Source organism: Tachysurus fulvidraco, chromosome 9 (assembly GCF_022655615.1).
Source record: "Tachysurus fulvidraco isolate hzauxx_2018 chromosome 9, HZAU_PFXX_2.0, whole genome shotgun sequence".
Taxonomy (NCBI): Eukaryota; Metazoa; Chordata; class Actinopteri; order Siluriformes; family Bagridae; genus Tachysurus; species Tachysurus fulvidraco.
The window spans coordinates 21661852-21946851 of NC_062526.1; the positions used below are offsets into that span (position 1 = coordinate 21661852).

Here is a 285000-nt window from a genome sequence, read left to right on the forward strand (position 1 = left end):
ATCCCTCCCACTCTCTGCTAAAGCTAAGACGATCCCTCATACACACTCTCTGCTAAAGCTAACATGATCCCTCACACTCTCTGCTAAAGCTAACACGATCCCTCATACACACTTTCTGCTAAAGCTAACATGATCCCTCACACTCTCTGCTAAAGCTAAAACGATCCCTCATACACACTTTCTGCTAAAGCTAACACGATCCCTCACACTCTCTGCTAAAGCTAACACGATCTCTCATACACACTCTCTGCTAAAGCTAACATGATCCCTCACACTCTCTGCTAAAGCTAAAACGATCCCTCATACACACTTTCTGCTAAAGCTAACACGATCCCTCACACTCTCTGCTAAAGCTAACACGATCTCTCATACACACTCTCTGCTAAAGCTAACACGATCTCTCATACACACTCTCTGCTAAAGCTAACACGATCTCTCATACACACTCTCTGCTAAAGCTAACACGATCTCTCATACACACTCTCTGCTAAAGCTAACACGATCCCTCATACACACTCTCTGCTAAAGCTAACACGATCTCTCATACACACTCTCTGCTAAAGCTAACACGATCTCTCATACACACTCTCTGCTAAAGCTAACACGATCCCTCCCACTCACTGCTAAAGCTAAAACGTTCCCTCATACACACTCTCGGCTAAAGCTAACACGATCCCTCATACACACTTTCTGCTAGAGCTACTGGAAATCCTCACAGACCTGATTCTAAAGCAATAAATCTAACATACTTTTCGCTCACAGGATCCCTCAGAGGATATCTCTCTCTCTCTCTCTCTCTCTCTCTCTCTCTCTCTCTCTCTCTCTCTCTCTCTCACACACACACACACACACACACACACACACACACACACACACACACACACACACACACACACACACACACACACACACACTGCAGCATCAGAGTGAAACAAACAGCCATGTGTTGTAACTAAGAGGTGTAAGAAAGAGACATTCTCTACCCCGTTTTTGTCCAGAGTTAAAATATAACAAAGCACCTATTTAGCAATGCGACCTGAGTGGCAGGATGAACTTTCCTCCTGACCTTTGACCTCTATGAACCCAGCATTGCTCAGATGGAGACAGGAAGGTATTAAGGGGTCTGGAAGAGTGGGGTTGAAAGGTGGGGATCACAGGTCAAGTCCCTGGAACTATATGTTTCCCCAGAAACACACAGAGAGGCATTATAGAGGTGGTGTCTCTGCCTATGTCCGTAGCTGGGTGTGTATGATGTGGTCATGTGTATATGTGTGTCTATGATGTGTGCATGTGTGCGTGCGTGTGTGTGAGTAAATGATATATGTTTGTGTGTATTTGTATGTATGCATGTATGTGTTTGTATCTGTATGTTACCTATTTAAGTGTGTGCTTTGCTGAGAAAATGTGTGTAAAATCTCAGACCTGGTGTGTGGTGTGTGGTGTGTGGTGTGTGGTGTGTGGTGTGAGGTGTGAGGTGAGTTCTGGCACTCACTTATCTTCTCTTGTCTCTTCATACAATGCACTTGACAACACACACATTCCAACACTCAGCACTCAAAGGAGAGAAAGGCAAGCAGAGAGGAAAGCTTATAGATCACTACAACAAGGTATCTTTGCATAGATGGATAAATAGATGGATGGCGGCTCATCGGGGTGGGGCTGTGTATCTGGGGATTAAAGGGCTGTGTGTGTATGTGTGTGTGTGTGTGTGTGTGTGTGTGTGTGTGTGTGTGTGTGTGTGTGTGTGTGTGTGTGTGTGTGTGTGTGTGTGTGTGTGTGTGTGTGTGTGTGTGTGTGTGTGTGTGTGTGAGAGAGAGAGAGAGAGTTAGTGAGTTAGTGAGACCCCCAGGGTGCTGATGTGGGGAAACACAAGGGTCATTGAGTATGTCTGTGTTTGTGTGTGTGTGTGTGTGTGTGTGTGTGTGTGTGTGTGTGTGTGTGTGTGTGTGTGTGTATGTTGTGGGTTTAGAGATGCACTCTAAATGTCAAATATCCCCAGAGTCAGCGGTATAGAGCCCTCATGCTCAGAGCCTGCAGCGCCTTTCAGCCATACTGTGCTGCGACCTACATCTCAACAAGCATTTCACATACTGTAGTTAAAGATTTCAGATGTTTTTTTTTCCTCTATCTCTTGAGGTGTGAACAGGAACGAGTTTCTACACTACATACATCAATAACCATTAACCCTAAAACATTTAGTACAGTACAGCAGCCAATAAAGTGGTGAACTGCTTCCTTGACAAACAACGTTGTATTGGAATCAGAAGGAGAGGACGGATGAGAGAAGAAGGTGGAGTAACATCGAAGGAGGCAGTAATCAGGAATTTCAGTGATCTTATGTGAGAGGGTTTTAAGTTACGGAAGTAGTGGAACTATATATATATATATATATCCAGGTTGGGCTGTTTTAATAGCATCTTGATATTCCACATAAATACTTGCCTTTAATCTTGAAAGGAATTGGTATAGAAAATACTGACTGAAAAAAGAATTATTCTAATTACTCCACTGCTGTCATAAAAAGAAAAAAAAAGACTAATAAATGAGATATGAACAATGAAAAAGGTTAAAAAGACTGAAAAAAAGAGGAATAAATATAAAAACAAATATAGTGCTGCTTGAATAGTCCTAGTTTAAATGACCTAATTACGGCAGTGACAGTGGAGCTGCTCCTCGCTCACGTCAACATGACACCAGGATTTATATTCATTTTTACAAAGACCTGCCTGTGATGGATGATGGACGTGTAGAGCTTAGGTGAGGTCGATAATATCATTGTATGTCTTGTTAGGAAAGTAGCAGGTTCTGGAACTGCAAGTTCTCACCTGTGGTCAGGTGGGTTTTCATTCAGGTTCTTCACTTTCCTGTCCAGTCGAGTTATGAGAATGTAGGCTGACCGGTTATGCTAAATTGTCCATAGGTGTTGAAATGTGTGTGTGTGTGTGTGTGTGTGTGTGTGTGTGTGTGTGTGTGTGTGTGTGTGTGTGTGTGTGTGTGTGTGTGTGTGTGTGTGTGTGTGTGTGTGTGCGCATGTGTGTGTGTGCACTAATGGACTGGTGTCCCATTTGGTGAAAGGCATTTTGTCAAGTGTTACCAAGACTTTCCCCTCTTTTTTATTCAGTTTCAAAGGAGAATATTTTGCTAAACCCACAGAGAGATAGCATTTATTTTTTGAAGAAGAGAGCTCCACTGACCTTTTCATATAATTAATTGTTTACCGTTTTATATATTCACATGCAAAGTGCAGTCTCGTGAGTCTGTCAAAGGCAAACTTTCATGCGCATATTGAGAAATTATGAACAACTAACAACACACACACACACACACACACACACAAACACACACACACATGCTATTTATTTGCTACATTAACTACATAATTAGTCACACAACCATGTGTCCAGACCTGAAAACTTTATTAATAACAGCATTTACAAAAAATTATGAAAACATATTAGACTAATAAATTTCCTCACTGCTCGCTTGATGGCATTGATGCCATTGGTTTATGTGCTAGAGAAGAAGAAAGCTGTAAACTGCTCTAACACTCCATATACATTCAGCAGTGATGGATCAAGTGGTTAAGGCTCTGGGCTGAGGATCGGGGTTCAAGCCCCAGCACTAGCAAGCTACCACTGTTGGGCCCTTGTAAATACAGAGGAAGTGACGGTGCTACTTTTAGGGACACTGTTCTTTCTTTGGTGGTAAAGAAGGTCATTTCCACTTGTGCATATGGCGATCCATTTTAATTAACTTAAGGATATGAAAAAGCATAAATTAACTCACAGCAACTCAAACCTGTCAGTCTGCTGTGTTCCTTAAACCATTTAATTATGGTCAAACTAACTGCAACATTTTTCACTCCGTGCCTCTCAAGTTCCCGCTTGTGAAACCTCTCAAATATCCTGGGGCAGAATTGTTAATCCTGACAGATTGGAGTTATACAAGGAATTCCTATAGAGTTAAGAGAGACTGTCATTAGGCTAGACCGTACTACTGACAAATTCCAACCCTCAAAGCCCTATTACCCTCTTTATGCCCCCTATAAAAAAAAACCTTTATACACACACCAGCCACACACGCCATTGCCCCATTATTAGAAACCTAAATACCCCCTGCACAGTCCTAAACTATTAAAGAGGGGCTCTTCAGTTCCTCTATGCCTTTCTTCCCTCTCCAGTGTTCCTTGCTGGGATGAAGGTCTGACCTTTTGAAGTGTTCTGCACTTTAATTGGACAAAGTGTGAGGCTGCCGAGGTCATTATTTTAGCACTGACCCCCATGCCGGCCGTGTCGTTAGCGTAGCTGGCCGTTCTCACAGCGCTGGAAAATTGTAGTGAGAGTCCAGGGTCTGGATTCTGTTAGCAGAGGCAAGAAAAAAAAAAATCAAGGCCTGCTTCGATTCAACAGGGGGTCACAACCGGCTGTCCAATTACGGCACCAGATGTTGTAGAAAGACCCGTCCTGGACCGCTTGTTAGGCCCATTAACGTGCAAATAGATTAAAAGGGGCTTGCTGGATATTCCTCACCAAAAGGTTGACAGTCGGAAGCGTGTTTATTAAATTCAGCTCATTCTGGATCTTCTGCCATACAAAATTTCTCAGATTTGAGAACACTGTGGTGTAACATATAGTAAATAACGTTGTAATATCGACGGAGGTAAGCATCTGCATAACAGCTGTATATTCACCTCCATGAGCAAGTGTTGCCTCAGGGTAAGGGCATGTGAGAGCTTTACTGTCAATCCAATGCTAAAAGAATTCCCAGAGCATAGTCCTCAGGTCCCGATGCAAACACAACCGTCGCTTTCTTTCTTTCTTTCTTTCTTTCTTTCTTTCTTTCTTTCTTTCTTTCTTTCTTTCTTTCTTTCTTTCTGAGAGAGCGTCATGGTCATTAAGGAGCTGAATCACTTAAGGTGTGAGGTGAGGATTTATTTCTACACCAGTAAACGGTTCTCTTTAAATGATACGCTGCTCAAATATCAATCCTCGATTCTGATTGGTCGGAAGGAGTTGAGTAATCACTAACGACTCAGACTAAAGTTCTGGATAAGTTCTGGACCGCTATACTGAGTGAGAGCGTGGTTCGGTTTATTGACGCTATAAACCAGACGTTGGAGTTCACATTGTCACATTCGATGCCTTTGTGAGCTTCAAGTCTACTTTGTGCCACTGACCAAGAGCTTGGACGGTATTCTAGAGATTGGAAGGTGTCCTTTGTGAAAGCTGCCGTGCTCCACCCATCAAGCTGTTCCCTCCAATCAGTTCTGATCTGCACATCCCCATTGACCCCAAACTCTAGCCTATAGTGTGTCAATCTCAGTAATACCCTCAGCCCCGCCTCGGGACTTTACAACTGAGCTTAGATGTTTGACGAGGAGACAAGAAGTACCAGTGCCTGTCTGACAGTCGTGCCCCCCCCCCCACACACACACACACACACCCACACACACCTGATAAGATTCATCTTTAAATTGTTTTCTTTCTTTTTTTTTTCTGTTTATCTCTCACAGTTCTACTCAGCTGGCTTTTCTGCACTTGATGGAAAAAGTACATTCTGGTGACCTGGTTTAGGAGCAAGAGCGCTGACACACACGTCACGGCTCCTGTGGAGTGTATAATTTAGGCAGTGGAGGCAGCGGCGCTGCTCTCATTAACACTTTTCCCTCGTTACTGAATGGTGTGATTAATCACTGAGGAGGAGAAGTGAGCCCAAAGCTACGTAATGTCTCCACGATCTATAGTGCGCTGGAACGCGCACGCGTGTATGTGTGTGTGTTTGTATGTGTGTGTGTGTCCTCTCTATGTTAGTTTGGTCAACACAAGGTCACTTTCATTGTGGATCAGAGTCACCAAACCCATAAAATAGCAGAGAACAGAATAAAAGAGAAATCTAAAAAAAATCCAAAGCATAAAAAAGGTCTCAAATCCTAATTTTTCATATTGAGAAATGTCAAAATTTCGTATGGATTCTCAAGAATTTGTGCTTGTTGTGTTGTTTGATGATAATAAAAAAAAATCGATTCGATTTCAGAACTGTGCTGTTTGACATTTTCACAAACTATGAGGAAATGGTCAAAGGTTCTTGATGACTGAAGTGAACCTGATGCACCTGAAGCTACTCATGACCCAGTTCAGACAGTGGTCTACTATCACGCCCTTGGCCTCTTCACCTATCGTACCCAGTAAACTTTCCCAGCTGTTCGTTCTCTTAATGATTACCACGAAACCTCGACGGTCCGTGTTGATCCACAGGAGAGACAGAGAGAGAGATAGAGAGAGATAGACTTTGAGACCTACTTACAAGAGAGGCCTAAATTTAGCCACCTCTGACCAACATTGACATACGCTCCACTTTCCCATAGAGATTACACACTGTCGCTTGTGTCCCAGTTTGGAACTGGGTCTCCACTGTTGAGGTCTCGTGATGAGAAAATACCGCCCCAGTGTCCTCGATATGAGTAGAGCGCGTTGATACACACAGAACGGTGTATAAATACAGATTTATTAAATCCAGCGTCATGGAGCATTTTAGCAAAGTGAAGCTAACATGGCTTACGGTTGCTTTAATTAGTAACGAGAAGCTCAAAAAAAATTTAATGACAAAAATAATGACACAAATATTATATTGTAGAGCTTTTATTACGTTATTATTAGACATTATTCTACTAGTTTGAAACTAAATAGAAGATTATTAAACCTTGTCATCGGAAATATTTCAATATATTTATGAAACTTTATTTAACTCTTTTCATCTCTCTGGTGTCATAACAGACGCTTGCTTTGGAAATCGATATGACACAGAACATTAGTGGGACTCTAGGAAGATAGCCGTTGCTGCCCAGTGACCTTTGACCTTAAACGTCCAATTCCAGAGCATCCTGAAGAAAAGAAAAAGAAAGAAAAAACCTGCTTGCGCCCGGAGCCCGTTTTCCCTCTATTCTTCCCTTGTCCGTTTTACACACACTCTTTATGCTATAACAAAGGATTAGGGGAAGATCAAAGATGATCATATGACCTTGACATGTAAGGCTCAGTGTGTGTGTGTGTGTGTATATGTGTGTGTGTGTGTGTGTGTGTGTGTGTGTGTATATGTGTGTGTGTATATGTGTGTGTGTGTGTGAACAGAGATAAGGTTGTGGTAAATCACCACTCAGTGAGGTAAACCATGTGGCAACAAATACCAAGGCATGTGACCTGCAAAGATACACACTTCCTATTTGTTTGTGTGTGTGTGTGTGTGTGTGTGTGTGTGTGTGTGTGTGTGTGTGTGTGTGTGTTTCATTCCTAGGTCCACAGAGTTGAGAGTGTAGGTGTTAGATTACAAAAAAGGAGTGCTCAGTAAGCCGCCTGTGTTATCAGGACTCAGGCCTTCATCAGCAGGACTCTCCGATCTCAGTCAATGGACTAACAGCAACGCTTCAGGGCTTCTTTTTCTTTCGCTTTTCTGATTTATCTAATATGGGTTTCCCCAACACACACACACACATACACACCCTTACTTAGAGGCTGATTACATGGATTAGGGTCTGGTTTAGAAATCTCTACCTCTCTCCTTTTTAAAAGAAAATGAAAGGGAGATTCCGTTGGCCTATATTTCAGCACCTACAGTATGAGCAGTCGCCAAGGAAAGTATTTAAACACACAAAGCACAAAGATTTTAAGAGTACGCACTTAAATAAACAGAATTTCCACAAAATATGCTGCTATTCTCTGCGGATTATCAGTACACACGGATCAGAAACGTCGAAGAGGGATGAAAGAGAATCTGACCACCCACTGCAATCGCACCTTTACATTTATAACCAAATTGACTCGTCAACTAACTGATCGTGAGGGCTAATTGAGGCTCTCTGTGCTAAACGATCCGATTCAAACCCTTTTAACTATTGGACTCTTTGTCTTTGTAAGGTTTTGTTTTGTCATATAAAATCCTTTTAAAGTGAAAGAGAGTTTTTGATGAATAAAGATACATTTCAGTGAAGTTATCTATCATGATAGCTCTTCTACTCGATGGACATGACCATTAACCTGCATGGAAATGGACGTAAAGAACAGATGCAGACAGACACACGTCTCTTCAGCTGTTACTGACAGCCAAAAGCTTCTCGTGTAGACCACGGACTTCACTCTGACCGTTGGCCTTGTAGGTCATATCACATGACCTTTCGGCTCTCTGCAGCCAAACTGTCCAGCGGTCACCTGTTCCTCTCCGTCCACACTAAATATCCACTGATACGCTTTACAGGATCTTAGGTTGTGTTATAACAAAAAATATTGAGGCGTTATAATTGGAAAAGTCTCCTTAATACCATTTTAGGAAAGACAAATGTGTTTCTATGTATAGACAGATTCAGAATACAGCGCTGTGGTGCTACTCGCTGATTTTATTTTCATCCGGAGCTGGAATGTTGGTGGGTTTCCAGAACAAAGACCCGATCTACAGGCTTTGATTTAATGGAAAATTCACACAAGAATGTATGCATTATATTATTTTTATCTTATGCTGATTTATAAGTCGCTTAATATCTCCTGGTTGCACAACCTCACTTGATTATATTCACCCAAATGTGTCACCCAAATGAGGATGAGGTTCCATTCTAAGTCTATATCATATCATCTCAGGGAGTTTTCCTCACTAACGCTGCCTCAGGCTTGTCCATCAACATGAATTTCATTTTAAACTTTATAATTTCCATTTTAAATTTGAATATTTCTGCTGATTCTTCACTTTATTTGTATTGAGCTTTTAAGAATTGACGTTGTGTCAAAGCAGCTTTACAGAAGTTTACAAAAAGAATAAAATTTGCAAAGTTTAAAATTTAGTTACTATTCATCTTTAACATTTATCCCTAATGATCAAGCCTGAGGTGACGATGGTGAGGAAAAAAACTCCCTGAGATGATATGAGGAAGAAACCTTGAGAGGAACCAGACTCAGAAGTGAACCTCATCCTCATTTGGGTGACACTGGACAGGAAATAATGTCAATGTAAATAATGTCCTTTCTACAACAGTTTATAGTCGAGTAGAATTGTGTATCCAAGAGCTCCTGAGGAACTAACAGATCAGCGTCATTTCTGAGTTCATTACAGACTTTACACTAATTCCTTCTTGTCAAAGTCTTTAAATGTTCTCTGATGAAGACTCAAGCATAAAGCTAACCCTAGCAGGCTGTTGAAAGATGGTGTGATTGTATCCAAGTGGTTCTATCCACCTTGATCTCATGAGTCCCGGGCTGTCCATGAAGATCTATCCCAGCAGAGTTTACCACCATAAGACGAGACTCCAACAAGGGGTAGGGCATCAGGGTAGATCACCTAGGTCCGTAAAGAAGAAGTGGTCGAACTGGGAACGCTGGGATTTCCTGATCTCCTGGGATTTTCACACACATCAGTTTCTAGAGTTTAAACATAAGAGTAAAGAAAAACAAAAACATCCAGTGAGAAGCAGATCTGCAGACTGAAACATCGTGTTAATGAAAGAGATTAGAGCAGAATGATCAGAATGGTCTGAGCTGACAGGAAGACTAGAGTAACTCAATTAATGAACTCTTTACACCAATGCAGAGACCACATCGGGTAGCTCACCTGTCTTATCTTTGTAATTGGGTAATTTATCTAAATGAATAGTTTACAAAAATATACATATTTAAAGTTTGCATTTGTCTATTTTAAGCTTCCAAATAAGAAGCTATGTGTAGGATATAAAGACATTAAAAGGTTTCCTTTCAAACCCTGCATGCTAAGCAGTCTAGCTAGCAAACTGAGCTAACAGTTTTACTGAATCTTATTCGATATTTTCACAGTTTGGACTTTTTATCTAATAAAAAGTACTCAATGGAAAGATGACATCAAATCATGACTCATGTATGTTGGTAGATTTTGGATTTTTATGCTTTTCTAAAAGTTAAAGTGTAAAGATAAAACTATAACTGAAACTAAATGAGCTGTTTTTCTTTTTAAGGTTTTGTTTTGTCATGTGAAATCCTTTTAAGGTGAGTTTCTGATGAATAAAGATACATTCCGCTAAAATTATCTATCTTGATAGCTCTTCTACTCGGTGGACATGACCACTAACCTGCATGGAAATGGAAGTAAAGAGCAGATGCAGACAGACACACGTCTCTTCAGCTGTTACTGACTGTTGGCCTTGTAGGTCATATCACATGACCTTTTAGCTCTCTACAGCTAAACTGTCCAGCGTTCACCTGTTCCTCTCTCCGTCCACATCGAATATCCTCTGATACGCTTCACAGGATGGTACGTTGTGTTGTAACAAATAATATTGAGGCATTATAATTGGAAAAGTCTCTTTAATACCATTTTAGGAAAGACAAATGTGTTTCTATGTATAGACAGATTCAGAATTCAGTGCTGTGGTGCTACGTCCTGATTTTATTTTTTTATCCAGAGCTGGAATGTTGGTGGGGTTTTTGTCTTCTTAAATTAAAAAAAAAAAACTCGATCTGATTTATTTAAATGCTACCAATTGATTGAAGATTCTCTCAAAAATAATTCGATTATAAATATATTTCCGCTTCATTAAGATTTCGGACCTTTAGTGAGAAGAGGCCAAACCTGTGAGGATCCTGAGGCATCTAGAGATGTCTTAGCTCCAGTTCTGTTCCACTTCATAAAGATTTCAGATTTTCAGTCAGAAGAAACCAACCCTGTGAGGATCCTCCAATAACGACTGATCTGCATCGTCAAGCAGTTCCAACAGAAAGCAACAGCATATGGTTTATAGATTTATTATTTACACCACGGAGGAAAAGGTTTATCAAATAACAGCTTATTCAGCTCCAGGTCAAGAGCCTCAGTTAAAATTCACATCAAACATCCAAATAAAGAAAATAAAATCTCATAATCTCAGCTACTCAAGTCTCTAGAGTTTCTACAGTAGAGCTCCACCAACCATGATAGAAACACCCTGATAACTCAAATAATCACTTTTTAATCCAACCTAATCTTTGAGGCGAATGCGCTACGACAACCACATCGCGTCCTTTCCTGTCAGCCGAGAATAGGAAAGAGCACTGTATTTTTTATCTGAAGCTGGAAAATAAATCATTTTGAAAAATTTACTTAGATAACTTTATGTTTGCTTTTTTTTGGCATTTTTTTATTTGTTGGTCTAGCAAGATATTCATGATCTTCAAGGAAGTCCATCTAGCTGCTTTTAATGAAACCTGAGACGTTCTCAGGAGGCCAAAGCAGAGCTCAAGATACAGATAATACAGAACACACAAAGCGATAGATAGATAGATAGATAGATAGATAGATAGATAGATAGATAGATAGATAGATAGATAGATAGATAGATAGATAGATAGATAGATAGATATTATTTACTTCAGTAACAGATTATTCCAGTATTTTCCACACCCTGTAGTGTGCAGGTGTTCCTTTTAAAGTGGCCTGTGAGTGTATGATTTGCCACCATGTTGTAAAAGTGTCTCTTGTGTCTCTTGTGTGTGTCTGTAGGGTCCAACTAGCTGAGGCATAGAAGAAATCAACCTTCACTAAAACTTATATGCTGGATGCTGACAAACATTAATTTCTAGACAACCAACGAATATTTATTTAAAATCTCGATATGTCGCAAGCGCATGTCAAGCTACTTTAACATAATGACAGTTTAACAGATGCTAATCAGTAACCTTAAATATCTAAATCCCTTTATCTCTCTCTCTCTCTTTCTCTCTCTCTCGCTTTGGGGTTAATCACAGATCCATTATGGACTCTAATTAGGTGTGTGGACTTAGTGAGTCCTAATTAAGTCATTTACAAAAAGCTCTCTAAATCCTGACCTTAAACCGATCAGACAAGACCAGTCGAGCCAAGCTCCGCCCTCCAAAATAGCTTTCTAGCACTCATAGATAAATAGATTAGATTTAGTCCTCCATTCGAAACATATTCCGACTCTCAAAAAAGTCCCTTTGCGTGCATCTTTACAAACAATAAAGCATAGAGCATACAATAAAGCAAACATTCCAAATCTCCATTGTAAATACTACATTGTGTAAATATCAAGGTTCTGAAAACGGCCAACTGAAGGCTGAATCTGGTTACTGCTAAAAATGATGAGGAAGAAAGCTGTAGCTTTATAAACAGCAACACAATGAATTTGATAAAACTTTACAATAATCATGCGCTAAAACATGAATTAATACTAACTAACTAATGCTCTGTGAAATATAATCACCTGATGAAGTTCTATAATTGAGTTGTTCTTTAATTGACCAGTTTTGGACATTACTCAGGTTTATACGTTTTGAAAGATGAACCTTAAAGTAATCCATTGTATTGAGCTGAAACAAAGCTTCTCTTCATGTTGATTTGAGTCACGTTTTTAAGTTTATCCATCTTGAGACACGGACTAATCACGTACTAACGAGGCACTAACCTTAATTCCAGAGTGACACTTATGAACTTAATAAAGATGAACATGTTAGTACGTGTTTATTAGCGAACGTGTTAATTAACACACAGGACAATGAATAAAACATGCGTCAGTTCTATATAAACTGTGCGCAAACAATTAGAAACCATTTGAAATGACTCACGTTTCATTCCTATTCTGTCGTGTAGATCGATCGTGTTTGGTTTAGTTTATTTGTAGCATCTTAATTAATGCACTCATTAACAAACACGTACTAACGTCTACTTTTTTTTACCCGTGCATGAATACTCAAGACTCACGTCATCGTTAAGGATAGATTAAATTAACCAAGCAATAGATTAAATTAGAAAATATTTATATATATTCATACTACATACAATTATATTCTATATAGTTTTTGCAGCTGTATACTTTGGATACTTTAAACTGTATCCTGACCTCTAAATACAGCATGAGATTTAAAGAAATCCCCTAAAAAAGCTCCGAAATCATTTTTTTATATGTTGTTTAGGATCTTATTTTTTCTCTGCAATCGATGCTTTGTCATGATTTGTACTTTGCTCTTTAGCATGAACAAACGATATAGCATCAAGATGTGTTTGAAAACATGACGCTAGCTCGCTGTTTCTAAATCCAGCGTGTATCCGACTCTAGAACAAATAGAGGTGGCTCTTGAGAGGCAAGAAAACAGTGTTGCAGGTTTAATCTCATGTGAAAGCTATGGAGTAATGATAATGTTTGCTATTTACACGTTGTTTGGATTAGCTGTCATTAGATTGTGATTTGCATCACAAATTCATCACTAAGTCATCACTAGCTCCTAATTAAGTCAGTCATTTATTTTTGGAGGGAAAAGATTTTGTTATTTGTTTAGATTTACAGAATTTGGTACAAATACTTATCCAGTGCAACTTATATTTATACAGCTGAGCAATTGAAGGATAAGGGCTTTGCTCATGGGCCCCTCCCCAGGAGTGGCAGCTTGGCCGTGCTGGGATTCAAACTCACAACCTGCCGATCAATACTCCAACACCTTTACCACTGTGCTAACACATCCCCAGTTTATTCATCCATGACCTTACAAGATTAGTTCATGCCTTATCTCATCATTAGTCCATTTAATATGCAATTTTATGCAATTTTTATAAATTACAGTAGCTCTGGATATTGAAACACCCAAAAAATTAGCCACTCTGCATTGCTAACTAGCGAGTCAGGACATAATGAATCGTACAATTTCGGCAGGCACTTATTTTCAGGGATTTCAGAACAGTGTAACAGATATTGCGTCATCGGGTAGGCGTGGCCTATTTGATAATCTAACCCTACCCATAACCGTAGTTTTTGGTTGTTTATTTGTTTTCTAATGTAAATCTACCTGTATGACTGTTTTGTCCTTCGTAGTATGCTGTTTTTTTTTTCAAAGAGGGCGTTTTTCCAAGACCTCCGGAAACACACACACTTTACGTCGTGGTAACGAAACCCCTGGAATTTAGTGAATGCCGTACAAATTCTTGGTTTTGTCTTTTGTTTTGATTTATATTTTTGTTTTTTCCTGTGTGTTTGTCCCACCCGATCCTTATCCTTATGTTTCATTGATTGTTTCCCCTGTTTATACCTGTCGTCTCGTGTGTTTTTGAGTCCTCGTCTTTTGTCTCCCGGATTAGTCTCCTGTTAATGGCTAATGGTTTCTTGTTCTCTTATTTCATATCTCAGTCATCTCATTTTTTCCTCAGTGGTTCCAAGTGTTTGGAGTTCTGTTATTTTATATAAATTCCGCCAGTTGTTCAGCTATCCCAGCATTTGGGTCTGGAACATTGTCTCCACTTTTGGAGGCATTTGGCAGATGCCTTTATCTAGAGCAACTTAGATTTTAGACACCTCAGCCATCAAGGGTTAGGGACCTTGTTCAAGGGCTCAGTGGTGGCAGTTTGGTGGACCTAGAATTTGACCTCACAACCTTTTGATCAGTAGTTCAACACCTCAGCTGCTAGATTATCATAACCCCATGAACAGCATGTGCCACTGAACTTTAGGTGGTCTAGTACAAGTTGTCAGTGTGTTACATGGAAGAACAAGATATTTCATCATATTATTGCAGCCCTAGGGACATCAGACAGGTTTTCCCAGTCCACCAGATATATATATATATATATATATATATGTTCAGGGACGATCTTTATAGTAAGGCCATGCGTGTATGAACATGTTCACAGTGATTACTGTTCACAGGGTTTAGTGAGATGGATTCAAGTAGACCACCTCCAGCTGATGTTCTGAGAAACTGCTACTTCCTGAAACTACGCCTACATATACATGTACAAACACGCATGCAGAGAAACATACACACTCTAGACACTGCGCTTAAACAGAAGCAGAAGAAAGCAGAGGAACTCTCACCACAGCCTTGTATACACACACACACACACACACACACACACACACACACACACACACTCTCACCCACATGTGTGTACCAGGATGTGTATATTAACAAACGTATTCATGATGTCTTGGGCAGAGCAGTGGTGTGTGCGTGTGTGTATATATATGTGTGTGTGTGTATATGTGTGTGTGTGTGTATGTGTGTGTGTGTTTGTGTTATCTTCCCTGGAGCAGCTGTGTTGTGAATAATGTTGTGTGATCGTCATGCTGATTGAGTCGTATATTCAGGTGTCATAATATTGCCTGTTCGTCTGCACTGTGATTTAATGAACCACACACACACACACACACACACACACACACACACACACACACACACACACACACACACACACACACACACACACACACACACATACCTCATTCAGACAATCATGTCAATTATGTCACTGCAAGCTATGCTTTTTTAATGAATATTCTCATTATTATGCAGTACTTTATTAGCTGCGTCTATCCCCTTGTATCGAATCCTTGAATCTGATTGGTCAGAAGGTGTTCTTTTATTTTCTTTACTCCGATTAAGGAAGACAGTTGAAGTTGTGAAGCTAAGCTGTCTGTAAGGAGATGTTTATGGCACATTTGATCACGGCATCATGGCAGGAATATGAAAATTATTATATATTCTTTCTATTCTAGAGAAACCATGAAGTGACTGGTCCTGTGGGAATTCCACAGCATTAAGTAGAACTACAAATGGACTAGAATGTAAGACATGAAAAAAACAAATGACTGTGACGTTATAATGAACTAAACACATGCTGTTATGTTTCTTACATGTTGTTTTAAGTATATATTATATCATGTAACAAATGACTCCTGAGCTCCCAGTGTTCTAAGTTACTGGTGTAACAATTTCTTCTTTCTCCATACTGATGCCCTACCCCTGCTTGGAGTCTTGTCTCTTGGTGGGTCACTCTACTGGGAAAGATCTGCTGTGGATAGAAGCTTTTGGAGACAATCACACCGTCACTGAACTGCCGTTTGTGGCTCAGACAGTTGTAGAAAGGACATTATTTACATTGACATTATTTCCTGTCCAGTGTCACCCAAATGAGGATGAGGTTCACTTCTGAGTCTGGTTCCTCTCAAGGTTTCTACCTCATATCATCTCAGGGACTTTTTTCCTCACGGTCGTCACCTCAGGCTTGATCATTAGGGATAAATGTTAGAAATAAATAGTAACTTAGTTTTAAACTTTGCAATTTTTATTCTGTTTCGATTCTCCTGTAAAGCTGCTTTGAGACATTCTTAAAAGCGCTAACAAATAAATAATGGCACATGCTGTAATGTAATAAATGGAACTGATCTTTTGCTGAGATTCTTATGGAGCGAAATCAGTCACTTTACAAACCACATTAACTGTGTTAATGTGTTAACATGTTAACATAATCTCTATCTCTCTTCCTCCATTTGACCCCCCCCCCCACACACACACACACCTGACAAAACACACACTGCGGTTCGCATCATAATTCTTCATCTTTCACATTTACAAACAAAACTTCCTAAACAGAACATTTGTTTAGAGAATGAACAGAATATGAGGAGGAGAAATGATGGACTGATGAGTCACAGCAGTGTGTGTGTGTGTGTGTGTGTGTGTGTGTGTGTGTGTGTGTGTGTGTGTGTGTGTGTGTGTGTGTGTGTGTGTGTGTGTGTGTGTGTGTGTGTGTGTGTGTGTGTGTGGTCTTGATACTGATGCACAGAGACAGGAAAAGAAAGAAAAAGGTGGAAAGAAAGGAAAATGTGGCTACGTCATTCGAACGGGCTAAAGTGATCTCTTCCGATATGATCGAATACAAAGTGTGAAAAAAAAAGAGAGAGAGAGAGAAGGAACAAGGAAGGGAAAAACTCAAGAAATAAGTAAAGAGGGGACAAAAGGAGAAGAGAGGAATTCGGCAGAGGAAAGTCATCTTTCTTTTCTTGGACAGCTGAGAGTCTTATTATGGGATTAAAGCTAAACATTCGTCTCTTGGAATGCAATGTGGGTTGTGTGCTGTACGTGTGTGTGTGCTGTACGTGTGTGTGTGTTAATGGCAGTAGGCCCAGGGTGGCAGATCAGTTTCGTGGCCTGGGGAGAGATGAGAAGGCGGGGTGTGTTTTAGGAGCCGAGCCAGATCTATAAGGAACAGCTGCTAGATAAAGCGAAGGGTTACTTATAGAACTCCCATAATGCAACTGATCTCCTGTGACTTCGACACTTCCAGTATCATCAGACCAGACGTTGTGCCACACACACGCACACACACACACACACACACACACACACACACACACATACACACACACACACACACACACAAATGCATACATAGTACCCGTGTTTGTTTGAGTGTGTGCTTTCATTCTGTTTGTTTAAAAGAATCTGGATTAACTCCGTCTAAAAAAAACTGCATCTTTGACGAGATTACAAATCCACAACTCTTTTGTACTAAATATACAATACTGACAGCATAAACTCAACACAACCGCAACATTTAGCACTGAGACGTTCTCTACACTCTTCCGCTGATGAAGCAAGCACAGAGCGAAGCACGCACAGAGCGAAGCCGATCTTCTGATCCGAGGAGGAAACAGAGGAGACGTACACGGCGACATGCACATATGGTTCCAGTATGTGAACTCGTACCTTTCGAGAAGTTGTGGCTTCTGATCTGAACCAGTGTGTGTGTGTGTGTGTGTGTGTGTGTGTGTGTGTGTGTGTGTGTGTGTGTGTGTGTGTGTGTGTGTATGGCATACGTTAAGATAATGAGGTGATGAGTAAGGGCCAAGTGAGCTTGAGGTTTTCACTTCCGAAAGGTTTGTGTGTGTGTGTGTGTGTGTGTGTGTGTGTGTGTGTGTGTGTGTGTGTGTGTGTGTGTGTGTGTGTGTGTGTGTGTGTGTGTGTGTAAAGTATATATATATCTAATTAAAAGAATTAAGTTCACAGCACAAAAAGTGTTAGGAATCGACGAGCGTTAATGGTCTCAGGGTGGATTTGGGTGTTCAGCAACATAAAAAGTTTAAATGTTAATTCAGTGAAAAAAAAAAAAGCTTAGAAATCAGTTGAATAATCTATTTTTATTGCGCTTGAATTCTCTTGAACATCTTGATTCTGATTGGTCAGAAAGTGTTCATGCGTTATCCATAACAGTTTCTCGGACAGTCCACACACATGCGCTTCACACTTGCTCGAATGAGTCGCAGGTTTTTCCCAGTGCTTTAGGGGTTTCCTCCAGGTTCTCTGGTTTCCTCCCCAAGTCCAAAGACGTAAGCTATTGGATGATTTGGATGATTGGCATCTCTACTGTTCTACACTGTCCCTTGTCCACTACGTGGTACTGTGTAGTGTATTAGTTCTGTGTTTTTCGTAGTCATCATGGAACAACAAGTTCACAAGGACATGTGTGAGGGGTAGATTGCATGATTACAGTGATGTGGGCCACGCTGAAGTGACACACAGTGACGTGACACACAGTGATGTGACCCACAGTGATGTGACACACAGTGATGTGACCCACAGTGACGTGACGCACAGTGACGTGACGCACAGTGACGTGACGCACAGTGACGTGACACACAGTGACGTGACCCACAGTGACGTGACCCACAGTGACGTGACACACAGTGACGTGACACACAGTGACGTGACCCACAGTGACGTGACCCACAGTGACGTGACCCACAGTGACGTGACCCACAGTGACGTGACACGCAGTGACGTGACACGCAGTGACGTGACACGCAGTGACGTGACACACAGTGACGTGACCCACTACAAAGGATTACATAATGACAAATGGAATCTGAAAGATTAAAAAAAAAGCGCAGTTATGTTAATATTTGCTTCTGTTAGATCGAAATCTCACCACAACTAAGCTACGAGCTCAATAATTCCAACAGCCATGACTGCTACACAACGGGGCAGCAATATGCTAATCAGCTGAATATGTAGAGAAGACAAAAAGAATTATGGCTAGGAGATGATTGTGCAGAACAAAAGCACAAAATGAAAAGAACACAATGTACTGATGCACACTGACACACACACGTGCACACACACACACACACACACACACACACACACACACACACATATACAAAAAGATCAGAAGAGTGGTTTGTGAGCACTAATTAGAAATTTATCACTGTCAAGGCACATGGGTAATTTTCGCTGCTCCATAATAAACACTTTGTGTGAAGATGTAGAGTCGGTGTGTTCACATGTTCACATAAAAAAAAAAGGAAATTTGTTCCTGTTTGTCTTGTGTCCATGTCTATCATTGAATGTCTCTGTCATGTCTCACTCCTCAGTGGTGTTAATATGAAGCTCATATGAAAGTAGACACTCAAGAATTTGTAGTGTTGCATCAGTATTTCTGTTTTTCTAGGAGAGAAATTGTCAAAAAGTGATATTTTTTCTCCACACAAATGTTTGTATCTTCAAAATAAATGTTGATATCAAACCCATTTGTGTTCTTTGAGATGCTCCAAGCGTTTGTTCATCTGAACAGGTTATAAATAAAGACACAGGGATGTGTGTGTGTGTGTGTGTGTGTGTGTGTGTGTGTGTGTGTGTGTGTGTGTGTGTGTGTGTGTGTGTGTGTGTGTGTGTGTGTGTGGTAGGGGGTTAATGACTTCACCAACACACATGAGGAGAAGGGTTAACTCTGGCGACCCGGACGCAGCATGTCTGTGTTTATGACGTCTGGCCCTTAAAGTCACTTGTAAACCTTAATGGCCCTTCACTGCCCTTTTTTCTGCCTCATTTGCACAATGTGTCTAATCAGGATCATGCTTAAATATTAACTCAGCATGATTATAAGCAACAAACGAACACCGACGAGGCAGAAAGAGGGTGTGAAGATAAGACACAGAGTGCACCGGAGTCCAGCTAATTGGGTGTAAACTTGTACACAGTGTTCACCTCGACACAGACGTGCTTATCATCAGGGCTTCGTTGTGCCTTCGTGTGAGATAGCACTGAGAAATAGGAGGTCCTGAAGCCCTCCCTTAAGTACCTGCTAATTAATTATTCGTTAATGGTTTCTGCAGATTGTACACATCACATCATCTTCGGAAGGAACTTCGTCGGATGAAACTGACGACAGAAACGTCAGAGTGAATTTGTAAATAGCTAAAATAATCATTTGTTTTTATTTCTTTCGCATTTTGGGTTGTGAGCTATCTTGTTAATTATAATATATAATATTCAGATGATCTACTCACAAGCAAATTTCTCGTTTACTCACGTGCAGTTTTATGAGACGGAAAGTATAAGTTTGTGACTGAATTCGTGGATAAAAGTAAAGATCTTACATTTTATAAGAGACCAAAGAACATCGTCGATCATCGAACGTCTCTGTCGTGTCTCACTCTACAGTGGTGTTAATATGAAGCTCATATGAAAGTAGACACTCTGGACTTTAAGAATTCGTAGTGTTTTATCAGTATTTCCGTTTTTCATTACAATACTAAGGGCGGTATTTATTTATTTATTTATTTTAAAAGAACAGTTCCAGAAAAACATGAACGGTTCTTTTTTCTCCACACAAACATTTGTATTTTCAAAGTAAATGTTGATATCAAACCTATTTCTGTTCTCCGAGATGCTCCGAGTGTTCGTTCATCTAAAAAGCAGCTCAGATCTTCAACGCTAAAATTTAGACGTGACTCATGTTAGATCAGACTTACAGACAGACTCATTAGATCAGACTCAGCCATTTATTTATTCTGAATGAAAACGTCCCATACGTCCATTTTTTATCCTGCTAGTGGAAAAGAACGCCAGTGTAATTGGTAAAAACTCCTCCCTGATGGTATTGGGGCCTCAAAACTGGTCACAAAAACAAATCAAGTTTAGGTTACGTCACTTTAAACAGCAGCAAAAGATAACGTTTTTAAGTAAACTTAGCCTTCTTCGTATCTCGAATGGAAGTAAAGGTGAACCATTTAAGTTTGAGGGGTTCAGCAGCAAATAAATATATCTCTAACCCCTGCTCTAGTGTGTGATGATTATTTTATTGGCCTTGTTCTAGAAACCAGGTGGGGGAAAAAAATACACCTTTTTTGCTTCATTTTTATATTTAAAAGTAGATAAGATGCAAAGAGATTTATTAAAACACACACACACACACACACACACACACACACACACACACATCTGTAATTCTATGTGTTACTGTCACTTGAACAATAAACTGTAACTAAACAATACTATCTTTACAATTTTGTAAATAAAACTGCAGTTTTTGGGGAAAGAAGGGGTAAAAACAACCCCATCGGAACAAGATAAAAAGACCTCCGTGGTCAAAGGTGTCGGGATTTCTATCATTGTATATAGAGATTTTAAGAATACGGTTCACACACACACACACACACACACACACACACACACACACACACACACACACACACACACAGCCCCATTATAGAGCAGTATTTAAGATCCAGCTGTGCCATGTTCCACTGTGTTCTTCCTTCAGCCTGTCTTCAGCCTGGAGCTTCCTTCCTTCCTCCATTCCTTCCTTCCTTCCTTCCTTCCTTCCTCCACTCCTTCCTTCCTTGCACCTTTACCTCTCTGACTACCCCTGCTCTTTGTCTGAGGCAGTCTGCCTCTTTCAGGAGAGAGTGAGCTTGGCTGCAGGCGATAACGCAGACCCGTGCTGCCCCCATGAGGCACAAGGCAGCACTTAAAAGCGAAGAGAAAGAGAGAGATGATGAAATCCTGATCATTTTTTCAGAAACCGCTCAGTGAGATCATCCCTCACTTTCTATACATCCTGCAGAGCGCATGCAGGGAGAGGAGGGGGGGGGGACGTGAAGAGAAAGAAAAGGGAAGGAGACGGAGCAGACGGTTTTATAAGGACACATGGAGATGCGGTCTATATGGAACATTCCTCAGTCCTTCATGTTTACATTAGAAGCCTTTCCCTATTGCAGAAAATGATGAATAGGTTGCGAGTCCCACCCTCACCACTGCGCCTTTCCCAGAGAGCAGCTCCAGAACAAAGACACTTGTCTGGATTTTTTTTTTTTAAATAAATATATAATAGAATAGAATAGAATATAATAAAAAATATACTGATAAAATTATTTGGTTGCATTAACAAAAATTTTTTTTAAATAAAATAAAGTAAAATAAAAATAAATAGATAAAGATCCTGATAAAATGATTTGGTTGCATTAAAAATAATATAATAAAATACACTAAAATCAAATAAATAACAAGATCCTGATTCAAATTATTTTTTTATTTTAATGATTTTAATATGTAACATTAGTCAAGAAAAGCACATTTAAATGAGTTAATTGTACTAAAAGAAAAAGAAAAAACGTGCACTAGGAAATAAAAAGTATAACGCGTCGTATAATATTTAAGGTGAAATTAGGATCATTTAATTGGAGTAATAGATATTTGGACAGTAATGAGACTATAAGTGGAGAATATCTCAAACAAAGCTACAAAGCTGTGGGTGTGGGTGGGTGTGTGTGTGTGTGTGTGTGTGTGTGTGTGTGTGTGTGTGTGTGTGTGTGTGTGTGTGTGTGTGTGTGTGTGTGAGAAAGATATATAGAGAGAGGAGAGAGAGATAGAGAGAAGAGTGTGTGAGAGAGTGTGGTTGTTTGTGTGTTTGGTGTAGAGAGAGAGAGAGAGATAGAGAAGAGAGAGTGTGTGAGAGAGAGGGAGAAGAGAGAGAGAGAGATATAGAACAGAGAGAGTATAAAATGTGTTTTTAGATATGAGAGAGTTTTGGTTTGAAAAGATATAGATAGATATAATCTAATAGATAATTTTTTTGTTTTTGTTTTTTTGTTCAGTTTTTTTTTTTTTTTTTTCTACTATATGCCTCTTATATCTATATATATCTACTCTCTATCTTCTCTCTCTATTTCATCTCCTCTCTCTCTCTCTATCTTTTTTTTTTTTATTTTTTTTTTTTTTTTTTTTTTTTTTTTTTTTTTTTTTTTTATTTTTTTCTATCTCTCTCTCTCTCTCTCTCTCTCTCTCTCTCTCTCTCTCTCTCTCTCTCTCTCTCTCCCTCTCTCTCTCTCTCTCTTTTTTTTTTTTTTTTTTTTTTTTTTTTTTTTTTTCGCGGCGCGCGCGCGCTCGGAGAGAGGCGCGGCCGCGGAGAGAGAGGCGCCGTCTTTTGTGTGTGCGTGTGCGTGTGCGTGTGTGCACAAGTGAACAAAAGGAAGCTCACATGCGTATTACATGCGCTGGTACGTGCGAGAAGGAGAACAGCCCAACTGTATGAGCTCAGGTCATTCCAGCCCTCAGTCTCTGCTTAATATGTAATAGAGAGAAATCAGAAATCTCACTCCTTCTGTCACTGCAGTCATGAACGTGACCTTGAAGCAAAAAAAAAAGGTTCACTGAGTTCACAAAAAGCACAGACATGTTGGAGCGTAACCAAAATACTGAAAACAAAGAGCGTAGTAACTGATATCAAAGACAAGAGTGTCGTTAGTCACGTGTCACGTCGTGTTCACGGTGAGGTCACTGTACTTACATAGCAGCTAAAGCCTGGAAAGATTTTCCCATAGCATTCCGACATGGTACGCGTCCCGCTCCATCACCTCATCCAGGTGCGTAAACTTCCAGTCGGCAGCTATTACAGCCATAACGTTGATGAAAGAAAAGGACTGTGATAAAAAGAAAGAGAATCGAGAACCCTGTCCTTTGTCACACGGCCTCGTTTGAAGCCTTTGTGCACGTAGAAATGTTGCAGTTTTTAAATTGAATGGGCAGTGACGAGATTGGCAGGAGGGCAGCTCGAGCATGTCAGAAGGGGCTGTAGAAGAATGGCGGGGTGCAGAACGGGGGCAACGGATCTGGCTGGGTGGCAGATGGACGCTGGGAGTTGATGAGGTGGCTAAGCCAAACATAATTCCACAATCCCTTCGCTCAGACCCTGCGTTTCAGGGATAATCATAAGTGACTCTTGTATACCTGAAAGTAGAGAATCGGAGCCTAGGAGGCTGAAACGTGCTCCTCTCTCACTGTGCTCCGGTTTACTATTGTCACTTCTCATTTCACTCCCTCTTGCTGCTTAATGAGCCTCAGTGGCGTTTGTTAGGGGCCCCGGGGTCGCCCCCGGCCTGCACGACCTCACACACAGAACTCTGCTGAGGCTACGGTTCAACACTATAGGTGGGTACGGTGGGTCCGCCTACATGCTGAAAATTCCCAGAAGCCGAGAGGCCCCGAAGATCCCTCCACACCCCTCCTGCCCCTCCAGGGTATATGCACTGGACGGGGACGAGGGGGGGACGTATTGTCAGAAGCCATCAGATCTCAATGTGCTGAAGCAAAATCCTTTACACAAGAGCGAAGCCTTTTTTTTAATTGTTGAGTTTTTGCATTCTTCTGCTTTTTTTCTCCCAATGGTATGCAGGATTTTTCTCTTTCATTCCAGCCACTTTATCCATACTGAGATGGATTCAAAGAAGAGGAAATGCACACACACACACACACACACACACACACACACACACACACACACACACACACACACACACACACACACACACACACACTATGGTGGCAAAGTATACATTCTTGCATTGAAATGGGGGAGTTTTTAAAGGATGAAAATCCTTTATGCCTTCATCACATAATAAAATGTCACATCACCTGATAAAACATATATGTGTGTGTGTGTGTGTGTGTGTGTGTGTGTGTGTGTGTGTGTGTGTGTGTGTGTGTGTGTGTGTGTGTGTGTGTGTGTGTGTGTGTGTGTGTGTGTGTGTGTTTATTAATCAGACATGTCCAACACACACATACATCCAGCAGGAATGAGTAGCAGAGACAATGTTATGCATTATGCATTAGGATGTGTGTGTGTGTGTGTGTGTGTGTGTGTGTGTGTGTGTGTGTGTGTGTGTGTGTGTGTGTGTGTGTGTGTGGATATATTATTTATAGCGGGGTGAACAAGTGCATTCTGTCTGCAGAGAAAGAGACAGAAATTCAGACAGAGAGACGGGGGCGGTGGGTTGAGTGTATACTTACTGTATCTTTACACTCACTCTTACTGCTCTAAAGACTAATAGATTTAATGCATAGAATAATATCAAACATTAGCAGTGATATGACATTAGGTTGCACTAGAACGGTGACATCACCTCCTCAGAATAGATCATGATCTGACTACGGGTTAGAGAGAGAGAGAGAGAGAGAGAGAGAGAGAGAGAGAGAGAGAGAGAGAGAGAGAGAGAGAGAGAGAGAGAGTGTAAAAGAGGGGAAGAGGGGAGAACTAGTACATGAGGGAGGGGTAAAGCAGTCTCATACATTTCTAATCTCTAAAGCAAACAAAAAAAAGAATACCTAGCTAGCGGCAAAGGCAGAGAGAGAAGAGAGAGAGAGAGAGAGAGAGAGAGAGAGAGAGAGAGAGAGAGAGAGAGAGACAGAGAGAGAGAGAGAAAGAGAGAGAGGAGCTAAAGCTGAGATTTGCAGCCTTCATGCTGTTCTCGGTCTGATCGGCCAATCAGCTCGCACACGGAAACACTGCTATAGATTTTAATTGGCAGTTTTCTCCTCCCCTTAGTTAACACGTTTTGTCTTTGTGCAGTCACAAGCAAAGCTTCATCTGCTTCCACACACACATACACACACACACACACACACACACTCACACGTGTGTAATGTGCCTCCTTTTCCACCCAACAATGCGGCGACTCATCTGCATATGAGAAGGCCAATCTGAATAAAGATCACATATGTAAAACAGGAGGAGGAATGGTGACAGGGTGAGGGTGGTCGGGTGGGGTGTGGGTTGTTAAATCGATCCTAAAAGCCGTCGGCCAATCAAAGCCCTGGCACGGTCATTATGTTCCGAGTCTCAACTACTCGTTTTCGAGGGATGAGTGTTTGTCGTAAATGAACCGTTATAACACCATCAGCCGAGCACGACGCTCCAGGATATCTCCAGACATCTCTGAAATAAATCTGACCTTATTTTACACCGATGGGACGCATCCATATAAATTTCAATTCTAAACATTTCTAACATCTAAGCGATTTTATTCTCAATTCTTTAATTCCCTGTTCAATGCCCGTTGTTAAAAGCGCTATAGGAATAAAAGCCGATTCAGCTGATGTTGAAACTTGGAAACGTGTTTGAAATAATGTCTTAATTTTCGTACTTTTTCTCCATAAACACCGCAGATTATCAAACGCTAGGCAAGCCGACTGGAAAAAAAAACTCGTGCGAGTTATCAGCAGCTGTCAGGACACAGATAGCCGCGATGAACGTAACTGTCAGGAAACAGACACGATAAACAAGGCGAGAATTAGATACTAGGAATTACATGGAATTAGATACTAGGAACACGTATGAAAAGATCCTGGATGGACATGATAATATGGGTGAGAACCTTTCACATTCACAAGACTGACACAATAAAGACTGAATACACTGCCATCAAGACTCCAGTGAGACAAGTTAGACACAGCTTATCATATAGATCAGAGGCTTGGTGCAGAAACCTGAATATAACACAGGAAGGGTATAACTTATAGGTTACATAAGACATTTCTTTTTTTAATGATGAATCCTCAGTTCTGATTGGTTAGAGAGTGTTGATGAATTCAGTAGCACTTGTATCTTAAATCATAGGTTCTATTAGCGTTTCGATAGTAACAGCTGCTTTAAAGCTTGAAATATTTTTTGCCAAGGAAGGTAAACTTTTTTTTTAAAAGTAGAAAGAAAACTACATGATTTGTGCAAAAGAAATTAAAACACAAACCGTGTGTGTGTCTGTGTGTTTTTGTGTGTTTGTGCATGTGTGTGTGTGTGTGTGTGTGTGATTGTGTGTGGGAGGGGAGTTTATGTGTGTGTGTGTGTGTCTGTGTGTTTGTGCGTGAAAGCACGTGTTTGTGTTTGTATGTGCGGGGCGTGAATGTCTGTGTGTGCGTGTTTGTGTGTGCGTGTGTTTTTGTGTGTGGGAGGCAAGGTTATGTGTGTGTGTCTATGTGTTTATTTGTGCATGTGTGTTTGTGCGTGGAAGCACGTGCGTGTGTGTGTGTGTGCAGGGCATGTATGTGTGCGTGTGTGTGTTTTTGTGTGGGAGGGAAGTTTATTTGTGTGTGTCTGTGTGTTTATTTGTGCATGGATGCACTGTGTGTGTGCGCGTATGTGTGTGTGTGTGTGTGTGTGTGTGTGTGTGTGTGTGTGTGTGTGTGTGTGTGTGTGTGTGTGTGTGTGTATGTGTTTGTGTGGGAGGGAAGTTTACGTGTGTGTGTGTGTGTGTGTGTGCTTGTTTTTGTTTGTGCATGTGTGTGTTTGTGCGTGGAAGTACTGTGTGTTTGTTTGTACAGGGCGTTTATGTGTGTGTTACTGTGTGTTTGTGCATGGAAGCATGTGTGTGTTCGCATGTACAGGGCGTTTATGTATGTGTGTGTGGGGGCGGTGCACTGGTCTAACAGCTTGATTGGTTACTGCCATATTGTCTGATGATGTAGGGATGTGGTAGCTTTTAGTGAGTAAGGTGCTGAACTACTGATCAGAAGACAGACACAGCTGGGCCCCTGAGCAAGGCCCTTAATTCTTAATTACTCAGTTGATGTATCAATTTTAAATAAATTCAAACCTGCAAATTATTGCAGTATATGAGGAATAAATCACTTCAGGTTTATTGTGTGATGTGATGCGACGTTGTTTTTATTAACACTAAGTTGATTCTTTTCTAATAACAGAACATTCCTCTATTTTTGCCAAAAATTACGATTTTGAATGTTTTAATGACGAGCTTTGAAAAGTATTAGCGTTTGCAAGACAATGTTGATGGGGTATAATAAGAAAAAAATTCAAATTAATGAATTAATTAATAAATTAGAAAAAAAAATTATATATATATATATATACTGTTTCATATATAAAATAAAGGGGAGGGGGGGCACAGTGGCTTAGTGGTTAGCACGTTCGCCTCACACCTCCAGGGTTGGGGTTCGATTCCCGCCTCCGCCTTGTGTGTGTGGAGTTTGCATGTTCTCCCCGTGCCTTCGGGGGTTTCCTCCGGCTACTGCGGTTTCCTCCCCCGGTCCAAAGACATGCACGGTAGGTTGATTGGCATCTTTGGGAAAATTGTCCGTAGTGTGTGAGTGAATGAGATGGGATGAGTGTGTGTGTGCCCTGCAATGGGTTGGCAATAAATGAATATATATTAAAGAAAAAATAAGAAATTGTGAAATTAATTCATAAGAAATGAATTAAAAAAATGCATATCTTTTCATATCTTAGTAGTGATATTGTCTTATTAAATCGAGTTCTCTCAGATTACACATTCCACAGAAGGTCAGATTTACAAATTTAAAACCTTCACCATGTTCTACAAGGTTAACTTGGTTAATAAAGTTCACTTTCTCATGTATTTCACTCACGAAGCACATGATCAGTGGGTGAATGTCAAATGTCATGATACTAAGTCATAAATATGTCTGACTATTTTTATTCGATTTTTAGTTTCTCAAAGTCATGACTGCAATAATACAGGACAATAAGAAGAAGGCACAATCGAAGGAAATAACAATTCAATTAATTTTAATGATCTTTAGAAATTTGTGATATAGTCTTTAAAAAAAGGTTCTTAAAGGTTCTTATGTTGTTCCTCTGCTGGAACGTGCAAAAGAGTGAAAAGCTTTCGAACCTCAACCTGTTTGGAAGCAGTTTTATGTAGAAACTGAAATGTCCCACAGAATTCTTATCCACTCTAGGTTGAATTTTGTGATTCGGATTTTGTTTTTTGTTTTTTTTAAACAGAAAGAATTACAGGATTTCTAGAAAGAAAGATAGAAAATGAAAGCTGTTTCTGTGTTTCCAGGTTTCTCAATGTTTTTCAGATGGGTTGCATGAACACAAACTGTGTTCAAGAAGGCACTGAAAGGAAGAAATCAATCAGATCCGTGCTCTGAGAGCGTGAATAGGGCACAATCTGTCAGAAAGGATGGTGTAAGCTTCAACGAGGGGCCTGTGAAAGACACAGAGGAGAGAGAGAGAGAGAGAGAGAGAGAGAGAGAGAGAGAGAGAGAGAGAGAGAGAGAGAGAGAGAGAGAGAGAGAGAGAGAGAGAGAGAGAGAGACCACCCCAAACTGGCATGACTGCAGTGGAATTTAGCATAACCACAAAAACTCAGGGGTCTCCCCTCAGGTGGATCCTAAAAACACAGAGAATCATGGGGGAGTGCTGACCGGTGTGCTTTAAACAGGAACACATTTCTAGGAAATCTCCAGCCTTGACTATTTTTCAATCTTTCGATCGCCGGAACATTTCCCAAACTCATATAAACCAGGTCTCAAAGGAAAGCAGAGTCTTAACCTTATTTATGCAGCTTAGATTCTAATTTCAGGGAGAGAGAGACAGAGAGAGAGAGAGAGAGAGAGAGAGAGAGAGAGAGAGAGAGAGAGAGAGAGAGAGGGACAAAGAGAGATGTATCCCTTTAACCTCACATTTCCCATAGAGAATGTGTGGTGTAGAAATTACGCGTTAACTCGGAGTATTTTCAACTCCTCAAAACCTTGTTTCTCCTGGGAGTGATTAGGGCACAAAGCACTTCCCAGTTAAAGAACAACACGACGGACCGTTATGAATGCGAGATCTTTCTCAAGACTGCTGCCGCCACATGCCCCATATATCAGCACTCCCCTTTTCCCACAGATGTGAAAGCACACAGCAGCATCACAGAGAAACGCTCGTGAGTTCGGCCTTCAGGTTTAATCCTGACCTGGATATGAACTCCTGCTACTCTACACATGGGTTAGAAGTCGCTTCAGCTTTGTGCGTCCGCACCTCGTAGGACAGCGCGAGCACGGCTAGACACATCAAACAGTCAGAATAATGACAGCAAGCTTCCTGTGTACTGGCAGGTATTTCCTGTGCTTCTGTAATGAACACACACATGCACCTTGGAGGGATTTTACAGTGTGTGATCTGTGTGTGTGTGTCTGTGTGTGTGTGTGTGTGTGTGTGTGTGTGTGTGTGTGTGTGTGTGTGTGTGTGTGTGTGTGTGTGTGTGTGTGTGTGTGTGTGTGTCTGTGTGTGTATACGAAGCCTTCCGCCTCAACATGTGCTTCTGATAAGCAAATATAGATCAGAATTTCAAATAAAAGTAATGGTAAGCAGACCAAGTCTGTGCTGAGCTGGTGGGGGAAGATTCCTGAGCTCTGAGCTACGAGGAAAAGCAAGATTAAAAATATCCCAAGTAGATGGCAGGGATCCAATTGCGCGAAACAGTAGAAAGACGAGGGGGCGGACGGGAGGGTACTAAAGGGGTGTCCCAGGCATTTCGGTTCTCAGTTCCAACATCTCACATGATTACGGGGCCTGGAAAACAGTAGCAGGTGTAGCTACAGACAGCAAATCACAGTGACATTTCAAATGCTGGGCTTTTTGGCACGGAGACACAATGATTAATGATTCGTATTATCCCTACAGAGTACAAACACACCACATACAGCACTGAAAAATATACACGTGCCTCTTTCTCCAGGATTAATGGAACGGGAAGGACTAGGAGATCTTTTTACTTCAGTCAATTCTCCTCCTCTCTCTGTCAGCAACAGTGTGTAAACTCACACATATGAGGACAATCAAGCGGCGCACGAGTCACTTTTTATCTTCCTGAGTGAATATTTATTGCTTTTTCAAACTTTCTCCACATCAGAGTTGGACAGAAAGAAGAAATAATTCACATCATCTGGAGAATTTGTGAGAAGTTTCAACAAGAGCAGTTCAGGAGGACTTCATCCACAAGTGACCTTAAGTACCTACGGTCTGCTAGCTGCTAGTTAGCTGGATTTGTGTCACAGATTCCTTCCATTACTGTGGAGAGAAAATGAGGCCCAATGTCAACATTAGGGCATAGATTCAGGATACGGACTACGGAGTTTAGAAAAATACATGGAATTATAAGACATGTACAGTGGTGACTTTAGCTTTAGCCATTCACTGATTGAGCTCATGAGCGATTAGCTGGTAAAATAAAGGTGTGTTGGAGGTTGTTAGATTCTAGAAGTTCTATTTCAGCTCTTGTGTGAAAAATAATGGAACATCTCTGTAGTAATTGTTAAAAAAAAAAAGTAAGAAAGCAAGAAAAGCAAGTTTTTTAGTACTTTAGTTAAACCAGCAAAACTAGGAAAACAACAGAGAGCACGAGAACGAGAAACCTGCTCAACCTTAAGATGCCAAAAACCGTAACAGTTCAGGAATGAATGGAAAGGAGGAGATAACAATCACGACACATTAGGAACATCAACACATGACAGGGCAGGGGTGGAGACAATACATGAGCAAAACACAGATATATTTAAAAAAAAAAAGCTGACAGGATCTCACAATAAACCTTTGGAACAAAGCTGATCTCTCTATGAACCTTCAGGCATGCAGAGACCTGAGAGAGATAGAAGGCATCCTTTATTTTTGTCCAATATACATAACAGCACAGTGAAATACTTTCGGAAGTTGGGGTCAGAGCAGCACCACTGGATCAGAGAGGATCAGAGAGGTTTTAGGGCCTTGCTCAAGTGCCCGACAGTGGCAGTGCTGGAGCTGGAACCCTGTCCTTCCTTATCAACAACCCTGAGCCTTAACCATTTCTTCCTTAAGCCACCACTGCCTTAAAGAGATATAGCTACTGTACCACCACCTTGCAGATAGACGCAGGAGACTTTGGTGGAATTAAAGTGGCAGTGCCAGTAGATACGTTGATCCTGAGCTCATCTTCATGTCTCGATGGAGTTTCACATCTATTCCACATGTTCACATGGGTAGTCCTAGGTGTGAATGTGTGTGTAAGACACCTGGACTGGCATCCTATCTGAGGTGGATTCCAGTTTGCCCCCAGTGATGTCAGGATAGCCTCCAGATCCACCACGACCCTGGTTACTGCTGAATGAATGAATGAATGAATGAATGAATGAATGAATGAATGAATGATTTCTTTCTTTCTTTCTTTCAGGATCATAGTGTATGGTATCCTGGGGTATGAAATGAAATGAAAGCTGCACCATTCTTTCTTTCTTTCTTTCTTTCTTTCTTTCTTCCTTCCTTCCTTCCTTTCATTCATTCATTCATTCATTCATTCATTCATTCATTCATTCATTCAGGGTCTGTGTGTATGGTGTCCTGGGGTATGAAATAAAATCAGTTGCACCATTCAGAATGAATGAATGAATTTCATATCCCAGGATATTAGAATCAGAATCAGAATTATTGGCCAAGTGTGTTGACACACACAAGGAATTTGGTTCCAGCTGTTTGTGACTCTCAAAAGTACAGACATAAATAACACTATACTATACAAACTATACAAGACAATGCAGACAATGGGATACAGTATAGACAGAATGAGTATTAAATATGAATATAGAATATAGGACTGATCAGTTATGTACATAAAGTTTGGGAGTGCAAATAACAATATTGTGCAATATGCTTTTGTACAGTATACAGAAGCAGTAGTGTGTAATGATATACAGATGATTTGATGACTGACAGTCCTGATAATGCAGTACTTATAGATATGAAGCAGTGAATATAATTATGGTGAGTTGTTGATCAGGGTGATTATCTGGGGAAAGAAACCTGTTTTCCTGTGTCTGGCAGTCTTAGCAAAGTTCTATAGGGAGAAGGGAGGAGCTGGAAGAGGTTATGTCCAGGGTGTGAAGGGTCAGTGGTGATTTTTCCTGCCCGGTTTCTGGTTCTTGTGTCGTACAAGTCCTGGGGAGTGGGCAGGGGGCACCAATTATTTTTTCCGCTGTTGTTACTGTGCGTTGCAGTCTGTTCCTGTCCTGTTTTGCTGCACCAAACCAGATAGTGAAGGATGTGCAAAGGACAGATTCAATGACTGCGGTGTAGAACAGCATCAACAGCTCCTGTGGCAGACCGTACTTCCTTAGTTGGCATAGAAAGTACTGTACATCCTCTGCTGGGCCTTTTTGATGATAGAGTTTATGTTGCACTCTCATTTCAGGTCTTGGGAAATGGTAGTGCCCAGAAACTTGAAGGCCTCTACAGATTACACGGGCTGTTTGATATAGTGAGGGGGAGTAATGTTGAGGGGTCTTTCCTAAAGTCCACTATCATCTCCACAGTTTTGAGGGTGTTTAGCTTCAGACTGTTCTGACTGCTCCATAGCGCCAACCGCTTCACCTCCTGCCGTATGCAGACTCATCGCCATCTTGGATGAGACCGGTGAGCGTAGTATCATTTGCAAATTTCAAAGAAAGAAAGAAAGAAAGAAAGAAAGAAAGAAAGAAAGAAAGAAAGAAAGAAAGAAAGAAAGAAGATACTCTTTTTTTTTCTTTACAGGATCTTTTACAATAGAGGCAGGTCAGGACCAGAGTAAACGTGTTCCAGTTTCCCAGCTATAACAGTCATATATCTACACTCACATCCACTTTATTAGTAACACCTGTACACCTGCGTGTTCCTGAATGCATTATGAAGTCCATATGTAGCTACCTTTCAAATAAAGTGTATTAACAGTGCTTATTGGAGTTAATATAGGCTTCCTGTCAGGTCAGACCAATGTGGTCACGATCAGAGGTCTCTGATCTCTCTCAACAAAGTGTACTGCTGATGTTTTTATGGGTTATTTTTTTTTTGTTTGCACCATTCTGTGTAATCTGCAGAGATTTGTGTGTGAAAATCGCAAGAGATCCATCAAACCAGCTCATCTGATACTAACCACCATGCCACGGTGAAGGTCAGGTTTTTTCCCCATTCTGAGGTTTAATGTGAACATTACCTAAAGCTCTTGATACTCTCAACCTAAAATTCTGTTCAGGGTTTTTTTTTTTAATATACACATACAAAAAACAGGAAAAAATTGTTAGTTTAAGTGTTTCAGGAGAAGGTAGCTTTCGTCCGCTGTTTGACTCAGGTGCATTGACTCGGGTGTTCAGACGTCTCTGGGAAGTTCATTCAATCACCTCTGTGCCAGAACAGAGAAGAGTCTTGATGTATATCTTCCTCTTACCTTGAAAGATGGTGGGACCAGTCGAGCAGTTCTGGTAGCTCTGAGGGTGCGAGGTGCAGTGTGAGGAGTGATGAGAACTTTGAGGTAAGAGGGAGCTGGTCCATTTTTGACTTTGTAGGTGTTTTGAAACTTATGCGTGCAGCTACCGGAAGCCAGTGGATGGAGTGCAGTAGTAGGGTGGTGTGTGAGAACAACTCGTGCAGCTGCTTTGGATCATTTTGTGTTCATACAGTATAGACACAAGCTCCCTGTGACCCGAGTAGTTCCGCATAAGCGGTAGAAAATGAATGAATGGATGTTCTGTAAAGCTGCTTTGAGACAATGTCCATTGTTAAAAGCGTATATGGAGAGTACAGTGCACATGAATACGTAAGGCTGTGTTGTCAATTCAAGACAGCTTTCTCTACACACACACAGAGAGATCCTAATGTAACAGGAGTCTCAACAACAGAGATGTTTAGGATGTTTTATTGCTTAGTTCTTGACACAAGGGACCATGGAGACAGTTTACCTCCCAGCAGGCTTGATTTTTATATTGCTATATACATGCGCACTTATAAGTGCATGTGTGTGTGTAACCGTATACATGCCGAAAAGAAGGCGATCGATGGGTGAAACGGATCAGGGCTAAGAATCAGCTTGTTTAGCACGGGCGAGGTCTAGGATCTGTCCGTCTGTTCACGTTGACCTCTACAACCCAGAAGACATCTGGCACTCACTTTTATCTGACCGATCACTTCAGATTATCCACAATCAGCAAAACACACGCTTCCATTCACAGCTGTCTGGAAACTCTGCCGTTTGTTTCTTATTAATATTAATCTACACTAACATAAAAAATAATAAAAATCACATTTTATATACTGTACTCTGTACAAGCACTGTTCCTTAAAAAAAAAAGAAGCATATTTGAGAATTCTTCTTCGAACAATGATCCGATTCATCTCCGTGCCGGAGTGTGCCGGGTTTAACCATCAGGGTAACACTAGAGTATATGGATGAATGAAGATTCTTTGAAAACTTGAAACCAGAAGTTCTACACTTTACACATGACAGACCTGGAAGCATGTGGTGCCTTCCTCACCTTTGACCTAGACCTATTACAGAGCCTTTTTTTGTGTGCCCCTGACTATCCAGTTGTATTTGGGCTGCCATTCAGTCATAAGCACCTCTTCGGTCATGAACATTCCTGTCAACAAAGTTTAAGGCAAAGCAGTGAACTCTTCAGACTCTGTAGATTGACCACAGAGTTGGCTCTTTCAGCAGGAGGTACAGTACAAATGGCTGGATTTAAAATAGAAGTGTGTGTGTGTGTGTATATATATATATATATATATATATATATATATATATATATATATATATATATATATATATATATGTGTGTGTGTGTGTGTGTGTGTGTGTGTGTGTTTTTTAAACAGAATCCCCTTCCTGCCAAAAACCTTGGCAGAATAATTATTTTTTTTATTTGTTGGATCCCAATCGGAGTATTGTCTAATAAACACAGACGGTCCTAATTATCATAATATTTATCAGCTTTTTTTACTGACCAGTGCTGATTCATTCATTTTTGCTGCATTCATGCTAAAAAAAAAAAAACGATTACAAAAATGCGTATTTTTAATAGCTACAGGTTTTAAGAGAAATATATTTAGTCTTAGCTTCAGACATTCAGTTTAATTCGAAGAAGAATCGGTGAGAAATGAGAAAGTCAGCGGTGACAATGGCAAAGCAACAAGTATCCGAGAAAGAAAAAATGAAACGTATCAGACACAAAAGGAACCCGATCCCCTTTTAGGTGACAACGGGTTGAAAGATTGTAAATCGTTCGAGTAAACGGGTGTAGAAGAGTAAAAACAAACAGTACTAATTGTGTGGAAAAGGTCCTGGGATGGCCACAGGACAGCGTTTATGATTAATGCAGAAACTCTTGGTGTATGTGGACACGGATGATTCCACACAAGAAACAGTGATTAATTACCGGTTGATGATGAAAAGCTCAGTGGATCAAGGTTCTACTTATAAAAACCCATATCACAAGTTGACCTCTCACAGTGAGCGTTAAATTCCCGCTCCAACACGGGGTTTAGTCTTTAAAGCTCAACTTGGACCTCTTAACTAGTCAGGTCTCTCTTTTAACTGTGCCTGCCATAGAGCCAGAAGAAAATGCTGATAAAATGCTCACCAAGCTGACACAAAAATCAAATATATTTCCTCACAGACCAATAAAAGAGACAGGGAAGAAATCAAACAAGCTCAAAAAGCCCTTGTATGTATCTTACACGTTATATGGTGTAAGGGTTAATATGAGCGTTTCTCTTCTAACTGTTTATTAAGTTGGAAAAAATAGCTCACATGGCCGAGCTCTTCCTCTGCGGATCACAAGCTCATCTGGGGAACGCCGGACGAGTGGTAAGAACACACGCCGGATAAGTCGCCAGTCAGATGTAGAGCATCTTGTCCACCAGACTAAAAAATACAACAATGGAGTGAAGATTTATTTATGAAAGAAAGACACATCAGATTTGTTATCAGTATCCACGTAAGGTCTTATTTAAGTTCTAACTATAAACACTTGTTTCTTCACCTCTTCCCTCAACCTTTCTTTATTCTTTGCATACACCTTTGTCCTTAAGATATCTGGAGACTCTTCCAAAAAAAAAGAAAACTTATATTAACCTATTAAACCTAATATTAGCTTCTGAACACCTCACGCTGTGGTATAAATAAACTATAACAATAACTGTAACTCCTTTTGGTCATAACCTCCAGAACTGATGTTTGCAGTTTAGTTCCGTTCATAGGATCAGCGTTTAAACGCACGAGAGTGTTAAAGAAGACTTTAAAAATGACACACTTATCCGCTGCTGTCTCCTGGCTGGAGGAGGACCCGCCGTTTACTTGTTCTTCTTCAAAGGATTGATGTTAAATTAGTTACAGTGAGATCAGATAAATCACAGAACGTCTCGACTGAAAGGCTCGTGCATTAGTCTTCGGCCTCATGGGAACAGAGAACTAAAACTTCGCTCAGCAGGTCAGAGTTCCTGAGTTTTTGGATGAGTGGGGTTGATTTGTGGTCTGGCAGATGGAGCTACGGTCATGCAAAGAAGGATTTTGAGCACAATAAACAGACTGCAGGAAAGAAGGCAGGACAATCCTCTCCTGGGTTTGGAACAGTACATCAAACTAAGTGTGATATTCATCAATAAAAATCAAGCATTCATTCAAATTATTATTTAAAGCGATTATAGCGATCGTTTGAAACAATAACAATCGGGTTGATCTTGCTTCTAGTGTTCTGACGTACAGATCGTATTCCTTTAAGATAACAGCGTCACTCTGTGGAATTTCATTTCATCTCTGTTTTCAGTTATTCAGGATGTTGGAACAGTATTGAATGTTTATTGTCATGGTTGCTCTCATTCCTCATGTTAGACAAAGTGCCATTTTCACAGCTCAGGAGCAGGGCTTCGACTTGACATAAAGCCCTGTCTGTTTTCATGCCCTGAGTTTTCTACCTGGAGAACAAGAAGTACGCAAGGCACAATTCATTTTATCTGCCTATGCTTTGCAGCATATAACCAACATTATATCCATCTTATTATTTCCGTCATGAATCTGATGAAGCTAATGACTCGGAATTATGGAACAATGTCCAAATGACATGCCATGACCTTTCACAAACCCAAAGCTCCACCTTCTTCCTATAGAACCATGGAGGATCATCAGAGACTCCAAACCATTCGAGCATTGATCTTATCTCACGGTGACCATTGCAGGGTCTGATCTTTCAGCAGCAGGTGGTGTGATCGCTTCTTCTCACAGATCAGTAAATGCACATTCTGCATTTTAACACTACCGAATGTTACTGAATCTATTGCATGATATATTCTTGATACACTTATTTCTTCTTTATATTGTGTCTTATATTTTTGCATCATAACTGCTTTGTCTGTCTGTCTGTCTGTCTGTCTGTCTGTCTGTCTGTCTCTCTCTCTCTCTCTCTCTCTCTCTCTCTCTCTCTCTCTCTCTCTCTCTCTCTCTCTCTCTCTCTCTCTCTTGTTGGTTCATGCCTTCTAGAATGCCAGAGGAGATGCCATTGGTTGGTTAGATGTATGCTTGAATGTGCAGGTGTTCCTATTAAAGTGGACAGTAAACTTGGACAACTTGCAAAATTTCCGTCAACTGGCCGATCAGTGACGCAGAACAACCTTGAAATCAATCCTTTTATAACACCTTTATTTACATACTAATATTTTTCATACTATTCAGAACATCAGTTAATATATTTATGCACCAACAATACCAGACTGATTAAACACTGGCCTGCTGACCCCCGCTCTAAAATTTCCTGAGTACTCTGTGTTACCGTACACTGTGTGTGTGTGTGTGTGTGTGTGTGTGTGTGTGTGTGTGTGTGTGTGTGTGTGTGTGTGTGTGTGTGTGTGTGAGTGGGTGAGAAAATAGCTGTCATAACTTGCACACAGGCTCTGCCACAGGTGTCTAGCTGTTTGAACTGCTGCCATAACGTATCATGAGTGCTAACAAGAGAACATTGCTCTGGGGCCCATCAGAGCTCCATTTCCATCGGCACAACACACTAATAATAGCCCACTACACTCACAAGCACCACTCCAAAGCCTCTCATGCCACCAAAACATAAGGGCTTGGATGCACCAAAAAAAGACTTGACAAGCTGATGTGAGAGAGAAGCTAAGAAATAAAGTAGCTGGACGATGATGATTGATCGATGATAGAACTTAAACAGTGCCTACAAGATTGAGCTGCACACTGTTTTGTTTATTGTATATTATTAAATGAAGCAATATGTGGTTTGTATGAATTGTTTTTCTTAGTTAAAAGGAGCAGGTCTGGATTGTTCATGGGCATAGTGTGTTTGGTGAACTGGGATGTTTAGATGCTGTTTGCTGACTGTGGAGTGGTTGGACGCTTTATGTCCCAGGAAGCCTTCATGATCGAATGCTCTCTCTCTCTAGTCAAGCTATTACATACATGCCACTCTATTTATGTCTAAAATTTTAGAAAAGGTTGTGTCTGCTCAATTATGCTGCTTCTTGCGGGAGTACAATATCTTTGAAGAGTTTCAGTCAGGCCCCACCATAGCACAAAAACTGCACTTGTTAAGGTTCCAAGTGAAATTTTGTAAACAATCTAGGAGGCATTAAGATGGTTTAGACCCTACCTGTCTGATCGTTACCATTTTGTAGATTTAAATGGAGAATACTCCAGTTTAAAGCCAATGAAATATGGAGTCCCTCAAGGGTCAGTTTTAGGACCGCTGCTTTTTTCAGTATACATGCTTCCCTTGGGAAACAAAATTATAAGCCATGGGATTAGTTGCCATTTTTATGCTGAGGATACCCAATTATATACATATCTCATCAAAACCAGATGAAATATCTAAATTGTCTAAAGTAACCGAGTGCGTTAAAGATATAAATGATGACCTGTAATTTTTTTTATTGTTAAATAAAAAACAATACACATAAGCTCCTAAAGTTTACCAACAACTTCCATTCAAGGAATGTACTGTCAGTACAAGCTAGATCGCAAAAAACCTGGGTATTATATTAGACAGAAACTTGTCTTTTGAAGCCTTCTTCCACCTTAGAAATATTGCCAAGCTAAGAAACATCCTATCTGGAACTGATGCCAAGAAGATAGGTCCTGCGTTCATGACCTCCAGCATCTACCTGCATCTACCATAAATAGATTACAGTTAGTCCAAAATGCAGCTGCAAGACTTCTTGCCAGGTTGAGAAAATATGACCATATAACCCCAATTTTATCATCTCTACACTTGCTACCTGTTAAATTTAGAATTGATTACAAACTGCTGCTACTTACAAGGCTCTAAATGGTTTATCTCCCATGTATCTATCCAGTCTTGCACACTACAATCCTTCACTCTATGAGATCACAAAACTCAGGACTTCTGGTAGTTCCCAGAATATCAAAATCTACTATAAGCGGTAGAGCGTTTTTGTATTTAGCTCCCAACCTTTGGAATATCCTTCCTGATAGTGTACGGGGCTCAGACACTCTACAAGTTTAAATGAAGATTAAAGACATGTCTCTTTAGTCAGGCGTAGACATAAAACTTCCCATAGCCTTGTGCTCTAGTATGCGCATTATCATCTAGTGTTTGATAATATTATGAAGAGCTGCTATGCTAATTCCTCTCCACTGCTTCTCTTTTTCTACTCATCCCAATGCATCCAGAGATTGTACCAGCTGCAGTCATGTTCTGTGTCATGAAGATTTTGGACCTTCGTTGAGAAGAGGGTGGCATTTAGAGATGTACCAGCTCCAGTTGGATCCTCTCAAGGTTTCTTCCTCTTCCATCTAAGGAAGTTTTTACTTGCCACAGTTGCCTCTGTCTTTTCAGGCTTGTTTATTCAGGATAAATACAAACACATTTCAATATAAGTCTAATGTTAATTTTGAATTTTTGTATTATATTATTCTTTGTATAATAATAAACTTTATGTATTATGTATCTTATGTCCTGTAAAGGTGCTTTGAGACAACAGACCTACCTGATCTACCCTGATGCCCTACTCCTTGTCACTTGGTGGTTCACTCTGCTGGGATAGATCTGCATGGACAGCCCGTGACCCTAGGGACTGCTGAGGATAGAACCTGTCGGTACAATAACACCCTTTTTGAAAAGCCATTGTGTCAGTCAGCTTTGTGCTCGAGTCTTCATCAGTGAACATTTGAAGACATCGGCAGGAAGGAATTAGTGTAAAGTCTGTAAAGAAGTCAGAAACGACGCTGTCCTGTTAGTTCCTCAGGAGCTCTTGGTTACACAATTCCACTCGCCTATAAACTATTGTAGAAAGGACATTATTGACATTGATATTATTTCCTGTCCAAATGAGGATGAGGTTCACTTCTGAGTCTGGTTCCTCTCAAGGTTTCTTCCTCATATCATCTCAGGGAGTTTTTCCTCACCACCGTCACCTCAGTCTTGATCGTTAGGGATAAATGTTAGACATAGTCATTTTACAAATTTTATTCTGTTTCTATACTTCTATAGCTGCTTTGAGACAATTAGTAATTCATTTAAATTAGTAATTAAATGAGCTGTGGCGTATGAAGCATAAAAAATTAAAGGAGGAACATTTTTTGAAAACTAGCAGCTGCAGGGTATTAATATAAACTCAAAATCACACCAGGGGGTGGCTGATTATTTTCCTGTATCACACCAAAGTACATTTTTCTCCTTACTTAATCCATATCCCTAATTGCCATTTCATTGGTTTCATCTAATTTATTGCTTCAGTAGGGGTCATAAGATGAACTACATGTTCATCGGCTCCCTGAAACACTCCCTGTATGAGACCTTCATGTCCACTCCGTCTTTTTTAGCTATGACACACGAGTGGGATTTCCCTCATAATCAAATCAATGTGGCGGAGCACAATTGGTCTACTGTATCCAGACCTCCGCGCTATCGCGCTTTTCCGGCAGCACAGAAAGGCGAACGGAGGTCAATCAACCTCCCACTTACCTCTGAAGATATTTTTACTTCCATCGTGTCATTACTCAACATCTGGAAATGCGTTTATCTCGCAGTTTACCCGTGAACAGTGAAACCCACATGAACTTCATGCACGTTCTTCACCTTTCCATTAGAACGTCATTTGATAAAGAGAGCTACTACACTGTTGTGCTAAATAGGCGTTTGACGTGTTTCTCTTATCATCTTCCCCAGGCTTTTTGAGGCCGCAATGTTATCGATAGACAAAAAGAGGTAGAGCAAAGTCATGACCCTTACACTAGTAACACCAGTGTCAGCAACACAGTGGGTCAAGGGCTGAAAATACTGAGCATGACATTTACTTAAGCACCATTCTTAACATTGTAACAGTTGTGTGTTTTAAGTCTGTAAACTTTAATGATGATGTTGTAACATTAAAACCCCTGAAACTTGCTGCCAAAGAAAGCAGCAACTCACCGAAGCACAGTAGTTATATTTATCCTCGAATACATGAACACCAGGGATCCAACATGTGTGTGTGTGTGTGTGTATGTGTGTGTGTGTGAGAGACCCACAAGGCAAAATCATCCCTGTTCCTTCTGCCTTTTTATTGATTGCAGCAGATCCCTCCACGCCTTCATTCATGTAACACTATCCTGGAGTAAATTTAATATGGCTCCCAATGAGAACATTTCCAGCTCTAGTCCACCACATCCAGTAAATCTCATACTACAAATAGCTTATTCACGTTAATATTCTCTAATATAAACAACACACAGAGGTTTTTTTAAAGCACATACTCAGGACTATTTCGCTCTTATTTTGCAGTAGGCTGTCTTTACATCACAGGACACACCGAACGAGACATTTAGAGAGGACTAAAATAAGGCTAAACAAAGAGAAAACATCAACGTCTTCGTCATTTCGGCGGCTAAAAGGTGACGAGATATTCATCCACCTTGATGTAGGATGACAGATGGCATGTTGTAGGCTCAGAGAGTAAACTGCATTAGCAGGAACAACGGTCAAGTCCCAGAACCTGCAACATGAGCGCGCACTTAACATTTCACAAATTCAATCCTTTACATTACAGACGCTCATGTTTCATTGTGTGAACTTTCTCATATACTTGATGCACAGCATCTGCTTCGTCAACACACAGAGCTATGAGGAAGCTTATTGAATTGTGTATTTAAATGGAAGAAAACTTCAGACTTTCATTTGGTTGTTTTGTTGTCTGGTTGTTTTAGTCTTCATATACAGCTGTTGGTGTGTGTGTGGCAGAGAGAGAGAGAGAGAGAGAGAGAGAGAGAGAGAGAGAGAGAGAGAGAGAGAGAGAGAGAGAGATGCTCTTTTTCTGCTTAATGAGAGGATTTTTTTAAGGATAAACTAATTTGGATAGAAGAGCTGAACGTTTTATATGTAATATTAAACACACACACACACACACACACACACACACACACACACACACACACACACACACACAGAAAAGTATTATAAGCCCTTTCTTAGCATACAAGAATCACTCTTCTAAATCCTTTCTTTCTGCTCCCAATTCCCGCGGCTCTCACTCAGCAAATCCCGAAGGCGCGCATCAATTCCTTACTGTAGTGTCTTAATCTCAACCATATGCGGGACTGTGTGCGCTTTTCTCTCGGCCACGGGCCGCCGCTGACCCCTGATACTTCACACGGCGGCGCATGAACGGAGATCTCTTTACCGGAGCGCCCGGGATGGATACGCGCGGCTTTTTAACACGGTGATTAATCACCCAAACCGACCGAGCAACTCACTCTCTCTGTCTCTGTCTCACACACACATTTTCTCTCTCTCTCTCTCACACACACACACACACACACACACACACACACACACACATTTTCTCTCTCTCTCTCTCTCTCTCTCTCTCTCTCTCTCTCTCTCTCACACACACACACACACACACACACACACACACACACACACACACATTTTCTCTATCTCTCTCTCTCTCACACACACACACACATTTTCTCTATCTCTCTCTCTCTCTCTCTCTCACACACACACACACACATTTTCTCTCTCTCTCTCTCTCTCTCACACACACACTTTTTCTTTCTCTCTCTCTCTCACACACACACTCTCTCTCTCTCTCTCTCTCTCACACACACACTTTCTCTCTCTCTCACACACACACACACACTTACTTTCACTTTCTCTCTCTCTCTCTCTCTCTCTCTCTCTCTCTCTCTCTCTCTCTCACACACACACACACCGGACGCTTTGTGTCAGAGAGCGTACAAACTGTGAGCGCGCGCCGCTGAGGCCGCGTGAAAGGCGCACATTGTGCCGCTGTTTGGATAAGAGCGCCTCGGATTTCCGGTTCACAGACTTTACTGCGCGCGCCGACACACAAACGTCTTTTTTCCTGCTCCAGAGCGATCGCTGGGCGCTCGTGCCATCTGCTGGTCACCCGCATATAATAATAATAATAATAATAATAATAATAATAATAATAATAACAACACTACGGTAAACTAAGACCGAAACGGTTTGGGACGGAACATGTTTATGATTAATCTGTTTCATTTGGAAGAGAAGCTGCGGGTTTTTTAACCGATTCTTTCAAACGAATTCTTCGAAGTGAGTCGAATAAGACGAGTTTTGGTTTGATGGAAGAAATGAATCAGTAAGTCAAGTGTTTGCTTCCCTAACTACACACTGGGTTAAGCTATGCTCATAAATCAGTTTGGACATAGCATGTGTATGATTAACATGCATTACCATAAAACAAATTATGGAGATTCGATTCTCCCAAACAAATCCTTTGAACTGAATCGATTCACGGGAGTTTTGAGTGACTCCTAAACCACACACTAGGTTATAAAAGTGTGATTAAAGCTGCTTTGGAAAAAGAAAAAGGGTTTATTTGATTTTTTTTTATTCACTCCAAAGTGAAAGCATAGCCAGAGCCAAAGATGAATAAACAGTCAGTTGCCTATGTTTATTCTGTGTATAGAAACTTTTCCAAAATGTGGCCCTTGTAGCCAGATTTTAGCAGCCAGAGCTTGACAAAAGTCCTTCAGGTCAGTAATCAAAAGGAACAATCTGCCACTTCCCACACATCCTAGCCACACACGAAGAGCCAGAGACCCCTTTGGCCAAGTGCCTTCGCTTTGAGGATCATCCAGCCACGGCACGCCGCTTCGTTCCCTCATGCCGTGCAGGCCATAGGGTTTGAATGGCATCTCAGGGTGATGAGTCTATCATGCGGCGTTCAAGTGGTGCGACTGGTCACAGCAGAATGAAACAGGATTAAAGCATTGGAGCGAGTGCACTCCTGCTGGTTCATGGCCTAAAGCTGTCCAAAAGCTCACCATATTGCATCCAGAGCACAAAGAGTCATTCATGCACGAAAGAATCAGAGGGCAAAGCATCATACATACACTTGAGATGAGTTAAGCAAGACTTTTATGGTAGCAGTCATGATTTAGGCTCATTGCAATCTAAAGGAAAGTATTTCGTCTTAATTCTGCACACTTTCAGAAAGTGCTTTATCCGCAAGGTCACAGCAGATTCAGAGACAAACCTGAGAACTTTTCAGGTCCAGGGTTTGGGTTCGTGTGGTTTCGCTGTGGGTTCTTCCTCCCACTCCACAGAAACACACCTCTATGCGAAATTGCCCCAGGTATGAACGAGCGTCTGAATTTTGATCTGTATTCTATTCTGTTCTATATTCCTGAGAAAAAACTGGGTCAGCTAATGGTGAAATGTTGCACTTGATGAATTTTTTTCAGGAGGCTTTGTCATGGGTATTACCATCAGCGGTATTTCCACACTGCCACAAGCATAGTGCAGACAACCTTTGGGATTTCTTTAATCATCTATCTTACTATCAGAGAGGAAAAAATTGCCCTACTTGTGTGATCGTGTTTCTAGTAAAACGACAAGTATCTCTAGCATATCTGAGGAAGACATTTTTTAAGTTGTTAACTAAATGAAACATTTAAGCTTTGCTCAAATGGTGCTGGGGATTCAGGAGTTTGTAGATGTTAGTTGATTATTATGCTAGCTAGCTCATGCTAATTTATACATACATGTTATCCTGAGCTTTACCTTTCAAAACAATCACTACTGAACACTGAAGTAGCATCTCTACACAGGTTTTAGCTCAAGTACTGTTCAGGTGGTTACCAAGCTGTTGCCACTAAAGCATTTAAACCGAATATAGCTGATAAACGTTGCTCATCACCGTCACAGAAATAGCAGCGGCTCAATAAAGCGTTTAGCCACTGAAGTGAAGACTTTCAGCATTTTTATATTTACTGGGTCACATCTCCTTCTTGATGTAACCCTCACAATTTACAGTCATATGCAAAAGTTTAGGAAGCCCTGACAATTTCCATGATTTTCATCTATAAATATTTGGGTGTTCGGATCAGCAATTTCATTTTGATCTAGTAATATTTCAGTAGTGAAATGAGGTTTATTGGATTAACAGAAAATGCACAATATGCACCAAAATGGAATTAGACAGATGCATAAATTTGGGCACCCTTGCCATTTTGTTGATTTGAATACCTGTAACTACTTAGCACTGATTAATCAGAACACACAATGGTTTGTTGAGCTCATTACGCTTATTTTCTGTTAATCCAATAAATCTCATTTCACTACTGAAATATTACTGAGTCCTTCAGTTATTGGATAGATCAAACTTAAATTGCTGATCCAAACACCCAAATATTTATAAATGAAAATCATGGAAATTGTCGGGGGTTCCTAAACCTTTGCATATGACTGTAATCAAGGCGTTTATCCAGACATTCATTTACTTTTTAATGGTGGTCAAAAATACAATGTAGCTAGTTGAATATAAAATGTCTGTGTACTGCGATACAATTATATCCCCAAAAAATAAATAAATAAAAATGGAGCCTACATACTGCTGCTGTAATCATAAACAATGTCTGTTATAGCAACACTGCTTAGAATTCTCTCAACTTAATTTTATTACATCATGCCCGAGATTATTTCCACCATACTCTCCTCACACAAACCATCTGTTTATACACCAACACCCAAACATTTTAAGTGAACCTGGAGACTTGGTGAAAACATCCTCTGCTTTAATCCCACTGCTGGACACAACAATTTATACATTTTTATATCTTTCGTTCGTGATAACATCCCTGTTCTGATACAGAGCTCTAGCAACGGCCGCGTTATACCATAGACGTTACTACGCTGGTGGCTGTAGGATAAGGAGCGTTGGTGGCATCAAGTGGTAGCCCACGGTAGTGCACTTCTATGTGAAGATCTGGCTCACAGATTTTTGACGGATTTAAGAAAACATGGCTTTGCCAAAACCCATTTAATTTAGTTTTGCTTAGTATTACAGTGTCATGGTAAAATTTGTTAATGAATTGTATACTGCATATACAAAAGACCAGCATTCAGGGAACCAGCACAGCCACGAGATATATTACAGCAAAGATCTTTTTAATGGTCCCAAACATACCCACCAACTAAGAGTACACTCATGTAAAAGAAAATTGAAGAAATGACAAAAGGGGGGGAAAAAATCAATCACATCTAGAGTTCCACTCAATCTTTAATCAAGACGGGCTTACAAATTTTCCAAAAAATCTGCAGTTTCAAAGGGCAAAAAAAGGGTAAAACTAACTCTTCCCCCTAATGAGGTTTTAAAAACCTGTTCAAGTGCGACTGAAAACGTCCTGAACATTTAAAGGCAGGTCTCTTTTTTCATTTTAAAAAAGGGAGAGGAAGAGAAGAACAGAACAAGAAGAAGAAGAAGAAAAAAAACGAGGAAACCGCTGGCTTTGAAAGAGGAAGAACTTCCGCTGAGCCACAAGGACAACGAAGACATCAACTATGAGAACCCAGACTGCTCTGCCCCCAGAATTGTGTCAGGTTCCAAAAACAAAAACAGAAAGAAGCGTAAAAAAATCAAAAGGGGCAGAAAAAAGGGATAGAGGAAGGAGAGAAGGAAATGGAGAATGGAATCAGCGAAGGTGAGCGGTGGTTCAGGATTGGCTGACCCATCTGGGTCATGTGACGTCCTTCCCTGAGAGGGGGGGCAGTGTGTCCTGGTCCGAGCCTGGGACACTTTATAGGGCACCAGTCTCTGTGTGAGTGTGTGTATGTTTTTTACCCCCCAGTACTTTTAGCTTTGATGCATTTCTTTTAACTCCTTTCAATCATTTGTCCCAACCCTGTATTATCTCACTCTATTTCTGCTCCGAGTCTCTCTCTTGCTCTCTGTCTCTGATTGGCACTTGAACTCCCACGTGGACACGTTTTCCTCTTCGCTCCGAGACCGATTCTTCTTCCTTCTTTCTTGCTCTCCCTTTCTCCGTTTCCACATGGCAAACCCCTGCTTGGACTCCTGATGGGGGTTTATGGGGGCAGCATTCATTCTTTTAACCATTCATTTGTTTATTCGTTCATTTTGTTGAATTCTGAGTTCTAGGCTGAGCACTGAAATGAGTTTGTAGATAAGGCTCCCTCCGAGCTTCACCGTGCCAATTGGGCAGGGGAGTGTTTTAGGAGCTGAGCTTCGATTTCTTGGAAAGCGGAGGGCTCTCCGCTTTATTGTCCGAATCTTCTTCGTCCTCGTCGTCCTCGTCATCGTCAGGATAGTCCACAAGTCCCACCAAACCGCCCTAAACGATTACCAGAAAAGAAAAAAAAAAAATCATAATAATTAAACAAAGTTGTCATATGAAGACCTACACAATCTCCATGAATGTGATCAAATAAATAAAACATCAAAAGAATTTTCAGCCACATTATTAACACCACCTGTATACAATTGTGTAGGTCCACCTTGAGCCACCAAAACAGTGGACAGAGGTCAGCATGGGCAATCCGACCGGTCTGCAGCTACACCGTAATCTTCGCTGTGCTGTGTGTTCTATCATAGCCAGGATGAAATTTTTCATCAGTTTGTGCTACAGTAGCTCTTCTGTATGATCGGACCAGACAGTCTAGCCTTATGCTCCTTGCTCTCCTTATGCACATCAATGAGCCTTGGACCACATTTAGGAGGTTCTAATAACTGACCTTTCCAAATTAGAACTTTATGCCTGTTTTGCAAGTACTGACTGTTCATTTGCTACTTAATATATCCCACCTCATGACATGTAAGACTGTAACAAGATAATCATGTTTTTCATTTTAGCCGTCAGTGCTTTTAGCGCTGCGGTTGATCGGTGCATATTCAGAAGGCTTTGGCATATTTATGTGAAGGAGAACGGAGGAAACTTATACGACACGACCAAAAAAGAACTTGAACTACACTCCAGGATTTCGACATCTAAAGAACGTTCGGCTCATCTTTTTTGAAGAGCCTTTGTGAAGAGCCTGTCTCCAGATTGATCCTTCCACCCATCAGTAATTGACTGAGTGTTATTCTGATATAAAGACAACACCCTTTAATGCTGTTCGTTCACTTTAATTATATGGAGCCACATGGACAGGTTGTAAATTCACCCTGAAGATCACGACATGGAGAAGCACTTCTTATTTAACAAGACCCATCTCACAAGTGTCTGGACCTGCAGAACAAACACTGTCAAAGTTGAAAGTAAAAAAAATATTCTGCATTTCCTAGGAGACCTTCGTTCCAGCAGCACCTATGAAGTGATTTAAAGCTTTGAATTATATCTTCTGGCTTGAGCCACGTCCCAAAGTCTTTCATTTTTGCAATATATTAACAGATAAATAAAACGATGTCACGTCGGTATATAACTAAGCGACACACGATTCAGTAATTTACCTTTGTGGTGACAGCTGCCGTGGGCGGAGAGTTCCTGGTCCCTGTGCCAGGAGAACCCGGTGATCCAGGTGAGCCAGGATGCAGTGAGGCTGTGGGAGGTGAAGACAGACTGGGCTTGGTCGAGCTGGAGAAGGACAGTTTAAAACTGGGGCTCTGTCTCCCGGACAAGCTCGATTTCCCTGACAAAACCTCTTTCTCCTCGGCCTCTTTTACTGAGAAACACGACCAGAAGAAGAGATTAAATGAGGGGCTTTTGGGTCATGTGTCCCTTATAAACGTTATACCTAACATATCTTAGCTTGAGTGTGTGGGATATGAAGCTTGCAGGATGAGCTAATACAATTCATTTTAATGCACAGTATAACTCCATTAAACATCTTAATACAAAAAACTTCAGATAGGACATTTTTGCAGAACAAGGCTATTTTACACCAGGAGCAGTACACAAATAACATGTCTCGACTACTCCTTTATGATCATTTAAACATCCGCTGTCATTAACGCTCACTCCTATGGCATGTGGTAATTAAAGCTTTAATTGGATTTTAACTTCCAACCGGATGTGTGCTGCTACAGACATTAAATAACGAACTGACATCCGGTGAAAACTGTCACCACGTTCAGATTTACTGTACACTGCTAGGCCCCAGAGCCCTGAAGACCCCTGAACCTATTTGCTACAGGGGGCTACATAAAAGCTGACCCTGTGCTCTGACCACAGCCACCTAAGATATGATGTGATATGTGATGGAAAAAAAAGAGAGAGAAAAAGAGTCTTCCTCTTCTTCATATATTAAAATTAGAGAAAAAGCACATCACTACATTCCAAGGAGCTGATGTTGAAGTCTACACGCTTTTGTCTAATAGAAGACCCCTTTTCTCCCTTCATCTCCCTGATCTATCTATATACACACACACTGCAAAAATGACTAACTGACCACACAATATACCTTTAAAACACATTAAAAGTCATAAAGTTTTTTATATATATATATAATCATAGTGCAGTGCAGAATTTATTTACTTATTTTTAGGTTTTGTAATGAACGTTGCACGTTTGTGTAAACATTAAAAGTAATTAAGCTATTTGGATATGCTGATCTTGTGTGCTGCACAAACTCAACAGCAATAATAAAAACACTTCCATCCGATAAATAAAACTATTTAGATCTCTAAAATCTTCATGATGAGTTTGATTAATGACTGACTAATGACGGCAATGTGAAGAGCAGACGAGTAAAAGCAGAGGAAGGGCGAGTGATTAGCAGGTGCTGTGTGGTCATTATTGTGTGCAACCGCCGTGAACATTTTTTGTATTGTGTAACAATGAGTTATATTCTGATTTCTCACTCTCACAGACTGGTAAAGTCACGTTTTAAGGTACAAACTACAAATATATATATACACTTTAAGACAATAGAAGTCATAATTTGAGTCTAGCTACAAGAGACAAGCTGATGGACTCTTACACTTCTTTCTTTCCATGAACTTGCTGATAGGATCCATCAGGTCCTCATCATTCTTCATTTTGTCTGAGGGCGGTACCACCGCCTCTCCGTCCTCCAAGTCATCTTCATCATTAAACCACATTTCCTCCTCGTCCTCTAAGGTCCGTGCGTCCCGCCGAAAACGGTGGTTCCGTAAAATTGATCGCATGCTGCTAAAACACACAGTGAAAGAGAATAACGTCTGGTCGCTATGCAAAAATCACTTTATTTCACACCGAGGTTCTGAAACTCGTTCAGAATGTATAGCCCCCGCTGTGCAAAGTGTAGCAATACAACGAATAAAACAACATAGTCATAATTAAGTGCATTACTTTCTTTATGTAAACATGTGCACTCACAATAAATATGTTCGCCACACTCTAAAAGTGCCATTATTTTAACACAGAGGTCTTTTTCACATAATAAGCTCAGACTCTGACCTGTCGAGTTTCGGGTTGTCCTGTCTTTCCCTCTGCTGCTCATACCGAAGCTTGAGACCCTTAAACGTCTGAACATAGTCGACATCCTCCAGGGCTTTCCAGTAGTTCTCTATGATGTGAGCTGTCAGGGATTTCACGTCCTCCTGCAAACGGGAAATTCAGTTGAAATGTAGTTAGACCTGGTTTTGTATTCAAAAAATAAAAGTGTAAAGATTTGCTCCTCATGACAAAAATTCTACAAAGATTTTTAGAAATGTGAGCGTTTCCCCTCAAAATGAAAGCGAAGATCCTAGTAAAGATAAAATATATTCATAAAGCACCTTAACCCTTAAAACAGCTCTTCAGGTCAGAAAGTGTTAGGAGTCGTGAGGAGGACTTTTAAGAAGCTTAGAGTTTTTTTATCAGAGAAGAAAATGGCTGAAAAGGTGAAGAGGGAGAAGAAAAGTGTACAATATTTAATAATGATGTGTAATATATATATAACATCTAACATCTCAGAAACGGAGGGAAATCCCATAGCGCAGAAATTATATAATTTGGCGCTATGACATTTCTGTGCTGTGTCACATTTATTACATTAGTAACAGATGTTAGAGCATCTCTTATATGATTGGTCACAAACGTAATCCCTATATGATATAGTTTCAAATGGGAAGGATGGGGAAAGAAAAGAGAACTCCCTTAAAAAAAAACGGAATCCTGCGTGGCATGTGGAGTGTACTCACCACGCGCACATATTCAAACATCTCTATAATGGCTGAGTTGATGAGGTTGTATCGGGAACCATTGTTGAGGAACGCTTTGACCACTGGCTCAAACAGGAAGTTCCTCATGATATAACGGTTGTAGAATTCGTCCTTTAGTCCGACAATTTTCCTCATAAATCGCAAAGAACCTGCACAGCACAATAAGAGTACACAATAACGGACAGGTAGAAATGTGTTAATAACCACCACCACCACCACCCCCGCATGACACAAAATAAAATCATTAACATGCAATACCTTTACCAATTGTCTGTCTCAAATGTACTATTATAGAATGTAACTGAGTACTAACACTAAGCCCTTCTCTTATTAGAGTTTTAATGTTTGAATTTTAAATACAACAATCCCTTAACATAAATAAACAGTAAAATGAAGAAAAGAGTTTATTTAGGAGTGTGAGACTGAATGATTACTCACAGAGGGCTAGAAAGGCATGCTGGGATGCAGTGAGCACCAACACTCTGCGCAGGATGTCTTTGTTGATAATATAGTTCTTTATGTGATACGTGTGATGTTCCACACAGAAGGTGAGGAGCTCCACAATCAGAGCCAACAACTGGCAAGTCTGGAAATCATCTGCAAAAAAGAACACAGAGGCTGAGAAGGGAGAATGTTTTGTCTGTAATGGTTAGCTTGGAAATATTTCAACACCACTGATATAGAGAATGTTTAAATTTAAAAGCCCATGTATTCAACTCACATTCCAGCTCACTTCCACAGTTTGTTAAACACAGACAAAATATATTTGGCATTTTCCCCACACACACAGACAAACACACAGACGCAGACAGACAGACAGACAGACAGACAGGCGCGCGCGCACACACACAGACAGGCACACACACACACACACACACACAGACAGGCACACACACACACACACACACAGACAGGCACACACACACACACACACACACACACACAGACAGGCACACACACACACACACACACACACAGACAGGCACACACACACACACAGACAGGCAGGCACACACACACACACAGACAGGCAGGCACACACACACAGACAGACAGGCACACACAGGCGCACACACACACACAGACAGGCGCACACACACACACAGACAGGCGCACACACACACACAGACAGGCGCACACACACACACAGACAGGCGCACACACACACACAGACAGGCGCACACACACACACAGACAGGCGCACACACACACAGACAGGCGCACACACACACACAGACAGGCGCGCACACACACACACACACACACACACACACACACACACACACGCACACACACACACACACACACGCGCACACACACACAGACAGGCGCACACACACACACAGACAGGCGCACACACACACACAGACAGTCTCTCACACACACACAGACAGGCGCACACACACACACACAGACAGGCACACACACACACACACAGACAGGCACACACACAGGCACACAGACAGGCACACACACAGGCACACACACAGGCACACAGGCACACACACAGACAGACAGGCACACACACAGACAGGCACACACACAGACAGGCACACACACAGACAGGCACACACACAGACAGGCACACACACAGACAGGCACACACACAGACAGGCACACACACAGACAGGCACACACACACACACACAGACAGGCACACACACACACACACAGACAGGCACACACACACACACACAGACAGGCACACACACACACACAGACAGGCACACACACACACACACAGACAGGCACACACACACACACAGACAGGCACACACACACACACACACAGACAGGCACACACACACACACACACACACACACACACACACACAGACAGGCACACACACACACACACACAGACAGGCACACACACACACACAGACAGGCACACACACACACACAGACAGGCACACACACACACACACACACACACACACACAGACAGGCACACACACACACACAGACAGGCACACACACACACACAGACAGGCACACACACACACACAGACAGGCACACACACACACAGACAGGCACACACACACACAGACAGACAGGCACACACACAGGCACACACACAGGCACACAGACAGGCACACAGACAGGCACACAGACAGGCACACAGACAGGCACACAGACAGGCACGCACACACACAGACACGCACACACACAGACAGGCACACACACACACACACACAGACAGGCACACACACACACACAGACAGGCACACACACACACACAGACAGGCACACACACACACACAGACAGGCACACACACACACACAGACAGGCACACACACACACACAGACAGGCACACACACACACACAGACAGGCACACACACACACACAGACAGGCACACACACACACACACACAGACAGGCACACACACACACACACACAGACAGGCGCACACACACACACAGACAGGCACACACACAGACAGGCACACACACAGACAGGCACACACACACACAGACAGGCACACACACACACAGACAGGCACACACACACACAGACAGGCACACACACAGACAGGCACACACACACACAGACAGGCACACACACACAGACAGGCACATACACACAGACAGGCACACGCACACACACACAGACACACACACAGACAGGCACACAGACACAGACACACACACACACACACACACAGACACTCACCTTTGCTTGGTTTATCCTCAGTGGTATTGGCCAGCAATGGAGCAGAGAGCACATGCATGCAATGCTTATAGAAAAAACTTAAGAACTCTGTCTTTTCTGTTTTCTGCAAAAGACAAAAAAGGTTTTGATTGTTGAAATGCAACAGATTAGATCCAAAATGTCTGTAAAAAGAAAATGTGTGCTGGTAGCATACGAGCACTACAAAATCGGTTACTTCACTGCTAATACACAATGCTAATGCTAAGGTAGAGAGAAGGAAACAATGTACTTACACCAATCAGCCATAACATTAAAACTACCTGCCTAATATTGTCAAGATCCCACTTATGCCACCTAAACAGCTCTGCCCCCTTTGAGACACAGACTCCACAAGAGCTCTGAAAGTGTGCTGTGATAACTGGCACAAAGAAGTGGCCACACTGTAGGTACTTTTGGTGGTAGACAAGCATCAACATGGATACGCTGACCAGTCTGTGTGTGTTGCAGCCCTACAAGCAGCAAGCTTCAATACACTGTGCGTTCTTTTCAGCAATCTGTGCTACAGTAACTGTCCTGTGGGATCAGACCAGACTGGCTAGCCTTCGATCCATGACCCATAACAGGAACATTTCAAGACCTGCTGTTTTGGAGACTTTCTGAACCAACAGTTCAGCTGTCAAAATTTGGCCGTTGTCAAAGTTGTTCCAATCCTAAAGTTTAACCATTGTTCCTGCTTCCAAAACACCAACTTGGAGAAACGACTGTTCATTTGCTGCCTAAAAGATCCCACCCCATGATAGGTCCCATTGTAACGTAAGATAACTAATGTTATTCACATCACCGGTCAGTAGATTCAATGTTACGGCTGATCTGTGTATATAATCCTCTATGAACTACAGATGATGTTGATATGTTATAAATGACTCACATTAGCAGTTGCCAGCATGTTTTCAGGGTCCACTAGGGTCCTCAGTAGCCCCATTAGCTGCACAGCTCCCCCCAGCTCAGGGTCCGTATCACAGATCATGTGCTCAATGATTAGATTAATCAACAAGATATCCTGCAAAAAAAAAAAAAACGACACAAAAGTAAGAAATAAGTTATTTGACATAAAAAAAAAAATCTACTAGAAATAATGTATCCTGCCTGAAACCATGTATTATCTGTTGACAATAACGGTTTAAAAACTACATTTATACTTATACTAAGAGTGGTTGTTCATGCTCATGCTCACTTACATATAAAAGTGTATTTTAAATAATTGTCACTTTTTTCCTGGTTCTAATGTTCTTCCAGTCTTACGAACTACAGACCTATAGAAATTTACTGGTACACCATTACCACTGATTTATTCCCTTTAATCTTCTTATTTGTAGCTTTCTAACCATTACACACATTTACATTTGTTAATGCAGTCAGTTGCATTTAACACTTCTAAATTAATGATGCCTAATCTGGCAAGAAGCGAGCGTAAAGGATCTAGAACAAAGGCTGATTTACAAACAGGGGCACGAGAGAAACTGACTATTATACAAAATCTCATTTGTTTCAAAATCAAGTTCTAATGAGAAGCAGTGTGTTTGACAGAGAGACAGACATGATGTCTTGGCTCTGGCTGCTATAGCGTAGGCAGAGACTGCACAAGACAGACAGGCGTACGTGTGAACTATGCAGCTCACAAACGCACACAAAGTCATGCATCACGTATAAACCAGGCTCCTCTGCTTTGTGTTGAGCCGGATCACACCACCCCACCCAACGCCTGTTTCGTTTAAAGCTGTAATGAAGCTGTAAGCTGTGTGAAAAGACCTCCTGACTTTTTGGAAAGTTGTGTCGAGAGATGAAAGTCTTACGTTACACATACTTTACTGACTTCATAACATTTCAAGTAGCGTTGTTTGGAGTCACAGAAAATTAATTTGTCCACTCTGGGCCCTCATATGAGAACCCCTGGGCTAGAGACAGGACAGATTAGACAAAGATGATCCATCTATCACTGACAATGCAATGAGCTGTTAAACTGACTTAATATAATGAGCAGAATTTAGAGAACAAAAATGGCATATAACCCAGTCATATATTACTGCTAATGTAAATCATAAACGTCAGAAAATAATCATTTCTTATTTACTGCTATTAAAAGAAATATAAAGCACTGGAAAGGGTTATTATGCCTCTATGAACAACTTTTATATGCATGGGCAAATGGATTGATCAGTGGCCTGTGTCTGTGTGTGTGTGTGTGTGTGTGTGTTACTCACATCATCATTCTGCTGGGACTCCTGCATGACAAACTCGCGCACCATAGAGGGGTTGTACTCCACCAGGTAAGAGAAGATATCTGTTGCTGCACCCCGCACGTGCACATCATCCATCCCCTGATCAATAGCAAATAAGCTAAACTCAAACAGGGTTCACCGAGTTATACATTTCTTACTAACGCAACCCCTACATGGACACTGTCGCTAAATAATCACTGCAGCAGTACTCTATGTTTAACAGTTATTATTATTGTCAGAATTACAAAGACACAGAAATAAAGAGATGAGTACACAGAATATTGTGGCAGGTAGTAAGATATATAAAAAGAAAGAAAGACAAAAAGACAAACAGAAAGAAAGAAGTACAGAAAGAGAGGAAGACCTACAGAAAGAAAGAGAGAAAGACGTACAGAAAGAAAGAAAGATGAACAACGAAAGACAGACAGAGATACAGAAGAAAGAAAGAAAGAAAGAAAGAAAGAAAGAAAGAAAGAAAGAAAGAAAGAAAGAAAGAAAGAAAAAAAAACGTACAAAAAGAAAGAAAGACGAACAATGAAAGACAGACAGACATGCAGAAATAAAGGAAGGAAGAAAGACATACACACAGAAAGAACGAAAGACTACACAGCTTTCACTTTGCAAACACTAGATGCTTCAAACTTGATCAAATCATATACGAGATCTTGCATGAACAGGTGCAGACTCACCAGTATAACTTCCAACGCTGGCAGAATTCCCATGTTGGAGAGGGTCTTGAAGAACGCATCTCTGTTTTGTGGCTGTAGAGTCTGCGAGAAGGCGCAGAACTCCTTCAGAAAATTGACCTTCAAGACAAAAAAAAAAGGTTAACAACAAGGCAGGTTAAGCATGCAATACTGCTGCTATACAGATGCTATAATATCAACGAAGAACTCGTCATTACCAGTTCTTGCCGTTTGTCGTCATCTGTAGCCTCATCTGTTAGTTGTGCAAAGAGCTCTGTAAGAAACTTCTCATCGTCCTGAAAATAAATAAATAAATAAATAAAACAAAACAGAACTATGAAGCGGAGAGTAATCGAATATGCAAATATTATTTCTGGGTTCAATTTAGGGTGTCGTGTCAAATAGCTGTCTGTGGTCCATAACCTTAACCATATGACGGATCGCATCAAAATAGGCAAAAGGCAACAACATACACATTAGACTTTAAGGTCTGGTGTTTTGTGAGTTGCTCAGTGAATTGAAAACTGAAGTAGGGTCAGGGGATATTGCATCAAGAGGTTTTAGATTTATTTGAATTTATGAATGATTCTGCATCACATCGTATCAAACACAACCAGAAACACCTCCCTGCCTCAGCCGGTCTCCTGAATGCTGGCTGATGCAGAGAATCGCAGGAAACGTTAAAACTGAAAGCGCACACAGAACCTTCTGTATGCTTCTGTAAACCATACCTACCTAAACCGCCTCTCTGCATTACAACACACGCACACACAATTATCCTCGTTGCCGATATCTAGCAATGTTTTCCATTTGTGTGTGTGTTGGAAAATGTTGCTAGATATCATCAACATTAAAAAAAAATCGTACAAATGTCTGAATGCTAAATGTCTTCTGTGTTATAAAATTATGCAAATTATTCAAATCCTAATACTACATTCATTTAGTCAGTCCGCAATTTTTGCCAAAAGCGTTTTTCCATGTTATTAAATTAGTGGTGTTTAATGAAGCGTTTTGTCTGTTTATTTTTTGGAAATACTTTTAAAAGTATTTGATTATTTGATTTGATTATTACTTTTTTCTGCATTGTTAATGTGTACAATTATAACGTCTAATTATTTTCACGTCTATAAACCAAATTTAGGTATTACCGTCACGCACTGCTTAAGCGTTTACCATTAACTGAGTGAAACGTCATGAACCCCATGAAAAGAAAAGAAAAAAGCACAAAAGATCGGACATTATCCCACAGGTTGGAATCACCCAGAAGCACTATATTAATGTCTGAAATAAAATGGGTTTTTGAACATTTTGTTCTCAGAAAAAAGGTCCAAAATGTGCTTCTTTTGCAAAATAACCTATGGACAAATAAACTGATACAGAATTGTACCTAATTGAGGTTCGCTCTATACGGAGCTTGATGGAAATCTCCCTGGGTTTCCATGGGAACCAATACCATCCTGTCTGAGGCATTATATTACAACACCACTGCAGGAACCTGCATTAAAAAAAATAATAATAAATAAAAAATAATAATAAAAAGGAACCAGATTGTCCGTTTTTTTGTTTCTTTTCCAAATCATCAAATAACACCACAGACACCACACTTATTTCCTTCTGAAAGATCCAATCAGCTCCATCTGGCTTCTCTGATAAAACATATGGACAAAGCCTCATACAGCATATTAATTTGTTTGAAGAGTCTGAATCTGTTCAATGTATGCCTTGGAGTATTATTTCCCCCCACACACATTTACTTAAAAATTTGATTTAAAAAGCCAAATTTAAGCAAGTGTTGTGGGACGCAAACAGGAAATATAGAAAAATCTACCTAATATCGACGGCTCACTTATTTATTTTACATATTTTTGATTTTATTTCTACCTGACTAAAAATCAACCTTTTCAGGTTAGAAAGGAGAGAACAGAGGGGAGTGTAATATAAAATCGCTGTCTAATGTCCACATAGCTGACATTTTCCTCTGTTTACACTGTAGGATTGTGCACTCTGATAGATTTCTGCATTTAAACAACGCCATTTCAGCCACCATTTCACATCAATAATATAGTTATACTGATTTGTCTGTATAATTATCTAACCTTAACCAACATGCGTTAAAAGATTTTATTAATGAACTCAAACGTTGTTTATTTACTGTGACAGAAAGCAGAGATGCTTGTGTAGGATTAAGAGAAGCGATGAAGCTTCCAAGCGCCTATGTAACGGGTTCAGAGCGTCTATGCAAATCAATAATGCATACAAGCATATTCACTGTTAAAGTCTGGTGTATATAGAACAAGAAGAAACGTCTTAGTGTCTTTTCAACGTAAAATAACATGAAACAATTAAAAAACATGATATCACTCAAGCTTAATATGCTGCATTATTCCAGCTTTGGTCCTGATATCCAAAGCACAGTGTATTTCTGCAGCATTGTACAAAGTCCAGTAACTCCGTATGACAATCGTAACACATATTACACAAACTAAAGGTCCTCACAATGCAACTGAACTGTCGGTTCGCTTGGACATGGACTCGTGGATTCGTAACAGCTAACGGTTACGACATAAAAGACGACATGCAAAAATGACTATTATGTTTAGTCCTGAGTTTATCCCGAATTATTACATAACCGCTGTACAGAGCTAACCAGAGAGAAGCATTAAAAACCAACAGTAGCTGAAAACTATTGGATGAGATCTCTTTTTCCCCTCACTCCAAATTGTAGGTCCTGGTAAAAACCACAAGACAAAAAAAAAAACAAGATAATACAAACTAAAATGCTTGCTGTCATCACTATGAAGCTGAAATCTGATTTCACAAAAGGCTTCTGAGATACTGCTTTTATAATTTTATATATATTTAAAAAAAAACAGTATTTATCTGCTTTCTAATTATCATCATCTATAACATTATGTGTAAAATCTGAGCATACTTCTGATTAAATTTTTTTTTCATATTAACAACACATCCAAAATACATATAAAATAATCATCAAGAACATCAGTGGATATTGAACAATATCATTAATTAGTGGTGATTGCTACGTAAAGGACACTAATACTCTCTCGCCTGCTTCTTCTTCCGTACTAATTTTGTCCTGTAACAGCATTGTTTGGCGTAGACACGTATATGAGGTGTCAAACTGTGTAGCTTGTTCAGTAAAGATGTGCTATGAGATTTATAAGCGACTGTATTTACGGTTTTCCCCGATAAGGATGATGGAATGTGCCATGAATTCCCACTGAAATATGTTGACAGAATCTCAGAATCCCGGTTTAACTCACACACACACGCTTGTGCACAGAGCTGAGGACCTTTTTCTCTCCAGCTCTCTCAGTCACTGTAGCTGAGAAGATGCACAAATGCTCGGCACAATGAGGAAAACTGTTATGTGTATTCTGGTGACATCACATAAGGTCACGTGATGTCACGTGCAAGTCAACAGCCAAAATAAGAGGAATCTGTAAATTACAGCAACATGAACATGAGACATATCAGAATGTTCAGCACAGTGAGGAGACCCAATCTGTACTCATGCCTTTAATAGTATTGTCATCCTATCTATACTCTCGCATCCAACATTTTGCCACCCTATCCGACCGCTTGTCACCAAAAAGTATTGGCACCCTGTCTGTCCACTCGGAGACGAGTTATGCCACAGCAAGCACCACTCACCTTTTCTTCAGAAAACGATCAGACGAAAGACGTTGTCCTATGACATGCTATACCTATTGCCTCCATTATGCAAGTTTTTGTCTTTTTTTTTTTCTTGGGTGAGTGCGTCCGTGATTTTGAGGAGACGTGTTATTGAGACCCACCTGTAGCATACCGACAATCTCCACTTTGTTGAAGAAGATGAATGAGTGCAGGGTAGAAAGCATGTTTTCTTCAAACACAGAAGGTGTAGGCAGCACCATGTCCTGGATGTACTGCACACGGTATGTCTGGTGGATCTTCTGGCGCAGCTCAGGGTCTGTGATGGGAATAACCTCCTTAAAGCGAGCTGTGGTGGTAAGGAACTCACGATGGCGGCGTGGCTGTGGCAATGCCGGATCAAATTCCAGGCATCCGATCACGTCCATGATACACTCATCGGAGAACATAACCTCGAATAGAGCCGTGCGGTTTAGAAGAAAGATACCCTTGACAATGTCATACAAGTGGTGCAGGCCTTCACGATTCTCCAAATCCTCACACACACGAAACAGCTCCAGCAGCTTGCGGATATAGCCCTCGTTCTCCAGCGCTAGCGCCAGCTTCTCACGTCGCAGCGGAGATGGCAGTGAAGATGCCACCAGCTCAGCCACCTCTTCCAAGCGTGAGAGCTCGCATGGAGGCAACTCCAGACCAGGAGAGGACATGTCCTCAAAACGCTCCTCCTCTGATTCATCGATCAGCTCCTGGGTGATGTCCACCGACGGGTCCTTACCCTGAACCTGTAGAAATAACAAGACAAACAAGCCACATAAATAGGGATGCACCAATCCAACTTTCTTCTATTTTTTCTTACCGTCAGTCACTGAACATATAATGTAACAAAGACAAGTTCTTTCAAGCAAAAAGCCCAAGCATGAATGATAACTAAGTTTATTTGTGTGACCTTTGTTATTTCAGTAAATAGCGTACATGTTCGTGAAAGGAGACAGATAAATGTCAAATTCAGTCTATCAGTAATCCAAAAATCATTTTACATAAATAATAATAATAATAATAATAATAATAATAATAATAATAATAATAATAATAATAATAATAATGAATAAAAAAATAAAACTAACTAAGTGTTTAATTTTTAATGACCCTGTAACAAAGGAAAAGAGTAGGTGTGGGTGCTCAGATCACCTGACATATCTTCTCCCAGATCTCATCACAACCAGCTTTCTCTTGAAAACTGAGGGCCAGGTCATAGTTTTCTGCTTCAGACCAAACAATCAATGTGTCCTGCAAAAAAACAAAAAACAAACAAAACAAACAAAAGTAAAAGTCCCCATTTGTGTTGAGTTTGCACAGCTGACTGAATGTTAAACCTCATGGTTGTCCTGGTTGTAGCCTTAGGTGGTTTTTACACCTGGTCACTTCATGCGTTTTCTGTGATCCGATAGCTATCCGATCGTAAAAAGACCAGGTCTAAATGCCCTCCGAAACGGTTTCGAGATGGATATAAATCCGATAGCTCAAACCACTTCACTTATATATATATAATTTCAGATGAAACTGGACAGGTGTAAATGCATGTGGTTGTTCAAGCCACATACGTCAGCACTATACTCCTCCCAAACGGAAGTACGTCACTCGCAGGTGACTCGCGAGTCGTGCGTCGCACCATAAACAAATGTTTTCCCACCAGTGCTGGCTCCGATCTTTCACTCAGGTGTCTCATTGGGTCTTAAAATGCACTGCTGCTGCCAGCGAAAATGCAGCAAACAGTAAATGCTGTTTTTTGTAGCAACCGCACACACCAAAGCGTGCTCCATTTCAATTACCCCGGAAATGAGGTAAAATATATTTGCATATTGGGCGGGAGTAGAAAGATCAGATTGATATCCGATTTGCCAAGACGCATTTATGTGGCCTAATGTAAATGGAACAGTTTTAACAAATCAGATAGCTATCGGATGAGAGAAAACACATGAAGTGACCAGGTGTAAAAAGGCCCACAGACTACTTTCACATATTTATGGTGTAGTCTGTCTGAATCTAACAATGGTGGGTTTTTTCTCTCTCAGAGGATAAGACAAGTGGGACCGTCTGAGCGAGGTGGTCTCGGTCCATTTTAAAAAAGGGCAATTCGGTTCCCAGAAAGAAAGTGTTTGTCTAAGAAATGACCAGACTGCAAGAAATGAACCAAACACGCAAGGGATTTTGGGTTGAGCAACATTTTTTTTGTAGATGCAAACTGATCTTACTGAGACACAGGTAAGTAAACAGAGAAAATAAATGCTGCATATGACACATTTTTAACTTGACGTGTATTTAAGTACCTGCTATTTAACACGGCTCTGGGTGATTTTATTTTATAGCTATCTAAGCACATTTGATAAAACTAATTTCTTCTATCTAACACGTTTTCAGCCCTAAAAGCCCCTTGAATCATTCCTGTGCAATTATGTGCAATGTAAATAGAACAGAAAAAAAAAGAATCTTGAAGTGCAAAAACACCTTTTTCTGCTTCTGCACAGAAAACAAAGATCAGAGATCGGAGGAGTTAAGAAAATACAAAACAAACTCACCTGCTGTTTTTGATATGCTGTATTGGGGTTGATTTTTGACTCCAGCAACAGAGAGCCTGTGAAAAAAAAAACAGACGTAAATATGCGTGACACTGACTGAGAAATCTATTCATTTAAGGGATTCAAGAATCGGACTGAACTTACCGTCGCTCTCTGCCCTCACCAACAGAGACATGCCTTTGAGCCTTTCGACATAACCGGAGGATACGTGCCCTGTTCCCCGGTCATCCCACTGCCGGTCTTCATTCAACGTGTAGACCTTCACTCGTCGCCGAGTGTCAGTCATTCTTGCGAGTCGACTCTTTAGCTTCCTAGTTTTGTTTGTCCTTGATACAAACGATCAATCCCTGAATCGGATTCGTCCTCTCGTTAGATTCTCCGTTGCACAGCACGGACCACACTGGACATTTATTTACACGCTACCTGTTGTCACGTTAATGACGTGCGGCGCTAACGCTAACTAGCTGTGTACTGACACTTAGCCACAACATAGTCGTTTAATTCTCACCTAAACGTGGAGAACTTCACACGTTAAAGTCTGCCAGGCTTCGGGTACGTAAAGCGATAACTCGTATAACAAAGCAGGTGGAAAAACATATACGTATATAATTTTTAAACCGCCCTCTCTCGGATCCGATAGCTGCTACAAGCAAACGGAGCCCAAACACCAGTTAGCTAGCTGTCCTAGCGAGTCAGCTAGCAGGCTACGTGCTCGCGTTCAACATTCTGATTCTAATCAACGTCTGAACGGTTGTAAAAGAATATTCAAAAGTGGTACCGATACCTTAAGGGCTCATTGTGAACACGCTGTGTTTGTGCGGTGTTGAACGAGCCACATACGGAACAGTGTTTTCATTATATTCGAGTCTTAGCAGCTTTAGCAGCAAAGCTATATTTTGGCTAAGTGTTCCGCCATGTTCTGGCTGCGGGCCGTAGAAGGACCTGCTTCTCTTCTCACACACAAACGTACATTACGAAACGTAACTAGTCGAATGGGAGAACTCTTCCGACTTTCCGGTACTATAAGCGTGTAACGTAGACGCTGTACACCATCAAATAACAACGTCTATAAAGAGAGCAACGATTAGCCCAACTGTAAATGTTCGGCCATCTTGGGTCCCCTCAGAAAGCCACTACAGGGTTTCCTTCGACCAGAGAGCAGGGGCAGCCCGCCACAATTTAAAGGTACAGTACATTATTACATTACATATCACAAGCGGGTAAAAACAAAAAACCCGCCAAACAAAAGAAGAGAGAGAAAAATAAATCAAATGAAGAACGGACAACAAAACATACATGGAAGATTTTGATCCGCAAAGCCCCTCGAATCTGAAATGTCCCTTCAGTTACATTTCAGATACATAAAGCCTGCTGTGCTGTATTTGTAAATCAGGAATAAAAAAAAATCACTTGGATACACAATTCATTTAAATCAAGTTTATTGTAATAAATGGCCAAAAAAAAAATTAAAATAAAAAAAAAATAAAAAATACAGAGCTGGTCAAAAGCAAACGATACCCATCGTTACCGTTTTATAAAACTGGATAAAGTCATAAGATTACAACAAAAATAAATCCACACAACAAAACTGAACCCTTGTGAACACAAGCTTTCGGGTTGAACCACTTTTCAGAACATCGTGGATTAAATGTTGGAAAAAAGGAGATGTACGCATTATTTATGAAAGTTTTAATGGTTACAAACAAGGGGAGTCTTATCGTGTCGCCGGCACGGACTTGCTTGCCCGGTAAATGCAGCGTAGGTCTGATCAAATGAACATATTTTCAGGGTGGATGAGGGGAATAAAAATCAGTGCAACCCACAATGTTTCCTTCAATCTATTTCCCCGCCTGCTGGGCTTGGCGTCTCAACAGAACGTAGATCTTCTCTTTGATCCAGTCTTTGTTGTAAGGCTGGTAGGTCTGTGTGTCAGCCCGGTACCTGTACAAAAACAGTGCAGACAAGCACAAGTTTTTATATGCAGATGAACTAGGTTTCAAATATCAAGTAATTAGCCTGCATTCATTCAATTGTTCCAGTTATTTAATCTGTTGAACTGTCAATTGTGACTGGTTAGATTTGTAATAATTTTCTATAATCTGGCAGCGCTGTAACAGACACATGGTCCTCTCCAAAAGTATCGGACATTTGGGTTTGAGCAAAAAGATGAATGACAACAGATCCAAATTTCAGCTTTAATTAGGATTTATATCAGCTTTAATCTTAAACATCTAAACATCTTCGAACATTAAACCGTAGCGTTCTAAGATATTGGAACATGCGACCGATCTGTTCATCATCTATATGTTCACGGTTAAAATGATCGTTTAAACGTTCAAGTGCCCTGAACATCTACTTAGGGAGAAAAACTTGAAGAGCCACTGGGCTCAACAATTTGGACTGTCCTGAAAAACAAAGAATTCCAGACAGGGAAAATGTCAGTCAATGAAGGTTTCACAATCCACTGTTTGAAGTTGTTCAGAGCAGAAATATTAAAATAAGATGAACCTCTCATCAGCAATACGGATCAGAAAGCCAGATTGGGATTCACATCAAAACACTGAGATGAGCCACAAAGGTTCTGGAGCCAGGATCAACCTCCACCAAAAGTGACAAAGTCCAAAGTGTGATAAAGAAAGGATCTGTTCATGGTCAGGATCCAAAACATTAGAACTCATGGGTCAAACACAGTGATGGTTGTGTCATAGCTTGGGCTAGAATGGATGCTTCTGGAACATCTCTGAAACCTTTACTGATGATGGAGATCATGATGGAGCAGAATGAATTCAAAAGAAGAGAAATATTCAGTCTGCCAACGTACAGAGCAACACATCCAAATTTATCAAGAGGAACTTCATTGTTCAGCAAGACAACGATCCAAAACACACTCCTGAAATAACCAAGGACTTCATAAGGGGAAAAGTAGAAGACGTTTAAACAGGAATATTTAATCAGACCGTAACCAAACTGAGCAGCATTTCATCTCCAGAAGAGGAGACTGGAGAGAGAGAGAGAGAGAGAGAGAGAGAGAAAAACACAAACAACTGGGGAAGAGGAAAGAGGAAAAAAAAAAAGCTTCACTCCAAGCTTGGAAAAGCATCACAGTTTGGAGATGTCAGTGGACTCGATGCGTTTATCTGGCTTTAAGAAAAAGTATTATTCATGTCAATACTTTTTTTGTTTCTATACTTCTTGTCACCTAAATATTGTGCCATGATCAAAGTTGTTTAACATATCTATATATAAGTATCAGGAAATGAAATATTCAAATTCTTCGGATCTCAAGCCCAAATGTCTTCATTGTGATGCATTCTATGGCCTTAACCTACATTCATCTTCTGTCCCCTTAGTGAAAATGTATAAGGATCTCATCTGTTGTCAGTGAACGCTACAAAAAGTGTTGTGTAGCACCAACATCTGTCCTAGTCTCAGTGCTGACTGTGGAAATTCAGCCTTTATTACACTTTAACACTTCCTGGCTAGCTTGATAAAATACTGCTGAAAACCTTTTAGAAAAAATGATTGCTCGGAGTGGCATCGTTGTCAGAAAATGCAGGAAAAAGAGAGCACACAGTTCAAAAAAGATTGCTCAAACTACCACATGCACTGACCATAATTGTGACTTCTCATAATTAGTAATGGACAATGAAAAGATTGGCACACGTAGACATGTTACAGTTTACCATAAGAGAAAAACATTGTACATGGCCAAAGGGATTCTAGACACCTGACCTTCACATCCACGTCTTCTCTAAAGTGTGTCACTAAACTTGATGGACACAGTTGTTTAAAATGTACAATGTACAAACCCTGTTCCACCATAACACCCCCATGCACAAAGCAGCTCCATGAAGGTTGAAGGGGAAGAACTCGAGCGTCCTGCACAGAGCCCTGACTCTGATTCAACCCCACTAAACACCTCTGTTATGAAATGGAACTGGAGTCTCAACATCAGAGTCTGATCTCACTAATGATCATAAATTTGCACAAATCCACACAGCTACAATCCAACATCTAGTGGAGAATCTTCCAGAAAAGAAGAGAAAAGTGGTGCAATAAGCACACGAGGTCATGATTCTCAGCATTCTACACAATTTATAGTCCTAACTTCAATGCATCAATGGGATCCTTCTTTCTTTTACACAAACACAGATACTTACACTAAACAGCTGAGGTCAGCCAAGTCATCAATGAAATCAAACAGCTGGCTGATGTCGTACGTGATGGACGGGCTGTTGGGGTTCATCCTTTTCAGATGCTCCTCATACATCTTACACACTCCTAGAAAATGGGAGGGGAAGATTTTTTTTTAGCTTAGCTAGATAAATAAATAATTAAAAAGTGCAAGGCACTCATATAAACTGTTTCTACTCACCCTCCATGCACTCATTTACAGACTCGTAATCGGCGTATGTTCTCCCCTCTGGTCTTTTGGTTGGCTGAACCAGCAGAATTGTGTGAGACTGAAACCCAAAAAGACAATTGTGTTGAGCCTAAAAAACCCCAAACACACAATTGTCTTGAGCCTAAAAAACCCCAAAGACACAATTGTGTTGAGCCTAAAAAACCCCCAAACACACAATTGTCTTGAGCCTAAAAAACCCCCAAACACACAATTGTCTTGAGCCTAAAAAACCCCAAACACACAATTGTGTGGAGCCTAAAAAACCCCAAAGACACAATTGTGTGGAGCCTAAAAAAACCCCAAACACACAATTGTGTGGAGCCTAAAAAAACCCCAAAGACACAATTGTGTTGAGCCTAAAAAACCCCAAAGACCCAATTGTGTTGAGCCTAAAAAACCCCAAAGACACAATTGTGTTGAGCCTAAAAAACCCCAAAGACACAATTGTGTTGAGCCTAAAAAACCCCAAAGACACAATTGTGTTGAGCCTAAAAAACCCCCAAAGACACAATTGTGTTGAGCCTAAAAAACCCCAAACACACAATTGTGTTGAGCCTAAAAAACCCCCAAACACACAATTGTGTTGAGCCTAAAAAACCCCCAAACACACAATTGTGTTGAGCCTAAAAAACCCCCAAACACACAATTGTGTTGAGCCTAAAAAACCCCCAAACACACAATTGTGTTGAGCCTAAAAAACCCCCAAACACACAATTGTGTTGAGCCTAAAAAACCCCCAAACACACAATTGTGTTGAGCCTAAAAAACCCCAAAGACACAATTGTGTGGAGCCTAAAAAAACCCCAAACACACAATTGTGTTGAGCCTAAAAAACCCCAAACACACAATTGTGTTGAGCCTAAAAAACCCCAAAGACACAATTGTGTGGAGCCTAAAAAAACCCCAAAGACACAATTGTGTTGAGCCTAAAAAAACCCCAAACACACAATTGTGTGGAGCCTAAAAAAAACCCCAAACACACAATTGTGTGGAGCCTAAAAAAAACCCCAAACACACAATTGTGTGGAGCCTTAAAAAAACCCCAAACACACAATTGTGTGGAGCCTTAAAAAAACCCCAAACACACAATTGTGTGGAGCCTTAAAAAAAACCCCAAACACACAATTGTGTGGAGCCTTAAAAAAAACCCCAAACACACAATTGTGTGGAGCCTTAAAAAAAAACCCAAACACACAATTGTGTGGAGCCTTAAAAAAAAACCCAAACACACAATTGTGTGGAGCCTTAAAAAAAACCCCAAACACACAATTGTGTGGAGCCTTAAAAAAACCCCAAACACACAATTGCGTGGAGCCTAAAAAAAACCCCAAACACACAATTGCGTGGAGCCTGAAAAAAACCCCAAACACACAATTGTGTGGAGCCTAAAAAAACCCCAAACACACAATTGTGTGGAGCCTAAAAAAACCCCAAACACACAATTGTGTGGAGCCTAAAAAACCCCAAAGACACAATTGTGTGGAGCCTAAAAAACCCCAAAGACAAAATTGTGTTGAGCCTTAAAAAAAAACCCAAACACACAATTGTGTTGAGCCTTAAAAAAAACCCCAAACACAATTGTGTGGAGCCTAAAAAACCCCAAACACACAATTGTGTGGAGCCTAACTAGATTTAGCTCTGGCTAAATAATAACAATAATTAAGATAATAACGCAGTTAGTGTAGGTCTGGTTATTTTACGGCCATGATTTCATCTAAAAACCTGATCAAAGATCACAACAGTGTGTAAAAGTGATTCCTCACAACCGGAAGTAGTGCGCGTAGGAAGTGAACAGGAAGCCATTTGGGATTCTGCCTGGGACTCGGGCTGTTTGTTAGCTAGCTAGCTAGCCTGGGAACTAACGTTTATTTTACAAGCTAGTTAGCAACTGAGCATTGATTACAAGCTAACACACGGTTTTGTTTACTGTACATTTCAACAACGTGTTAAAAAATAACTCCTAGCCAACATTTAATCCGTCGTAATCTTTACTTCGAGCACGTTAATGCTAGCTGGTGGATTGGTGACGGTTAAAGCACGATGCTAATACATTACATGCTAGCTAGCTAAAGTGCACTTGTAAAACAAAAGCATACCGTATTCTCAAATAACAAGACAGACAACATATACACCATATTCTATATCAATAAGAAAATGTAATGCAACCGAAGCACGTACCATGTTTTGACCTAAAAGTGGCGAAGGCAAGCGAGACTGGCGTTAGCGCTTGTAGCTCTTTTCTACAACAGCTGCGAATGTATGAACAAAATAAAAGTCTACTTCCGGCGACAACGGGGTTGCCTCGGTTTTCAAAATAAAGATTGGTTTGTGAACGGTATCACAAATATCAATTACCACTTTGTCCCATTTTTTTCTGAATGAAGTTATAGAGTTTCAACCTTAATAATATCGTATAAAGTTGTAAATGTGTAAACAATTGTTATCAGGGCTGCTTGTGTAAATAGGCAAGTATGGCCAAGCCTCCTGTCTTTTAAAGATCACAAGACATCATATGTATATTTATATATTTTTGCATCTGTTTCTTTCCTTTTACTTTTTTTATTTTTCAATTTTGTCAATTTATTTATTTATTTATTTTATTTTTAGTACCTTTTTTTTGTGTGTACAACATTGTACAGTCCCCTCCAAAAGTATAGTAACAACAAAGTCTGTTCTTTTACATTTAAGATCAATTTATATAAGAATTTAATTTCCTGATGCTTACACCCAGATGAGTTAACAACATGGCAGATTTGCTGGCAGTGAGCAAAGACATAGGAACAGATAAATAACATTTGGTTATAAATAAACAATATATGGTTTTCTCTTGCATGGTTTTCTCCCTTGAGTCTCCTCTTCAGGAGGTGAAATGTTGCTCTGTTGGGTTAAGGTCTGATGACTGACTTGTCAGTCATCAGACTGACACTTTTCCCCTTTCTTGAATTGACAGTGTGTTTTGGATCATTGTCTTAATGTATGATGATGTTTACAGGAAATTTGAAATTTACTGTATATTGTGTGTTGTACATATTGTGTACTGTACATTAAATAATAAAATTATCAATGTGGAAACATTTGGAATTTGAAACATTGGCTTTAAAATGTCATAGATGATACCTTGTGATATTCTGTATTGCTAAACGGTTCACAATTAATTCTATTTTAGCCCTGTCGTTAAATTTATTAGTGGAATGTTGCTTTTATTTCTTCATTTATTTGTGCATTATCCTGTTTTTTTAATGTATGCATTAATTGTGTTCCTTGTTCCTTGTGTGTGCCAACACACTTGGCCAATAAATCTGATTCTGATTCTGATTCAATGTAAGTTGAGAAAAATATGGAAATAAATAAACAATAAGATTAAGAAAATGGTTAATGCAAAATAAACAGAAAGGTTAAATGTTGTCCATGTTTCTATTTTACATTTATTTGCAAATAAACCTCTTTATTTAAGCAGGTCACTGAACAGTATTTATTCATCAAAGGCATCCTCCTAAAGTCTGTAGCCCATGCCAGCTATTTGTCACTAGAGGGAGACTTTTTCTATGCAATGTTGGTGTTGTGGCACGTGCGTAATTGCGCACAGATTCTCTGGTTAATTCCACAGCAGCGATACTGGATTAGGTGGTTTAGGGTTGAATGTAAAAAAAAAATACAAAGTTTTGGGAAAGGAATGCAAGTCAAACAGTTTAAAGCTTTTCAATGATAAAGTAGGAAGAAATTCTATAAACAGTAAAGCATCTTATAAAGCAAATTGAAAACCCGCCCGTCTCTCTCTCTCTCTCTCTCTCTCTCTCTCTCTCTCTCTCACACACACTCACACACACACACACACACACACACACACACACACACACACACACACACACACACACACACACACACACACAGACATTCATCAGTGTTAGTCCTCTGTATCTCACTGGTTGCTTGTAGCTTTCTTTCACGCTTCTCCGTAAACACTGTGCCGCTGCACACTAAATACTGTACGCGAGCGCGTGATGCTGTAATCATGCCGTTTCTACAGTTTGTATAATTTATTTCTTTTTCATTTCATTCATAAACGCGACTTGGTTTAAACTACAAGGGACTTTGTTGCTGTGTCCGTGATGTGGGCAACGCCGAGGAGGACGCGGTCGGAGGCGAGCGAAGACGCGGAGATCGTGGTGAACGTGGGTGGCGTGAGACACGTCCTGTGCGCCAGCGTGCTTGAGCGCTACCCCGACACGCGCCTCGCGCACCTCGCCGACCGTGCCGCGGAGAGATCGTGCGATCTTTCGCGATTCTGCGACGACTACGACGCGGCGACGCGCGAGTTCTTTTTCGACCGCGACCCGGACGCGTTCAGATCCATTGCCGAGGTGTATCAGTATGGAGAGGTGCACATGGCCAAGGGTACGTGCCCGGTACGCTTCAGCAAGGAGATGGAGTTCTGGGGAGTGGACATGGACCTGCTTGACGAGTGCTGCAAGAGCAACCTAAAGGAAGCAGAGGAGGAGCTGTCTGAGATTGCTGAGAAGGTCCGAACCATTCTGGATGACATGGAGGGAAGCCCTTCAAGCGGAAAGTGCAGGGCGTTCCTGTGGAAGCTCATGGAGAAACCAGAGTCGTCCTGGGCGGCACGCACCGTAGCCCTTCTCTCGTTTCTCTTTGTGCTCCTTTCGTCCGTGGTGATGTGTGTAGGCACTGTGCCTGAGCTTCATGAGCAGGACGATGATGGAAATCGAGTTGAGAATCCAAGCCTGGAAGCCATAGAAACAGCCTGCATCGTTTGGTTCACGGTGGAGTACGTGTTGCGGTTAGCTGCAGCACCCAACAAGTTGCATTTCGCCATCTCTTTTATGAACGTGGTGGACTTTCTGGCTATTGCACCTTTCTACCTGCTCTTGGTGCTGTCATACCTCGGCACTGCTGTGTTGCAGCTGGGCACCGTGCAGCAGGCGGTGCAAGCGCTTCGTGTAATGCGTGTTGCACGTGTCCTCAAGCTGGCACGCCACTCCTCAGGCCTGCAGACTCTCACCTACGCACTCAGAAGTAGCTGCAAGGAACTCGGCCTGCTGCTCATGTACATGGGCATAGGCATCTTCTTGTTCTCAGCGCTTGGCTACACATTGGAGCAAAGCCACCCGGAGACCATGTTCACCAGCATCCCGCAGTCCTTCTGGTGGGCCATCATTACCATGACCACAGTGGGTTACGGTGATATCTACCCCAAGACCACACTGGGCCGGTGCAACGCTGCCGTCAGCTTCCTTTGTGGAGTCATTGCCATTGCTTTACCCATACACCCCATCATCAACAACTTTGTCATCTTTTACAGTAAGCAGCGTGTGCTTGAGACTGCCGCTAAACACGAGATCGAACTTATGGCACTGCGCTCCAAGGAAGGAGAACCTGTAGAAGCTGCTGGTTTGGAATTACAGAGATCAAGTCCATTGATGGGTGAACAAATGCCCTGGGACTGTGCCAATCTTACTTCCCAAGGTGATGGCCACATTCCATTACTCAAGGACGCTGGACAGAGAACAACATTTCAGAAATGCAACAAACAAGTTGGATAACAGACAGACTGGAAGACAGGTTCACTGCTCAGTGCAATCATGGAGCATTTGGACCACAGTTTTCATTTAAAAGTTTTTACTATAATCACGTCCTGCATAGAAATAAGGAATAAGAAGAACAATTTTCCATATAAACCTGAAGCCCAGCCAAGCTTCCAAGTGGAAATTTTTTTCCCACTGAAAATCAATCCAGAATTAATGTAGTATTTGTTTTAACAAATTTCTAGTGTTAAATACTGTTCAACAAATAACAAATAAAATCAATGTTAGATTTTAACGTGTCTTCAAATAGCTGACGCACAACAGAATTGCTACGCTTTTATGCTAAGCTCTGTGGAGAATAAGACACTTAACGGTGCAATAAATAAACAAACAAACAAACAAACAAATAAATAAATAATCAAAGTGCTTCTGTTGTGTGAATTTGTAAATTTCTACAATTTTTTTTGTTACAAACTATAAATGAAAATAGCGAATACAATTGAAGGGAGAACAAAAATGAGACAAAATATTGTTTATTTAAAAAACAATCTTTAATTTCATAAATATTCTAAATATATTATAAATATAGGTTTTATGGCTAGAAATTATGCAAAATTCTGAGTAGATAAAACATGAGGATATTATAATTTAATGATATTTATATACCATCTTCTACCATCTTGTAAATTTCTGTAGTGCATGTATGCTTAACCCTAAATAATAAACAAATACGCAGAACGGCCTTAATTACGTTATATAAAAATATTTTGTGGAAATACTAATCAAGTGTTAGAATTTTTTTTCATGAACCTCATCAATGTTGTCATTGTTGAAGCTCCCTGATGGGGAAAAATCATTGATTTTCTTGTCAACCTTTGTTCTCTTATTTGACCCATAGCTAAGCACTTAAATGAGTTCAATTGTCCTAAAAGTAATTTATAGACGGTATGTTGCAATTTGTGTAGATGAGTCAGAAATAATAGAAATCGCTTTGAATGCGGAATGTTATGCTTTATGTAATTAAATGCATTTCATGCAGGCTCTTCGGCTGTGCGTGCGTGTGTGTGTGTGTGCGTGTTTATAGCCAGGCTTTTATGAGTGTTTAAGATGTGTGACCTGTGTGTGTGTGTTTGTGTCGGCTAAGAGAGTGGGTAGCAGTGGTGGGAGGTGGGGGTGGGGGGATTTTACATTTTTCAGCAGTGCTTTGAGTGTCTCAGTATGTAAGCCATTTGTCATGTACTGTGAGACAAGAGCGGAAGAGTAGGCGTGTGTGTGTGTGGGTGGGTGTGTTTGTGTGTGGGTGTGTTTGTGTGTTGACTAAAGCAAAAAGGCTTAAGTGAGGGTGATGCATGTTGTACTATGTCTCTATGGTATGGATGTGAAGTAAGTGTGTGTGTGTGTGTGTGTGTGTGTGTGTGTGTGTGTGTGTGTGTGTGTGTGTGTGTGTGTGTTTGCTTTGTGTGTTCATGCCTGGAGTCTGAGATATGGCACAGAGCTGGCACGTGGGTGGACAGATGAGCAGACACTCCTAATAGCCTGCAATCAGCCCACACCCCTCAGTCTTTTACCACACACACACACACACACACACACACACACACACACACACACACACACACACACACACACACACACACACTTTACAAACAAACACTGCATGATTAAAGTATTCCTTGCAAGTTTGCTCTCCACATACAAGTCCTTTCTAGAACTCTTCATTCAGCCAGACACACAACAGACCCACATACTTCAGTAGATAAAAGCCACTGCTCACTTAAAGCCATGATCTAAAAGAAGAACATGCGTCACGCTTTAGACATTCAAAACAAATCTCTTCCTCTGTTTGAATTACGCACGGATCAGGATTGGGTTACATACTAGATCAGACACCACCGTCTCTCTGGGTCTGATAAAAATATAAAAAATACAACGGTTGATTCAAAAGTTCCAGTAATGACCTTAAAAGGTTTAAAAGTTCCCAAGCACTGCGTTTACACTCTTAAAAAACCTCTGTACCATCCATTCTTCACCAAGCAGAGGGGTTTCTATTAATATACTGTATGACAATATAAGACAATATGAGGAAGCAACTTGAGAAGAACCAGACATTCTCCTTCTGTGTAAAGTACTACAATCACTGTCCACTTTAATAGGAACACCAATACACCTACACTTTCAAGCAGTTATATACTCAGACAATCGAGTGGCAGCAACGCAATGCATAAAATCATGTGCATGAACATCAAGAGCTTCAGTTATGTTTACATCAACCATAAAAACAAAGAAAAGGTCTATGAAAAGCCCTTAAAACTACAGCATGGAGGTTGGTACCAGATGGGCTGGTATAAGTATTTAAGAAACTGCTGATCTTCTGGGACTTTCCCACACAATAGTCTCTAGAGTTTAAACAAAATGGAGTAAAGAGCTCATTGTGCATTTTTTTTCATATCGAGCGTCTTAATACTTTAAAACATTTCTCCAACCTATTATTTCACCAATCAGCTCTTTACACAATTCCACTCGACTACAAACTGTTGTAGAAAGGACATTATTTACATTGACATTATTTCCTGTCCGGTGTCACCAAAATGAGGATGAGGTTCACTTCTGAGTCTGGTTCCTCTCAAGGTTTCTTCCTCATGTCATCTCAGGGAGTTTTTCCTCACTGTCGTCACCTCAGACTTAATCATTATTTGATAGATTCATTCATTTTCTACCGCTTATCCGAACTTAGCCTGTGCCTATCTCAGGCGTCATCAGGCATCAAGGCAGGATACACCCTGGACGTAGTGTATCTACCATGCATGTCTTTGGACCAGGGGAGGAAACCGGAAACCCCCGAGGCACGGGGAGAACATGCAAACTCCACACACACAAGGCGGAGGCGGGAATCGAACCCGCAACCCTGGAGGTGTGAGGCAAACGTGCTAACCACTAAGCCACCGTGCCCCTATTTGATAGATGTTAGAAATAAATAGTAACTTAATATTAAACTTAAAAATTGTTTTATAGGGTTTCTACACTTCTGTAAAGCAACGCCCATTGTTAAAATCTTAACACAAATAAACTGAATTGAAACTGAATTGTATAGAGATGATAACTTATCAGAACGAGTGCAATACTATAAACATGCAGTTTGACTTATCATTATTATTATTATTATTATTATTATTTTAAAAAAACAAGCTGTAACAGAAAATTAATCAAAGCCTTCTGACCAATCAGAATCAAGTATTCTGTGAATTTAAAAAAAACTATGTTTCTATCTATCTATCTATCTATCTATCTATCTATCTATCTATCTATCTATCTATCTATCTATCTATCTATCTATCTATCAGAATAATATTTTGGGAAGTCATTATCTCACTATCCTGATGAAAGTAAAAATGGAAACTCGTCATAGAAAACAAGCAGCTCGTTGAGGTTCGACCGTGGTTCAGACTTGATGATGAATCAGATGTTTACATGAAACAGCCGGGGTCTGATTGAAAGGCTGGTCTGGCATGACAGCTGGTGGGGAGACACTAGGCTCTGTCCTTAGCTGAATATAGCGTGCCTTTTGCAGTGCTCATAATGCCGCTTGTGCTTGTACTCCATTAGATTTTTTGCTGCGACACATTTCTGTGTATGACGAGTGAAATCTACTTTTGTGTAGCTTGGATCTTATATGTCTATATAGATATGTACATAGAAGCTGACTGAATTGAAGTCTACCATGTTAATTTATATACATATATAAATTATAATTCTATAGTAATTGTATATGAACCAAGTGTCTAACAGTCAGAGAATATCAAATTATTTTTTTAACACTCAGAGAATATGAAAAAGTAAAATTTGTTTATATATATATATATATATATATATATATATATATATATATATATATATATATATATATATATATATGTGTGTGTGTGTGTGTGTGTGTGTGTGTGTGTGTGTGTGTGTGTGTGTGGTTAGAGAGTTTGACTCCTAACCCTAAGGTTGTGGGTTCGAGTCTATGCCAGCAATACCACGACTGAAGTGCCCTTGAGCAAGGCACCGAACACCCGAACTGCTCCCCGGGCGACACAGCATAAATGGCTGCCCACTGCTCCGGGTGTGTGTTCACGGTGTGTGTGTGTTCACTACTGTGTGTGTGCACTTTGGATGGGTTAAATGCAGAATTCTGCGTATGGGCCACCATATTTGGCTGTATGTCACATCACTTACTTACTCACTTATAGATATGAATCTACAAGCATGATGAGTATGATGAGCGTTCTGAGGCAGCTTTGGAACCTAAACTGTGTACTATGAGAATATGAGAAAATAAGAGAGACAGGCAGAGGAATAAAGTGCCGCTGCATTTCTTTGTTTAGGTAGAGATGAAACAAAGGATAACTGAAGGTCACAAATGAACGATAAGTCACTCAAGATTTTTTCCCAACTCAGTGAACCCTTTTTTTAATTCTAAATCCTGTGATAAATGTTCTAAGTGAGATTTGATGCTCTGTGCACTTTTTAGTTTCCCACAGTTACACAGCTTGCTCGACAGAAATGAAGCCTGTAATTCAACACTGGGTAAGTCGTCTGTGCCAGAGTGATTTCAAGCAGGTCTGTTAGTCAAGAGAAATGTGCTTTTGCTGTCAGATGTGAGCAGAAATGAATTGCGCTCTAACAGGTGTCAATCAGGAGCGCCTCCGCATTGACGGCAACGTTAAAGCCTAATGAAGGAGCTGAAACGTGCGCGCACACGTGACCGCGCGCCCAGACAATGGCAACCCGCTCTAATTTAAAAGAGTGAGTTGGCGGATAATGACGGCATTTATGAAACCCGTCTACCTTCCTTCAGTTTCCTAAGAGACTGAGAGACTGAGAGAGAGAGAGAGAGAGAGAGAGAGAGAGAGAGAGAGAGAGAGAGAGAGAGAGAGAGAGAGAATGGCAAAGGTTGCAGACTGCAGAAGTCGCTATTAAAGCTTTATTAAAACACGCTAACTTTCCTCATTACGGGTGAGAGGATGAAGATTTTCTTGACTTTTCCCTCCTTAAAGCGGTGGACTGAAGAATGTGGTTAAATATGGCAGGAAAAAATAATAACACTAATCAAGACCGACCTTTCAGAACCAGGGAGAGAGAAGGAAAAAAGCAGGGAAGTGTTTATAAAAAGAAGGTTGCTGCTCGCTCTCTCTCTCTCTCTCTCTCTCTCTCTCTCTCTCTCTCTCTCTCTCTCTCTCTCTCTCTCTCACGCCCTCCTTTCTTCCCTCCTAACCCCTCTTCTCTCCTACTCTCTCACTCTCTCTCGCTTCTTCTCTCTCTTCCTCCTTCCTCCGCCTCTTCTCTCTCTCTCTCTCTCTCTCTCTCTCTCTCACACCCTCCTTTCTTTCCTCCTAACCCCTCTTCTCTCCTACTCTCTCACCCTCTCTCGCTTCTTCTCTCTCTTCCTCCTTCCTCCACCTCTTCTCTCTCTCTCTCTCTCTCTCTCTCTCTCTCTTTCTCTCTCATCACTCTGTGAGTAGATGTGAGCAGATGCAGGTACAGAGAGCAGGTAAATTCACCCTCCTCTCTCTCTCTCTCTCTCTCTCTCTCTCTCTCTCTCTCTCTCTCTCTCTCTCTCTCTCTCTCTCTCTCTCTCTCTCTCTCTCTCTCTCTCTCTCTCTCTCTCTCTCTCCCCTTGTCTGTGAAGAGGCCCAGATGCCCACCTCTTTATCCTGCTCTGTTCTTTTACAATCCAGCTATTCCTTCAGTTTCAACCTTCATATACAGGTGCATCTCAATAAATTAGAATGTGCTGTAAAAGTTTATTTCAGTATTTCAACTCAAATAGTGAAACTCTTTATTATTTAAATTCAGTACAATACAATATATTGCATTATAGCTATAGAGTAGTTTTAGTGCAGATTTATATTTCTTCTCACTCCATGTTCATCATTTAAACTGTAGCCTATGATAAAGACCTTGAGAAAGAAATTGTAGTCAGCTGTTGAATACCAGAGGCCAAAAATGGAATTTGCTGAGTCTGTTTTCTTGTGTTCAGCAGTGAACGACATGTCGTCCCATTTCTGCTCTCTGAGATGCTCCAAAGTTCTTGTTCATAAGCAAATTTTTATCTTCAACCACTAAGATTCTGGGTAAGGTTATTAACAGAGGGAAAAACACATGTCTCACAGAGTCTTGACTCATTTTATACCAGAGAAAATTATCTGTTTATTTACACTATTGAAACTGTCCAACAAACTGAAAACATCTATGTGCTGGTTAAAAAGGGTTAAAGTAAAACACCAGCTTAAAAGACATGAAATATTTGTGATGTTCTGATGCTCATTTATTTGATTGGTGCTGTAGTAATTCCTGTAAGAAGTTATTGGTTGTGTGCCATGCTGACATCACATTGGGAACTCGCTAGCACTGTTATAATGGTGTTAAGTAAAAATCACAGCCATAAGTGATACTGTAGTGGGGTCAAAACCCCACTGACAATAAGTGGATCCGTAACCCATTTAGACTGACAAATGCACTCACGGCTTTCCAACGTTGTATGGAAGAGTCTCTAGAGAATCTCTGAGATGATTGTTATGTCCCTGACCTCAACAACATGCTAGTGTTCAGCAAATCCATTGAAATCCATGACATCATAAGGGTCCTACACTGCTTGAGTCTGTATGGAGTCAAACTTAAGTCTAGCAAGTACTTGGGTATTTGGGGATGATTGCATCTTCTGAAGGAAGCAGGATAGACACTAAGGCAGTAATAGCATTGAGAGAGAAAAGACCCAACTCTGCTGGTCTGTTGAGGACAATTCTTGGCCTCTTTACAGTCTACATTACAGCTTGTTGAAAGGAATGACCTAGACAGGGGGAGCAGGACAAAATGTAGCCTCAGCCATCATACAAAGAACCAAAGGAAAGGGGTCCCATCTCTGAAACTCATTGTATGGACGGATCAGCATCAAGAGAAACTGTAAGATACAATATAAGATTGCTGGAGCAAAACCTACCACATGTTTGCTACAGGCATTCAACACTCAAAGTAAAAACTTACTATGCCATCGAGACAAACTTTATTTTGGACCAGACAGAATTTGTTGCAGGAACACGACAACCAGATAGCAACTTGCGTTACCTGAAAGATACAAACAACATATCCTGAAGGAGTTGGAAATGGGACATCAAGGGTTTGACAGTACCACGTCATTGGTTAGAGATAGATTCTATTGGCAAATGATGTTGATATTTTGAGTTACAGCTGTATTAAATGGCCAAATATTGAGACTAGAGCTACACTTTGTCACTACTTACCCATTTGACATTGTCTCCATCAAATTTTTGCATCTGAATAAGAGAAAATGAAGTTATGAGTATATTTTGGTTATAGTTGATCACTTCACAAGATTTGCTCAAGCTTATGCTACCATGTCAGTGTCTGCCAAAACTGTAGCTGACAGGATTTTTCAATTATGTGTTAAAATTTGGACTTCCCAAGAGAATCCATCATTATTTGCCCAGTTGAGAAAAAGTCTGAAAAAAAGTCTGAAAAGTGGGATTACAGTGTATAGTGGCTGCTATTGGCCTGCTACCACAACAAGATCGCGAATGACCCTATAGCATCCTCAGGGAAATGAACAAGTTGAAGTTACTCCAAATGTTGAAGACCCTAACAAATAAAAAAACAGAAAACCAAGGAAAAGGAAGATCCAGATTTTGCACAGAGAAACCTGTTGCTACCATGTGATTACCTGCCAATGGAGGTAGAACCCTGTGCACAACCAAAGACAAAGAAGAAAGGGGGGAAATCACGTCCCTGAGCAACAATGATTCAAGCAAAGAGGATGGTGATGAACAAGCACGTGCCTACTACTACACACCAAGTTCAACAACCTGAGGAAAGAAACGAGTTGGAGGATTTACTCTTACCAGTGAACGTGAAAAGGAAAGGAACATAATTAGTCCGGAAACAACAATACAGTAAATGATGTGGAAACACAGACCCAAAGGGAAGCCAAATGAGAATCTTATCAAGGAAAAGATGGTACAGCTGGGAAACCATCTGAAAGCGAACTCGTTGAAACTGAGGACATGGATACAATTGAAATGAACAGTGAAGTAGAACAAGAACAGAGATTTCCAAAAAGAGAATGTAGACCATGGGTCTCCGTCCAGGGTGTATCCTGCCTTGATGATGCCTGAGATAGGCACAGGCTCCCCGTGACCCGAGAATAGTTCGGATAAGCGGTAGAAAATGAATGAATGAATGAAGAATGTAGACCACCCAAGGTATTAACAAATGATTACTTGAGCATGCCCACATGCCACAGTGTAAAGCATAAGAAAATGGTGCCTTCACAGCACATGATGCATGAGGCATCAAGTTTGATCCAGTGGACTTACCCGACACCACAGCCTCGATCGGTGTATGGATATGTATAGCGAACCACACTGAGGTAGGAGAGATTAAGAACATACGAAAAAAAAATATAAAATAATATGCAGATATAAGTACATGCCTTTACTGAGAGACTTTACATTATATAATACTAATACATAGAGTATGTAAATAGATTATGCATACAGTACATCAATTAGAATCGTGAAACAATGCACTCACCTGTGGACACAGTGTCAATACAATACATTTTATCTTCAAAGAGAAAATAGAGTAGAAATATCAAGACAAAATGTATTGTAAAATGTAAAGGGGAGAGCGAAGTGGTTAAAAAAAATAATAACACTTATTGGGATTTAATAGAAAGTAATAACAGTTTTTATGATTTTTCGATGTCCACCCCTGGTCATTTGCTCGGCTGGCGATTGTTTTCCCTTGAGGGTTTTCACCTGAAAAAGGGGAGGGCCAAGTCGTGCAGATAATACACAATTTTTGAGAAAATCTGTGTTCTTTTTACTTTTTAACCATAAATATCTCCATCAACTCAGATGACGATTTCAATGGCAATGATGACATGAGCTTGAAAGTTGCATCACTGGAAGTGGAATCTAGAACCGATTTTCCTTTTTAGCAAGTTAGAGAAAGTATCATTTCAAATATTATATGTTAGTGTGGAAAGTTTACAAGCAAAAGCAATGCCTCGCACCAGCAGTGGTCTTATGTAGTGGTTTCTGGAGGCTTCTGAATGATTCTGCATAGCAACCAAAAGGGGTATAATTAGTAACTGTGCATCTTCTAGTAATTGCTTGTCTGTAATTATCTGTGTATATTTTAAGTTGACCTTCGTACTTACTAAGCTGGCAACTCAGTGTAAATTTACCCTGTGAGCATCAGCTGTGTTCACATCAGGTCCTTAGAATTCAGCCATGATCCCAGGCGCATGTACCGAGATGAAGTGTCACGAAACAATGAAACGAGAACGTCAATGCTCAACTACTAGCTAATGGCTTTATGTTAGATAAATTAAAATTTTTCATTAAATATCAGCTCACCGCTCATAGACTTGTAGACCATCAAGACAGAGAAATGTGAAGAAAAAAAAAGTTTACATTTAAAGATTGTTATTAATGGACAACTGAGAATAATTTATAAGCGCTAATGTGTCTGGGCTGCGTATGCCTATGCTGGTCAAGGAGAGCCATGAGGATTGTGAAGGAGAATATTAATGACTCAAAAGCTCTGATGTAGAAGCTGCGATATTTTAGACAAATGTGAAAATCAGAAGCCTCAGGAAAAATCATCCAGCTTCAGGAAAAGAATCCAAATTGAGATCTGAAATGGTTCCAAAGACAAAAGCTGGTATGTTGTCTTGGCTTCAGCTCCAAATTTCCAGCTTGACAACAACATCTCAAAACCCCCAAAAATGCAGTTATCGATCAGTTCACATCAAATATCAAAATGATAAAAAAGTTTGAATGTAACCATGGAATGGTTGTTAGTTAGTACCAGATGAGCTGGTTTGAGTATTTCATAAATCCTCCTTCAGAGCTCCTGAGAATTATACACTCATCTCTAGAGTTTATAGAGACACATTCAAAGCAAACCTTTTGGTAGTAATACCCATGCCACAATCAAAATAACAGAGATCAGACTTTTTCCTCATTCTAATGTTTAATGTGATGTGGTTGATGTATTAGCTAAGCGGTTAAGGTGTTGGCCTACAGATCAAAAGGTTATGAGCTTAATCAGCTATTGCTGGGCCCATAAGCGTGGCCCTTAACCATCAATTGCTCAATTATATAAAAATGAGATAAAAATATATGTTGCTCTGGATAAGTGTGTCTGCCAAATGCAATAAATGTAAAATCTGAAGCTCTTTATGTATAAGTGTCTGATTTTATTCATTGTGGGCATCTTGGGCATTATCTTTCTTTCAAAAACATTGTAGACGCATCAGAGGTGCTGGCAGCTTTCATGGACGGCTTCAACTATTCCCTGCCCGAACACCAGGGGGAGCGTTCAATCAGGCTTTGATTTTGTCTTGTACCATGTGTCTTTGGGCCTTTTTACACCTGGTCACTTCATGTGTTTTCTCTGATCCGATAGATATCTGATTTGTTAAAACTATTCCATTTACATTAGGCCACATAAATGCGTCTCGGCGTCTCTTTCTACTCTCGCCCAAAATGCAAATATATTTTACCTCATTTCCAGGGTAACTGAAATGGAACACGCTTTGGTGTGTGTGGTCTTCAGAATGCAATCAAAAAGATGACAAAAAAAACTTGTTACGATGTTTATGCTACAAAAAACAGCATTTGCTGTTTGCTGCATTTTTGCTGGTGGCAGCAGCGCATTTTTAGACCCAACGAGACACCTGGGTGAAAAATCACCTGCAAGTGACGTACTTCCGTTTGGGAGAAGTATAGCGCTGACATATGTGGCTTGAACAACCACATTCATGTACACCTGTCCAGTTTCATCTGAAACACGTCCCAGACCACCTCCGGAAGTAGTTTGAACGATCGAATTTATATCTGTCTTGAAAACGTTTCGGAGGACATTTAGACCTGGTCTTTTTACGATCGGATAGCTATCTGATTCTGATCACAGAAAACGCATGAAATGACTAGGAGTAAAAAGCCCCTTTGTTACTGTTTTATGTTCACCCATGTTTGCCCCGGCCTAACCTTAGTCTGTTACCACATGTGCACACCTGTTCCTTGTGTCTCAATGATTGTCCTCCCTATATATATACATGCCTAGTGTTCCCTAGTGTTCTCCATGTGTATGTACATTTGTTGGTTTTTAATAAACCCCCTTTTTTATGTTATCCCTGCATTTGGGTCTGATTCCACTCTGTGAAGACACCATTTCCCTGACAGCAGCTTCTGTGCACAGAGTTTTAGTTTTTAGGCTTCTGTCTAACCCAAGATGTGAAGAATATGAGAGAATGCCATCACATGCAGAGAGTAATCAGTACATGTCAGATGTTCCTGCAACCGTTTTATTTTGCTGTAGGTCTCTTGGCAGCCTCCCTGGTAAGTTTTTGTCTTGTCTTTTTATTCATTTTGGAATGACTTCCTGTTCTTGTCGGTGTCACTGTCAGGCTACAGTTTCTCTATTTGTTGATGATGGATTTTTCTCTTCCATGGCACATCGAATGTATAGGAAAAGAAATAATACCCCTGATCGATAACTTTCAAAAAATGAGACACCATGCATGCTGTGTAGGCTTCAGCTGTCAGATGAAACCAAGAAGATCCAAAGGAACAGCCTTCAGATCTTCATCTAGGGTTAATCAATATCAGTTCATTGACGACAGCAGTGATTACTTTTGAACGCGAGATTGAATGTGATGGGGTTCTTTCTGAATCAATCCACACAGTGTGTTTACTTATGCAACCACGGTATTGTATTTACTTTCTTTATTATTATTTCCTATTTTGCGGGGATTTTTAGCTTAAATCTTATTTTTTAAATTAATTAATTAATTTTTTTTAAACACATCAATGCCTGCTGTGTTTTTGTGTCCATGTGTGTAGACTTAATATCCATTACATACTCCGTACCATCCGCCCCTGTGGACCAACCACGACTGATGAACTGGCAAGAGGAAAGCAGTGGATGTGTATTTATATTATCCCATTAAGATACTACATGGGATTTATGTGGATGAATACACTTGGATACCATGGTGGTGACTCGGAACTGCTGTTGCTACCTTGTCTGTTTTGCGCTTAGGTCACCTTCGATGGAAGTTTGATCGCTTCGGCAGGAAAAAAAATTTGTTCAAACTATAAAGAAATCAGAAATTACACTAATATCCATACATGTCATAGGTTGTGCACTTTTATTACCCAGACTGTTGATGAAGCATGGCCCTCTCATTTAGAACCCCAACATTCCCAATCTACATATTTATAATTCCCTTTTTGGTGCCAGTTTCTCCTCCCTTATGTTGTCTTATTATTTTTTGGCCAAGCAAGACTATTTCTGTCTGTTAAAGATTCACATGCTTCTCTAACCGTCGTAATGTCGTAATAACAAGAAATCCTATAAAAAGGTAGACATAAACGTTGATGGACATCAAGATTACTAATTGTTAGTTATTTACCAGCCAGCTAATTAACATGCTGCCTTGCCAGCATGCTTGTTCTGTACTTAGGAGCAAAGATATAAACCAGGCAAATCGCCAAGGAAATCACTTCAAGGACATTGTTCTTGCTATCAAGTAAAGTTTCACTGAATGTGACCTCTGACTTTCGGAGGGTGGAAGAGAAAAAAAATGTATTGGTACTATGTGGAGTGAGACATGCAGCCAAGGGTGATTAGAGGTGAAGGCATTATTTCAACCCTGTGTAGTTCATTTGCGAAGGGAGTAATAATCCTTTCTACAAGGTCATTTGGACGTACACTCGGTACCATAAAAGTGTGTAAATGACTCTCTTTAATCTTAAGATGACATCCTTCTTCCCGTATCTGACTTCATCACTTCATGCAACGCTTCACTCCTGCATTGGTTTGCGAGTAGTTTATTGTAGCCACATTTCACACTCCCTGCTGCCTCGTATTGCTTCTCCATACACACCTGATAAATCAGGAAACGTTTAATTAACAAAATTGGCCATGAGTGACGGAAGAACTGGAGGAGAGGCGGTAAAAGAAGCAGGTTCTTGACTCTTGGTAATGAATTGCTGGCCTTTCTCATTTCTTCGCCCATGGCTAAGTGTAATAGGGCACTTGCATACTTTTGGGATACTTTAATAGGTGCAACACGCATTTGTTGATAGTGTTTAGGGACTTATTATGAGGTTCACCTGATCACCTTATTCCCAGTGTCAGCTGTGAAGATCACTGATGTTCTACTTCTATTTTTAAATCCATTCTAAATACAGAAAGTATATACAGTTAAATGTAGAAAACTCCAGTTAGGTATGTTTTCTTAATTAGAAATTTCCAAGATAAGCACTAAACATGACTGAATGAAAAAAAACAATTCATTAAAAATGCTTAACAATTAATGGCTACTTAATTAATATATCAGATTAAATTTTTAATTTTATTGGTTACATTATTATTAGTGGTTAGCACGTTTGCCTCACACCTCCAAGGTTGGGGGTTCAATTCTCGCCTCCGCCCTGTGTGTGTGGAGTTTGCATGTTCTCCCCGTGCCTCGGGGGTTTCCTCTGGGTACTCCGGTTTCCTCCCCCGGTCCAAAGACATGCATGGTAGGTTAATTGGCATCTCTGGAAAATTGTCCGTAGTTTGTGAGTGTGTGAGTGAATGAGAGTGTGTGTGTGCCCTGCGATGGGTTGGCACTCCGTCCAGGGTGTATCCTGCCTTGATGCCTGATGACGCCTGAGACAGTCATAGGCTCCCCGTGACCCGAGAAGTTCGGATAAGATGTAGAAAATGAATGAATTAATGAATACATAGTTGTATTCAGTACGCCATTGGAACGAGATGCAATTTGCAACTGTTTGTATTATAAACATGGAATACAATGAAATGAAATACAATATAATTACATTTATTGCATTTAGCAGATGCCCTTATCCAGAGCCTTGCACAGGGACCTACAACCTACTAGTCACTAGATCAACACCTCAACCCCTAGGCTACCACCAACACAACAACAAAAAATTGAGCCAGCCAGGATCAAGATCAGACCTATCGAACCTAGAATCTTTTGATCCCAAATGGCCCCTTAAGTGTATTAAGCATAATTGTCTAGGGTGAAAGAATAAAGTGGTGAAAAGTGCAGAAAATAAACACGTGGTCGGCGCACGTGCTAACGTGACGTTAGCCGTCCTCACCTGTGCCATCATGGATACAAAATGGATATGTTTTCATACTGATTCATGCTGCCACTTCTGACTCACACAACAAACTCAAGAATGAATGTCTGTATTAAATTTTTCTGTGGAGATTAAACCCAATTTTTTTAATAAGCCATGTTGTCAGTTCACTAACCAGAACAAAGAGTGTAAACAAAATGAAAAATCGGTAATGATAGTCACACTATACAACTGAGCACTGTTGTGTCAATGAGTTGAGGGCTTCTGCAATCTCAGTAAATCAAACCCATGTGAAAACAGGAAACTTGATTATTGTTATTGTTTTTAGACAACCATTTTTTTATTGTTATCGAATTAAATCAGTGATGGTGGAATATAAAAATCGGGAAATAGCATCTCCGAGGTTCTAGAGAGACACAAGCAGTGATTTCTACAATGTTTAAATCAATTTTAGAATGATCTCCTGTATTGTAATACACCTCTGTTCATTCAATAATAATAATAATAATAATAATATAGAATATGTGTTATATGTGTGTGTGTTTTTACAGATCATCTCAGATAATAGCTGTGAATTCAGTAACTGTTGTGTTCTTTCAGTTACTGGTTTGGACACTGCATCATTAACATCACACTATGAACTCCAAAGCTTCATTATTGTTTATAACTGAGCTGAATTTTCCTTCTCCTACCATATTTGTGACTATGGATTGACTAAAAGTGTGAGAAATCTAATTTGCTGCAGTACGTGGGCATATAATTAAACCTAGTGCTGTAATCACAATGGAGTGATTTTTCAATCCAATCATATACATAAAATCTTAAATATTTTTTGGCTAGACTTAAATATCTATTGGCTAGACTAATTCTTCTTCATGGAGATCGGATCTTTTAAGAATCAATTCATTGTAAATATAATAAGAAGCCTTTATTTTGTCAGATCTACATTTTCCCTCACATATCCCATCTTTGTGTGTTGGGGTCAGAGCACAGGGTCAGCCATGATACAGCACTCCTGGAGCAGAGAGGGTTAAGCGCATTGCTCAAAGGCCCAACAGTTGCAGCTTGGCAGTGCTGGGGCTTGAACCTCAATCATCAATCCAAAGCCTTAACCGTTTTAGCCACCGCTGCCCTGATATAATAATCAAAAATAAAATAATTATCATATTATGAGTTTTTATTAATGCAGTTAAAGAATAGAAATCCACCTCAAAATAGTGAGGTACATTCATATAGTATACCTTTTTAACACATGGTCTTCAGTGGCAAGACTTGACAGGAAGGAATTAGTGTAAAGTCTGTAATGAACTTACAAATGAAGCTCATCTGTTAGTTCCTCAGGAGCTCTTGGTTACACAATTCTACTTGATTATAAACTGTTGTAGAAAGGACATTATTTACATTGACATTATTTCCTGTCCAGTGTCACCCAAATGAGGATGAGGTTCCCTTCTGAGTCTGGTTCCTCTCAAGGTTTCTTCCACATATCATCTCAGGGACTTTGTCCTTGCCACCGTCACCTCAGTCTTGCACCACTCAATATATTACTCAATTACCAATTACTACTTGGTCGAAGACGTGCCTCAGGGTCTAATCACATGGCTGCTCCAAGGGGAAATTCCTAAGGTGAATTCCTGAATTGACGGCCCTAGCATTGCCTCGCGAATCAATCCACAGTCTGTCACTACTGTGGGAACCATACACAAACGTTTCCCTTTCTGATGCCCAAAACCCTGGCCAATTTGCCCAAGAGTTAGAGAATGGGTAAAGCAAGGATTACTACTGCTTCCACTCTATGATTTTTCCCCAGAATTCAATAATAACTGGCACCAACAGATAACTGTCAACATCCTTACCATCACCATTGGTGCATTTAACAGTGCCCTGCATTAAACCAGGCTTTTATTGATGGCCATATGGTTAATCATCGAGTTCACCAAGGCCTGATGTGTACTCTATTGTATACTCACTGACGCATGGTATGTTTATGCCTAATGGGGGCTCCCCAATGCAAGAATGAAGATCCTGGAAATGTCTTAATTTCTTTATCAGAAGGTCCTACATTTTTAGAGAGCTGGAGTTGGGGAGACATCAGAGGTGAAGGAGAAGTTGGGGGAGGAAAAGCTGGTTTCAAAAGCTGGAGAACCATGCCTCCGTGCTCGGAAGCTGGGATCGAGTCAATAGCTGTCTCCTAATCCTCCGCCAGCGGAATGGCTTTGTCCAAGGACCAGCTCAATGATCTGAGATTGGAAGCCATAATTTCATACCTGAGGCTAGTTTATAAATAGTGCATTTTTGATTCAGCCAAATGTCTGAGTATTTCAGCCAATTAAATTTTAATTTTGTTAAAATATGGTTGCCTATAATGCATTTGCCCTCATATGTCAGCAGGAATATTTATTTGGCTGCTCTGCTCACAGGTTTGTTTGTTTTTTTGCTGTATATTATGACGTGGTTTAAGCGGTGGAAGTGTTTGTCTATAAAAGATGATGTAATGCACATTTAAATAAGTAACTAAACTAAGAAACCTGTTTGCTAGCTTTCATTGAAGTAACAAATTAACATAACTCCCACACAATGGCTTTGAAATTTAAATGTTTCTCATTCCCTATACCGTGCATTTTGAAAACCAAATCCGTCGTAGCGCATTACAGTGTATTGTGGCTTAGTCCTTCTAGTACAGATAAAGCAGTATTCTCTATATAGAGTTACATTTAAAACAGCCAGCGTTGAGTTAGTTCTTCTTCAAAAGAATAATGCTTCAGTGACTTATGCAACGCTCAGACGTGTTCTTTTTGTGGCTGTTTGCTCAAAGTAATTATTATACACACAGTAAAGTGACAGTGTGTTATTTAAGTGATAAGAGATTCACAGTAGCAGTAAGTGGGTTGGGGCTGAAAGAGAAGGTAGTTCAAAACTAACTGCGGAGGATTGTTATGAGTCAGAAGTATTGCGGAAATTTTTAGACATCTTGAACGTCTAATTTAGAGCTAACGTTTTTCTATCGCAGGTTTAAAAATTTTTTTTACTTAATCTATTACATTGTTGTTTACAACGATGACTATAACTAGAGCAGAGATTTAACAAAGATGGAAGACTTGGATTCTCCGTAACATAACAATGTGCATGTTTTTGATCGGTTACAACAGGAACTGATATGTTTTTACGTCTCTCTGCAGGATTAAACGTCTATAAATGGCTAAATGTATTGTTATTATAATGTCTCCTTCAATTCTATATACTTTAAATATTAACTTGTTAGTAATAATACGATTAACCTAAAATTGAACAATGGTATTTATCTCAAGCTAAAGTTTATGTTTATTTACGTAAACAACAATACATTTTAAAAATGTATCGCCAGAAAACACATTGTAGCCTCCTAAGCACTAAATGTTTTCTTTTCCTTGCAAAGCAGTGACCCTACACAGGACTATCACACTGCAAATCATGGATCTGTTTAATTACAGACTATCCTTTTGCTTTGATACTAAATCCACAAAATGGGAAATGGCACAGATCGAAAAGCTCTTTTGTTTCCGTTTACCCGTTTCCGTTTCACTGCTGTCTGGGCTTCACATAAAGGCTATTGATGTGCCCATAAAGCAGATAGTCAGAGAGGACACAAAGTGGCAGAAGATAACAAAGCATCCAGAGATTGTTCCAGCTCCAGTTGTGTTCCATGTCATGAAGATTTTAGACTGTCATTGAGAAGAGGCCAACCCTGTGAGGATCCTGAGGCATCTAGAGATGTTCCAGCTCAAGTTGTGTTCCACATCATGACATTTTTAGACATTGTAAGAGGAGATACCAACTACATGTGGTCTTTGAGGACAAAAACCCTCTCATCATTACACAAGTGTCAGACTGTATATTTATAATCACTCTTCCAGCGTCACCCAAATGAGGATGAGGTTCCCGTTTGAGTCTGGTTCCTCTCAAGGTTTCTTCCTTTTCTATCTAAGGGAGTTTTTCCTCACCACAGTCACCTCAGACTTGCTCATTGCGGATAAATACATTCATTCATTCATTCATTCATTTTCTACCGCTTTATCCGAACTACTCGGGTCACGGGGAGCCTGTGCCTATCTCAGGCGTCATCGGGCATCAAGGCAGGATACACCCTGGACGGAGTGCCAACCCATCACAGGGCACACACACTCTCATTCACTCACACACTCACACACTACGGACAATTTTCCAGAGATGCCAATTAACCTACCATGCATGTCTTTGGACCGGGGGAGGAAACCGGAGTACCCGGAGGAAACCCCTGAGGCACGGGGAGAACATGCAAACTCCGCACACACAAGGCGCCAAAGAATAGACATTAGACATTATCAAACTGACACACAGACACATACATGCACACACATTACAAACGTTCTGTAAGGCACAGCAAGCAGCTGACATTTTCGGAAAGTATTTCCACAGTAAAATGGCCAAGATTTGTGGCATGAATGGTTGTCGTTGCTTTTCAATCCGACTAAGTGAATGAGCCTCGATTTTGTCATGACGCATACAAGAAAGTGGGAAAAAACTCACACCATGATTTATTGTATATTAAAATAATAAAACCATGTTATTGCCACTTGTAGGTTTGTGAAGTCTGAGCTCAGGAGGTGTTGTGCTGATATAATGGCGTCTCATTAGTAAGTGATGGTGCAAAGCACTAAGCCATGCTGTCATTACAGCTCTGTTTAACTCATGTCAGTCATGTGTGTGTGTGTGTGTGTGTGTGTGTGTGTGTGTGTGTGTGTGTGTGTGTGTGTGTGTGTGTGTGTGTGTGTGTGTGTGTGAGTGAGTGAGTGAGTGAGTGAGTGAGAGATATGCACACTGCCAAAGTATAAGTGTACTCCTGACAGGAACCATGTTAGACAAACAAAGAAGGGAAGCCAAGATAGAATGAGAATAGAAAGAGATTGAACAAGAAGAATTTACACAAGGGCAAATCAATGAAAGTCTGGAGAGCATTTTTTTTTTTTTTGTGCATTCATCTAACAGGGCTCAGGGCATGGTTTCATTTTCATAAGTAACCTAGCCAAGAATTGGCTGGCTTTAAATATGCTGTAAATCTCTCACACACTCATATTCACTCTCTCTCTCTCTCTCTCTCTCTCTCTCTCTCTCTCTCTCTCTCTCTCTCTCTCTCTTTATATATAGATATATATATAGTGAAAAAGTGTTTTCCCCCTTCCTGATTTTTTTTTGCACGTTTGTCAAAATGCAGGTTTTAAATGAAGGTTTTCATTATTAAGGGAAAACAAAATCCAAACCTACATGGCCCTTTGTGAAAAAGTGTTTGCCCCCTAAACCTAATAACTGGTTGGGATTTTTTTTTTAATAAATAAATGCAAATTATACCATGATGGGGGAAAGGTGAGAGGGGGAGAAAAAAGCATACCTCAGAAGTTAAGTGGTATATGGTGCACAGGCCATTAAGCCATTAGAAGTGAACAGGTCCTAGGCGCAGGCCATTAATGATAGAAAATGATTAACCACCCCTATAGGCTAAGAACACACAGAAACCTACACACACACAGTAAGGCAGTATGGAGAGTCGGGCTGACCACGACTCTCTATATCCTGGAGATAATGAGTAATGACCTCAGTGAGAAGATCAGCAGTAGGCGACGGTGTAGAAAGGTCAGTTTCATCCAAAAGTTGTGCAACCCATGTGGAAATCGAAGCTAAAACACACCACAAATAGAGCCTTAGCAAGCATATACATACTCTGGCCAATAAGTAAACCAAGGGCTACTGCACACTGTATCCTAAAAAAAGACAGAACAGTAGAAGAACAGGTTTAAGTCCTAGAGAAGAGAAAATGTCAGTAGGCAAGAGTACAGGAAGATCCATCCACACATACCCATGAACAAATACGTTGTGCTGAGTTGTGTTAAAGAAAAGCTCAGAAAAGAGAATAGGTCTAAAAAAGCACATAAACCCAACTTATAAGCTCCATGGCCTGATGACGTAGGCCCAAGTACTATGGAAACGGGGCCCCTCAGTTGGAAGATATTGGGAATTTAGATGGCCTAATGCATAGGCAAATATTGACCCAGTATATGGGCAAAACGTTCCATTTTGGAGATAATGGTAATTTACTAAATAGGCAGAAAATGTGTACGTGAGCGGTATTATGATTGGATAGCGAAAAGGGGGGCATGTCAGAGCTGCATATAAGCTTGCTGAAATCACCGAAGCAGTGCTTCGGTGCAAGTATCGTCTACTGGACAAACTTGTATCCCTGGTACCAGCAGGTTGATTGCTGTATATACGAATGTCAATAAACCTACCTCAACTGAATCCAGTCTTTGTGAGTTTGGCTGATCATTTCTTCTTTGAATTTTAATTTGGAATTATTGTTTAAACTTATAGTCAGATTGCAAGAGCTAGCCTGGGCCAATGTAGGTTGGAGGCGATTTTTCTCCTACACCACCCTTAGCGGCAAGAATTGCAATCAAACGATTGCGATAACTTGCAATGAGTCTGTTACTGCGCTGTGGAGGAATTTTGGTCCACTCGTCTTTGCAGAATTGTTGTAATTCAGCCACATTGGAGGGTTTTCGAGCATGAACACAAACAGGGCCATACAGGTTTTGTATATATGTGTATATAAATGTGTATATTTGTGTATAAGTGTATATAACTGTGTGTATATATGTAAATATAATCAACTTCTGAAATATTGAGTGAGTGAAATATTTCTAGAGTGGTATTTGGAACGTGTTTGTTTTAAAGGTGGCTCATGAAGGTGGTATCAGTGTGAAAGCCAACGCTTTGGAAGTGACAGAGCTGGACACAATAAAGACCATCTCTCTCTCTGTAGGATTAAAAGTAGAGCTAAGTCCCACTGCACTGCTCTCAGCTGGTAGCTGAAATGCATTTTGGGTAACATAAGAAAATATTAACCAAAACAGATATTGGTCCAATACATCAAGGAAAGAAGTTAAAGCCAAAAAAGTCATCATAATACGAATTATTATGCATAAATATTCACAGATGAATTAGAAATATATTCTAATATATTATACACAAGTCATCCAGGGCGGATTTTTTCTTTCATAACAACTAATGACATTTTTTGTTGCATTTCTGTGCCCTAGCATCAATTGTGAATGAAAGTCTGGCGCCCCCCACTGGTAATAACAAGTTTCTGGTGCAGTAATGGTGCACTATTCTTGTATTTATTGTAGAATCCGTTAAGAAACTTCTAAATCGTGTAGAGTTTAATGTGTTTAATTCGATTTCCCCTGATTATAATTTCCAATTCTCGAGATTGAAGATTTAGTCGACCAGAAGTTTTAGCCTCGAAAAGACAGGAAGACAAACACTTCTATTATTATTATTCTCTCTCTCTCCCCCTCTCTCTGCTCTCTCTTTATCTCCCCCCTGCTCTCTCTCTCCCCTCTCTGCTCTCTCTCTCCCCTTTCTCTCCCCTCTCTTTCTTTTTACTCTCTCTCTCTCTCTCTCCCCTCGCTGCTCTATCTTTCTCTCTCTCCCTCTTCCACCCCCTCTTTCTCTCTCTCTCCCTCCACTTTCTTTCTCCCCCGCTCTCTATCTATCTGTCTCTCTCTCTCTCTCTCTGCTCCCTCTTTCTCTCTCTTCCACCCCCATGCCCCCCCATGCTCCCCCTCTCCCCCCAGTAGAGCAGTAGAGAGGATGATGTTCCTTAGCCTCAGTATAGAACGGCACCTGCTTGCTGTCATTACACGGAAAGGTCAGGTGGAACTGAATGCTGGTATTGAATGCTAACGGCTTTTGTTAGCACTTATACTATATACTACATGTCCGCTGTGATTAAGTGGAAAAATGTCTTTGTGTGACGCACCATTCAGTTTCCAATTCGTTAAGAAAAGAATTCAAATCATTTTCTGTCCCCTTTTAGCGTTTTTGTATTTGTATAGTTAGTCTGGTTGCGCTTAGACATGACAAACTATGCTAACTATGCTATGCTAACTAGATAACTGAATGTAATAAATAACTGGATCATAATAAACACAATCAGCTACAGGAAAGTCTTCAGAACAGAGAGCTTTCTACGTTCGAATATCTCAATTTCTGAATGATTAGATGTATTTGATTGCATCACACATATTATACAATGTTAAATGTAACCATAAATGGATAAAAAGCACGATGTCATTCATTAATAAGCTAATTAACTCATTAATTTCGTCAGCTGTCTGTTGTTCATGAACCAAACTCCATCACCTCAATACTGAAAATATCAACAACAAAACTCTTTTCTCTCTGGAGGTGTAGATCGTTTCTGGCCCTGAAAAATCTAAACAAAACAATCAATTGCAGATCTAGAAGCAGTTTAATATAAAGAACATGTTTTACATTTCCTCACATTAAACTATTTTTGGGAGGAATTGAATGTCACTTAGATCATTTTTACAGCAAGACTGCAGCTTATTAGAAGATTAAGACAAGACACTCTCATAATTCCAGCATTTATTTTTCTCTATTAAATTCCGTCTCCTGCTTAAATATTTAGTCAAGTGGAATTTTGTTGTTGTTACTCTACTACATACATCACGGGTAAAGAATATCATTTGGATTGCATATTCAGAATGGCATATTTGGCTTTGTACATGGTTCCAGTTATGAACTGATGATGCATAAAGCAAATCTGTGCATTTTACTATATCGGGCTACGGCTGTTTTTTACCACGTTCTATATCTGAAGCATCAAATCACGTTTCAACTGTAAAAGTGTCTAATGAACGCTCATGAGCGTTTCCCTTAGAGACACAGAATATACAAATGACTAAACACACACACACACACACATTCACACACAGCCACACTGCATAACAAACACATCATGTCTTAATACGTTGAAACACTTTCACACAATTATTGTTGTAAAAAGTTGAATATAAAGGCACATCTTCAGCAGTGTTGATTAGCCATGTAACTACGTGTCATTGTGACACTTCCTTTGTTTTCTGCATTGTCTGTTGTACTGCAGTGCCTGCTACGTGATGCTGAGTCCAGTCCGGGATCCATCAGTGTTAACTGTGAAAGCAGAAGCAGAAGGAATTTGTTTAAGATGTGCTTTATGATTTGATTAATACCAACTCTAACAAGCTGTATGAAAGCAGTGCAGTCATGCATCGAATGTAGTCACACACAAACGTACATAAAAAGGTTCAAAATAAAAAAAAACTCATTAAAGGAATAATCCAGATCTCTGTAGTCCAGCGTGTGATTACCACAGACAAGAATTTCCACACAGTTCACTGTATTCTTTAAAACAGCCACTGAAAGTCAGCTATAATGGCAGGGCAGTCCATAGTTTTTAACACATCCATGTAGTGCAAATTGTAAGTGCACCAGAGAATGAAACAGAGACGAACGAATCTTCTGGTAAAGCTGAACTTTTCATATTTTATGACTTTTCCTAGCTGAAACAATACAGGAAAATATAAACTCTATAATTATTCACACTTTACTTAAATTATTCTTGTTTGTTCAGGAAGAATTATACAGCTTTACAAAGATGATGAGTGACATCCTAATGACTGCCCCTGGAGATCCATTGTGACTTTAAGAGTGAAAAAACCTTTTCACGTTTCTTTCACTCGTCCTTCATTTTTCTCTTTTTTTTTCAAGAAAATGTCGAGTTAATATGGAAATCCTTGTCAGTGCTCCATGCACATTGAAAAAAAAGGAAAATAAATGACATTACATTAAAATGCACAGGTTTATCACTTTAATATGTCCTTGATATGAACCATGCCATTAACTTAGTAGTATTCCAAAATGGACAAGCTTCTGCTGCAGTGCAGATTTAAATGCCTGGATTCATCACAGGAGAAGAAACACACCAAGCTTTAAGCCAAGACATGGTTAAAGAGACACAGTGGTTACCCTTCAGTCTCCCACATCTTCAGAAGTCAAACACATCATCATCATCATCATCATCATCATCATCATGAAGAGACCATCCCCAGGCCTTCAGGTCAAACTCTATCATGCTGGAACAGGAGTAGGAGCACGTGGGTTATGGAAAGGCTCCTTTCTATATCTGGCATTATATAATAACTTTTTTATTGTTTTATTTCCCCACAAGATTTTTTTCCCCAAGTTTACTGACACTAAAGAGGTTGTTATAAACTAAAACGGTTTTTAGTTTAAATAAATCCAGATGTTTTGGGATTAATTCTGGTCAGCACAGTGTTTGCAGGTGATGTTAGTGTTGAAGAAGAACTCAGTTCTTACACTTCAGGCTACACAGACAAGCAAACAGAGAGGTGGCGCTGTAGTACGTGGCATACTTACTGTCCAAACACACATAGACAGCGCCACAGAGCGAAGGTGAAAGGTCAGTGGAGTCAGAGGTCAGTGGAGAATGATTCGGAGCATGGGGCCAGAGCTATAAGAAGGTTTGCAGCACAAAGCAAAGAGTGATTCAAATGACACCGATTCAGAACCATCCAATTACCACCATAAACATTCATTCATTCATTTTCTACCGCTTATCCAAAATTATTTAAAAAAGTTTAGTATCATTTACAGTTCAACAATTGCTACAATTGCTGTGTTAATAGTTTGAATTAATGTTTTTTTTATTTGAATGTAGATGTAAATTACAGTGATTGAATTTCATGGCAAAGCATCTGTACACATCTGGACAAAAAATTGCTTTTAATTTTAAAAGTCATACAGACATCTGTTTTTTATTTATTATTTTTTTCAAATGCTCAATTTAACGTGTAGCATGTCTACAATTTTAGTATATTACTAGCTGTAAATAACACAAACTTTAATAAAAAGAAATTTTAAGCTCCCTTGATTAATATCCTAAAGACCAACAGTCTTGTATGAACTCTATCAACTTAATCTGATGTAATTAGTCTTGGTACTTTCTCTACCTTCAAATTTGTGAAATGACTCAGATTCCCTTCCGTAGATATAGTTACACATGACATTTGCACATTTGGAGCTTAGAGAAAGTATCACTTTACTTTTTAAGGTAAATATTGGATGCTCAGTGTTGGCTTAATAAGGTGAGATGATGTGAATGTGTGAATGTGAAGCATCCAGCCAAGGGTTAATAAGCAGATGGATGAAATTAGGAACTAATATTTGGCCAAGTAGAAAGCAGGCCGCCTCTGAGACATCAAGACATTACTCAAAACACAGATGATACGAATGAAAGATATTCAAGAAATACTGACATGGAGAATGTTCTATAATTCCAGTAAAACATGTATGAAATCAAATTTTTCCCTTTCTTTATTTACTTCTTTCCTCAGACTGGAGACTAGTTTCAGTGATGCAAGTATCACTTGCATAAATGAAGGCAGGTTTCTTTGCAAATTAGATGTCTATGAGGGTAAACACGTGCAAGCCATGTGTATCAGCAATGGAACGAAATATAATGGGTTAATAAAAGCTTTTGTGTCCACGCTGGACAGAGAAGTCCAGCTGATTGCATGCAGACATGATTACCGAAGACCATGAACAATGATCACTATACTGTACTCCTAGGTGTTATCCTGCCCTGTTGTTTGGGGAGAAGTTAAAAACCTCCCCAGTGTATCACGTAGTTTCAACAAAAACCTACAGGATAGTTCGCAAACATGAAATCGGCCATGTGAAGAGAAAAAGGTGAGGGTGGAAGAATACACTAAAACATCACAGCCACACAACATGGACTGAAAGCAGTGACACCATGGCTACTCATAGTTAGTTAGATGTTATCGTTTAATATTTCTGTGAGTAAAACCTGTTCCTTGACAAACCTTTTTGCATTAGAGTAGCTCTGATGCGATGCTTCAAAAGCACAGATAAAATCAAGTTTATTGAGGACCGATAGTAAAACAAGAAATAATACATGTACACAGAAAGAAAGAGTTTTAAATATGTGTAATTGTTGAATGAACGAACCATTTATTGCTGATGAATAGGACATGTTGGGTATTTTAACAGAGTTTGCCAGGCACAAGCATTGGCGTAAATCCTGGGGGGTGTTTGGGCGGCGGATAGGGGGAGAGAAACCATGTCCCCCCCATCCGAGGGTTATCCCCCCCAAAAAAATATTTAAAAAATATCGCACTCTCTATTGTGAAAAATATATGTATACCTGAATAATTGTGTAAGTAGAAAAAAAAACAAATGCAAAAAAATGCATTTAGAAACAGTTGAGTTCCCCCTCCCCTTCCTCACAGTGGTTTGACCCACTGCCTGCTTTTCCCAGTTCATCTCACCTACTCGGCACACACGAACTCCGTTAAGTAGGGAATTTTATTCACTTTAAATAAAGCGATTCTCTTTAATGTAGTTCATGCAGACTCATTCATAAATTAGTTGTGGCAAAAATGCTGATTACCGATGTAATATTCCATGAATCCGCTATAATATAGCGATTAAAATATTACTTATGTAGTTAACGTTAGCTTGTTTACAAAAGCTTATTGCATAGTGCACTGTAACTAACACGCCAAACCGTTTTGTTGTGTTTATACATAGAGCACTGTAAATTCATTATTTAATCATTGATTTTGTTACAAAACATTACTTATTTTATATATATATTTTTCACAATAACAGTCATGTTTATATTTTATTATACGTTGATGGCTTAACTGTAAACAACACAAACAATGCAATAAATAGTTTTGAAGAAAAATCTGCTTTTTCACGGAACCTGAGAAAAACTTAATGACGCATAATGTCTCCATGCTACAATAATAATGATAAAAGCAAAGTTTTTCCACTGTGGGGACATGTCTTTATAAGTACAATTAGACTGTATTATTTGTGTTCCCCTTCAAAAATTGCTCATGAGAAATGTTATATTTATTGTCCCCCCATTGCTAAATGAAAATTACGCCCATGGGCACAAGACAGGTTTAACTCAGTGGGACATCTCATATTGGTGGAAGACTCACCTGGGCTTGCTGGAGGGTGGAGGGCCTTTGCTGTGCACTCTCATGGCTCCTCTGGAGGTGAGTTTGGGCGAGTTTCGTGGAGAGAGACGGGGTGAGGAAAGTGGTGAGGGTAATGTTATTACGGAAGGCTCTTGGGGGGCTGCAACACTCTGAGTAGATGGTTTGCGTGGGATTCTCTTAAGAAGACGATTGATCCATTTCTGCTGCTCAGTTGAAGAGCTAGCCAACAGCAGCAACTCTTTCGCCGTTCCATAGTTCACTGCAAGTGACAAATAAAAAGAGTTAAAAAATTCAAGTGAAAAGGTGACGTGACATATGGCTAAGTATGGTGACCCATACTCAGAATTTGTTCTCTACGTTTAGCCCATCCAAAGTGCACACACAGCAGTGAACACACACACTGTGAACACACACCAGGAGCAGTGGGTAGCCATTTATGCTACGGCACCCGGGGAGCAGTTGGGGGGGTTTGGTGCCTTGCTCAACGGCACTTCAGTCGTGGCCGGCCCGTGACTCGAGCCCACAACCTTAGGGTTGAGAGTCAGACTCTCTAACCATTAGGCCACGACTTCCCCAGTTTTTTGCATATCCAGGCTATTATGAGCCTGGGGTCAGAGCGCAGGGTCAGCCATCGTGCAGCGCCTTTGGAGCCCGTGAGGTTAAGGGCCTTGCTCAAGGACCCAACGTAGATGTCTCAGCAGAAGTGCCTTGTGGGCTTGAACCCCGACCTTCTGATTAGGAAGGACCGCCTGGACCGCTGGACCATCACGTCCTCGGACCGCTGGACAATGCCTGCAAATCCACACGTATCCGATGGTACTGACTGCGCCATCGCTGTTCCTTGTTGACATCCACTCCCTGGGCAATAAAATGGATCGGTTCATACTGAGATTCTCTTGCATTCTGGCCTTCTCTTAAAAACAGCCGGGGAACATAAACATAAAAAAGCTGGTGACAAACTCCTCCTTGGTGAACAGCCACTGTTCTATTTTACGATCAAACTCTTCATAATTATAAGTCAGCAATGTTACCAAAATGTTGTAAAACACACAAAGCCACCCCCCCTGTTCCCACCATTCAATGCTTCAAAAGTTAGCTCCATCCCATAGATCCCTGTTGATATTTTTAACATTCCTTTAAACAAGGAATCCTGACCACTAGACCATATGGAGGCCTCATGAAACCATCATGAGGTACACTTACTGATTAATGCCTGAAATGCTTCAAACCTGGTGATATAACAGCTTTCCCAGCAGACTGGGACCAAGTTTGCAAAAGTCACCTATGCACAGAAGATCCAGGAATACCTGATAAAGTCATGCTCAACCTGGAACCAGCGGTTGATGCCGTATTCATCCTTTATGATGGCTTTGAGCCATCCATCACTCACCACATCAGCTAGGAAGGCTACATTCAGTCGCTGTCTGGTGAAAGCAACAGATGTAATGAGAACTCTGCAGAGGGTCAAACCTTTTACGGCTGTTGGGCCAAACAACATAGCAGACCAGGTACTCAGAGAATGTGCATGCTTGCTCAGACATCCTGATGGATATATTTCACAACTCACTTGCTCAGGCCAAAGTATCTTCATGTTTCAAAGCAACAAAACAGTACGGTCCCTGTTCCAAAGTTCAAAGTCGTGGCACACATTAACATTATGTACTACTCCAGCCAAACTGGATATTCATCACTCTGCATTCAGACCAAACCAATCAACCTCAGATGCCATAGGAGCAGTTATACAGACAGACCTCAATCCTGGAACTGTCGCCAACATTGGAGCCTCTGAAGGTTCTAACTAATGATTGCATGGCTAAACACCCAAACAAACTTGCTAATCCTGCTGTGGTGGTCCTAGTCACCAAACGTGATAAATGAAGGCAGTATCACTAAGCTGAAGGGGATAGTGGTCGACTTCAGGAAATCCCACACTACGTTCTTAATACTCAGTATAAGCAGCAGTTCAAATGATAAGCAGCTTCAAATTTCTAGTGGTACACATTTCACACAACCTTTCTCGGGCCCAGAATATATTCCACATCTTTACAAAGGCCCACCTCTATTCCTTGAAGCTGACAAGCATTGAAATCCTGACATTGCTGCATTGCAGTGTGATGTGTTTACCTGCTCATGAACTGATCACCGTTCAGTCTTTGGGAATGAGGCTCCACAAAAACCATAGGACAACAAAATGCCCACTTCTGTATGGTCTGTAATGCAACTTTCTCATACTGTAGCATCACTCTTTTGATACTGTGTGTTGTTACCTGGATGATCAACAACAATGTTTTTATCTTTTGTTCATGAGTCCCGTGCAGTTAAATTAAAACTACAAAAGTTGCAAACATTCACTGATTCTCAAGAAGGCAGCACTAAACATTAAGACCTGGCGGTGTAAACTTTTGAACTTGAACTTTTGAGGTTGATCGGTGTAAATTTTTATTCCTTTGTCTTCTTTGAAACATGTAAATATCTTATGTAGCTTCTGAAGCCGCCTTCACACTGCACACGACAAACGACGGCCGATAAACCGGAAGTCATTCATTTCCTATGGAGAGTCGCAAAGTCACTGCATGAGGTGCCGAGCATCTGCGGATCCGTAACTTGTGCGACTACACCGCATCCGATATGCCGACCGGATGTGAAGTATTCCAATGTTCCAAAATTCTTAACTTTAGTCATTTTTAAACTTTATCAAAAACAAACTTTTTGTTAAATACATTGTTATTGATAAAGTAATAAATGATTAATATTTCTATTGTATTATTTTTAATGTTGTCTCCATGTTTCCTCGAAAATTATTCGCGGTCTTTCTAGATTTATTGTTGTATTGATTGTTTGTGTTTACTCCTTCATTAATTCATTCATTCATTCACCATGATAAATGGAGGGAGAATACAGGCTCTTGCTTTTGCTCTCCTTTACTGGAAAAACGCAAAAAAATATTGCAAATCAGTGTGGATAAAACACTACCTGACTCGAAGAAAAAGTCTCGGTGAGTATCACCGTTTAGTGCAAGAGTTGCACCTTAATGGAGAAGATTTTCGTGGTTATTTTCGGGTGTCACGAGAATTAGCTTCTCTCCCATGTCTACACGATCATATTGCACATTCGTGCGACTGTCACTAGGGGGCGAAATCCGACAGTCGTTTCCTTTTGTCGTGTGCAGTGTGAAGGTGGCTTGAAGGGAGGATTTTCTGAAGAAGAGTTGACCTGCCCCCCAAACAAATAAGGAGCTCGTGAACAACTCTATAAAACAGTCACAGATCATCCAGGTACCAACACACAGTATCCTCTGTGCACATCTCTGTATGTAGTTTGACTAATTCAAACTTTTATTGGTTTCAAATCACAGCCTAAAACCAATATGGCTTCCTGACCTTTGCAGGGTGCAAGCACTTCCTCCTTGAGGTCTAGGTGGTCTTTGTGGCATCTGACGTGGCAGCGACGACACTCCACAGCTAGAGGGGGCTTAAAGACGTTCCAGAGGGGACGTGCACATGCCTCACAGTTGGAGGGGAAGTGGTAGAGTGTGGGCACAAGCTCATGGCCTTTGTAAGAGATGTAAGCTGTCCTCTCAGTCGCTGAAAGCTCCACGGCTGCTTCCTGATTCTTACTCTCACCCTCATTGGCATACAGGATCTAAACAGAATGGACAAAGACGTTAGAAAGAGAGAAGGAAGTCCATTAGGCAGACGCGCTTATCCTGAACGACTTACATTTGATCTCATTTTATACAACCGAGCAAGTGAGGGTTAAGGGCCTTGCTCAGGGGCCCAGAAGTAACACGTTGGTGGACCTTTGATTTGAAGTGAGGGTTAAGGGCCTTTCTCAGGAACCCAGCAGTAGCAGCCTGTATTAGTAGCATCCCAAAGTGACTTGTGCTTCTTTTAGTGACTCCCATAACCAGGTGTTTTTTTATTTAACTGAGTATGAGCCAATCATGTAGAAGTAATGCAAGATATAAAATCACAAAGACAGGTGAAGAGCTTCAATTAATGTTCAAACACCAAAATGTGGGGGTATTAATGTGATTACAGTGATTTTGTCCATGATTTAAATATTTAAAAAATGGCTGATTTCCTGGTTTCAGTGAGCTGCAGTTTTTACATCCCAGGTGAACACAAAAGGGTGTAACACGAAAGCAACAAATCCAAAAAGAGATGGAATAATAAAACACAAATCTTTACAACATAAAAACGTCAAACAATACCTGGAAAATGCGAGGGATTTCTTTAACATCTGCACGATATACATCTGTTTGGGTCACAGGTCGGACATGGAAGAGTTTGCTGAGAGAAAACAAAAAGACAAAGATTAAACGACGCAATATTTAGTGCAGGGCTCAATTATGGACAGCAGAACCAGTTCGTAGTACGAAAGAACAGCGTTCGTTCATATTGTCGTCTTTATTATTCACGTAGCTCTTTGCGCTAATACAGAAAATAACGATATTGAAATATAAATACTGATCATTGCATCATGGACCTGGTATTTCTTTTCAATTTTATGTGACAGTGATGTGTGTAGACTTACTCGATGTCCAGGATCATGAACGGTTTGGCCAGATCGCGATCTTCCCCTGAGTCATAGAACAGGATCTTCTTGCTGCTCATCACCACAAACTACGAAGCACCGACGATACACATGAATAACACGCACTCAGAGAGGTCAAGAGGATAGAAATACAGGTATAGTTAAAATGATTTTACCTTTTTATCCCATCCAAACCTCTTGGTGTTCTTGCTTGGAAGAGACAACCAGCCCTCCAGACTAGCATCTATGATAGACAGGAGAAATGATGTGTGAATTTATGAATCATAACAAGAAGCAGTGACTGGAGAGGGTTTTAACTGACATTCAATCACAATCTGAGGGAAAAACACATCTTTGAAGGTTTTGTGGAGTCGAATCTCCAACTTATAACGTCTCAAATGTCATGATTGCGGATCCTGATATTAGATGCGAGGGCTAAAGGCTAATATCTTTAATAGCTATTAAACAATGACAAGATTTCTGTGATGATATAATAAGAATAACGCGGTTCAAACTATTAAACATACACACACACACTTGAATGTATTCAGACATTCAATAGGTTGATGCTGCATTTTATCAGGATATCAAACATTATACACAGAAATGTTGTCTCTCTTTTATTCAAGCCAAAAAATACTTAAATGATGGTTCTGTCTTTCTGAGCAAACTTTCATACAACAATCTTGTCCTTATTCTGTATACTTTTTGATTCCTTAATCTGTTGATGCGGTACATATTTATAAGGGGCTAAATATAATAAAAAGTAGATATAGAATTCTGAATTATGGCCAATACTTTAACACAAATAAATCTGTTCTAATGTTAGTGGTTGTTAGTCAAGGTGACCGGACATGCAGTGTGATCTTAAAGGCATTTATTTGGAGTGTGTTTGCACACGTGCACATCTCCATGCAGGATCACCTGCATGTTCAACGTCCGCTGGCCTCTCACAAGCCAAAGCCAGCCGAGGCTGACCCCTCTCTTCCTCATCGTCCTCTTCCTCAGGGTCAGAAAGGAAGAGGGGGTGCATGAGGCTCGGCCGGGTGTCGATACACACCCGCTTGGAGCTTCGCTGGTATGTGAAAGACATGGACTCTGAGGATTGTGTTTGTGTGATGCGCACTGTCACGTAACCACAAGGACAGGAGAAGAGGTAGAGAGGAAACAGGAAACATTATAGTTAGAGTTTCAGTTTTCTTGTGGCAAGGTAGAAGTTATAAGACGGAAAGAGTCCGAGTGAAAGCTAGACGACCTCGGAAGAGAGAGAAAGGGAGGGAATTGTGAATCATGTGTGTGTGTAGTTCGTACCTGGGTAAGGCTCATCAGTGTCTGGCTCGTTGCTCATACTGCTGACGCTAGTTGTGTCTAAAGAATGGATGCTTAGTGAAGTTATCTGACTCCGCAGACGCTCAATATCACTGTCCTTGCTGTGCAAAGCCATCTGCATGTCCAGACGTATCTGCGACTCCTCTGTTATGGTCTACAACAGTAACACACACAAAAAAAACTCCACAAGTAATTAAAACGAATTCAAAATTTTACCAAACACACAGATGCACAGGGCCTTGGTTGGTGATAATGATGGTATTTTATGTTAGTGCAGGTTTGTAACCATATGTATTAAACCATGTATTTGGGTTTATAGATATTTTTACTTACAGCCTGCATCTCAGTGATCTCTTTCTGGTATTTGATGATGGTACTGTTGAGCTTTTCTTTCTCGGATCGCAGTTCCAGCTGTAGCTTCCTGTTTTCCTTCTCCTTCCTCTTCAGAGTGCTGTTATCTACACGGAGAACGCCATGCACTGTATCCTTCCTGTTCATTATCTCAGCTAGCTTGTTAACAGCCTAAACAAGGGAAAGACCCAGTATAGCAGTCAACCTACTAGCATTATACATCACAATTAATGAGCAACACACACGCACTCTTCATCCCAGACACACACTCTTCATCCCAGACACACACTCTTCCTCCCAGACACACACTCTTCACCTCCCGACACACACACTCTTCACCCCCACACACACCCTTCACCCCCTCACACAAATGGTAAAACCATTTCTACATTATTTCTTTATGCATTTTTTCATACAACAAAGGTGTCGAATTAAAGAAAAAAAATATTATATTTCAAAATTCAGCCAAACTCAGATCTGATTTTATTTTCCAGGCAACAGACAATGTGTTCTGATGTGTTTAACTCTTTGAGTGCATTACTTTTCACATACACTGGTCACAGAAGCATATAGAAAGCAGGGCTACTGTTAGGAAGTCAGAATCTAAGTTTAAGTTGTTGTCTGAAGTGAATTTTTTATTTAGTTATAATAGGGCCTTTTTAGACCTGGTCACTTCATGTGTTTTCTCTGATCCAATAGCTATCTGATTTGTTAAAACTGTCCCATTTATGTGTTAGGCCACATAAATGCGTCTCGGCGAATCGGATATCGATCCGATCTTTTTACTCCCGCCCAATATGCAAATATATTTTACCTCATTTCCGGGGTAATTGAAATGGAGCACGCTTTGGTGTGTGCGGTTGCTACAAAAAACAGCATTTACTGTTTGCTGCATTTTCGCTGGCGGCAGCAGTGCATTTTAAGACCCAATGAGACACCTGGGTGAAAGATCGGAGCCAACGCTTGTGGGAAAACATATTTGTTTCTGGCGAGATGCACGACTCGTGAGTCACCTGCGAGTGACATACTTATGTTTGGGAGGAGTATAGTGCTGACGTATGTGGCTTGAACAACCACATGCATTTACACCTGTCCAGTTTCATCTAAAATGCGTCCCAGACCACCTCCTGAAGGGGTTTGAACGATCCGTCTCGAAACCGTTTCGGAGGGCATTTAGACCTGGTCTTTTTAAACCTGGTTTAATCCAAACCTCAGTAAATATGAGTTATTGTTAGTTCAGACAAATCTGCCCTGTGTATGTCAAGGGTATAAATCATACCCACCTGGATCTTAAGTGTTCGCTCAGTCTGAAGTTGCTTCTCAAAGGACAGTTTCATGGTGTCAATCTGCTTCTCTTCCTCTTTGGCTTTTTCCAGCTCTGTTTGCCAAAGAAACATTAACATTAATTATCCTTTAATACACATTCTTACACTTCTATTGTGTGTGGTTTTCTTCCCATTTTACCACAAACTCTGAGGATAAAGTGATTAAACCCTACTTTTCCTCAAGACTTAGCTGGAATCGCTAAAGCGCCGTTTCTTATTTTGTATTATTTTGTCCTTTAGCTTAAAACGTTGGTTCTTAAGGTGGAATTATGCTCCTTAAAGGTATAAAGATACATACAAACCACAGAAGAACATTAAGTATTAAATAAACACAAGTAGAAAAGTAAAAAAAGAAGAAAAACTGCCGCACTCACGCTGTTGAAGGACTTTGAGTTGGTTATTGAGTTCCTCTTTCTCACTGGCCAGGTTGGCTACGTCCACGGTCAGAGTGCGGTTTGACTCCTCGAGCTACACACACACACACACACACACACACACACACACACACACACACACACACACACACACACACACACACACACAACAGTTCCAGATCAGTTCCTTCATTTAATTCAATAAAGTTTTCAACTTTTCTTTTCTCCCCCTTTGTTGCACTAGCATTTAAGTTGTTTGAGTCTGATATAGTGTCAGAAAGTGAAGCATTTGGGAATAATCCAAGTCAGATGAACCATCAGAGTCATTTCATTAATTGCAACAGCAAAGAAAAACTGCAAAACCTCATAAATAGCTGGTATTCTGTGTCTCTATTATTTTCTCTGACGCCGCCGCATCCACCACATTACTGCTAACCGAGAAAACAGATGGTTTATATCACGCTGTTAACAACCCTGAGTTAATTTATTTCTACTTAAACTGCATATAAGTGGTTTGACTTCTAGTTTGCCCCACCCTTAAGGACCTGGGAAAACCTGGGGCTGTTCAGCTGGGAAGTCGGGTATTTCCATTATCAGCATTCAGACCTTCAGCGTTTCAGCAGGAACAACGTGACACTACTTTATGTTCTTGTTCAGCCTCAAAAAAAAAAAAAAATGATTTGCTTGTGAAAACATCTTGACTATATTTACATTTAATGAGCAAATCTTTCTTCACAGGATTATTCCGAAACAAATATGATTGCTAAACTTACATCTTGAGATTTGTTCACACGTTATGCTTCTGATTGTATTGTTTTATTTACAGAACTATTTGAAGCATTTATTGGAATAAATGAACCGATTGATCTGAGACGCCATTATCTCTCTCTTTGTCTCACCGAACTGATAGTGTTATCCTTTTCGCTGAGCTCCTGCTGGTGTCTGGCCATCATGTCTTTGATCTCCAGCTCTTTCATGATCTTCTCTTTCTCCAGGTCCGAGTACTGCTCCTCAGCAATGGAGCGTGCCAGCTGCTCCGAGTCGGCCTTCGTCAGGCTCGCCTCCAGCTGTGTGGCCAGAGAATCTCTGCACCAAAACCAACCGTACGTTTTACCAACTTTCTGATCAAAACCCAGTGGGCTAGATTCATTAACACACTGTTTATTTATATTTTTACACACATTGTGCTGTATATAAAACCAGCACATTATTTTTTCATCGTTTACAGATCCTATATATACTAATCTTCAGACTAGACCAATTCAATGACAAATAAGACTTATCTGAAGATATAGAAGGTATCTGAGGTTAGATGAGCAGATAGATAATGACTGTAGACGATTCTCGAATCTTGTGGTCAGAATTTGTTGCAAATTATTGTACAGATTTACCTACAAACATGATTATGTTCCAGATTCATGGCCAGGTGTATCAGATTTATGGCCCAAATATATGATGTTACGTCTCGAGAAGTACAAAGACAAACAAGTACGTATAAACACACCTCTCCTCCTGAAGGTCCTCAAGTCTCCGCTGAGCGTCCTGGTAGAGTTTAGTCTTTTCATCACGGTCTTCTTTCAGCTCTAGCATCTGAGTCTTGTATAGTTTCTGCAAGTGCAATAGAGACATTATAGACAGCTGTAATGTAACAGTCCAGTTATTTGATATTCTTTTAAGTATGTTATATCTGGATTGCAGGACTCAAGTTAATTGGTTTACCACAGAACACTGGATGTCTCATTGGTTTCATAATAATAATAATAATAATAATAATAATAATAATAATAATAATAATAAAGTATAATAAATATAAGTCTAATAAATATAAATATAAAGAAAGAACTCATTCTGATAAGTCACCATTTCTATACAATTCAATTCCATTTAATTTATTTGTCTCAACTTTGGTATAGAAACAGAATAAAAATGGAAAAGTTTAAATTTAAGTTACCAAGGTTCGATTTAAACAGACTAAACACTCATATGTAAGCACACCCTTCGAATAATAGCAGCACTTTTTCATTCATTTGAAATAAAAGCCTTACAACCTAAAGAGGACACAAAACATGCCAAACATACTGTGAAATACTCTTCTTCCTGCAGCTGCTCCTTTAACTCATTCAGATGAGCGTCAGCTATTTCTCTCTCCCTGATTGGACAAAAAGACAAAAAACTCCTGTTAGCACATTTACCAGTAAGCTACCAGTCTGTGCCTTGCTGAGTAATAACATTTCACATAAAAAAAAACAAATTAGAATTGAGAATATATTATCATTTTATCACTTAAAATAAATCTGCATTCACACTTATATCCATGAAAAGGGATTCTAGCTAAAGATAAGAAGAAGCTCCGAATTTAAATTTTTTATTTTAGTCTTTTGGTGTTATTGGAAATTACTATTATTTACTATTATTATTAAACTATTATTTCACACACACACACACACACACACACACACACACACACACACACACACACACACACACAAACACACAAACATACACATATACACACATACACATATATACACACACGCACACACACACACACACACACACACACACACACACACACACACCTGCGTAGCTCCTGGTTCTGTTTCTCAATACTGAGTTTGAGCTCCAGCAGGTGGTTGAGTTCTTGTTTGAGTTGTTTCTCAGAGGTGCGTAACATACTGACTTCCTGCTTCTGAGCCTTCAGATCAGCTTGGGACAGATTCCGCCGCTGCATTTCCTGCTCCACTCTCACAGTCAGCAAATCCACCTGCATTCACACACACACACACACACACACACACACACACACACACACACACACAATTATTAAGGCTTGACTATTTTTAAGTCTCTAAACAATATTGATTAATAATATTAAGGCTCTAAATCATAATACTATATATATGCTGACAACGATTCCTCTGTCACTTTGCAATAACATTACGTTACCAACCAAGTAAAGCAAACATGTGCTTCCAAAAAGAAAAACACAAAACATTTTTGATGCAAAATGACTGGTGACAAAACTGTGCATTTTTGTTTTAAATTGCACAACATTTATATTTTCATTGTCAAAAAATTTATAAATTTTTAAAACAATTTAGCCTTTGCATTTATCATAAGCAGTCATCACACTGGAAGTATGAAGACACGGGAAATGATCCGATCGTATGATTGAATGTACAGTCGAAATGTACAAGCTGTAGTCAGACAGACAGACAGACAGACAGACCTCCTCCGTAAGCTTGTTCTTGTGTGAGAGCAGCTCGTGGAGCTCATGCTGTGCCTGCTTATAATCACAGTCCAGGGCTGAGTGATGTTTCTCCATCTGCATCACCTTACTCTCCAGCTGCTGTTTAGCCGAGCGCTCGTCCTGTAGCTTACGCTCCATGTCTGACACACAGACACACGTTATTTTACCATTAAAAAGCACCAACGGCCACAGACTTACTGCTCTACTGTAACATTTTTTCGACAATTTCAGTCACATGCCCTCACATCCACGTGATTTCTAATGAGTTCCTTTTTATTCGTCGGTTTTCAGATTCTGTTGAACCTTTCTGAGGTAAAATTCTGTGTGTGAAATCTGACAGTAGCATCTTTATTCCTATGTATTGTATCCTGAAGCCTGTACAGCTGTTACAATGGGTATTGAATTGTTCAGAGAACAGCTGTATATACAGTATTATGTGTGATGATGTCATATCATGACTCTCGTTGGATTCATACATTTTAATGTAAGTTGCCGAAGCCTTGAAACAAAAATAAATAAACAAATATATATACAGTAAATAGGACATTAGTGTCGATGTTAAGACCCTTCAGATTATGAACTATTATTATATTAGCAGCAAAAACTTTATACTAAATGTCCAGAGTTCGGCTTCTATTTCTGCGATATCGTTCTGCCTTCTCGCACGCACAACATTTAAGATTTACCCACATATAACATGGACCTGTGGAGATATTTATGCTTCTTATCTTAGCATTCAAGCTTTCAACTAGCTGACCGAGCTCGATTATTAAGCGTCTTTACAGTTTTTAAGAGTATGATAGCTCAGTATTAAACGTAAGATGTCACGTCAGTGTGATTGCTTGTTGTGTTAAATAAATCTAAGAACTAGATAGTTAATAATGTGGCTAGAAAACTTTATGAGTCAGTGATTTATATAGTGATGATAATGGAGGTGGTGTTTACTTCAGCACGCATGAGTCATTTATGAAAAATTTTAAAAAACTTTAACTCAAGTAGTTTTGTGTTATTAACTTCGTTCACTCCAGTGAATTTTTATAGCAGTGCATTTATTCAAGTCAATGTGTTGTGATTTTTTACCTCTCAGCACTTCAGACTTGGCCTCTTCGATAGACTGGTTGAGTTGGCTGTGGTCAGCAAGTCGGGTTTTGGCGGCATTGTGCTCCTCTACCTCTTGCTCTAATCGCTGCTGAACAGATTTGAGTTTGAAGGTAAGGTCGATCTCTTGCTGACTTCTCACCTGTATACAGAGAACAACACAGTTAACACACACATGCACACACACACACACACACACACACACACACACACACTCTCTCTCTCTCTCACACACACATACACACAAACACACACACACACAAACACACACACACACATACAGAGTACATATACACAGAACAGCATTATCATTACAACACCTTAATGTCGACACACACACACACACACACACACACACACACACACACACACACACACAGAGCAGCCATTACCATTACAACAAATTAATGTAGATACACCCCGACCAACCACCCTCCACACACAGAGTACATATACACAGAACAGCCTTATTATCACTAAAACACCTTGATGTAGACACACACACACACACACACACACACATACACACACAGAGTACATATACATAGAGAAACCTGACTACCTCTACAAGGCTTTACTGTAGACACACATACACAAACACACAAACACACACACCTTCTCCAAATCAGTCAGTTCCTCCTGTAGCTGTCTCTTCTCTCCTTCAGCCTTGGAGAGCAAGTTCTTCGCTTGCTTCAGCTCTTCCTCCAGACCCGAGACACGAACTGAAAGAGCAAAAAAGAGAAACTTAGATACATGAAAAAATTCTCCAGGCTTTGAGACGTAACATCAGCTACCTGCCACAGGACTGGGCACCCAAAATAGCAGTGTTTACTCTCCACACGAGACACTCCACCCAAACACAACAGCACTACACAGTAGGAACAAGGGCCCAGTGTGTGTGTCACAGAAAAAGGGAAAGAGGAGGAACACATTACACACTCATTTCTACACACCAGCCAAAGCACACTGTTACAGTCACGTGGCTTATTCTCATCCAACCTCCTCTACACTTATACTCACATATCCCTTTATTTTATTGTTCAATCTCTTTTAAACCTCATTCACTCCCCCACTCAATACCTCATTCACTCCCTCACGCAATACCTCATTCACCTCCTCACTCAATACCTCATTCACTTCCTCTCTCAATACCTCATTCACTCCCCCACTCAATACCTCATTCACTCCCTCACTCAATACCTCATTCACTTCCTCACTCAATACCTCATTCACTCCCCCACTCAATACCTCATTCACCCCCCACTCAATACCTCATTCACTCCCCCAAACAATACCTCATTCACTCCCTCACTCAAAACCTCATGCACTCCCTCACTCAATACCTCATTCACTCCCCCACTCAATACCTCATTCACTTCCTCACTCAATACCTCATTCACTCCCTCACTCAATACTTCATTCACTCCCCCACTTGATACCTCATTCACTCTCTTACTCAATACCTCATTCACTCCCTCACTCGATACCTCATTCAATCCCCTACTCTATACCTCATTCACCCCCCCACTCAATACCTCATGCACTCCCTCACTTAATACATCATTCACTCCCTCACTCAATACCTCATGCATTCCCTCACTCAATACCTCATTCACTCCCCCACTCAGTACCTCATTAAAAACCCTTACCCCCACTCAATACCTCATTCACTCCCTCACCCCTCACTTAATACTTCATTCACCCCCTCACTCCCAGGCTCAATACCCCATTCACTCTCACACCCTCCACTCAACACCTCATTCACTCAATACCTCATTCACACTTACTTGATCCCTTCCTTACTCATTTCCTCACTCCCCACCCCTAATATATTTATATGCTTTTTACACTTTTGCTTACTTGGAGCTTCTTTCCTATTCTTCCTCATCTATACCCCATTCTCACCTACTTAATTTCTCCTAAATCCTTCCTAAATTCACTTAATCCCTCCATTATTCACCCTTTCCTTACCTCACTAACCCTGCTTCCTACCCTCCCTCACTCAGTCCACTCTCTTCATGGTTCAAGCCTTCCACTCTCTTCCCACTCTTTTTTACACTCAGTCAGTCTGTACTTAATCCCTCATTTCAAACTCAATCCTTAATCCTTCAATTTCTCCTCTTTCACAAAAAAAACCCTTAATCCCTGATTCTGTACATCTTTTAGCTTTTCATCCTCCATATCTACCTCACCTCCACCTCATCCTCAGTACAACTTACTGAAAAACACAGGAACTAGCCTACTCACACTCTTTTTAGCTCACTCCTCCCTACACTCCCTACTATTCCTCCTCGTCCTCCCTTTGTCACAGCCTTAAGTAATTTCCTCCTTTATACACATGCCATTGAGTGAAGAACTCTAAAACTAATTTAATACCAAAATCCCCTGCATGCTTCCTCATCCACTCCCTCACAGTCTCCCTAACGACTTATTCCTCCGTCACCTTGCAGGTCTGTGATGGTCTCGGAGCTGAGACTGTGCTCCCTCTTCTCAGTCTCTAGTGCACTCTGAAGGCTGATGTTGTGCTGCTCCAGGCCGAGGCGGCTGCTCTCCAGCTGTGCCAGTCGCTCCTGCAGCTCCCTGAGTAAAAGCTCCAGCTGCTGCGCTTGTCTCGCTGCCTCGGCCTGAGCTTTTTTCACCCGGCTTGACTCCTCCACCTCGGCCTGCAGCTTTGCGTTCACTTCTTCCAGCTACAAATGAAAAGCGGATGAGAGAAGGAGAGGAGTGGATATCAAACTTAGAGAACAAAATCTAAAATAGTGCTAATCTTCTTTGCTCAAAATGTGAAGGAATAATTGATGCAAGTATATCACTCTTCTACTACAACTTATATTATTGAGGATTACAGCTGTCAAGAATTAGTGGAAAGTGTGGACGCTCTTTCAGTAGACGCTCTTTCTGCTGCAAAAAAAACATCTCCAAACTATGACAAGTAGAATGAGTGCATTAATAAGAACCTGTGATTTTCGAACTTCCGTCAGAGCTGCATTTATAGAAACTGACCAATCAGCATCAAGAATTGAAAAGAGTCGTTAAAATTTTTCGGAAACGCCAATGCTGACAGAATTTCAGATCACATCAGCACTGACCACAGGACCATGAATTAGACTTCTACTGTTCCACTCAACCAAATAAGCAGTGTACCAGTGTTATACCAGTAAGTCACACTTGCATCTACACAAAGCCCTTCGTGTGTTAATAATAGATCATGTATGTTCCTGGAAAATCTTTCAGCACACACTGACCTGTCTCTCTAGATGGATATTTTTCTCATTGGAAATTTGTGAGTTAACGCTCTTCTTCTTCAGTTCAGCCAGCTGCTCCTTCAAGCTGCTCACTGCAAAACACAGAGTATCAGCCGAGTTCATAGTGTGTAAAAACATGAAGTAAATATTGTAGGTTTGACCGCTAGCGAGTGGACGTCAGCTAATGATACTCTCACCGTGATGAGCAACCAAACAGTCAACAGTCAGTAAACGGACGACAGTGCTTAGTATTTAATGCTCATGTGACAGTAATGGGCTTTAAACTATAGTCAGTGTTGCATAAAAACATTCTCACCTTCATTTTCTAAGCTGCGTTTTCGCTCCACTTCCAGTTCAGCCTTCCTCAGGCTCTCTGTGTTCTGGTGCTGCAGCAGGGCTTTCTCTCTCTCCAGTTTCCTCTGAGAATCCTCTGCTCTGTGCCTCGCACTCATCTACACAAAAAAGATTGAATTACTTCCCAACTTTACAAAATACAGAGCAGCTCATTTACAGTAAGGGACAAATGATACAACCAACACTCAGCTGTGTCTTAGACAGGTTGATAAAAACACAGCAGTTGCGAACAAACCAAATCTGCTTTCACTCTGGGTTTCATTTACAGCACTTAGAATGTAGTTATAAACCGAGAGCTCGTGGCATTCCTCAGTAAGCGGCAGACATTCCTCACTCATATGACACTTCCTGGTCATGAGCGAGCACTAAACTCCACGACACAGAACAACACTACACAGATGTTTCCTTGTTTTTTTTTATTTTGCTGTATATTAATTTTTGAGTTATATATGAGCTAAGAAAGGCATAATTATTAATATAGAATGTTAAATACACACTTACTGTGCATCAAAATGAAATTTCGGACCAACTGTGTCATCTAACACTTCTATTTATCATAAAGCCTAACTAGTTCTTACTGCTCATCAGTTTTTACTGCTGTTTACTCACTCACTCATTTTCTACGGCTTATCCGAACTACCTCGGGTCACGGAGAGCCTGTGGCTGTCTCAGGCGTCATCGGGCATCAAGGCAGGATACACCCTGGACAAAGTGCCAACCCATCACCGGGCACACACACACACTCTCATTCACTCACACACACACACACTACGGACAATTTTCCAGAGATGCCAATCAACCTACCATGCATGTCTTTGGACCGGGGGAGGAAACCGGAGTACCCGGAGGAAACCCCTGAGGCACGGGGAGAACATGCAAACTCCACACACACAAGGCAGAGGTGGGAATCGAACCCCCAACCCTGGAGGTGTGAGGCGAACGTGCTAACCAATAAGCCACCGTGCCCCCCCCTACTGCTGTTTTATTACTTTAAATGTTATTGCAGCTCTTTTCGGGGTGTTAAAACTAAACTCCTGTGGATTTCGAATTCTACTAACATATAGAGAAAAACTTCGAGTCCTAACTAGAGTTAAATAATAAGGCACTTGGTAGACACTATCATCTATTGCAACTTACATTTATACAACTGAGGTTTAAGAGCTTTGCTTAGGGGCCCAGGAGAGGAAGCTTGGTGGACCTGGGATTCAAACTCACAACCTTATGATTAGTAGTTCAACACCTTAACCACTGAGCTACTACTTCCTATCAAAAGCCCCGAAAATCCATCACAGCACAAAGCACACATAAGTCCAAGGTAAATCAGCTGGGTGCAGGCAACATGTAGAACAAACAACACCAGTGGGATTTGAATCAGTCTCCTCAACACCCAGTTCAACACCAAATTGAGCTTTTTTTTGAGCAGTGTTGAGCCTTTAAGCAAGACCCTTGACCTAACGTCCAAATACTTCCTCACAGAAATCTTCAACAAGCGCTTGCTCCAGCTGTATGCTAATCGTTTGTTCTGTAAGTTAACTGAAGAAACTGCTCTAGGTTCAGATTTCACACTTACAGACTACACGTTTTAGTAGTAAACGCAGTAGTATGAGTGAGTCGTGATTTGGTTTGCAATTCTTTTGCTGAATTTTACCTCTTCTTCAAGATCCTTGGACAGTTTATCTAGTCGCTCGTTTGCATTTCTGTTGAAAAAAAACAACATATCGGCAGATAATTTTACAGTTTCATTAATAGTATTAACCTGTGTGTGTTTGTGTGTATATACTGTACCTGCATTTGCTTTCCAGATCATCCTTAGCTTGCTTCTCATGCTTGTACTTCTCTTCTATCTTAATCAGTTTCCTCTGCACGTCATCAGTCTAAAAAGAAACAGAAAGATGGTAAACGAAAGTATTTGTCAGGTGGAAGATCCAGACGTAAATGCAGATATGCGTTAGCGTTGACATGACGGTAATATGTCTTGTAAAAACTTTCCCAAATAAGAATCAGAAGCTCATCTATCCATTTTAAATAATCTGGTTAAAAAAAAGAGCAAATTCTACATGTAGATACAATATACAGCCAAAGGTTTGTGGACCATCACGTCTAAATTTGTTTAGAGAGATTTATCCCGTCTTTGCTGTTACTGTATATTAAGATTCACTTTTTTTTATGAAGGTTGAAGGTTCTCCACTAGATTCTGATGTTGGGATGTTAAGAAGACTCCAGTTCCAGTTCATCCTGAAGGTGTTCAGTGGGGTTGAACCAGATTCCGGGCACTCGAGTTCTTCCAATTTCTCCAACCTTCATGTATTCATGGAGCTACGTTGTGCACTGTAACATTGTCATGCTGGAACAGGGTTCGGGCCTCTTACTGTAGTTCCAGTGAAGGGAAATTGTCATGTCGACAAATATGTGGTAGTTTATCTGCACACGTAAAGTTATAAAGTCTTACTAGAAACACCGGCTGCTTATATAAAGTGGATTTAATCTCCAGGGTAAAAAGTTCAAAGGTGTAAAATCCAGGATTTTAGGCAATGCTCCCAGAAAACAGAGCTCTAGTGTTCAAAATTTCCCTGGGCATATTAGCAAAAAAACAAGCTATAACACACATAAACATTTGGTTTCCATTAAAGTCATTACGAATGCATTACTGAAATAAACCCTGCACATGAAATTTCTTTATACAGTCAGATATACAGAAGAATCGCCCTTTATTTCAGCAGCAGAATGTTTATCTCGGTCACTTTTAGTTCACTAGTTAGCTAGTTTACTTTCACCAGGATTTCTGGGTTAAACTGCACAAAATTTATAAACATATGTGTGTGTAAAGAAATCATAGGGAATCATGTGAGCATCTCAGTTATTAAATAAATTCAACAAACACAATTCGGGGTTACTTAAATCTCATGGATGTGACATAAAATACAAAGTAAGAGTCCGGAATTTATGAGGAATTTGCGGAATTAACAGCATAATGTTCACGACTTTTTTCCCAACAGTAAAAGTGTCTAAGACAGAGTTTATATGTGCTTAAACCACTGCCTTTAAACACAAACACCTGAAGCCTTTAAGACCAGAAAAAAATCAGGGATAGAAAATGCAGAATTGTCAAACACTCATGCTATAATTATAAATAAATCTTTAAAATAAATGTAGTCGTTTATTACCCAAACATACAGTATATAAGTACTATACTTTTTATGCACGTACTGTACACGTACATACACAAAGACACACACCTCAGATCTCTCCGAATAGTCGCCTTTTTCTATTAGATCGTCAATACAGACGTCACACTCGTCTCCAACTTTGTCTTTCTTTCTCATCAACCTGAGAGAAATCAGAAAAAAAGTGAGTGGGTTAGGAAAACTGACGGAGAAAGTATAGTGGGAAATGTATACGAATGAATGCAATAGTCTTTTTTTTATTTTATTTTTTTAGCTAACTTCCTTAGAACATAAACAGTCCACTTCCTGTCTCCTGCCTCTATCACTTTTCTAATACAAGCGCTCACTGGTCCTGTTGTGGGTGTAGATATTGGAGCCCTGACAGTGGAAGAAAACTGGAGCATATTAAATGAACGTTTGTATTTTATGTAGTGAATCTATGTCAGGAAGTCAAATGTGAATGTACTTTGATGAAAACTGATGCCACATAAAAAGCAAATATAGCAAAGAAGGGGGAAAAAGTTGCTATAGGACTCTGTTGTTTAATAAATGTCTGTCTAAATAACTACGGCGGCTATGCTGACGAGGACAACATCCATTAGCGAAAGTGTTAGCCAGTTAGGTGAGATTTATTTTATTTATTTAGTTTGTTTATCGTTTATCGTTCACTACATTTTCATTCCGCAATAAACCGCAATAACATTTAGTTTGCTGAAGTATTGTTTTTGCTTTCTTTTTTTTTAGAACGTTGTAAAGTAATATGTCGTATACGTTGACACCTATGAATATATGTATATACAGAGGGAGAGAGAGAGAGAGAGAGAGAGAGAGGGAGAGAGAGAGAGAGAGACTTACTGGTCCTCCCTGTAGTAGGTAAATCCAACAAAAGGTAGCTGGTTGCCTACAAAGGCACGAGGAGGTGGGAAAGTCTCCACGTCCCCTTTATCATCCTCGATATCATCAAAATTTCTTGTGTCAATGTCACTTCTCAACTCAGGCACCACTGGAGCCATGGCTGAGAGAGAGAGAGAGAGAGAGAGAGAGAGAGAGAGAGAGAGAGAGAGAGAGAGAGAGAGAGAGAGAGAGAGAGAGAGAAAATAAGATCAAAATGCAAAGACCTCCTTTTTCCTTGAGGTGTGTGCGTGTGTGTGCATGTGTGTGTGTGTGTGTTTCTGAAAGGATCAGTGTGTATTCCACACAAAGCGGACAGTGTAGTTAGCAGGAAGGAGTGGCGTCCGCTGCGGACCCTTTCTCCCTGTTCACCTCTCTACAGTAGCACACAAGTTGGCTCACACGCTCACACACGATCTCACTCTTTCTCCTACACACACACACACACACACACACACACACACACACACACAATGACCAGCACAGCATGCATTTTACAAGAAAACACACAAGTGCCATAGCTCCAATTCTACTCTTTTTACACAGAATTTTATTATGTATCGGTTTCAAAAAGTTACACAATTTTCCCCTTACTTCAGCCAGTTTTGGTTTGGAGTCGACATTCTTCACTGGAGCTCTGAGACCAATATAATATAAAAGGTACGTTCAAGGTAATGGGAGTCTATTTAACATGACATTCTTCTCCACAATCACACGCACTAATCTTCTTATACTTATTTCAGGTGATGCTGTTACATAACATCTCTGCTGTCACTGTGTGCTGAATGACACCTGGAGGTCCAAAATAGGAGGGAGAGGGAGAGGGAGAGAGAGAGAGAGAGAGAGAGAGAGAGAGAGAGAGAGGTGGAGGAACCGAGAGAGGGTGAAAGTGTAGGGGAGGGAGGGAGGGTTATAAAGAGAGAGAGAGAGAGAGAGAGAGAGAGAGAGAGAGAGAGAGAGAGAAGAGAGAAGAGGTGGAGGAAGAGAGAGAAGAAGCAAGAGAGGGTGAAAGTGTAGGAGAGAAGAGGGGGAAGGTGAGAGGGTTAGATAGAGAGAGAGAGAGAGAGAGAGAGAGAGAGAGAAGGGGTAGGGAGAGAGTGAGAGTGAAGGAGATGGGGATTGAGAATTGAGAGGAGAGGAGAGAACAGGAGACTAGAAAAGAAGAGAGGAGAGAAGAAGAGAGGCGGAGAGAGAGAAAGATTTTGGGGAAGGAGGGAGAGTAAAAGTGAAGGAGAGTTGCGGAATTGAGAGAAAGAGAGAAACAGAGAGAGAGAGAGAGCGGCCCCACAGCAGTGGTTTTGCATCACTCCTCTCATTAGAAACTCCACATAGGCCGCAATATCCACCCAGAAAATCCACCCAAAAATGAACACTACACAACAAACACTACACAACACCAACACACTCCACAGCAAAGCTTGTCAACATTCTAACACAAAAAACCCCAGAAATGATTATATTACACAAATGTTAGACATGTAACACATGAATGATATTTAAGAGAAGAATCCTGGCCTCTATTAGCAAACGTTTCACACCAGCGTTCCCTCAACACTCCATTACACCGCTGTTATCATTAGCATCTTATTACAGCAATAAGGTTCTCGCAAACTATCTGATAAACATCGAAGGATCTGATCTCACTCCAGAGACATGAAAACTAATTGTACATATTCATCAAGCTGTATATTGTATCGTTATATATATTATAAATGCTGAGTGGACAAACACAACTCTTACTATCTCGTATGGTGTCGAAGGTCCATTGGTCGTTCTTGAAGAAGGGATGACGTTTGATTTCCTCCACTCCTGTCCGGCCAAGCCTCACCTCCCTGGACATATCAAAGTACAAATCAACACATTACAAATGTACACAGAGCAAAATCAAACCAGATAACCCCCCACTCCCATCACACACACACACACACACACACACACACACACACACACACACACACACACACAGAGTTCCTACATTGACAGGTCTGCAGATCTGTTTGTGTGCTTGTAACTAATATCCAGCTGCTAAAGAAAGTGAACGACAAGCAATGCAGTGAGAGACAAGCCTGCATACAAGCACACACACACACACACACACACACACACACACACACACACACACAGCTCCCCTCCCTGGGGTACTAAGAACCAAGCTGCCACGTGTGGTTCATTCCAGCTGAAGCCAGAAACCAAAGGGAGGGCAATGGCACTGGTGTGTGTGTGTGTGTGTATATATATATATATATATATATATATATATATATATATATATATATATATATATATATATATATATATATATATATATATATATATATATATATATGTGTGTGTGTGTGTGTGTGTGTGTTTATATGTGTGTGTACAGACCCAAAACAGCTTTTCATAGTAACTTAGTAACAGCTTTAAATACTAACAAATATGAATATAAGAAAGAAAACAGAAGCTGAAACACGAAGGGGCTCGAGAGTGAACGATCGAAGTACAAGAAAAGGCCCGCTGATGTCACACCTGACTTCATGTGGATCATGACAGCATCAGATCAGTTTCCGAAGCTTCAAGCGTCATTATAATACCACAATCAACACCGTCATGATATTCAATTTGCACATCACTAACTATATAATGATGTCAGTTCTTTAATTTAATGATGTCAGTTCAGACAACAACTAACATCACCAACATAGAAATGTTCTATAAACTTACAGGAACAAAGCAGGAACTATTGAGTAGTTATGTGGGTTAATTACTACAAAAATACTAATCAGTAGATATATTTCATGCTTGCTGACTGATTAATTACTGATCACATTGACAACAATTCCCAATAACTGAAAAATAAGGTACTAAACTCTACCCTTCCTTCTAGCTGGGGTCATACCTCATCTTTTATTCCTTAAAAACACAAATATAGTGCACACATTGACGCAAAAATTGTAAATAATTAGACTATAATTGACTTATTTTAATTGACTTATTTTTATTATTCTTATTATTTATTATAAGATCATATTTATTATTCTTATATATATATATATATATATATATATATATATATTACATTTCTTTTATATTAACTAAAATTTAAATGAAAATTATTTACAACACATTTGAAAAGTATGATAATAAAGAAGATTTGTCTCTTTTTGAACCTAGGATTACTTTATTTATGTAATAATGTACTTAAAGTACTTAATTAATTATCTTCATAATTGTTAATAATAGTAACCTAAGTGATGGAAAGACTATTCATTTGTTTCTACACAGTTACCTATGAGTCATGTTACTGTATTATAAAGCATCACTCTGTTTTGTATGAATTTGTAAATAAAAAATAAATTCCCTGTCAGTGGATTCCTTTACTCTTTGTCTTTTACATGGTATAAGTGAAGAATGAGATGTCAAATTATCACTCTTTCTTACCTGTCAGTCAAAAAGGCACATATAAGGTCTTTGGCCTCTTTAGACATTTCCATATCATCTGGAAAGTTCAGACTGTTTTTGTGATCCATGATCTTGCCATAAGTTCCCACTAGTGACTCAGTATAAAATGGTGTTTCACCTGCAGCAAAACAAAACATTTGTGAAGAGAAGAGAAGAGAAGAGAAGAGAAGAGAAGAGAAGAGAAGAGAAGAGAAGAGACGAGGCGAGACAAGAAGAGAAGAGACAAGAAGAGAAGAGACGTAAAGAGGTGAAAAGTGAGGAGACGAGAGGAGAAGAGACTAGAGAAGAGAAGAGAAGAGAAGAGAAGAGAAGAGAAGAGAAGAGCCGAGAAGAGATGAGAAGAGAAGAGATGAGACAAGAAGAAACAAAAAGAGAAGAGATGAGATGTGAAAAGACAAGAAGAGACGAGAGGAGACGAGAGGAGATGAGAGGAGACAAAACAAAAAGAGAAGAGAAGAGATGAGAGGAGAAGAGACAAGGAGAGAAGAGACAATGAGGGATAAGACCAGAATAGATAGAAGAGAAGAGAAAAGAAAAAAGGAGAAGATATAAGAGAAGAGATAAGGGGCTACTTACCTATCATCAGCTCATAAAGAAACACCCCCACAGACCACCAATCACACTCTCGTCCGTAATGACCAGTTCCACCTTGTGACATCAGAACCTCTGGAGAAATATAATCTGGGGTTCCAACAGCTGTGTCGCATCGAACCATCCCAGACTGTGCACGCATACACATACACACACACACACACACACACACACACACACACACACACACACACACATATATTATTCAATTTATTGTAACTGTTTTTAACAAGTTGTACTATGTATGGTTGTGTATGTGGCCAATTTAATCATAATATAAATTTTATATTAATTAACTATATTGTTCTGCACAGAAAAGCATCTCAAAAAAGCAGAAAAGCATCTCAGCACACACGAAACATCAAGCCATGCACTGGAGGAGCTACAACAGCAGAAGACGAGGCCGTCATGGGCACCAGACTCAAACTGACACAATATAGAATTAGTCATGGATTGTCTTAGTTCTGTTGAACACCATTGTCTCACACATCTGTAATTACACTGGATTATTACAAATGGTTCCTTTTTTTTATTATTTCCTTAAACACCATGAAATTATTATTTTTTTCCATCCTTGTGCCCAGTGTTTATATAAAAGCCATCCATTTATAATGCATTTAATCTGCTTTCCACAAGATGGCAGAAAGGGAAAGCCAAACAATTTGAGTTTTATTTTATTCAAGCTTTTAATTTATCAAATTTGACTTTCATTCCTCTTCTTTCCAAAACAAGCCTATATGTATATTATTTATTTATTTATTTATTTATTTATTTATTTATTTATTTATAATTCAATATAATACGAAATTCAGTATAAAAAAACTAAATATCCGATATATGCATCTAATGACATCAAAAATCTAACTACACAACTATTACAATTGTAAGTATAAAAGTGAATGTACTTTCTTTTAACTTTATATATGTTTGGAAGACATTGAAGCAGCTAGTTATTAGATATAACTGAAGGAATGAATGAATGAATGAATGAATGAATGAATGCTGTCAACATGTCGTGCATCCCCAACAAATGCAGCTGTTCTTGTGTCTTTTTTGCTCACAAGATCTGCATTTACATTTATGGAATTTGGCAGACGTCCTTATCCAGAGCAACTTACATGTTATCTCATATAACTGATTAATTGAGGGTTAAGGGCCTTACTCAGGGGCCAGCGGTGGCAGCTTGGTGCACCTGGTATTATAGTAGTCCAACACCTTAGCCACCTTTTTTAAAAAACTCCTAGATATCTGTTTTATTCTCAGGCATGACGCTCTACACAATCACGCTCACCTTGTCCATCTTCATGCATGTACCGAAATCGGCAAGTTTGAGATGGCCGCTGTGGTCCAGTAGCATGTTTTCAGGTTTGATGTCTCTGTGGATGAAGCCCATAGAGTGGATGGCATCCAGTGCCAGCACCACCTCAGCCGTGTAGAAGCGTGTCCATTCCTCAGGCATGTCGTAATTCATGGTAAGAGTTACTAAATCTCCACCTGCCATGAACTCCATCACCAAGTAGAGGTGGCGCTCGTCTTGAAAGGCACAGCACAGCTATACACAAAGAAACCAAAGCTTATTATAAATCACCCTCCTTTATATCTCACCTTCATTTCCATTCTCCTTAGTATGATAATAATCACACAGAACGACACGTTCACAGATTCGGCGATTCTTTCAAATACTTAGTACTTAAAAGCAGTTTAATCATGTATTATAAAAATATGTAGTCATTGTTACTGATATAATTACTCCAATGTAACCAAAATATCAAACCATCAACTCACTTTGGGGAAAAAAATAATAAAAACAGGAATTATTTGTCAAAAAGTCCAAAAAGTACTGTGCAGTATATGTATAACTGAACATCACACCTATATGTGGCTCATCCTCAGACAGTGTTTCCCAAACCCTGTTCCAACATGACAATGCCCCTGTGCACAAATCTAAAGGTTATAGGGTTGGAGTGAAGAACGTGAGTGTCCTCCACTAAAAACCTTTGGGATGAACAGGAACTGGAGTCACATCAACATCCTAACATCAATGTCTGATCTCAGTAATGCTCGTATGGTTAAATGAACAAAGCATGTCTCAGCCACACTCCAATATCTAGTGGAAAATCTTCCCAGAAGAGTGCAGTGTCATAAACAACAGTAAAGTGGGAATACAACTGGATTGGAATGTTATGATATGATGCTCTCAGATGTCTACATATCCTTGTGCATATTCAACACGAATATTTCATTTCCAAATGAAGGATGTGTTGGACTAAAGCAGGCATTATTTAAATCTTGTGGTCCAATCAGTTTCTGAAAAATAAAAACATGTGAACAATGAAGAAATGCAGCTAACTACTCTACAAATTCAGAAGCCAGTCAGCATTTTAAATAGAAACCAGTCATGTAATTAATCCATTATTTATTTATTCTGTTGGGTTAAAACAATTAATTACAAGGACTTTTATTTCTATTATTTATTCATATAGCTAACAATCAAGAAATTGTTCTCCTTTATAAAGTCTTGGGTGATTCCCACCCACTGCAACTAGTTCAGGAAGGTAAATGCTAATGCGTGCTTCCACCGAGACGTGAAGCAAACGCTGCTGTTCAGACTGCATCACAATGCAATGTTCACCCCTTCCCGATGTATTTGATTGATAGGGAGAGACAGAATTCCATCCCTCCTACTCTGAGACCATAACATGTGTGAATGTATTTCTGTATGTATGTGTGTGTAAAACATAGTGTGCAGATGTTGTATACTTTCACTCTACCTGCACTATCCAGGGGCTGTTTGAGAAGGCCATGATGTCCCGCTCCTCCCAGAAGAAGGCAGAGTCTGAGCGCTTGATCATCTCAAACTTGCTGAGCTTCTTCATAGCATACACTTTCTTAGAGACCTTGTGCCGCACCTAATCGTAGAAGATGCACAGTTAGTTCAATCTGGTCCATATGCCATAGTTAGGCCAAATTATCACCAGAATGTCGTATTTCATGTTTTTTATTTAAAGGGAATCAATGACAGGACAACGTTCAAAGACCAATGGGACAGGGTTACACCAAATCTTTGTCTTTATAGACATTATAAACTCTGAGTATAATCATGAATCTACTGCACGATAATCAGGCCACTACACTATGGTTCTCTGATTATCAGCTAATTCTGAGATTGTGAATGCTTTGATTGATTAATGGTAACCAATGGCAACAACAATGAGTTTAAATATTTAAATATAGCATTAATAACAATAAATAAATAAATAAATAAACAAACAAATAAACAAACTCAATTCCATTAATTACCATGGATTGATTTTATTACACAGTTTTATTACACACTCGAGCACTGTAAATTATATTATTGTTGTTGAATCTGATGGTTAATATTAATAAATGTAATACACCAAGTGTAAGAATATCAAGTGTAAGACCAATACACCATATGCTGTGAATGAACCAGAACAGCCTTTTCCACTAATATCTAGATGACAATTTTTTTTGCCAATAAAATAAAAATAAAATCAAAAATACTTTTCAATTCTCCTACACCTACGCTACAGAACTATGTTTATATTAATTATCATATTATAATGCCCTGTAGGTGTGATAGAGATATGAGGGTTAAATGCCAATGGAATCCTTTGAGTACGATTATCATAAATATCCTTGAGGCTTCAGTGCATCATGTTCTTCGTGGGATTTCTAGAAGTGCTTGAAGACTATTGTTCATTATATTAATATAATATGACTGGATTCTGGATAGATAAATGTGATCTGTTAATGGGAGAACTGTGTTAATGAGAATCCTAAATCTTACCCATGAGAAATATTTTAAAATAAATATCAGTATATCATAATGGTACCTTATTTTCTACATATTCATTCGTTTAAAATCTTTTGGCCAATTTTTTTGTAAGAATGATGTGTATACAACCTTCCAAATCTTTCAACAGTTGCCAAAGATATGCTTGATGTTTATAATCTGATGCATGTGTTCTATAGTGTCACCTTATAATATGATGCTTTTGGTGTTAATTCCATGTTATGAGATAAAACTAAAGAAGAGCATATAAATATATTTTGATATGTATTATTTATCTAAATATAGATTTTTAAACTGTTCGACTTTCTTTCTTAAACTATTGAGTTTTATTTCAAAAGCAGTCAAGAAAGTATAATCTAATATATTTCTACATATATTCTAACATAACTGTGTCAGTTATAACTGTGTCAGTTAAGCATACATATATATCCATCCCACACGCTCCTGCAATCTCTGGACATGTACAAACTCGTGCAGGCTAAGAAGAATTACCACAACCAAACAAAAAAATACATTACCACAACCACTGCTTCAAGGCAAAAAGCACATAGTTAAAAAAAAAAGAAAGAAAAAAGAAAAAAAAACACCTTCACCTTTCCCATATTTATCTTTTCTTCTCTCTCTCTCTCTCTCTCTCTCTAACACACACACACACACACACACACACACACACACGCGCGCATACGGAGTTCAGCACATACTCACCAATTGCACCGCACCATAGGCTCCTTTGCCTATTAATTTGATGCGGTCGAAATCATCCGGCCGTACCTGCAGTTCCCTCAGACTGTTTACAGCCTTTTCATCTACACAACAGTCAACAAAAACTTAAAGCTTTCTTAATGACACAACTATGTGTTCAGAAATGTCTAAAAGATATTAAATGACATGTCAAGAATTCTTTAATATTTATTACAAATCTGCACGTGACAGCACAAACACTTCGTCTTGAAGATTATTTATTTTAAAAATAATAAAAATGATCTCAGAGAACAGGATTGAGTTTTAATATATTGTTTAGGGGATTATTCATCTTGAAAAGTCTAGACTGGGCAACATTCCATGCTTTTCCAACATTCACATTAAATCAAATGTTTTCACTCAGAATTACAACTTGTACATTAACAGTCTCATAAAGATTACACTTGTTTACATTGGAACTATATTTTTTATCCAAATCACTAATTTTCTAGCAGACAACTTGTCTTGGCTGATCAACTTTGGGGGTGAGTGGAAACTGTGTCACTTTAATGTGTAAATATTCCTTTAACCACAGTGCTCTTAGATAATAGTTGTACTGTTTGTTTAAATGCGCTTACATCTGTTTAGGAAGGCATCGATGTTTTTGTTCTTCCTCAGCGCAGAGTGATTCAGGTCAAGGGCCAATGCATTTATAGAATCCTGCACAAATTGAGAAGAAAAATCATTAGAAACCATTAGAAATGCATCTGTGCAAGCTTTAAGACAACATGCAACATTTAGCTTCAGTTTAGACATGTAGGAAGTAAAGCTGGGGATTTTGTTTTGCAAACTATTTGTGGTTAAATATGAATATACATCTAATACAAAGCTAATAATGGAAGTTCTAAATTCTAAGAGGCGTACTGTTTACGAGTGTGACATTCGACCACCTACGATATGGAAACTAGAGATATAGATATGCTAATAAAGATAGATAGATTATGTTGTTACACATGATTTCCATATCGTGCTGGTTGGGCATTTCTTGATATCTGCTGCAGTTTTTTGCTATGCTAACACAAATATTCACATGAAGAGTCCCGTCATTTTACCAAAATGTTAGGTTAAAGGATTAGATTGTGCATTCTGCATGCTACAGAGTTGCCACTAAAGGTATGCACAGAGAAATAAGCAGAAACCAAAAGTGCTATGAGGTGAACAAAGTTTTTCTGGTACGGATATGTGACATGAAATCCATGTGTTTGTTGAACATCCGAATCCAGATTTGTTTGTTTTAATAATCTGCATTCTTCTCTGAAGACTATCTTTCTTTTTAGGTATTTGTGTTCATTTAGCCACAAGAACATTAGTGAGCTCGGCTGCTGTTGATTGAGGATGCCTGTGGTGCAGTCAGTGCTCCAGTTCCTCCCAATGATGTTCAGTGGGGTTGAGGTCAGTGCTTTGAGTGGGACTGAGTTCTTCCATGGATAACCTTGCAGACCATCTCTTCATGGACCTCACAGGGTCCTTTGTGCAAAGGCGCATTGTCCTACTTGAGCAGGTTTAGTTCCAGTGAAGGGAAATTTTAATGATACAGCATGCTGTGGATAATTGCATGCTTCCAGATTTGGTGTCCACATACATCTGGCAGATGGTAGGAGTGTAGCAGGTCAAGTTTGGTGAAGTAGGTCAAGTTTGGTAAAGATGGACGCTCTTTGTAACAACTCAAAAGTGGTAGCATTAAGTAGCATTGACTAGTGGTTCCAGACCATGAATTTTATAAAGTATTTCATTCCTAATGGCCTGTGGATTTTTTTAATGTTTTCCGCTTATCCCCTTGCCTTATATGCACCCGATGGTAGGCGTTGTCCATTTCAGGTCTGGAGAAGATGGAGTCTCCCTGTACAGCCCAAAATTGGTGGACATAAGTGGCAATGGATAGTGGTTTCGGACCATGATTTTATTAAGACCTCGATAATCTTTGCATGGGCAAAGTCCTGCATCGTTCTTGCCCAAAAAAAACCCTGTGCCAGTGGGGCAAGTGGAAGGAAAGTCAAAGCGAGGGCTTTGTTGATGTTTTTGCTGATAGCTGCCTGCTCAGTGTCACAGAGTAAAAAGGTTTGACCTCTGGGAAGACAAGTGCCTGGAAGCAGGTCAATGGTACAGTCATGTGGATAGGGTAAAGGTCACGTTGTGACCCCTTGCTTGCTGAATCTGGCATTGAGATGGTACAGGAAGTCTGCATAGTGATTATACTCCGGATGAAACTAAAGACACTCCACTTCCACTTCTAGGATAGTGCCAGTGGACCAGTCAGTATATGGGTTTTGAGAAGTTGTGCAAGGAGAGACCAAGAATAATGAGGAACTCAGGATACTGTATTAGAACGAACTTTAAAACTCCTGTAGGTTAGCGTTCTGCCATCCTGACGGTGGCAAGATGTAGGAATGAGGTTAGGTGTCTTAGCTTTCCCTTGGCCAGGGGTGTTCCATCCAGGGCTGTTATCACCAGAGAGAAGAGGGTGTCAGATGGAATCTAAAGGTTCTTCATTAGTTTAAAGTCCTTGAAGTTAACCTACCACAGAAGAGTCCACCAAGGCCTGGAGATAGACTTTTCTGTAAGAACAGTCAGGTCAGAGAGGTCCAAGTATTACCAAACTGCATTCGTTTCGAGGGTTGTAATCTCAAAGATCTCTCACCAGGAGCTGGGCAAACTCATGACTTGGTGGTTGATGCTTGATGAGATGAGAATGAAGACTTGCAGTTCTGAGAGCTAAAAAAAACTGAGCTAAATATATGTCCAAATGAGTCAATAAACTCACCTTAAAGCACCCCAACAACCCACATGTTCACTGCTTGTTACTTTCTCAAACAACCGATCATCACTCATCATACAAACAGGAGACAATAAAACTAATTTATTCAGCTCTGCCTTTTAGCTTCATGTGATGCTTTTTTTGTCCGAGTTTACCTCTAAGTTTTTCAAAACCACACACCTACACACATTAAGCCTACAAACGTGTTGTAGTGTGATGACCATGTGCACACACACACACACACACACACAAGCAGGAAGTGGTATATGATTCAGCACGCTGGTGGTTATCTCTCTTCTGAATTTGAGGATATAACCTCAACTTCCTGAATGTTATTTTCCGCCTTTAACAACAGGAGGCATGAAGAAGGGGCTTGGAGGATTTCTGGAGTAAGTATGATCAAGTCTGATCCTGGCTTTAAATATCAGAATTATTAAAGATTATCTGTTTGGAATTTGTTTCACTGGCCTGGTGATATAATCATTAAAGTGGAATACTTATACAAATACTTATACACTTGAGCTTGATATGATCCAGCTGTTTTGGGGGGAACCCCACTCAATTCCAAACTAGCTGTGTTATATAAACAACTGGCTCTTTTCAATCCCATGGCACAGAGGCACCACTTCAAGGCTTTCCTTGATTTTGGGGTATAACTGTATTAAACGAGCAAAACAACTAACAGTAGCTGTAGAAAATGGTCAAACACGAGTATCACAAATTTTTATGTCAGAACTAAAAATGCTTCAGGATTTAGGAAACTCTTTTTGTGGATTTTTTTTCTCTCCCACAAACACAAGCGTTAAACCTTCTGAAATTCTTCAGCAGAAAATACATAACTTAAACATAAGGTGCTGAGCAAAAAAAAAAAAGCATTTGAGACTCATAGTGAAAGATTCAAGCAGTTATAGTTATTGACATATCCAATAAAAAAATAACAAACTATATATATATATATATATATATATATATATATATATATATATATATATATATATATATTATTTATTTATTTATTTATTTATTTTTAAAGATTTACATTTTGATAAATTTTTCATGCAAAATTGATATTTTTAATAAAGGTGTGCGAATGTGTTTTTGCTCCATATATTTTTAAAATTGTGTTTTTGTAGAATAGGATTTGTTCACCTGCAATAAATTTGAGAAGGCGAATCTATTGTTTTATGTTTGTAGGTAAAAAAGTATTTTTCCATGTGACGTATTTGACCTATTATTTTCTATAATGTCCACTATCGCAGTTGCTCAATGGTGTTGCTTTAATGACTATAAGTCAGGATTTGAATATAGACAAATATCTTTATACTAAAGAGACGCTCCTGTTTCACCAGCACAGTCTGGCACTGACACTGTAACACTATCACCTTTTTAACAGCGAGGATGAGGTAGTTACTTAAGAGTGCACCAGTAACAAAAGGAACTACGGAAAACATTTAGATGACACGATTGAGATCGGTATTTGCTTTAAGGTATGTTCAGGTTGAATATAAATTCCTATCCTATTATTTAAACATACTTCATTCACATGGAGTGTTTTCATATGCCACAATATTTCAAAATAAACCAAATGTATTGATCAGAAAGTCAGAAAAAAATATCTTTACTGATTTTGCCACACGATTCAAGCTAGGTGATTGTCACGTGACCTGATACTTATTTTCATTTCTTTTTTCATATAACCAAAACGTTGGTCAACATGTGTTGCAAAGCAAATGAACCTGCACAGAACATTTGTCAGATATTTTAATGACAAACCTTCTTATCAGATTGTAAATATTTTTCCTAATACGGTTCCACAGAAAGGCCATTATTAGAGAGAAAACATACTAAATATTAATGAAGTGTTTTAGAAAACATGACATTTACTGTATATAAACCTGAGATGGGATAGGATCAGGAAGTGAGGTAAATATGTTTGGGGTTGGAGTATCTGTTTTCCTGGTGCATTTGATATCAAAACCTTTTTCCCCCGATTTAAGACAAATATGAGTCACATACACACCTACTGGCATACAGTATGTCTTTAGAAATTCTGGCTAATTTGAATGATTAACTGGAACTTGAATGCAAACTAAAAACAATTTAGTTGGCTCCAACACAGGCTTGTTCTACAACTTCCCTTCTTTCTACATCACATCAAAGGCACTGACATAAATACCTAGAGGGATAATTATGATGAAACAAAGCTATTTGATCATCAAATAAAGTATTAAGGAGTATTCCTGACCTCCAAGTGTTTTTCCTTCCTTAACTTACCCACATCAGGGCTTGTCTATCGGCTAATTGTGTCTGAGCAAGATAAACAAAGAAATGTGTAGGACAGGGCTAACCAGGGCCTCAGTGCAGGCTTTGTTTTAAAACACACAGACACTGATTGGAAATAGAGCACTTCAAGACAGGCACATTCTTGAGGAGAAGGGTGTGTTCCTTAACACACAGAGATTATATCACACAAAAGCAGATAAGATCCAAAACCACCAGCTTGGCCATTTAACTTGGTATTTCTGCTTGTTTACAGTACTAATATGTTATTTACAACTGTTTGTTTGTTTGTTTGTTTGTTTTTGGCTTCTGCTTTTTTGCAAATGAAACAGATATTCAGTTTCGTGTCTTTAAAGATGGTGTAATGTAAGATGAAGACTGTAGCTCGGATAATTCACAGAAATGCTGGTATGGGCAGCCCTGTTAAACTGGTTTAAGGATTTTGCTTTCTCTAGCTGCCCTTTCTTTTTTTTTTTTTTAAACTAGCTCAAGGCTCCAGAAACTACAAAGCAACACATTAATAACATTCGACAATACACCCCTTTACTTAAGCTAGTCTTAGCTTAAGAGTTATTCCATTCTGAATCATAACTCATGTTCAGGGAAGAAGAAGAAACAATTAAAAAATAAATAAATTAATTAACAAATTCATATATATATATATATATATATATATATATATATATATATATATATATATATATATATATATATATATATAATGAATAATTAAATTTAGGGGATTAGGAGCACAATTCTCTGAATGAGAATCATTATTTCACAATTAAAAAATGTCCAGCTGTCTTGACTTCAGTGTCCCGGATGAATGAGAACCTTCTGATACTCCATGTACCTTTAAAGCATGGACAGATAGTAGACATGTGGTGCCATACCATAAGTCTTCAAATAGTTAATCACAGCAGACAGCACGTATGAGAAAGTGTTAAAGAAGCAGCACACTAATATCTCAAAGCCGCACGTTCTTCTTACCAACAAACTCGCCAAATTGAGGGCTGATCGATGGTCTCTGATCATGGACTCCAACATTTTCAGCTGAGACTCGAGTCTTTTCTCCGCTCCGGGCGTCATAGTGCACGTTAAAAGAGGACAAAATCAGCACAGACATGAGACAGAGAGGGAAAGAGCAATCCGTGATGATCTCGGGGCTTAAAACTTTCCAAAGGAAGTCGAAATCCAAAGATCCAAATACATGTCACCTGAAACAGTCAAGCAAAACTGTTCTGCTGGTGTAGTTCTGAGAAAAACACACGATCTGTATAGCAAAGTCACGTCCCCCCCCCCCCAGTCCCGGTCTGGGACGGAAACAACAGCGCTGTGCGCGCGAGTTCACCTTTTTTTTTGGATACTGACGCGTAAAATGTGCTCAGGTCGCCTCTGTGTGTGTGCGTGTGTGTGTATGTGTATGTGTGTGTGTGTGTAGCGCCGTATTGTGGCTCCTTGCTGAGCTAAAGGCGGAATTCCTGCTCTCTGACCTCACATGACGCTTTTAGCGCACAGTGCCGAAGTGCGCTACAAATAAACGCTCACAAAGACTGGGTTAAATAAAGACAATTACATATATACATTTACACTCTTCTGTATTGTATTTTGAAGAGGCACATCTTTTGTTTTTTCCCCACATTTACCACTCTGTTAAAACAGAAATTTGCATGACCTTCTGTGTGGGGAAAAAAGTGACCTTAGCATAAGAATAATGTGGGTTAAGAATGAAAGGGGACAGAAGTGTATAAAAGTTATGCAATGCTTTGGGAATTTAAGAAGGTTTTTTTTTTTTTTTAGCAATAAAACAAAATACATGTGAAGGTAAAATGTGTAGAATATTGAAGCATTACCTTAGGCCTTTACTGGACAGGCTAAGGAGCCAGCTTAGTAACTAGATATAACTTAGTTGCAAAAATTGGCATTATCTTACTGTTTTATAGGCTCATTTATTTCTTTTCAAATTATTTAAATATTTATTTACAAGTTATCAAAAAAAAATATATGATGAATCTTGTAATTTTAGTGTAAATCAAAGTAGCAATGTCCTATGTCAATATTTCAAAGCTAGCTGCTAAGCTAATTCACTGAAGAAAGGCAATTTTTTTTTATTAGCACACAAGTTCATGTTAGCTTAACAACAGTTAAGCTAGCATTATGGTAGCAATGCTAAAAGCCAAGGATTTGTTTAAAATACATGTAATAAATAGTCTATTGTAATAGCTTCATAATACAGAACTCTCGGATTATGGAAAACTAAAACAAAAAACAGAGCCTGTTTCACACTGAGGGTCGATTTTTTTATGCTACATGCATATAATTAAAGCACAAGCGACATTGAAACTTTATATGCAGGATGTTACTGAATATAAATATCATTTTGGCTTCAACAGACAACATAATGTAGTTGGTTTATTCCCATGGGAAGCAACAAAAAGCTGGAGAGTTTTTCTTTCATCTGATATGGCAAAACATGCTTGAGCATGAAGCTCAGGAGACAACAAAGATTATGTTCAATAACATGAATATGCAACATACTTTATTAACTGCCTGGAAAGGGCCACGGCCTGAAAGTCTACGACAAAGTAGAATATAAAATGTCTTTTTAAAAAAAAAAAAAAAAAAAAAAAAGTCAGTGGCAGTAATAATCTGAATAACCTCAGGTGACAACAACAAAACCAACAAAAACACATTTTTACATGTTCATTTTCCCAAAGCTAACATTCATAAATTGTTAACAGAGGAACATGCTCTAATTCAGTAACATGTAGAGCATGTTAGCAACAGCAACCTGAAGTTTATATGTCCCTCACATTGTTTTAAAGAAATTTCAGAACACTGTCCTTTACAACATTGCTTCAGTTCTTTTAGTGCATTAATTTATGCTCTGAAATACATTTATGGCATTTGGCACACACCTATAAATGTATAACTTACATTTTATCTCATACAACTATAGAGGGTTGAGGGCCATGTTCAGGGGTCCAGCAGTGGCAGTTTGGTGGACCTAGGATTCAAGTTCACAACCTTCTGATCAGTAGTCCAACCCCTTTACCACTAGGCTACCACATACCCCATGAACAGAGGCACATCTCATCTCATCAATATCCTGCCACGGCATCTCACTGTGGTTGAGCTTTGGACTTTGACTTGGCTGTTTCGACACCTTAAGTCTTTTCTTCTTTAATCATTTAGATGTCGGTTTGCTGATGTGTTTAAGATCTTTGTCTTGTTGCAAGACTCGATTTTGACCCAGATAAAATTGCTGGACAAACGGTCCTCAAATATTTTGGTATAAAGTAGAGTTCATGGATGTCTCAATGACCGCACGTTTTCCAAGTTTATTCTGATTCTGCTGTCTTAAACATAAACATTTTTTGTTCTTACAAAAGCTTGTAGGTCACATTATGTAGCTCTTTTGGGATTTCCTTATATCTCTGAGCATTAAATACTCAGACCCTGGGCTGACCTACTTGGACACCCACTCCTGGGAAGACTGGCTTTCTTTATCCTTCTCACTGTAAAATCTTTTATTTCAAATAGCTTCATAACGCTTCCCAGATTAATGAGCAGCGACAGTTGTTTTTCTTGGCATGACGCAGACACACAAGTGCTCCAGAACAGCAAACCACTACATTTTGTGCTTTTATAGCACTAATAACACTTCTTTATGATTAGCTAATTTGGCACATTAGTAACACCTGACTGCTAAGAAGGGTTATTCATACTTATTTATTTCCACCTGGTTTCTGAAACTTGGTTGTTTTACTTACTTTACTTTTCATATTGAAATCTGGCTTTTTTTTATGTTTATTCATAAAGGTAATGATGACCAGACAGCTATAAGTTAAGCCCTGTTAAATAAAAACATCGATCAGAGGGTATACTATTGTTTGCTCTGAATGTATTTGGCTAATGTAGCTAACTATAGAGGTCTTTTCCATAAACACTTGCTAATCGAATTAAAAATATCAACAATATAGCACAAATGTAAGTTTACAATAATTCTAACTACACATATATCCAAAGATATTTCTGATTTTAGATTGTGTGAAGTTTCTGGTTGTAATAAAAACTAATCAGTAACGTTCCAGGCTTGTTAAAAACACATTACAGTAAATTAAACGTATCTTTAGCCAAATTTTTTAAGGCTCTGGGTTGTTGATCAGAGGATGAGCTGAAGCACTGGCAAGCTGCCACAGTTGGGCCCTTGAGCAAGGCCCTTAACCCTCTCTGCTCCAGGGATGCTGTATCATGAATGACTTTGTGCTCTGACCCCAACCTCCAAAATTGGAAAGCTGTAATATTTATGTGACCAAAATAAAGGCTTCTTATTAACCAATACAACGTGATCAACATGTGACATCCATTACACTGTGTGAATTCAACACAGTATAAATTTAAAAAGGTATAAAAGGTCCTTGTTTCCAAAAACTAAATGAATTTGCATCTAATGTTAAATTATTCAATAAAATTTCATTTATATTGAACTTTTTACAATTGCTATTGTCATAAAGCAGCTTTAGAGAAATATATAATTTCAGGAAATAAATTTGATACGTTAAATTTATCCCAAACTATCAAGCCAGAGGCGATGGTGGTGAGGAAAAACTCCCTGAGACAATACAAGGAAGAAAAGTTAAGAGGAACCAAAATCAAAAGAAAACCCATCTTCTTCTGGGTGACACCAGAGAGTGAGTATAAATAATTCCCGTTTATAACTCAGTTATAACCCTAGTTATCATGAATTCTACAATTTACATAGTGCTAAACATATCTGGCTTTTTATTCGAACACTATGAAACTTTTTCCTATTTTTATCACCATGACCCTTTTGGTTGATCTGAAATTCAGCTTTATTGCTATAGCACTTTTAAGAATGTACATTATTACAAAGCAGCAGTACAGAAATATAGGTTTGCTGTAATGACATTATTTAACATGTACAGCTCCAGTGAAACAAAACCTGAAACATAATGTTCTAATACAATAAATCTCAATAAAATCTCAAAGTTTGTTTAAAGATGTGTAATTACTTAAGTATGCCACTGCCAAGTGACCTTGTGCTGGCATAGTCATATGATGTCATCAGTAAGCGTCATACAGTAGCAGCTGTCGACACAGTCATCCTCTCATTTGTGGATTTGTACTTTAGGTTAGGACTAAACACACTCTGAGCTCTGCCGCAGGGAGCTGTCTATTTATGCACGGGAATATTTTTAAAGGTGCTCATGTGTCAAAATGTGTTGCAGTTCATATATATAATGGAGCGGAAAGCTTAAGGCAGGTCACTGCAGAATCCTGAGCCTACACCCATGCCAGGAATGTACACAATGATAGAAATTATTACAGCTGTTTATTGAGAAACAGGATTAGACTAATTAAACCCGGTCTAAGATTGACAGCAGCAAAAATACATGTAAGACTGTACTTATTATTATTATTATTATTATTATTATTATTATTATTATTATTATTATTATTATTATTATTATTATTGCAAAATATAATATCATCATAATAATAATCAAGCTATAAAATTTTTTTTTAAAGCCAAAGCTCAACACTAAACAGTATAGACTCTACATAGAGATGAAATGTTTTTACATAACTTCTTTTACTTTTTGTTCATTCTAGTGTAATGTGTATAACGGCATATGAGGTTGGGCTCTGTGAAGAATAAGACAGCAGGATTAAAAAGAGACATAGATAACAATCTCAGACACACTAAAAAGATCATTTACACAGAGTGAAATGGTAGTTCCCACATGTCATATGACCTCCCTGTTCTAGTAGAGCAGATGTATGCAACTAAAATTTAAAGAGGTCCAGTAAGAGAAAATTTCTTGAAGCAAAGGTCCGGAAGATCATAATGTCTCACTAGTTAGTGTGATATATATTTAAGTAGCCTAGTAGTTGTATCGACATCTGCAAATGATCAATACCTGACTGTCAAATCAAATAAATTCAGTACGTTTTGACATTATTTATTGTCACGTAAAATAGAACTGAACATATGTATGATTGTAGATATGTATAACGTTCTCTCATTAAATAAATAAAAGTAGGGCTACATTTCAAAACAAGAGAAAATAAATAAAATGTGAAAATTGTGTATGTTTAAGTAAAGTGCTTAACTTTCCCTTTTATATCTCAGTGAGAGAACTGAGCTTGGCTTGGCAGGATTTTAAACCTGGGCTTGAATGGAGTTAGGGCCGTTCTCATACACATGTGGAACTGCTCATTGGTGATCTGGTTTAGTGTGAAGTGGGAAGTCTGAACAGAAATGCGTCTCCGTTTCACTCGACTGGTTCTCTCCCTTTCTCCGTTTCACTCGTCAGCAGGGCTGTCAAATGTCACGCATTAAGAGTGACAGTTGCTCATGTCGGTCTTTTCGCACGCTCTCACGTCACACATCGTATTCATTTTGACTATTTATCATATATTTAATATGCCGCAGCACCCAAAATGTATCAGTCCGCACCGCACAAACAAGCGCGTCTCCCCTGGAGTTCTTAGTCGAGCCTGACACTTATCAGCCAATCAAAAAAAAAAGAGGCTACACAATAGCCAATCAGAAAATAGCACTATTTGGGTAAGATTTAACGCAACAACCAATGAAAACAAGAAACATTCATTAGGGAGGGTATTTTCGATGGTCGGTTTGAACAAAACCTCAGTACGAATCAGCTTGTCTCTGACGGGACATTGTCCTCAATCATGACCCTAAAAATGGCTGTGCTTTAGCTGAACTTTTTTTTTATTCATATGAAGGTTTAACAAACATATATACATTTTTTCTTTAGAAAACAAAAGTGAAAGACAGCTCCAAGTGTCATATAATAAGATGAACACACAGATTACACACAGCTGAACTGTTTTAAATGGGAGCAACATTATAAGTCATAAAGGAGTCCAAAAAGGCAACAAACACTTACAATAAATACCACCAGTCATAATCTCTCTCTGTCTCTCTTCTCTCTCTACTGCTGCTTCAGAAACATGAGTGGTGCACACACACACACACACACACACACACACACACACACACACACACACACACACACACACACACACACACACACACACACAAATTAATAAATGGAATTTGAACAAATACTTTGGACTGGGTTAAATTGTGTTCAGTGATCCTCACCAAACACAACAACACCCCTTGTCGGGAGGGGTGTCCCCGCTTTTTTTTTCGGGGAGAATGTCAACTTGAAGCGTCTGCTTCTCTCTCTTTCTCCGTCTCACTCGACTGTTTCTCTTCCTTTGTTTTCTACATGTATCGCTATCTTTCTTTCATGTGTAACTTTAATTCTCTCTCATTGTCTTGCACTGCTGAGTCGCAGTGTTTACTTCAGGAACGCACAGACTTGAATGGTCTGTGCGTTTCCACTACCTTTACCGTAAAGACTGCAAAAGCTGCGCCGCTTAAAATAGAAGCGCTTCGTGAAATTTTAAATCATAAGCTTTTGTTTTGGCTGTAGGAGTCTCTCTAATCTTTCTTATCTCACAGAGAGTGCATTGTGCTGACCATTGTGCTTATGTAGCTTTTTCAAAACCGAATGGTGTTTAATAACGTCGTTCCTGAGAACTGTATGAAGCTTCTTTAGATTGTTTTGATGCCTGATTGTGTGCTTCCCAAACATTTGTGACATCTTTTATAATGACAAAAAGATGTGATTGGCATAATTACGCATGGATCCTTTTACCTTTTTAATTTAGTTGGTTTTTGAATTCATCTTTTTTCTCTTTAATAAGAATATGCAATTTTTTGGTTCATTTTTCTAAGTACAAACACAAGTTCATAAGCACTGTAAAAATATTAAACCCAAAACAAAGCTTTCAGGATGCTTTTTTTTTGTATCTAGATGTATGGGTGTATGATTAGCACTGTCTTTTAGCTAAACCCTGTTATTAGCAAGGTCTAGTGAGCGATAACATTTAATATTGACATGCAAACATTAGGGTCCGAAGTTCTGAGATACTACTGAAGATAGATTTTTTTTTTTTCAAGATTTAAGACAGAATTTGCACTATATATAGGTTTCTATTAAAAACTATTAAAAACTTTGAAGTACAGTCGTGGCCAAAAGTTTTGAGAATTACATAAATATTAGTTTTCACAAAGTTTGCTGCTAAACTGCTTTTAGATCTGTGTTTCAGTTGTTTCTGTGATGTACTGAAATATAATTACAAGCACTTCATACGTTTCAAAGGCTTTTATCGACAATTACATGTGTTCAGACACTCTTTTATATTAGATTTGATTATAGGTTTTGTCACGAATATGTGAAGTCTATTATCATGTAACTATTCAAAAGACCCTACTTTCCATTCAAGTTGTTGTCAATAATGTTATTTGTAATGATCATGAATGCATAAATAGTAGCCTAGACCTTTGTATTGCACTGAATAAGCTCTCTTTTCTTCTCCCAGCATTCATTCAAATAAAAGAAAATCTTTCTTCCAACCAAGTGGATATATTTCATTTGCTCAGGATAAAACATAAGGTTGGGAGGCTGGTGTTCTACTACATCACAGCACAAAGCCTTTAAATGCATTAAAATGATCCTAACTTTCTTCTGCTTTTGAGGAACAGCTGCCCAAAACTGCTCACTGTCTACAAGTCACACAGGTACATTTATTATAAGATTCTTGTTTTATGGTTCTTATGACCTACATTCATGAAGTTGTTTGTCTTGGGAAAGGGAAGACAAAAGCAATTGCAGCATTGACACAAATATAATCACATATCTGTAGCTGGGACAGCAAAATGTAGAAGTGGATTTAAGACACATGGATTTGCAGAATGCTCACAGAGTACACTGTGTGCTTGTGGACTACGTTTCCGGTCGTAGGCGTGGAATAAGTTAGTAAGGACTTCGTCAAGCGAACATGGCGACAGTGACGGGTGAGACATGCGCCACCCGGGAGACCTCTGTGCGCCACAGAGTGCCACCGCTGCTCACGGATTTGTACCAATTCACTATGGCATATGCCTACTGGAGAGCTGGTAGGCACAATGAACATGCCGTGTTCGAGCTGTTTTTTCGAGATAATCCGTTCAACGGCGGGTTCTCACTTTTTGCAGGACTGAGCGACTGTGTGCAATTTCTGCGCGACTTTTGTTTCACACCTGAAGGTTAGTTGTATCGCATTATACTTATGCTTAAGCTTGGAAAGATAAAAAAATAAAAATCCCCATGCTTTGAAGAGACTTTTCACAGCGAGATCACCTCCGGAGGGTTTCTGGAATGTTGCGCAATAGACGGCTTTACAAACCCGCACATGGCTGCACTAAAACACGTGGAGCGCTTGCGCGCCTGAGCACAGGCATTATTGTATTTAAAACATTGCTGAAGTTTTTTTTTTAGCGCATCCTAAACGTTTCTTAATATACATGAGCTTTCATACACTACTAAAGCCAAGAGTCCTGCATGTGTGTGTTTGCGCATACGTTTTAACATCTAAATTAATGTTTGACCTTCAGTTCATTCCTTGGATTTGTTTACCAGAGCAGGAGCCAAAGTTAAACAAAATATTCAATATAATCATATGACTTTATATTCTCACAAAGAACAAAGTTCTGCATTCTCAGGCAAATGTTTTCTTATGTTTTTTCCAGTTAAAGAATATTTAGGAGTAAACAGTGTCTTTGATAAACTGATATTTTTAAAATCAGTACTTTATTAGTCAGTGTTTAGTCATTTCAGATTTATGGTTATTGCAATTACTGGTTTATTCAGAAATGAATTATGAATTGAGCATTACAGGTGTGTAAATATTTGTTTTGTATAATACAGATGTGGAGTACTTGCGCACTGTGTTACCCTCAAATACACACCCTGATTTCTTCACCTACCTGAAAGCGTTAGATGCATCTGGCGTGTCTGTCAGTGCCGTAGCTGAGGGCACCGTCGTTTTTGCCCAAGTATGTGCAGAACTCGCACCCATCATCCATCACCCACACACCCATACACCCATCAGCTACAATAACTTCTAAAGTTGGAACGGTGAAAAAGTAATGGTGACCTATTATGTATTATTATGTAGGTTCCACTTTTGGAGGTGTCTGGCCCACTGGCTGTTGTTCAGCTGCTGGAAACCAGCCTTCTCTGTTTGGTCAACTATGCCAGGTGTTGTTGTTATTATGATGATGATGATGATGTTGATGATGATTGATATTGATATTGTTAATACCAATAATAGTTGCTTTAATTACTTTTAGAAACTATTTTTCTATATTGTTTACTGAAGCCCAAAATGCAAGTGATAAAAAAAGTGCTAAAATGGATAGATACGTACATCAGAAAGTAAAGTACGATTTAAATGTAAAACTCAATGCAATGCAATTAATTATCAATCTTATTAGAGTTTAAAAGATAACATACATACATTATTATGAATGTAAAAATTAACATACATTGAACCTTGAATTCATTCATATTTTTCACAAATAATAACACTTTGTAACTATTAAATGATAGCAGCGTTTAACATTGTATATGTTTGGCTGTCAAGAAAACATTGTTTGTTGTTCGTTTCGATGTTCACTGTCTCTCCAACCCTTTGTGTTCTCTCAGTCTCGTGTGCACAAATGCTGCACGGTTTCGTCTTGCTGCAGGTCCCAAGCTGCGACTTATGGAGATGGGTCTGAGGAGAGCTCAGGGACCTGATGGAGGCCTAACCGCTTCTCACTACACATATATTGGAGGTATATAACACACAAATACGTGCACAATAATACACACATTGCAGTTTTTCTTGATTTACAGTAATTACTATATAATATACTTTAAAATGAATAAATAGATAATGAGCTGTAGTGTCGTAAATTTTGTGATAGAGCACCTGTATAGAGGCTCATTCATGGAGTTATCTAATCAGGCAGTTGTGTGACTGAAGTGAAATCCAAAAGTGTTTCAGAAACCGCTGCACTGCTGGGAATTTCATAAAAAGCATTCTATATAGTTTACATAGACTGGTAAACTTTAAAACACTTAAAACATGCCTTTTTATTAGAGTTCAGAGTAAAATGGCCAGATTGGTTTGAGCTGCCAGTATAATAACTCAAAAAAAAAAAAAAAAATTAAGAACTTTTAATATATGTAATGAGCAGAAAATTATCTCAGCATGAAGAAAACATAGAACCTTTGGATAGGCTACAACAGTAGAATACTGCACTGGGGTCCACTCCTGTCAGCCAAGGACAGGCTATCCTTACTGGATAGATGAACATTAGAAAAAATTAACCAAGTAATTTTCCAGTTTTTCCCCATGATAGATTCTCATTTTATTGCTTGACATGTCTGACTGGATTTTGTGTAATATCAAGAGAATGTTGTGCAGACACAACAACAACAATTTGTGCAGACACTCAAACCAGCCCAAATGGTACCAACAACCCTGCCATGGTTAAACTCCCTAAGATCACACGCTTCCCAATTCTGATGTTTAATGTGAGATTAATGGAAGCTCCTGCCCTCTTGCCATGTACCTACTGTCACCACTATCATTGCGTGTCCTGTTCTTGTCAGAGAAAGTATTCTCTACATTGACAAAATTAATAGAAACAGCATCATTAATAAGGCAAATGTCATTACATCGCCAAAAGCATGTGAATACCTGACCATCATGCCCATATTCACCTTATATTCAATTCCACACATTCTAAAGTCCCCACTTTGCAGGAAGACTTTCCACTAGATCTTGGAACATGTTTATAGGATTATCTAAATATAGGAATCGAGCCACAAGAGCATTATTGTTATTAGCATTGATGTATTTCATGTAAACATTGATTAATTATTCCTTCATGGACCTCAATTGGTACACAGGGGCATCGTCATGCTGGAACAGGTTTGGGACGATTAGTTCCAGTGAATGTAAATCTTAATTCTACAGAATACACCAACATTCTACACAATTGTGTGGATTTACCTTTGGGGTAACAGTTTGGTGAAGGAATCATATATGGGGAGATGCTCAAGTGTCCAAAAAACCTATAGTCCACATTATGTACCATTTCATTAAGTCTATTATTGTTAGGATTGTGGACGCAAATGTACTTTCCATCTTTCTTTCTGGCCTTAGGTTTTGACTTAACAAGTAATGCTCTGGCTGGGCGTCTCTACGGAATTCCAGTGGCAGGCACCATTGCACATTCTTATGTCACATCATTCACCTCTCTTGAGGAGGTGTGTCCAAAGGTGCGTCATTACATGGAAGAACATTAACATAACAGAAGCTGATCTTCTGACTAAGCCAACAACATTAACAGCTTGAGTCAACTGCTTTAAAGTGGTGGTTCACAAAATTGTTTTAGCCACCCTGCTAATCAAAAAAGACCAACATGCTGTGCGAAAGCTTTAGACACCCTATTTTTTAGTAAAAGTCTCGGTACATGTGTGACACTCCCTTGTGGTCAGTAGGAAATGAGGAGAATGCAGGCAGGTTTGGGGTAACTAAAAAAAGATGAAAGTTATTTTCGAATTTAGTGCCATGCTCTAAGGTTCACAATGAAATATCTCTGCTACTGATCACTGAAACAATAAACACCATTTAGCACCCCACCATTCCATATCTGACAATACCCACTGACATCTAGGTAGTATTACAGAAGGATTCTTTCCATGAGGCATTGGAAAATGGCATGGGGTCTGAATCGCTCAAAAGGATGTATTGGAGCTCAGCAGCTGATGACAGAAACAGCTGTGTAGAAAGAACCCTTAAATAACAGTTAGTGATTAACAGTGTCACCAGCAAACTTCACATGGTAGGAGTAAAGTTATCACAATTCACTGTTTGAAGAGGACTATGAGAGCAGAAATATTGAGGCCATGTCACAAACATAGACTCAAAGCATGAGTATGAATATTAAGGCCAGATTGGAATTCACAAAGAAATGCAGGGATGAGCCACAAAACTTGATCCAATAGGGATGTAGTAACCTAGTGACTATGATGTTGGACTACTAATTGTCAGGGTGTGAGTTCAAATCCCCGGTCCACCAAGCTACCACTGCTTGGGCCCCTAAACAAGGCCCTTAATCCGCAGTTGTGTGAAATTACTCTGGATAAGGATGTATGCCAAATGCTATAAATTTAAAATGGTTTACTAATCTTGATGATGTAACTCATGATGGTAGCAAAAGATTGAATTTAAGAGTCTGCAGAACCATTAATCTGTCTGAGAGTTTACTGAGAAATACATCCAGTTTAATTGAGAAGAACTTAAATCATGTAGCAAGACGAGGACCCAATGACGAAAAGGAAGAGGTAGAAGTTTTAGAAGGACTAAGTCTATGCATGTGGTATATGAGTGGGAAAGGTGTTTGCCTTCTGATTGGAAGGTTGTGAGGTTGAACTGTATCATATAAAACGAACCTTTACTGCCCTTTAATTATACTGAGGCTGAGGCTGAAAGCTAAAATCACGAATACACACAAATCAGCAGTTCACATTAACTGTCGATATGTAATGTCTTTTGATTTGAATTTTCACAACAGACACTGATGCCCTTGAGAGGCGGTGATCCCATTGAGCTTGTCCCACTGGTAAAGGACTGGTTAGGACGTGTATGTCAGTTACTGGGAGCTAATCCTCAGCAGGTGCGTGAGGGAGAGCTTGCTGCTTTTCTCTCCTATGCCATTGCTTATCCTTGCAACTTCCTCCCTGTGATAGACAGCTACAGTGTCAGCAGGTAACACAATGTCCTGTTTCTTCAAGTAAGATAGGTTCATTTATTTTAATGTGTCATTCAATATGATGGATAAAAGAGTATGAAACGTCTATGTGTATTTCTTTTTGTTGCAGTAGCGGCTTACCGAGTTTCTGTGCTGTTGCCCTGGTGCTCTGTGAGCTCCAGTATCAGCCTCTGGGTGTAAGGCTAGATAGTGGAGATCTCTGTAGTCAATCTCTGGAAGTGCGTAATGTTTTCAGACAGTGCAGCAAGCAGTAAGTTTTGTCTTTTATAACTATTATAAATGTTTAATGACCTATGGTACTCAGTAGTTGATATGTCTCCTACTAGCTTCTCAGTTACAGCATTTGAGTCACTCATCATCGTTGGTACGAACAGCGTGTCTGCAAAAAGCCTTTCCGAGCTCAAGAAGAGAGTAAGAGATTTCCTTATAGGAGAAATATTACATAATATGCAATTATATCATGCTACCTTTAAGTAAATGTTTTTGTCTGACTCAGGATAATGAGATTGATGTAGTGGGAGTCGGAACCCACCTCGTTACATGCACTATGCAACCCTCACTCGGTTGTGTATATAAGGTAACTACTGAAGATTTCTAGAACATAGTAGTAAATTCATCTAGATGCAATCTTCGATCTTCTTCGATTTTCTCTTATTAGTTGGTAGAGGTTGGAGGTCGGCCTAGGATGAAGTTGAGTGAAGACCCAGAGAAAAGCACACTGCCAGGCAAAAAGGCGATCTACAGACTGCTGGACACTGATGGTAAGGACCCTTGTCAACTTCCTTACTGTTGCAATCTTTCCCTTTTAATCCAATGAACCCAATTTCTGGGCTTTTTTGTTTCATCAGTGTATCCATGAATATGTTTAATAATTCAAAAGACATCTATTAAGATTAATTAAGTTAGTGAAATAGCTTAAAATCGAATTGGGTCTAAGATCTATAATACTATTATAGTGTATGTCTGCTAGTTACTTCCCTTCCTTTTGTTTACCCTCTTCACACCTCACAGGTCATCCTCAAATGGATCTCATATACCTATCAGAGGAACCTGCTCCAAAGGTGGGAGAGCCCATCACATGTCATCCTTTAGGATTGGGCAAGGCAGTCCAATCAATTACACCTGCCCATGTAACAAGCCTACGATTAGAGGTCTTTTCCCAAGGAAAGGTAAGATCTACCCTTTAGATTATATGAACGTTTTATTTCTAAAGACCTTTTATGAATTTGTTCACTCGCATACTATTCCATGTCTTTAGTCTCACCAATTTCTATCAATAATTAAATATCTTGATAAAAAGTTGATGATGAGTTGTTCGAAGGAAAGGATGATCTTTGCAGCTGGCAAAGGCTGGGAATGTATAGAGACCAGTATCTTAGTGTCAAACTAGAGAACAGACTTCATTGTGGGAAGGTTACATCTAACAATCTTTTGACTGTTAGAAAAGTGACATGTACTGAATTTGTAGATACCTAAATCTTGCCTTTGTCAAGGAAATTTCCATAATGTTCAGATTCCTAAAGCAACTAGAAATGCAGACCATGAAGCCAGACTTTTTCACTGAATTTGCACTGTGTGCTTTATGAAATATTCCAACACGTCAGGATGTTTCTGACACAAAAACATCTGACAACAAAACGTCAGGCTCGAATGTTCTTCTATGCTGTATTTCCAGATTATGCATCCTCTGAGCAGTGCCTATGAGAGTCGAGTACATGCACAGACCTCCGTTCAGGCCTTGAATGTGCAGCACAAAAAACTAGAGGGACCAGAGTCTTACACAGTGAGTCTTTAACATACCTACAATTAACACCAAAAGTACTCTATGTTCAATCTGTGTATTTGTCTTTCACAGGTGGCCGTGTCAGAGAGAATTCATTCTCTCGTATCTGACATTAGAAAAGGAAACAACTAAGAAAGCGATTTCCTGTTATTATTATTATTTCCTGAGAAAATGGATGGATAGCTGGAAATCACACTTTATTTCATATGACTTATATATCCTTTATAAATTGAGTTTTTGGTCAGTATGATTAAATTACAATAACATGAGAACATTTAAAACACTGAAATAAAAGCTTAATAAACATTTTTTTTATTACAAAGCCACATAGGTTTTAGTCAACATGTTCATTTTTGTGGACAAGTTCACAAATAGTCAACTTTATTAATATCATGCCGCTGCTTTAGTGTAAATACTGAGGTTTTAACGAACTAACTGTGAAGTTACTGGAATACTTGAATCTTTACATTATGTATTACATTACAGAATCTTTATATTTACCTACAGCCATTAAGGAACACACTACTTGTCTGCAGTCTATCAACAAATTTCTTTTGCTAGTTAGTTAAACTGAAATTGCCACCTGCTGGTCTTTCTAGTACATAAACGCTGCTAATCATCAGTACATTACATTCCTCCCAAGACCCAAACTATTTCAGCCTTCTTATTTAATATGGTTATTATGGCAATGTGTACAAGAATTTCCTTTGTTTATCTAACAAAAATGCATTTCTCGGACTCTTTTTACAAAGTCTGTCAAATAACATGGTCTAGAGACAGCTCTTTGTGGGTGTCTTTCATGTTGCATCATTTCTGGTAACCCTTTGGGTGTGCTCAGGGGCTCATAGTGATAGTCTCTGATGGTTCATTAGGCAAAACACTTCAATCATTGATTCATTCAGTTTCCTGTTGTCTTGTCTAGCCAGAATCTGTTCAATTTGTCTATGTGTTGTACTACCTATATCTACTAACAACAGTGGTATAGTGCAATGTGGACTTTGTACACCATTCCACTCCACTCCAGTGTGATCTAACTATGACCGAGGATTCTCCATTAAAAAACTTCTCCCTGAAGCAAAAACGTTTTATCATGTTGTTTTTTTGTGCTACTTCTTTTCCAGCTTTTCATTGCATGTGCAAACAAGCTCCAATGTAGGCTGTAATTTTCTCCCTGTTAATAGATTGGCAGGTGACAACCCAGTTGTAGTCTGTTGTGTAATATGGTAACTAAACAACACTTTACATTTGATTTCTTGAACTTAGAACTCATTAAAGATGTTTGAAACAATCATCTCTGCCAGTCCCTGATTTCTAAAGAAAACCTTTAGAAATCAGGTTGTGCTTAAGATACATTTTCCACCATAATCTATGTGAAATCACTGACATGGCTTACTTGGCCCGTCTCATTGGCGAAGTGAAGTAGGTGCTTGTGTCTAAAGATACAACTTCTATGCTGCTATAGAGTTCTGGATATGCTTTTGTTGCACTTGTTCTACAGTTCTACAGTTTTTAACTCTGACAAGAGGTAATCAAAGACAGTCTGGTGTGCGTGAAATATTCTGAGTCTAATGAATTAGCAGCTTGATTGATTCCATCTTTTTAGCCAGTTTAGTTTGGCTTTCAGTAAACTCAGGTGTAGTTTGGTTGGAATGAAGACCCACATCAGCCCTTTCTGGAAAAGAACGGGCTACTCTGGTATAAATAATCATGAAGTAAAGACAGCTACAGTATGTCATTTCTGGTTGTAGAAAATGGCCAAATTGGAGAAAACATAAACTGGTGATTTACCCTACACAACCATGCTTCAGTAAGGGTTGCTTGTTAATGATAATGGCTAGTATCAAGTTTGTTATATTTCCTTCTGCCTTGCTATCTTCTCAAACAATTTTGGATATTGGACATTGCTCAAACATAGGCACACTGACATGCTATTGTTTTATTACATATTGATCAAAGAAATTAGCTACGTGTTTAACTAGTATTTTCTTTAATAATGCTAATCATTAATAAGTCTCTTGACCATATTCTCTAAAGAGACAGAAGCTTTTGAATGTTATTTGGTGGGTAGAATTGTAAATGTCTGGACAATAATCAGCATTAACACCTAGCATAAGAAAAAGAAGACAATGTCCTGTTGTTACGACCTGCTGCCTGTAGATGGCGGACAAAGTGCACTAATACCAACAAATGAACTCTGAAAATAAAATATATGTAACCATTATTTCCTCATTTTTTTTCCCATTTAAACTGCAATAGTCTCAATATGATCAAAAAATGAATGTTGGCAAATTGCACTTAGTGCTTATTTACATCATTCCACAGCACCAAAAGTATACAAACAGAAATATGAATCTGCAATTTACACCACATAAAGGGATTTGCACCCTTTAGGAAATATTTTCTTGAAATGTATTGGTGTTACAATAATGACATAAAATTCTTATTGGGGGTGTTGGGTTGCACGGTATGCACAAACACACACACTGAGCCTGTTTAAACTGATTAATGACATCCAGCTGCAACCCTGCACATCAACCTCAGAAGCCCCAGTGTGGGGAAATGAGGCACTTGCTGGTTGGAAGTTTTGACAAATAGGGAAATGGCAGTTGGTAAAGAAAAATGATAGATAGGTTTAGAATGTTCTATATATACACACACACATCCCACAGATGCTTGAATGGATTGAAATATGGGAATCTTGGAGGCCAAGTCGGCACCTCAAACTCGTTGTTGTGCTCCTCAAAACCATTCCTGAACCATTTTTGATATGTGGAAGGGTGCATTATCCTGCTAATAAAGGTCACAGCCATCAGGGAATACAGTTTCCATGGAAGGGTGTACAGTACATGGTACGTGTCAAAGTAACAACCACATGGATGGCAGGACCCAAAGTTCGCCAAAGCATCTATTGGCTGCTATTTGACCCTGTTGCCAGTTCACTTTTCCTTCCTTGGACAACTTTTGATACTGACCACTGCAGACTGAGAACACGCCATCACAATAAGGCACTTGTCAAACTCACTCAAATCTTTACGCTTGCCCATTATTTATCTTTATGAGATACTGCTTCATAAGGCTTTCTTCTGTAATGCTTCAGGAATGGTGCTCTTATTTTGAAGATTGACGTACTTAAACCCAGCAAATCTCAGCATTTTTCCAAAATAAAAGAGGTCTGCTGGGCTGGTTGAGATTTGATAAGAAGTTTGAGGAAATATCACCTGGAATGTTTCAGCAAAATTTGCAACCCAACACCATCTCAAAATCCACTAAAAACTCTCCCCTCTGCACTGATATATTTCTATCGTTCTATCGATTTAATTTTATCAAGCCTGAGGTGATGGTGGTGAGGATAAACTCCCTGAGATGATATGAGGAAGAAACCTCGAGAGGAACCATACAGAAGTGAACCTCATCCTCATTTGGGTGACATCTCAATATATATATATATATATATATATATATATATATATATATATATATATATATATATATATATATATATATATATATATATATATATTAAAATCAATATGAATAATGTACCTTTTACAACCTTTAGTTTATAGTCGAGTGGAATTGTGTAACCAAGAGCTTCTGAGGAACTAACAGGTCAGTGTCAATTCTGACTTCATTACAGACTTTACACTAATTCCTTCCTGTTGAAGTCTTCAAATGTTCATTAATGAAGACCCGAGAACTAAAATGACCCAAGCAATGGAGACAGAGACAAGAGACACTCCAACCAGGGGTAGGGCATCAGGATAGATCAGGTATGTCCGTAAAGAAGAATCTTTCACACTGGAAACTAAGAACACTGGAAGCTCTGGAGCGGCATGTATAACTCGACAGAGACAAGTCATCATAGTCAGCATTAAGTTTATCAGCAATTTGTGCTACTGTAGCTCTTTTGTGGGATCAGATCAGGTCTGCTAGTCTTCACTCATGCATCATTGAGCCTTGAGCTTTCATGACCCTGTTGCCATTTCACCAGTTGTACTCACACATACCCATTTTTCCTGCTTCCAACACATAAACTTCAATAATAATTAACCTTCTTCAGCTCAATTCTCAGTGGTTTTAACATTATGTCTGACAGAAGAACATTTTGTCTTACAATAATAATTGTCCAGTATATCATATACACACTGTCCCGTAACGCTGTACAGTTTGGCAGAAAGCTATTAGATTTATTTCGGCTTTTTTGTTATAAAACAAGGTCTTGACAGGCATGGAGTGTTTTTAATAAAATCCCAATTTGGCAATCCAAAACCAAAACAGAAAAAAATCTGTCTCCTGTGGACATTTTTTGTGCTTTCTGCACTTCCCATTTTTGACCACTAGGTGTAATAATAGCTCTGTGGAAGCAACATGGGACAGTGAGCTCCCTGCTCTGAGATTCTTCAACATCTAGAAGCGTGAGAAAATAAACTGGAAATCAGATTATATCTGACAAATAACATCCTCTTTTATATTTGACCGCCCAAATTAAGCAATTAATTAGTTATTTATATATATAAATACAGTCAAGCAGACAGAGAGACAGACAGACAGACAGACAGACAGACAGATTTTGTATGAACATTAACTACAAATCACAGTAACAAACCATCACTGCACAATATATAAGTAACAGTAACTGCATAAAAGGGGATAAAAAAAATTAATATCTAAAATTAAATGATAGTAAAAGATAAGTACACTATAGAGGTTTTTGCATAATAAGAAGTACACTGAATAGCATTAGAGCATCACTGTTAAATGGTGTTTGTTAAATGATGCATTAATGAGTTTTATGTACATTAAATGGTGTTAGGTAAAGACTGCTTTTAATTCATGCATGTAGGTGTGTGGTGGAATTTAAACAGATATAACAAAATGTTGTGCTATCATCGTTCACTTTCTTTTTAATTTGTCTACGTGGCTTACTTCCATTACAACAATTAATAAGGACTATGAGCCCTAAACGCTAATCCTCCAAAGCTCTAGAGACTCTGGTTTGCCTCAACAGTGATTGCCTTCGGTAAACAAGTGCACAATCAATCACTGTGCACTCACAGAAAAGAGCACGGCCTAATCAGGACAGCTAGAGCTCGTTTTTGCGCATGGGCAAAGCCCACTGGGGTGCACTTGCGGAGAGTGCTTAAGATTTACGCATTAGCGGGATCACTGCCAGGATACACTGGGAGCAGAAACAGTAATGGTTTGTTATTATGACCTTTTCGCGTTTCCATTAGTCCTGGTCTTATTTAGCAGTGAGAGCTGCAGCGTTCACTGAATTTGATTTAGCCATGTGTACATTGACCAAAAGAGAAATTAGCCAGCCTGGGTTCCTTTACACAAATGGCACGACTTCAACCTTTGCCGCTGCTTTAGTGTAAATACAGAGGTTTTAATGGCCGGCACTGTAGCTTCCATTAAAGGAAGCTCTTTTGTTGTTTAACGAGCAGGTCGACTGAGGCGAGTGTCAGTTAGACCGACTCTCAGATGTCCGTCCACTGTTTAGGGAAACGGCGCGCGCAGTTATACAAATACACTGCGTTACATAGCGCAAAAGATCTTGTTAGTGTTTCTAGGTCGAGTAAATACTTATTACTTAGTACTTACTATTATACTTAGTATAATAATGTTATACGACATTCTGTAACACGTTGATTTATCATTCAAATTGTTTAAATGCGCGCACTTTCGCACCAATAAAGAAATATTAAAATCAATTTACATGAATCGATATTATATTATATTATATTATATTATATTATATTATTCATTCATTCATTCATTTATTTATTTTCAAAACAAGTGAAAATAAGGGTTTTCTGTATTTATCCCTGAATGATGAGCTCAACTTTAGGAAATATAAAGTAAAATCAATGGACTCGAAATTATGCAGGGATATTTAAATACATGTACTACACTACTCCCTCTTTAAAAAAAAAACCGTTCAAATGACTTACTTCATAAAATAGAGTTTTACATCCACTGACAGAATTCAGAACTTATAGAGTTGTGGTGGATTATAGGGGGATCAGAATGTGAAACAGATGTGAAAGAATAAGGACGAACAAACATAACTAAAAATACGAGAGAATCAGAGATAGCAGAATTTGGTAAAAATTCTAAAAAAAATAAAATAAACAAATACAGATGGAAGCAAGGAAAATTAAACAGAAGCAACTATTCAGTAAGCATCTTACGCACTGTGCATTATGTTTATGCTAAAAAAAGCTTTCTGTAATTGTCGTTTGATAATCCAGTTATTATTATTATTATTATTATTATTATTATTATTATTATTATTATTATTATTATTATTATTATTATTATTATTATTATTATTATATTCTAGTTCTATGTTAAACTTTATAGCCTATTGCCATCATCTTACACACTTAAAACATGATTACATGCCACACGGGCGCATTGGTGGGCTTGGTGAAATAAGCGACCTAATCACTGCATTCATATAAAGACAAAACGAAATAGAAATTAACCTTTAGAATTCGTTAGTTCGTAATTTTGCGTAAGATATTGTTAAATGGTTTAACAGCCCATTAGCGGGTTTACGCAAACCCAAAGGGAAAATCCAGATGGCATCTGTAGGGAGTTGATGTATGCTGCATAATCGAGATAGAATGTTGATATTATGATTTTTTTTATATGTAGCTGTATTATGAAAAAAAAAGTACATCCATGTATTGGATGTAGTCAAAGACTGAAAACAAGTGTCTGGTGCAGAAATAAAAATATCCAGTTTCAGCAATATTAACTGACTTTATCTGCACTTTTAACATAAGCACGAGTAATTCAATGTAATTGCCATATGGATTTATTTTGTATCTTAAGAGAACTGAGAATATTATAACGAATAAATAATAATACGGTTTAAAATGCATTCAGACGCATACTGTCCAGATTGTAAACATACTGGACTAGAAATACAAACATGGTATAAACAGAATCAAGTGCTAGAGAAAAATGTGACACAAAATCAACCCAAAAAAATTTCAATAGCATTTTTATAATGTTTGTTTATTTGTTTGATTGGTTGGTTAGCTGACTAAATGTCAAAATATTAATCAAATAACTCAAATTAGTTGGAGGATTATTTCCCAGGGCTACATGCTTTCTGCGCTACAGTAATAAAATTAACGTGCGTGTTTCGGCATACTAAGGCACTTCTTCTACATCCTTTTCCATGGATTGTTTTGACTGTAAGATCCAGGGTAAACATTACATTTCATCTCTAAATTTAAACCGGAAAAGTGTCACTCTGAAGCGTTGTGGTAAGAGCTAGTCAGGGTCATAGACCTTTCCGGCATAATAAATCAGCCATAATGAACGCCTCAAAAGGAAGATAGAAGCAGACTGACGCATTTGTTAAACATCTCATGAATAACTGGTAATCTTATTTTAAATCTGACGTGCACGTAGGATGCGTAATAACCAACACGTATGGCATGAATCGGATCATTTTCATTCACATAACAGTAAATCACAATAAAAGAATCATTTCAATGGTTATTTAATTTTATTTTGAAACATAATGTTTCAGTCATGTATCAGTAATAACAACGATTATGATGATGATCAAAAAACAATAATAAAAAATAAAATACTACTACTACTACTACTACTAATAATAATCATCATAATGATAATAATCATAATAATAATAATAATAATAATAATAATAATAATAATAATAATAATAATAATTCAATAGATTTACATCGAACACATAATAGAGATTGATGGGTTGCACTAGGATTGTAGCCTACATATGGATGAAGTATCGCTTCTGATGTTAATTGTGTTTTCGTTTTAGTGGAGAATAGATTTCCTTTGTTTATTATAAGCATAGAGACGGATTTGCGTCACCATGCAACTTGCAGGTCGAGATAAAGTTGCACAAATATTGAAAAAAGGAAGTGCTAACAGTCATTATAAAGTCCCCCCTCCTCGCTCCGGAGGAAATATGGACCTCCGCTGTACCCTAAAATACTGACATCTTCTATTTTGGGATAAATCTAGCAGGAATATCCGCTCATTTAGGCTTGAATCAGAGCCCTTAAAAACAGGATGGCCTGCATCGAGAAACTCCTGTTTTCTAATCTCACTGGGCCAACAAGGAACCGAGTGCTAAAAAAGATTTTCTCTACTCAATAACCAAGCATTTGAATTTATTTTTGAGTTTTGATCATATCACTTTACACTGTTACGTTTTATTACGTCATAATAAGTCAGATGATGGTCAAGTTTGTCAAGAACATTACAAACAACACATAAAGTAAGGTGATGCCGTTACTCCGTATATACACACATATATAATGCCATTGGCTATGTACTATGCCACTGATGAAAGGAAATGAGTAACCCAAGAAATAACATAATGCAACAGCAGAGGGTTGTATCACATTAGAATTCGAGGTCTCTCGATAGAAATCGATAGCAATGATGAAATCCGGTGGTAATTCTGATGGCAACACTTACTGCCTTCATCAGCTGTATTTCTTTCCCAGGCCTTAACTAAAGCATTAAGGGGAAGTGGAAGGTTTTCTGAATCTCCATTGGCCAAGACTGAACCAATCAGCATCTCCGAAGAAACTTCTGCGTAGAACTTCTTGGACCACATATTGGGATTTCATACTTGTGAACATTTCTGGAGTGTAGAGAAAGCGATGCACGTCATTAAATAAAGCTCTTAATCCCGTTCCATAGGCTATACTTAATGTCGTGATTTGTTATATACATAAAGATACAGGCGATCTAAAAGAGGAGGATGTATACAGCCGGGCTGAATCCCCTTTACGCGTCAAATTTTAGTCTCTGGTCCGCCTATTGTTCGGGTGGGTTTGCAATGGACACAGTAAAGAAGCCGTCGTTTTGTATTGCTGACATACTACATTTTGGAGACAATGAAAACGTCGCTGGGTCTTCAGCGCTCGTCACACATATGGGAGCAAGGGCTCAAGTTCATTCCACGGCGTCTCCGCTTCGTCCATCTCCGTTAGCGCCGGACGCAGCCGTGTTCGGTGGGAGAGTGAGCGCAGCGTCTGCCTACCACAGACATGGAATACACTTGACCTCTGTGGCCAGAACAACATTCTTTTCTCAATCAGTACCTCCACTTTCTAGCAAAGATCTCAAGTTCGGCATCGATCGGATATTGTCTGCAGAATTCGAACCAAAATCAAAAGAATCGTCATCATTACGAGGTAAACATCAAAATACACAAAGATTTCTTTCTTTCTCTAGTATCAACAAATAATATGATAAATGCCCAATAATGCATAGGCATATCAATGTAAAATGCGGTGTTAAATAGAGGGGTGCTTACGTTTGGGTTTAATTCTAACCAGTCTTAAAAGTCACCAAAACTCAGGACGTTGCTGGAGAGCTTTTCTTAAACACTTTTGTTGTCTGTAGAATAAACCCCCCCAAAAAATGAGTCCCAAAAGATTTGTAAAGATTTATTATTATACATTTGACCTTGCTTATAAAATAACTATATATATATATCACATCACTGTGTTTTCTGCATACAGATCACACGTCTGTTGTTAGCTCGAATCGCCAGTCAGTGTCCGTGCAGCCGAACGCAAGTCAGTACTTCGTCTCCATAGACCCGGGGATGAGCGACGCATCCTCCATTATAAGTTCGTCCAGACAATCAGGGCATCAGTATCAGGACACTTTCCCAGGTAGTGTGGCACTCCCCTGTCAACTCTCAGTACTAATACTTTGCACTGTTAAAGCAAGAAATATGATCTAGGATATATGTAGCTGTGGCATCACCTATACGACGGTATAGATCGTTTCCATGTACATAATATAGCCTATTATAATGTATATGTATATAAAAATAAACTAAATTACATAGCCTATATTTTTTAAAACTTATGCAAGCAACCATATATGATGTTTGACTCTATACAGGGCCCTATGCAGTTCTCACCAAAGACACAATGCCACAGACATACAAAAGAAAAAGGTCCTGGTCCAGAGCCGTGTTCTCCAACCTACAAAGGAAGGGTCTTGAAAAACGCTTTGAAATTCAGAAATACGTCACGAAACCAGACAGAAAACAACTTGCTGCGATGCTGGGCCTTACGGACGCTCAGGTAGGATGGTGTTTAAAAAAAGTGTGTGTGTGTGTGTGTGTGTGTGTGTGTGTGTGTGTGTGTGTGTGTGTGTGTGTGTGTGTGTGTGTGTGTGTGTGTGTGTGCGCTTGCGCTTGCGCTTGCGCTACAGGAGACACAGGAAGCACACGATGCGCAGATAAAATAAAAATACTGAAAAGCGTTTGCTTCTCAGTTGCGAAACACATATTCATGAGGAAATGAAAGTCAATTATAACGACTTTTGTAAATGATGAAAGATCATAGAAGATAACCGAGTCTCTGTTAAGTGTTAAGTGTTATGATTAAACATTAATACAGCACATGGTGTGGAATTTCAATACAAACACTGATAATTATGTCATGTTTTACGCAACGTCTCCATGTTGGAGACGTGCAGCGCGGAATGTAGTATATTATTTAAATTGCAAAGCTTTAGAGTTGATTGTTATTTCCATTTGGAGAAATTTATTTAACAATATCCTTATCTCCAGGTCAAAGTGTGGTTTCAGAACCGGAGAATGAAATGGAGACATTCCAAGGAGGCCCAAGCGCAAAAGGACAAAGAGAAGGAACAGTCAGATAAAGCCGAGACCGAGTCCGAGCCGAAAGCGCGCGACGAGTCAGAATGCGATACCGAGCAAAGCGATTCTGAATTCGAAGATGAAGCAGAACAGAAAAGAGATACGAATATTTCAGAACCCAGTAAACATAGCGTTATCATCACCGGGCCTGTAGGCACAGACATCATACCTGCAACAAGTACCGTGACAGAGACGACAGCATCCTCACAAACACCGTTTTGAACTTTGATGGAAAAATCACAGATCGTGAATCAAGTAACCACTAAGATCCACTCAAACCCAATAAGCGTTTTAAACGCGGTTCAGCCAGTAAGTTGGTCCTGGTTAAGTCGTACCTGGGACACTTGAAAAGTAAATCTATCCGGTGATGTCACTGACTTGTTCCTGTATAAGGGGACATTTCAATCTTGTGAATATGTTTCATCTTGTGAATTTGATCATTGTGAATATTCATCTGAACCACTTTTTGTTCGCCTTATGACCTCTGGGAATTTACTCAATGTAAATGTTATCTTAAAAGTTCATGAACCTGACTGTATTATATTTTGTTAGTAGGTATTTGCACTGAAGATGTAAATAAAAGTTTAGTTTTTTTCTTACTTGATACATGGTTTTAAATAATTTATGTGCATTATTATTATTATTATTATTATTATTATTATTATTATTATTATTATTATTATTATTATTATTATTATTAAGTGAATTTTAAATTAATAAATTTTTGGAATGTTATTAAAGGAAGATACATTTTTAGAAATACTCCATTCAGAAAGCTCTGGTTTTACCTGCAGAAAGAGAAGAAAGTAACAAATCCTCTGAGTTGCTTTGAACAACCTACCATCTGATTCGCTTATAAAAGTGCTTGGTGATGAACGATAGAGAATATTTTTTTTAGAATGCAGTCGCAAAAAGGCAACATGTCTTCGCAGTGAATACAGAGGTGATTTTGTTTTTATTTTGTTATATAGACTTTTACATTCTGTTGATCTAAAAGCACAGATTTTCTTTACATGTGACCTTATATATAGATATATATATATATGTATATATAAGGTCATAAGTGCATGATAAGATTAAAAGTGAGCATTGTAGTTTTTGGCCCGTACGGCCCTTTTGCTCTGAGAAATGTTAGTTGGGAAAATTTGGCATCTAACAATAAACAGAGAGTCACGAGCTAAGATTTATAGTTTGTGTACATTTACTGGCTCCAGATATCAGCAACAGAAATGAATCCAGGCTCAGATTCACAAATGAAAGCGGAGTCCATAAATGGACTCTGGTTGACTCTGTGACAATCACCAAAGACAGGTCATAATGTTGTAGCTGTGTATACAGTTAGATCCAATGTTGTTTAATGTCACTTTCCATAAAACAGCCTGTTTGTGAATAAGTACACTGTTATACACAGTCATATTATATGAAATAAATACAAATTAGAATTGCTAAGAGATGGGACATATAGATAAAGGAATATATAAGATATGTGCACTTGTAGGCATATATATTTATACACACGTGCGTATGTGTGTTTGTGTGTGTGTGTGTGTGTGTGTGTGTGTGTGTGTGTGTGTGTGTGTGTGTGTGTGTGTGTGAGAGAGACTGCATATATCCCCTTGCAGTTCTCATTTGTTGTTATCTTTATTGTAAAGATAAACAGTCTAATAGTTCAATGACTATCATGAATCTCCCTGACCTTGTATAATCTATTTTCCAGAGTTGGCTGTGAACCCAATTAGTGTCTGAAAACTAAACATATTCTCAATGATAGCTGTAAATTTGTAACATTTTTGACAATAATGAAATCAAGACATTCAAAACGAGATTACATTTTCAATAAGATGACATTCTTTCTCTCACTCTCTCTCTCTGGGAGTGTGTGCATGTCTGTCTCTATTCATCATGGGTGTAGGTGAGTCTTTAAAGTTGGCAGGAACCCATTACAGAGAGATCATACTGAGCTTACATAAATTATTTGAAAAACAAACACCTTCAGCCCTAACAACAACCTTTCCATCAAGTAATTTCAATAAGAACAGGTAATATATTTGCTTCTGGACAACACATCTAAAGCACATACGGACACATACCGTACCGGCTGACCTACAGACGTACATATTCTAACAGCTGCCTCAGTAAATGAATCCACACAGCTGAATAAAATGCATTCTCACACAGTAGTATATTTGGACTCAATACAGTCAAATGAAAGAAAGGTTCTAGATAGATAGCAAAAATCTATGGGACTGATTTGTATATTCTTTTAGTAGTGAGTGGTAGATGGACTCTAACCTAATAGACTGATCCAAATCTATACCTGTTTTACCCTCCGTTAAATGCCTAAATGAACGTAGGGACATTTTAGATAGTGTGAACGTTGGTAGGAACATATACTTACCACCCCTAATGAAATCTGTTCTATGCTGTGCGTAAGTAATGCGAGTTTTTAAGTATATACAATGAAGTTTATTCTAAGTGAACCTTCTAAAACTAAAAACTGCATTATATTACTTAGGATACACTATACAGTTTGTTTCCACTAAAAAGACAGAATGAAATTGGCTAACCATGTGTGTAAAACAATGTAACAACGTCTTGCACATTTGGGCCACGCATGAGTGTTTTTCCATTCACCTCACTAAATTGCTATGAGCATCTTAGGAATAGCACAAAGCATAAAGAGTGATGGAGAACATCTCTATAAAGGAGAGCTCTGTTGGGGAAACGGTTTCTTTCGTGAATGACTTCACCAAAGATCACCAGAAGCACACTCTACCATAGGGTCTACTTTTTTCTTCTCCGGAAAGAGGGATGACCTCTTGAGATCACCAGTTTTTCCGCTTAAGGCCACATATTGAATTCCACTTCAGCGTTTACATTTCCCACCCCCACTCCCTACCTGCCCCCTTTCCATTCAGTGCACTGACACTTTGTACATAAAAAGCCACAATGTATTTTTCTGGCTTAATGCTACAAGCATGCAATAGCACAACATTATTATACGACTAACAAATCGCATTCCTTCTCTCATAGATGATAATGCTGAATTATGTTTTAGCAACCTGCAATTAACGATGAATCATTTTCCGTGGAAAATGTGTTCTAAAGCCATTTTATCAGTGATTGCGTTGTACTATTTCCTGCCTTTCAAATACTCCCATAACTGATATTGTCAGTAGGTGAGTCTTACATTATTATCCCTTTATCAGCTATGAGCTGCAAACCTAAAATAACAATATCACACAAATGCTTAGAATTGTATTATAGATTCACGATCACAGAAGTGCCTTAAAACTTTTTTTAATGGTCAGAATGGGAGAAAGTCTATCTGTTTATATTTAGTGCCATTTTCCACCATTAAAGTAGCTTTTTGAGTGGCCCTGTAACCCAAGCAGGACAATGAAGGAGCTGAACAGCTTAACAGATTTCCTGTCTAAACTTAAACATTTTGAAAAAGCAGCTGCTTCAAATAAATTACTACACTGTGTGTTTTGCTTCAAAACACATAAGGTCATGTATTATCTCGTCCAAGTGAATGACTCTGTTAGACTGAAGCATTAAAAAAAGTAATAAATATAAACTCCTGTTTATATATATATAAATATATATATATAAGTCTTCCCTTGCTTTTATTTCAATAACCTGCCACAATAATGAAATAACACTGACAGTAGAAAACGTTTTCTTGTACTATTTACATTAAATAATAGACTTAATATAGATTAATAAAGATTTTAAGCATCAATACTTTTTGGTTAAAAAAAAAGAAAGAAAAAGGCTTATTCAGTGTAAATATAAAAAATAATTAAATTACAAACCCCAGAATTCAATACAGTATAAGATTTCTTGCTTGTGGCTTGACCCTTTGAAAATAAAAGGAAAGTGCAGTAAACTGTTTTACTGCATCACTGAATTTGGCAAGAATGTGTTTAGAAAGTAAATATTTAGTCCAAACGTTTCAACATTAGTAGATCAAGTCACACATTTTGTCAGAATGCACAGAAAGTTTGTATTTCTAGTGATGAAATTTTCAACAGTGAGGATAGAGGATAGTCACTCTGTGTGTGTGTGTGTGTGTGTGTATATATATATATATATATATATATATATATATATATATATATATATATATATATATATATATACAGTATACCGTGCCAGTAATGAAACTGGCCTCTAACTAACTTGATCTACACATGCTCATGTTTGAAAACTGAGCTGCACGAACAGGAACCAGATTCTGAAAAAGGCAGTTTATTGAGTGCTTTCGTAACATAGTTTCCAAGCAACTTAGCTTTGCTTTCTGAAAACCAAGCCGTTGCCAACTAGTAGGGGAAAAAATAAAAAAGAGGCTAAGAGGCATCTATGGTTAACTTTAAGGATGTGTTTCTCTTGGACGACTGTCCGTGCAGCCATAAACCAAGGGAGACATTTTCATACTCTACATTTTTCATGGTTTCGCTCCTAGTTTCCTCCCTTCCTTTCTCACTCCACCTTGGATCCAGTTACCTTCTGCTGCATTGCCTGGTAGACCACAGACGATGGGGCATCAGCTTCTTGTGAAACTCCGTTTGTGAGACCCCCTACCACATGCTGTGGCCTCCATCTTTGGATGGAGCCTCGTTGTCCTTGGACCACTCTCTGACTGAGTGAACCCAATGAGACTTTACCACCTGAGTGCTGACTGCTGAAGAATCCTTTCATCGCCCACCCCATGTTAAAGTAATGCCTTGTGTGCACACTTAACTATCATTACGGTTTGTTATAGATACTAATCTAAAGGCTCCCAAGGCTTTTCACCCTCATTTTTATGTGGCAATAAACAGCCCATATTTGACATCCTGAATCTTTTGGAAAACTAAGCAGTGGTTTTCAGTTTTGTGGCATATCATCATTTGTGTGAACTGCTTTTAGTTTATTATTAATTTGAGCTTAGTGATCCTCCATATAAGATTTATCGTACGCCCTGTCTGGCTCCACAGCAAATGTATTTGCAGACGTTTACACCAGTGATTACAACCACAACCCACTGTGATAAAAAAAACAAAAATACTGCCATCAAAGGTGGAACAAAATTACATTTAGTTTGCTTTCTACGTATAATTATTTGTGTATGACTTTTGAATTTAGAGCTGTGTTTATGGTAACTGCAGTGATCCATGAATTATATTACCTTGGAAATCATTTTATTTTGTGAATATATATAAAAAAAAAAACAACAACAATAGAGCCCTTGAAACTGGCCCTGTGTTCTGCTAAGAGCTAAACAGCTATCTGCATCATCTGTAGCCACATGTCTTTTGCCATAGAAGAAACATTGCTTCCTTGTGTAAGATTTGAGAATTTCATATCCTCATTTTCACTTTATCATGACCTACAGATGATTTTCATTTAAGAAGGGGTTAAGAGGGGTAAAATACAAAAAACAGTGCAAATATGGTCAAATTCTGAAACACAATGAAACTGATCAGAACCATCACATTCTATGACTGTTTGATATTGAAGCACAAACAACTGCCTCTTGAATATGTGAAGCTTTTTAAAAATATTTTTGTAAATGTCTTAAATTTAAATAAAAGAATTAATCCACATAGCGTATTATACAGTATGACATTATATGATATTATATGAAGCAGTCAGTTAAAAAGTCCCAGGAATGGATTCTCAGCCACTGATTCATCCCTAGACTGGTCATTGTGTGTGTGTGTGTGTGTGTGTGTGTGTGTGTGTGTGTGTGTGTGTGTGTGTGTGTGTGTGTGTGTGTGTGTGTGTGTGTGTGTGTGTGTGTGTGTGTGTGTTTAACTTTTGACTTTGCTTAAAACATTTCTTAATAATTAACAAACCAATCATAGTGAGTAGATCTTTAAGGAGTCAAATGATCCGGAATGCAGCTCTGCTAACTGAAGCAAATTCATTATACGTGTAAATGGTCTCTAAAAGAAAGTTGAACTAGCCACATTGGTCGTCCGTTACCACAGAAACTGCCATCCACATGCAGAGGAAAAGAAGGTGAGTGATTTTTAGAAAGCAGTTTGGTTTCACATCTTCTCACGAATTCCTCATTTGAGAGAGTGAAACACGATGCATGTGAGGATTCGGCTGTGCTGCCGGACAGTAACGTTGTCTGCTTTCTCAAGTTTTTACCAATTCGAATTGTGTCCCTGGAGTATATTAGAGTATTCGTTTTTATTGTACTGAAAAGGTTTAAGAGAAAAGTATTTACAAACACCTAGTTTTCACCCAGTCTTAGTGCCTCATACCCTATGGGTGTGTGAGGTCAGAGTTCACTTCCTCCAGGGTATGTTTAGGAATCTTTGACTCTGTGCAGCTGCACTGATCATCTGTGTGTTGATGACTATAAAACCTACAAAGCATGGCTCTGACCAGCTGCTTCTCTCTGCTTAAGGGACTATTCATGGTACTATTCCTTCTGCCAGGTAACAAGTTTAACATAACTTTGCAACGAGGTGTTTCGCCTGTTTAAATGAACCTTTAAATGCATTTCATTTAAATGCACTTTTATACAGGAATAACAAAAAAAAATCCAAATATAAATAACACTGCTGTTAGAAATGTGCGAATAGTTTTCTTTCACTCCCTGTGTGCACTCCTCCTTCACACCCACTGCCCTCCATTATCTCTTATTGTCTCTGTCCTCTGACATATGTTTGAGCTCTTATACGCAACATTTATCATCTAATCACTACAACCTCAAGGTCTTGACCTATAGCATGCTGACCATGAACTCTCTGTCTCTTATTTGTGCTCTAACTTTACATAGATTAATTCTTACATCAACTTAGCACAGATTCACTGTTTATGAAATCAAACGATATGACTAAGGAAGCACTAAGGTTAGTGGCTGCGTTACTGTATTGCTTCGACACTCCAGGTATTTATTTGACAAGGGAGATATTTTAGTGGAATTCCCCTATTCCCACAGACACAGAGCAGCATGTCTGTGGTGTCATATGGGCTGCTTAGATTGCAGGGAGGGTTTACTTCCCTGAACCTCTTCTGACCTCTCGCACACACAAACAAACACAAACAGTACTCCTGCTTGTCCCAAATCCAATTAGTTTATCTTGTGTCGGACACACCGATGTACAGAGGCAGCTAGTCTTCACACACCTTTTCATAACAAAGATTTGTAACATTCAAATAAGTGTGAAGGTGCTGTTGTGATTGATCATTAGTTTAAACATACAAGCATCTGGTTTCCATCAGACATAAAGACATGCAAGAGTTTCTTTGAGGTTTGTGTTAAGGTCATTAAAAATGTATATTTTATTAGAAAAAAGAAGAAAACGTTTAGCTATTCCCGAAAAGTGACCACAGATCATTTGGATTAATTATGCTAAAATAATTTTGTTAAATATATGAATGCCTTACGTTGTGCACGAGATCTTACATGGTGAAGGGTGAAGTCAGTAATGTGTGAGATTTCTCTTGGTTAATATGACAGTGACTGTCAAGTCCAGTAATGATTATACGATATGCTTGAAATTATGTTACTTTATATTGGTTGTTCAATCATTACTGCAATATGGAATTTCTTTCTTGTTGTTTCTCTAGAAATAATCTGGTGAAGATGGATTCCCAATCCACCATGATAAAATAAAAATTAAAAATTGGGTTGCCTTTAATATTTTTTAAAAACTTTGTCTATGCTTGGCTATAGAAAGGTAACATCAAATTTTTATTAGAATATGTAAATAAATTCATTACAATTGCAGTGCTTTACATTATGATTAAAATGATGTTCAGATTAGTTCAGTAGTTCAGATTAACTGATTTACTTTGCAATAATAAAAATGCAGAAGTAAAAATGCACAAGTATCTGGAACTCATAAATATGGAACTAGGATGAAGATTAGTGCTGCAAAATGCAAAGTAGACATTAAATAATTATAATAAATAAAAAAGTATAAATAATAATAATAATAATAATTATTATTATTGTTTATTGCATATTTAATATTAATACTGTTTTACGATTAAGCATTTCAATTCATAAATAATAATAATAATAATAATAATAATAATAATAATAATAATAATAATAATAATAATAATAATAATAATAATAATTTATCCATTTAAATATTGAAATTGAAATGTTATCCAGTGAATATTAAAAATAGTATTTTGTGTATTACATTATTTAACTTAAGCTTAACATAGATTTGTGAATGTTCTGTCTTATATGTATGTACCACAGAACTGAAACTGCAGTGAAAAGTCTGTCTTCACACACAGACCCATATTTGAGTTTTTGGGCTGGGGGGTGTGTTGGGTGTCAGAGTAGACATGATGGACTTGTCAGCTAAGCCTTTACCTCATAATTCACTAAGGCACTCCATGAGCTACCATGCCCTAAGTTAGACTTGAACCATAACAGAGATAGACTGCTGTTGATAATGACCAGCCAACAGTAAATGTAATGAAATTCTGTGAAGCCTGGTCAGATATTAATGGAGCTGCTTTAACACTGGTGGACATTTCATTATTAGGACAGATTAAGTGAATGTCTTTATAGCCCATCTTTCAAAACTCCACCGCACAAATATTTTCAGTACATCCAGTTACCAGTTTTGACCCAGTAACTCCAGAGTTCATACTCTATCTGTATACAGACATTAGTAGTTAGTAACTCTGACCTGTTACCTTGTGCTGGTAAACAAAATACAAATGGAACGCTAATCTATATCTTTAGATTAGATTAAACACAGGATCAATTCTATATTAATGTTTAAAATGTCGGTCAAAATATTTTAGATTTGTTAAACTCATTATTATTACTACATTATTTATTCTTTCACTATTGTTTAACTATAATCATATTGTGGATCATCTACAATTAATGAGGCCAGGCGGATGTTAGTCCAAAAACAACTGTCACTGAAAGAAAAAGAAAAGAGGTCTATAACATTTGGCTACATTTCGCTATTACATTAACAGAAATGTTTTGAATGAAGATTAACATTAAACATTGTACATGGGGGAGGTAGGAAAGGTAGTTTACATTCTCAACAGAGTAGTCTTGATAACAGGCCAAGAGAAATATGAGCCGTTTAAAATGTGTGCATTAACATTATTTATTGTTCTCCTACTCTGCTCGAGTACTCTTCACTGTTGCCCTTTTTCAGGCCCTGAGACAAATGACAGGTCCCACTTCAAGAACGGATGGGAGTGAAAAATCATTCACAGTTGGTAATCGCTTAAAACAGCACTATATTTACAGACTAATAAGTGCAAAGCGTTCCAGGCCATTCCCTCCCTCTGACTGGGATTCGGGATTTTGGAGGAAAAAAAAATCTCAGAGATTTACGTCAATTTTGGAAAAGCTTTCATTTGGAATAAGGCGCTGGTTGTTGAGGAGGAGGAGGAGGAGGAGGAGGAGGAGGAAAGGAAACAAAGGGAGGTTGAGGTGGGTGATTTGCGTATATTTTGAAGTCTCCCACACATTTTAAGCAATTTATGCACAAATGGAATGACCCTGGAATTAATGAGCTTCAGCACAGATGAGGTCAAATCAGCTTTTCTTTTGAACACCACTCTTCCTCTGTGTCTATTTTCTGACCCTCGCTGTTGCTCAAAATTCCAGGATAAAAGACTGGAAAAGAACGTGAAAAATCTTGCCATCTCATTGACACTTTCTGCCAATCCATTGGAGCATATTTTACTGTGAGCATTCCGTATGGCTATAAACAGAACTTGATGAATGACTAAGGGGTAGACTGAGAAGCCAAGGGTCACTTTCTTTACTCCAAATTGCAGACTGCCTTGTTGATGTTATACACATTTCTCTCTCCAGGGTTTTTTTTTCTCTTCAGTAGTGTAAATCTTATCTATTGTATGTGTATATTATCTAAACAGTGCCATGTTACTAAATAAACCCATTTCTTTAATGACATACAAAATCACAAAATTTGACACTGACGAACTAATGCAGAAGATATAAAATAAATTTTAGGAAGAATTTGGAGTACCAACACTGTGCAAGACTTAATTTACCCAATGAACTAAAACAAAGTTTTTATGTATCGTATAAATCATTATAAAAAGCATTAGTCCCTACAAAACTAAATCAAACCAATATTTGGTGTGATCACCATTTAGAATCATTCTTTAGTTTTTGTAGTTTAATATGTAGTTTATTTTGTAGTGCATTATTATTATCTCTACTATTCTGTAGTTTATTGTGTAGTACATAATGTAGGGAGATTAAATACTATTTATGCTATGATTATAATTTAAAATAGAATGAATCTAGAGGTGGCCTGTGGGGATTATTGTCTTCTCCATGGTCCCTGGGTTGAACTTGCGCTTGGTTTATGGTTGGCAATGCTAAATCATGTCAAAGTATGAGTTAGTGTGTAAATTGAAATTAGTGCATGAACAGTGCAATGAATTGGACTGGCATCCCAACTGGGTTGAAATCTCGCACCTTGCACCAAAGCTTTACCGGTTTAGCTCTGAATTCCCGTTGACCCTGATAAGGATAAGTTTGTTAATGAAGATGAATTATTGTATGGATTTATGACCCATATGTAGGCCAGGTTTTTTTTCATATAGTTATCAAATCTTTGCTTGTGTACGAATGACACATAATATAAATGTTGTTTCCAGTGTTTCAAAATATTAGCCTCCTTTGCTAACTTAGCTAGCACTAAGTTGGCACTGGCTGATGGTGAATAGTTTTATTGAATGCTATGGTTTACAACCATTTAAATAGGTATATTAACTAATGGCTGACGATATTTTTAATATTAACTATATGTTTTTTACACAGCACATCTCAAACTCCATGCAAGTTCATTCTTGCAAGGTTTCTTGCCAAGAATGTGCTGTACTTACCTTGTCCATTCTTTGTGTTCTTGGTGTTGAAATACACCCCATGTGAAATGGCACACAGACAGAAATCTGAGCTCAAGATTGAACAAGGGACCCTGGAGCTAAGATGCAACACTGCTACCCACTGCATAATGGTGCCACCATGGGGGAGCAATAAGTTGATAAATTGTCTGTGAAGCTGGACTTATTATGCAGTCATGAAGTCATTTAGCCACAGCTGAGGAACTTCCTTGGGTCTACCTGATGATGGAAATTCAAACCATTCAACCACATTTTGTAATTCATCATGAACCATGATGCAGGTGAGATGTTACTTGAAGTGTAAACATGTCAGGATAGTGTTAGATGGTATTGCAGACCTACTGTTCTAGTTATATTTATAGTCCAATTAAATGAAGTCCTTTTCAGAATGTGTGACATTCTTTGAAGGCAATTGTCTTTGGAGACCTTTGCTTTCTAGTTCCAGCTCGATCCTGACCTTACAATCAGTTTCTTCCCACAACCATAAACCTATTGAACTCATGGAGAGACATGGGTGTCTTGCTAATACTTCAGTGTCTGTCATCACCTTGCAGTTCTGCTCCACTCTGTACAGTAGGTTCTGTCACATCTCTACATAATTATAAATGTATATAACTTTAAATGTATTGCTTACACTAGCTTACCTCTATGTATGTATACGATCAGTATATACACTGTATATCATCTTGATTAATGTTGTACATACAATGTACACATACTGTACAGACATAATATATTTTTTAAACATATTGTGTTGTATATACAACTAGCACATATTCTTATGCACATACTATCTGCCATAGCTTTATTTATTAGTTTAATCTGTACCTAAACATCTACCCGGACTTGTTCATTTGCACAATTTCTACTATTGCATCTCTGGTAGATGTTAAACCGAATTGTGTTGCACTGTACCTGTACTATGCAATGACAATAAAGTTATCTATCAATAAAGTATCTATCTATCTATCTATCTATCTATCTATCTATCTATCTATCTATCTATCTATCTATCTATCTATCTATCTATCTATCTATCTATCTATCTATCTATCTATCTATCTATCTATCTATCTAATCTATCTATCTACAATGCTTTTTATAGCTATTGTTAGCTATGCTTGTCATCTCAAATGCTTTGCTAATCTTAGAAGTGACAGTGTCAGTTTAATGATGAATTTTAATTCTATTAAATAACTAGTACATTAGGGGAAAAAAGAGACTAGTATTAGCATGGTGGTGGTTTTAGATAAATATACCCTTCACCCTAAACATAAATGTCATATATGTCTTCATGACTCCATCATTGGACAAGATATAGACATTTACTAACATGCCTCGCCTATACAGTTTGTGCTTGTTGTAGTTAGATGGATAACATTTATTTTATATTAAATGCAATTAATAATATATATGTGGCAGCTTGACCAAAAAGCCATCTTTATTAGATTTTATGTTTATTGCTATTCTAAAATGTTTGACAACCCAAGATTTTGGAGTCATTAAAAATGATCCTGTAAAAGCAGGAAAAGAAAAAAAAAGTTCACAGTTCTGTTTTAACTGTTGCTGCTTTTGCTGACTGTTTTCCATACCCTCCTCCATCCACAAGCTTTAAATATACATTAAGCATGTTTTCCCTTAAATTAATATTTGAGTCAAGGTAATTGTTAAGTGTCACTTTTACACTATGGAAAAATATGATATAATGCACATTAATCTGCCTGTCTAATAGAGTAATAATGGTTCGTGCCAAATTATGTGAATTTTAATAATCTATGTTCCAACAATTAGTGTTTTACAATGAGAAGAAAAAGAATGACAACATTTTCCACTAGGACCTTTAAACTAATACATTTCACCAATGAATAAAAGCTCAACCTTTCAAACCTTTTATATAATATTGGCTCATTTTATCATCATCACTGGATCTTAATCTGTTGGTGCAAGAGTGCTTCACATATTCAGTCTCACTTTTAGAACTGATATATAAATCTGTTTTTACCTAATTCCGGGTTCTTAATTTAACTGCTGTAGTGACATTTATAGTATTTTGACCAGAAATTGCATTGAAAAAAATTCCTGCAAATGAATAAAGCTTATAATGATGAGAGAACAAGAATGAGAGTTAGGCTCTTAGCATATATGACATCTTACAGACATTTGGGAATGTGTATGTCCTAATCTAGGCAGTATTTTATCTTATTTGCATGAGAGCTCTCTGAGCAGTGTTTAAGTTGATTTATGGGTTAATCAGTGTGGCAGATGTCTATATAAATCTGAACCTTCTGCCATTAAAGCCATTACATTTTTCAGCCACTTTCAAAAATAAGCTACAAGATGATGTCAGTGAGGTGCTCTGAGATTAAGCAGTTCTGCAAAGTTCTTCGCTGATGTTTCCAAGGGAACACCTTGATGGCTATAATTACTGTCATGTTGGAAGAGCGATGAGAGATACCAGAGGTCCAAATAAAATGTAAAATGGTTTTGATATAATAGATGTGTATCTCTTTGTTTATAAATTCCCCAGACCATCTGCTGCTCATCTCAAGGGCTGAGTGGGGCTTTACTTGGCTTTGTTTGCTTAAGTATTTCAGTCTGGACCACTGTTGCAGTGTGAAGGGTTGTAATTAGAGAAGTGAACATCACCTACATTTTACTGTTACTGAGATTTACTCCAATAACTAGACAGACTTAACACATGTCAAGCGTGTTATGTATGATGTGTCTTTCTGTGTCCCTGTCCATCCATTAGGCCTATAGTTAACCACGTAGGTACCCCATCATGGCAGAATGGAAGGAAAGTTAGGGATTTGGCGGATGCGGGGCATGTCTCTGTGTTAAAAATACCGTGCTTTAATCTTCACACATTGACTTTTGGATCACTCTAAGCTAAGTTGCTTAAAATACTTTCAATAGAAATAACATAGCTAGCTAGTATATTATTTCAATTGCATTAACTGTATACATTTTTTTGTTCCTTCTTCATGAAAAGCAATGCTTTTGTGAAAAGACAAGTGAGCTATGTCATAATATTGAATATGAGCTACTGTAAATATATCCTAATATTCAAGTTTATTTACTTAGATAAAGTGACAAAATACATGACAACCTCCACAGGTTTTACAGCATATATACATGCTATATATACAGCAAATACAACATATGTTTACAATAGATAGATAGCTGGCTTTCTAGCCTTCTACATGGTTCTTTTACACTTCTAAATAATTGCATGTGTGCCCTAGCCCTGAGTCCCGTAACAGTACTTTGTTTAAAATTTTCCAAGCTTCTCCCTTTATTGCTTCATGGAACAGTGTCCAATAAAAAAAGAAAATCTAGTAACACAGTTTGTGTTACACAGTAAATTATGTCATACATAACCAGAGCCTGTAAAGGAAAAGGTAAAGTACTTTAACTCTAATTAATAATAGAAGTAATTTGTGTTGTATGTGTAGTTTCACTGTATATTTGTGTGTTTGGAGCCTACGGACTTGGATAGGGCCTGAAAAACCCATGGAGCAGCTCTGCTATTACAATTCCTGCATATGATTTATTGCCTGTCTTCATAAACACCATATTATTTTTAGTGAACGCACTCTAATGCTAATTCCCATTACACAGCTCACTAAGCCAGGAATCCAGGAAAAGCGATTTTTTCTTTGTAGTTGCCAAGTGGGGATGAAAAAAGAGAATCATTTCTTAACTTTCACAAAACATAGATTGGCATGTAGCTATGTTTAAACATGCTTTACAGTGGCATGACACATCTGCTGTAACTGTAGCAAGCAATGCATTTGTGCAATACAGCATTTTATTGTATTTTTTCTTTTATTCTTCAAGCTTTTCTATTTGGTTTTAACCATAATCTTTAAAATCGCTGATACCTTGATGTCAGGTTCACTGAGACTCCCAGTTTTTCCATCAACCCTCACCAACACTTGATGTGAATTGGGCCCCATGGTCACTCCTGAAGACCATGACTGTTGTGGCATTTGTATTGGCATGAGCTCATTGTCGAGATGTCAGGTACTGTACATTAGTCTGGGCAGAAATGGAGCAGATTCAAGATTGGGGTTAAGGTGAATGCTTGCTCTAGAGCTGTTGCCTTTCCATTTTCATTAAGCTGGCCAGTAGCAAAGCTATGATGCTAAACCCTTGAATGAAGCGGTGGTAAACATTTGTAAAGGCCAGGAAATGTTGCAGCCTGTTTACTGTGTTGAGGAATAGCGACTTGCTGACTGTAGACAGTCTGTGAACACCTCTTCTGTCCCAATGATGTACCTCAGAAATGCCACTTGCACACAAGGAAGTGTGTTCACATTCACATTTTTCTCCCTTGACATAAAGCTGGTGCTCAAAGAAACATGAAAGTACCTGTTTGACATGTTGGGTCTGTTTTGCATGGTTAGGGGAATATGTCAAGTCCTTGGCATAGATGATGACAGATTTCTTCAGAATATCCCACAACATGTCAGTGAAGCATTGGTGTTGAAGGTCATTTTCCACTTGTACCATTCTTGAATAAAGACCAGGTTAAAGTGCTGTGGAATTTGAGTATTATCGAACACTTTTTTCATATCTGTTCAAGGGCTACTGCTTCAGGGTAAGAGCATAGTGGTACTTAAATGTGGTTAGATTTAGACCTTTATAATTGACACATAGATGTAAGTCACCCCCTTTCATCTCCTTGAAGAAAAAGCCAGTAGAGGTGGGAAATATGGAGGGGCTATGTACCCCTATAATATGACTCCATCAATGCACTCTTTTATGGTTAGGGTTTCTTTGGTTGACAGGAGAAGCTTGATGGCACAATCATATGTGCAGAGAGGTGGGAACTGCATGTTTAGTGAACAGCTTGCAGAATTTCTGATGGTCATGGAACATTTCTGCATGGCTTGTTCTTTGGGATCTCATTGTTGCTTGATGCTAGGTTGATGGAGAGTGGGATGACCAGCATATGATTTCACACATTCTCCAGGATATCTTAGGGTGTATATCATGGGACATTGTGCTGCTAGATGTTTTGGGACTGCCACAGGTTAAAAACTCTAGTGTTTCATGTTGTTCAACTTAATTTGGTAAAGTTCAATAGGTTTTATGGTATGGTTCTTGGAAATGGTGAAAACGTTCCCCCTTGTGATTTTGGAATCCATCCAATAAGTGAATAGATCCTCTAAGTGAATCCTCTAAATGAATATAATTAAATGTTGATTAAATAATTGACTAATACCTGGTCTTCACCACCAGAAAATCAGCAGTGAGCCCTTGACAAAAGGTAACTTTAAGTGTTGGGTCATTCTGCTGCCTGCTGCCAAGGTGCATAGTCTGAGTATAAATTCTATAACACTTACTTTAAGGTAGAGTTACTACTCAGTGTCCTTTTTTCAAGTAAATGGCTGAACACATGTTGGAACAGGAAGCAATCATTTGAAGCTATGTGTTCTCGTCCTTAGGACTATGCAGCAGTGTCCCAGGCCAGAGCTTTTTCAATAGCCAGGTTTATGAACCGAGTAATCTTCATGCACTCCTGGACCTCATCTTGCCCTGCAAAGTGAGCATTGTAACATAAATCCCTTGCATCCAGCCCGGTTACCTGAATACATCTCAGGTCACAATGAGCTCATCTGCAAGGTGTGCAGGTCAATCTGATGGTTGTTGCTGCTCTCCATCAATGCGGACCTTTGCTGCTAGTGCTGTGTGCATGGAGACAGGTTTTAATTAACTGTTGAAATGAATTGTGAGCTGTTGGTTTTGATTGGGGATTTTGCACAACTTTGCTGGTCAACTGATGCAGACGTATAAAAAAAAAATACCATTTAAGAAGGCTTACTTCTCATAACATAAATAAATCTACAGTGTCACAGTGATAAATGTCAAGACATTAAAAAAGAAGAAATCTCTTTCTCTTTCTTGGTATACACAATTACACCATCAACAATAACTAGACCACCCCATTCTTACCATCCTAAAAAATTTAGGTATCATAAAGCTTAAAATTTACAGGTGCCTGTGTCTATTAGGTGTAGCTTAATGGACTATTGTGGCAGATCATTAGTGCAGGAATCATAGGTAATAAACTGCTATATTAATCAACGAAGCTGGATAGGCCGGACATGCAGGCTCGGTGAGGAGCATCTTTCCCCATTGAAAGCTAGGTTTGATGTTGTGTGAAGGGCTGGTGTTGGAGTATGCACAACAATGTTGTCCAGATAAATCACTAAAACTGCTCCATAGATTTTCTGGAAACAACTGAGAGCTCAGCTGAGGCCAAATACTACTCTTGCATAGTGGAATACACTGGCATGTATGGCAAATTCAGTAGGATTGGCAAGCTGATTTTGAGCAAGTATGCTTAGATAATTGCCCCTGAATTACACATGAGAAATAGACATGGTTGGTATGATTTTTATTTAAAATGAACTGAATATTTTTTGGGGGGCATGGTGGCTTAGTGGTTAGCACGTTCACCTCACACCTCCAGGGTCGGGGTTCGATTCCTGCCTCCGCCTTGTGTGTGCAGAGTTTGCATGTTCTCCCCGTGCCTCGGGGGTGTCCTCCGGGTACTCCGGTTTCCTTCCCTGGTCCAAAGACATGCATGGTAGGTTGATTGGCATCGCTGGAAAATTGTCTGTAGTGTGTGAGTGAATGAGAGTGTCTGTGTGCCCTGCGATGGGTTGGCACTCTGTCCAGGGTGCATCCTGCCTTGATGCCCAATGACACCTGAGATAGGCACAGGCTCCCCGTGACCCGAGGTAGTTCGGATAAAGCGGTAGAAAGAGAGTGAGAGTGAATATTTGTTCATTCATTGAAAAAAAAATTTGGCTGATGAGAACCTGTTTAATATTTATTACCAAATATACAGTACATGCAAATACATATTACACTTTTTTGTCTTTCATTTAATTAAAGAGGCCTAAGAAAATTTGTATTATGTGATTTGCACTGTCATGGGTCAGCAGTTTGCACACTACTGGGCCTGATACCAAAAACTACTTTAGCCTAAAGTTATAACATACGCCTGCAACTCCTCCCCCAGAAACCCTGTTATTTCACCTCCATAATAATCTTACCTATTTTTACTGGTAAGTTTTACTGGCTATTTTAAGCGTGGGTTCAATAGAGAATCATTTTCTTGGAAAGAGGGTGCCATTTCACCTAGAAGACATTTCCTTATGCTTCCTGCACTGTTTGGATTTCACAGAATTCCTCTGTGTGCAAATGTACCTCTTGACTTCATTTGCGGTAGACCATAAAAGGACAACAAATGAAATACCCATTGTAATTTGGCAACTAGTGTTTTATCTTAACTTCTTCCTTTTAAATGTCTAGCTTAATTTACCTTAATTTATGAATTGTTCAGTGTTTTAAATTGTTCTCTTTCATGTCATTAAAATAAAAAATCCATAAACTTTTAAAATCACATAAACTTTTTTCATTAAATTCAAATAAATACACTATTTACACTTGATAATGCAATCTTCTTATAAAGTTGGTGATTTAGGATGCTCTTTGAGGTTAACAAATCCCTAACTGGCAACCTTTAACTGTATCTTCCACTTTATTGATCATATCCTACTATTGGTTACTAATATGGGCCACTCAATGTTGTTTAATGGCCACTAAATTACCTGTAACATTTTTCTAATGGGGATATCAACTAAAACGTATATTAAGGTCTATGTACCTTGCACAATGACAATAAAGTTGAATCTAATCTAATCTAATCTAATTGTGCTGTAAATGATTATGAAAAAAGTTTCTTTTCATAGGCAATAAAAATTGGCACTATGTCAACATGTCTCTGTCTGTGCTTATTTTAATGTACTGACTAATCTATTCAGGATATAATTTTTCTCAGTTATATGCTGTACAAAGCTATTGCGCCTGATAAGTATAAGATGTGTCTTTCAGCTTTGCATACCACTTTTTATCGACCTCTTTAAAATATTTAATTTCTAGTACTTTATTAATGAAATGGCATCCTAATATCTGTTGCTTTCTTGACAAATATTAACGTCTAAGGCATGGGAGGGAAAAAAACCTACATTGTATACTGCCCAGTGCCGGCCAGAAATAATCTCTAATGACTGTGACTGTTCTCTTTAGAGAGCAATATCTATAAACATTTATTTATTGTAATGACAGACATTTGCGCAGAAGTAGGCCTTAGAGCATGTGACTTCATAAGTCATCTGCACATCAATAAAAATTTAAATTCCAGTTTTCAGGAGTGATGAGAACACTCCCAAAGGGGGCTTCTCTGGGGCTTGGCCCACCATTTTGCCAGTTGGCACTCTTTTTAGAGGTCTGTGTTTTCTGAAATAACAGAGGATCTAAGGCCCATTACTCTATATTTGGAATATTGTAAAGAGGTAAGTGGAAGCCAGTGGAACATTTTGTAAATCTTGAGTCACCCCAAACCACCAAGAGGACGATAAATGTGTTGGTCTCTCCAACAGGATATCCCCTTTGCCTCACTTACCATGGTCATAATGAGAATAACAGAGGGGGCATTATTTTTCCTCAGTAGTTCAGGAAGGTGATAAAGGGCTCTCAGATCCTTTCACATGGTGCAGTGGTATATACACATTAATTCACATAGACACAACTACATCTCTTCTTATTACAGAACATTTTCCCCTTCACTTTACAGTTTAGAGACATACGTAAATATCCATCAAATATTGGGAACTATGAGAGTTAAAGGATTAGTGTCTTTGTAAAAGTGGACACGGGGAAAGGATAACCAGACATAGTTGGCAGCCTCTTTACAACCTAAAAAGAATTATATAATTGAATATTTGCTATACATCTGTACTTGTCCTTATTTCCTAATTTCCTTTTTTTTTTTTTTTTTTTTGCTAAATGAGGTACAGTTTTGTTTCCTATTTATTTGTATTAATAAATTGTATTGCTTCTGGTAGCATTTTTTATTTGAATTTTTTTAAAATTTGTAGCAAAATACTCACAAATAATAATTTTGCCTATGGGATGTGGGATTATTTTACTTTCTTGGCAAGACTGTTGATGAAATATGTCACTGACCATTTGCTAAAATGATTATCAGACATGACTAAAACGTCTTTGATGCACAAAACTGTCAACTGATTTCTAAAGCATTTAGTGAATGTTTTGTTTGGTTTCTTGCTCCATACAAGTGCGTGAGTAACTGTTAAACACCCAGGATAACATGCATTTGTATATTTTAGAAAGATTTTCAGCAAATATCAGTTTGCTTTATGCGGTTATGTCTGTAGAAAATATAATGACGTTATTTACAAGTACTCATCTTTTTATTTAAATATAGTCTTTAAGCATATAGTGGTCAGTGTAATAGGTTCTTTAGTCCAAGATAACAAAACAGGAAGTAATGACAATGTGTCATTTCCAGACTAAGGAAGTTTGTCATCCAAGGTAGTATTAATACAGTTATTTGGAGAACAGATGGAACAATTAATGTGATATAATGTTTATCAGAATTGTAGTGCATACGGCCTTTATAGAGTCTTTATAAAGTGTCCCACATTTAAATACCGATAGCTATGTGAAGTAATCTAATAATTGTAATAGTGGTTGTTTTTAAAAGGAACCCAACCCCCCTGCCCCCCTTTTACTTGTAAATCTGTACCAAATTTGAGGAAGTAGTAACCGTTTTTACACAGTGAGAAACTAAGACATAACCAGCTGCCTAATCTAAAATGAGGGGTTTCGGTTCTTGTTAAGAATACCTTGCAACATCATCGACAGCCTGTTAAATGTAAAGAGCATACCATACCATAACAGTTGCAACACAGGCACAAACCACAGATGTGTTAATAAATTAATAATATATTTCTTTTTATACAAAATTGCCAAAAAAAGGGAACTGATTGATTTTGGCCATGACTAAATATACCAATGTCACATGAGCCCAATTGGATAATTAGCAGCTAGCAGCTAATAAAATGTAATTAAACAAGTACATCTAATTGTGCAGTATCTATAATCGCCTTTAGATTGCAACCATTTGCGCCAACCGATCAATCTATCTATCATTATATGATGAAATGCAGGCACTCTCCCCAATAATATTCTTTAAATGCTTTAAACACAAAAGTGTTTTTGCCAAGGAAATGTCAAGTAAATGTCATTGGAGATAAGAGAACAGTCCTCCTCTGGTTCAGGGCTTATTGGGCTGATTGTAATCAGTTTGCAGTGGTAAGTTGTCACTTACTCTTTTCATACGAACGTAAGGTTGAGTGTTCCTCAGCAACGTTTATCTGTTAAGCTGAGTAAGCAATAAAAGATCTTTGTGTGATTACTAATTCTGGACTTTTATTTGAAGCACATGTAGATAATATTACAAGGATAACATTTTTTTCATCTAAGCAACATTGCTAAGAAAAGGACTATAATGCAGAAATTCTAGACCACATCTTATCCACACTGCATCGGGTTCCAGTCAAATTTCCCATTGATTCTAAAATACATGTTTTGAAGTATAAAGCAATGAATGGTCTCAGGCTACATTACCTTAGAAAATGTCTGGTCTGAAATAGGGATGCTCTGCAGTACCTACAGTACTTCAATCAAAAGGTGCAGGCTCTTTGTTGGTATCTTAAATAGTATAGGATACAGCAGGGGCATTATTGTTAGCATTAACCCATAATACAAGAAGACACAGGCAAACAGAAAGAAGCTAGTCTTTAAAAAGTTCATGGCTGGGATGGACAATGGCCCAAAGCTGAGGGAAAAGAGTCAAGAGTTATAGTCACTTATAAGACTATCTATAAAGACACATAAGACTTTCTATAAAAAGAATGTATCTTTTTTATCCTATACTCCCTCTAAATGACCTCATTGAAACAGAAGGTGCTTGAAGTCACACTGTACTTTAACTGGGTTACTAAATCCATTGAGTGTTCTATATATTCAGCCTTTTGTAATGCATTAGCTTTGGAGTCATCCAAATATGACTGCATTTGAATCTTAATGAGTCTCCTTTGAATAGTTAAACACCAGAAAAAACAGCCAAACTGAACTCTGAACATTCCTGATGTGTTTGCTGTGTGGTGATCTAGTAGTAAAAAGTCACCAGGCTTTGTGTCAATTAATTAAAATCCAACAGTCGAACCTCTAATGTTGCCAAAACCCTGCCTGACTATGGAAGAGACTTTCTTAGTGTTGTGTGGGCCTAAAAATTTAACTTAGACTATTAACCAGGTAGAAATGGAAGTAGAAGAGACACAACAAAATAAACCCAAACCTCTGTATCTCCCATGGGTTTTAGGAAATTTAATTGGATGCCACAAGATGTCACAAATGCGCCAGGCAATTTGCAGCATGGTATGGAAAAATGGATGAGATGGATTTTTTTCTTGATGCCCTTGATGAGTTTGTTCTGAGACCTTAATAGCATCATAAACACATAGTCTACAAAAATGGGGTGGAGAAAAACTAAGAATATCTGCCTAAACAACATAGCTTAAGTCATGGAATATCTATGAGCTCAAATCCTTCCTTGGAGAACTTGGCTAATTTATTTTGATGATTTTTAAAGTGAAATAAGAAATAAACACAACTGACCCAGCAAATTATTTAATAAAGAATAAAATAAAAAAGTAATATTTTCTGAAATTGTTAATGCAAAGTTTTATATTATTATTATTATTATTATTATTATTATTATTATTATTATTATTATTATTATTATTACACAATCAAAGAATATTAATTATGGCATGTGCGAACATTTAGACACAATTAATTTGTTGTGCTTTAACTGACTCAGTAGGTTTTGTTATTTTCCTCAAGTATAGTCTTTATGAATTATCATCAGAGCATAAGAAATTCAAACGTTCTACTAACACTTAACACTCATAGGTACCTCTGTGCAACTGACTGAGGATCTGAAAATGAAGCTAATTGATGCCTACAGAGCAGAGGAAGGATATAAAAAGATACCAATGCATTTCTAGCTCACAGTTTCCACTGTCTGACATGTCATTATGAAATGGCTTTTAAGGGGAACTGTGGAAGTCATGGCAAGACCTGGAAGACCAAGAAAACGTTCAGATAGTTCTGCCTGTATGACGGGTATTTAAATAGGCCAAAATCGCATTGGATTCAGTTGGGAATTGGAAAAACTGATTAGCTTCATATTGGTAATCGTCCATGGTTTTTGATTTTTTGTAAAATACCATCATTGATTGATTTACTAATGTAATCTGTCACTGATGCTACATATTTGTGAATATTGGTGTTAGCATTTGTTGCATTTTTAGAATATGCCCATCTTTACAATCAACACAGCCCTGCAGCATTGACTCAGATCTGGTCTCACATGCATTAAACTCTCAGTAGATTTCATTTGATTCAGAACCCATACTGTATGTATGTTGAAAGCATAAAAAAAGAGAGATCAGTAGTCCGAAGATACATTGAACGGAATTGCTGAATCTTAGCAACAGTGATTGCTGATTCTGGGTGCCTGTTTTTTGCTAATGTTTTTTGCACTCATTTTTCCTTCTGTGGTGGAACACACAGTCACAACAATGATGTTGATGAATTCTCTTGAGAGAATCCTTAAGAATTGTGGATCAGATGACCAGTGGCAAGTAATATGTGCTACGTTTGTGCACCACATGTTGTTGCAAATATGCAGATATCCTATCCTTTGTTTTGAGTGATGCAGCTGTTGCATTCACAATGCAACATGGTAAATCAGTTTTGCTGGTTTGCAGAATATGGCCTAGTGCCACGATGCCAAGTTTATTGATGTAAAATGAAAATGTTACACAATATAAATATTATCATACTGTACTTCATGTTGTTTTGTTATTCAGAGTCGCAGTTTGTCATGTTATTCATTCAAGGAGTGTATATTTGCAAGTAGCAGCCTGAGCATGGATAGGCTATGAGGCTGCATCCTTAGCTTAGCATCTCTTACTCCAGTTGTGTTTATGTTCACACAGGAAACTCTTCCACCATATGCATGGCTTAGTCCCAGGAAATGTCTTTGACAAAATAGCTGCATCTGCATCTCTAGGGAAAGCAGTCTGGGTCTGGCTGAATTTAAATTCAATGTCCAGCAGGGTGACTCTGTCATTTCATTTGTCTGCATATGCAGTCTGATATATAATATTGCAAATTAGCCACAGAAAACAAAAGATAGCGTCCCTTGGCAAGAACTAACTGAGCAGCTTATGACATTTGGCAGACGCCCTTATCCATACATTTACCTCATTTATACAGCTGAGAATTTGAGGGTTAAGGGCCTAGTTCAGGGGCCCAGGAGTAGCAACTTGGTGGCCCTGAAACTCAAACTCACTCTTCTGATCGGGAGTCCAACAGCTTAACCACTGAGCTAGCTACTGCTTACCTACTTAGCTGCTTCTACCATCTTGGAACCATTGAAACTCCAAGTTAAGTAACACACATTTTTATTGGTGAGGTTTGTCGAAATAACATAATAGTGTTATTAACCAGTGAAATCAGATCCCATTGTATCTGTCTTTTTTCCATTACAGTAATGAACACCATTACAGTGAGCACAATAAGAGAGTTTTACTGTTTGCACTTGGTCTGCAGGTCAAATGGTTTATTTTGTTTGGGACATGATATCCACTTGTCATCCACATGTCATCCACAAGTATTCTGGGAATCTTGCCAGTATGGTGTGTGCTTCACATGCAGCAATGCAGACCTAGGTTAATTAAGAATTATTATTACCAGAGGTGTGAGTAAGTCACACATGTGCAAGTCACAAGTACAGGGCTGTCATTGAGAGTGACAGTCACGCATTAGTGTCTTTTGTCACGCTCTCCCGCCACATATTGTATTTTTCATGCAGAAAAACTTTTTGACTATTTATTATATATTTAATATCCCGCAGCGCCCAAAATGTATCTGTCCGCACCGCTGTCTCTATGGAAACGGGCAGGAACCAAACGCGTCTCAGTTTTTAGTTGAGCCTGACACTTATCAGTAGCCAATCAGAAAATAGCACTATCTGGGTAAGATTTAACGCAACGACCAATGGAAAAAAACATTCATTAGCGAGGGTATTTTCGATGGTCGGTTTGAACAAAACCTCAACACGAAACAGCTTGTCTCTGGACGGGACATTGTAGTCAATCATGACCCTAAAAATCAAAGAAGATGTCACGCTTGTCTGTCTTCTGACTCGAGTCAAGTCGAGTCCCCCATCTCTGAGTCATTTAACTCAAGTCCGAGTCAAGTCTCAAGTCATGAATGTCAAGTCAAAGTCAAGTCGAGTCTTTTTTTAATAATTGTCAAGCAAGTCTCAAGTCTCAAATATGCAAATTAAGTCTGACTCAAGTCAAGTCATATGACTTGAGTCCTCCAGCTCTGTTTATTACTATCTTTAATTGAAAAAGAAATTAAAATGCTTTAAGTGAAAGAAATGTTATACACCACTTGAGCACTTCAAGGATTGAATTTACTAACCTTTGGACAAGTTGGCTTGACCTACTTGTCCTTTGAGATGAAAGAACACTTTAGAAGTGTATGTTGTCTTTTCCTTTGAGGCTGTTTCACATTTTCATATCTAGATGTACAGCACTTTGGTCAACTTTGTGTAAAATGTGCTCTAGAAATAAAATAAAAATTAAATAAATAATAAAAATAAATAAAAAAATTTTTGTACAGAAATATTTGTATAATATACATATCTGTTGTATATTGTATTCACACACAGCAAGGTAGTGTTAAGGTGGAGCTGCTAGAGCAACCCTCTGAGGAAAAAAGAATATTGAATAAAAACATCAGTTTCATCAGCTTGGTCTTTGATGGCCTTTGATTACGCTTACAAACAGGATTGCCAGGTTCGGCATCATGTTCATATTTAAATGTGTACCACCAAAATAAATTATTACCTTTTTCTTTGCCCAAATGTTGGTATGATTTCCTATTTTTTAAGTGCAATCTGACAGGAATTTTGTAAAGGGAAACCTGGCAATCGATCCTACAAGCTTCCGAAAGCAGGCCAATGTTCCGAAATTAAGTAAAGACCTGTTCAATCCTGAAGCTCTCTGATTTTTCAATCCTAATAATGTATTCATATTTGGTTGAATTCCTAATATTCTCAAATACATTGGTGTACAGTACATAATGGTAGAAATTCAACTGTTCAATATACTTATGCACTAATGCATTTCACACAAAATAATTTACTTTAATTTGTGAAGCATATCTTTTCCATTGCCAACATCTCTCAGACTGTTTCTTATAAACTGATGGCCTCTACTGGAGCTGCAGCAATTGACAAAGACAGCTCAATCATTTCCACCCATCCTTAAGCTGCCAGACCCAGCTGGCTTTGACATTAACACTAGACCATGACTGACAGAGGCCCTGGCCTTGGGTTGGATCCCAGGGGTCTCTAAAGTACATTCAGCTCTCCTTTTGCCTGTTGATTTACTGTTCTCAGTGGCCACACGTTGATCCATTTCCCCTCTCAGTTTGCTCACAGGGCAGCCTGAAAAACTGTCTCCCAGCAATATTTTTGCTTTATGATTTCCGAAGGAGCTGATAAAGAAAAAACAAGCCTTCTTTTTTGCACCTGTTTCAGTTAATGTGCACTCCAGGCCAGACCGGCTGCTCTAGGCAACAGGGGAATAAGGGGAAGGCCAGCATGTCACAGGCCTCAATATGGATCTTCTATTTTCCTTCTACCCAGGCCTGATCTGGCTTTAGCAGCAGGGTGTGTCAGTTTAATGTGACGGTCAAACTGAGGCCCCAACCCGAGCTTTGCTGCACGTGCAGCATTAACATATGTGGTGAGTATTTGTGTAACATGGGCCACAACATGGAGCTGACATTCATAAGGCAAATGTGAGGAAATTTATGTTGCTTTTTAAGAGCAACATGCAGATGTGGCCCTGCGAAAACCTGTGTGAAACATTTGGGGAACATTTGAGAAGTTTTTCCCAGTCATAATCCTCATAAGAGGTACAGTTTTGACCCCCTATAATTTTAGCTGTAATTCTTTTATAGGGGCCATATTCAGTATTATTGACTCAACGTCTGTGTATTTAAATATCCAAATCTTTTTTTAATGCAAACAAATGTGCATATTTGTTTATTTGTATATTTTTTTTACCTTTAAATAAATTGTTTTCATTTGTTGCATAAAGACTTTATTTAACACCTATATACTTTATCATTTATGATTCTTTTATGTCACTTTAACTACAAAAAAATGACTATGCTTTTGCTATGACCCCATGTTGACCCTTGCACTGTTGAAAAATCCCAAACTATTGTTGGACATCCAGAAGAACAAAAATCAATTACAGATATCTATATTCTCACTTTGCTAATGCAAATCTTATAGCATTGCTGAATTTTCACAAATACATAAAATTAGCTTGTTTGGTGTATCTCAGAAAGCCAGTATAAAGTACTTGGTCCAAATCTGAACGTTCACTTTAAATGAACAGTGTAGTAAAGGCCAAAAGTCAATAACGAATGTAAATATTCTAAGAGTTAAAAGAGTTAAAAGTACCTGCTTTTTTACCCATGATTTATGTACCTATCCATCTGGCAAATGAAATATTTTACAGTATTTTTGATACGATTGTGCCATTTATTTACACCTCTCAAATTGACAAGGTATTAGCCAGCAGATACAAAAGCCAATATACCAGTTAGATCCTATTCACATTTTTAATGCTAATGTATAAAGGGCAAAAGAAAGAAGAGAAGGTTTTTTCTAAGACTGAAACACTAACAAAAGGTGCTCAAAATAGCTTCAAATAAAGACACCCACCCAGCTACAGCGATTGCTATACTTCCTCAGCTTTTCCAGTTCATGGATGGCTGTGTGAGTTAAAACAACGTGGTTAATGGAGACCTTGCCTGCCCCAGGGACTAATTAAAATCACATGACTTCCTCTTAGGCTTCCATGAAAATAACTGTATTACAATGGACTGTGTTATTAATATCAGCTTTGGGAAAGTCAGGGCTCCACTCAATGCATGACCAAACTCAAAAGAATGCATAGAATCTCAGAGAGAGAGAAAGAGAGAGAGAGAGAGAGAGAGAGAGAGAGAGAGAGAGAGAGAGAGAGAGAGAGAGAGAGAGAGAGAGAGAGAGAATGTTTGGACAAAGATGTGTTTGGCCTGGGAATGCTCTTGACAGGGTCACATTTTGACATTGTCTAATACATGTTACTTTAATACATGTCTATTACAAGCTGTGAAAACTAGTCCTATCATAATCATATCATTTAATAATTCTGTGATCCTCAAAAGTAAAAAAAAGTGTGAATATCACATTTAAAATTATATATTCGATTACTGAACCAATTAACAATCTTTTATGATAGGTGTAGGCAGTATAACTAAAATATCCCATCACAGACACAATAAAACAACATGAGTTGACAATAAATGATAGATTACACTGATATGGAAAATAAATCGTTTGCACATGTTTGGGTGGATGGTGGGGATTTGGGATATCTATCTATCTATCTATCTATCTATCACAACATATACTGTATTTTTGCATTACTATAAAGTAGCTGTGCATTATAGATTGCTACAGAGTTAGTGTTAAATTCTTTTCCTGTGACACAAGAAAATATTAGATTTTTTGACGTGTGCTTATAACTGTAAGTATTAATTTAAGTGAACAGTGAAGAAGTACGCCTTTGTGCTAAGACAGTCGGTGACTCAGATGTTTGGGTAGCCAGGGGAAGTGAATTCCACCACCTGGGTGCCAGAGGAAGAAATGCAGAGAAATGCTTGATGCATCTTTTACCATGAGAGAAAGTGATACAGCCCAGGGTTTGCTAGACAATGTAAGAAAATATGAAAAATGCATTGTATATCAGGATTCTGAATATTTTGCAAATGAAGCTGTGTAGGTTCAGACCTACAGTACCAGTCCAGTCTCAAAATGACAAGCTACTGAATAAGCACCTGAGTGGCCTCTGTGAAGAGAAATAGCTGGTGTCCTTCTGAAGTTCCAGAAAAGAACTGCATCTGTGAATATGTTTAGTGAAGAGAAGCAAGAGTAAAGGTAGGTTGCCCAGAACTACTACAGGATTGCATGTAGTGACAGATGGTGAACTCTGACATCAGGTTTAGTTTACTTCAGTTTTAGTTTCAGCCGCCATCCAGATACAGCCAGAGACACAAGCAGTAAAATGAGTGTGAGGGATGAAAGAAGAGGACGGAGTGTGTCATCAGCGTAGCAGTAGCATGAAAACCCAATTGAGTATATGACATTATCTGACAGATGTAGTGTAGACCCAGAATATAAGAGGACCTAGCACTGAGCCTTGTGGGACACCAGTGCAAAATCAGCATGGAGCACATTTGGAACCCCTCAATGTCACCCTATATGATCCTCCCTTCAGATCCCACAAATTTTCCAAGACTCTGTAGTTTTTTTTCTGACTTCTGATTGAAAACCATTTTTGGCAAAGATCCCACAAGTGCTGTTGTTGATGTTAGTACCTCAATAAATCTGGAGAAGTAATCTATCACCAACAGATACTCATGATACCTAAATACTTTGGACCATGGTCTCTCTGGAAATTCTGTAGGAATCATTGTCTCTTTCTGATCGTTGAAAAAATAATATTGATGGGAATAAAAGACAAGGGACAATGGAAACTAAGACCAGGTATGTACTTAATTCTTTATTTTTTATGTTAAGTTTAGTCAGTATCATGTATTGTTATCTTGTAGTTCAGACATGTTAATCAATAAAAAAAATTCATTCAGCTTACATTATGGCCCTTCAAAAGCTCACAACATTTTTTATGTGGCCAGGGCAGAATTTGGGTTTAACATTTTTTTGAGATTTTTAAGAATAAAAAGCCTTGTCACATATACTGTACATTACAGCACAGTGAAATTCTTTTTGTGCATATCCTAATTTTGGGACTTCAGGTCAGAGTACAGGGTCAGCCATGATATAGCACCCCTGGAGCAGAGAGGCATAAGTGTCACCTACATACATTAAGTGCTACAACATACCTACAGAATTTAGGTATAGGACTTAGTTCTTGCTCTGTAACTTGACTTACTGTACTTAAACTGAATTGACATTCACTCTGAATTTTACTCAAATGAAACCAACTCTTGATCCTATAATTTTTTACATTAAAAGTTTACCAGGTATCCAGTGTATCTCAGAGTTACTGTAAACTAAAGCACCATAGCTTCGTTGTTCAGCTTCAGTTTCCTTGTCGTGCCTCTTGATTTGATATCTCTCATTAATATTATGCCACCCAAAAAGTATTTACTGCCTTGTCGGACCACCCCCATTAAAATGTTCTTGGGGCACCAGAGTAATGAACAAATATATAAAGGATAAAATAGTAGGCAATAAAATACACAGGTGGAAAATACATAAATTCCATAGAGCTCATTTAAAAATCCTCTGTCTTCAAATGAAACTGTCATGGTGCCTGTCAGTGGCCTGAATAGGCCTATAAGAGAGCAGCTGTATTTCCAGCGGTGACATTTCATCGCCTTCAAAAGAAAGAGAGGCCCACCGCTTAGTCATGTACCATCTGAACTCATCTCATCAGCATCTTAAGTTTTGTATTAGCCGTTACTTTTCAAGTTTTGCTAGTTCTTTGGACAGTACTGAATTCCTCCTTCTGTCAGAATATGATTTAAAATTTTTCCCTGCTTCTTTATGTATCTGGAGCACTTTTATCAGTGCTTTAATATACCTTTTAAAAAGTCTCCAAGGTTTTCTCGTAATAATATTATAAAATTGTAATATTTTTATTTCTTTGTTCCAAGTCATATTTTACAAGGATGTACATTTTGGACAACGGGTCTGTACTCTAACAAATAACTCCACTACTTGTTGATTAGTTTTTTTTTTCTGGTTTCAGGATGTGTTTCGATTGGCCTCTCGTGGCCATTTGTTTAAACTGTTGTTCTAGTTAATGTATTTCTTTTCTTCTTTTTATTATCTTCATTATCTTCATAAGTCTATGGTATCCGGGCATTCATTGAAACAGGAAGATGAGTCGTAATGCAGAAAGTCAATAGAGCAGGCATGGATGATGAATCAGAGAGATTTGAAGGCAAAAGGAATCACAAAATTAGAAAACATATTATTAGGTATGACAGAAGCTTGAAGTGGGCTGAAGTGTAGTTAATCATATGATCAAAGTTTGATTGCTAAAAGGGAGACCAGAAATTTATACAGATTCATGGCACCCTGGAACATCATAATGTCAAACTGACCTTCCACTCCTCCAGGAACATATCGTTCATATGAGGGGTTGCACGTCGGGTGACAAAATTCACATGCTAAAAAGGTGATTAGAATGTTAATCGCATCATTTGTTTACATGGACCCTGAATATATTAAGTTACAATTCAGGTTATATCAGCATATAATATAATTTTATTTGCCCGTATGCATCATGGTTCACATGGTCACATTATTACCATGTCCCCACAACCAAATATGGTGGTGTATTAAATACAGGGATGTGAATACACAAACTTGTATTTCTTGCTTATATACTAATACGAACATAGAAATCCCCTCAACTGTATAATCTCAGCCCTCTTAGTGGCATAAAAATAACTGTAATGTGACAAACAAGAGTTACATTGAATTTTCACTGAACAATTTGAACTGACGAATTGGCTTGAAACACAGCTATATATTTTCCTTATCCTGATTCCTGCCAAGAGTAGTGCAGCAGCATTCGAATATTTTTCAACTCTTATTTGAATAGTAATAAAACCTATAACTGCGGTTTCAAAGTTTATTGCCAGCAAGGTCTAACATTGAAAATGGTAGTAAATTGTTTGCCAGTTGCAATCTGGCACAAGAGAACAACCAGAACAGGTTGTTCTCAGTAACCTTCATATAAACCAAATGCAACTAAACCTTGCATGCCACAGTGAGTGGAACAAATGAACTTGTCAATCAAAGCTTTTGATAATAATTCATTTGAATCAATGAACGACATCACCTTAATATATAAAATCATGCCGATACTGTGTGGTTAATTCAGGTCAAGAAAGCAAGAAAAAGTGTGATACGTGTAGGCTGGATTGAGTATTTCATAATCTGGAAATTTCATGCAGAACAGTTTCTACAGTTTACATAGAATGGTGCAAAGAAAAACATCTTGTGAATGGAGGACCTGTAGGATGGAAACCTTGTTGATTACAGGGATCAGAGGAGAACTAGGCTGAGTTGAACTGACAGGAAGTGCATGGTAACTTAATAAGCACTCTACAACATCTTTAAGCACAAGAGCATCTCCGAAGGCCCAACACATCAAAATGAAACTGGACAGTTAGAGACTTAAAAAAGACAAGGTGATTTTTTTTCTAATCTAATCTCTAATTGTTCAGTTTGTGCAAGCCTGCTATAATAGCCTCAGCTTCTTGTTCTTAGATGACAGAGTGGAACATGATGTGGTCGAACAGTCCGATTTTTATTTATTTATTTATCTAATTCATTTCCTGTTTGGTCAGTTTTTGGTGAGCTATTCTCATATTCCTACAGTATGTTACCAGTGTGCTAAGCAGTTTATCAGGTATCAAATATTTTCCTAGTAAATCCTGTGCAGTTGTTGAATTCCAATGGTCTATTTTTATTGAAGATGTTTTTTCAAGGTTCAGGTCCTGTAGTGTATGCCTACTATTTATTGTGAAATAATTTTCTTAGCTGCATAGACTATACAAAAGACTTTGAATTGTGGAGATCATGTGTGAATGGCTTTATCATTTCTATATTCCTTTACAATCTTTTACACTATAAATAATTCCACAAAAGAATGGACTGAGCACTAAATCAGCCACTTTCAGCCTGATGCTCAATGACACTAACAGACGGCTCCTCAGGAATGTACTGAAGCAGCACTTCCAATATGAAGTTCCCATATGGCGTAGATTAGTATCTGGAGACAGGTAAAGCTCTGATATCATATGTTATATTTTTCCAAGGATATCAAAACATTTTATTTTAACTGAGAGTCATACATGTTTAAATATGCAAGAAATAGTGACATCTTTTGCAGTAGATTGGCATCAGTAAGCTTAAGGGAAAAGGAATTTCTATGCAAGGCAAATTCATTGGTTTTGGAGTAGAATAATGGCATTTGGTTTTGAGATAAAAGACCATTGATAACATATATTTTTAAAGTTTTGTATAAGCAAAAAAATATTGGAACAGGTGTTAACAGGTGTTTCCTGTTACCCATGTGTGTCCTGTTGGATTGTGTGTTTAAACAATAAGATATACTTCCAACAAGATTACAGAAGCTACATAGAATCTAATCATTTTAGTGTTTAGTTTTAAGACTGCTCTTAAAAAGCATTAGCCAACATGAAGATAAGAGAGCTGTCTATCAGAGAAAAGAAAGCCATTATGAAGCTAAGGGACAATTACCTAGAGGTATAAATCTAGAAATGTGGAAAGACAAGGAGCTGTTTGACCACTAAGGGTTGTTGATGATCCTGATGGTAAATCGATATACAAATCAGGAAAAGAGTTTCTTGAAATCAGTTTTGATTCAAATGTCTTTAGAGGAGAGCCAGACATTGTACCCTGGCTGGCAAGTAGCTGGGTATGCTATTCGGTCTGGTATGTTAGTACCCAGAGAGATCCCAAAAAGGTGACCTAGCAGTGGCAGAGGTTCAGCACTGCTATTTGGTGGTCCATTTTGTTGGGATGGTAAAATATAGTAAATGTAAATGTAGATTACTGGCGAAGAAGGAGAAGGTGGGCCATAGAGCCAGCTACCTCTCCCAGGGTGGGGTTCTGGGAGTAGGTTGCTGGGTGGCTTTTGCGGTTGACTGGAAGGCAAGTGCTCTGCTAAGGTGCCACAGTTGGGCCTCTGAGCAAGGCCCTTAAGTCTTTGTGGGCTTTGGGAGGCTGTTCCTTACTTGTGAGGTTTTGTAAGAGCAAGATCATAATTTTTTGAGGTGTCAACAAAGTTACATTTTTTTAGTTCTTATTCTGAATTTAGAAGACAGTTAATAATTTTCCAGTATCTAATGTCATTTACACACTTCTCAAAGTTTCATTAAGCTCTTTGTCTCTCACCTGGCTTGCTGCAACATGCATATATAGTTCATATATAGTGAAAAGCCAGGAAAGGCCTGTTCCCTTAACTCCAACAACATTTTTGAGTCTAACAAGCAAAATAATCATATAAGTGGTATCAAAAACTCAAAGGTCAAGCAACACCAGCAAGAAGACACAACCTTGATCAGTAGTAGGTCATTTATCACTTGAACCTGCACTGCAATCGGCAAAATGAGGAAGCCTAAGTTCCAATGATTTTATTAATGTTATTCCTATGTAGGAATGAGCATAACTGCTGTACTACAATACTTTTTTTTACTAAGTGCTTATACTAGCACCACATGTGGTTGGATGTAATTTTTCTGATTACACAGTAATCAGCCACACTGACTACACTCAAAAAGTGTAAGATATTTGTTGGTACCTGTTGCAAACGTGCAATGCAACGGGATGAATACAGACTCACCTTTAACAGATAAGGGTCAAAAAGTGCTCTTTATTTTAAATCTTAAGGTAAGGGTGAAGTGCGGAGTGTATACGTCATAGTGTTTAATGCTGACGTCTGTGAGTGCTAGGCCTTTTGCAGAAGTTGGCTAAAGCTAAAGACCACATCCTGCATTTTGGGCCTTAATGCTATGTCCATTAACCTCTGAAAGGTGGCAGAGGCTGGTGAAGGCAGTCATGGGTTTGGGTGTTGAAGCCACCCAGGTGGCTGCCCAGTGTATACGAGAGGGACGGGTCCATCAAGCGAAGAGATTTGGGAGACGACCAAGAGACCACAGGGTGTAGTAGAAGTGTGGCCGCAGCTTAGCAGAATCTCAGCCTTCAATGTGTCATATAGGGTTCATAAAGCTAGTGCCTTCAGAACTAATTGCATGTATAAATTCAACTGAGGGAAAAATATTATCACATTGGCACACTTGTTTTCCATCTTGGAGGGGTTCTGTGTATTAGGGATGGGTGCAAGCACAAGATGTTTTTTCTTACTTCCAGAGAGGCCATGACATGACCATTATTAACTTTTACTCTTGCCATCTTGAACATAATATAATGATGAACTCAATCAGATTGTGCTGCATTAATGTGGGGTATATATCCAAGTCTACAATCATCACAACCATGGATTACTGTTGACTTTTTTAAATGCTTTGGAACTCAGTCCCACATTTTCCCAATCTGTCTGCCAATAACTTTGACCTAATTTTATACATGAAATGGGATCCTTTTTCCTTTTACCTTTCAGACAAAAACATTACGGCAGAAACCAGCAAAACCGAGTAATGATCATAATCCCTCACTGTTTTAGTACAGGTTGATTCCTTTAGGTAAAGCATTTAAAGCTATGGCACCAGGTTGTGCTATGGAAAGAAGTTAAGCCTGCACTGGATACTTACAATGTTGCTGACAAAGAATACCCCTGTTGACCTGGCCCCCAATTCCAATTAAACATCTCTGGGATTTGTTTGACAAACAAGTTCATCTTACCCACCTCACAACTTACCAGACTTACATCTGCTGCCAAAGTCTGGGTCAGATGGACACAGCACACCTTCAGAGGTTGTGAAATGTGGAATCCATGTTTTGACAGTTAAGAGTGGTTTTAGTGGCACAAGGGGGACCAACACAATGATTGGGAATTAGTTTTAATATTCTGGCTGTTATATATTCATGTCCTTACCCTTTCTATTTATATTCTAGAGTTGGCAAGCCCGTTTAGCTTCCTGCAAATTTGCCAGTTCCCAAATGGGGCAAATCATGTTGCTATAGTAAAGTGGTTTTCATATAGTGAAATGTTTCTTTGTAAACATAAAATATTTACTGTGACCGTGGGGTATTTCATCCCTAACGCAAGTGGTAGATAGTGTCTCCCCAAACAGACACAGTGGTTCTGGGGATCAGATGGTGCCAGCTCAGCTCCACTGTAATGCACATGTGGAATGGGAGGAGAGAGCAGTAAGAAGACACTGCTGGCAATGAATGATTGCCACAACTATCCCAGGCATACTTCCAGGCATACTCTGGGATATAAAAGATGGCATTCTCAGAACAAGGTATTAGCACAGGTATTTCTTCCTCTAATCATTAAAGCTTGAAGGAGCTTGTATGAGCATTTTAGTCCCCACCCTGTTGATCCAATGAATTTGTTGCTTCCCTGAGATGTATCATTGTCACCTTTTTTCTGACAGAAGGCTACGCAATGCTGAGGTCCGGTCTTACACCAAGAACTGCAGGTATTTCACTACCTCACCTCCGCTTATGTTAATCCACACTCCTTCACCTTTAATCTACACTCCTTCACCTGTTTCTTTCATCTATTTAACTATAATTGTGTAACCAAGAGCTCCTGAGGAACTAAGGGGTCAGTGCAATTTCCGAGTTCACCACAGATGCAACACTAATTCCTTCCTGCCGAAGTCTTCAAATGATCACAGATGAACACCTGAGGTTAAAGCTGACTGTCACAACAGTGGTTCAAAGACAGCGTGACAGTCTCCGGATTGACCCATCCAGAGCAGTCCCATGAGTCAACCCCACAGAGCTTGTCCAACTGACCCCACAGAACTTGATCAGGCGACTGACTACCTAGAGTCAATCTTTCACTACACCTTAGATATTGTAGCTCCACTTAAAAGGAAAGTAATTAAAGGGAAAAAAAACTTGGGTTAGGGTTAGGGTAAGTTCAACCACAGATTTAAACTTCTTTCCATTGTTATTGCCACACAAAACTTGGCAAAAAAGATTTTGTTCTTGTGCCCCATTACTGAAATGGCTCTGGTACTTCCTTATTAATGAGGTGAGTCAGCAGGCTGGCAACTTACAAAAATTATGCACAAAACTATGATAATAACCAGCCGCAGGAACCGCCTCACCCAATTTTTGTCTGGGTCTCAGGCAGGCAACAATTAATGTTTCCATCTATTTAACTGCAAACTTTTTTGAATTTGCCATGAGTCCTTCCTGTCTAAAAGATCTCATGATTGTTCTCAGGTATCGTAAATACATATGAATTGGGTGGGCAGGGTGTTCTGTCCATAAAACATTAAAACTTTGCTGGGACACCAAACAAACCAAACAGAAAAGAGTCAAACTGGTGTAACCCAAACAGACTGGATTTTTTTTTGTGTGTGTTAAACTGCAGACAAGGGAATCTGCCAATACAGTACAAATCTGCTACAATCTTTTAGCACTGCCTTCTTTACACTCTAGTACTCCAGTTTCACATGTGATGATAGCTGCTGTGCACAGTTGGAGAAAGACCAAGAGGATGAGGCATAGATCCCACTTTTTCTGGCCATCATCAGGCTGTACTCTAACAGGAGTCACCAATAAGGCAGTACCGTATTTGGCTGCCCTCATAATCCATAATCCTAATAAAATAAGGACCTTAGACATAGAGTGACTAGCATGTCTGGAACTCAGTTGGCAATAAGCCCCTACTTATTCCAGAGCAGAAGCTCTTACAAGTTTAAAGCTGAATATAAAACATGAGTTGCTGTAGCACTCTTGTTGCACTCTATTTCTATTGCAAATTCTGGATAGGGAAACTTCTGATAAAGTTGGGAATCCTCAGCACATTTAAAAGAGAATTTTCTCACTCTGGAGTACTTACATTCACATTTAAGAGGGATAGATTTTTAAAATTTGCTTGGATTTGTAAAACTAACTGCATAATTATTTCCTCATTCTTTTCTTAAGTATAGAAGGCAGTACCAAGACTAGAGGCACTGCTTTCCTCTGACATCATTTGAGACTTTGTATGAACTTTATCTTTTTTTATTATTGTTCATGTGATCATGTTTATGATCATGTTCATTTTTAACAGGAAAAGGGACTTTCTTTGCACTTTTGGTGAATGCCTTTTTATATATGACAATCAAAAGTTCATTTCAGCAGCCCATGAAAAAACAAATTCTCTGCATCAGCATAACAGCTATCAAATCTTCCTCATGCTACACTAATAAGGATAAGGAGAAAGCAAGTATGTAGTATTACCACCAACTCTCTGAAAGTCTTTGGAAACTTATCATTTGACTATTAATTAAATGGTAGATGTTACATGGCACCTCTGATGTAGGTTTGTTTAAGTGAACTGACAGAAAACAATACAATTATTTTCAGGATTTGGTATACTTAAATTCAATTCTAATTATTTTTACCTTTGAACTGGAACTTTTGAAAGTTTTGAAAAAAATAATAAAATACCAATTATTATACTAAATGTAATACCTTGTTTTTTAATTAAAAAACAAAAATATTGCAATTTAATAAACACATTCAACAAAAATTTCAATTTAAAATTTCTTTTTTCAAAAAAATACCAAGATAATTGACTTAGTAACATAACCACAAACAACAAGAAGTAACCAGTAAGTCATGTCCCTAGTATAAATACACTGGTGGATAAAAATAAAACAGTGAAACTCCATGCCTGGAACAAAAGAAGCCAATCTGAAGTAGGACAACTAGTTAATATCTGAAATCAATAGATTGTCCTCACTCAACTAACTATTAAGATGGCTTGTAAGGTAGCTAGCATTAAATAATCATTTAACATTGCTAGTTAACATTATGGAGCTAGTTATGTTGTTGCCAACTTCATATATTTGGCTTGTGATGTAGTACTATACCAACACGACCATTGTCAGGATTCAGCCCGGACTTTTGGCCACGTGCCTTTGTTTATCTTCCTCGTCATGTGTCTGCCCCGCCTTCATCTGCTCCTCCCTGTCTCCACACCTGATCCATATTGTGTCATCATTGTCTTTAATATTTAAGTGAGCCACGTTGCCGATGGTTACCTTTACCCTTCGTTATGTCAAGTCATTGTTAAGTGTCGTCATTTGCATTGTTTCAGTTATCGTCTTTTCTGTCTTTGTCTTCATTATTTATTAAACCCCTTTCATTTGAAGCTATCCTGCATACGGGTCTGTATTCCTTCCATTCCTTCCTGTACTCCTTCCATCCTCGTTTGTGACAACCATAAATATCTGGACAGTGACAGAATTTGTATAATTTTGCTTTTCTGTACAGCAATGCAATTCTGTATATGAGATGATGGAGCTATCAAGATTGTTAGTTTCACCAAAATATTACATTCTTGCATTATAAGTGTTTATGAATTACAGCCAGATTTCCCACATCTCAGCGGACCTGTCCTGGACTACCAACACCTCCAGCCTGGTCAAGAAGGCTCACCAGTGCCTCTTTTTCCTGAGGACACTAAAGAAATTTTAGTTAATAGTAATAGAATTCTGTATATTATATTCATATCACATATATACATCTGTACATTATATTCATAGCACATATATATTCATCTGTATATTATATTCATAGAACATACCTATCTGTAAATTACTATTTATAGTAATAGCCATATATTTTGTGACAACACATATCCTTCTGTAAAGCTGTATATTATGTTCCTAGTACACACATCTGTAAATCCCTTCCATATTACCACTTTATTTAAATCTTGTAAAAACTGTATATCCTGCACTTGCTACTATTGCACTCTGTTTACACCTAAGCTGCATTTCATTGCCATGTGCTTGTGCATGTGTAATGACAATAAAGTTGAATCTAATCTAATCTAATCTAATCTAATCTAATCTAATCTAATCTAATCATATTTTTGGCCACGTGTGGCCCATTTCCTTTTTATTTCATGACAAATTAAGGAAGGTCTGGGCTTGATTCCAAAAGTTAATTTACATTTATTAGCTGTTTATGGCAACTACTGTATTTATATGCAGTCCTATCAGAGAAATAGTAATAGCAATATGGAAATAGCAATTTGGTACAATTTTTAGAAGAAGGAATCCACTAGTGAGCTCAGCAACACCAAAAGGCTTCAGAGAAGAAGGAAGATAACTAAATGGATTTGATTACACTTACGACATTTGACAGACGTCCTTATTCAGACCGAGGTACAAAAGTGTTTTGAAGTCTCTAACGATGAATTCATCAATATTGGTTCACAAGGACACAGACTAAGGTAACAGTCAGTCCAAAACTCTGTTGGAAGGAAATACTGCATTTTTCAATATTTTTTAATTATTTCTTTGTCTTTGTCACAAAGCAACTTTTTAGTAAAAAAAATAAATAATTAACATACCAATTGTGTCTGGTGTCCTGATAAAATAAATCTACACCAAACAAACACACCCCAACACACACACACACACACACACACACACACACACACACACACACACACACACACACACACACACACACACACACACACACACACACTAAGAATAGTTTTATGCCAGATATGAAAGTGATGAGAATTGTCTTCAGTTTCTATTCTGCATTTTTCTTTTCCAAGTGAAATACATCAATAAGCTGTGAGGCATAGAAAAAAAATATTGTGAACTAAAAGTTATATCAAAACCATGTGGCTTCAACAAGAGTCTCACCTCAACTTTGCACGTACTCTCAGAGGAACAGAGAACATTATAAGCTATTCAGTTAATATCATTGGGCACTAACAGACTTTTTTGCCATTTTGATATGCCTACATTTTGCAGGCATATCCTGTGGTCCATCAGGAACAGCCTTAGTTTCAATTTAGTGTCTCCCAAAAGACCTTCACTTCCTTTTTCTAGTGTAAATTGCATAATGCTCCCCCTTTACTGCACACTTAGCTGCAAAAGCAGGGAAACCAAGAGATAAGAGATACAATAGTTTGATTTCAATAACAGAGCGCAAAACATCTCTGATTTTTATTTTCTCCTTTAAAGATTATATTCTTTTATAACCATAATTTCATTTTGTTATTTTTTTTTTGAACGGTAAACCTTCAACCATAACCATAACCATAACCATATAGAAAGTAATGGAAATATTTCCAATAATATATTTTTGATAGTTATTTGCTGTTAATAATAATTAATTTATATTTATACTTATTATTTGTGCAGGCCTTTTTATAATTAGGGGTTTAGCTGAGATTAGAATAGCGCAGCATTATTAGAACACTCTTTTTATACTAATTATAAATAATAATAATTAAAAGCCAACATCATGTAAATTAATTTAAAGCATTGCAGTTGCTTCACAAAAATACAAATTATTTTACATAAATGCTTCATGATTAAGCAAGATACATAAATGCATATTTATTGATTTTATTACTGCTTATTTAAGTGTTGTGCATCTACAGTTCTATGTGTCACATCTGAACTAGCATTACAAAGCATTTTTTAATGCCTGTTAAAATACCATCTGGCAGCAAATTGAATACTCTCTCAGGGATCTTACGTATATTTAAAGAACGCCACTGAAGAGCCCATCCATGGCACATAGCGAACTGCGGCACCCAGACTGAGCCCATATACTGTAGCAACTTCCCTGCTGGAGCAGAGCCTAAGGCTTAATTAACATAGCAAGCATTACAAGGATGACATTAAATAATCACCAATGCTTTAATGACATGCTAGTTCCTACATTTCAGCAACACTGAATTTGTAACCATATCCGGGCCAGCTGCCCCTTCTGGGAGGTCACTATGTTGAACTTGACCTTTTTGAAGTACAAATGCTGGAGCAGCAACCACACAGAGGGTAAAACAACTCAGTAAGTGATTAAGTATATCATCATTTACCTGTTCCATGCTCAAGAAAAAAACTTTTCCTTATTTTCCCCCTATGAATAAAATCTATTGAGACTTTTTGAATGCATTGCCAAAATATCCAGACACTTAAATACTATATATATATATATATATATATATATATATATATATATATATATATATATATATATATATATATATTATAATGCAGTATATTATAATATTAACTCTTTTGCTGTTAAACTGTTTTGTTTATATTGTACATTGATTACATTTGACTATAATGCAAAGTATAATCTTTACGACACCACTGATAATGGTTATTTCCTAATTGGATCTAATTAAAATAACTATGAACCGGTGATGCATCATGATTGTATACACATTAAAGAGTGTGTCCCATGAGTGGTTCAGCGATTAGCCTTGAACTCAAAAGACCATTGGCTCAAGTTTCCCCAAGGGAGTTGCCTCCACCCTCTTTAAAACAGTCCCCTAATGTTCTAATTACACTGTGAGTGCCTTCCCTATGGGAGTGTGTCATTCCGAAATCATTTGGCAAGTCACTGCTGAGAAATGTTCTCTGGGGTTGTGGGCAAACTTGATTATTAAACAAATGAGGACTAGCAAGCTTGAATAGTTTTTAAGTTAAAATAATAATGTGCTGATTTTATGCTTTTGCTGATGTACCCACTAGATTCTGGTAGTGTTTCTTTGTGCCAGTTTATTCCAGTCGCTCTTTGTAATGTCTTCCTAAAGCCAGTTTTGCACAGGGGCAAATGGTGTGATTATTATTTACATTTTCTCCAAACAGTAGGTGATGTCAATTAGCACCATCTTTAGGTTTTGCATTTAGCTTCCACTGAGTATCTTCTAATGTCATATCTATTAAAATACCATAATTTCTGACCTAATAGCTACTCGTTACATTCAGGTCTCTCACTCTTGTTTGGCAGAAAATTCATGTAAGGCCACATTCATCGTGATGGGTCCAGTAAACCTCCCCTTGACCCTCCTTTGTAATCAATCTGGACTAATTCCACATAATGTCTGTAAGTTTCCCAATAAAGCTCTTGGATTCAAACAGAGCTGTTATTATGATGTGCTTAAAGATGCATGGCTCTGCAGCTTGTCTGGAAACAAGATGGCAAATGTGCTACAAGCTGAAAGATTAGATGGGGCCAGGGGGATAATTATACCGTTTTGTCAGACATTGTTGATATAAATATGACCAAATTCCTCGTTTTTGCTCCCCCATCGCGTTCTTGCTCTCTCACGCACACACACAGTCATTAATTTGTTTAATCATCATGTCCAACAGGTGGTAGGCAAATGCAGGGGCAAACTGATACTCTGTTTCCTGAACACAGACAAAAGCAGTGATTAGATACAATTTTCTATCCTTAGTCCACCTTTTGTTCCTCCGCTGCCATTGATCTGATTTGCTCTTTTTTTTTAATGAAATATTAGGACAAGATTTAACTATTTAGTCATCAACTACCTATGCGAAGTTATATTTAACAACTATGTTCAGACTTTTTTTTAAGTGTGTGTGTGTGTGTGTGTGTGTGTGTGTGTGTGTGTGTGTGTGTGTGTGTGTGTGTGTGTGTGTGTGTGTGTGTGTGTGTGTGTGTGTGTGTGTGTGTGTGTGTGTTTAGTTACAAATTTTGCACTTAAGTTGATTTAACCCTGAGGACAAACATGTCTGGCCAGAATAACACTGACAGTGAAGTAATACTGGCAGTTGCATCCACAATGTTGCTTTGCGCCAAGTTTGGTCTAAGCAGCTGTTAATAGTACAAGTACAAAACACTCTGCCAGTCAGACACACTAAAAATAATGGCTTTTTGAACGTAACCTAATTTGCCTAATGTGTTACATGTGATATCATCAGTTACATTATATCATCTTAATTACACTGAATTGACTAGATCGAATCCCAAATTTTTCTAATCTCCATATTTTACTTAAACGCCAACTATATTTATTTATGTTCAATTTATCTAAATATAATGTATTGAAAGGTTTGCAAATACTTTTAATGAAACCAAGTTAATAGTTATGACAATGAAAAGGTGCTATTTAATAAAGTAACACATGCTTAATACTTACAATAGCCTAACGTTCATGACAGGATGAACAACTTCATAACAAATATATTGTTCGCTTATTAAACCAGAACTCATCATCTGAAGACGGCAAACAAATCTGAAAGGCAAACTGATAACGAGATTAGGACAGGCAATACGTTCAGGTTATCGGCTAATACGCAAAACAAGGCTAGGATATTAAAAGAATTAGAAGAATGTGCTTTGGTCAAAACTGAAACAGTAGTCATGAATAAAGAAAGAATGCCAGTAGCTGCAGTAAGACTTTGCAAAGAAACTGGTGTGAGACAGGTGTGCTTAATCAGTACTTAGAAAATTGTGAATGGATGAATTGTTACTTCTTGGTTGTGCATATGTTTTTATTTCTGACATGCCAGTTGGCAGTGTATTATGAGAAAATTTGTCTGGTTACTGACATGCGCAGCTTACTCTGGAAGCCCATAGAGAGCTTTTTACGGATGACCTCAGTTATGGAGCTGGGCAGTCAGACCAAAATGCAGGAAATTCCCTTAATATGTTAGGATGCAATTTGTCATGTGCTGGTACAGTACCAATGTCTCTGCTTACGATAGTGACAATAGTTTTGGTGATCAATAAACACAGTGTAAGGAGGCTCTGTCACCTCTACAAATGCTGTTATCTCTTCAACACTAGCGTCATAGATTTGACATCTCCGGTTCAAAAAACAACACAAAACAGTTGTAGAAATGTGCACCATCAAAGAATCAGAAGTTTTGGAACTGGGCCACTCCTTGACACTGACTGTTGAGTCATACATAAACACCAGTTCATACTTAATATATCACCTTAGAATGAGATTTTCATTCAGCTTTTTCAAAAAGCTGATAAGAATTTGACTTTTTTTTTTACATGTTGAATGTGTCCCTCGAGATCCCTTAAGTATATTATAAGATTTTCAATGTAAGCAAAGGCAAATTGATCTAACATGCTCTGCAGAACATTAAGCTAAACTAACATGGGGCATTAAGCAGTCAATATGGCCTGACCAAATATAGGACATGGTTCACTGTTCCCTCTCTATTAACCTGGTAAAGTTATTTACACTGTAAGGCCAAGTAGGGATTAGAGTTGCATACCCAATAATGTTTAGTGATAGAGCCCTTAGCATTCAATATCTATTTAGCAGGAATGTGCAATGGAAGCAAAGTCTATTGTCACTAACTTTTGCTGAACTTGCATTACCTGAGTCTTTTGAAAACTGGCCCATTCCAGATAAGATTGAACACTCCTGCACTACAGCCTCATCAGCAACAATGTTGATTCAGCATAGAGAAGGAGATGAATATTACAGCTCATAAAATAGTATAGAGACGACATCTATCTCCTTAAATAAGACAAAAGATGATTTTTGACTTCAGAAGAGTGAACCAGTCAAACGTTTCAAGTTTTTGGTGTGCACATAACAAAGAACCTCACCTAGACTCTCAACAAGGAGCAATAAGGGCCAGTAGTGCCTCATTCTTCCCATGCTCATCACTTTCAATAAGATGGGCAATATATAGCATTCTAACCAGTAATCTCACTGGTTTGGTACAGGAACTACACAGTTTCTGACCTCAAGACCATACAGTACAGCATGTTTATGTATCGCTGAAAATATATAATTGGTTTCTAACAACCCATCTCTGACAACTTGTACATTTGGTGCTGCTACACTTTAGGAAAGGTACAATGAAAATCGCAACAAAAATCCTTAGCATTTAGTTAACATTGTGTTTGCCAGATGGAAATGGAGGCAGAATAAATTAGGCAGGTGTGGGGTAATTTTTGCAAGGCTTAGCATTAATTTATAAAGTTCTCCAAGCATGTTGAGAATGGTAGCTAATTGTTGCTGCTCACCCATAATGTAGCACTGGTTGTTGAAGTGAATCTCAAAACCAGAAATTTTGCCAGCAAAATAAATTATATTGTTTTATAATCCAGTCATAAACCTTACCAAGAATGTTGCGCACAGGGTCAAAGAATCACTGTTATTAGAGCACTTAGCATACAGTTTTTGTTTATATAAACTCCAACTTGTGTCTGTCCGGGATGGACACTATCTGCACCACCTTTAAAACCCACTTAAAGTTATCTGCAGTCTACAACCCACAAGATTCCAGCAAGGAGAGTCAGGAAAGACTGAATGATTCTGATGTACTGAATGAGTTATCCCTCTGTCATCAGCAAAAACATGGGGAAAAATAACAATTAGGTCACAAATCAGCAGCATTAGATGAGGAGAGAGGAGAAACTGCTAAAGTAAAAAAAAAACTGACCTGCACTCCTCAGTCATTATTATCTCACATTCATCTGGGAGTTGGCAATGGCGGACCAGACTGATACCGCTGTACCAGTTGGATCGGGTTCAACCAAGAAGACACTATAACAGCATAACTTCATGCATGTATTATTGTTGTTGTGTTATCATGGGAGTCTAGTTTTGAATATTTTTAGAAGGTCCACTTATTTCCCTATTTTTTAATACTCTATGTCTGTCATTCAGTTTTATTCCAATAGTCTTCCAAGTGTCTTCTATCCATAACGTTACGTGACATAAAGAATTATATCTACAAAATAACAGACTTTTTCTGCTATTTCGATGAAAACTATGATCCCAGAAAAAGCAATTGATGTCTTTGCTGTCTAAACTGGTGTAACAACTAGTTTTTCAAGTTAAGGTCCAAAATTACTTGCCTGGTGAGTTGATTGCCTCCAAGCCTTAGTTCTGAATGAAGGACTGTCGAACAATGCAAAGAGGATTAATACTGTTTTCTGTTTTTGTCATTTTCTAAGAGAATTTCTGGTGGGATTCAATGAAACTGATGTTAAAAATTATTTCAGAAATTGCCAGGATGGCCAACTCAACTGGTAATGTCCAATATCAGGTACAAACCATGCATACACTGTTAGTTAGGTTGTTAGTTAAGGAATGCATGACATGCACATCAGGACAATAAAAGGACACAGAGAAACCATGTTGTGGCGTATTTATGGCGTATTTTATTATCCTGATGTGCATGGCATGCATTCCTTAACTAACAAACTAACAGTGTATGCATGGTTTGTATAAAACCATAGCTTACAGTATATAAAATCTCAACTATGGCATCCCGAATCTTGCAAGATATTGCAATAAGGGCTCTAATGCCTTCAGATGTGTTCACACACATATATCTAAACAGTGTCGGCTCTGCAGAGTTGAGCCAAAGATATTGAATTGAATTCAGTAGAAAAGCAATTTAATTTCTTTTCCCTTTTGTCTTGCAAGCAAACAAAATGTGAGCATTTATGTTTTTGTAAACAGATGAGAGCATCATGCACAGATGATCATAGGTGTCTCAAAGTCGCACCTAATTTCATTTGATTTGCTCATGAAAAACAAGCTTTTCTAAAGGATTCTGAAGTCACAAACATTGAAGAACATCCATTTTAATGCAGAAGAAAATGAAGCTGTTTATCGAAATGCTCCTGATGCTGATATTGTACTATATAAGGCAAAGGCCACCTTCAGCTCTTTAGGACCCCAACATGTGCTGCAGCTATTTTTTGGCTGAGAGTTCTGTAACAATTCTGACTAATACAGCTGCAGATCAACTTAATTCTAGAGCTAAAGGTAGGGGAAAAAAACAAAATAACTGTACAGCACTAAGTAAGAACTAGAAAAATAAAAGGATAGAGGCATTAAACAGAAATTCAAGGTCCTTAAACAATGAGCAATGCTCACCAAATAAAATGACATATGACTTTAATGTTTTCTAATGAGGGGAAACACAAAGCAGGTGTCCACAATGACAGGACACGAGCCAGACGACAAAAGAAAAAATCAAAACGTGAGCAAGGTTGCCGTATGGTGGTCTGGAAAGGAATTGTCCATGGTGGATTTGAGATAGCATTGGCATATTATGAAATTTTTGTGGGCAGATTAGTGGTGTGTAAGTTATCAAAATAGCAATTTGTTAGGCAGTAAACCACAAAATTTGGAGAAAAATATGTTTCCCAATACACCTTTAGAAGCAAACCACAAGAGATGTGCTTCTTTTAGCAAGTAAACTTAAACAGCACTGTGAGATGATGTGTAAATTTGCCATATTTTTTCTGTTGCTCTCCTGCAATCAATGACAGAAATACATGTAGACTCCAAATATTATAATTAATCTGACTCAAATATACTAGGTCAACATAATGTAACTGATAAACGTAATATATCAGGGTTTAATTAAATATTGAACAAGAATTTTACAGGAATGCGACATTATTGGGTCGAGCTATTGATCTATTAGCTCAGAGCTAATAGCACGATACTCCTGAGATTCTGATGCCTTCAGATCAACAGATTTACCTGGTCCATCCACTGCTGCTATGGATGGCACCACATGGACACCTTAAAATACATGAGATTACTGTTGATGGTATCAAATAGAAACCACAAAGATCACTGTGCATGTTCTTCCTTGGATAGTCTTAGTACAACATTTGCTATAATCAGAATCAGAATAAGAATCAGATTTATTGGCCAAGTGTGTTGACACACACAAGGAATTCGGTTCCAGCAGTTTTGTGACTCTCAAATGTACAGACATAAATAACACTATACTATACAAGAAAACAATGCAGATGATGAGATACAATATAGACAGAATGAATACTCAATTATCCATCATTGAACAGTTTATATCTTCAACAAAACTGAAAACTATACCATATTACTTGTTTACACTATTACACTTTTGTAACTTTATATCACACAGTTATACAACACAGGTCTTTGGACTGCCAAAGGAAATCCAGGAAACATATAGAAAACATACAAACTCTGTACACAGGGTGAACCCCAACCCCAAAGGTATGAGCAATGTACGTATTTATGTAAATTTACTTTGTGACAATGTCCATTGTTAGATTCAATGAATAATTGTGAAGTGAATTCAATGATAATGTACAGACCCCCATGGCCGTAATTGGAATTTCTAAATGAATTTGCAGATGTCATGAAAAAGACAATACCTAATAATCTCTCTAATAATAAATACTGTACAATGTTACTTTGATAATTAAATTTAAAACTCAAATGAAGTCAAATTTGTCTGCTTCTTTCATTCAAGATCCTTTCAACACATGTAGCACATAGTGTACAGCTGTTGAAGAATTATTTATCTGTTGTCATCCAGAAGAGGATTGGTTCCATTTTGAGTCTGGTTCCTCTCAAGGTGTATTCCTTATGTCATCTCAGGGCATTATATTGCTTGCCTGAGTCACCTCTGTCTTGCTCATTAGAGACAAATTTATTTCTATATCCAGATTTATTCTCTGAAAGCTGCTTTGTGGAAGTCCATTGTTAAAGCTGCTATATAAATAAAATAAAAATCAAATGTTCTACGCCAAAAATTCTAGTACTTTGGAAAAGTTTTTCTGCTTTAGCACAAATTAGCACAAAATCTATTTGGGTGGAACTAAGTAGTTCCTTTTGGCTTATTTTTTTTGGTAGCAAAAGGACATCCAGTCTATGAGCAATGTACTAAAGGGTAAAACCTTGTGTTATAGCACCTGCACTACAGTGAACAATTCCATATCACTTTCCTGAGTGTCAGTGAAAAGTGTGCTATATATTGACCAATGTGAATATCTGTATAACCTACAGTTCGATCAACAAGATTTTACAAGGTTCAAGAAAATTCTTAACAAGTACAAAAATATGGAGTGTCATTAGTTGAACTCTTAAAGTCATAAACAGTGATCATCAGTGTTAGGGGTCCAAATTTATTCTGCTGTCATCTTGTGGTACAATAAGATATTGCACATTGTACAGTCAGGTCCATATATTTTTGGACAGTGACACATTTTTTTTAACCATTTGCCTATAAACACAACTAAAACTGGTATGAAATGAAGCAAACAAGGTGTAAATAAAGGGTAATTAATTACAAGTTTTTGTCAAGTTTTGTGATACGAGCTTAATGCTAAACTCGTTAAGTTAACTGGGAGATGCTGACCATGTTTTGTTGGCCAATTAATTCACTAGTGATAAAGATACATAGATGCAGATGGATGCAGCACACCAAATTTCAACTTAATTAATGGTTTCTTCAAAAAGTTATTTAGACTTAACTACATCCCCAAAAGATCAATGTTCCAATTTTTGCAAACATTCTCAGAACCTTTCTTATATGTTTGGTTCAAATCCATATGACTAATCATGAATTATAGCTATTTGAGTAAACTAGCTCCAGCTTATTTTGTCACCTTTAGTATACAGTAGTGCAATGAATTGGCATGACCCAAAAAGGATGGGGGAGAAAAATGTAATCTTTCAACCCAATGGTTCATGGTGAAAGTGTAACTTTGAGAAAAAAAATCAGGACAAACCATTTCACCACAAAGCACTAACAAACTCTTCTTCTATCGTTACACAGTAACGTTCTCAATAAGTTTGGAATGGACTTCTGTAGTCCATGATAAAAGAATAAAAGTTATGATGAGACCATTCCAGATTCAGCTGTGGCCTTGGTCTTCCATCTAGTGTTTAATTCTTGTAATAGCTGTGAAATAACATTTCACTCTTTGAAAAAAATATATATCACATATTTTGTCAGAATTTAGAATTGGACTAAAACTAAGGATTGTGAAAAAATCTTTCTTTTTTTTTTTTTATCTTAGAAGCTTTCAAGGAATTGAAAGAAAAATTATTATTCCAAACCAATCTGAGGATCAGTCAGTCAAGGCCTAATTCTTAAAGATGGTCAATCCTGAGGCAGTGAGCTGATAGTTAGTGCTGGTCTAAGAATCACATGTTTACAGTGGTTGAAAAGACAAATAAACACACAAGCAACATGTAGTCCAGGTCCATTCAGTGAGATAGTAAGGTTTAAAAAAATAAAGGAAAACCTGTCTCTAACCCCAATCAACCATGAGAGAAGTGCACATGCACAGGCCTGCTGGCTAGTCAGCAAGAGATATAAATTTTCCAACTTTGGCAGGAGAATGAAGGCAAATTACCCCAATAGTAAAACAAATACAACAATTAAAACACCCAATATACAGTATGTAACTCAAGGAATGGGTCAAAAAAACAACCTAACGTTTTTTTTTTTAGCTTCAAATGGGAGATTGGAGTAAATTATCAGAAAAAGATCTTTCACTACTGTTCATGATATTAGTGAAAGTTCATACATACATTAGAAATTAGGAAGCTTACTTCTATCTGCTGCCACTTTTGGTCTTGTTAGAAATAAGTAAAAAAAAGTTATATAGTATTAAGCACCGTTATACCTACAATTAGTAATTAGCTCCAGGTTTGTTGAAATTGGATAATTTAATTTGTATATGACACACCTACAAAATAATGATAGACAAGCTGATACAGTAGGTCAGTTTGTACTCTTCTTCTTTCGGCTTTTCCTTCAGGGGTCGCCACAGCGAATCATCTCTCTTCACTTATCCCTATCTTCTGCATCCTTAACACTTGCACCCACTAGTTTCATATCCTTATTAATTACATCCAATAGGCCAGTTTGTATAACATGTGATTAATCAGTTATAAAATGTTATGACGCTAGAACCTAATGAAGCTGATCACAAAGATTGCTCAACATGGCGAGGCTGATGAACTGAGAATTATGGAAATGCTTCCCAGCATAGGCCTAGAAATGATCAACCACATTGATACAACGTTAATTCTCCCAGGTGTTTATATAAATTTATAATCACACCCTCCAGTGTCACCCAAATGAGGATGAGGTTCACTTTTGAGTTTGGTTCCTCTCAAGGTTTCTTCCTCTTCCATCAAAGGGAGTTTTTCCTCACCACAGTCACCTCAGGCTTGTTCATTGGGAATAAAAATACAAACACATTTAAATATAAGCCTAATGTTAATATTTAACCTTTGTATAATATTAATCTTTGTAAAAGATTAGAGTTTTTGTACTTTTGCATTGATTGCTTATGCTTATGTAAAGCTGCTTTGAGTTAAAACCGCTATACAATTAAATTTGAATTTAAATTTTAATTGAATACAAAATGCTCAAATTGTGAAGAACAGGGTGAAGGTAAAAGCAGGCTTTAGACCCTCATATTAGCATTAATTGAACTCAAAACTAAACTTAGGTGGTGTTTAGCTAGCTTCCTTATACCATCTTAGCAGCTTTGCTGAGTTCATGCATCTGTCCTAAAGGTTTTTAACTGGAATGATAAATCTAGCTGATATATTGCAAACATAGAAATAACGTAATGCAACATTGCGTAATCTGTTTAGCACTTAAAATATCTAGGATTTTATTTTAAGTCTGTTTTCATTTAATATAAAATATAAAAATAATAATAATATAAATATTAATAATAAAAAATACAAATAATAATAAATAAATAAATAAATAAATAAATAAATAAATAAATAAATAAATAAATAAATAAATAAAATTAGCAAACAAAAAAGTAAATGAATAAAACAGCTTTAGGACAAGCCTGTTCTGAAAATCCTGGATAATAATATTGATTGGTTTCTAAATCTCTCTGTTTTATAGCAATATAAGATTTCACATAATATTGGTAATAAAATCACAATAAAATTGTAATAAAATTGTGAATAGAAAATCGAATGGTCACGGTGTGAAAAGTCCTTAATAAGTCATTCATGGATAGTTTCTGTTGTGTATAAACGTTGCTGTTTATTTAATAGTGTTTGCTGAGTCATAGGTAATGTCAGTTAGCATACAAATAATTCAAATCTCAAGCGCCAGAGAATCGCAATGCACTATGGGAACTGTAGTTCTTTCCGAAAACGACCATAAATACAGTCATTCTTTTTCTGGGTTGTTTCTTTAACTTGATATAATTCTTATTGACTCATTATCCCTATATTATCTTGCTTTCTGACACTTTACGAGTGTTCTAAGAGTCTAACAAAGAAAATGAACGGAAGTGGGCGGTCGGAGAGGATTGAGCACACTTCCGGGTTTGTGATCTGTTGTCTCGTGTAAACATGTGTACATTGTATTGGAGTTTAGCAGTATGTACTGTACCCTATAGTGTCTGGCCTTAACCCTATGGGTAAACTAAAGTGGAGTAAATAAGTAGCTGAGTGTTTGTCTAAGTTACTTAGTCTAACATTACTAACCACAGGACAGCCTAGATTATACCAAGGTAGGACTTGTTATTTATTTAACAGTATTATATAATGATGGTTAGAATACTATGTATATACTGTAATGTATCTTGGGATATATATATATATATATGTCCCGTGTGTGTGTACATAATAATAATAATAATAATAATAATAATAATAATAATAATATTATTATTATTATTATTATTATTCATACCCCTGGCAAATTCTGACTTGACGTTACTTTTATTCAACCAGCAAGTTTTTTCTTGATTAGAAATGACACAGGCGTCTCCCGGAAGATAATAAGACGATGTACAAGAGGCATCATTGTGAAAAAAAAATTATTACTCATCTTTTATTTACATTTAATCAAAAAGTGGCATGTCCAAAACTATTCATACTCTTCTCAAAAGTCCATAGAAAAGCCTTTATTGGCTATTACAGCAATCACACGGTTACTATAATTGCTGACCAGCTTTTTGCATGTCTCCACTGGTATTTTTGCCCATTCATCTTTAGCAATGAGCTCCAACTCGTTCAGGTTGGAGGGTCTCCTTGCCATCACCCTGATCTTTAGCTCCCTCCACAGATTCTCAATCGGATTGAAGTCAGGACTCTGGCTGGACCACTGAAAAATGTTAATGTTTTTGTCTGTTAACCATTTCTTCACTACTTTTGCTGTGTGCTTTGGGTTGTTGTCGCCACTGGTGCCCAAGGCCAAGTTTCTCTGCAGACTGCCTGATGTTCTTGAGAATTTTGATGTATTGCTCCTTTTTCATGGTGCCGTTCACTGTGATTAGGTTCCCTGGTCCACAAAACACCCCAAAATGTTGGGTTTCCACCACCATGTTTGACAGTGTGGATTGTGTTCTTAGGGTTGAAGGCTTCTCCTTTTTTACACCAAATGAAAGCTACATCATTGTGGCCAAACAATTCAATTTTTGTTTGATCTGACCATAAAACAGAAGAACAGAAGTCTTCTTCTTTATCCAGATGAGCATTTGCAAAGGCCAAGCAGGCTTTTGTGTGCCTTATCTGGAGAAGTGGTGTCCTCCTTGCTCTGTGTCCGTTGAACCCAGCAGTGTAAAGTGTCTGTTAGACTGTCTGCCTTGAGATGTTGCCACCGGCAGAGCACAGGTTCATTAGGATGGCCTTGGTGCCGATCCTTGGATTCACAAGTGCGGAACGTCTGGATTTTTTTAATAATACTTTGCACTGTAGCCACTGGAACTTTAAAACATTTAGATAAGGTTTTGTAGCCTTTTCCTGACTTGTGAGCAGCCACAGTGCGCAGCCGCAGGTCCTCAGTGAGCTCCTTTGTCTTCGCCATTACTGTCCACAAACCAACAGCAGAGAGCTTTTGTTTTTCACCTGTTGAGTTGATTAAAACAGCTGTTCCCAATGAATCAGGGTAATTAGGATGCTTTAGAACAGCTTGGACTGTTTGGAATGGTATAGATCTTTGGATTTTCCCATAGACTGTGACAGTTTGCAAAGGGTATGAATAATTTTGGACATGCCACTATTTGATCAAATGTAAATAAAAGATGAGTAATATTTTTTTACACAATGATGCCTCTTGTACATCGTCTTATTATCTTCTGGGAGACGCCTGTGTCATTTCTAATCAAGATTTGAATATATATGTGTATGTATATATATATATATATATATATATATATATATATATATATACTGCACACACATACATATATATATGTGTGTGTGTGTGTGTGTGTGTGTATGTATGTATGTATATATATATATATATATATATATATATATATATATATATATATATATATATATATATATATATATATGTGAGCATTATGTATTTGTACTTAATATAATATATATATATGTGAGCATTATGTATTTGTACTTAATATAATAAGGTACTTTGTAGGTGTTAGTGTTTAGGTAATAATCTATTCTGCCATGTATGAATTGTTATAGAAAATTGGAACAGTCCTGTTTCTGGTTAGTGGAATTGGTATTAATGACATCACTGCATTTGTTTGCTAAGTTCAATTTTCAGCCTTGTGCTAAAAAGTTCATGAATTAACAGTACTCTCAGGCTGGAGTTCAGCAGTACACAGATATAAGTAATGATTTACTTAAAATACATTGATTTAGGTCATAAGGCAATGAGACGAGATTCAGCCATAACTTTACAGAACATAAACCTAAAACAAAAGGTTAATATAGAGATTAATTTAATAACACAAATATAAGATTAATATTGGATATGTTTAAATGTGTATGTATTTATTCCCAATGAGCAAGTCTGAGGTGACTTAGGCGACTGTGGTGAGGAAAAACTCCCTTGGATGGTAAAGGAAGAAACCTTGAGAGGAATCAGACTCAAAGGGGAACCTCATCCTCATTTGGGTGACACTGGAGGTGTGGTCTGTCCTCAGAGACCACATGGTCCAAATCGTCTTATTAGGCATGAAGTGTTCAGTCAGTTCTCAAAGTGTTGGAAGAAGGAAAAATGGTAATAAATGTTTGTCTTCAAAACAACAGTGATCTGACCAAGTGCAATTATCACAATTTGGCCCGAATTCATATTATGCATTTGTTATAAAAGGAAGGATGACTAACAGATGTGAATGCAGAGCTAAGTCTAGCTATCTGGTTTAATCCCACAGAAGAGCACAATTGCTGAAAATGTTAAAGCTGACTATGATATGTCAGTACATTGCAGTCTGCATTCTGAACCATGGAGCATTGGAAGAACGTGGTCTGGTTTGAGGAATGATGCTGAGGTGTGTGTGCATCATGTACCTGCATGCCTGGAAGAGTTGGGATGAAGATTCAGTATCTGAAGAAGGCAAAGTTTTGGAGGTTGTGTGATGCTCTGGACAATATTCTGTTGGAAAACCTTGGGTCCTGGCATTCATGTAGATGTCACATTGACTGACTCAACCTCGTTCATCAGGATAATGCTCCTTGCCTCACTACAAAAATTAATCAGGAAAGGTTTATTGAACTAAAAATCACTGTCATCTGACACTGTCCTGTGGAGTCCATGCCTTGAGAGCTCAGAGCTATATTGCCAGCAAAAGGAGATTCAAGACAATATTAGGCAGTTGGTTTTAATCTTATGGCTTATCATTGTATATCATGATACCTAAATTTCACAATATAATATTTAGACTTTCTGACATAGGCCAGTAGTTTCACATTATAAAAGACAATAATACATAATTTACTGTTTGATGCACACTGTTACATTCAGTAAGCTACAGATTATTTGTAAATTTCTTGCAATATATCCAGAGATTTCACACACTGTATATGTATTGTATGCTTTAAAAATAAATAAAATAAATAAACACATGCAGTTGTGAATTTAACCGATTCCCGTTTTCTCTCTGCAGTGATTTGCGGATCTTCGGCCTCTCTGCTTTACAGAGAAAGATGAGTATAGCACGTCTCTGGAGATCTTACCAGGGGGTAATGGCCAAAAAGCCATGGACTGTCCAAATAATCACAGCTGGTAAGAATCCCAAAAAAAAAAATAAATCATAACACAAGTGTCTTACTCTGTCTATCAAGCACCATAGATTCCACCATTGAGTACAAGAGTACAAGGTGTTTTCAGTGTCTCAGTGTTGTATCAGTGTCATCAACTAAGTGGTTTTGTGCAGTGTTTCCCGTGGATCAGTTACCATGCTGAGGTGAGGTGTGCCAAATTGATCACAGATCATTTCACCTGGAATGCAGAATGCGTCAGACATGGCTCGTAGCCACCAGAAGCATTTCTTCAAGGACAGAGAAAAGAGAATTTTCTTATGAATTTATTATTAATAAATTTATTGTTAAGCAGAATTTGTCAATCTTCCTTCAGACGAGTCCCATCGTTTTAGAGAAGAATGCATTATTCTATATGATTTGAAATGAACTGGTTTCTTTCATAGTTAATGATTAGATCTGTTTTCAATAGACTGTATTTTATGGACCAATACAACGATGTGTATTTTGTCGTAGGTTATTCAGGGTCTTCACACTTTCCTGTAGTGGCGTCTCATATGTACTTGTCTTATAATTTGTAGTAGAACGTCTGTTAATTCGGGAGAATTGTAATACAGGAAAGCAACCTGGGAAAATAATAATTCGACCAATCATAGCGCCAGTTTAAAACTCTTCAACGCTACAAGCGGAGAGCCATCAAAACAATTTGCTTTTCATCTATCTCTGTCCGTCTTCAATTCTTCTTACAGTGACTGTTTTTTTTTTTTTTTTTTTTACAAGTGAGGACTTAATGTTTCAAAGGTAAATGGCCAGAGTTGTGAATTTCATCCATTTTAATAAGCCTGCCGAACCCCAGGCCTTTACTGGGGCATGTGCCCAAGTGTTGTGCCTCAAGTTTAACTTTTACGCACAGATCAAGTTTTACTTTATTTGACAGTGTTTATATAGGAAACGTAAGTCATGCCTGTAAACGCATTGCCATCGTACTTTAACCGAAAAGACAAACTGGCGCGAGAACGCAGACATCAATATCCACGAGGGTCTGTGTCCCTTTTATAGCACGCAGTCATACTCTAACATGACGAAACTAATGTCATTTTTAAAATTTCAATCGTATTCTGACTCGATTGTTACTGGCTCCTGTAGATCACATCTGATGGACATCAGATTTTTTTGTGAAAAGCAGGGAAATAGAAGCAGAAATGATGAGGGAGGTATTATTATATGATCAGCCAGTCAAAATAGTGAAGTCTAGACATGTATGTGTTGTCAGATATGAAGTTACTGTTTAGTTCATTACATCTAATTTATGGTAATACATAAAGAGTTGTTAAAATAGTATGCAGATATTATACACAAACGATCATGCAGATAACTAACGTTATACTCTTTATTTTAGTAGCGGCTAAATTATTTAGCTTAAAATTTAAAGTATTGTTGTTGTACATTTTGTACTGTAAAATGCAAATCTTCTTACATGCCAAACCTATTATGCAAAACATGAGAATGATGATGTGTGTGTTTTGTGTGTGCCTTGCAGTTAGTTATACACATGATGTCAGATGAGGATACTGACAGGGAGGGAGAGGGAAGCAAATCTAAAAAGAAGCGACTATATGCCCCTCAGAAGTTCTTGACCGGTGTTGTGCCTCAAGTTTAAGTTTTACGCACAGATCAAGTTTTACTTTATTTGCCAGTATTTATATAGGAAAAATATAGTAAAAGTGATGAGTGAGCCTGTGAACTTAATCAACACTGACCAGCAAATGTGCCTGACCTCGCACCGCGTCGCTGCAGTAAGTTGCTACTCAAAAGTTTTTTCCAAGGTTGGCAAGTCTGCCAACCGTTCACCTGAGTGACCCTTAATATTTGTTAAAACAAGAGTATGAGAGACATTTATCTTCCTCAAGCTGTTGCTCTTTCTCTTCCTGTTTCTGCTTTGCACTGTACACTGTGTGAAGTAGACTTGCTTTAATAAGATAAGCCAGTAAATGCATGACCAGAGGTCCAGTCTTTTTCCACAATGCTATTCTGGATTATTAGTTGTTCCCTGACATATTTTGAAAGGTTACAATGCGTAAAAGGTACTACATTTTCTCGAAAGGATCTGCTATTAAGACACACTGACCTTTGTAAACCCTGATATTTTGTCAGAGACGATGCTATAAATTTCAGGACGGATCTGCGTCCAGTCCCCGCTTAATATTGGAGTTGTGTGTTGTTGTTTTTTACACAACCAACTAAATATCATAAAGACTGGGAATGGACAGGTGCTATCTTTCAGTACAGAGAAAATTGACTCATTTTTGACATTTTCATGTCATCTCTTTTTGTAGAGAAACAAGCAAAGGCTACTAAAAGCATTTATACTGTGTCTGTTGAAAGTACATTTTACTTATAGGCTGACGTGTGTATTAAACAAAGTAGATTCTAAATTAAATAAAGAAAACTGCTTTTCTTCCATGGCAGCTGTGACTGCTGAATCTTATACATGTCTTATAACCCGTAAGTAAGTATGTCTGCAGACATTACAATCACTTTTCATGTATGTCGGATGAACTTGCCTCCCGTTTTTGTTGGGATGTAGTACGATTGCAGGATTATCCAGAGCCAGAGAGCCAGGAACTTATTTTTGTTCTTATCTCTCACTGCACTTCCTGGTTTTGTCCTGTTTCTTGCTTATTATATCCTTTATTATATATTATGTTAATTATTTCCCCATTGGGACAGAATTTCAAGCAGTCTAAATAATTATAACTTACACTAGGCCACAAATATTTCCACTCGACTACAAACTGTTGTAGAAAGGACATTATATACATTTGCATTATTTACTATCCAGTGTCACCCAACTGAGCATGAGGTTCCCTTCAGAGCCTGGTTCCTCTCAGGGTTTCTTTATGATACTGAGTCAGACTGTGTTTGTACTGTAGCACTAACATCCTGTGCCATGGTTCGGTACATTCTAACCGTTACACCCATTGTATCTACCAGAAGCACCTGGATAAGTATTTGTGAATATAAATGCCAAGACATATCAACAAATTTCATTCAAACTATGCTGAGGAAACCCACATTAAAAAAAAAGGAGACATTTAAGAAAAATGCAGATCCTAACCCTAACCCGAGACAGCAACACTGCAGAAGGAACTACTGAAAGGTTTTTATCTGTTCATGTCTTTTTTCTTCTTCTTACAGCTTTTCTCTTCCACATACTGTCATCCAACAGGCTCTCTGATGGGAGTAGGGGATATCATCTCGCAGCAGCTAATTGAAAGACGAGGCTTGAACAAGCATAACATTATACGCACCACAAAGATGATGAGCATTGGCTTCTTTTTTGTCGTAAGTCCATTTTTATCTTATGTTTTTATGTTTGGGCATAAATAACAGTGTAACACATTGGGCCTCATTTATCAGTTTTTGGTTAAGTTGTGAAACAAAACGTCTGAAATTACACACAAGTATCGGGTGTTCACATAAATAACTATAAACAGTTCTGCCGCACAAACTGTAAGTGCCTGAATGGGCTGGAAACTGAGAAAATGAAATAACTGATGACGTTTTTCCAAGGACCAGGTTCTGAAATTCAGTGAGCTGTAAACTTTGTCTGAGTTTGAGAGAGTTTGGAAACACACTGTAAATTTTTTTGCTAACCTTGAAGTTAGCAAAAAAGACTAGATACTGCCTTTGAAATTTCACCTACAGAGTATGACTCACTAGAATGATTTTCTACCCACCATGAAAACATTGATAGCGTGATGACATCAGGAACACTGTGGGAAGGGAGACCTGGGGAACGCCGAATGGCAGCGGCTTGTGTTACATTGTGACACGGAGTAACGTATGCAACAAGGCACACGTGCCACAACCTGAGAACAGAGTGTTAAACACGATCTGGAAAGTGTTTCCCTTATAGGGTTAGAACCGGACAGAACTGGCTGGAAGGTGACACCTCAATATATCTGAGTGGAAGTGTCCCAAATCTCAATCCCCCCATTATATAGTCTGAGAATTTCCCATCCCTTAGTGATATGATACCTACCTGTAAACACAATGCCTAAATAGTGATCGAAATAGCTTGTGTCTTGCTGAAGTACCTTTAGAAAAAAACAAAAATTGACCTAAATTTAAGAACTGATATGTCTATAATGCTTTGGGAAGTTAATGAGGGTTAGACGGGTAGCACGGGCTGTGTTTCCCCACACTGTAGCAGAATTAGGCTTCATGATATTTCTAATCAAATAATAAACTAGGCCCAGTGATCATGCAAAACCTGTGAGTGTGACTAATTTTTAATCAGTGTTAATGGCTGAATGTAAACTTTTTAGAGGAGTGGTGTTTAGAATCGGTCTTTTGTAATGGTGGCAAGAATAGATGGGTCTTGATTCAGCATGGTGCACACAGGCACCGACCAACATGGAGGCACAGGGTTGGGCCGACTGGGAGTAGGAGAAACTGGTTCGTTCTTCAAAACACACCCACACAATAGACAGCAGGATCAGACACTAAAATTCACCGAAATTCTATTTATATAAATTGCAGCTGCAGCAAATTTCTATCATTTCTCTGCCTGGTTCTTTCCACTAAGAGGAGTAAGAAAGACTAATTGCATATTGGGGAAAGGAAATCTTCACTTCAAGTTTAACCCTGTGGCCTAAACACCACCGGATCCTCTCAAACTCTTGTCACTGAGCCACCCAATTGTCTCTATTGAGATGGCAGCATTACTTTTCACTTTGATGCATATATACAAGTCTTATATCCCTGAAACACCTCAGGCGAATGTCATAAAAGGAACTTGGAAAGCGCCGTTCCAGGTCATGCACCAATGGTGTGATCATTTCCCACTGTCCTGGTACAATAATCGGTTGGATGTACATCTGCAGGTCTTAGGTTTAATGTCGACAGTAAGGCGGTCACCCGTGATACTCTTAGAAGGAGCTGAGACCAACTTCGTCTATTATTGGTGTGGACAAATGCAGCACAAAACAGCTGGAAACGCATCAACTCTGGTGTAGCTTCACAAACTCAATTAAACAGTTCGATTTTGATGTGCAGCACCCTGAGGCAGACATAGAGAACATTTTTGTACCCCTCAATGCATAGTGAGCTGCATTTTCTTCAGATTATTGTAAATTCTGGTCTTGGTACACATGTTATTCAGAAACAGAGCCCTTGACAGGTGCCGTTGTAACGAGACAATCAATGGTATTCATTTCATCTGTCTGTGCTTTATGTTCTGTACAAAATATTGCATGAAAAATAATCAGTAATATCTGTAACACTTTTAATGACTTATCAATGTATCTTATGAACCATAAAACCATTTTTTGTCTACTACAGGGACCAGTAATTGGTGGATGGTACAGAGTACTAGACAGACTTGTCATTGGGACGACCAAAGGCACAGCTCTGAGGAAAATGCTAATTGACCAGGTAGAGTCGCGTCCAGCTACATGATGTCTTAATGCATGTTCACACCAAACAGGATGCAAATAAAGTCTATACTCATTTAAGGTTTTTAAAGCCCAATTTTATTGACAGCATCAAGCCAACTGCATCTACATACATACTATATACAGTGGATATGAAAAGTACACACACCCGGTTAAAATGGCATGTTTTTGTGATGAGTTATATATTATATAAGTTACATAAAATAAATAAATAAACCAAGATAAAATCCTGTCAGAACCTTTTCCAGACTTATTGTGAAATTCCAAGCAATATATTAAAGTGAAAAACAATACGAGTCACTATTCCTCTTCATCTAACGTGTTAAATTGAATGGTATCTGGAGCTATTTATTATTCCCACCACCCTGATTAAAGCCTCAGTTCCAGCACAAGAAAAGCAGCCTTAAAGCATGAGGCTTCCACCTCCATGCATCAGTGTGGTGATGGTGTGCTTTTAATGATGTGCTGAGTTTTTATGGGTTAAACGTTAAACTTCTGGTTCATCAGACCATAACACATGTAGACTTGTTTTGTTTTTTGGTAAACTATAGTCAGGCTTAACCAGCCTCCCCCGTAGCCCATACTAATCACAGCGCCAGCTGATCCCCATCAGCTGACTCGACTTGCTTTTGCAGTCATTCCGACCGTTTCCTGATTTGCTGTTCTGACTGTTTTGATTCTGTTTCTGTTACCTGTTTCTCTGATTCTTTGCTGCCTGCCCTGACCTCCTGCCTGTTCTTTGACTCCGATCTGCCTTTCTCTGACATTGTGTTTGCCATGCTTGACCCTGCCTGTCTGTTCTGCCTAATTTAAATAAACGCTGCAAATCTATCCTTACGACTCCGCTTCGTTACAGTTGCAGTGCCCACATTTAAAAGTGATGTAATACCCTCAAATTAAATCAGAAGTTATGATATTCATTATTTCATTTCAACTCCCTTATATTTTTGTAAACAGCTATAATGTAATAATATCGAGGGAATAATGGATTTGTCTGTACTGTCTTACTGATTACCGATCGGACTCTTTTTGTTTACAGGCCTGCTTTGCTCCTTGTTTTCTCGGAACGTTCTTAGGAATCTACGGAGTTCTTAATGGGCTCACTGTGGAAGAGAACGTAGCTAAGCTCAAGAGGGTTAGTGTGCTACATTTCCAGTTGGTCTATGTACCAGTTCAATATATCACATTTGCTAAGATTATATAAATATACATGTTTATATTTTAGAAAATATTTTTTTGTAAAAAAAAAAAAAAAAAAAACGCTTTTCTGTGCCATTATAAGAGTGAAATAAAACCTAGCGCTGTCTCTTACCTGAAGATTCTTTATCACTTTTTTGCACTCGTCAAAAATAAATAAATATTTTATACAACCAGTCTTTCTCTGGTTGACCTTTTGCCATATTTCCATTTCAATGCAAGGACCTTGTTCTGAAGGACCAAGGTTTTTAGGAGCTTGTAGAGGCACTGGTTGTCCAAGTTTCATTAAACACTCTGAGAAACTGGGATTAGATTTTTTTTTAACATAAATAAGGAAGAAAGCTTATTATCTGCAGTTACACTATTGCTTAATCCAAGCTGCCTTGATCACCAATTACACTGTGTTTTGTATTTTCTTTAGGACTATGCAGATGCCTTGATCACCAATTACTATGTAGGTTAATGTCTATGTATAATGTCTATGTATAATATATATTTTTGTTACAATCAGCTCCAGAATTGTTGGCACCTTTGATAAAAATGTATAGAATTGGCAAAACATGCCCAGACATTCACTGCCATAGATATTTTACAGTATTTCCTGCACTGAAATGTTTGCATGTGTCTCAGAATTGATCAGCTTAAGCATTTGAGGTCAGGTTACTCAAAAACGGACTCTACCTTCGTCTAGATTTGTTGTATAATCGACATCAGTAAAAGTTACTGTCTCTCTAGAATCTTTGTGAACTCTTTACAATTTTTGGTATTTCTGCATTTCTCTATTTCTTAAAGTACTGCAGTATTCATTCAATTAAATTCCATTGAGACTGAAATGATTTTATGTCCTTTTTTTTTGTCAGTTGTGGCCTGCTGTTCAGATCGCCAATTTTTATTTCATCCCCCTTCAACACAGGTAAAATGATCTTTTACCCCTGATGTTCAGATCAGTTTCAGACCATTTTGAAATTCTCTGAAGTAGCTTTTGCTTTAGAACCTGATTGCATTTTAAAATCAACATGATTTAAATTTCAGTATAAAATTTTGCACACCATTACTTACAGGTTGGCTGTTGCGCAGATTGTTGCTGTGGTATGGAATTCATACCTCTCATGGAAAGCCAATAAAATGTAGAGCGATGTATTGCCTTACTGGTGCATTTTGTGGAAATTCATTGGGGTAACAAATTAACTTCAGGAATTCATTTTAGGAATAAAAATTGTAAAAGGAAAAGACAAGAAAGACCAATATAAATACACTATTTTCATGTTACACTAGGGGAATGGAATGTCATTATTATTATTTTATTATTATTATTATTATTATTTCTGTTGTTTTCATTGCTGCTGCTAAAGTTATCATTATTACTACCATTCACCATTTTAAATGATAGTTTACAAAATCTCTTGTCATCGCAATTTTCCTTCAAATTTGAGGAATATTTTCTATGAAAACTGGAACATGTTGAACACTTCCTGCCATGCTATGTTTTTCTTTTTTTCTTGACTATTTAAGAGCAAAATTTTGTGAATAGTCATCTCTCTGTAGTGAGGCAGTTATGAGCTTCTATGAACTGTGAATTAAAGATTTTTACTCAAGCAGGTAGTTGATATTGAAATAAACATCTCTGTGGATAGATTTTATTTCACTTTTCCCGGAGAGGTTTCACATGTATTAAGTTACAATTTATTAAAACGTAATTAATTAAAACCATTAAAATTTGAGTGTTGGTGTTCCTTTAAGTTTTTAGGAATGATATATCATCTGTCAGTTACATATGTATAAGTCATGTCTTTAGGCGAGACATCATGGAATTGTATCCACCTTCCAGATTTCCTGCAGCATTAAAGACTACATAAGATTGCGTGTTGTGTTATTATTCTTAGTCTGAGATTTTATTCAACATTTTATTCAAGCTATGGCCTTTATTCATAAGTGTACTGTTACAATTGTTAGAATTATGCTAATTATTAAACCTTATGAGTTAAGCTTAATATAATCAATTAAGGCTTTTAATTTATAGCTTTAAAGCATTTAAGATAAGAAAATTTGATTGCTTTGAGTACAGCTAACTTCTAAAGAGTTCACTTGTTCTTTGTAACACAAAGAACTAAGTTATTAAGCATTTTAAGCTAAAGTAAAACAGCTTAGTCATGTTCTGTCTCAGTACCGGCTTTATTTTGAGGGCAGTATGTCTACTGCACTCCACATATGCAGAGGACATGGGTAACTCCACACCGACAGTAATTCAATGCCAAGATCAAACACAGGGCTCTGGAGCTGTAAGGTGGCACAAAGACCATCTACAATAAAGCAAAATAAAAAAGCTGTTAAATAAATTTCGTGTTTTATGAGTTATGATTTGAAATTTGGAAGAATTTTGAAGAATCAGTAGGGGCTTGAAATAATATTACAGGAATAATTGAAATTTGAGTCACATGAATTGTGCTTAATTTAAAAAAATATTACTCTAATATTACTATTCTGCAAAGTCAAGCAGTGTTAAGTGTGTCATACTTGCGTATGCGCATCATTAGAGATTTAGGCTTATGTTTCTTGTATTAAACTGTTTTAAACTGTATAATGATGAAGTCTTGGGTTAGGGCATGGGGATATCCATGGCAGGCCATTTTCAGCAGTAGTGAGTGATTTTCAAATCAAAACTCCAAGCAGAAATGGGTCCATCAAGCAAGTGCTTAGGGCAGACATTCTTGATCTCTATAGTATCTCAAGAGTACTATGTGGCTAAATCAGTATATAGAGGACAGGATAAAGATAATTAACAGATTATTGGGTATGTTATTGTACGGTAATTGTTTAAGATAATCGATGCACATCAGGGGCTAGGACATTTTAAGAAGATCTGCTGTTTAATAAAGTGAGGCTATGCCTGTGAAATATTGACAATAATATTGTAATGCAAAGACATAATGAAAATCAGATACTAAGACACGATCAACAGTGGAGCCTCGGTATATTTCAGGACTATGGCCAGCTCTCTCTCTCTCTCTCTCTCTCTCTCTCTCTCTCTCTCTCTCTCTCTCTCTCTCTCTCTCACACACACACTCTCACACACACACACACACACACACACACACACACACACACACATAGAGGAGATGCTTATCATTTGCACAAACTTTACGGCTGATGGTTAATATAAACTTTGTTAAAGTGTGAACATATAACATGCAAATGGTTTTGTTTGCCAAATTTTCTTTATGTACCGGTTCCTTGCTGTGCGTAAGATCCATTTGGCTGGCCAGCTATCACTCCAGAGCTTGTCTAATTTTACAGGCAGTTTATGTACTTGCTCTGACGTCAGTTTAGCTTTCATGGATGTATATAACCATTGTACTGGAGACGCTCCGTTTCGACTGCGACTGGGAAAGATCCGTCAACTTTTCCAACTTGTTTGCAAGAGCTTTTGAAGCAGAAAGATAACAGAGTAAGTATCTTTTGGCAAACTGTTTTAAATATATCGTCAATGTTTGTCCTGTGATCTCGTTAATAAATTTATTTTACTTATTAAATATTACTGCGTAATGTAATGAAATCTATTTTACAGTGAATCATTCCAATAACTAGGAATACTTCCTAAGACTTTATCATAATACGTGTTTTCTATATGCTGTAATGAAGTCATAATTCATACATGTACATAATACATTCATGAATTCATTCATTAATCAATTATTTAATTCGTTAATTATAGAATGCATGCTGTGGAATCAGCTTTTCGCTTTTGTGTCTCTTGAATCCAGGGTGTGTTTGCGCGCTGTCCAGCATGAAGCCTGTCTCCTCTGTCTTGTTAATAGCGGCTGTCTTATTTTCCACTCACATTCCCCCAAGTATATGTAGACCACGGGATTTAACCCTCTTTGACCGCCATGAGTACAAGAACCAGCTGGATGAAGTTTTGCTCAGAGGTGGAAAGGGCGAGGAAATGCCCTTCTTCCGCGGTGGAAACAGTCGATGGTACGCGCAAAGAAACGCGTCGCGCTCCCCAACTTTTCCCAGCCTGAACAGTTTGGAGGAGCTTGTGGGTTTGACTAAGAGGAATGACGATCCGCCCATATCGATCGATCTCACCTTTCATCTGTTGCGCAATATGATCGAAATGGCGCGTAACGAGAATCAGAGAGAACAGGCAGAACTGAACCGCAAATATCTGGACGAAGTCGGGAAGTAAAAACGTATCCTCGAACAGGATAATGAGCTCGACGCAATCTCAGACCTCAGTTTGCTTTCTTGATTTTTTGCTAAAGCATTATACAACTCTAATGGGAAAGAAATATGACTTAACTGCCCTCAGTGCATTGGGTAAACAGCCTAACGAGTGGAGAACTGAACTCCCATCATACAGGAGTCTACGGATAGCAGTGTTTGTGCACGTGTGCTGCATATGCAACAACCCACCATTGTAAATGGATTTAATAAATTTCAGTTAATAAGCTGTTACGTTTGTTTTATTTATAACCTCTAAAGTCCCCATGACTATTTCCTATTCAACATATAATGGCATGCAAACTATCATGAGTTAAATATATTCTGGAAATCTTATTAATAATATTCTAGGCATAATGAATATCATGTCACTATTTTACTTATGAAATTGCTAATTGATACCAATACGAATACCAGTGATGCCAAAAGCTTTTCCGAGTGATTGTAACCAGGGAACTAGCCACATACTAGTAAAGGCCAAAGCGAATACACATACATTAAGTGTACTTGGTAATCTAATGCTGCCCTGCACTCTGTCAGTATAGCTACCCCACCAATAATGTCCATTTTTATGTCACTCGCAGGTCACATCTGTAAAATTCACCATATTCTTAGTGAAAATATAGTACTTATCATTTACATCCCGTCTTTCACACACTTTAAGAGTTATAAAATATAGTGTTTGTTTTTAAATCTATGAAAAAAGCCCTGTGCTCTTAATATGTCATCTATATACACTGATATAGAATTTCAGATTATTTAGTGCATTTTAGTGCATTAACAAATTAGATCGATAGATAGATAGATAGATAGATAGATAGATAGATAGATAGATAGATAGATAGATAGATAGATAGATTAGATTATTTAAATAGAGATGATATAAAATACAGTCTAACAGCACAATGTAGTCAAAGCAGTGAGGTGTAAACATTGTCAACAGCAAATGTTTGTGAATGAGAAAATCACAAAGGAAAATAAAAATTAATGGAGGCATATTAGCAGTGCTTGGATATAAAAAGTGGATATTTGTAAACTTCAACTGCCATCTAATGAGCTTATCTTAAGGTAGTATAGATTGTTACCCCAGCACAGAGATTTGTTGTCTGAACAAGTCTCCTATGAGTGCCACTGTTTAACTACTATCTCATAGAGGGAATCATATTAAAGAATGATGATCAGTGTGCTAAGGTTGTATAGTTGATTGCCAATACACCTAATATTTTCGAATGAGAATGGAGAGAATAGTAAACCTACCACCATCCTCTTTAGTACAGAAGATTTAGCTGAGTTTACTTCATCTGCCAAAAAGAAGACTTGCATATTGTCTATTGGGTAGAAGGAGTCATGAATGTTAGAATTGCATGGATCGGACCATAAAGCTGCGGCACCTTGTAAATCATACAACAGAAAACATCTTATTAGTGCCTGAGGTAATTGATTGAAATAAAGTTAAAACAGCAAAGAACCAATATAGAGAGAAGATGCATGAGTACATCCAGTAACGTTCTGCATGTTGACCACCCAAACTGTACCACCAAACCACCCAACAATGCTAATAGGATATGTGGATTTTGTACATTTTTATAGAATTAAACTAGAATTCAAGTTTTGCAGGGACATGCAATAGATATTATGTGTATTCGATCACAGCCATTCTGGGGAGGATGGTAAGTCTTATGTGAGAAATCATTCTATGTACATAACTGTTAACAGTGTCTCACATGCTGGATCACTGCCAGGTCCTAATATACAAGCTGCAGCAATTGTTGGTCAACAGGGAATTTCAAGTCACATCAAGACTTTGAAATAAGACAGTGGACAAGCAATGTCCATCTTACTTCAGACCTACACTTAGACACCTGTTAGTTATGTCTAAGCCACAGACAACAAGATGTTCAAGAATTCACTGGCACTGCCTGTCTTATATTCTGTCCTGCAAACACTGAGTTATAGCCTGTTAACTAGAATGAGGAGCATTAATTCTTGGCCAGTCAGCATGACCCTTTAAGGTATATTGTCCCTTACACCCCAAAGTCCTTTTACATATATGGGGGAAAAGCTGTAGGAAGTATAGGATGACCTGCAACTACTTGAAGCACTTCTCCATTCTTGCCCCCCATGGGAACGGTAACTCAGGGATTTGCATGGGATATTTCCTCCGAATTAAGCTGGATCTTCACAAAAGTTTGAGAGATACTCACATCATCTTTGATCCCTCAGAGCATGCTTATGGCTGTGTGGCTTATCTTAAACAAAAAGCCCCACTAGAATGGATGGCTGTGAAGTTGTGTGTTGCAGCACTGAGTACAATTGAGTACAACTACTGTAGACATTAAAATTGAGAGCAATCTCAATGTAAAGCCCTGGTGTACAACTCCTCACACATTGCTAACCCTGATCCTGTCACTCCAACCTCCTGACTGGGTGGGGAAATGCATCCCTACCCCATGCTTCCTTACCCTAGCAGACCATATATAGGTGCATTTGATCAAAATAAATACTTGCCTGGTCTCCAGTTTAGACCTCATTAAAGCAACATTAATTGAACATCGCATTTTAGCGTCCTCAACCTAGTGAATGTTGACATATTAACAGTGAGTTGTGAGTATGGGTTAGTCTCTCTATGTGGTGCTGTAGCCTGTAAACAAATTACTCTGCTGACAGAGGATTTAGGTTACATAGTTCTTGAAAGGGAAAGGAAGTTTGAAGACTGAAATAATTTTTTGAAGGATGGAAGCTGGCTTATTATACCATTTCTGTTTGTCAGAATGCCACCAGCATGTTGACATATGTTGCAGCCAGGCTCAACATCATGCTTTCTATGATGGGACTGCAGGATGAAATGGAAGCACTCACTGAACTCAGTAGTGCTACGGAAATGTGTCGCTGGCTATAATCACAATTGGGCAGCCACCTGCTCAGGAAAAACCCACTTCACAGCCCAATATGTTCCAGACATGAACCTGCTGGCTTACCAGGACCTGATGCTGGGTATTCTGCAACAGGGCAGTTGCACCCTTGAACAGCACCATTATTCTCAGGGATTTTCAGTGAGCTTGGGTGCCTGTACAAATTTGGGCATTTGCCACAGTCCAGCATTGCTATATAAAGTGGTCCAACTGGCAGAGTACCACCTGGCAGCATATCTCGGTGCAGGTGAGCAACCCCCCTCTCTTTCTTGTTTTTGTGGTTCCTCTTTATTTCCCTGCCATCCCTCCATCTCTGCACTACAGAAATAGGAAAATCAGTAGTAAAATCAGTCCCCCAAGTTTCCCTACTTCCCAAGTTACTCAAAGTGAACTTACTCAAAGTGAATTATTGACACTGAGCAAGGGTATTCAAATAAATATATGTATGAACTATGTAGCATTGCATTACAACATGAATGGGAATGTGTGGTAATTGTGTTGTTGCAAATTTTAGGTTATTTGGCTGTAGCATTTTAAATCCCACAGTTGCTCTCAACATCTCTTTGCTCTTCTTGCTGATGCAGTTCTTCTGTTTATTTTGCCTTGAATATGTATGGTTAGCTATCACTGTGCAACAGTAACTTTAAAATATTCTCATAAATGTAATCCAATTAGTCAATCACATTTACTTACAAAGCAAATCTATCTATAATCCGTGGACATACTGTTAGGGATCACTGCCCCATTCCACCCACCATTCCCTTCCAACAATAATAACTGCTTGCACATGAATCACTAAATATTTGAGAGGAGCCAGGATTAAGTTGTGCAGTATAGTTTTATTGAAACTGGACATTTTCTTAGTCTTACTGACAATGTTTCACGTCATAGAACTACTTCTTACTTTGGTTTTGTTGCTGTCATTGTTGTTGTTGATTTTTTTTGTTTGTTTTGTTTTTTAGATACTATAGACTGTGGTATGAGACAATCCAAGGCTATTAGAGGTTGCTGAAATACACTAGTATTCTGTGATCAGCTGTAACATTAAAATTTCCTGCCTAATATTTTGTAACCCTCCAAGACCTCTGACATCATGATGTTAGCAGCCTCCATGGATCGGACTTGTTTGTCCCGAACATCCTACAGTTGTTCGATCAGATTCAATTCTGGGCAAAGTCAACAAAGAGTCTAATTAAGTTTACTAAATTCTTCAAGATCAAACTTTTCTGAGTAAGTAGTCATAGCCGACCAAAATGCATGTGTTTATTTGCCTTTATAATTAGTGACTCAACAAACAACTAAAAAGGTCATTGCAGCTACCTGTGTCGTTGAGTTCTGGCCTGTCGCCAAAACATTTGGGACACTGTCACTTGTGTTCCATTTTGGGTCTGGTGAGCATATCATTATGTCATAGCTGACAAATAAGTGTGGCTCTTTCTCAGCAGGATCAACCACAAATATGAAACTTTTCTCAGTCGTGCAAATTGAGCTTCTGTGGAGCAATCACACATAACATACGGACATATGGTGTCCTCTATGCATGCTAATTCTCTGTGGTGAGAGATGCCAGGATTATTAATTATTGTTCATCTGGTATCTGCTGGCTGGTGAGGATAGGACAGAGAATGTAACACCTTGCAGATAAATAAAATCCTCAAGTAGACCAAAGATGACAAACTGTGATTCAGATACTACAGGGAGGCATGAGTCATATCCCAGGGTCAACTCTAATCTGCATTGTAAAGGCTATTTCCTAGTGTGAAACCAGGAAAAATAAACACCTATACAAATAATTAGTGTTAAATATGCAAAAAAGTGCCAAGTTGAACTATATTCTATTGTATGAAAAATTATACATATGTAATTAATATTAAATGTAATGGTGGCTTAATTAAGGCTTTGTTGATACTGTAGGTAGGCAGGGGTTCAAGCACCTATCCACTGCTGGATCCTTGAGCAAGGCCCTTAACCCTCCCTGGTCCAGGGGCATTGGATCATAGCTGCCACTGTGTTCTGACCCCAACCTCCAAAGCTGGGTTATGTGGAGAAAAGAATTTTACTGTACTCTACTGTATGTATATAATATAAAACCAGTTTGAACTAGTTAGTCACATTTTCTGTTCAATTACAGTTCTGCACAGTTTCTGCTCAATCGTGCCCAGATCTTCTCTTCTTTCTCTCCTGATAAGGATTTGTCTTTCCATAACTTTGTGCTGACCATTGGATTAGATAAAATTACTCCTGTCCTTGGCCAATCAAAATCCTCTACAAACTTGTACAACTGAACAACTTGGCACAACTTGCATACCAAGTTCTGCTCATACATCTGAATAAACTTTGAGAGAACTTGACAAATAAATAGTTCGTCTCTGTGTCTCTTTTGGCAACTCTCCCAGGATCCCGAGGAAGCATGCAGCAGGGTGATTTATATAGAATCTGTCCGACCAGATAAAAAATATTTTCTGCAGGATTTGTTCTGGTAAATAATGAAGTGTATTTAATTTTTTTTCCCTATAAGTAGAAATTCTCTGATAATCCAATTGTGTCAAGGATTTTTTTTCTATACCTAGTCACCAGGGCTCTCAAGTTTTGAAGACAGGCAAGCGTGACATCTCCACCCCCTTATTCCACCCCCTATTATTAACCTATACATCCTGCTGCACTCTTGTCATTTTATGTGAAAATACAGTTAAATATATGGATTGATGTGGTCAAGCCAGATAAACCTCATAATTATTAAGGTTATGCTTATAAAGCTTATGCTTATTTTATTAAGCCATTTATTGACATTTGGTGGGTCAGACCAAGAAATCCACACAGATTGGGTTAATGACTATATGGGATAATGACTAGCTTATTAAAAAAAGTGGCTTGCACAAAAACCTGAGTGAGAAAAAAACAACTCTGAAAGTTAATCACTGCTTTAATGTTAATCCCAGAACCAAACGTTACGCAGAGGTGCAGTGTCTGCTGTCAGCTCATCACTAAAGATGCAGATGTAGTTATGTCCTTTGTGCAAGTGCATTTAGCAGACGCCCTTATCCAGAGCGACTTATAATTTTTATACAACTGAGGGTTAAGGGCCTTGCTCATTGGCCCAGCAGTGGCAGCTTGGTGAATGTAGGAATCAAACTCACAACCTTCTGATTGGTAGCCACACCTTAACCACTAGGCTACCATAAGTCACCTCAGACTTGCTCAATGATGATAAATACAAACACGTTTAAATATATCTAATATTAATCTTTAATTTCATTATATTAAACTTTATATTATCATTTATATTAACCTTTTGTTCTATGTTTATGTTCTGTAACGCTGCTTTGAGTCAACGTCCATTGAATTGAATCATATGATGGAAATCTTGTGGTCTAAAGCTTGAATAGCTGCCTTTTCATCCCAAAGGACTTTTTATGAAGCCAAATACAAATACTGGCAATAAAAATAAGTGTTTCAAGTTTCATGTATCAAAGTTGATATACATACACCATGTATAACTGAGTCTATAAAGGAATTTATGAAAAAAATATGTGATGAATTAACATGTAGCCTACTTTAGCAATTTTATCTGATTTGTTCAACACTTGCAACCTTATATTCACATAATGATTTGTCCTAGTCCTAAACCTATGTTTTCAAATTAAACTTTCAAATGTTTGTGAACTGGCTACTGTAGTTGACATTTTCACAAGTGAGAAGTGAAGGATTTTTACTTCAGAACATTACTCATTCAAAAGTGCAGAGTTTATCACTTTTTATCCACTGTCTTTTAGCAGTGAAAATTCTCTCACGGTGAATTAAGGAAGCAGGTTTCCATGCTAATTCAGAAGCTGCGTCTCAATTCACAGTATAAAGCAGTCACGTGTTCGTCACGAATCACGTGCTTACAGCAAACCGTATCGGTTCAGCTACGTTGCGCCACTGACATTCGAATAAGAACCGAATAATCAGAGTCGAACGTGACGTCACGGAATTTTGAATCAATTGTTTACCATAGCGATATTTTGCAATTATGTAAACATTATGGTATGTAGCCCAACAAACAAACAAACAAACAAACAAATAAATAAAAAATGTTTTTAATTGTTTTTATTGTTTATTTGATTTGATTTTAAAATTTTATTGTTTATTTATTTGTTTGTTTGTTTGTTTGTTTGTTTATGAATTTATTTATGTAAGAAATATTTATAGAATGATAAATTTAGTAAATAGATTATTATATATTTCAAATTATATATGATTATATATATATATATATTAAATTATATATGATAATATATCATATATGACATCATAATATATTATATATAATATTACTATATTTTAAGCAAATATTTTATCATATATTTCTAATAATATATGGTAATATATTTACTTAATATATCATAATATATTATATCATATTTGATATAATATATTATATATTATATTATATATAATATCTTAATTTTATAATATTATATAAGAGACAGCTAATGGCTGTCTATTATATAATATTATTATATATTTTGATATAATATCATATTTGATACCATAATATGACATCTTAATATTATATAATAAACAGATAACAGCTGGTTAGCTAAATAACATTATGTTCTGTATCTAGTCTGTCTTGTAATGTATGTTTAAGGTTTAAATATGAAGTTAAGGCTAAAACTATAACTTTTTAATGTTTAAGCCTCCAAAAAAGACCGCGGGAAAGTCTGTGAAAGGAAAGGCTATGAACGAAGTCAATGGACTTTCTACAGACAACATGTCAACTAAACAGGTAAAGTTTAATAAATGTACAAATTGTCTTTATTCTAACTGATTCATTATCTAAATAGGACAAACATGTTTATATATAAACCCATGATCAGTCACTGAGAAGTGATTAAAATAATATACTGTACAAAACAGTGGCAAAAGCTTAAGATGTTATGTAAAAGTTTAAAGTTGGAATATGAGTCATCTAAACTTGGAAAAGGAAAAACAATTCTAATTAAATAATGCACCTTTAACTCACACGAACAACTTTTAGTATGTTAACATGGGATAAATAGTGTATACTGTGTAAGGAACAATAATGATCACTTGGGAAGGTTTTGTTATAGAAAATAATAATGGTGTGGTGTGATGAAGCCGAGTTACTTTTATTAACCTGAAGTTTATGTTTTTCTTCTTATTCTACAGAATATTGCTACAGATTTCTTGACACATTGTAAAGACATTTTTTACTTTTTATACGTTTACTGTATACGTAATTTAATGTTGCAGAAAATTATTGAAAAATGTTAGTTTCTGTTGTCTCTTTCAGAATATCAGCTATAAAAGAGTTTACTTTTGCACCACACTGTAGACCAGCATTAACATACCAAAATAATTTGCACTGATTTGCCTTGCAACACTCCTTGTTGTGTGATGTAATTCACCATCAATTTTGATTCACCGTCAGCTGAAAGAACAGATTATCCAGCTGCGTGAGGAGCTGGAGAAGGAGCGAAAAGAGTGCAATTACTTCCAGCTTGAGAGAGATAAAATACACACTTTCTGGGAGATCACCAAAGAGCAACTGGAGGAGAAGAAAGCTGAACTTAGGATGAAGGAGATTGAAATGGTAGAAGCTGAAGAGAGTCATCAGGCTGAAATCAAGGTATGATCAGCATTCTACAGTGACTCAGATGATGTGTAAAAAGAAGTGTCTAAAATGATGCATCTTTTTTGTCTTTAGTTGTTCAATCAGAAATTTAAACAGTTGCAGTATGGACGACAAACCCATATAACAAAACTTAAGCCAGAAGAAGTGGTTGCCACCAAACTTCAGGAGAAAAAGCAGATAGACCTGGAGAATGAGGTGCGGAGAAGAACGCGCGGACTGACAATGTATATGCAAGAACAGAAGTTCTCCTATGAGTACTACATAAATGACCTAAAACTGGTGAGTGCAAGCTGAGGTTTTCTCTCTATGACATATGGGAATTAAACAGTAACATCAGTGAAACTTTCAACTTACAGTACAGTTTGATAGGCTGTGATGTACTGTACTGTGTTCCGAGGTTTAAGGCTTAAGCTGTGGCTTGCAAAAGGACATTTCCTGGACATTATTCAAGGACCAGAATTTAACTGAAGAGTTTGACACTACTGCCTAAGATTATGTGTTGTATGATAAAATTCCATCATCTATCTTTACGTAACTGTGCACTGATCAGTGCATCCATGGATCCATTAAAAGCCTTAAAAATCTTAAATTTTAACTTGGTACAAACTCAAATTTTAGGCACAAACATTCCTGAATATGTCTGTTATTTAAATATTTTTACACATAATATTTTCATTAACACTTAAATAATAATTCACTAAAAATGACCTCATACATTTTTAGTAGAATATTAGTAGATTTAGTAGATTATTTATCATCACTGTCATGTTAATAGTCGCTTGTTTGTTTCCACAGAGCCACGATAATGAAATCTCCAAGTTGTTAAGTAAATTTGAGATGAACGTACAAGGTACTGTATTAGGAGTGTATGTCTTTGACTCTCTATGACACATAACAGTGTGTAGAAACATTGTACCACGTCTCAACAAGCTGGTTTTCCTCTACAGAAATCGAGGCTGGATATGAGAGGAAGTTGAAAAAACAGCGAGAGGAGCAAGACCTGAGGTGCAAGACTGAGTGCCATGAAATCATTCGAAAGAAAACCATCCATTACAGCACACTGATAAAGAACCACGACAAAGCGTTCACTGATATGAAGAACTATTACAATGAAGTGAATCGTGTGAATGTCGAGCATATCAGCTCACTTCAGGTATGCCAAGATTTATCATTTCCCATATCATATCACGTTTATTTATTTGTCATGCTTTGGTAACATACTAAACAGTCATACCAATAAAGTACAATTTGAACATAAATTTTTCTTTTACGGCTTTAAACTGCAAGTTTCTTTTTTAAGTCTCCAACATAATGCGTTCTCTTTATGGCTGGCTGTGTGCAGAAGCAAGTGGAGGAGATGAAGAAGACTGAGAATAGGTTAAAGAGAGAGTTGGCTCAGGTGCGGGAGCAGAATAAGCGATTGATTGAGCCACTGAAGAAAGCCACAGAGGAAGCATCGGAGCTAAAGAAGCAGCTCGCAAAACATAACGTGGACAAAGCCAAACTAGCCGTATGTTCTGTATCTCTTTTAATCTTGAACTTGCATCATCACTTTCACTGTGAGCATTCAATTAGTGCATACTGCATTCACAAGGAGGTGTGTTGTTATAGGAAAATAATGAATGACAGGGTGGGGTTGTAAAGTTTAGTTAATATTACGATTATGGTAATATCACCATAAGATGATTATTTTATAGAGCATGTAAAAAGCACAGCAAATTTTAACAAATACATTTTTACATATTTACTGAAAAAGCCACACATTAGTCTCTATTATTGCCTCTCAGTAAGGGCAATCTGTGAAACAAGTTAACCTATTAAAATGATTGCTTTAATATTATTCTATTATTTGTAGGCTCTACTGTCATCATGATTTGTTGTGTGTTTTGGAGGATTACTGTGTAAACCAGTACTAAACAGATCACAGTTTCTAAGTAATCCTATTTTATTTCTCTTTCAGGAAGTTACTACAAGTCTCAAAATTGTGGAGAAAGAGCTGAGAAACCTTAAATGGGAGCAGGTAGTGCTGGAGGAGGCATTTGATAGGGTGAGAGAGAGTGTGTTCTTTTACAGAGAGAACAAATTATTTAAGAAACAACTTTGCTAAAAACTCCTCTCTCTTATTTCTTGGGGTTCAGGTGCAGCAGGAACGTGATGAACTATACGAGAAGTTCAACGAGAACTCTTAATGACACCATGGAGAAAAAGACACACAGCTTAATGAGGTTCAGTGCAACATGGTGACTCAAACACTAGTCTCGTCCTCAGACATTATGCCCACAAACTGTTGGCTGAACTTCTGGTTTCAAAGTCATCATCTGACCAATTGGATTCTAAAGGATTTTCAGGAGCCGTGTGCGTCACGTTATTTTTCACTGTCTCCCAGGAAACAAAACTATGGTGATGTTCTGCTTCCCTCATGGAAGAAAGAAGCCATCATGTTAACAACTGTGACACTGAGTGTTTACAGTATGTGGATTATCTAAACCCTGGATTTTTCAAATTATATGACGTTCCTAGTATAGACTCATTTATTTGCACACCTTTCTTAAATGGACGATCTACGGTTGCGCAGCCGTCTGTATTTGTTGAGACTTTACATTTTCATGCCCTTAACAATGGTGCTGATTTAAATGTCAATCAGACACCTCCTTGGGTAGTTCTTTGATAAGAAACTCGGCAATAGAGTCCAGACCTTCTGCCATCAGTCTGACGGTCTGATTACGCGAGCGTACTCGCATTATTGCGACACAGTTAATTACTAAACCTGCTCTCTGATGAAGGAAACTGAAACTTCAGTTATGTCTATTGGGCCATCCTGTGCAAATAATTTTCTTGATAGTTTTAAAAATGACGTTATTGTTAAATCTGGGGTAAATAAATATAAGTTTAATGTTTTTCAAAGGCATAATTACAATTTGAAAATCAAGTTACCTTATAGACAGTTTCTGTTTCATTTGGTCATAGAACCTCATGCACACTCCGTTACGGAAAATTCATACATAATTTCTTATCATTTCAGACCTAATATTCGTGGAGAAGTCACTGAAGAAATCGCTACAAGAGTCAATATAGTTGGTCAAGGTACAGCACCCGAAAATAGAGATGCTAGCGAGAACCTGGATACAGATCAAGGCCCGACTGCATATTGGAGATCATTGGCCGTTGTACGTCTTCCACTGATTAAAAACATTTAGACCAGATGAATGCTGGATGTGTTAAATACTCAGATATCCTGTAGTTTGTGAGCACGAGCATGAATGTACAGGTTGTTTTTTTTTTTTGTGAATGTACTCGCCGGGTGCCATTTAGGTTTATCCTTGTGTTCCCTGGTCAAGACACCTCAGGAGGGGTTGTTGATCCTGGGACAGGTTTTGTTGAGTGGTTTGGAGGGTTTGGACCTGGAGTGCTCTGCTAAATGGCATGAGCCATAATGACTCTTCAACTGCAGGGGGGTTTAGGTGATGGGGCAGGAGACAATTGTAAGATTCGAACATTGCAAGCCTGAAAAGCAAAGATGGCAGTTGAGTCTTTTGGTCTGAACCCCAGATCTGAAAGTCATAGCCAGTAAACTTCTATATCTTCTATATATCACTGAGATATATGATTAGAGATGCTCTTAAGAATTATGTGTAGCATAGCAAATAAAGACCTTTAAAAGAACAGCAGTTAGCAATAAACAGACTGATGTTTTATGCCAAAGAATATACAGTTTAAAACCTACCTCTGTAATGTTGAGTCAGTCTGGAAATGTGCATAACATGCTGTACAACAGTCAGTGTTTCCGAACAGAAAATACTGAATTAGTGTTTATTAAGCAACCAAGGGCAGTGAAGGACAAGCATTTGTCTCATAAATTGTAAAGCTGTAAAGCATAAAAACTGTCACATGACTGAAAGAAAACGGTTAAATGACTGACATCAGCGGCTGGCAAACAAATATCTAAAAAGTAAACTATCCTAATTCAAATAAAGGGCAAAAACAATATGTGTACAATAAATATTATTATGGATTTGCAAAGAAACACTTTACAGATTAGTACAATTAAACACCTTCAGTAAAGTGACAACACAAAAGGTTCTGCAGTGAAGTGTTTAATATACATGTATTTCCTGAATCATTATGATCAAACACCTTCAATAAACTGCTGACATGCTCAAGATTATAAAATAACAAATTTACTTTGTATTTTGGAAGACAAAAAAAAAAGTCATTAATTTTTTTTTTATCGAACTCCATGTTCAAAATGTTCAAAACCTGTAGAAATACAATATATAGTAATGAATACTGTGAAATAGCAACTGGACACAAACTGAAGAAATACAAACTAAAATATCTACAAGACTTTCACCATTTCAATTAAAGTAGGGTTGGAAACTTTATTTGTAATATGTTCACAAACAGTTCTTCAGAGCCCCTAGAAGTTAAGAATTCTCTTGTCTGTTAGGGTTACTATATGATGACATCATGAAATCAAAACTAAAACAAGTGAAGAAATGAACAAAAAAAATCCAGGTGAGGTGGTTTGAAAAGAGTTTGAGGAGGTTAAAGCAAAAAGCACCCGAAAAGTACCCAACACCTCTGGGAACTTCTTCAAGATTGTTGGAATGTGACCATGAGGCTGACTGGGAGAATGCCAACAGTGCCATTAAAGCAAATAAGTGGCCACTTTTTTAAAACAGAATCTAAAGCATAAAACACATTCTGGGTTGTGTATCACGTTTTGTGTGTGGAAAATAATAATAATAAAAAAAAATTGAATAAGAATATATATGTAGCCTATCGATTATATTTAGTTATGTATTAGTCATTAACCACAGGACGGGTATATAAGCATGTCATCAACAAGGTAGATAGAAAATTAATTACCAATATGTTACATTAAGTTACATTTCTGCATGAATAGATAATTATGAATGTAATTAATACAAATATTTATTATCTAACTTGTTATAGCAAACTTGTAGTTGCAACTGATGAATACAGACATACAAGGACCAGAGATGGGTGAAAAATTGCTTATTATTTTATGTGACATTTCAGTGATGCTAGCACACTGAAACTACTAGGGGTTACTTTGAAGAGTGCCATCTCTACTGAGGGTCTCGAAGTCTGCAGAAGAAAATGAAAGAGCAATAGTAAAGGCTCTAACCAGCTCCGTGTACAGAATGTCACCTAGGGACCCAAGAGTGTTCCTCCAAACCATAGCGCTCCCAATCAACCAAATACTGGATGCCCCTCACGCGACCTCGGGAGTCCGCTTATCCGGAGCCGGGTCATGGGGGCAGTAGTCTAAGCAGGGACGCCCAGACTTCCCTCTCCCCAGACACTTCCTCCAGCTCTTTCGGGGAATACCGAGGCATTCCCAGTCCAGCCGAGAGACATAGTCCCTCCAGTGTGTCCTAGGTCTTCCCCGGGGCCTCCTCCCGGTTGGACATGCCCGGAACACCTCCCCAGGAAGGCGTCCAGGAGGCATCTGGAACAGATGCCCGAGCCACCTCAGCTGACTCCTCTCGATGTGGAGGATCAGCGTCTCTACTCTGAGCTCTTCCCGAGTGACCAAGCTCCTCACCCTATCTCTAAGGGAGCGCCCAGCCACCCTATGGAGGAAACTCATTTCGGCTGCCTGTATCCGGGATCTTGTCTTTTCGGCCATGACCCAAAGCTCATGACCATAGGTTAGGGTAGGAACATAGATCGACTGGTAAATAGAGAGCTTCGCCTTGCAGCTCAGCTCTCTCTTCACCACAACAGACCGGTATATAGACCGCATCACTGCAGAGGATACACCGATCCGCATGTCGATCTCCCGCTCCTTCCCTCACTTGTGAACAAGACCCCAAGATACTTAAACACTTCCACTTGAGGCAGGAGCTCTCCACCAACCTGAAGGGGGCAAGATACCCTTTTCCGGCTGAGAACCAAGGCCTCAGACTTGGAGATGCTGATTCTCATCCCTGCCACTTCACAATCGGCTGCAATTGGCTAAATTTGGCAGTACATGGATGCTACACATCTTTTACGGTTGGCCGTGTAAGCGCTCCTCCGAGCACCATCCAAGCAGCTTCACTCTCTGCCAGACCTTGTGGCATTGGGATACCATTTTTTCCGCAGCCAGGACCCCTAACTCCACCTCCAGCTCGCCAAACATGGGGGGATATCCGAAAGGCATTCAAAAGGCGACTTGCCCTGGGCTGAATGCCAAAGAGCGATGTGGGCATACTCATCTCACATCAGGTGTCTGACCCTCCCCTTGGTGGTGGCCAGACAATGGAGGTAGTGAATTAAGTCCTGGTTTACCCTCTCTGTCTGACTGTTTGACTCAGGGTGGAAGCCTGATGAGAGACTGACAGCTGCACCTATTAGATGGCAGATGGCTCTCCAACATCGGCTGGCAAACTGAGGGCCCCAGTCCCAGATTAATTCGGGTGGGAAAGCTGTGTTCCCTTATGACGTGCTGTAATACAAGTTCCGTCGTCTCCTTGGCAGAGGCGAGATAGGTATTGGGACAAATTTGCCTGCCTTAGAGAACCGGACCACTATCACCAGGATCACACTCATTCCATGAGAGCGAGGCAGGCCGGTGATGAAGTCCACGGAAAGGCGTGACCACGGGCGGGACGGTATAGGCAAGGGCCTTTGCAAGCCCTGTGCCACAAATGTCCAGACATCTCGACCACCAGAATCGGCGCTGCAGGAAATCCAAGTTTCTCATGACTCCCAGGTGCTTCGCAAAAGGTGAGGCATGGCCCAAGAAAAGAACCTGTGGTCGGACAGGGGTTGCGACGTAGAGTCCATTGGGTGGACCTCCACCCAGGTCGGACTACTGTCATTCTTTGAGCCAGGTAGATAGAACAAAATCAAACCAGGCAAAGTACAGAGACCACCTGGCCTGTCGTGGGTTCAGTCTCTTGGCCTGCTGGATGTAGGTCAGGTTCTTGTGGTCCATCTGGATAAGGAATTGCTTGGCCCTCTTCAGCTAAATGCCTTCACTCCCCTCCAGTGCCAGTTTAATGGCCAGGAGCTTGCAATCCCCTACATCATAATTCCTTTCTAGTGCCGTCAGCTGGTGAGAAAAATAAGCGTATGGGTGCAGCTCTTGCTTAGCCCCTGACCAATGGGACAGGACAGCCCCTACCCCTATGTGTTGACCTCCACTATGATCTGGGACTCTGGATCAGGCACCTGAAGCACGGGAGCCGAAAACAGTGTCTCCGTCAAGGCCTTGAAGGCCTCCTGAGGCCCAGGCCTCAGGCAGGTCCAGAGAAAGCATTCGGGAGGAATTCACAGAAGCGGGTGGAATAACCGACCTGGCAGGTAGAGAAATTAACTCTCAGAGCGGTTAGCGCTCTAATACAAATGACCGCCCTGAATCTCAATTGAAACCTTTTTAGATCCTTCTCTCCTATATTACCTCTCAGAGCACTATGCACCCTGATACATATTACCACGCTACTCTGGCACAGACTATGTCCGCATGCTTGAGTGCCGAAACTCTGGGTCTAATAGTGTAGTGCAGTACACAACTCCACATTTTATAAAATAAAGTCACCAGCTAATAGCTAACAGAATTTACAGTTTATATTTCAACATCCTTTTTCATTTATTGCATTTTCAGGGTTTTTTCTGTCACACCTGCAGACAGCGAGGGTTTCAAAATCAGGGAAACTAGATTACACTTGGTGATTACACTTAGATTACACTTTTACATATAATATAATATAAATAATAATTATACAAAAAATAATAATTTTCTATCTCTCTCTCTGCATGACATCAACCTCAAACACCTCCCCGGCATTTATCTGGTGTTTTAATTCTCTTCAAAGGGTAGATCACGTACAACGCACTATGATCTCGGTTATGAAGATGGGCCACGATCTGTATCCGGGATCTTGCTAGAGTCTCCATTTCCAGGTGCTGTAACTTGACCAACCCTATCGACTCTTGTGATTTCTTCAGTGACTTCTCCAGGAATATTGGTGCTGAAATAATAAGAAGTTTGTACATTATAATACAACTCCACATGCTAAATGAATAGAGGCATTTCCATTAAATCAGTATCCACAATGATAGTGTACATCAGATATTTGTGCAACTTATTTGTTGCTTACATCGGCACTTTCCCCGCATTTTCTTCGTTAAGGGGGTAGCGTTTCTGGAGTGTCATGTAGTGATATTTCAGCATCTTCGGCTGATCCAGGTAGGATGAGCCCTTTTCGATGTCAGCTTTCATAGTTTCCACCAGATTTCTCATGTATCTGATCTGAAGAAACAAAAACATTACACACAATGCCACTGGTGATTAAATTGGACAACTTATCCATATTACCATTAATATGAGTAATAACTTCATGCTGAATCCTGACAATGGAAGAGCAAATGAACCAGATACGGTCGATAAGGTAACAATTTTTAAGACCTGTAAATATGCCTTTGAAAAACATCAAACCTACAGTATATTTATGGCAGCTCTGAAATTTTGTGCTACTTTGATTGGACAATTCGATCACCTCAGATTTAACAATAATGTCATTTAAAAAAAAAACTTTCCAAAAAATTATATTTGCACAGGACGACCCAATAGATATAACTGAAGTTTTTAGATTCCTTCGTCAGAGAGCAGGTTTAGTAATTAACTGTGTCTCAAGTTTGCGAGTAGGCTCGCATAATCAGACCTTCAGATTAACGGCAGAAGGTCTGGACTCTATTAGCGGTTTTATTAGCAAAGAACCAGAGGGTTTCTCATTGACATGTAAAGCAATCAATCACAGTTTGTTTTGTTCAGCACCATGTTTAGGGGCATGAGAATGTAAAGTCTCAACAAAAACGAACAGGCATGCAAGAATAACGTCTGAGGCAGATACTAATTTATGAGTCACCACGTTCAAAGCACTGGGCTGTAAATTACAGGCAGCAAGAACCTCATTAAGCTGTGTTTCTTTTGCCTCCACGATGTCATTAAGAGTGTTCAGTTTCTTCTCCAGAAGCAGGTTCTTAAAGCCGTTTTTCTGCTGCAGCTCCAGGGTGACCTTGTTGAACTTCTTATTTAGATCATCGCGCTTTTGCTGCACCTGAACCCCAAGAAATAAGACAGAGGAGATTTTAGCAAAGGTATTCCTTAAACAACTTGTTCTCTTTGTTAAAGAACATACTCTCTCTCACCATAATGAACGCCTCCTCCAGCACTACATGCTCCATTTTCAGGTCCTTCAGCTCTTTCTCCACAGCTTTCAGACGTGTTCTCACTCTCTGAAAGAGAAAGGAAATAGGATTACTTAGAAACTGTGATCTGTTTTGTACTGGCTTACACTGTAACCCTCCCAAACACACAACAAATCATGATGACAGTAGAGCCCACCACAAATAATAGAATTATATTAAAGCAATCTTTTTAATGGGTTAACTTGTTTCACAGATGTTGCATGTAGCTCTTACTGAGAGACTATAATAGAGACTAATGTGTGGCTTTCTCAGTAAATATGTAAAAATGTAATTGTTAAAATTTGCTGTGCTTTTTACATGCTCTATGAAAGAATCATCTTATGGTGGTAATATTAACTAAACTTTACAACCCCACCCTGTAATTCATTATTTTCCTATAACACACCTCCTTGCTAGTGAATGTAGTATGCACTAATGGAATGCTCACAGTGAAAGTGATGATGCAAGTTCAAGATTAAAAGAGATACTGAACATACGGCTAGTTTGGCTTTGTCCACGTTATGGACTGCAAGCTGCTTCTTTAGCTCCGATGCTTCCTCCGTGGCTTTCTGCAGCGGCTCAACCAATCGCTTATTCTGCTCCCGCACCTGAGCCACCTCTCTCTTTAACCTATTCTCAGTCTTCTTCATTTCCTCCACTTGCTCCTGCACACAGCCAGCCATAGAGAGAACACATTATGTGCAAGACTTAAAAAGAAAACTTGCAGTTTAAAGCCGTAAAATAAAAATTTATGTTCAAAGTGTGCTTTATTGTTATGACTGTTTAGTAGCAAGGTTACCAAAGCATGACAGATAAATAAACGTGATATGATATGGGAAATGATAAATCTTGGCATACCTGAAGTGAGCCGATATGGTTGACACTCACACGATTCACTTCATTGTAATAGTTCTTCATATCAGTGAACGCTTTGTCGTGGTTCTTTATCAGTGTGTTGGAGTGGATGGTTTTCCTTTGAATGATTTCATGGCACTCAGTCTTGCGCCTCAGGTCTTGCTCCTCTCGTTGTTTTTTCAACTTCCTCTCATATCCAGCCTCGATTTCTATAGAAAATGTTGAGACATGGTACAATGTTTCTACACACTGTTACGTGTCATGGAGAGTCAAAGACATACACTACTAATACAGTACCTTGTACTTTCTTTTCAAATTTACTTCTCAACCTGGTGATTTCATTATCATGGCTCTGTGGAAACAAACGAGCGGCTATTAACATGACAGTGATGATAATTAATCTACTAAATCTACTAATAATCTACTAAAATTCACAGAAATCATTATTATTATTATTATTATTATTATGAAGTTAATTATTATTTAAGTGTTAGAGATAAATGTGTAAATATATTTAAATAACAGAAATATTAAGGAATGTTTGTGCCTAAAATTTGAGCTCATACTAAATTCAAATTTAAGACTTTTTACCGCTCCGTGGATGCACTGATTAGTGCACCGTTATGTAAATATAGATGATGGAATTTTGAAATAAAACACATAATCTGAGGCAACAGTGTCAAACTCTTAAAGTCCCAGAAATAAAGCTGAAACTACTCTAACTCCTCCTGCAAGCCACAGCTTAAGCCTTAAACCTCGGGACACAGTACATCACAGACTATCAAACTGTACTTTAATTGTAAGTTTCACTGATGTTACTGTTTATCTCCCACAGGTCATAGAGAGAAAACCTCAGCTTGAACCCACCAGGTTGAGATTTTTTATGTAGTTCTCATAGGAGAGCTTCTGTTCTTGCATATCCATTGTCAGTCCGCGCATTTTTCTCCGCAGCTCAGTCTCCAGGTCTATCTGCTCTTTCTCCTGGAGTTTGGTGGCAACCACTTCTTCTGCCTTAAGTTTTGCTATATGGGTTTGTTGTTCAAACTGCAAGTGTTTAACCTTCTGATTGAACAACTAAAGACAAAAAAGATGCATCATTTTAGACACTTCTTTTTACACATCATCTGAGTCACTGTAGAATGCTTATCATTATTATTGATACCTTGGTTTCAGCCTGATGACATTGTTCAGCTTCTTCGATTTCAAGTTCCTTCGTCATAAGTTCAGCTTTCTTCTCCTCCAGTTGCTCTTTGGTGATCTCCCAAAAGGTGTATATTTTATCTCTCTCAAGCTGGAAGTAATTGCGCTCTTTTTGCTCCTTCTCCAGCTCCTCACGCAGCTGGATAATCCGTTCTTCTAGCTGACGGAGAATCAAAATTGGTGGTGAATTACATCACAACAAGGAGTGTTGCAATTCAAATCAGTTCAAATTATTTTGTTATATTAATGATTGTCTACATTGCAGTACAAACGTAAACCCTTTTATAGCAGAAACTAACTTTTTTTTTCATTCATTTACCACAATATTCATTAATATATTTAATATTCATTAATATTTGGCCTATTTAGATGATGAATCAGTTAGAATAAAGACAATTTGTAGTTTTAATAACGTTACCTGTGGAATCGACATGGTGTCTGTGGGAAGCCCACTGAATTCGGTCGTGACCTTTCCTTTCGCAGCCTTTCCGCCGGCCTTTTTTGGCGGCTGAAACATTAAAAAGTTATATTTTTAGCCTTAACTTCATATTTAAACCTTAAACAGACATTACAAGACAGACTAGACTGTAATTGATCTAACTATGTTTAAACTTAGCTAAAATGTAATGGTTATTGAAAGCTATCCCGTTAACTATCAAAGACATGCAACTCTGAATTTTATATATTTTTATACAATTTATTAATAATAATATGTATATAAAATAAATTAGATATTTATTCATAATAACTTGCTAAATAAATATCAAGATTTATTTCTTCGACTACATTCTTACCATAATGTTTCAATTTGTAAAATATATTTCTTATATACAAATATATTTGTAATATTTAGATGATGATTCAGTTAGAATAAAGACAATCTGTACATTTATTAAACTTTACCTGTTTAGCCGTTTTGTCTCCGGTCTTGGACTTTTTTGGAGGCTGAAACATTAACAATTATAAGGATTAATTATAATTCATAATATATTTAATTGTTAATTATTCATAAGTTTTCCTTGTTCGACTGCATACTTACCATAATGTTTATATTATATATTATATAATATATTAAAATATATTATGTTATTATATATTATTATTATATCGCTTTCTGAAGCAATTTTTATAGCAATAGAATTTTCCGAATTGATTTGACGTGACGTTCGATACTGAATCATCGAATCGCGTTCGAATCTCTTAGTGAATCGTTTGCATTAATCCCGTGATTCGTGACGTCAAAACAAACACGTGACTGCTTCTGAATTAGCATGGAAACCTGCCTCCTTAATTTACCGTGAGAGAATATTCACTGCTAAAATTCAGTGGAAGTAGTGAATAAAAAGTGATAAACTTTTGAGCACTTTTGAATGAGTAATGTTCTGAAATAAAAATCCTTCACTTCTCACTTGTGAAAAGTTCAACTAGCCAGTTTACAAACATAGGTTTAGGACTAGGTCAAATCCTTATGTGAATAAGGTTGCAAGTGTTGAACAAATCAGATGAATAAAATTGCTAAAGTACATGTTAATTCATCACATTTATATGTTTTCATAATTTCCTTTATAGACAGTTATACATGGTGTATGTATATCAACTTTGATACATGAAACTTGAAACACGTATTTTTATTGCCACTATTTGTATTTGGCTTCATAGTAAAAAGTGACTGATTTATTGCATGAAACAATCAAGAAATGTCTGGGTCCTTTGGGATGAAAAGGCAGCTATTCAAGCTTTAGACCACAAGATATCCATCATATGATTCAATTCAATGGACGTTGTCTCAAAGCAGCGTTACAGAACATAAACATAGAACAAAAGGTTAATATAATATGAAAATTCAAGTTTAATATTAGATATATTTAAATGTGTTTGTATTTATCCCTTGGATGGAAAAGGAAGAAACCTTGAGAGGAACCAGACTCAAAGTGGAACCTCATCCTCATTTAGGTGACGCTGGAGGTGTGATTATAAATATACAGTGCGACAAATGTTGTATTGATGAGGATTCGATGGCATGAACCATGTTTAAAGGCTTTACAGTCATGAACCATTTCATAAGGACAGTTTAGGGGCAAGCCTCAGGGATTCGTCTCATCATAACAACTAAATCTCACGAGAAGAGAAATCAAGTCATCCTCTGAAGGGTGAAATTGTAGTAGATGTGCCTAATCACTAAGTGGCTATATAGTATAGTATATATAGTATAGCATTTACTCACTTGCACAAAGGACAAACCTACATCTGCATCTTTATTGATGAGCTGACAGCAGACACTACACCTCTGTGTAACGTTTGGTTCTGGGTTTAACATTAAAGTAGTGATTAACTTTCAGATTTGTTTTTTTCTAACTCAGGTCTTTGTGCAAGTCACTATTTTAACAAGCCAGTCATTATCCCATATAGTTATTAACCCAGTCTATGTGGATCTCTTGGTCTGACCCACCAAATAGTCAATAAATGGCTGAATAAATTAACCATAAGCTTTGTAATAGAGCCAATCATGAGGTTTGAATCTGGCTTGATCACATCCATCCATGTATTTAACTGTATTCTCACAGAAAATGACGAGTGCAGCAGGATGTATAGGTTAATAATAACCAAGTGCACACATACAACCAATAAGGTTAATTTTGCCCTCCTAATGTCTAGATAACTCCTTGGTTAAGGAATATCTTTCCAAATATGATCAGTGGAAACACAGAAGGATAAATATGTGACTAGTCCATAGTGACTAGGTATAGGGGAAAAAAAATCCTTGACACAATTGGATTATATTTAAAAAAAATAAAATACACTTTAGTACTTATCAGAACAAATCCTGCAGAAAATATTTTTTATCTGGTCAGACGGATTCTATATAAATCACCCTGCTGCATGCTTCCTCGGGATCCTGGGAGAGTTGCCAAAAGAGACACAAAGACAAACTATTTGTCAATTTCTCTCAAAGTTTATTCAGATGTATGAGAATATGTACAGAACTTGGTCTGCAAGTGGTGCCAAGTTGTTAAGTTGTACAAGTTTGTAGAGGGTTTTAATTTGCCAGGGACAGGAGCAATTTTATTTAATCTAATGGTCAGCACAAAGTTAACGAAAGACAACAGAGTAGAACAGGATGTATTGCTCTGGGCGATATTGAGCAAAAACTGTGCAGAACTGTAATTGAACAGAAACTGTGACTAACTGGTTCAAACTGGTTTTATATTATAAAGAGTTCGCATCTTGACTTTTTCCAATTCAGTAACTAAATAAAAGAAAATAAAAAGAAACATAAAAATCAGTCACATACAGTAGATGCACTTATCTGGTTGGAAAAGCATTTTTTCTCTTCATGATAAGTCACTATGTCAGGGACAAAAACTCACTTGAAGAGATAAGTACAGTATGAAAACACAAGACAAGGATTTGTCAATAAATACGAAATGGCACAGATAAACGTGATCATTTAAGCTTAAGCTAGAATAATTTAACTACAGCATGTCCTAATTCTTAGATCTATCGATATGCTTCGTATTGAAACCTTTCGGTGCCTAATAAAACTCTTTCAGCAAGCTGAGCAGAATTACGGCTTCACTCCTGTGTGACTGCGCTGGTGTCGATAGAGATTATTCTTCCAACTGAAACGCATCCCACAGTCTGAACAGTGAAACGGCTTCACTCCTGTGTGAACGTGCTGGTGCTGTTGTAAAGTACTCATGTGACTGAAGCTCATCCCACACTCTGAACAGTAATATGGCTTCACTCCTGTGTGAATGCGCTGGTGTCGTAGGAAATTGCTCTTCCAACTGAAACTCTTCCCACAGTCTGAGCAGTGATATGGCTTGTCTCCTGTGTGAATGCGCTGGTGCTGTTGGAGAGCTGTCCTCTGACTAAAACTCATCCCACATGCTGAGCACTGAAATGGCTTCTCTCCTGTGTGAGTGCGCTGGTGAGGTAGGAGATTACACTTCTGACTGAAACTCATCCCACATTCGAAGCAGCGGTATGGCTTCTCTTCCTTGTGAATATGCTGGTGTTGGTGGAGATTACTTTTCTGGCTGAAACTCATCCCACATTCTGAGCAGAAATATGGCTTTTCACCTGTGTGAATACGCTGGTGCCGTTGGAGTGTATATTTCAGACTGAACCTCATTCCACAGTCAGAGCAGTGATGTGGCTTCTCTCCTGTATGAATGTGCTGATGTTGCTGAAGATTTCCCTTGCGACTGAAATTCATCCCACACAGTGAGCAGCGGTGAATTTCTTTCTTTACATGTCTGCGTGCGATGTTACTGCAAGATGAGCTTTGTTGGATGTTGGTGAGTTCAAGCTCCATTCTAGTGAATGGACAGCAGGGGACAACAGGACACCACTCGTTATCTAGAGCACAAAGAAGCAAATATTGTCAGTTATTTAGGATTTGTAACAAAAAAGTTATAAGCTGAAATGCAGAGCTATATACACACACAACACCTTTCCTGTGTTGGATTTCACACCAGAATAATATGTATAAGATTTCACACCAGATGTAAGAGTGTCAAGATATACTCTGACCCAATAAATATTATTTGCAGAATTTCTTCAGGTAGAGAAATAGTGATTTCAGTATCAAGAAAATCTTCAAGAAGAAGAACAAGAAGAACAAGAAGAATATCATGGTATATCATGGGTCCCGAATGCTGAAGGGACAGCACCGCTTCATCACCCCATTGCTGGGGAAAGCAAAGGAGCATATGGCCACAGGGTGGAGCAGCTTTAACATGTCAAGAACAACGGCCAATCAGTGCGGCCCTCAAACTCTTCACGCTCTGTTAGAAGAAGGGAGAGTTTTATGGGCATCGCATTCTCACAGAGGCGAGTAAATTTTCTATCCACAAAACTAGTGTATTTTTCCCTCTCTTTCCCAGAACCTCAAGAGGATACAAGAAGAAGACACTTCCTGGTCCTGCTACACTTCATCAGCTTCCTGGATCCCTCTTATGATGTTATAACAAAGTTATTGTTTTTCTCTCTGTATATAAATATTAAAATATATTTAAAAAAAGTGAAGTGCACAAATAAATGAAAGTCACAAATATTTTGGTGATTAATTAATAAATATTTGGTTCACAAAAACTTTTGAGAAATTTAAATTGTGTCATTTTTCACAGTCCAATTCAGGTAAACTTCACATATTTTAACAAATTAATAAGCTACAAAACTGCATGAGTTGGGCTGACAAATCATGAACAAACCGAAAAAAGAAAAACAATTAAAAAAAAACAATTTAAAAGCAATTATAAATAAATAAATCAAATCAACTGAGCTGAGAACACGGATCCACGCTTGATAAATTGCTTATCAAAAGTCTAAAACACCTTTTGTTTAATCTCCACCATTTATTCTCTCTATTCGAACATCAGTACAAATCCTGAAGCAGATCTATCGTTCAACTCAATTTGTATCTTGCCGTTAATTTTACATTTTCATTTCCAGCATTTAGCAGACGCCCTTATATCCAGAGTGACTTACATTATCTATTTTTTTATACAACTTAGCAATTGAGGGTTAAGAGCCTTGCTCAGGGGCCCAACAGTGGCAGTCTGGTGGACTTTGAATTCGAACTCATGACCTTCTGATCGGTATCCCAACACACTGGACCATTCTGCACTATGCACCTTTCCTTTGAAATATATGTCTAGTGTGCAAGGAGTTTATACACTAAGCTGAGCATCAGGCCTTGCCATGGCTGTTACTGGATGAAAATAAGACCTAGTCTAGCATTCAGCACATTTAACAGACAGACACACACTTAACACTACTCCTCACATGAATAACATTGTACACAATAGACAAAGATTGGTGAATTATCTCCATTGTATTTTTATTGTTGTACATTTAACCAACACAAAGGCTTTAGATCATCTCCCATGTTTCATACAGCGACTGTACAACATCACAGGATTACTGGAGAGAGTCGGGACGGAGATCTTTATGTTTGCTTTCACTGTTAGCGATAACTAGTCGAAGATGACTAAATAAACCTAAAGCTAAAGCTAGAGGCTAAAGGCTAAACCTAAAGCTAAACAAACTTTCTTACCGTGTTGTGTTAGAGTAGGATTGTGGATGCCCACAGTCTGACAATAAAATAGGTCCGGAACCACTAATTCCGAACAATGGTCCCTACCGCGTTGGAAAATTCGATATTTGATTAATGGTCGTCGTCGTTTTTAAATCATTTCACATTGAACAAATGTTTTTAACAATATACTACGTGAAGGAAGCAGTCAAGTTAATTATTAACACAAAACCACACATTTTAAAACATTTTATATTTCTCACAGTGGTTAATGTGCCCCATTAGCAGAATAAAAGGTTTTTAGCTCTTATTGTTAAACGCTTAGATTTGTGATTTATATTCTAATTCTAAAGTTGAGATAAATCCAATTATGTTTAGTGTTTTAAAAAATTGTCAGTTTCCAAATTATTGTTCATTAATCACACAATGTTTTGTTATTCATCTATTAATGTCTTAAAATTGTAAACAAACATTACTGGCATAGTTTTCTCTACATAAAGCTCTTATATAGAATCACGTAGATAATAATAATAAGAAAAATATAACTAACACTGGAAAAGTGTGAATATCTTATGTAACAGATCTTTTGCCAGAGTCTAGTCAGTTGCTTTCATATGGGTGCATGGGTCACTAAACTAATTACATATATACACACAAAGTGAAGGGGGAATGTTTTTGGTGACGCCAGAAAGGCACAGAAAAGAAGCAGCCAGAGATGAGCACAGAAGCGGTTACTTCTTACTCAACAATTACCTATCAGGTTAATTCGCTTTGCACTCTGATGCACATTACCACTCTGAAACAAACAATGCTTCTTTTTAAGCTTTTAGTTGCTATATTACCTCTCAGAGCGCAACGCGCCCTAATACAGATTACCGTGCTGAACTGCAAGTAGAAACTTTTCCTAACTCATCTTTAGATTTTATATTACCAGGGCTGTCAAGTGTCACGCATTTCGGTCTTTTATCACGCTCTCCCGCCACACATCGTATTTCTCACGCAGAAAAACTTTTTTTCTATTTATCATATTTAATATGCGCAAAATGTATCAGTCCGCACCGCTTAATCGAGCCTGACACTTATCAACCAATCAAAAAAAAGTCTACACAATAGCCAATCAGAAAATAGCACTATCTGGGTAATATTTACCGCAACAACCAAATGGGGGAAAAAAATCATTAGCGAGGGTATTTTCGATGGTCGGTTTGAACAAAACCTCAACACAAAACAATCATGACCCTAAAAATGGCTGGGCTTGAGCCGAAGTGTTTTAAATGGGAGCAATATTACAAATGATAAAGGAGTCCAAAAAGGCAACAAACACTTACAATAAACACCAGTCATAATCAATCAATCTCTCTCTCTCACTCGCGCACGCACACAAATTAATAATACTTTGTACTTGGTTAAATTGCGGTCAGTATCCTTACCAAACACAACAACTCCCATTTATTTATTTATTTATTTAATGGATGGATGGATGGATGGATGGGGGGGTGGAGATGTCACGCTTGCCTGTCTCCAAAACTTGAGAGTCCTGTATTACCGCTCAGAGTGCTACATACGCGCTAACTTTGGCGCAGACTATCTCCGCACGCCGAACGCACAGGTGTTAGCGATTTGCGCTAATTGCAGCTACGTGTCCGAGAGCCTATAAAGAGGCGTGCTGTTGGCCGCGATTGCCTTGTCAGACGTTACAAGTATAGCTTATACATAAACATGCATTTCCATTGTATATGATCAGATAAAGTTTGTTAATTATATGAGAATTTTCACTTCAGTTGAAACTTGAAGGATTTTTTCAATTTTGTTTAATAATATTATTACTAATAGTTTTATTTTTCCATTTTATATTTTAGTAATGCTTGTTAACAATGATTATGAAAAAAATAATTTCTTAAATTTTAATCAAATATAAAAAACTCAGTAATAATAATTCATTAATATCTTTATTTTTCTTTTTTATTAATAAATTATTTTATTAACTTTTTTCTTAATCTATTATTAAATATTTTTTATCCACATCTCGCGAGCCCTATTAGAACCTGTGCACACGTCATATCCGGCGTGTTTGATGTTTTTCTTTAACTTGTTTATTTTTGTTTAAATCTAAACACAACACTGAGCTGCACGGAGCTGCATCCTACATCCGACAAAGAAAGAAAGAAAGAAAAGAAAGAAAGAAAAACCATGGATTTCCGCGCTCCTCCCGACCAATCTCAGTCAGCTCACGGTAAGAGAATGTGACTTTAATTTCATAATGTTTTTACAATAAAGCGGGTTTAAATTACACCGTGTTTACAGTCTAATGTTTTCTATCTAAGCGAGATCTTCTTTCGACATGAATTAACACAATGCTACTTACTGTGCTTGCGAACTTGGACACAGGTATAAATGACAGTAAAAATACTGAACCGAATCGATGAGTTTGACTTAATAATCGATTTTAATTCCACAATAAAATATTTCCGGGGGAACACAGAGGCGTCTGGGGAGAGGGAAGTCTGGGCGTCTCTGCTTAGACTGCTGCCCCCGAGGATGGATGGATGGAATAAAATATTTCCTCTGTTGTTTGGTCACTTTTCACAATCCTCGCTACAGGTTGTACAGTAAAGCAGGTGTAACATAGTGATTAGACACATACATGATTAGCTCCGGACTTTTGTGTTTTCTACCTGTAGAATGTAAATGTAGCTAATATTTTATTTATCTAAGGATTAATAGGAAACATTACAGGCTTTTTTGTATTATAGTTTATTAATATACTATCTCTCTCTGTCTCTCCAAAATAAAATGTATTTTAACTGAAATATTGTATTATGTTTTTCTGTCTACAGGCTCCTTCATCTCCCAGTCTGAGGTACTGAACAGTGCTGCAGCTAAACAGATTCAAACACACACACACCAATAACACAACATTTTTGCTTAATATTGTAATATAATATATTAACTACATCTTTGATGTTTAATTAATTCTATTGTTTTCTACTACTATTTCTCCTTCTAATAACAGCATTAATAATAATAATAATAATAATAATAATAATAATAATAATAATAATAATAATTACTATATTTTGCTTTCCCAGTCTGCTGTTCCTGCACCAGATCGGAAGCCGCTGACAATCTACATGTTGGAGTCAGCTGATCTGGGCGAACAGATCAGGATGCTGTGTAAGTCTCAGTCATACTGTATACAAACTTGCACACAAATACACTTCCTCACAGCATGACAAGTGTTTCCTTAAATACAACAGTGTATACAGTCCACAGTCTACTTTACACTCCTCGTGCTTTTGGAATATGGAGCCAAACAAAAGACAAAGCAGCATCTCTCACACTCTCTCTGTCTCTCTCTCTGCAGATGAGTACATTTTTCCCCTAGTGGAGAAAATCCACCCGACTGGGGCCAAACGTATAACCAGGTTGGTTATTGAAGGAGAGAACAACTTCGACCTGGTCAACTTGATTGCGGAGCCCAACCGTCTGCGTGCCCATGTACTGTACACACACACGCACATGTTTGTATGCTTTAGTAAATTGTCTAGAAGTTTAGCAATATATAAATTGTGCTTTGTCTGATTCATGCAGTTGCCATGAGTTAGCTTTACTTGTGTGGAAACAAAGCCACACCCACTAATGACTTATTTACCGATATCCACATTCATGTATCAGTTGCTTATTCAATTATATCTTGTGCTCTAACCAGCACGAAACCAAGCCAGCCAATGAGCGGTTAATGCTCAGTTCCAGTCCTTAGCACAGATAAAATTGGAGGGTTGAGTCAGGAACGGCATCAGATAAAACCTGTGCCAAATCAAAACACATGGCTCGGACGATCCGCTGTGGCAACCCTGAACATGGAGCAGCCGAAGGACAACAACTTGCTTATTCAATAATCACACAAATCAAATAGATGAAACACTGTAATTTATCGTCATATTCATGTGTGTGCAGGTCAATCAGATTGCTGCTGTGCTTCAGGCGAGGGAAGCTGGCCAGGATGTGGTAAGTACTCTGATGCACACAATAATTCTTAGACAAATGCTACACAATTTTATTCTGCAGTCATTACACACACTTTGCAATTTATAGCCAAAATATACAGTAAGCTCCCTAGATAGGTCAAATGTTTGGCCTGAAATGAAACATGTCCCGTTTGATACACAGTATAAGCATGAGCTCTCTTCTGCTTGATGATTAGCACTTGCTTGGGCAAAGTGGAGACCAGATATTTCTTCAGTCTGCTCAATATAAATCTGCTGAATAGAATACATGCAGAAAGACTATAATTTTGGAATATCATAACAATTATTAAGACCAGAGCAATAACAGGATAATGTTATAATATAATAAACTGTAATTAAAATTGGGTAATTATCATTATATGCAAAAGAAATATAACAATATAATAATCAGTGCATATCTGCTTCTCATTTTTAAGCACTTTCCTGTACTCAAGAAGAAGAAGAAGAAAAGGAGGGGAAAGAACAGCCAATTTTTTCAATAAACTGTATATATTGTATTGTATATATTTACAAATGAACATAAGATTATAAATATTTTAACAATTTGTATGTTTTTTTAAATTTGTAATGTAAAACTCTGAATTAAAATATGAATGACTATTTATTTAATAATAGTAATAATTATTTAAGGGATAATTAAATTTTTACAATTTTTTCTGTATAATGTTAATCTCCAAGTAATGCAACAAAATAAAATAAAATATTTTTGTAATGGGAAGTGTTAAGAAAAATTTGTGATAAAGTGTAAAAATATAATAACTCAATCTAACTACCTGAATCTAAATTTTATTAAAATCAGACTTTATAGCATATAATCAAATAAGCCTAAGTGACTTAGCTGTAGTAGAATTGCTATTCAAAATGAAATAATCACTCAGAGAAACATGGATCAAAAGAAGTTAATTGATGAAAAGCCTAATCAATATAAGTAGAAGAACATCCTCTAGAGGGAGAAGTAGGGTGATCAGGGCAGGTACACTCTAAACGATTCGTTGGCTGAACAACCATTACTTATAAAAAAAAAAAAAATAAGCTAAACACAAATAAAGTAATTTTAATTTTTCAACCTCTACTTAGCATATATAGTGTCTGTACTGTAACATAAATATATACATTACAAGGTGAACCTAAGTGTATGCCTAAATATAATGAAAAAACATGTCACTACACTAGTATTAAAATTGCATCAAAACTAAGTAATTATAACATAATATTTTAAGTATATGACTGAGCCACGTGATATTCAAATCTGGAAAAAACTGGATCCATCTGGTGATGCACATGTTAAGACGGTGGAACTTTCTATAAACTAAGCAAAATATTTGATTTTGAGGTTTTGACTTTAATAAACACTTGTTTGTAGTGTTAAGTGAAGATGTTTTCTGAAACGCAAAGAGGCGAAGACGCTGAAAAGAGGTAAGATTTGTCGTTTTAATGTACATTCGTTTATTTGTGTTAATGCGTTTGTGGTCAAGAAAGAAACTTTTTTAAATTGAATTTCTGAATTGCTACGAATTTAGCTTCAACAATTAGAAATGTGTAACTTAAATACTTATGAAAGTCTAGTTTGTACAAATAAGTCATTGTATGAAAGGAGGAACGAGTGTGCACGCGATTGTGCGACTGCTAAAAGCAGTGTGACTCCATCGAATGAATGTTCTAGTGTTTAATTTGTTTATTTCAGAGGAATATGACCATGCATCGCGTTGGTATGTTTGCTTTAAGATAATTCTGTTCCCGCCCTGGTCCGTGTAATATTAGGTCATTTTAGTATATACCATCTTTTACTGAAAAGGTCCATGTTAGTAAGACACTGCAATGTCTTGCCTATTCATACTGAATATAAAACTGTTTTTAAACTCCTTCTAGTTCTGAGCAAGAAAGTGTTGCAATGGGGTCAGCATAAAGGAATTGTCCTGTTGGAAGTGAACTTTCATTTGTTAATGTGACACATTTGTTGTACATTCATGATGTGTGGTTTTAGGCTTCACCATTGCATTGCAGTCTGTTTAAAAAAATAAAGTGAAATGCTTTATTTTGTGTGATTTGCATGTGTAATTTATTTTAGTGAAGTGACATAGTGACCCATACTAGGAATTTGTGCTGTGTTTACCCCATTAAAGCAGCAGTGCAGTATGCAGACCAATAGCTGATAATCTACAATAAGTTAAAATTTTACATTGGTTCAACTCAATTAATTGTCCTTTTTTTTTTTTTTTTTTTACATAAATGAGCTTAAATTTTAAGTTAACTTGCAATTACTTAGATTCTATCATGTTACAAAAATTTAAGCACATATAACAAAACAATGGTTTTCTTGTTAATTTTAAGTATTTTTTTTTTTCAAGTGTGATGCAAAAATGGTGCATACATATTTTCAGTATATCCAACACATCATTTTTACCAGTGTAGGATTGAGAGAAATGGCAGAATTAGGAGATCCAGGAGGTTATATCTCATTCTCAGGACTGGAAGGACAGTAGGTGGGAGACAAGGAGGCATAAGGGAAGCAGCCTAAAATGGTGAAGATGCCAGGAGTGCTGGGAAGCTTGAGATGACATAGACCAACTTTATATAAAAGCAATAAGATGAGAAGGCTGAGGACAAATAATTCACAGAGACTGTTGTTTACTAATTATTCCTAGCAAACCTGTAAATGCTTTGGGAATACATGTAGCCTACTGCAGATATACAGTACTTCTAAACAGTGCTGTTGAACCTCTTAACTTAAAACTTCAATCTACAAGCCATCTACTCACTAAGCTGGACAGTTCAAGTATCTATAACTTAGTAATGTGTAATTTTTTATGCACACTGACAGTAGATCAGAAATATCATCACTAATGTGAACTACACCTTTTAACCATATTTACAGCAAAGTCTGCTGTCTGTTGCACCTCGCATGTCCTACAGTATCTTAAATGATGTCCGTTCAGAGCACTTTGTAAAGACTGACCAGTCTCTGTAAGTTAAACCTCTATGGCAATGTTTAAAGCTTCATACATGTTCTACACCACCATCAGCCTATAAATAATTCTTAGGCAAAACTGTGTATATTCAATATTTTACTGCATTTATTCTTGTTTCAAATTTATTATTTGTTAAATATTAGAATGTTGTTCATAGCTTATTTCCAATACTTCACCACATAAGTGGATATAACCTACAAAAAATAAATTACTTTGTTGAATAAATCATTTAGTATATTTCATGCATCAGAGTTCACAGTTCTGTGCATTGTTTCATACATACAACTTTAAGATATGGTTAGAATTTATTGCTAAGTCAAATTTTATTGCCTTAAATTATTACTTGTCAAAGTTCCACTAACTTTATATTTAAATCTAAAAAGAATTATCAATACATACAATGTTTTGTCTTAAATAGTTATTCTTAAATATCAATAGTTATGACTAGACTGATGTACAAATGTTAAATTCATACAAATATCACACTGCATTTAATATAATAAATGCCTCTACAAGAGCTTTTGGTATATTCATGTCTGTTTTATTAAAGAAATGATTCAGAAAAAAATGAGATGGAATTGATAATTAATTGTCTTCACAATAAGTCATTGGTGAGCAGAGTGAAGAAAGCAGCAGCCTGAATAAGGAGAAAACACACACACACACACACACACACACTAACACAGAAGGTGTTAATGATGGGGATCATCTAATCTGACATAACTGTATAATAATACTTTCTGTATAACCTGAACTGCATTTCATCTTCTGCATCAAATACAGTACCAAGGTTCATGTGACTCGCTGTATGAAGCTAACTTGCTAAAAATGAGTCTCTTTAGAGTGACCAGAAGCTCTGGGTTAGACCCATTTGAAGTTCAATCAATTGAAGTTCAGCGACAATCAGAAAGTGAATTCCTGCTGTGTAGTAAATTGTAGGTCAACATAGTCTCAGGACTCGTGTCAATGATGTTGTTATTTGTGAACAACCTCCATTTTGCCTCCAGGTTGTTAGCGCGAGTTAAGTGACGCGATTGATAAACTGTCCAATCCGCGGAGGGTTTGTGTAAGGCGCCAGCCAATCGTCTGTAAAAAGGGGCGGGACTGTAGCTCTGGGCCGTAGCCTAATGGTTAGCGTGTTCGTCTACGAGTTCTGGCCCCTAGATAAAAAAAAAAGCTTGGGATCGAAATCCGTGCGTGACTCTGAAAGAGGCTGTTGTTATATCCGCTCAGCAGCTGTTGTGTAAAGTAAGAGACAGGTTTTGTAAAAGTTTAACATCTTCGAAGGTCTCTCGATCTCTTATAGCTTCGTAGCCACATTTTTTCTTTTGTGTGTGTGAATGTTTGTATTTATTTGGATTGTTTTTATGGGATTAGTAATCATACATTTATTGCTTTATTTATAATCATATTAATAAATGAATTCATATACAGATTAATCCATCCATTTATTCATTATTAATGTAAAAGTATCCTTTTGTTTCTGAAAAAAGAGGGAAACAAAAAGAGTGACAAAAATACTAAGATTTTTGTTAAGATTTACATAAAATTATGGTCAATCATGTTTGTTTGTTTTTTCTATTTTTTCTTTGTTTTCATTCACACATATTTATCTATTTCCATTTCTATAAAATTGCATATTTTTGCATGTTTTCCTCTTTCCCCATACATACATACATACATACATACATACATACATATATATATATATATATATATATATATATTTGTGTGTGTGTGTGTGTGTGTGTGTGTGTGTGTGTGTGTGTGTGTGTGTGTTTGTTTGTTTGTTGTTTCTTTGTGTGCAGTTGATATGAAAAATAGTAGTAAGTCATTGCTTCTTCCTGGCTGTGGCTCATGAAAGAGCAATTTTTTACATCTAAACTTTAGGCTTTTCTTAAAGGAATAATGATATTAAAATTTAATTCTTTGATGAGCAGTTATTGTTTATTGTGATTGAGATTTAACATGTGTTTCTTTGCAGGTTTACTTTGGTCTTGAGTCCTGAATAATAAATCTGCAGAAGTAGTATAAGACATTTACACTATAATTATCTATGACATTATTACAGTCAGTAATGATGGACTCTTCTACAGGTCATTAAAATGGAGAGGAGGCTAAATTCAACCTTTAAGATTATCCATAATTTTAGCTCGCCATTGTAACACCACCACCTGCAGTTCTCATCTCAAGCCACCAGAGGGAACCCTCACAGAATTATTGAAGAGTATTGAGTAATGAATATGAGTTTTGATCTTTGATGTGTTTATTGAATTTTCGTGTCTTTGGATATCATTATTGTAACTTAGTCTTTTGGTTTATTTCCCGTTTTCTAGATTGTGTTTTTTGACATTATGGATTTGTTTGTGGCTTTTCTTCATTAAAACCTCCTCATATATAATCTAATCATTCTGTCTCTGTGAATCTCTCACAGCTGTTAGTTCATTAGCACTTAGTTATTTATATTTATTAGAACCAAATGTTTAGCTAATGTTAGCTAGTTACCATGAGGGGACAATTTAACTAGCTGAGATAATAATGCTTACTAGCCAGAGCAGGTTGATGCTGGTCTACTAAGCAACTTCATAAACCTAACATTAACTTATGTTAATTGTTCTTGAAACTTTCATGCCATTAAATCCCCTTTTTACTGAACAAAAGCTATGATATGACAGAAAACCACAAATAAACATAAGAAAAACCTTAATCACAAACAAAACTATAACAAACTTTTACTGAATGCTTGTGCAGCTTGAAAAGACCATGTTACAGTACAAACTCATAAGATTAATATTATGTTCATGAATTTATTCCTCCTGTATTTCTACTAATACTCTCTCCATCTATATCCTGTACTTGTATTTGAAAAAAATGATTATCAATACTCTTATAGAGGTGTCAAAACTACCTCTGCTAGCTTATGCAAGCATTTACACAGAACTTTCCAAAAAAAGAAAGAGACCCAATGTTACAGTAGATAAAAAGTAGACAATGAAAATAACAATGTTTGTGTTTATGCTAATTATATGGTAATAATAACCAAGCAGACTTACATAAACCAAGCTAACAAAAATCCACCTTATTTTTAGCATTCTGAGTTTGAATGTTTTTATGTAAGACTTCCAGTTAGCCATTTCTTTTATGTTTACTGGCTAGCTTATATTCCACAAGAAATATATTGCAACTGCAGTTTAAAGTGTCATACAGTATATACAGTAACGGTTAACGTTATGTAATACTGTAAGTTATTTCAGGTGTTGTTTGTTCTCTGATACAGTATAACCATATGCACACAAACTACACTCAAAGGCTTAGTAAAAGCTATGATTACTACACAATGATTAATACAGTAAATGAGACTGCACGTGTGTTGATGGCAGGAAAACGTGAATCACAAGAATGGTGCTGAGAATTTTTGTCAGAATTTTAACTTAATTTAATAAGTAAACTGTATTATTACTTTATGAAAAGTTTACTACTGAACCATTTAACAAGATCTTTTTTCTGTAGTTCATGTATCACAGAAAAAAACTACCTAACAGGCTGATTAAATACTAATCATTTATTTCATCACATCACAGTTGACCAATACAGACAACACCATCAGAAATTTGATACCGTTACAGTGTGGTAGTTAAATTCTATTATGCAACTGATCACTTCAATGTAAGCATTGTGCATTTCCTGTATAGTTCCTGTGACTGATGCATGTCAGATCAGGAAATTTCCTGTAATTACTCTTAAATACAGTGGAACACATAAGTAAAAATGAGCAAGTGCTGTATATTTAAATTAATTAACTGCTTAGTGTTTCAGCAAATGTACAATATTAATGATCTTATAATGTTATAATTCCACAGAGCAAAGATTAGTACACTGCTAATATCACATTAATCGCAGAAAGTCCTTATAGTTGTTATAGAACTGTGTAATATTTATTTTTTTTCATGTGATTATTGTCATCATTGTTTTAATCAATGCTTGTGACAAATATTCTAGGTTGCTGTTTCAAATTAATATGATACATTATTGTAGCTGGATGTGTGTGTGTGTGTGTGTGTGTGTGTGTGTGTGTGTGCCATGCAGTTCAGAGAGAGTTCTCAGCAACGGTGAAGCATCTCCTCTGAATGATGGGGGGAGGGGTTTTATATATATTATAATATATATTAATTACAAAGATTTCTATATTTTATCCACTCAATAGTCTACAATACAATATCCATATAAATGTAGCGTAATTATAATAATAAAACATAGTGGGATATTCAGTGATATTGGCTGTGCAATATCGACTTTTTGTGAGCATATTCTCCAAATTGCACCCAAGAAGATTGGAACTGACCAGTGTACTAAATCCAGTGTACTAAGTGTCAAGACAAATACAGCAACAAGAAAAGAGGCATTGACAGAGAGTCAAAAAATGATGATGAAAAGAATTATTATTAATACTTCAGTAAAGTTCATTAAATCTATTCTGTTGTTAGTGTGGTCTTTAAACATATGACCTGTGTATGGACAGACTAAGGTGGTACATGAGGAAGCAATTTGACAACAATGCAGTAAATATTTATGTGCATCAAAAAGCGTGCTCTTTAAGATACCAGCAGACAAGCTAATCCAGCACAAATCAGTGCATAAAAGGTCACCAGAATGAAGTATTTGAACCTCATAATTAAGTACAAAAGGAGGAGAAAAACTGCAAAAAGGTCCACTTTTTGAAAAAAGAACCCCCCCTTTCAATGGGCTGGCTATGGACCTGTACCATCAACAAAAGGTCTGAGTTTTCTAGTGGTCCATTAAATATTGTTCACTTCCAACAAATTAAGGGTCAATCGAACATTAGGTCACTCACTCACTCACTCTCTCACTCATTTTCTACCGCTTATCCGAACTACCTCGGGTCACGGGGAGCCTGTGCCTATCTCAGGCGTCATCGGGCATCGAGGCAGGATATACCCTGGACGGAGTTCCAGCCCATCGCAGGTCACACACACACTCACATTCACTCATACACTCACACACTACGGACAATTTTCCAGAGATGCCAATCAACCTACCATGCATGTCTTTGGACCGGGGGAGGAAACCGGAGTACCCGGAGGAAACCCCCGAGGCACGGGGAGAACATGCAAACTCCACACACACAAGGCGGAGGCGGGAATCGAACCCCGACCCTGGAGGTGTGAGGCAAACGTGTTACCCACTACATTAGGTTACTGTTACCAATCAATTAAATCTCCATGCACTCTGTTGACTGGCAACAAGTTCTGTCTCTCTTAAATCTTTCCTCCGGTGATCTGATTGTCCTTTTCATCATGTGGCACAAATCGAAAACTTTTACTTTACCTTCATAACTATTTAATAATCTAGGTTATCCAGATGTCTGTTAGCTAAAATATTTAGCAGGTTTGCTCCAGTTCATGTTTACACAGACCACCATTATTTGGTGTTTGCATTAAATGTGTAACAGCAACCATAGGCCGATGCGATGGTCTGTGATTGTCCAGGGATTCCATGGCTGCTGTCAGTCTCTGTATGATTTGAAGTGCTGTGTGTTTAATATTTTATGACCCTGTATAGGAAGTTTACACTTCCTGCTATGCTTCAGTTGCCAATCCACCAGCCTTTTGTGTCACTTGTTATATAGAGCAACTCACAATATATGTGGATCACTCTTTAACTAGTTCCTGGGTGAGTCTCTCATAATTGGCTGACTTTTAAGGCATGCAATTCTCATTTTAATCCCCTTTATATATATATACAGGGCTGTGACATTGCCTTTGTATGTTTTTAGTACAAACCATTCAGTTCATTTGTCACCCTGCATTTGTTCTTCCATATAAACCACAGGCAATGTTCTATCTGATAGTACCCAAAGGAAATATATGGTTATAATGGTACATTAGAGGTCGAAGGCCACACCAAGAGTAAGCATGGCCACAGGGTATATGGGCACTAGCTATTAGCTACAACCAGTTCTACCTGACTGTGTCAGAGTGCAGAGAACAGGATATCATCACTGTCTATAACCTACTGAATGACTATACATGAACTAGCCAACATTATAAATAAATATGTTGACAATGATAAACCTATAAAATATGAGTTGAGGTTCAATTTTATATAATTCATTGTAGCATTGTAGCTTGTACATGAATCTCCATACATGAACACTTTAGAAATGAACATTATTTAGTAAAATGTATTTAAAAAAGATACACTCTCCCAGCTTTTACTCCCAGTTCCTGTTAGACTCCAACGATCCAGCTATGAGTATGGTATGATTTCCATACCTTCTTTTGTCAAAGGCATTCTTAAAGACTGTGTGTTTGTGTGTGTGTGTGTGTGTGTGTGTGTGTGTGTGTGTGTGTGTGTGTGTGTGTGTGTGTGTGTGTGTGTGTGTGTGTGTGTTGGGGGGAATTTGACTGACTAAACAGTGGTGCATTCGAGAGAAACTTTCCCAGACTCTTTTTCAACATTTTGCAGCTTGTATCATGCTACATTATAGATGTTATTTGATTTTTTTTCTGATTCCCCATGTTCAGGAAGACTACAGAGATAAAAGCATTAACATTCATTAGAAGCTTCGGTAGGCAGGAAGCTTAGCATGAATGCAAATAAGCAGTGAGAACTGTTTTCCTGTGAAAAAAGGTTTTACAGAGTATATTCTTATAACAAAGTGATTCAAACAAGGCTATGCTAGTATAAATGTGTTATGAAGCTTTTGTGGTTGGCACATTTTAGAGCTTTATAATACTGTGTGTTACAGTTTTTTCAATCGCTAACAAGCGCTTACCTGTACTTAAGATATTTTTTCTAAACTCTTAACACAGACTTACACCTACAAAACACAATTGGCCAAATTGATCATTTTCCTCTCAAAAACACATTTTGTTAAATATATACTGACTCTCCATTTCAAAACAGAACACATCTTTCTCTGCACACACTAACTTTACCGAAACACTGGAAATCTGACTCAAAATGAAATTATTCTGTCAAAGAATAACACTTGTTTTCACTTCACAAGGTATATGCAGTCAATCAAAGTACATCAGGTTTCAAAATACTGGCTATTGTTGACATTAGAAAAACTGCATAGACTTTTATGTTTCAGGTAACATGCAATCCACCTTTTACACAAAATGTCTTAGTTGGGAATTGTATGTCCACATGTACAGTAATGTTCACATTCAAACGCATTCCAGTAAAAAGCAAATCAGTTATTTTTTTCTTTACTGTTTACTAAAGGAGGTACAGTAGAAACACAATATAATAGAAGAGAAAAAGTTTTACAGTATTGCTTACAGTGAACAAAATATCATATATAAGAGCATTCTGAAAAACAAAAAAACAAAACAAAACAGCAAAAAGCCCAGATAAGAAGGGGGAACTAAAAATAGCACAAAATTAATGTATCTAATCCCTGCAATCTTCAGGGTTAGGCCACATGTTCTCGTCAACATCACATCTGATATTATCCAAGGCGATGCACCTGGTATAAAACCGCTTGGTACAGCATGTCGGATGCACCCTTGGCAATCTTGAACTGTGATGTCCCTGCAGCCAGCATCCATAGCTTCAAGGAGGGACATCTGGTCATGTGGCTGATGGTCATAAACCTTCCACCTCCATGCAGAAAAATTCACCTTTCCTCCTCTATGGGGATGAGGAAAGGTGAATAGGGTGGAAGGAAGAGACTTACCAGTCTTGGGTGGACTTCAAACCATGCTGTTATTGCTTGCGAATGATGGAAAGCAACTTTGTCTCAGGTAATTGCAAATGTCCTCATGTTTTCACCCTCCTGATCCTGCTCTGGTACCAGGCACTGGTGGAGATCATTGAGAGAGGCAAGGAACCTGACATCTGTGAAGGAGTAATCCTGCATTTGCCATTGCTGCACACATGGTAATGTCTGCCCCTCTCTATCCTGGCACATCAACTGTGGCCCTTTTTCCAATTATATTTCGTCCACGTCGACGCCTTTTGGATAGATTGAATCCTGCCTCATCTAAGTACAGTAAATTAATTCATGAGGGGCCTGGTTGGCCTTCAATTCCAACTCTTTGAAACAAAGTGTATGTATATTATGTCATTACTATATACCATACTATACTGTAACCTATTACTGTGTAGGTTTCCTACTTGCAAAGTGCAAAGCTTATAAAACTGGACATTGAATTGAATACACACTATACCTGGACATATTGTGGTCGTAGCTCCTTGACTCTCTCACTGTTACTCTTAAAGGGAACAGTGTAGAGCTGCTTCATCCGCACTCTGTGTTTGGACAATGTCCGTCTAATGGTTGTGAGGCTGATGCTTTCTATATTGCCAAATATCTCATGGTCCTCCACAACTCTAGTTTTAATTTCATGCAGTTTTATTGCATTATTTGCAACAACCATTTCTACAATGGCAAGCTCTTGATCATTATTGAGGATCTTTCCTCTTCCCCCAGAGGGTGGAAGACATTGCATTCTTTAGAGGGGGAAAAAAATCAACATATGCATTACTGTATGTCCTTATTGTCATGTCAAGTGAGAATAGAAACATTCCATGTAAAATGCAATACTTACCTGTTGGTTTGTTGAAAGATGCGAATAATGGAGGTGATCGTTTGTTTATTATCAGCTGAGATATATTGTTTTTGAACTGATATCATTGCAGAAGCAGAGGTTTTTATACTGTATCTAAGGTTTGGAATATTGTTTTTGCTATTGTGGATGTTGTGTGTTAACATTCGTGAATATTACAAAAACAATCCATAATTTTGTAGGGAGGTATAGCTTGTCTGTTAAGAAAATATAAGCATTGTGTTCACTGATTGCATATTGTGTGAAAAGGACATGAAATGTGTGAAAGGTATGGCCACAAAAGACTGATGCTGTGCTAATTGTGTTTAGAGTTTTGAAAATGTGACAACTGTTTGGACAAACGCTTGTTAGCGACTGAAAAAAACTGTAATAATATTTGTGTGTTGTGTGTCCACGATGGATGTTTAACTTCTGCAACGACAACCTCAAACACCAGAACAGCAGAAAAAGTGGACCTTATAGGCCACAATAAGAAGGTCAGCACATTTCACAGTAAATACAGCTTTTTTATTTATTCTACATTTTTTGTAATCAATTCAATTAATCAACTTCAAATCAATCTAAAAAAAACCCTCTAAAACAATAAAAGGAAGAAATATTGTAATAAGGTGCAAAGAAATATATTTAGAAACTATTGATACTCCATATACCCTGTTCTGACCTATCAGGTGATGGTGGAGCAGAGGCGGTCGATGTCAAATCATCATACGATCGATTCATCACGAGATTCAAGTTTTAGGTTTTAAAGCCAGATATTTTTCAGAATCTCATGAAGCATATTCTGTATTTTCTGTACTATTAGATGTGTCGTTGTGATCTCTACAAGGTGCTGCATTTTGTACAATGAAAACACTGGAACTAACATGTACCTAAATCGATTCATTCCTTATATGTGTACCGACTGAATTACTTGATTCATATTCCTTTTTGTTTGCATTTGGGTTCTAAGGAAAGTGGACGCATGTCCTACTAAACCATCAATGATGGTTTAAAAAATGAGCAACAAGAAAGGGTAAATCTAGGTATTCTTTGAAACGGATGGACTGATGTTCCCTTTATAGTGGTAAACTATAAAGGGTAGTGTTAGCTCAGTGGTTAATGCACTGCACTACTGAACTAAGGTCATGAGCTCAAATCACCTAACCACCATCTTGCCACTGCTAGGCTCTTGGACAAGGCCCTTAACCCTCAGTTGTATAAATGAGAAAAATGTAAGGGCAAATATGCATATTAAAACCCATTACTGCATTGCCACTTTTGTATATTCTCCCAATGCTTTTCCTCTCACTTCCCAAAGAGACATGAGTTGTCTATTGGCAAAGTAGGACTAAGTGTATAGTGGATTAGACTGAGTGCACTACCATATATCAGTGATTTGCCTTATAAAGTACAGCACAACAGTTCTAAAACATTCCCCTAATTCTTATTGTTTTTCTTTTGACAGTGATATAAATCATTGTACCCTCAAAAGCTTACTATTGAACAAGAGAATAGTGATTTATTTTCAGTCAAGCCCTGGGATTAGTAAATTCGGTCGTTTTACAGGCTTCGTATCCTCTTCATAGCAACAGGACATGTTGCTGTCGTCTCATCAGACGCACAATAAGATACAGCAGAAAGCTGATTCTGAACTCGAAGAAATCTCAACAGGAACAGAGCCAGCAAAAAGCTTAAATATACAATAAACCTCTTGAAGAAGTAGATGCCCTGAGCATCTACTGTATACCTGCACAACACAGAGAAGGAGCACCATCAAGGTATAATGCTTTTTAATCAGTGTTTTTTTTGCTTGATTCAATTTTTTTCTTGAGAGGCACCTCAGAGTCAGCTTTATTGTCAATTATGTTATACGTACAGGACATACAGAGGATTGAAATTGTGTTTCTCTCAGTCCTACAGTGCAGCAACAAGAATAAAACAATAAATTGAAAAAGACTATATACACATATGTTTACATACTAGCTACTGTATCCATGCAGGCCTATATGCTATGGAAACCACACAGACAGTGTCATATCAGAAAGACCCACTAGATGGAGCCAGGCGACATTAAAAATTAGTCTTATTGACTACAGTGTGAATCAGCCAGCAAATGCAAATTATTGCTCATTTTTTAAACCATCATTGATTATAGTCACATCCTATAAAGTGTTCCTTCGATCGTCTCCCCCCCCCCCCCGTGTTTTTGTTGACCTGCAAAAAAAAGAAGTCATGGAAAGTCACTAAGTCATGAGTAACTTTCCCCACACGGTTAATATTACACTATACAGGGAACCACTTAGAGGGATCATGAAAGACTGTGAAATAATTCAACAAATGCATTTCTGAAACAAGTATACTGGACTGAAGTACCTTCTTTCCACCACATGATTAGCAGAAAAAAATAGAAGTGTGTGTCTTAATATTACAAGCTTTGGTGGCTGGATTAATCCGAAGCAACCGGGTAGCTGAAACACTGGGTTTCTACCCGAAGGCACATTAATCTATTGACTTTGAGTGTCCATGACATGGAATACGCTTGATTTTATTTGCAAAGCCCTTTGGTTTACTATTTGAAGTGGATGGGGAGCTTTTGTGTTGGACTACAGGTGCCTGGATGCTCTTCCCCTACACCTAAGTAGTGTCTCTTCCTCAAAGGCATCATATATATGTGAATGACTGCTATGATTTGGAAGCCTAATGAATGTATGCTATTCATAGGCTGTAACTATAATTCAGTATCCCATACAATAAAGAAAACCAAGTATTTGCATTGAAACGTGCGATGCATTTAACTACAATGCTGTAGTCTATAACACTTTGGAAACTGACGATGCTGAACGGAGCCCATCATGTCACTGCCAGTAAAAGACTGAGGGTCTGGTGCAATAACAATCAGTCTATTTAGATGATTGTTGACCAGGAAGATATGTGTTGCTTATTCCCTTGGGTTTAGGTTGATGAGCACCAACTTCCTTGGTGTTTACATCACACTAGACCTTACATGAGTGATCAAACATTAGATCCGGGACAAAAGAGACCTGCAGCACCATTTCCAGTCATCCTTCCAGCCTTTCTCACTACTGTGTATTGTACAGGGTCAGAAGTGTGTTCTAATCAGCTGTGTCACTGTCTAATCTGGAAATTGTAAGGTCCACCAGAGTAATGTCCATGATAATCAAAATATCAGAAGTATATACAAATACTCACTGACCTACACTTACTTTCCTCGTGGACTACGGTAGGGAGGCTGCAGCTCTTCATCATCATGTATATAACATTCATTCATTTTCTACCGCTTATCCGAACTTCTCGGGTCACGGGGAGCCTGTGCATATCTCAGGCGTCATCGAGCATCAAGGCAGGATACACACTGGACGCAGTCACATCACATCACTACGGACAATTTCCCAGAGATGCCAATCAACCTACCATGCATGTCTTTGGACTGGGGAGGAAACCGGAGTACCCGGAGGAAACCCCCGAGGCACGGGGAGAACATGCAAACTCCACACACACAAGGCGGAGGCGGGAATCGAACCCCCAACCCTGGAGGTATGAGGCAGACGTGCTAGCCACTAAGCCACCGTGCTCCCCATGTATATATCAATACCAATTAAAATCCATCATCAGATACAATTATCAAATATAAAGATAAGACGAGATCAGAGAAATACAATAAAGCTTTATTCATCACAGGTTCAAAATTCCAACAGACAAGGGAAATTCCAGCAGAAGAGTATTAAAATAAGTTCAAAAGATCAATAAAAAAATGTATACAAAGCTCTTTTATAGAGATTGATTATAGAGAATAAAGATTAATAAACCAGATACACTCATGTGCATGTATCAGCAACAGGGATTTTTTTTTTTTTAGCAAATATGGATTATATGCACACCCGTGACCTGACATGATGCTGATGTATAAACACCGACAGGGGGCGCACTGATACCAAGACAGAACCATAAACGCGCGCTCTTGGAATGCACCCGAGATTAAACTGACAGTCTTATAGGAAATAACGCCTTACCGTGAGAGCGCGTGCTGGACGTGAAACAGAAGGCAAAGTTGTCTAATTCTGACCGCACACTATTTTAAACAAGCCGAGATTAGCTCTGCATGTGCAACGTTGTGTCTGAGTGCGCAGCTGTCACGGAAACACGCCGGTGTCACGGGAGCTCGCGTTGCACCGCTCATCAAACAACGAAGGCTTGGAACCTTCACGCGCACATTTTTTTTTCTTCAAAAGGAGGCGGATTACAAGCAAAAAGAAAAAAAAAAAAGTTGGCAAACCGAAACTCCGTGCGTACCAGCGCACGAGAAGGAAGTGTAATGAAACGGGAATGCGGCTTGTTTTTGATGTGTTAGGAGCTGAGAAATCGACACATCAGCTGCTGTTCGGCGTCACGCTGTCAATAAAGACAACAACAACAACACAGGTGAAGCAGGTGACTTGGGAATATTCACAGAGCCAGATTGGAGGCATGAGGCGTGCTCAGATTGTTCAATGTGCTGTGAAGACATTTAAATCGGATCTGAGGTGAAGGAGCGTACAGAAGAGAAAAACGTTAACGTGACTTTATAGTTTGTGTCTCAGTCATCACTTATGGATATCTTGCTTCCACGCACCGGCCACTGGACAGCTGTTTTGGTGGCATGTACACTGGCTGAGATGTGATCCTGACACCTTTACGCACCTTTACGCATTTTTACGCACCTTTACGCGCACGCACGTGTACATCCCCTGTCCCCAGGTAGCCTCCTAAATACACCACCTTATATTTCTGTGACAAAATGATGAGCACCGGTCCAAGCATCGTGTACGAGTGGCTGAAAACGCTCCAGCTTTGTCAGTATGTCGAAGCGTTCGTGGATAACGGCTACGACGACCTGGAAGTTTGTAAACAGATCGGAGACCCCGATCTGGACGCAATCGGCGTGTTTATACCACACCACCGACAACGTATTCACGACGCCGTGACAAGACTCAAAGACGAGGACAAGCAGGCTGCCTCGGGGCTTTATTTCACCTTAGAGCCGCTGATCCCGAGCCTCAGGGGATCCAGGTCTTGGACAGATCAAATTGGAATGACGTGCACGGGGTCACACCGGAACCTGACCTTCCATAACCGGGAGCTTGTAGTCTACCCAAAACTGAAGCTGAAGATCATGATCAGGGATAAACTCATTAGGGACGGGATTAATCTGTCTAGGCCTCCATATTCTAACAAGGTAGGTATTTTCCCCCTGAAGAGTACAGTTAGGACGTGTTTATCAGTCTTATTCATAATTAAATCTTATTGTAACTCATTTTGATGGTGTGTCCAGCTGAAAGGGTTTGCAAAAAAAAAAAAAAAAAAAAAAAAAAAGAAGAAGAAGGAAATTCTGTAGATAAGTGCCACAGACCATTGCATGAATTTGCATGCTTTAAAAGTGCAATAAGTGATTTTTTTGTTTATTTTTTTTTTTTGCATTCTTGTATAAATAAATTGGAAGACAATTCTGTAGATACTTTGTTCTATAGGTGTGCTAAGATCCTTTTGTTGGCATGGATATGAATGGGAGAGTGGGTCAAGGAATAAAAAAAAACTTCATCAAACCCACCTAACTGTGAGAGAATTAATCTTGGAAAAATGACTTAATGCAGTTTTAATCTTTGATGTAATAATGGTTATGTCATTTGTGGAGCCTATTCCTAAAAGGCTTCTCTATAGCATGGTTTCTGTGTGGCTCAAAAAATAAGTCTCTCTTGGTGATAACAATGAGATAGTAGACACCTAACCATCGCACTCATGGTGTTCTAACCCCCAAAGTTTAAAAGAATTAAATTGTATAAAGATTTTTATAGCTTGAAAATACCCCTGTGCACAAAGCAAGCCCGATGAAGACATAAAGAACTCCAATGTTGGTTTAAAAGAACTTGTGTCCTGTACAGAACACTGACCCCTATTATTGGCAGCAGTTGTGTTAAAATATGATCCTCGGTGTACTCTGCCATCCAATAGGATATTGATGTCTTTGTCTTTTACTAAGAAAATAAAAACGGAAACATATTTACGCAAATCTTCTGTCCTAACACTCTCAACAATCTGAGATAAGGTACAGTATGGTTGTTAAGGTAAGAGTTAAGAGAACTTGAGCACCTTGAAGTGCTGCTTGCGATTTCTCGCTTTGCAGGTGTATATCCACCCCGCCGTCTACTGTACGTGTCCGTTATGGCACTGTTATAGGCTGTGTGCTGTAAGCAGAAATTATTTAGAAATTATTTCAGTGTTTGAAAATGGTCAGGACGGTTACAGTATGTGGCATTATCATTTCAGCTCACAGGTGGCCCAGCTGTGAATTCTTCTTCTTCCGATCACCAGACACGTGTAGTTTGGCAGCCAGATTCAGATGAGTTCATCGCTGTCTTTTCATGGTGTCATGAATTGGCAAGCATAGCCAGTTTGGTCTATTACTCATTTGCTATCATGAATGCACCATGATTTAATAACTTAGCACCATATTTTTTTTCAACTGTCTCAGACGAATCTAATATACACCATTCCAGCACAGCGTTTCAGTCTGTTCTTCTTGCCTGACCAGTATCGCTCATCTGGCACCTGGGTTGTGCATAGAGCATATCCGATACATTATTTATATATTACATAGTGTGTGTGCATACTGCATGTGCACATATGTATGAATGCATGCATCTGTGTTACTGTTGAACCATTAAATAACTATTATTTAGCAGGAATGTGCTTCCACTACACTCCCTAAGTTCAAGACTTGAGACATTACATCACAGACCGCCGCCCGAATCAAAAAGGGTGAGGGTGGAGAACTGACCTGTTTGGCAGTGATTCTAAGAGGCATAAGTTGATCCACACTCTTTGTGCATGCTCATTATTTCTGATTGTTGTGGTTTGTCGGACGGTTGGGAGGCACCGTGTGGATTATCACGATTAAACAGTGTAGTGAGAGTAGCCTAGTCTGTAATCAGTGCGTAACCTTAAACACAACTCACCACTGTTTTACACACACACACACACACACACACACACACACACACACACACACACACACACACACACACACACACACACACACACACACATACGCTTATTTGGCACGGATAGCATTAGACAGTCAAGCTAAAATTTCAGAATGCATTTTAATGTTAAGAAATATAGTGAACAGCAAAGCAGGATAAACTATACTGTTACGTTGGTTTACAGTGTGTGTGTGTGTGTGTGTGTGTGAGAGAGAGAGAGAGAGAGAGAGAGTATGTTTATAGTCTTACCTACATGAAGAAAATACATCAGTGAATATACAGAAATGTCACTGGTACATGTTGGTTCCAACAACCTGACAAACATGTCCCCTCGTAGCCAAGCTGAACATGCTCGCCTTCAGTGACATGGGTAAATTAAATACTAATGCAAAACTGTCACAGACGCAACAGAATTACGTACGTACAATATATAGCGACCTAAACCGCAGATGATAATCAACAAAAACTCTCATTGCTATACAGTAATCCCTCGCCACTTCGCGGTTCGAGTTTTGCGGTTCGAGTTTCGCGGCCTCAGTGCCTCGCTGATTTTTCAAAAATATTCATCGAAAAATAAAAATAAAGACGGTTTCCCAGGATGCCCGACAAAGAGAGAAACTCTCTCAGAGGCTTTGTACATGCCCACGGGCACTCAGACAAGGCACATGATTGGTTCCCGGCTCGAGATCTGAGCTGATTGGCTGCGCATCATCGCATCGTCTCCCAGCTTCTTCCCTTGTTTTATCTCGCCACTCTCGTTCACGCTGTCAACTGTGTCTCGCGTATTGTGTTCGGAATTAACTTCTCCTTAAGCCCTTACAATGCCTCCTAAGCACCGTGCCCCTGCGAAAGATTCCTCTAGTGAGCCCAAGAAGAAGAGGAAGATGATGACCATCAGTGAAAAGGTCAAACTTAGGGCCAATCCTACTTCGCGGATTTTCACCTATCGCGAGGGGTTCCGGTCCCCATTAACCGTGATAAACGAGGGATCACTGTATTACGTTCACTCTCAATCCATCATTATTATAATTTTGTCCAAAGTGATCTGCTTCGTGTTGATACAAAACCTTTTACCTAAAAACTGCACCCGATGTTCGTGGCTGTGTTTTGTGTTTTATGCTTATCACCATCAGTACACTATGATGTAGCAGGGCTGTGACGGTGGAGTGAGTTTTAAACAAGATACCGCTAAAGGTATATTACACAAAAGACCCAGTGGGTTAAACGGTGAAGGTGTTGGGTTGTTGATCAGAAGGTGAGAATCCAAGCTCCAGCCCTGCCAAGCTGTTATTGTTAGGCCCTTGAGCGAGGCCCTTAATCCTGTTTACTCCAGGAGCATTGTACCACAACTGACCCTGCACTCAGACTTTCTAACCTTGACTATGTGAATTAAATAATTTCACAGTGCTGTAATGTATATGTGGGAAAAAAAAGCTTCTTTATCTACTTTCAAGTGGAAAAATTAAGAGCGGAATGATTATTAAGACCAGGAGAAAGGCTTTCTAGCACCTTTCTTGTATCAATGCCTGTAAAAGCCTTTCCATATTTAAAAGCACTCTGGGATTTCTTCATGGCCTCTTTAATCGTACTATGACTCATTAAAACTCTTCACATACACTTTAATGAAGAGGAAAAGTCATGAAAAATTAGAAATAACGGAAGAAACTTTGACCTGCATCGCATTATCCTGCAACAGTTACGACAGCGGCAGCATCCAAACCGCACTGCACTGGCTCAAGGAAAAAAGAAAGAAGGAGATTGAATGAGACAGAAAGTGGGAGTTGAAATGTCCCACTTTTATTGTCATTTTCACGCCTTTCCTCCTAGAAATCCCCAAGCTGTTAGCGGTTTTTTCCCCCAGATCTCTTTCTAATCCATTTCGGTTTGGTGTCTGCACCATCACATCCATCCTTTCCTCTACCATTATCTTGTGGTTTTGCTGCTTTACGAATTTACAAGGATACTCCAAATTTAAAGGGCTATTATGTTTTTTTGCATGACTTTCTGTGTGATATCTAGTTTGCGTTTTTTTTTCTTTGTTTGTTTGTTTGTTTTTTTGTTTTTTCTTTACTTTCCAGTAAACAAGTCTCTAGTTTTTGTGAGCCTGAGCTCAAGACCTCTTTAGATTCCTGCTCTTGGTTAACAGGAGCTTCAGCCGATGTGGTCTTGCAGAAGTGGTTGAAGCCAATTTGCCTCAGGGTTTGATATCTTGATTGTCCTAATATGTTTTTATTTTTTGTTCAACACCAATGTAAAGACCGGTTGAATTGCCGTATCCTTCCTGGCGGCTTAAAACACGCCGGCCATTCTGACCCCTCTCAACATTTTAGCTAAACTCCAGTGATTGTTATGTTTACAAGATCAGCAATTACTGAAATACTCCAACCTGAACATCTGGCACCGAGAACCATGTCCGAGAGATCCCTCATGTTTGCTGACCACATAAACCGTAGCTCTTGATGGATATTTGCATGAATTTATGTTTTTCACTGTTGCAACGTGATTGGTTAAGAAAGAATGATGTGTGTTTATCACGAGAAGAAAAATAAATGGTGGATAAATGCATGGCGGCAAAAAAAAGCAGAGCTAAGGTCAGAGAAAGTTTCGGTAAAAAAACTAACTTTTTAACTCTTTCTTCAACAAATCTTGTGATGTCAGATAATTCCAGTGTGCTAAAACTTTCCCTTATATCGATTCACTTTCACTTTGGTTTCAGCTGAAACTCATTCACTAATTGAAGCCAAATCACCGGTCAGTTGTGTGGTGTGCAGTTTTACGAATCTAAGGGGTCTTTTATTATTTGATGATATCCTCCCTGTGAGATAATCACTTTGCAGAGCGGTGTGGACAATCGGCGATAAGGTTCAGCCAGCGTGGCGATTAAAAACGGATGTTTTACGGACTTATTTTGTAACTACGGGAGAGCAGGATTCTGAGCAGGTTTCCATGGTGACCTCTATACAATGTATATTGCAATTATTGATGACTCATTGTGCTCTACTTGAATGGCTTGGCAGAATAATTCAGGATCGATTTTAATGATGGTTGCCTTGCTTATGTCCGTGTGTGTGTGTGTGTGTGTGTGTGTGTGTGTGTGTGTGTGTGTGTGTGTGTGTGTGTGTGTGTGGGGTGAAAATGACAACGATGATGGTGTTTACACTGAGTTTGTTGAAAGAGAGAGGTCAGCTGAAATAGAGGGGAGCAGTTGTCATGGCAACGCCAGCATTCACTTTTTACGACCAGGATGTCGACTCGGGTTAAAATGAGCCATGCAAAGATCACGAGTAAAAATTTATCAGTTTATTCATTATTATGTACAGACACACACACACACACACACACACACACACAACAACATGCCAACAGTACTTAGGGCTCTTTCTTGTTTTTTGTGTGTTTCTGTGTGTGTGTGTGTGTGTGTGTGTGTGTGTGTGTGTGTACTTTTTCTAGGATTTAGGTCAGTGCGTGCCTCTGGCTTTGTGAGAACACTCTACTCTAAACATCTCCATAATCTCCTCTGTTACTTTAGCTATTCACTGCTGTTCAACCCACCTGACCCTCATGACCTCATCCCATTACAGACCTCATTTACACTTGTGCTCATGTACACAGTGTCACGTTTCCTGTCCTGAAAATACCTCGCAGGTACAGAGGGTACTGACCCATTACCCTTCACTGTCATACTTAGTACAGCGTCTCTCCGGTTGGCATACTGCCTGTAGCTGAAATGGTGCATGTCCTTGATATGTTGGTCATCTCACAGTCGTAGCAAGAACCGAGAAAATCTGTAATCGTTCTGTGACGCCATGCAAATCTCAGATCAGATCAGACCACATAAACCAGTAATGAATATTAATTTAGGTAAGTGATATCCAAGTATAATTCTCTCTCGGCGCTCTGGTCGTCAGTTCTGTGGCCATCAGTCGTGACCTTGTTGAGGAAAACCTCATATCAGTATTCATGAACCAGCATAACAAAATCTGTAATTCTAATTAGGGAACTTAATGAAGGGTGTCTGACAAAAGAGAACGGTTGGGGCTGGACGGTGCTTTTAATGTTTTTTTTTTTAAATTTATTTATTTAATATTAATTTAGTATATATAATGGAATATTTTATTAGGGAAGCTGTTTTGGCTCAGAGAAATATACTGAAATTATAGTCAATAGTAAACCCAAGCCAATGATGTCTATCTTACTGTACATTCCCATTGGTGTAATGTAATATAATAAATAAATAAATGAATGAATGAATGAATGAATGAATGAATGAATGAATGAATGAATAAATAGGGCACGGTGGCTTTGTGGTTAGCACGTTTGACTCACACCTCCAGGGTTGGGGGTTTGATTCCCACCTCCGCCTTGTGTGTGTGGAGTACATGTTCTCCCCGTGCCTCGGGGGTTTCCTCCGGGTACTCCGGTTTCCTCCCCCGGTCCAAAGACATGCATGGTAGGTTGATTGGCATCTCTGTAAAATTATCCGTAGTGTGTGTGAGTGTGTGAGTGAATGAGAGTGTGTATGTTCCCTGTGATGGGTTGGAACTCCGTCCAGTGTGTATCCTGCCTTGATGCCCGATGACACCTGAGATGGCACAGGCTCCCCGTGACCCGAGGTAGTTCGGATAAGCCGTAGAAAATGAATGAATGAATGAATGAAATAAATAATTATCTAACTGGATCCTCCAGCAGGACAGTCCTTTATCTTTGCCTATTAGAAAAATCCAGCAAATCTTTATGCAGTGTTTCAGTCATGAGATTTGAAGTTCTGTCCTCATGTTGCGTTTAAAACCCATTTTCGAGTCTGCCTGATGTTTTTATTTTCTCTTGATAGGATTAACCAAGCGGCGACTGCGTGTCCTGCTGTAACACAGAGCTCTCTTTTCACTCCACATAGGGGTTTTGTCATAATATTTAGTGGGTTTTTTCCCTCTCTCTGCCAACTCTAACAAGGATTTTCACGCTAGCGTTGTTGGCACACGCACTTCTGAAATGGATTTTGTAGCTCGTGGAGAATCAAAAGTGAAAACTGGCCATGACTTAAGCAATCATTCAGGGTTTGATTTGGTTTGTTTAGTTCTGCTGTGGTTTATTACTGAATCACACCACGGACTGCAAGGAGCCAATAACCGAGATGTATTGGACAAAATAAACTTGAACACTGATGTTTTTTATATTTACAGGCCACTCGTGTCTCCTGTATAAAGGCATGTGATGACGGGATTCAAAACAAATCATATATAAATAACTATAGGAAGCTAGGGCCAATTTTAGGGCTAAAAGTATCATCTACATCTTCAGCTGCTTTGTTGTTGTCGCTGTTTATTGTACTTCCATACTTTCTTTATTCCTGCAGGAGGGAAGCAGTTTTCTTTATAAATAAAATGTAGCATTTAGTCATCTGGGAGTCATCCATAGATCGATAACATCTTAGAAAACCGCCACGTGACCTCTGTTAGGTGCTACTTCATAACAGAAACAATTTGCTAATCAGGCTGGCATTACAAAAGCAGCTCATAGTTGAGATGGGACTCAACTGAGCAGCTGAAGGTGAAGGGTTTTTGCTCAAGGATCCAGCAGTGACAGATGGTGATGCTGGGATTTGAATTTCCGATCAGTAGCCCAAATCTTTAACCTCCGAGCATCCACTTAGTGTGACAGTTAAGTGCAGTTTCTTTTTAATTAAAAGTGAGTGATCAGTTTTAATAGAGGGGTTAAGGATCAGGGTTCATAATTACATAACAGACGAGACGCGATTAAACGAAGGAGTAGTCCAAGTTTAATGAGTTCGAACTACGTTCTGGGTGAGACTGATCTTTAAGCTGAGCTTTTGAGCGTTCAGAATCTTCCCTCAAAATAAAGTGGAGGTTCGATCTTTGTCCTTCAAAGCCAGGTTTTTGATTTTGCAGCCAATGACATTGTGTGTCTTGTTACGATCTGGTCTGGGTCAGGCTGCACCATCAAGGTAAAAATAAAAAATAAAAAGTCCCATGATTCTGTACCACTGGCTCGGCTTTACTCCCTTTAACTATACACAAATGAACTCAACTAACCTTTCACAAAGGAAAAATACAAATACACATCCTTCCCTCGCTCCCTAGCTAAGCTAAAACGAGACAAAAACAGAATTAACGTAAATAGCACCGACTTCCCTCAAACCAACCAAAACATTCGGTTGTGTACTATTGGTGTGTAATATTTTCAAAGAAACTAAATACAACCAGAACAATCAAACACAAGGAGCTAGGACAATATCAATGACAGACAGAAGGAAACTAAATGGTTTATATTTTGCTACACAAAAACACAGCGAAGACAGCAACACAACATGTAGGCTTGTGAGGTGTAAATCTTGTACCAATAGCATGAGTGAAAGGTGGAGCATTGCGTATTAAACGGTGATTTTCCAATAATAACTGGTAGAGAAAACGTAGCGTAGCGACATTTAAAAAAATTAATGGACATGGGTCGACAAAACCCACCCCCCAACATTAGTTATAAAACACATGGCATAAAACCAAGCATATGAGGAGGTAACAGTCTTTGGTAAGAATCAGAATGACAAGAAGTCAGTCACACCAATAAAAACATTAAAGTGTCTTACAAGCCGTCCTCCCTCTGTCAGTGCAGCAAGGCCAAAGATTTCCAAAGAAATTTGTTCATCTCTGCGAGAGACATGTGCATGTGCAACGAGTCTTCAGCTGATTTTTACATTAGAGAAATCTCTTCCCAGATCCACATCCAAGTTTAGCCTGTCATTAATCGGGCAGGACCAACACGCTAATCAGCGCCGTTAGTCTGTCTCGTTAGCGTTCACACAGCTGCAGTTCCTCTTCCCTTGTATTTCCCGCCAGGACGGATAATTGAGTAGCACTCAAAGCTCTGGATGACTTAGAAAAAACGATGTTAGGTTAATTTACTAAATAATACAGATAATACAACCTGGTTAAAGGCTAATGTGAGCTAATGTTCTCTGAGCCTGGAGAAGGTTCCAGATGTTTGGGGCAAGTTTGTTAACAGTAGCATCTAAACTAAGGTGACGTGACGCTAAGTACGGTGACCGATACTCAGAATTTGTTCTCTGCATTTGACCCATCCAAAATGCACACACACACACACACACACACACACACACACACACACACACACACACACACACACACACACACACACACACACACACACACACACACACACACACACAGCAGTGAACACACACACACTGTGAACACACACGCGGAGCAGTGGGCAGCCATTTATGCTGCGGGGCCCAGGGAGCAGTTGGGGGGGTTCGGTGCCTTGCTCAAGGGCACCTCAGTCGTTGCCGGCCCGAGACTCGAACCCACAACCTTAGGGTTAGGAGTCAAACTCTCTAACCATTAGGCCACAACTTCCCCCAAAGTATCTAATCTAGAAATTAAAGTCACTGATCATATTGTTCACTGTTTTAGATGTATGTAAATGGTTTGTATGTAAATGGTTCTGCAATTTCTGGAGCTCGCTCCCAAGAATTTCACTCACCAAGGCACATGTGCCGTGGTGATGTGACAATAAAGGTGACTTGACTTGACTTGACTTGACTTGACTTGATGTAGAGCGTTAGTGAAAGCAGCGGCTGTTGATGCATTCAAATATTTTTCTTCCCTTTGAAACGGACGTAAGAAAACGTAGCTAAACTATCACTGGCTTTGTTATTTAAGGATTTTTCAACATGGAAATTGAAGTCAACAGTGCAGAGAATTACCAAAACCATGAGCACTGCTAGAACTTGACATTTGAGTCCTGGCAAGATTTTAAGAATTTTGAATTCAAGAAGCTGCTCCATCTAAACCTGTTCATGAATGTGATGGTTTACTCACCACAGACCAACTCCATGTCCTCAGTGCACCTTTTCTGCCAACCCATTAAGGTGTAGTGTCTAATCAAGGTCTTGTTCACTGTCCTGTGTGGGGGAAAAGGTCCAGGCTGCTGTTCTCTTTTACAAAGTCACCTTTAAAAGTTTTACTCCTTCAGTCTCATGTATTTTTATTTCTGCAGTACTAATGTCCTTATGCTTATTAAATGATCAGATGGATAATTTCTTCAAGGCTCAAGGATGCATAAAAACGGATGCTTTGCCTCTGAAGAAGGAACATAACTTGAAGAACGTTGTGACTTCTACTGTAGCTGAAGTGATGATGATGATGATGATGATGGTGATGATGATGGGACGTCTACAGTACAGCGACGAGGACATTCCTGAACTGAACGATTTGACTAGTGCAAGACATCACCCTTGACAGCTCTGGTAAACCTGGTCACTCTGGTTACATGGGTGATTTTTCCAGGTGAACTTCTTTGGATGTGAGCGTCTAGCTTCGTGCTGAGCATCTCACTTTTCTGGCTTTCGTTCTTTTGCGTTTTATAAAAAGAAAACATTATAAAAAAAGCATACAGAATCCTAGCACCTGAACGCTGGAGCTGTCTGTTTCCAAATGTTTCAGATGTACATTGTGTTTTTGGTCACTAACCCATTTTCTAACCTAAAGCCTGCAGACTCATGTCTTCTGTTTAAGCATCATTATAACCCTTAATTAAACATATTATCACTCATATTTACACCGAATCCATTTGAGAACATGTTAGTAGCAGCTTATGTTTCTAATTCATTGTATACAGTTGTGGGTTAAGGGGCTTACTCAGGAATGGCAGCATGGTGGACCTGGGATTCAAACTCACAACCTTCTGAGCTGTAGACTTTTAAGCTACCACATCCCTTGTGGTAAAAGCCTGACCGTTTTAAACCTCACTCTGTGTTACAGAAGGGTGTGTGTGTGTGTGTGTGTGTGTGTGTGTGTGTGTGTGTGTGTGTGTGTGTGTGTGTGAGGAGATCATTTTTCATAACGTGCATTCCACTGAATATTTTTACAGCACCAGGATATTGCACAGGAACAGGATAAAAGCTTTTGATTTATGTTCTATTTAATGTTGTCCTTCAGCATAACGAATTTATTGTGTTTATTTATTTCTTTTATTTTAGCGTTTATTGCAGTGGTGCGAGAGTCACGGAGAAAGTGAGCAAAATCTCACTTCATTTCAACAAAA

The 285000-nt window shown here is 38.4% G+C and overlaps 13 protein-coding genes and 1 long non-coding RNA gene across 29 annotated transcripts in view; 8 read left to right on the forward strand and 6 right to left on the reverse strand.

The window, feature by feature from the left end:
• Nucleotides 1-46775: 46775 nt before the first annotated feature.
• smek1 (SMEK homolog 1, suppressor of mek1 (Dictyostelium)) lies at nt 46776-64734 on the reverse strand. 3 transcript variants are annotated; one of them, XM_027135308.2, is made up of 15 exons: nt 63765-64731; nt 63621-63676; nt 62233-62331; nt 61209-61826; nt 57609-57686; nt 57394-57510; nt 56687-56803; nt 55354-55485; nt 54447-54549; nt 52207-52365; nt 51748-51917; nt 51023-51165; nt 50565-50752; nt 49096-49307; nt 46776-47980 (listed from the first exon to the last, which is right to left on the reverse strand). In XM_027135308.2, the coding sequence occupies exons 1-15, from the start codon at nt 63904-63906 to the stop codon at nt 47861-47863; spliced, it is 2454 nt and encodes an 817-aa protein (XP_026991109.1). In that variant the 5' UTR covers nt 63907-64731; the 3' UTR covers nt 46776-47860. The 3 variants fall into 3 exon arrangements, with proteins under 3 accessions (XP_026991109.1, XP_026991099.1, XP_026991118.1); XM_027135298.2 differs by having other exon boundaries at nt 50565-50755; XM_027135317.2 differs by lacking the exon at nt 46776-47980 and adding an exon at nt 48035-48231 and having other exon boundaries at nt 50565-50755; nt 63765-64734.
• Nucleotides 64735-65042: 308 nt separating this feature from the next.
• Nucleotides 65043-70355, reverse strand: erh (ERH mRNA splicing and mitosis factor). The gene is made up of 4 exons (XM_027135331.2): nt 70204-70355; nt 67996-68083; nt 67781-67901; nt 65043-65561 (listed from the first exon to the last, which is right to left on the reverse strand). The coding sequence occupies exons 1-4, from the start codon at nt 70204-70206 to the stop codon at nt 65459-65461; spliced, it is 315 nt and encodes a 104-aa protein (XP_026991132.1). The 5' UTR covers nt 70207-70355; the 3' UTR covers nt 65043-65458.
• A 1522-nt stretch (nt 70356-71877) lies between these two features.
• kcnf1a (potassium voltage-gated channel, subfamily F, member 1a) lies at nt 71878-74612 on the forward strand. Its single transcript, XM_027134914.2, has one exon. It carries the CDS (start codon nt 72135-72137, stop codon nt 73584-73586), a length of 1452 nt encoding a protein of 483 aa, XP_026990715.2. The 5' UTR covers nt 71878-72134; the 3' UTR covers nt 73587-74612.
• A 21572-nt stretch (nt 74613-96184) lies between these two features.
• LOC113635696 (rho-associated protein kinase 2-like) lies at nt 96185-135619 on the reverse strand. 4 transcript variants are annotated; one of them, XR_007143924.1, is made up of 35 exons: nt 135186-135619; nt 129739-129820; nt 129125-129225; nt 127371-127508; nt 125891-126151; nt 124585-124729; nt 123988-124126; nt 122305-122396; nt 120529-120688; nt 119746-119836; nt 118295-118383; nt 118158-118206; nt 116472-116607; nt 116156-116247; nt 115354-115600; nt 113526-113632; nt 112893-113052; nt 111792-111952; nt 111142-111326; nt 110642-110711; nt 110067-110170; nt 109462-109648; nt 108563-108656; nt 108147-108241; nt 106846-107034; nt 106495-106666; nt 106108-106308; nt 105360-105427; nt 105184-105272; nt 104861-104939; nt 104028-104289; nt 100648-100906; nt 98033-98126; nt 97622-97728; nt 96185-96766 (listed from the first exon to the last, which is right to left on the reverse strand). XR_007143924.1 is itself a non-coding variant. In XM_047818606.1 (34 exons), exons 1-33 carry the CDS (start codon nt 135282-135284, stop codon nt 97641-97643), a joined length of 4491 nt encoding a protein of 1496 aa, XP_047674562.1. In that variant the 5' UTR covers nt 135285-135619; the 3' UTR covers nt 96185-96766; nt 97622-97640. The 4 variants fall into 4 exon arrangements, 3 of the variants coding, with proteins under 3 accessions (XP_047674562.1, XP_026991078.2, XP_047674563.1); XM_047818606.1 differs by lacking the exon at nt 98033-98126; XM_027135277.2 differs by lacking the exons at nt 98033-98126; nt 106108-106308 and having other exon boundaries at nt 135186-135618.
• A 7353-nt stretch (nt 135620-142972) lies between these two features.
• naprt (nicotinate phosphoribosyltransferase) lies at nt 142973-150777 on the forward strand. 3 transcript variants are annotated; one of them, XM_027136086.2, is made up of 14 exons: nt 142973-143217; nt 143296-143346; nt 144008-144135; nt 144258-144340; nt 144788-144918; nt 146298-146413; nt 147712-147905; nt 148019-148159; nt 148236-148320; nt 148406-148486; nt 148568-148670; nt 148921-149078; nt 149585-149692; nt 149765-150777. In XM_027136086.2, exons 1-14 carry the CDS (start codon nt 143100-143102, stop codon nt 149822-149824), a joined length of 1557 nt encoding a protein of 518 aa, XP_026991887.2. In that variant the 5' UTR covers nt 142973-143099; the 3' UTR covers nt 149825-150777. The 3 variants fall into 3 exon arrangements, with proteins under 3 accessions (XP_026991887.2, XP_047675000.1, XP_026991878.2); XM_047819044.1 differs by having other exon boundaries at nt 142976-143346; nt 148022-148159; XM_027136077.2 differs by having other exon boundaries at nt 143001-143346.
• A 7523-nt stretch (nt 150778-158300) lies between these two features.
• hlx1 (H2.0-like homeo box 1 (Drosophila)) lies at nt 158301-160998 on the forward strand. Of its 2 annotated transcripts, XM_027134716.2 has the most exons (4): nt 158307-158907; nt 159238-159393; nt 159629-159813; nt 160305-160998. In XM_027134716.2, the coding sequence occupies exons 1-4, from the start codon at nt 158472-158474 to the stop codon at nt 160614-160616; spliced, it is 1089 nt and encodes a 362-aa protein (XP_026990517.1). In that variant the 5' UTR covers nt 158307-158471; the 3' UTR covers nt 160617-160998. The 2 variants fall into 2 exon arrangements, with proteins under 2 accessions (XP_026990526.1, XP_026990517.1); XM_027134725.2 differs by lacking the exon at nt 159238-159393 and having other exon boundaries at nt 158301-158907.
• Nucleotides 160999-212771: 51773 nt separating this feature from the next.
• mpv17 (mitochondrial inner membrane protein MPV17) lies at nt 212772-225094 on the forward strand. Of its 4 annotated transcripts, XM_047818971.1 has the most exons (9): nt 215471-215597; nt 215752-215947; nt 216484-216602; nt 219807-219922; nt 221924-222016; nt 223076-223171; nt 223655-223687; nt 224094-224146; nt 224295-225094. In XM_047818971.1, the coding sequence occupies exons 2-9, from the start codon at nt 215892-215894 to the stop codon at nt 224362-224364; spliced, it is 636 nt and encodes a 211-aa protein (XP_047674927.1). In that variant the 5' UTR covers nt 215471-215597; nt 215752-215891; the 3' UTR covers nt 224365-225094. The 4 variants fall into 4 exon arrangements, with proteins under 4 accessions (XP_026991789.1, XP_026991797.1, XP_026991781.1 ...); XM_027135988.2 differs by lacking the exons at nt 215471-215597; nt 215752-215947 and adding an exon at nt 212772-212941; XM_027135996.2 differs by lacking the exons at nt 215471-215597; nt 215752-215947 and adding an exon at nt 212942-213129.
• Nucleotides 225095-225386: 292 nt separating this feature from the next.
• On the reverse strand, nt 225387-227210 carry LOC113635538. The gene is made up of 3 exons (XR_003438847.2): nt 227072-227210; nt 226458-226654; nt 225387-225533 (listed from the first exon to the last, which is right to left on the reverse strand). It is a non-coding gene; the product is annotated as an uncharacterized LOC113635538 (long non-coding RNA).
• Nucleotides 226545-227682, forward strand: uts1 (urotensin 1). Its single transcript, XM_027135029.2, has 2 exons — nt 226545-226678; nt 226995-227682. The coding sequence occupies exon 2, from the start codon at nt 227018-227020 to the stop codon at nt 227420-227422; it is 405 nt and encodes a 134-aa protein (XP_026990830.1). The 5' UTR covers nt 226545-226678; nt 226995-227017; the 3' UTR covers nt 227423-227682.
• Nucleotides 227683-234331: 6649 nt separating this feature from the next.
• On the forward strand, nt 234332-239233 carry LOC113635430 (dynein regulatory complex subunit 4-like). 3 transcript variants are annotated; one of them, XM_047818017.1, is made up of 10 exons: nt 234332-234395; nt 235051-235140; nt 235807-236004; nt 236083-236289; nt 236806-236860; nt 236958-237163; nt 237353-237520; nt 237971-238057; nt 238149-238235; nt 239033-239233. In XM_047818017.1, the coding sequence occupies exons 1-9, from the start codon at nt 234393-234395 to the stop codon at nt 238197-238199; spliced, it is 1065 nt and encodes a 354-aa protein (XP_047673973.1). In that variant the 5' UTR covers nt 234332-234392; the 3' UTR covers nt 238200-238235; nt 239033-239233. The 3 variants fall into 3 exon arrangements, 2 of the variants coding, with proteins under 2 accessions (XP_047673973.1, XP_026990647.1); XR_007143786.1 differs by lacking the exon at nt 234332-234395 and having other exon boundaries at nt 234941-235140; nt 238149-238479; XM_027134846.2 differs by lacking the exon at nt 234332-234395 and having other exon boundaries at nt 234942-235140.
• Nucleotides 239234-243566: 4333 nt separating this feature from the next.
• Nucleotides 243567-248464, reverse strand: LOC113635454 (dynein regulatory complex subunit 4-like). Its single transcript, XM_027134902.2, has 12 exons — nt 248309-248464; nt 248173-248214; nt 247688-247777; nt 247232-247429; nt 246937-247143; nt 246367-246421; nt 246073-246278; nt 245712-245879; nt 245176-245262; nt 244935-245084; nt 244125-244276; nt 243567-243995 (listed from the first exon to the last, which is right to left on the reverse strand). Exons 1-12 carry the CDS (start codon nt 248309-248311, stop codon nt 243872-243874), a joined length of 1482 nt encoding a protein of 493 aa, XP_026990703.2. The 5' UTR covers nt 248312-248464; the 3' UTR covers nt 243567-243871.
• Nucleotides 248465-250200: 1736 nt separating this feature from the next.
• On the reverse strand, nt 250201-254882 carry LOC113635506 (gastrula zinc finger protein XlCGF7.1-like). The gene is made up of 2 exons (XM_047818016.1): nt 254740-254882; nt 250201-251631 (listed from the first exon to the last, which is right to left on the reverse strand). The coding sequence occupies exons 1-2, from the start codon at nt 254756-254758 to the stop codon at nt 250835-250837; spliced, it is 816 nt and encodes a 271-aa protein (XP_047673972.1). The 5' UTR covers nt 254759-254882; the 3' UTR covers nt 250201-250834.
• Nucleotides 254883-255335: 453 nt separating this feature from the next.
• LOC113635516 (polyadenylate-binding protein 1-like) lies at nt 255336-258049 on the forward strand. Its single transcript, XM_027135012.2, has 6 exons — nt 255336-255542; nt 256147-256169; nt 256399-256483; nt 256674-256807; nt 257267-257317; nt 257754-258049. The coding sequence occupies exons 1-6, from the start codon at nt 255500-255502 to the stop codon at nt 257817-257819; spliced, it is 402 nt and encodes a 133-aa protein (XP_026990813.1). The 5' UTR covers nt 255336-255499; the 3' UTR covers nt 257820-258049.
• A 14842-nt stretch (nt 258050-272891) lies between these two features.
• Nucleotides 272892-285000, forward strand: part of sash1a (SAM and SH3 domain containing 1a) — a 261726-nt gene continuing 249617 nt past the window's right edge. For 2 of the 3 annotated variants that reach the window (XM_047818288.1, XM_047818290.1), the window contains exon 1: nt 272893-274115. In XM_047818288.1, coding sequence (XP_047674244.1) covers nt 273678-274115 — 438 coding nt within the window. In that variant the 5' untranslated portion in view covers nt 272893-273677. Of the gene's footprint in view, nt 274116-285000 lie in introns of all 3 variants that reach the window. The other variant, XM_047818289.1, reaches the window with a different exon arrangement.

Bases quoted from the DNA above. Each gene is read 5' to 3' on its own strand.
- kcnf1a (XM_027134914.2), top strand. From the start codon at position 72,135: ATGTGGGCAACGCCGAGGAGGACGCGGTCGGAGGCGAGCGAAGACGCG.
- LOC113635430 (XM_027134846.2), top strand. From the start codon at position 235,042: ATGTTTAAGCCTCCAAAAAAGACCGCGGGAAAGTCTGTGAAAGGAAAG. The intron at 236,290-236,805 runs GTGAGTGCAAGC...TTGTTTCCACAG, and splicing joins ACATAAATGACCTAAAACTG to AGCCACGATAATGAAATCTC. The intron at 236,861-236,957 runs GTACTGTATTAG...TTTCCTCTACAG, and splicing joins ATTTGAGATGAACGTACAAG to AAATCGAGGCTGGATATGAG.
- erh (XM_027135331.2), bottom strand. The intron at 67,902-67,995 runs GTGAGTAGAAAC...CCCATTTTCTAG, and splicing joins TGTAAATGAGTGCATGGAGG to GAGTGTGTAAGATGTATGAG. The intron at 65,562-67,780 runs GTAAGTATCTGT...GTTTTTGTACAG, and splicing joins GCTGACCTCAGCTGTTTAGT to GTACCGGGCTGACACACAGA.
- uts1 (XM_027135029.2), top strand. From the start codon at position 227,018: ATGAAGCCTGTCTCCTCTGTCTTGTTAATAGCGGCTGTCTTATTTTCC.
- hlx1 (XM_027134716.2), top strand. From the start codon at position 158,472: ATGTATACAGCCGGGCTGAATCCCCTTTACGCGTCAAATTTTAGTCTC. The intron at 159,394-159,628 runs GTAGTGTGGCAC...GACTCTATACAG, and splicing joins GTATCAGGACACTTTCCCAG to GGCCCTATGCAGTTCTCACC. The intron at 159,814-160,304 runs GTAGGATGGTGT...CCTTATCTCCAG, and splicing joins TGGGCCTTACGGACGCTCAG to GTCAAAGTGTGGTTTCAGAA.
- naprt (XM_027136077.2), top strand. From the start codon at position 143,100: ATGGCGACAGTGACGGGTGAGACATGCGCCACCCGGGAGACCTCTGTG. The intron at 144,341-144,787 runs GTGTTGTTGTTA...GTGTTCTCTCAG, and splicing joins TGTTTGGTCAACTATGCCAG to TCTCGTGTGCACAAATGCTG. The intron at 149,693-149,764 runs GTGAGTCTTTAA...TGTCTTTCACAG, and splicing joins AGGGACCAGAGTCTTACACA to GTGGCCGTGTCAGAGAGAAT.
- mpv17 (XM_027135980.2), top strand. From the start codon at position 215,431: ATGGTAAAGGAAGAAACCTTGAGAGGAATCAGACTCAAAGGGGAACCT. The intron at 223,688-224,093 runs GTAGGTTAATGT...TTTTTTTGTCAG, and splicing joins CCTTGATCACCAATTACTAT to TTGTGGCCTGCTGTTCAGAT. The intron at 224,147-224,294 runs GTAAAATGATCT...CATTACTTACAG, and splicing joins TTCATCCCCCTTCAACACAG to GTTGGCTGTTGCGCAGATTG.
- LOC113635516 (XM_027135012.2), top strand. From the start codon at position 255,500: ATGGATTTCCGCGCTCCTCCCGACCAATCTCAGTCAGCTCACG. The intron at 256,808-257,266 runs GTACTGTACACA...ATGTGTGTGCAG, and splicing joins CCAACCGTCTGCGTGCCCAT to GTCAATCAGATTGCTGCTGT. The intron at 257,318-257,753 runs GTAAGTACTCTG...CTCATTTTTAAG, and splicing joins GGGAAGCTGGCCAGGATGTG to CACTTTCCTGTACTCAAGAA.
- smek1 (XM_027135298.2), bottom strand. From the start codon at position 63,906: ATGACTGACACTCGGCGACGAGTGAAGGTCTACACGTTGAATGAAGAC. The intron at 57,511-57,608 runs GTAATGACGAGT...TTTGTCTTGAAG, and splicing joins ACGACAAACGGCAAGAACTG to GTCAATTTTCTGAAGGAGTT. The intron at 55,486-56,686 runs GTGAGTAACACA...TTTTTTTTGCAG, and splicing joins AGTCCCAGCAGAATGATGAT to GATATCTTGTTGATTAATCT.
- LOC113635454 (XM_027134902.2), bottom strand. The intron at 246,279-246,366 runs GTACTGTATTAG...CATTTTCTATAG, and splicing joins ATTTGAAAAGAAAGTACAAG to AAATCGAGGCTGGATATGAG. The intron at 245,880-246,072 runs GTATGCCAAGAT...GGCTGTGTGCAG, and splicing joins ACCATATCGGCTCACTTCAG to GAGCAAGTGGAGGAAATGAA.
- LOC113635696 (XM_047818606.1), bottom strand. From the start codon at position 135,284: ATGACGCCCGGAGCGGAGAAAAGACTCGAGTCTCAGCTGAAAATGTTG. The intron at 118,384-119,745 runs GTGTGTGTCTTT...GTTTCTTTTTAG, and splicing joins ACTATTCGGAGAGATCTGAG to ACTGATGACGTGCAGAGGAA. The intron at 113,053-113,525 runs GTGTGTGTGTTT...CTCTGTATACAG, and splicing joins AACTGACTGATTTGGAGAAG to GTGAGAAGTCAGCAAGAGAT.